We start from the raw sequence: 250221 nt of genomic DNA on the forward strand, positions 1-250221 counted from the left end.
CCTTTGGTCCCCGCCCACTTCAGTGCTATTATATCATCATTTTGCATTAGTCAGGGTTCTGCTGAAGAAATAAAGTCACAGTAGGATATGGAGGTGGATACACACACAGTGTTCCTTTGCTTGTAGGTGACTCTCCTATCCCTGAGTCTGCACATCATCATCCCCTATGTGTGTCGTGAGTCTCAATTTTCCCCTTTATAAAGACACAGTCATACTGGATTAGGGCCCACCCTAGACAACTCGTCTTAACTTGATCATCTGCAAAGATCCTGTTTCTAAGACAGGGCACGTAACAGTGTCTGTGGTGAAGACCCCAACATCTTTTGGGGGGCACAATTCAACCCATAACTCCAGGCACATCTGAAATCCATAGGGCAGACCATCAGGAAGGGCAAGCTGGAAACTCTCAGGCAGGGCCCGAGCTGCTTAACCACAGACAGAATTTCTCCTACTCAGCGAAGCCTTAACTCTGCTCTAAGATGCTACCTCTGATTGAACTAGGCTCATCCAGATTACTTCAGATAATCTTCCTCATTTAAAGTAAGCGGATTATGGGCACTTGTGTGGGTCAGTCGGTTAAGCGTCCAACTCTTGATGTCAGCTCAGATCTTGATCTCAGGGTTCTGAAATAGAGCCCCCGCGTGAAGCCTGCTTAAGATTGCCTCTGCCCCTCTCCCTCTGCTCCTCCACACCTCTAAAAATAAATAAATAAATATACTGATTATGGATTTGAATCCCATCTACAGAATACCTTCACAACCACATCTGGCTTAGTGTTTGATGGAATAAGTAGGGACGATGGCCCAACCAACTTGACAATGGCACACTGTGATGCATTTAGATGCATTTGCCATAGTCTGCATTCCACAGGATGCCCTTTGAGGTCAGAAAAGACCCAAGCCAAACCCAGGAACCGCTGTAACTACGAATCCAGGAGGAGTTACATTTTATACTTCTTACTTTATACATGCTGGAACAGAAAGGGACTATATTTATTTGTAAGAAAGGGCTACGAGATCATTTCCTTAAAATAGCAGCAAAGACAAGGAGGAGAGTCTTGCAGCAGCAGAAGGAGCTCCAAATGCACAGTTGCTTGCGCACAGCTCTACTGTGCAGATGCGACGGAGGCTGACATCAAGAAACAGGTAAAAATTTCAGCAAAGAATCGGCAACTGTGTGCTGGAAATCCGTCCTGTCTACTCCAAGTTGCCCACACAACTTACCCCCATACCCACTCTTCCCCTTCCCAACACACAGAGGGGGCCTAAGGCTTTACCCTCCATAGGGTCCACAGTTACCGTTCAAAGACCACTGGGAGCAAGGGTGACTCACATCAACCCCAGACGCCCTTGGGCATCTTTGGGAGATCCTCTCCTGAGGACTTTCTAGCCAGAATCTCAGACCCCTCCACGGGGTGGAATTAAACTTTCCCCTCCGCTGCTGAAGGAGGTAGCCCGGAGTCAAGGATGTTACAATGTGAGGCTAATTACTGTAGCCTTTTAATATTCTCTTCTCTGAGGTCCTCCCGGGAAGGATAAAATAAAACCCTGCATAATAATAGGTGAAATGAACCGCGGACTGGGAACCTTCCCTGGCTGTGCGACCTTGGACAAAGTAGTTGACCCAGACCAGCAATCTCATTAACACAAAGGGAAAGAGAGTGAGAGAAAAGGCCCCTTTCTTCTCCTGGCCAGGGTGAGGAGGATCAGGCTGGAGCTGTGGACTGTCACAAAGGACTTGTCTGGAAAAGAGACCCAGGGAGGCTGCACTGGCTTGTGGGCGACATAGTGCCGCGTTCTCCAGCCTGGGGTCCTCCCTTATATTGCCCCACAATTTTTGTTCAGCTGACAGGCGCGGTTTTATTTGCCCGATGGCTTTTGTTTTGTTTCGTCCTCATCATGAACTACATCACATACACAGGAGTGTAGAAAAGCTTCTGTATGGTTTGGAAACCAACAGTAACATGAACACCTGCATATTCGCCCTTCAGGAAGAGAAATAAAACCTTACCAAACCTTCAGATCCCCGAGTGCCTCCTTCAGGGCAACTGCTGGAGCTAACCTTCCGAGCCTGATTTTTGTGCCAAGGGCCTCCCTTGCCTTCTCTTATCACCCATGAATATAACCTCTAAAAATAGATTAATTTTGTTTTTGACATTTATATCAATACAGTCATACTCTTATGAGTTTCAACTGTGATTCGCTCATGCTTGGTTTTATGTTTCTCAGTCTCCTTCACGCTGCTGAGGGCGGCTCTGTGGGGGTTCACTCATTAGCCCCGATGTGTTACCCGTATTGCTTTGTACCCTGAATCACAGACACCACCGTCCACCCATTCCGCTGTGGGTAGACACCCGGGTTGTTTCCAGTTTGGAACTACTAAGAACACCACAGCTGGGAGGGATCTTGTTCTGTGCATCCTGTTTCTTCAGGTAGGAGTAGAGCTGCTGGGGCACGGAGCGCATGAATGATGAGCCTTACTGGGTCTTACTCCGTCTTGCCACACTGTTTTCCAAAGTGCCTGTGCCAGGGGTGCCTGGGTGGCTCAGTGGGTTAAGCTTCTCCCTTCCGCTCAGGTCATGATCCCAGGGTCCTGGGATCGAGCCCCTCATCGGGCTCTCTGCTTGGCAGGGAGTCTGCTTCCCGCCCCCCTCTCTCTCTGCCTGCTTGTGATCTCTGTCAAATAAATAAATAAAATCTTTTTTTTTTTTTAAGTGCCTATGCCAGTTTAGACCCCCACTAGCATCTTATATGATTCCCTCACTTCAACCCCCCCAGCCAGAAATCAGCTACCCTGTATTTGCTAATTTGGAGGTATAAAATGGTTTTGCATTGTAGTTTTAAGGTGTAGTTCACCAGTCGATAAAGAGCTTGGACATCTCTTCATACAATTATGAGCTATGTATGGACTCTGTCTGTAAAGGGTCCACTGGTGTCTTCCCCACTGCTCTACTGAGCCATTTGCTTCCTCCTGTTTTTCCTTTTCTTCCTCTCCTCCTCCTACTTCTTCTTCTTTAGATTTATCTATTTTAGAGAGACAGAGAGTGAGAGTGGCAAGGAGAGGGAGAGGGAAAGGGAGAGAGTAGACTCCCCCCTGAGCGGGGAGCCCGACGCGGGTCTCCGTCCCATGACCCTGCGATCACGACGTGAGCTGAAATCAAGTGAGACACTTCACCAAATGAGCCACCCAGGCGTCCCTGCTTTGTTCTTACTGCTTCAGAGAGTAGATCTAGATTCTGAAAGTCCCTTGTAGTTATATATTGTAAATCTCTCTCTCAATTTGTATCCTCTGTTTACTCTCTTGAAGTTATCTTCTGAATAAAAAAAATGTTTTCCGCTGAACATAGCTGAATTTGCAATGATTTATTAGAAGTGTGGATCCATAGTAGGGAGAGTCCCGCCACCTTCTGCTGCTCCTTGAGCCTTGTTTGGACAACACTTGGCCTTTTGACCTTCTACACAAATTTAAGAATCTGCTTGTTTTATCCTACCAAACAAAACCAAACTCCTACTGGAATTTCACTATTCTGTAGATCACAAAGGGAAGAATTTACATTGTTATAATATTGTTTTCCTGTTCCAAATGTAAACATGGTGTAGGACATGGTTTTAGGGCTAAAGATTTTCAGGAAAGTTTTAGAGTTTTATCTATATAGACTTACATCTCTCTTATAAAGGTCCTTTTAACCACTTTCTACTTTTTGTTGTTAATGTAAATAGTACCTTCTAAAATGATATTTATCTAACTAATTGCCTCTGGTATATGGAAAAGCAACTGATTTTTTATCAATTTTACATGCGGTCATCTTGCTAAACTATTAACTCTAGTAATGAAGATATAGATTATTTTTGAACTTCTACAACTGAAAACAGTTTTGTTTCTTCCTCTCCAGTTCTTACAGTTTTCATTTCTTTTTCTTGTTTTATTGTCCTAGCTTTGACCTCCAATACATTGTTGAATAGGAATATTTCTATCTTATCCCTTGAATTTAACCTCTTGACTATTAATAATGACTTTTACTGTAGGTTTTTAAGAGGTCCTTTTTCAGATTAACAAATATCTCTTCTAGTTTGCTTTAATTGTATTCCAGAAGTTTTAAAACAGTATTTTCATCATATTCATTTCTATGTATTTTTAAATTTCCATTATGGTACTTCCTTTGATCTATGAGTTGTTAAAGCATGTTTTTCATTTTCAAACGTAAGGTTCTTTTCTCATTATAATTTTTGTTATTGATTTCTAACTTAATTACATTTGAAATTTATTCATAGAAAATTCCATTTATGCTTAAAAAGAAGCAATAATTTCCAACTGCAGAGTACAATGTTCTCTATATACCCCTTTTATCAAGCTTATTAATGTGATCTTTAAATCTTCTATGTCCTTACTGATATTTATCTGCTAAATCTATGAATTACTGACAGAGACGTGTAAAATCTGCTAGCACAATGGATTGGTCTAGCTTCCCTTGTCATCCGGTCATTTATTTGCTTTATGTATTTGGAGCAAAAATACGCCGATAATAATAGATGATAGATAGATAGGGATAAATAGTCTTATGAGTTTGAAGTTGTTTTATGTGTTTGGGAAATAAAGATTTTACTGCCATGTGGTGACCTCCTTATCATTCATAAAGCTGTTTGCCTTAAAGTCTTTTTTTTGTCTGATACTAGTATATTTTTCCAGCTTTCCTTTGATTAGTATTTGCCTATTATATTTTTCTCCCTCCTTTAGCTTCCAATATTTCTACATCCTTATGTTTAAAAATGTGTCTCGTGGAAGTAGCATATGCTAGATTATTTTTTATCCAGGCTATACATTTTTGTCTTTTTTCCCGTTTTCATTTAAATTCCAGTTAGTTAGTTAACATATAGGATTATATTATTTTCAGGAGTAGAATTTAGTGATTCATTACTTACATAGAACTCCCAGTGCTCATCACAAGTGCCCTCCTTAATGCCCACCTGCCGTTTAGCCCATTCTCCACCTACCTCCTCTCAGTTTATTCTCTATAATTAAGTGCCTATTCCCTGGTTGACATCCCTCTCTCTTTTCTTCCCCCTTCTCCTATGTTCATTGGTTTTGTTTCTTAAATTCCACATATGAGTGAAATCATATTGTATTTGTCTTTCTCTGGCTGACTTATTTCACTTAGCATAATACATTCTAGCTCCATCCATGTCATTGCAACTGGAAAGATCTCATTTCTTTTTTTTTTAATATTTTATTAATTTATTTTACAGAGAAAGAGAGAGAGAGAGAGATCACAAGTAGGCAGAGAGGCAGGCAGAGAGAGGGGGGAAGCAGGCTCCCTGCTGAGCAGAGAGCCCCATGAGGGGCTCAATCCCAGGACCCTGAGACCACGACCCGAGCCAAAGGCAGAGGCTTAACCCACTGAGCCACCCAGGCGCCCCAGATCTCATTTCTTTTTGATGGCTGAGTATTATTCCACCACACACACACACACACCGCCCACTTCCTCTTATACACACACACACACACACACACACACACACACACACCCTACATCTTCTTTATCCATTCATCAGTTGTTGGATACATGGACTGTTTCAATAATTTGGCCATTGTTGACTCAGTTTTTGTCTAACTGGGGAATTTAGTCCTGTTGTATATATCATAATTACTAACATATTTGATTTTATTTCTACTATCTTGCTACATGTTTCATATTTGCTTCACTTTTTCTGTTTTCCCACACTCCACTTCTTGTGAACTAAGTGAAGTTTTTTATTCATTCATTTGTATTTTATTGTTGTTTCTCCTTTGACTTCTATTTGTTTGGAAGTTATAATCACCGCATCTTTTCTTTTTGTGGTTACCCTAAAAAATTTAAGATGCATTTTTCATAATTCTAAAATTAATGTCTTTAACCTCCTCCTCAAAAATTAGTGGTCTTTAGGGGTGCCTGGGTGGCTCAGTTGGTTAAGTGACTGCCTTCGGCTCAGGTCCTGGGATCGAGTCCTACATCAGACTCCCTGCTCAGCAGGGAGTCTGCTTCTCCTGCTGACCTCTCTCCTCTCATGCTCTCTCTCTCTCTCAAATAAATAAAATCTTTTAAAAAATTAATGATCTTTAATTTTTTTTAAGATTTTATTTATTTATTTGACAGACAGAGATCACAAGTAGGCAGAAAGGCAGGTAGAGAGAGAGGGGGAGGAAGGCTCCCTGCGGAGCAGAGAGCCCGATGTGGGGCTTGATCCCAGGACCCTGGGATCATGACCTGAGCCGAAGGCAGAGGCTTTAACCCACTGAGCCACCCAGTTGCCCCTTTAATTTTATTTTTAAATTCCAATTATTCCCACACTTAATCCAGTGTTCATGTTGTTTGACAGTTTACTTCTAATATGTTTTTACCCTGGGAATGTTATATTATTATCATCTTATAGAGTTAAGGTTTGTTCATATTTATTCACACACTTAGCATACATTCGTGTACTATTCCTTCTCATATCTCCCATTGTCCCTCTTGGACCATTTTCTCCCACCGGAAGTATATTGTGTAGAATTTCATTTAGTGGAGACCTTCTGATGCTGTTTTATTTCTCTTATTTTAAATGTTTTTAATTTGCCCTCCATTTTGAAACAACTATTTGGCTGGATATAGAATTTTTGTGAACAATTATTTTCTGTCAGCACATTATGCCCTCTGGCTTCCATTACAGTAGACAGAAGTCAGCAATAACGCTGATTGCCATGCTGTTCGTCGAAGACCCATCTTTCCTCTCTGTCTGCTTTCAACGTCACCTTTTCCCCTTTATTCTGTAGTTAATGGGTCTAGGAGTGTGCTTCCTTTCATTTATCCTCCTTTGGATCTGTTGAAAATTAGTGCCTCCCAAGACTTCTTAAAAATTCTTAGTCATTATCTGTTAGAGTGAAATTCTCTCCCCACATCCAACTCAAATTTCTCATTTGGTCTCTCCCTCCTTTTCTAATTTTTGCCCTTTTTTTTGGTATTTCTTAACTTCTCAAATTTGTATTCATGATACTGTCATTGCATCTGTCTTTGTTATTTCTTTTTTTTTTTTTTAATTTATTTGACAGAGAGAGATCACAAGTAGGCAGAGAGGCAGGCAGAGAGAGAGAGAGGAGGAAGCAGGCTCCCTGCTGAGCAGAGAGCCCGATGCGGGACTCGATCCCAGGACCCTGAGATCTTGACCTGAGCCGAAGGCAGCGGTTTAACCCACTGAGCCACCCAGGCGCCCCTGTCTTTGTTATTTCTAACTGTATCTAATTTTCTGCTTATGCCATCATTTGAGGTTTCCATTTCAACCAGTATATTTTTCATATTCAGATAGGAGTTGAATGCTCTGGTTTCTCTTCAGATCGTATAAATCGTTCGCCTTTTACAGATAGGAGTTGTATTTGGTTGGTTCTTTTTCAAATCCATTTGCTCCCTGCCCACATTTTCAAGACTCATTTACCTCCCAGAGTTCTTGGTTTCAGTTTGTTTGAGAACTGAGAGGATTATCTTGTTTCCGTGTTGGCTTAGAGATGCATTTGTTAAGATTTAAAGAAATACTTTATGCAGTATTTCAGTTGTTTTTGGATGGGAAAATTGTCCTGGCTATCCAAGTCACTCCACTGCAGGAACCAGAAATGATCAAGCTGTTTTATTTTTAGCCAAAGCTAATTTCCAGATCGCTCTGCACCTGTAAACCTGAAACAAATTTGCATGAATGCTCCTTCCCTTTGGAGCTAAAAAGAGTTTCCAAAGAGGATAAGCAGTGCACTTCTGTTAGAAGGAAATCGTGCCAGACTTCCTATTCCAGAGGCTCCCACAATGACACTGCTCACTCAGATTTGAAACTGCTCTGTCCAATCTACTTCCACGAGCTAAGGTTCATCAGGCTAAGGCTTACTACTGTTTGCCCAGCATACGTGTATTGTGTTCCCTCCATTTTCACCACCACCCTCTGAGCGTATTGTTCCATTTTATAGAGAAGCAAACCGAGGAGAGCAATGGTTATGAAATTTGCCCAAAGAACATGGTGGAAGTGGGAAGAAGCTGAGCTCCAGAGCGTATGCTCTTAACCTCGCTTCTATGCAGTCTCTGTTAGAAGGTGAGCAGTCCGGGCAAAACAAGCAACCTGAGAATTAAGACCCATACTGGATTGTTCAGGGGAAACTGCTCCTCCGGCATCATGGATTTTCACCGGCACAGCCCATCAGAAGCACCCGGGGGTGTTCTCAAAATGTACTCAGCACCTCCCAACTAGAGATTCCAGTTCCATTGGTTGGGGTGGGGTCTTTTGTCAAGTCTCCCCTGCGGTTCTGGTGGACCCCCCCCCCCCCCCCGCCTCGATCAGAACGACTCCTCTGTGGGTTTTCCAAGGATCCGCTCTCCCTTTGTTCACATTTTAGAACGCTTTACTAGGTTTTAACTTCCCAGGAAAATAGACATTGGGCAAGAAAGAGAGTTGTCATCTTACCAGTCACCATCTGGATGTCCTTGAGCAATGCACTCCCCCAAATTTGAGTGTCAGTTTCTTCCTGTGTAAAACGAGAATCTGTTTTAGTGCTAACATTGAAGATTCTCGGTCACTGAATAAGCACAATCTCTTTTGGATCAGCGCTGTGTAGAAGCAGGTCAGGACTCAGAAAAGGGAAGTTCTGGCTTCAGTTAGGCCTGAGGATTACTTATGGGCTTTGTGTATCCCGCACTCCATATGTGTGCATATTTGGAAGACGGGGTCACCCCACGCTGCTGCCGTCTAAGTGATCCTGAACGATCTCCAACACAGAGGACCCGTGCCGAAAGCCCATGCTCTCTCCCTGCCAGTTCAGTGCTTAAGAAGAGCAAGAGCCACAATTTAACTGGGGAAGAGTCACTAAGGGACAAAGTCCCAAAAAAGATAGGGAGGCCCAGACTGAGAATGCCACCCACCTCCACTCTCACACCCCCTTCTGTCAAGGCTGCTGAAGCCATCTGGTCAGAAAGAAGCTGCTTTTAAGGAATTTGGCTTTGTTGGGCCTGCATATACAATTCCAACACAGATGTTCCTTGGCAACCATGCGCCTGACTTCTCTGGACCAGCATGGCAACAAGCCTCCCTCCTGGGCTGGTTCTGGCCCCGAGCTGCTCCAGCTTAGTCCTGCCATTCAGTGCTCCCGGCCGGAGCCCTCCTAGCCCTGCTGGCTCTCGCCCCAAAGGTAGCCAAACATTTCACCCACTGGGTTGAGTCGGACATCCTCTTTCTCAGTGCTCCCTACTCTGTGCTTTATAGGGTTTCACTGCTCTGCTTTATCCATGCTCCCTCCCAACCCCCAAAGCCGGGGAGGAGTCCCTCCACATGTAGTTAGAAATGTGAAGGTGATATGCTGAGGTTTCTGAGGACCCCAACAGCCACGGGCATTGGTTTATAAATCAACCTCGAGTGGGACTCCTCTAAGAGATGACCTGGCTTCCCCACCAGTCCCTGGTTCATCTCTGGATCACAACCTAAGCCTGGGTCTGTCTCCTAGACGCCCTGACCTCCTGTGGTTGCCTCTGTAACTCCCAGGTGAGGCCTCAGACAGGGCATCCCTTCCTGAGGAGGAGGATTAGGCCTTCATTTTGCTCCCCTCACAGAAGTTCCTTAGAAAGGCCGCTGGGCAGGCGATGGACAGAGAGGACGGCAGTGGAAATGGGGGCCTGGAGCACCTGGTTCTATACCACAGAAGGTAATGGGTCTAGTGCACTACCTGGAGCACAGAAGGGCTCACCAGAGGTCCGCTATTATTGAGGCCTGGGCCGGTGGCAGACCTTCCAGACACCGTTGGAAACACTCTGCATATATTCTCTTCAACTGCTAATGCATTTCGTTCAGGCTATTGTTATTTTCACCATTTTACAGCTGAAGAAGCAGAAGTTCAGAGGGGTTAAATGATTCGTCCACTGTCCCATGGCCAGCAGCACTCATTTCAAACGCAACGGAGGTCTGCATTGGTGGGATCGTGGTGAGCGTCGCTGCCTCCCAAATACAAATGAGTCCGACTCCAAACTCTGGACTCTTTCCACTATTCTAGTCTGTCTTAGCTGCTGTACGAGATGGCAAGGTTCTCAATGCATTTGTTTCTTAAGACAGCTGACAAGATACTTTTTTAAAAGATTCATAAGAGCTGTGAGGGAAAAAGGGCAATCACTCTCATCAATGTGGGTATTGTAATAGAGCATAAAACTATGCTCTGACCTCCCGGAAGCCAGAAGAGAGAAACGAAACAGATGAAATTTGTCTCCCTGGGCCCTCCTTTCCTGATAGCTTTTGCTCCCACTCCTCCCCCAACCCCCTCACCCCCCAACATCTATCTCTATCCTTCTACTGGAAGGACTCTGGGATTCTCGTGCCTGATTCTCACGGAGGGCAACACCCCATGCCCTTCCCTGGCTCTCCTCCCTCAGCCTGCCAGCCTGCGCTCGGTGATTACTTTTTCCTGTGTTTTCTGCTTGCATAAAAATCAGACAGGAGTCCTGTGTGCTAAAGGACTAATCTGGGCAGCAAGGGTAATTACAGACAGAGCAGAGTATGGTGAAGTTAGGAGTCTGAAGTTTAGAAAGAAAGAGCAGTAGGCATGTCTCCAATGGAGGAAGCATCTTCCCTAAGTGGCAGAGGTAAAAGGGAGAATTCAGAATGGGAGGATCTTTGGGGACCCCCCCATAGTGTAGTGGGGGGCCTCCTGCCTGCTCCCCCATGGGTTTGGCATGCCGATCCTCTTAAGAGATCAATACGTGGTCAAGCAAATTTCACTAAAGAATCCTGGAAGAACATAATGCTTCCCTGGAAGTTGTATGCATCTCCTACTCTTCTGGTGTGCAGGGCCCAGGGAGCTAATGAAATCTTATAGCTAAGGCAAGAGCCGGCCCACCTATTCCTGATTTCTGGAGATGGAAGGTATTTTGAGCATCTGAGAATCCACATGTGCACCAAGCATTTTCTGTAAACTGGATGACTATGTCTCCCACTACCATGAACTACTATTTCACAAAGATGCCAGACATTGTGGAGTTTATTGTCCTAGGTTCTTCTGATTGTAAGGAAGGGGATAAGGGCTTTTTGGTAGCAATGTCATCGAATGATGAAGGGGGCAGACTCTCTGGTGTATCACTCAAGGTTCTCTAGAGAAAAAGAGCCAGTAGAGGCAGGAGATGAAGCTGCAGGCTTGGGACTGAGTACCTTCTCTACAAAACTTCAGCTTTTGCTTTTAAGGTCTTCCACTGATTGGGTGAGGTCCACCCATATTATTGAGAAGAATCCTCTTATTTAAAGTCAACTGATTGTAGATTTTAACCACATTTATGCAATGTCTTCATAGCAAAACTCTGATGTGTATTTGATCAAATAAGGAGTAGTAGAGCCTAGCCAAGGTAACATAAAACTACACACATCCAGGAACAGGAACCGTCATGGCCTTGTGAGGCCAGGAACAAAGAATGGTTCTGGATCCTCTAGTATCCAGACATTAATGTGATTGAGCCGCTTCCTCGCAATCTCTTCTAATTCCAAATGGCCCATTCTTTTTGTACGTTCAGGTCAGATTTCCCAGAGAGAAAAACATATTGATTCAGGTCATTTGTTTCATACTTGGCCACATTAAGGTCAAACTGAGGATCGGTTTTCCTGTAGGCAGGTGATCTCCCCACGGCCCAACCACTGTTTGCCTCTGTGCAAAGGCCAGCAAGGGCTCTGTGTCAGGGCATGTCGCTGTGGGCCAAGGAGTTTCAGCTAGGTGAGAATGTGGAGCACCGCAGGCCCCTGATGACACAACGCCACCACGCCTTTCCATCTGCTGGATCTTAATCACACACACACTGCAGCACACAACTCACCTGTCCCTCCCCTCTCCCAGCGAGGAGACCACCAAAGATGCCTGTCTAATAGGCAGTGTGTGCAGCGGCCTTGGGGGAAGCAGCCCCTTACAAAACTGTTTCTGAGCATCAAGGCCACAATCCCTTGATGAGACTCACTCCTTTCATGTTCCCTCTGCAAACTTTCCTAGGGGTCATTCCTGATCCTTCTGCAAGCAAAGGGCAAATGGTGAATGTAACCCCCACCCATGCATCTAGTACATACAAAGGAAGGAAAACAACATTCTGAAGCTAGCAGTAACTAAAGTAATAGCATTTATCTTTATTTAAATTTAAAAAAGTGGAGGAGAATATGGTACAATTATCCAATTTTCAGATACTTTAACAGGGAGAGGACAATAAACCTTAAAAATTGGAAGGTACCTCCCATGCCCTTAATTTGAGAGTTAGTCCCAGGGCTGTACCTAACATTGTCGCTCCTTTCCTCCCTCTTCCACATTGCCTTTGCTTTTCGCTCAGTGGAGCTGAGTTTAACTTTTGCTCTCAGGAAGTCTTTATGCTGCAAATAATAGAAAATCCAACTCACGGTGGCTTAAATAAATAGGGATTTGTTTTTCTCATATACCAAGATGTAGAAAGCAATTTCTGGAGTTGGTCTAGCAATAATGTCAAGAGTCTAGGGGACACATCTCCATTCCACTCTCATCCTCTGCCTTCTGATCACAAGATGCCACTGTGGGCGTCCTGGCCATGTTCAAGGCAGGAGGACTAGAGAGAGATTGACACCGGCTGCATCCTGACTTCTTATCAGCAAAGCCAAAGCTTTTCTAGAAGCATCCAGCAGGCTGTTCTTTCGGTCTCCTTGGCCAGAACCCCATCACGCCACCACTCCTAGCCGTGCTGGAGGCTGTGAAACCAAATACCCAGCAAAGAGGGAGAGAAATGTCCTAACAGGCTTACACCAAGTGTGACTCTGGACTGGTCATGGTGGACTGCCTTGCCTTCCAAGATGAGTAAGAAAGAGGTGGGGAAATGTGCACCTGCTTACATGACAGAGTCACAGTTCTCCACTAGTTTTCATAGTTCCCTCCACCCCATTTTATTGTAGCGACTTCTCTGGGTAATCAACACCAAGCCCCTTTGCCAGTACCCTGGACCCCCCAGCCATTAGCAAATCGCCAGCGGCAGACATGGTTCAATAGGGTTTTTTTTTTTTTTCATGATCCTCAAGGGAAGGATCTCTCCACAGGGTAGCGAAACTTCCAGACCAGCAGATTCCAGCTGCAGTGGGAAAAAAGCATCATCAAGGATAAGCATGAGTGAGCCCCTACCTCCACCTGGAGACTCTTGGCTTTTTTTTTTTTTTTCTTCTGGCTGTGGGGGGAGATAGAAGCATATAAAAGAACCAACAATTACTCACAAATTCATAGTTGCTTTTTCTCATTATATCTTTTCTCAACCAGTCGTTACCAAACAAGTGATATGAACGTCTGTGAAATCTTTTTGACCATCAAAAGGGTTCCTTATGCCTGAAGGAAGACAGAGGTCCACTGGTCCAGTGGGAAGATGTCCAGAAGCTTTTGGGGCCTAAGACTGGCTCTGCAGCTACCTAACCAGCCGTGCGTCTTTGGAGAGACCATGTCTCCCCGCAGGACCCTGACAGCGCTCTGTAAGCTCCGCACGATGGACGAGACAATCACAAAGGTCCCTTTCAGCTAGCAACATTTTCTACTAATTTATTAGGTCTATAATTTATTAGGATTATTAATTTATTAGGATAGTCATTAGAATTATAAATTGGGATCTATTAATTTATCTTGCAATCCTGAAATCTTATTATCTTATTACTTTCAGGGTTGGACTCTTTCTATTCCCAGTTTGCCTTCATTTCAAAAGACAGACATCTTCTCATGTCCCCTAAAGGGAATGGGCTTTCTCTCCAGATTATCCATAATATACTACAGTGGCAAATAAGAAGACTCTCAGTGGTCATTGGTCATACTGAATTATTCACAACTTCGATTTTCAACAATAAGGAAGAAAAGAAAGGAAGGAAGGCATTCAGTTCAAAAGTCTTAAATCCCCCCTCCCCAAGAAAAATAAAGCAAATTGAAACTGTCTGGATATTATGGGAGCCTTTCACCTTCTAGGCTAATTGGCCATGGATCAAAAGTAACACGAAGTTCTAACAGAATTCATTAATGCCAAAGTTCATTTAGTCACACTGGATGCAAAAATGGTGGTATACTGTGGTGAAATAAATCTTCATTTAAAAAATAAGTTTCAAGGCTGTTTGAGGATTTTCTTAAAAATCGTTTGAGTTTTTTACATCTTTCTCTCTTACCCATAAATGATTACATGGTATACTACAGGGAACCATGGGGCTAGGAATCAATGATCGAAAATTGTTGGTGGCACTAGTTGCATGGTCCTACCCAAGTCCTTTTATTTCCTTTAGCTTCAAAAGAGAAATGATAATAAGTAACACTAAAGGCTTCGATGAGAATATAATCACACCAGAAAAAATATAGTAATATATGACAAAGTTTTTATAAGCTATAAAATGATAAGATTAAAGATACCTTTGAGTTAATGTGGAAATGATTTAAAAAGAATGTAAGTTGTGATTAATAATTTTGTTTGAAGTTCAAAAGATCCTCTCCATCTGATTTTTTTTTATATTTATCAAAGTTCAAAGCAACCGAACCCATATAGACACACACACACACACACACTCTTTAGTAGCATTTTAGAAATTTGTTTTCATTTACTCAGAAATAAAGAAAAACAAAATATTCTCAATACCCTAATTGTGGTTATTGCTTTACAGGTATATATGTGTCAAACCTTATCAAAATGTACACTTGAAAATATGTATAGTTTTTTTATATACCAATTACATCTTAATAAAGTTGCAAAAATATTAATTTTAAAAGCTTGTTTAACATGGAAAATTATATTCTGGTTGACTCACTCTCCTGGCTTTCTTTGTCCTGTTTTTCCTTCATTCCTGGAAATGTTCTGGGAGAAAGTAGTCAGCACACATTCCTAGCATTGCGCTCTTTGCAGTCAGAACTTCAAGACTTCCTGCCACCTCTGCAGTCATGATACAGAAAAGACAGGCCAGGACTTTGCAAGAATCTCTGTCCCTGACAGAAGCCCAACTTGAAGCTCGCAGGTGGGGGTAAACCAGCCATGGCCACTTCCCAGAATTCCACACCCAACTGTCTGCCTTATCCTTCTCTGGGAATTCAGCACTGAAAGGCAGGCTCATCAGCTCATTCTGCAGGGAAATAAATGGAAGAGGAGAGAGAAAGAGAGAGAGGAAAATGAAGAGAAAGAAAGAAAAGAAAGAGAGAGAGGAAAAGGAAGAATGGGCAGCCCTAAGCTTTCAGTCCAATGCAAAGCCGGCAAGGAGAGTATGGTAGCCTTGAGACAGCGGACTGCTACCTCCCAGCATCCTTCCTTCCGCTTCCCCTCAGGTCTGCCTGCAGAATACATTCAAGCGAGGCCAGATATGAGGACACATTCTACCGGAAGCCGCTTCACCCAACACAGAGATTTCTAAGCAGACAGACCATGTGAGGTTGAATACAGGAATAGAAGAGATAGGACAGGGCCCCTGGGTGGCTCAGTGGGTTAAGCTGCTGCCTTCGGCTCAGGTCATGATCTCAGAGTCCTGGGTTGGGGTCCTGCATCGGGCTCTCTGCTCAGCGGGGAGCCTGCTTCCTCCCACCCCCCGCCCCCGCCTGCCTGCTGTGATCTCTCTCTCTCTGTGAAGTAAATATATAAAATCTTTTTTAAAAATCTCTTTAGAAGAGATAGGACGTTAACAAGATGGCAAAGTCTTGACAAAGATGCTAAGACTAACTCTGCCCTCTCCTGCCAGCAGCGGTTCATGATTAATTCCTTTGTTTTAAGGTTTTGACTTTTATACACAGTAAATTCTTCTGGGACTGCACTGTGCAGATAATATTTTTATTCTCAGCTAGCTTTGATAAGGGTCAGAAATACCAAGCAGAGGTCCTCAGGATCGCCCGCCCATTGAAACAACCTGATGAGATTTTTTGAACTACTGATGCCCCCTCTCACCTCCACAGACTCTGAGCACATTGGTTTGGGCTTGAGCATGGGGATTGTTTTTTAAGTCCTCCAAATGATTTTAGTGGGCAGCCAAGGTTGAGAAGCACCTCTCTTGGGCAGGGGACCTGCACAGCTGGCTGATAAGCGGGTCCTCTGGGAGCCTGGTGAGCATAGAGACAGGCAGACCCTCCTCAGACCTTCTGCCTGAGAATCTCAGGGGGTCTGTCATAGATCCATCCACTGTCCCTGGTGTTAAGACCTTCAGGCAAGTACCCACATCTGCTGCTGTGCACTCTCACTGCCCCCAGAGCACAAGGCCCAGAGCAGTGCCTCTCCAATATGAGTCCTGATTACCTGAAGATCCTGTCAAAATACAGCTGCTGAGGAAGGGGTCTGAGACCCTGGGTTTCTAACCAGCTCTCACCCGATGCTCAGGCTGCCAGTCTGTGGACCACATGAAGGAGCAAGGGCCTACAGTCATGGTTTTCAACCCTGGCTACACCCCCAAAATACTGATGTCTGGGAAAGTTTGATTCGATTGACCTGGGGGGCAGCCTGGGCCCTGGGATTTTTTTTAAAGTGCTCCAGGTGATTCTCAGATGCAAGCAAGGCGGAGAAGGGCAAATAAACCAAAACAAAACACTCTGTGAAAGGAGTATCTGCTTGAGGATTTGGTGATGTTTTATGACAGGAGAAAATATGTCAGAATAAAAGTAGATGTAGTTTCTCTGCAGAGAATAATCTTGAGGAAGAGCCTTGTATTTGCCGAAGAGTTGGTAGAAATGCAGACGGAGGCTGGGAGTGCAAAGAGAACATTTACTACAGAAAAAAGAGCACGGAGCTCTGAGGAAAAGTGATTCCTGGAGACTGACGGCACACGCTGAGAAGCGCAAGAGAGAGAGAAAGACTGCTCTGAGAACGGAACTGGGTAAGACGGAGAAATGTCTACAGAGAAATTTAAGACCATTGTACTGTGCCGAGGGCCACGTAAGCTCCTTCCTCCGTGTTCAGAGACCTTCAGCAAGGGCCTAGTCCAAATAATATTTGGACTCCCCTCTGTGGTAGATTTTGTTTGGTTTGGCCTGGGTCACTACACCTAGAGGGGTTCTCATAACGACCCTATTACTGGGTTTAGAGAAAGTAAATAATGGGCCCCAAGTCTCACAGGCAGAAGCAAAGCAGAAACCTGAGCATGGCTGGAGGAATCAACCCCAAAGCCCAGGCTCTGATTCCCCCCACCCCCCAACGAAGAGACTGAGGCCTTCAGCTCAATTTGCATGAGAAGAGACAAGGCCTCAGGATGGAGGAACAAGGCTTCTGCTAAAGGCGGGGAGCTGTCAGCTCAGCACCAGTCTGCCACTCAGACCACACATGAGTTCTGAGCCCCAGGGACAGAGAGGGGTGGAGGAGAGGAGTCATGAGGTGAAAAATGTAAGAGCTTTTTCTTCAGGCATCTCTCTGCAGACCCCAAGATGGCACGCCTCGAGAACGAAGTAACAGTGAAACACAAAGGTAAGCCAAAGGCTCTTCCTGCCTTTTCAGGGGGATGGGGGTGGGCGGGGGACTCTTCCTGCTTTGGCAGGAAATGAGACTTCAGGAACTCTGTGGAACACAGCACTCATTCAGTGAAACATGGATTGAGCACCTACTGCATGCCCAGTGTTGAGGCGTGGGCGACAAGCAGTTCTAGTGCTGCAACAAAGACACTCGCTCCTCCAAAGGTGTGCCGCTCACTAGCTTCTTCTGCCCCATTTACCAAGGGCAGAGGTGCCTCTCTGTAGGTCGTTCTGCCTACCCACACATTGTGAACACCACTCATTTCACCAGCGAAAAATTGTTTCCAACTTTCTTATGCTCTAAAGGTGTCTGGAAGTCAACGACAAGAAGTATCTGTAAGACTGAAACAACCACCCAGCGCAGTGGAAGAAGTTTCTTTCATAGCTCCTCCAGGAATGCGCACAGTGTAATGTAATCCACAAATCAACTAGAGTTCCAAGGTTTATTTCTTCAGTGGCTCTTCAATATAAGTTTACGTATCACGCCAAAGAGCAATTCAGCAAAACAATTCCATAGGGGCCCATGTACCAAGGGCCTGCCCAGAGAGGCAGCCTCATTCAGGACAATGCTAATGGAATAACTCTTAAATTGGGGGATGCGTGAGGTATTGAGATTCCCTTCACAAGCCTAAAGAAAAGGCCGTGGAATGTCTCCCTGGGAGAAAACAGACATTTTGCACAAACACACAGAATACCGCCGATGACTCCAGTTCCTAGATCCCCTGAACTCCAGTAACAGACATGTTAGGGTCTATGAGACCTCAATCCTGAACTGAGGATGCCTAGCTTGGAGGACAGGGGGTACAACACATCCTTCAGGGCACCCTTCATAAATGTTTTCTTTCCACGGGACTCTAGAAAAAAAAACAAGGCAGCCCTGAGTTTGAGGTAATGTTCTCGACAAGAGGCTGAAGAAGCCGCCACTCTCCAGTGACGTCATAAACACAGGGACTCATCATGCCTTCTCTGGTTCATCTAACTTCTCAGCTGAAATCCCGACCGCTCTCCTCAGTTTACTTCACATCATTTGCTTTTGAAGAGGTATCCTCTTAAATAACCCACCCTAAGATGGGTTATTTAAGAGGATAAGTGGGTTATTTAAGAGGATAACCCACCCTAAGATGAGCCCCAAACCCGCCTAGGGATCTTTCCATTTCAAAAAAGTGATTGTGTTTATCTCAATAGCAATATTGCAGAACAAGTGACAAAGGAAAACAATGCCAGAGGGACAAAAGAAGGAAAATAAATAGTGAGCACCTATTTAGGTGAACTATTAACTAATAATAAATATTAACTATTAACTAATTAACTCAAAGATATCTTTAATCTTATCATTTTATAGCTTATAAAAACTTTGTCATATATTACTGTATTTTTTCTGGTGTGATTATATTCTCATCTCCTATCAGGCACTGCACGTGTTCATTTGATTTTTCCCAACGTCGTTGTCCACTCTTTACCAAGAAGGAAGCCAATGCCCCAAAGACAAAATAATTTAATGTCATTGAGCTGGATTCTCAACTTGTGTGTAGATAGCAATCACCTGGGGACCTTCAGAACAGAGGTTGTAGCCTTGGCTTTGGCATTCTTAAAAGACACTCTGAAAATTCTATGCTGTGGACAGTTTAGGAACCACCATCAGAGAGCAGATGGCAGAGATGTTAACTGCCCCAGTTCTTTCTTTCTTCAGGGCAGATATTCTGTGGGACAACTCCATGTGGTCAACCATGCAGTATAAATCTTGCACTAGTTTTGTATCAGTTGGTATGTAGCTGCTGACTCAAGACCCTGTCCTCCAACATCACTCCCTTCCCTTGCCCTGGCACCTGGGTCCCCCCCATACCTACATTTGGAAGGCTCTGCCAAAAAAGTAGTCAAGTAACTTGAAGGTCACCCCTGACAGTTTCTGTGCTCACTTGCCCTTTTACAATACCTTAGTACATGTGAGCAAAGTCAGAAAGAAAATTTGGGGTAGTTTTCTGGGCATTAGTTCCTCAAAGCTGAAAACCCCTACCTCACACCTGTTCACCATACTAACACTAGCCGGAGACACTGACAGAAAATTGGGACCTTTGCTCAGTTCTTGCAAGAGACAGTTTCAGGACTTTGAAGCCAAAATATGTTTTGTTCTCCAATGTACCAAATCCATAGTCAGGAGGTCCCCTTGAGTTGTCCAGAAAATATGAGATACTAAGAAGGAAAAAAGGCCCAGGAAATGATCTCAGACCTCCCAGCTGACTACCGTTTCCTGTAATACAAACAGAAGTTCAGGCAAGTCTGAGGTTTGAGCAAGAAATTCCTGTCCCCATTGGGGCAAAAAGCAAGGCTTTCCATCATTAACCAGAGTAAACCACATGAAATGGGGTAATCAGACAAATGCAAAACAACTAGAAGCCTCCGGCATCTACATACCTGGTCAGAGACAGTAAAAACAGAAAATGAAAACAATACATTTCAGTATTAATTCCATCTCTTTCATAATTAACTGCAGAAGAATATAAGTAATGAATAAGATCTTTATCTTTCCTAAGGCACCTCATCTCTCCATGCATCCCCTGCGTTAGTGCCTGTAGAAAGTGTGCCCTTCTTCACTCATTTAACAACCATCAGTAGAATGGCTACTATTTGCCAGGACCTCTGCTAGGAGATAGGGTGGAATGTAAGCCTAGGAAAAACATGATGTTGGCTCTCAGGAAGCCACAATCCAGGAAAAAGACACACAAACAAATTGTTATTATGCACGCTGAGAAAACCTGAAACCAGTGCTTGTGCACGGTACAAGGTGCATGGGAGCTCAGAGCGAGGGGTAATTCGTTTGGCTGACAGATTAAGAAAGAACTCTTGGAGAAGCCCTGTCTGCCGTGATACTATAGATGGATGGGTCCAGTTGATCCCTGCTATTTATGCCAACCATGTCTATCAAAGAAGAGAGAGGTACTCCCTGGACACAGTCCTGGATCAAGCACGAATAGGCTCAGAACAAAGGTTGGAGATTTCTTATGCATCATTGAGGCCCCCAGAGAGTACCTGTGAGTATCTTCTGGGTCCTGAAAAATGTCAGACTAAGGTATGACCTGGAGATTATATCGGGACTTTTAAGAATTGCCCTTCAGTCAGAAAATGGTAGATTCTTTTACTATGAATCATTCATTTCCCAGAAGCCTCTGATCCCCTGAAATTTTCCTTGGGGCTTCTCAGAGGCATCATGAGCGCTTTCCTATGGCTCCATTTTTGATGATGTTTGCCTCGGCCGTCATTGCAGTAAGGAAAACTGGGCTTGCTTAGCCCTTCATATTGAAGATTTGGTTGGGCTTCATTTTGTCACTTCCTCTCCGGCTGTTCCTTTCTAGAGGCTGGCTTGGAGTGGTGATTTCAAATGAAATTTGAAAAGCAACCCCCGACATGCCTAAACAGAGGCTTCAGGGAGAAAACTTGACAACCGTTTGTTTGGAAATATAAGTAGAGTCACTGAACACTCTTCCTTAAAGAAAAGCTTTCTTTCAAAGCCCACTGCCTGAGAGGTGAAGCCGTGTCAGGGCAAGAGACGAGAGAATTTGTCCAAAAGTAAATCTAAGAGAAAAAGATTTGAGCAAAATGAGCCAAAATGACCCCTCTCGTTCCCATCCAACAATGCAGGTAGGGGCTTTCCCCATAACCTCAGCTGGTGCATCCATCATTCTATTTACTGAGCATCTAACACCCCAGGAGCTGGGGGGGGGGGGGAGTCAGAATTTGAAGATGAAGGACAGACAGTCTCTCAAAGGATTATATACTTTATTTACAGACATGTACAGTGATTTTATTTTTTTAAAAATCTTGAATAGATAGGGAACAAGGGCTGACTGTGGACGTGACCAGTCTCAGTCTCCAGACTGGAATCTATCAAAGTTTTCTTCATTTCTTATGGCCTTTTTTTCTTGCAACGTTTATATAGTTAAGGTCATCTTGAATATACAATTTGAGGGCTACTTTTTTAAGTTTATGTGAGAAAACATGTCCCCTACCATGAAAACATCCTAGTCAATATCGTCTTTAAGTAGGTGCCCTGTATCCCATTGTGTGGGTGTACGACAGAATTCATACATTTCCACAGTATTGGGCATTTGGGTTGCTTTGGCAATAATAAATAACACAGTGATTAGCATCTGTGCCCATACGTCTTTGTCTGCATTTCTGATTATTTCTCAAGAAGATTCCCAGAAAAGGAATTACTGAGTAAAGAGTATGAATATTTTAAGGCTTTTTCAAGCCCGTTGCCAAATCTCTTTCCTGAACGTCGGGAGCCATGCTTTTCTCCCCACACTCTCACCAGCCTCGAGCGGTGCCATAGTCTTAACCTTGCACGATGCAGCAGGGGGCAAATCGTATTTTATTGTTGTGATTTCCATTTCTGTGATTACTGGTAAAGCTGGATGTTTTCCCATATGCTTGTAAGCTGCTTTTATTTCCTTATCTGTGAACTGTCTGTTCACACTATCTACCTACTTTCCTATATTAATGTTTCAATGTTCTTCTTATCAAAGGAAGAACGCTTTAAAGACTGAGGCTATTAACTCCTTCTCTACCACTTTTGTGATAAATATTTAGTTTTAGTTGGCTTCTAGTGAGTTATGGTTTTTTTGGTTTGGTTTGGTTTTGGTTTGTTTTTTGTTTTTTTTAGAAAGAGAGCGAAAGCTCGCTGATGGCAAAGAGGCAGAGGGAGAAGAGGAGAGAGATCTTAAGCACGCTCTATGCCCAGTACACAGCCTGATATGGGGCTTGATCTCACAACCCTGAGATCATGACCTGAGCCCAGGTACCTCTCGTGTGTGTGTGTGTGTGTTTAACTTGCATTTACCCTATATGCCAGTCTGTTTCATTTCCTTCCCATTCTTCATCGATGCTCCTATGCCTAGTAACTCAGGGTGGTGCATCCTAGAGCGGCTGCTATGTGAGGGATAGCCCAGACTCTGGAGAGAGATGATAAGGCCAGGAAAAGGGGCTGGCAGAACAGGGCTCTGTTGGGAAGCAAGGAAGACATCTGGCTAAATGTGTGAGAAACAAACAGGCAACATGAACCAAAGGGAAAATGAGGGTGGAAACATAAACAGAGCCAGGAATGAAGCCTGTTCAGAAATGCATGCCAGGAAGTTCTACACTCTGGTGAAGGGCTGGCTCTCAACCTTTTAGCATCCAAGAATGAAAAGGTGTGAAAGGGCTTTGGTAAGTCAGAGAAAGACTGTGGTAGAGGGTTGAAAGGTGACTATGGAAGGAACCAGAGAACAAGAGAGAGAAAGAGGCAGAGTGCCCACGCTAGAGGTTTACTAAAACTCAACCACCTTCAGACGAGGATCAGCTCATGGCAAACAAAAACTGCGCCAGCTCTAGATGGCGACGTTTTAGGTTGGCCGCAGAGAAGCGCCAAGATTGATAGCATCTGACATTTATACAGAGTCTGGAAAACACATTGCCCAGCAAGGCACACACCTCTGCAAATGGTGCGAAGCTCTCCAGGCACCAAGGTGCCAAGATGACTAGGGTGAGAAGCCTGAAGATCACCATGGCCTACGTGTGTGGGCACAAGATGGACTGAGAGCTGTTGGACCCAACCCAGTTGGCACCACAGGATGAAGCTGCTTCTCTCCACAGAGAAAAGCATTGCTTGGGGGCACCTGGGTGGCTCAGTGGGTTAAAGCCTCTGCCTTTCAGCTCAGGTCATGATCCCAGGGTCCTGGGATCGAGCCCCAGATCTGGCTCTCTGCTCAGTGGGGAGCCTGCTTCCATCTCTCTCTCTTTGCCTGCCTCTCTGCCTACTAGTGATCTCTGCCTGTCAAATAAATAAATAAAATCTTAAAAAAAAAAAAAAAAGCATTACTTGGATCTTCAGGTTCAAGTAATGGAATGGTAGGTAGTTTAGGCCATCCTTCTATCAAAGATACTGTAACAGAGAACAACAAAATCATCTATGTAACAAATCCAATGGAATCTACAGATGGTTGCAGGATACAAGATCAATATACAAAAATAAATTTTTTTGGTCTCTATAGACCAGCCATAGACAGGAATTGCAATGATCAGACAAGATAGATTTTAAATGAAAGAGTGCCACAAGGGACAAAGAAGGACATTATATAATGATAAAAAGTCAATCTACCAGTAAGATACACTAATTATAAGTACATAAGTACCAAATCTGATCATCTAAATATATAAAACAAACACTGGCAGAAGTGAAGGCAAAACTAGAAAACAGTAATAGTAGGTTGCTTCGTACTCCAATTTCCATAACAGAGAAATCAACCAGAGTTTCAACAAAGAAACAGTGGACTTAAGGAACAACATAGACCAAACAGACCAAACAGAAATATACAGAACTTTAAACCCAATTGTAACAGAATATACATTCTTTTCAAGCACACATGAAACATTCTCCAGAAGAGGTCAAAAAGCAACTCTTAGCAAATTTAAGAAGACTGAAGTCATACAAAGTATCTTTTCTGACCATGATAGAAATTGCAATTAAAAACCCATACCAGGGGTGCCTGGGTGGCTCAGTAGGTTAAGACTCTGCCTTAGGCTCAGGCCATGATCTCGGTGTCCTGGGATTGAGCCCCACATCAGGCTTTCTGCTCGGTGGGGAGTCTGCTTCCTCTCTCCCTGTGCCTGCTGCTCTGCCTCCTTTGCTCTCTCTGTGTCAAATAAAAGAGAGAAAAAAAAGAAAAACCCATACCACTTACAACATCAAAAAATGAAAAAGAGATTAAGCTGAAAAAATGACCCATATACTGAAGCTGTAAACTATTGCTGAGATAAACTAAAAACCTAAACAAATGGAGAAATATGTCTGGTTCATAGATAAGAAAGTTCAATATTGTTAAGAAGCCAGTTGTCCTCAAATTGATCTACCAATTCAAAGGTATCCCAGTAAGAATCCTGGATGGCAATTTTAAAGAAATTAACAAGCTGGTTCTAAAGGACCAAGAATAAGCGAAACAAATCTGAAACAGAACAGGTTAAATGGCTAATGCTATCTGGTTTCAAAAATTATTACAAAGCCGTAGCAATCAAAACAATTTGGTATTTACATAAAGACAGATTGATCACTGAAACAGAGTAAGATTCACAGATACACCCACACATAGACGGACAACTAATTTTTGACAAAGGTTCAGAGTTAACGTGGTGGAGAAACAATAGTTTTTCGACAAGTCACAATGAGATACCATTTTGCACCTATTCAGATGGCTACTATAAAAAAAAAAAAAGAAAAACAAAAACAAAAAAAGACCAAAAAACCAGAAAATAATAAGTGCTGGTGAGGATGTCGAGAAAACGAAACCTTTGTGCATTGTTGAGGTCAATGTAACATGGTGCAGTTGCCATGTGAAACAGCATGCTATTTCCTCAAAAAATTAAAAATAGAACTACCATATGATTCAGCAATTCCACTTGTGGGTCTATACCCAAAAGAGCTGAAAGCAGGGTCTCAAGGAATCATTTGTACACCTGTGTTGACAGCAGGGTTAATCACAAGAGCCAAGAGGCAGAAGTACTCCATGTGTCCATCAACAGAAGAATGGATAAACAAAATGTGGCATATACATAGAATATTGTCTGGCCTTAAAAAGGAAGGAAATCTTGGAGTGCTTGGATGGTTCAGTGGGTTAAAGTCTCTGTCTTTGGCTCAGGTCATGATCCCAGGGTCCTGGGATCGAGCCCCACATTGGGCTCTCTGCTTCGTGGGGAGCCTGCTTCCTCCTCTCTCTCTGCCTGCCTCTCTGCCTACTTGTGATCTCTATCAAATAAATAAATAAATAAATAATCTTTAAAAAAAAAAAAAAAGAGGGAAGGAAATCTTGACACATGCTACAACATGGGTGGCTCTTGAAGACATTACGGTAAGTGAAATAGGTCAGTCACAAAGAGAAAATATTATAGAATTCCACTTATATGGGGTACCCAGGATAGTCAACAGTGGGTTGGGGAAGCGGGTGAGATTCCATTGTGGACATGGGAGCTTGAGATGCCTGCAAGACTCAAGTGTGGAAGCTGGATTTGCAGTTGAAAATTGGGATCTAAAGCTAAGAAGAGTCTTTCAAGCTAGAGATACACTGAAGTGTGGATTTTTAAAATAAGAGACATGACTGGAAAACTGGGGCAGAGGGGTGGGGTGGTGAGACGTAATTGTTTTGAGAAGAATACTGAGCCCTGAGGGATTCCTGGAAGTTCAAGTCAAGAAGAGACAAGGTTGGCACTACTGTCCCAGTTCATGAATGAGGAAGAGCAGGTTCTGGCAGAGTGGGCAACTTGCCCCAAATCACATCAGTCAGTAAGGGACACGGCACGGATCTGGACCTATGATCCACCTACAGCCACTATCCTCCTCCCCTTAAGAAACAAAACAAAAGGGGCTCCTGGGTGGCTCAGTGGGTTAAGACCCTGCCTTCGGCTCAGGTCATAGTCTTAGGGTCCTGGGATCGAGCCCCGCATCGGGCTTTCTTCTCAGGGGCAGGGGAGCCTGCATCCTTCTCTCTCTCTCTGCCTACTTGTGATCTCTGTCTGTCAAATGAATAAATAAAATCTTTAAAAAAAAAAAAAAAAAAAAAAAAGAGGGAAGCTGAGCCCCAGAAGGATGGCCTCTCATTATAGCCATGGAGGGAGAAACCCAAGCCCCAGTGGGCTCTGAATCCTCCAGGTCTGGCACAATTCCAGGCAGTGATGGATGAATGAATGAGCGAACGAACAAATGAATGAACAAGTTGGTTCTTCCCTCTCTGGATCCGAATGTGTTTTCTGGAGCCACCGTCCCTCCTGATACACGAGGCCCAGAGAGGAAGTGAGTAGGCAGCCAAGTCTAGAGAGGAAATATGAGTACCTATGAGATCTGTCCAGGAACAGGAGACTACGAGAGGAGGGAAGGGGCACCCAGATCGTGAAGCAGCACTCCAGCTCCTGCCATCTCCCTACAAAAGCTTGGGGGTCACAGGCTTAGTCACAACCGCCCCGACAGGCCCCGAGTGGAATAAGCCCGGATTGCTTTCATCTTGTTTAATCCTCCCAAACACCTTTGGAAATAGGTACTTTTATTTTCTCCACTTTACAGATGAGAATATAGAGGCAGGAGGTCAGGGAACCTGACCGGGGTCCCACAGTTTATCAAAGTAACCAAGCTGGATTTCTTTGTTTCTTTTTCCTGCAGTGGTGCTATTTTATCTTTAAAATACCAGCAATTTGCCCGCATGCTCGGCTCTGCTACAATGTGTTATTTTCAGATCTAGCCATGAACTACAGAATGGTAGAAGTGGAAGGCCTTTGAGATGAATTAGTCCAGGCCAGAGTTGGGGAGACAGAGGGAGGGAGACTGAGCATTCAGGCTGCAAATCCTCCCCTCCCTCTTCCTTCTGCTCCTAAAATAAAACCGAACAAAAGACTGGAAAGTTACTGGATCAGAGCATTCAGCATCTCCCTCCGAACTCCCTGTGATTTTATTATTCAAGATAGCAAGCAGGACCTACATCCTGGAGCAAGAAGCAGCTAAGATCTCCCTGCCAGTGGATGGGAATTTGAAAGTGTGAAAAGGCAGGAGCCTCCCTGTCCCTCCCTCCGGCGGAGGCCCCTCCTCGAGCCTGGTCTGGGTCTGGGATTCCAGGAGGCTGCAAAGGGCAAAGGCAGGGCCTGAGGCCTTCCCAGGGTTGGCACCTGGGAAGAAAGCCCTGCCCATCCGCAAGCCCCCACCTCCCCTCTGCATCCCTAATTGGCATCTTCTGGTGACTTCACTTTTCACTCTTGGCTAAAACGGGCCTCTGATGATTTATTCTATCCTGGGTGTTGACAAGCTCAAGAAGTTGTGTGGGGCCCACTGCCAGGCACTCATGGTGACAAAGCATGACTCATTGCTCCCAGGTCAGCTGGTGGGGCAGGAGGCAGGGGAAGCAGCTGACGGAGCTCACCACTGCGTCGCTGGGCCTTCTGCCCTCTTGGGAGGCAGCTCCACTCCTGGATGGAAAACAGACACCCCGGAACCCTGTGACGGAGATAGGACAGGCAGCCCACAGGTCTGTCACATCTTAAGGCTGCTTCTCTGTTTCGTCTCCCACCCCCAGTGCCAAATGCTAAACTGCTTTTCAGAGAGAGCTCTAAACGGGAAATAGAAGCCAGCCCTCCTTGAATCCCTTAGATCACAGAACATCAGGGGGGCGGGGCGGGGCGGGGCGGGGCGGGGCGTGGAGAAAGCCTTAGAGATCATTGAACTCAATTTTTTCATTCTGTGAGAAAGACTGTGAAGCCCAGGGAGGTCCAGCCATTTGACCAAAGTCCCAAAGTGAGTTAGAGGTGGAGCTGGGACTAGACCCTGGGTCCTTGTTCGAGACTTGTGGTGTCTTGCCAACCAAGATACGATGAGAATTTCATTAGTGCTCCTGAGGGAGAGGAGTCCGACTCTCCCCCAGGAATGGGGCAAGAAGCACTAATGCCCGAGGCCTGGACTTCATCTTTGCCCGTTGTTTTTCTTAGGCGTAGCTCTGTGTTTTCCTGGTTTATGGGGAACCCCAGCATCCATGGGGACTCCAGGCTGAGCACCCCCTCCCCCAGGAACAATACTTCATTCACAGGAACGTGCCAAGGCAGATGACCCGCAGACTCTTCCTTGGCTTGGTTGAGACCAAGTTGTCCTTAGAAGAGCCTGTCGCATCAGGTGGCTAAATGACCTTACTTCTCTTCTTCTCTCTCCTGATCTTCTGGGTACACAGTGTGTTAGTTCAGGGGAGACTTAAGTTCATGAAACCAGGAAATTCAAAGAGCCCACAAAGTTCCTTTGGTCTCTACTTGCTCCACACAATCCAGGGCTCCCCTCCATGATGCCCCAGATGGACACTACCCTCAGCTTGAACACTTCCCAGGATGAACCATTGTTCCTCCCTCATTCCCCACCCCTATGCTGCTGGACAGACCCAAGCGGCAGAGCCGGCGGGAGTCAGCCACCCGGTAATGCCCTTTATGCTGAGACAGACAGAACAAGTGACTACCCTTCTCCAGACCTACGGCCTGTGTCTTCACTCATGACTTCCAGGGACGAGCCCAGACAGACATAACTGTTCTTGATCCTACAAAGATTGAGTGTGTGTTCAGTGGGCTAGTCCAATAGGGCTCTCACTCGATTTTCTTTTCCCATCGGATTTCCATGAATTTAAAAGGAAGGAAGAAAGAAAAAGAAAAGGAAAGGAAAGGAAAAGGGAATGGGGAAAAGAAAGGGAAAGAAAGGGAAAAAGAAAAGAAAACTTTGCCCACCTCCCCTGGAGAACTTGAGTAAGAAAAAAGAGAAGTAAGAAAAAATATAACTTTATTTGCTTCTTGGAGGAGGTTGGACCTACCCAAGGGGAGCTGCAAGGGCATGGGTGCTCTCTCTTCCTCTTCCCCTTGCCATTGAAGACAACCAGCACATCCTTGAAGAGTAGTATTGTTGTGCTGAATTCCTTATTTGACATTTCATTCATTTGGAAACCACATGTGAGTTTCATCCAGTCAAAGAAAAAAAAAAAATCAATTACTCTATGCCAGGCAGCTTTCCAGGGGTATACTGGTGAATGAAACAAAGCTCCTGACTCCTGGAAGCTTCGTATTCCAGAAGACAAGGCAGAAATACAGTAATAGTTAAATATCACAACATGATAAACATTTTAACAGGAGCTGCCATGCCCAAGAAGACAAAGCAACATAAGGGGTGAGAGGCCATGCACCTGTCATTTTGCCTTAAGAGGCTGAGGGCGGGCCTGGGAGGGATGCTGGAGCAGAGGTTGGAGAAGAGTAAGGGACCCCTCCTTGGGGCTACCTGGAGCAAATGTTCTAAGAGGAAAGAACTGTAAGAACCACAAGAACCCCCTGTCCAGCATGCACCTGGAAATCAACTAGAATGCATTTCAACCAACGTTTCATAGATGGAAACAACTGTCAAGGCACGTTTTGCCCCTAGCTAAAAAATTCAACGTGACGTTACCTGCATTTAGAAGCCGTTAACATCATAACCCGGAGGCATATCCAGGAGGCGAGAACCATCACTATATGAATGAGGTGAGCGAACACTCTTCCTCTTGGTGGAAAGCTCCTTCACACACCAACTTCTTTAATAATCACCACAAGCCCACCAGGTGGGTCTTAGCGTTCACAACAGTGTTCCAGATGGGAAAACTGAGGCGGGTGAGTGGTGACTCTGGTCCTGACGTAGGCCATCGGTCTGCAGAAGTGTCCCGTTGCTAAAGGACATTGTCCTGTTTCACTGAAACATGCAGCACTGAAAAAAGTCCAAGAACATCTGGGCTTGTAAATTTGACTTCAAATCAGCACCGTAACTGATACTGGAGACCAGTATCTCTGTGGCGCTGTGGTCCCCACCTCTCAGCTCTCCTGCCAGAGGACCTGCCAGGGGGGAGCAGAGCTCCTGACTGTCCCAGCAAGCATCCTGGGATGTCAGGGTCACCCCTCCCCCAGGCTATGGCTTGGCAGCCAGGTTCAGGGCTGGTCCACCCAACCTACCTGACACAGGCCACCTTTGAGCTCGGGACTGCTGCCCGCCAGCCTGAGACCCTGTCAGAAACGCATCGCAGCCTGAGAATCTACCTAATTCTTCCTTCCCTCTTCCCTCTCACGCTGCCAGACGGGCATTACGGCCTGAAGGCTCTCCCTGCCATCTCCCGAGAACCCCCTCTCCTCCCCCACAGACATTTCTCCCAGCAAACCTACTGCATGTCCAAGCTCGTCACTCAGCATCTGCGTCCCACAGGATCCACACTGACATTTCTAATCTCAGTACCTTTGTTTTACTTCTACCCAGAAGGATAACATCACGAGTTCATTCTATCTTCGTCTTTCTGGACTTGAAAAAGAAGAGAAAAGAGAAAAGTATTTTGTCGGCTACCAATGTCAGACTTTGGGCCTCATTAGTGGTCCATTTTATCAAAAACATAAGGGAGATTCTGGAATTCTCCTGGTGTTACCTGAGCTAAAGCTATGGCCCGAGTTCTGCCCACAACCTTTTATCTTAGCAGCTTCCGATCTGCTTTCACAGGTCCTGTCGAAGGCGAGCCCCTCACTGTGCTGTGTCCAGGCTGTGAAATTCAGCTCAGAACTAATCAGAGCTCGTAATGCATATTCCAGAGTGTCAAGGTAGTTAAAGGATGTCGCTGGGCGGGCTCTGAACTGGTATGGTCCAAGAGAAACAGAATGTGAGCCTCCTCTGTGATTTAAAATTTTCTAGTAGCTACATTTGAAAAGGAAAAAGAAACAAGATGAATTTTAATAATGTTTTGTTTAACCCAAAGTCATCTAAATTATTATCACACATATAATCCTATTTAAACATTACTGATAAATTATTTACATTTTTGTCACATTAAGTATTTTGTTTTTTTTAAGTAGGCTCCACACGTAGGGCTTGAACTCACAACCCCAAGATCAAGACCTGAGCTGAGATCAAGAGTTTGAGACTTAACTAACTGTGTTGCCCAGGCACCCAGCACACAAAGTCTTTAGATGAGGCACATTCCAAGTGTTCACTAAACACACATGCCTGGTGGTTCCCACATTGGATGGTGTAGAACCAGGTACTTTCGAGTCTGAGGAGTAGTATTTAAGTACAGAGCTCCAACAAGCTGTTTTTCTTATGGCTCCTCTAAACCAGTTATGGCTTCCCACCCGTTGAGGAACTTCAAAATCATCACCCAAGGGGATTTGTATTCAGAACTTTTTTTGGGGGGGTGGCTAGGAAATAGAAAGTATTGTTTTGAAATAAAATATACAAAGTAAAAGGGACTGAGTTCTTAGGCATCTATAAGATACCAGCTCTCACAATTATTTCATAAGGATTTTTTTTTTTTAATTTGACAGAGAATGAGATCACAAGCAGGCAGAGAGAGACGGGGAAGCAGGCTCCCTGCTGAGCAGAGAGCCCGATGCGGTACTCGATCCCAGGACCCTGAGATCATGACCCGAGCCGAAGGCAGAGGCTTAACCCACTGTGCCACCAGGTGCCCCTCTCACATTTTAGGTAAATCTTTGTAGCTGGAGAAGCCAGGCAACAAATCTAAGAAAGAGGCTGCTTCCTTCTCTCAAAAATGTCTGAGTATAGCAGCCCTCCCAGTTCCCATTTCTTTGGCCCCATCCCCAAAGTAGCCCTCTCCCATCCACCTCCCAGCAACGTACACCCCGAGGGGAGAACATCAGCCTTGTCCTTTACTACTATAAGAAAATAATGATACCCCAACTTTTAAAAACCAGAATCATACATTTAAAAGCTATGCCACATAAGGCAAGTATTCATTTAAGCGTTCACTTTTTTTTAAACTTTTCAACTTAATATTTTTCTCTCCATTTTACAGTTTCAGAAAGCTAAGTAACTTGCCTAATGCCACATGACTAATCATTCTACACCCTTTAAAGTTGGCATTGGGAAACCAACATCCTGAACCAAAATTTACAGTGCTGACGGCATCATAGATTGGTTCACTCTTTTCTGAGATTAACTTGGCAATGTTGAACAAGTTATAGATGGTCCGTGCCCTTTTATATAATGATTTTGGAATCTGTTTTAAGGTAATAAATAAAATATGTGTTGATGCACTCACACATCAGCTTGTGCAAAGTTATTTATGACTGAAAACCTGTGATAGTTGAAAATTTTTAAATACCCCAAATTCTTCATTCATTTAGCAAACACTTATTGGGTACCTTCCATGTGTCAGTCACAGGTCTAATACCAAGGATTCAGCAGTGGAGAAAAAATGAAAGGACAGCAATGATCCCTGTTTTTATGGAAAAGTTTCATAAACAAAGGCCTTAGGGGTACAAAATAAGAATGGATAATAAGGGCCACATATATAATTTTAAGTAGTCTAGCAGCCACATTAGGAAGGTAAAAAGAAACAAGAGAAATTATTCTTAATATATTTTATTTAACTCAATATATCCAAAATATTGTTCTAACATGTAATCAACACAAGAAACTAAGATATTTTGTATTCTAAGGTGCCTGGGTAGCTCTATGGGTTTAAGCCTCTGTCTTCGGCTCAGGTCATGATCCTGGGGTCCTGCATCGGGTTCTCTGCAGGATGAAGCCCTGCATCGGGTTCTCTGCTCAGTGGGGAGCCTGCTTTTCCCTCTCTCTCTCTCTGCCTGCCTCTCTGCCTACTTGTGATCTCTGTCGAATAAATAAATAAAATCTTTAAAAAAAAAGATATTTTGTATTCTTTTTTCATACTGTTTTCAAAATCCAGTGTGCATTTTACACCTAGAGCATATCTCAATTGGAACACCAAAGTTTCTTCAGAAATATTAGATCTGTATCTAGGTGTCACAAAATTCACCATTAAAAAATTAGATTCATACAACCAAGGTGTTCCAAAACACTTAAAGATTTCCCAATAATTCAGTTGAATATCAAAAATAGTTTTCTTCTAATCTTTGCATACACATTGACCAAAAAAGTTCATTTTTTAGAATTGATTTGACTTCCAGCAAAAGCATTATCAGTTTCAAAACAATTTCTGTCCAAATTAGGTAAGCTCACTAACTTCTGGGTTAGCTCAGTCTTACTGACACAAATTCTAGGGATATTACATAAAATGAAAAAGCAACTCTAAATTTATCAAAATCAACAAAGGGTCTTTCAAGTTTTTCTTGTTATATTTTCAGCCAATTTGTATAACCCTATACATAACAATTGAAATTCTCTGCAATTGATTAATATTAGAAAAACATAAAATTATCATCTTTGGGATTATGAAAAATTTCAATTTCAACATAAGTTCTTGTGCATATCTTGCTAGATCATGAGCTTTTTCTTTGCTTGGAACTTCAAATTTACCTCGTCCATATGCAGTGTAATATCAGCAAGAAAACATAAATCATGCCGCCATTTTGTCTTTGATTATTGACCACTTGGCAACTATTCCTTTCGTTTCAAGAAAAAAATTGCACTTGCTAGCATAGTAATCTCTGTAAAATTTTTCCACATTTCAAATAATGAATATTTGCAAACAGCATTAAATATATTAAATCCATTGTCTTCTTTTTTTTCAACAGTTCTGAACACTGGGGATGATTCATAGCCATTTCCACATGTACACTAAACAAGTTTAAGGGTTTTGTCCACGACACCTTTCTGAGGGTCTCCTTTAGAAAACTGAGCTCCCAGGTCCTAAGTGACTGCCCCAGCATGTCCCTCCCACTCTGCTGTTGCCATTGATGACAGAGCACCAAGGAGCATTGCTATTGTAGAAGACACGACACGGACATAGTGGAGGACGTGTGGTGGGTAGCGAACAGAATGAACCTAGAGGTGAACTGAGTGGATTTAAATCCCAGGTCTGCCACTCTCCAGCCCTGCAAACTTGGGAAAGTTTCCTTGGGTGATGACGATGAGTCGGTGTATGTTCATCAGTTGTAACAAACGTACCACTCTGTTGGGGAATGTTGATAGTGGGGGAGGCTGTGCATGTTAGCGGGATAGGGAGTACACGAGAAATCTCTCTACCTTCTTAATCTTGCTGTGAACCTAAATCTGCTTTTTAAAAACTGTCTTTTTAATTTTTTAAAAAGCCATTCAAGTGGTCATTTTTGTGAAGGACACTAGGTTATGGCCCCAGATGAGAACAGAAGTCTGAAGTGATGTCCACTCTCAATTTCTTGGCTGAAGTCATAAAAATTATGGCAGGAAGGACCCTTGTGCTGGACTGTTACCATTTGGAAGATGAGATGGGACAAGAGGAGGACAAGAGTGCTATTTTCTCCATCAGGGAAATGAGCTTTCAGTCTACTAGAGAGTCAGAGTGGAAGAACTTGAATTACACACTCAACAGAGATTTCCGGCACTGGGCTTTGTGCGACCACCTAATGGATTTCCTATCGGACCAAGGTGTGGATGACACTTTTTCGGATGAGCTCAGCATGGCCCTGGATCACCAAAACTACATACACAGCTTTTCTCAAAGACCTCAAAAGATTTTTCAGGAGCCAATAGAGTAACAAAATACCAAATACATTGACTTTATGGCAAGCTTTGGCCAGTGAACCAAACCTACTCTGAAACCAGACACATGGGCTTTGAAATGGTTTTCACCCTCATATCAGAGAAAATAATTTAAATTTCATCCTTATGTCAGGGAAAATAATTTAAATTGATTTCTGTCGCCTTCTTATTTACTATTTCTTTGCTGCTTTCTCTACAAATGCATTATTTTTGGATTTCTGTATAACACCGTGATGGACAATAACATTGATTTATCTCCCCCGCTACCCCTTCCCTTCCCCCTCCAAAAAGAGTAAAGAATGAAGGGCTTCCTCCCTTCCTGGAAGCAGCTTGGAGGCCAGCTCTCAGCGGTCAGCAGCCCAGGAATTGCCTCAGCTGAGAGAGTCACTTCCCCAAGGTCATGTTGCTTTCCTGATGGATACAGGGTTAGAAACACCCAGCTCTCTTGTCTCAATTCGGGACCGTTCTGAAGGGTCATCCACCTGGAGAGCTGTCCCCGGGGCCACTGTTGCAGCGTCTCCTGATGTTCCAGCGGGGTTTCTCCCACTCCTGAATCCACTCCCTTCCCAAGGACATCCCCAGTCAACTTCCCATGTGCCCAGCTCTCTGAGTCTGCCTCCTGGGGAACCCAGAGATGAGCTGTCCATTTCGAAGGAAAGGAAGTCACACACAGTATTCATTCAGAGTTCCTGGCTTAGAGAATTCTCGACATAGAGTTCTTTTGATTTTGGCTAATTATTCCTATCTGACACCTCCCACAGAGGAAGAACTCACTCATCAATACCTCCATATTTATAGAGAGGGGCATATATTTATAAGAAGATAATTATACGTTCCCAGGCATGGTGTTGCTCAACATTACTATAAAAGAAAGTTGAAAGAAGTAGGCAATTCACCAGAACTCTTTTTAGTTTTTGTCAGTCCTGAAGTGAAAAACTGGTTATCACTTTGTTCTTTTCATTGGCATAGCCCCAACCAGCTGAGAATGCTCGCAGGGGCTTATTAGCCAGGTAAATTCCTCTTCTGTAAATGACCTATACATACACGTTTGCCCATTTTTCTTTTGGTTTTGCCTGTCTTTTTCGTATAGCTGGTAATAAATGGTTGGACATATGTTGCTTTCTAACTTTCTTTAATGGTGACTTTCATCACTTTTTAAGATAACATTTTATGTGTTGGTTTGGGGAAGGTTATTTTCATTTTAGTTCTAAAAATCCATATATGCAGAAGCCTATAAGGAAGAAAATAACTGTCTTAGTCCATTCATGCTTCTGTAACAAAAATGCCATAGGATGGGTGGCTTATAAACCTCAGAAATGTGTTTTTCACAGTTCTAGAGGCTGAGAAGTCCAAGATCAAGGCACCCAGGTTCAGTGTCTGATGAGGGCCTGATTTCCTGTTTCTAAGGTAGCTATCTTTTTGTTCTGTCATCATAGGGCCAAAGAGGCAAGGGATCTTTCTGGGGTCCCTTTCATAAGGGCACTAATCCCATTATAAGAGCTTCACCTCATGACCTCAGTACCTCCCAAAGGCCCCATATCCAAATACCATCACATTGGGGAACAGGTTCCAAAACATGAAACTGGGGGAAAGGGATCAGACCTTTAGTCTCTAGCAGCAGTAATCAGTTAAAATTTCTTCACTTCGAGAAATTACTTTGAAATTTTTCATTTTTTCTTATAATTTTTCCATGCCCAGTTTTCCAAATTGAGATAATGTATTAAACCTACATAGTTTTGAATTCCTCTTTCTTCCTTTAATATTTAAGCATTTCCCTAGATCATCAAAAGCCTCAATAAACATTTAAATGGCTGCCCAACAGTTTGTCAAATAGATATGCCATCCTTTGGTGTAATCTTTTCAGAAATGGTAGACGTGTGGATCATCTCCAATTTCTCACTACAAATAATACCATGATGAGCCTAGGCAGAAATATCTGTTTGTATTTCACATTACCTCTTTAAATACATTCTCTAGATGAGAAATGAGTTAAAAGTGAAAGCATGTAAGGGCTCTTGTTAGGTATCTCAGTTCATTTTTTGAGGAATCATTTGCAAACCAATGTTTTACATCTGAAGAGAAATACGGCGGTGAAAACATCACATCCAACCTTAGCCCAAGTGCTGGAGAGAGGCCCTGGCCTCCCATCGCATTCCATCAGGCAAACGTGTATTACACCTGCTGCTCACAGGTGACTCTTTTAGGCCCTAGACGGATGCCAATACGTTGAGCAGGATCTTGCCTGCCATCAAAGAGCAAAGGGTATGGGAGAAAAACGAGCAGTAACTGATTAACCATAACACAAGTAAGGGTGAAACCAACAAAATGGTAAATCAGTGTGGGGGTGGGGTATGTGAGGAAACAGTGTAGCCGAGACAGTAAGTTGTTATATGATGGTCTCATGAACACCCCAGAGGGCACTGGAACCTTCGCAGATTCAATACTGGAAGTACATGAAGACCCAGTCCAGGATTTGGAAGGTGGATTCAGGATTTTACATAATCACGTAGCTAATGATTTTCACAGCTTTGCTTTTATGATCTACTAGGGGTCAACACTATGGCTTTCTTGATAGGAGGGGTCCCCCGCATGCAGCCTCCACCTTTTTCTTATAAAGTTGCATCCTCCAGGAGCCCACTCTGCACCACGGGCTTAGAGACTGCTATGTGTCTTCAAGGCCAAGACCACTTGTACTCCTTCCTGGTTCAGTCTATGTGCTGCTCGACCCCAGGGGGCTCTGGTGGGTGGAGAAAAACCCTCTAAGCGTGCTTCCTCCCCTGGTCTGAAGCTGACAGGACCCCACACACTACCCCCAAATCACCTAAAGGCAGTGTGATAGATGGCCAGGGAGTCAAATTTCTAAATCTGACCTTTGCTTTCCCCACTCCAACCTGGGCAACCTATTTAACCCCCTCACCTTTCTTTCCTCAACCATAAAACAGAGCTGAGAGGGGTCCTGAAAAGACAGAAAGATAATGGATAAGAAAGCACTTAAAAAAAGGAAACTGACTTTGAAATATCAGCATTTATTATGTTGTGGAAAATCTAAACAAAAGATTTTCTATTCCCTGCTCTCTGAACAAACTTTGACGCCCACGGGGGTGGGGAGCCAGGGGTGGTAGTGCATTGATTTATTCTTTGTTAATTTTTAAAAAGCATGCCTTAAAGCAATGTGACAGAAGAGCTCTTTTATGGGCTTTGCTGCAACATGAGAGAGGCAGACTCTGGCCAGCTGAGAAGGCATTCTTGTGTGTGCCTAGATTTTTGAAAGTGAAGAGGGGACTCTTATAGACCGCTAAGTGAGAAAGTTTCCTTAGGCTTTAGAAGGGGAGTCCAGGCTCTACCCCACAACCATGCACACCCTGAGCCCTCGGGATTTGCTTTCCACTCCATCATGTACGAAGGGGGCTCTTGAGAAGCAGACTCTAACATGACCAGGGAGACGTAGCCAGGCTCCCAGACAAGTGAAGCTCAAAGGATATTCAGAGAATATTTCAGCTCAAAGGGATCATCAGAGAGGCACCTCCACTTTGTAAGCCTATAAGAAAACCTGCAGAACTGCTGTTTAACCCACTTTTGTTGGGTGGAAAACATATATTTCTTTAAGATCCTACCCACGAGGTGAAGGAAGCCATTACCCCAAATGACGTAGTTAGACACATGGCGAGGCCAACTCAGAGGGGCTACACCTTCATTCAGAGATGCTCAGGGGAGAGACAGAAGTGACTGGACCACACTCTCCAATACATCTACCTACCCCCTCACCAACCAGCCATCAAACAGCCCCTGCAGAGCAGGACTGAGGCATCCCTCTCCACTCACACCCCACTTTCCATCCTCATTGGCACCCCAACATGGAGAGACGGTCCCTATGCCAGGCTCACAAGGAGAGTTGCTTCCCCTGCTGGTCACCCTTCTGCTTTCCCTGCCTGCCATCAAGGACCCTCCCCTGTCCCTGGCAACATCCCAAGGCACCTGCCTCTCCAGGGGAAGGCCAGCCCCTCACACCCGATGTCTCCCACGACCCCTCCCCAGCCACCGGGCGGGGGCTCCCCCACCTCTGCTCTCCTTCAGTCTTCCACCTCATCACTGTTTCCTAAGGATCCTCTTTCTACCCTCTGCTCTAAGATCCCCACACCTGCCCGTGCTTGAAAGAGGGTCCAGAGAATTCCCAGGACACTCTAAATATAACTCAGTTCCTGCTCTGTGAATTCTCAGCCCCAGTTGGAAACGTGCAGAGCCTTGCCTTGGCTCCCCACCCTGGAGAAGTGGTATTTTTAGAGGCACTGCAGAGTGGGGAGGGTCAGCCCAAGTGAAAGAACAGGTCTGCTGAACGAAAACTTTGCTTAGATGGAAAATAATCATCTTAAGAGTAAGAGCTGTAATTTCCTGAGGCCCTTCCCTGTTCACACGCATGCTCATAGCCATCATCTCCTGAGTCCTGAGCATCACCCTGTGAAGAAGAGACCCAGGTGTCCTGGTTCTGCTTTACAAGCAGGAGTGTAAGCTTACCAAGAGCCAGTAAGTAGGTGGCTACAGCAAAACCCCAGACTGGGGACTTGTTGATACTTGAGGTCTCTCCAGCTTCTGGTAATGGAGAGCAAGCTCCGGGGAGCAGGGAGGCCGGCTCTGTGCCCCCACCCCCGCCACGGTCTCTGGCTATGCAGCCAGCTTCCCTGCCTGGCCGCACCCCTCCTCTGCCAGCCAGCAGCAGGAGCCTAGGCCCTGATCCCTGGGCTGGGCTGGCTCCTCTGTGGAAGCTGGCGGAGCTAGGGAGGGCCCCTTCCACTCCCTACCTCAGGCACAGCAAGCTTCCAGCACCTTCCCCACCTGGACAAAAGCCTCCTGTGGGCACAAAGGAGATTTCCTTTTTACCCCACATGAGCCAGAATATAGGAATCCAGTTTTCAGTCATCTTGCTGTTTTCTCTGCTCTTTCTAGCTCCAAAGCTCTGTTCCTTCCCTTAAGAACTCGGTGCTCCTACCAGGAAGAAAACGGCGGGCACTCCTAAAGATTTACACAGGGTCCGCATCAAAGAAGAAGGTCCCTGAGATGTTCAGGACAGGCAGATACTACAGGGCTCTCACAAACATTGGCTCATCTAAGCCTCCAAGAGCCCCGAGGAATAAATGGAAAAGCTAGTAGTAGTAGGGGTATTAGTGTTAGTGATGTGGGAAACAAAGGCAGAAGAAAAATTACTAAATTTCTTTACTACCTACAGCCCACTGGCAAGTCCTTGAAACTGGCAGAGTGACATTCCTCTAGGGACTCAACTGTCTCAATGTTAATACTTTGCTAAGGGCAAAAGGCAATCTTAGCCAGACCTTCCAGGATCCTGTAAGTCTGCTTTAACGTATAAAAATTCCTCTGGGGGTGCCTGGCCGGCTCAGTGGGTTAAGATTCTGTCTTTGGCTCAGGTCATGATCTGAAGGTCCTGGGATCGAGTCCCGCATCAGGCTCTCTGCTCAGCAGGGAGCCTGCTTCCCCCTCTCTCTCTGCCTGCCTCTCTGCCTACTTGTGATCTCTCTCTCTCCATCAAATAAATAAATAAAATCTTAAATAAATAACTATTCCTTTGGAAACTTCCTTTATCTCTAACCCCCAAGATACATGTGGACAGTCATCCCCCAAGCATATGGCCCACCGATATATACCTGAAGCATCTCAAGACTAAGGTTTTATTAGATGGTAATAAATGACCTTTTCTCAACAACAGCTTGCCCCCTCAAGGTCCTGGAAACCTCACTTCCAAAATTCCTTAGAGACTTACACTATCCTGAACCTCCTCCCAGCTTGAAAGTATATAATGGGCCACTCCTCATGACCCCCAGTGCAGCGCTTTCTGTCCATGGGTCCTGTCCCTGTGTTTTAATAAAACCACCTTTTTGCACCAAAGCTGTCTCAAGAATTCTTTCTTGGCAATTGGCTTCAAACCCTCATGTCCTTCCTACATCGTTAGTATCTCTATTCATTTTCCTGCCGCTACTACTCTTTACGTTAGCATCTGTATTTATATTAGAATCTGTACTCACATTCACATTAGTCCTTGCATCCATATTTATATTCGTACTATCATTCACGTTCCTAGTGGTGCCCATACTGGTACCAGTATCAGTATCAGTACTTTACGAGGGGGAATGGTGGATACACGAACAGCTGGAAAGCCCAGTGGTGTCACAGGTTGCCTTCTGTTCTCCGTAAACACTAGAGATGACCTCTGGCAGTAATGACAGGTATAAAGGCTCTAGAATTCTCCCTAATTCTGGACAGGAATGGGGTGATGGTGGTCCTCTTGGAGCTCTGAGAGAAATTACACAAGTTTTAAGCATGAGGGCGGAGCTACGGCAAGGCGGTGGGAGATTATGCTGGAATGATGACAGGAGGGCAAATTCTGACATTATGAATGACTTCATAGGTTATGATAAGGGACTTGTCCTGTTGTAAAGATGAGACACCACTGAGAGGCAGAAGGCTCTCTCAAGTCCCAGGACCCAGGCTTGGAATTCTTTCCCTCATCCAACACATCACACACAACCCCTACACACACATACACACACACGCAGTGCCCCCCATACCCTACATAGTCACCCCTACACACACACCACACCATACATACACACACACACACACATATCACATAACCCCCACACACAGGCCCACATACTCACACACACACACACACATTACATGTACCCTCCATACACACTTCATATACTCACCCACACAGATACACCACATACAACACACACAGGTATCACATACCACACACACACACACGCACACATACCATAAACATCACAAATACATATCATACACACACACACACACACACACACACCAGAGAGCTTCTGACAGTTACTCATGCCCATATGTGGCTTGGTTGCTTTGAGAACCCTCACAGGGTAGAGTCAAGCTTGTTACCTGAGCCAGAGTGAGTTTGAGGCTTGTTCCACAGATGTCAGCCCCAGGGTGACTGGTGATAGCTCTGTTAGTCACAGAGAGTCTACACCACCTCAGCACTTCTTTGTGCCCGGAAACCAAAGTATCAACAGGCCTGCTCTTTCTGGTAGCATTCAGCCTCTCGTCACACCCTGAGATACACAGGCTTTTGTGGGGAACAGGCCTCAGTCACCCTCTATCTCAAATGTCCTTGCAGCAAAGGCCAACACCCCACGTCCAATCCTTCCTTCATCTCACATCCTGCTGTGGGAGGACACAGTATGAGATGGCACATCTCTGGGACTTTCCACCACAGGAGGCCAATACAAAGCCATGGGTTTCCTCTTATCATGCTATTTCATGACATAAAAGAAAGCACCCACCCGGAGAGCTAGAGTCTGAAAAATATGCACATTCTCTTACACTAGCATCCCTTTGATCTATAAGAACAGCAGAGGGAGGCACACTCAACTAGACCATAGGGGCTGCATCCTTTTCTGTTCATCATCTTCCTTCCTGCTTTGGGGGCACTGAGTCTCACATGTGCCTGGAAAACAGGTAAATGTCTGGGCTGGTGGATCGTACAACTTCCAGAAGCATACTGACAGTCAAGGTCAGGCACCAGAGTTAAACCTTTAATATCCAAAATGCAAGCTTCTTGTACTTTTATTTCTCACCACTGGAAAGAACTCTAGACCATTCCAACTGAAAGATAATAGAGAGCTCATCTAACTTCATCATTGCACAGATGAGGAAATTTAGGGGTCTATCTACCCAAGTGTGATCCTCTGACCAGCTGTGCCAGAATCACCTGGAGGCAGATCCCTGAGGTCCTTCCCCAGATTTGCCGAATCAAGATTTCCAGTGAAAAGGCCTAGGAAGCTGCATTTTAAGCAGACTCTTTAGGAAATCATATACCTGAGAATGTTCTAGAAGTACAGCTGGTTAGTACAGCTCAGACCATCATGACAACATGTCATAATAGCGATGACAATAATGAGGGGTGACACATCAGGATAGCCTCAAAGACTCATCTCTTCCCCTATCTGGAGCTTAGCAAGAGCTCGCTCAGTAGGTCTGCATAACCCAAGAGAGAACTCTGTCCCCAGCCACAGAGCTCCCAAGGTTGTCTATTTCCTCAACCAGGAAGCCCACTGATCTGCAGGTGTCCCCTACTCTTCTGTCCCTATAGTGAGGCAAGGTCAATCTTCTGGAGATCTTTCCATGGTATGAACAGTCTCTCCAGGTCCAGCCCAAACATGTCTCTCATTTTATTGATTCCATAAACATCTATTGAAGGAACTCTGTGCCACACACTGAGCTAGGCACCAGCAATGTGATGGTCAAAAATAATAAATCTGGCACCCAAATGTGGGGCTCCACAGAGAAGAGGCTGAGTGTTGCTCCTCTATCCTGCAGATTAGAGATTAGGTGGGAAAAGCCTTCAGATTTGGGTAGAAGACTTCCTTCCTTCCAGATAGGAGACAGTAAAGGAAAGAGCTTTTCCTCAGGGTAGCTCTGAAGGGGGACACCAGGTGACAGGCCCCCTAAATGTTCCTCTTGACCTTCTGTGTCTCGTCAGCCTCGCATCGGAACTCCACAGCTTAACTGTGACCACTTTCCTGAACTTGGCAGTCACTGAGGAGCCAACTTGTTACAATCTCTTATCAGACATCTTCCCCAGAGTTGAGGGTGGGTCCACCCCGACTGTGGACCAGCATCAAGCCCTAAGCCTTAGGCAACCTCACAGCAACACACACACACACACACACACACACACACACACACACACACAATGAACCAGAGCCCGCTGCAGCTGTGCTGACCAAGGGCTCCTGCAGAGTCCTCCAGCCCTCCAATCTTCCTCCTCCCCCAGCCCACGTAAGTTAGTTAGGTTTCTCCCCAGAGTGACTGCTCTGATGGTGTGCCTGGTGAGTGGCCTCTGTCAGTGCCCTTCTCTTGGGTCTGGAGTCCTAACCTTAGGCTGCTGATTGGGGCCTGCTGCCAAGATGACTCTGGCCCCAGCAGACTGCCTGGTTCCCACTGAGGCCCTGGCTAGTGGCCTCACCTACAATGCTGAGCCCACCACTTCCTCACTGTGTTACCTTAAGCAATCTTCATAACCTCTCTAAGCCTCAATTTCCGCATCGGTAACATGAGATAAATAAGACCTTCCTCTCAGGTTGCCCTGTGGACTAAGGATGACCTTGATGAACACCAAGCACGTCTCCATAGCAGGTACCTAGCACAAGTGCCTCTCTGTCACTCTCTGTGTGCCTTTGGACAAATAACCTATGTGCCCCCAAGGACCCAGTCACTCAGCCAAGTACTTGCTGAGCCCCTACCCTGTGCCAGACACTGGTAACATACTATGGAAAGGACAAAACCTGTGTCCTCATGGAACTTTGATCCATAATAAAAGAGAGGAAGGGCCTGTGTTTGTTTGTTAGGGCTGCTGGGACAAGGGCCCATCAACTGGGTTCCTAAACAACAGCAATTTATTACTGCACATTTCTGAAGGCTAGAAGTCCAAGATCAAGGTATCAGCATGGCTGGTTCCTCCTGAGGGCTGCTCCACGCCGCCTCTTCCCCAGCTTCTGGCTGTCTGCTGGCAAGGGTTGATCCTCCTTGCCTTGAGGTTGGCCTGATCTCTCCCTCTATCTTCACACAGTGCTATCCCTGTGTGTGCATGTGTGTGTGCCTGTGCATGCGCGTGTATGTGTGTGTGTGTGTATGTGTTCTGTCTGTCTCGGTGTCCAAATTTCTCCTTTTTATAAGGACGCCAGTCATTTTGGAATAGGGTCAACCCTAATGACCTAATTTTAACTTGATTACTTCTGTAAAGACTCTTATTTCCAAGTAAGGTCATATTCTGAGGTATTGGGGGTTAGGACTTCAGTGTGTCTTTCAGGGAGGGGGGGAGATGCACTCCCACTCATAACAGTTGCCCTTTCCATGTACTCACTCAGCCTCATTTGAGGGCTGAGTTGAACTGATTGTGCCCAGGCCTCCTTCCAGTCCAGTTTAATCTGGAATTGGGTGTACCTAGCATGTTCAGTGCTCTTAAAGGCTCTCTCTGAGACCAATCTCTGTCTCCTCTCTGATCTCAAGAAGGTGAAAGACTTGGACATGGACCTTCCTCTGACTTAGAGGAGAGACCAAAGGATGGGATAGCCGGGGCTCAGGTCATAGCGCCAGCTCCGTTCCCCGGGTCTCTGACTCGGGCCACCTGCCCAACAGGCACGGCATCTGACACCAGCACCCTTACTGGAGGTCTTGGTGGAAGGTTAACATGCTGTGCGTAGCACGGATGGTTCTGCTTTTGCATGGAGTCATCTCATATAAATGGAAGAAACATTTCTTTGTGAAACTGTCTATTTCCTGCAGCTTAAGTTGGAAGAATGTTTACTTTTTTGGCCCCAGGGAATCATAAACATCTTGCAGCGTTTGTTAATAGTTAATCCGTAATACCGTTCATTTTTAGTATCTGAAATTACAAAGCGTACCCCTTCCCCCGGGATCTACCTCCAGCTGTTAACAGACGGATGGGCTCAGTTCTCCTTGTTTCAAGCCTCAGAGGACGACGGTGTTGGTTCTGGTTTGTCCCCTTTGAAAAAACACCTCTTGATCTGAAAAAACAGGGGCACCAGCCACCGGTAACAAGCCTCCTCGCAAAACTTCCATAAATGCCCACATAGAAGACCAGTCACCAATTATAAAAGATTTTGTGGTTCCTGAATGCCGGTGAGTGAGCCTGAGTGAACTTGAGATTTGAAATACGGACCCCTGGAGCCCACCCCATACCTCCGACCTATTAAAAATCAGAATTTTAGTAGTAAGAGGAGAGAATCTGCATTTTTAACAAACTCAGAGGAGATGGTGAAGAACAGTTGGGTTTGGAAAGACCTTGTTACAGAACAAGACAATACTCCCACACCCCTTCCTCTGCCTCTCGGGGGCCCCTCCCTCATAGCAAGCCCGCTGCTCTCTGTCCAGGCCACAGGGACCCTCTGGTAACCTACCCCAGGTTGGCCTGTCCCTGGTATCACCACTGCATGGCCCCTTGACCTGCCTCCTGCTCCCCAGCCCTCATCAAGTCAGTCACTTCTCCCTGGGACCCCACCACCCCCGGCGTGCCCCTCCACGATAGCACTGGCTAGGCTCCCTGTTAACGGCTCTTCACATGTCTGTCTCCCCAGCTTGGCTATGAACACAGGGAAAATGTGCCTTGCTTCCTGCCCCCCCACCCAGCTCCTGGCTCACCACACCCCTGCTACCTGCCTGAAGGACAAACTGAACCCCATCAAGACCCTGCGTGACCTCAGCCCTGTCTCTGTCTTCCTGTGTGGGCAGGGTCTCTCACTGTGCACCTGAATTCTCAGTACTGGCCCAGAGCGGTTACTAAGAACGCCTCCTACTGCTGTGTGTGGCTCCTTCTTACCCCCGTCATCGGGTTGTATCCCCCAAGCATCGAGCACCGTGCGTGGCATCTCGCAGGTCTCTGATGCAACCTGTGGATGGCTGACTGGTAGCGACACGGACGGTACTGAAGAGAAAACTCAGTTATACAGAAGACTTGGGTGCCCGCAGAGACTTCGCTGCATAAACCTGAGCTCACTCATTAACGACTACGGTTCTTCGCCTCCTTATTGGTAACTCCTCCGGTGAGGCAGGCAAGTTAGACAGGGTGAGGAACGGTCTCAGAGCCCCCTGAGGCCGCAGGTGCAGACGCGCCGCGAGTCAGCGCACAGCCTAGCCACCGTGGCGTGGTCCCATGGGGCGGTGTAAGCGCCCCCAGACCCTGCAGAAGGGAGAGGCAGGAAGGGAAGAGGCAGGACGCCTCACTTCAGCCAGCAGTCTGGCCATAAGGGATGAGATCAAAAAGCCAGTCACCCTCAGGGAGTCTCGGCCATGCCGAGGAGTTACTGTCACCAAATCCGTGACCCACTGGCCCTCTGTCCAGCACGATGTTGCCTGAGGTACCCTCGTCATCCTCCACCCCTCTGCCCAGGTCAACCGACTGCCAGATCCGAAGAAGCAAATGGTGCAGCCCTGCCTCCGGGCCTCGGGACCCCAGGGGCGCTGAGGTCTTTCTCCACATCCTACACGGTGGGAAGGAGTCACTTGTTTCCAGGAGAAGAGGCTGCGGCTGGGAGCTCAGCGGAAACCGCTGCCTGACAGACACTAGGAGCAGATGCTCCGAGATGAGCCAGCCCTGCCCAAACTGCACACAGACGGTGACACTCCTCTCTCAGGACGCAGGGCAATCTGAGGGAAGCTCCCTGACAGGTCCCTACCCGGACCTTGTCAGGGTCCCTGGGAGGACAGCCCTGCCCATCCTCCCCAGGAGCAAACAGGTGAGCACATGCGGGCTTCGCCAAGCATCCAAACCCCACAACCCTTCTGGACGAGCACGATGCTAAGTGCTGCTGCTCCAGCCATCCTCCCTTCCGATCTGTCTACCCTTCCTGAGGACCGAGGGAGGAGAGCAAACACCAGGACTGGCAGAGGAGGGGGCCGCCTGTTTGCTGTGATTTCATCAAATGGTCCAGCAAACCCCAAGTGCCACGGGTCGTGCCTGCCTCCATGCCTAGCAGACCTGTGCCTGCCTCCCTGTGGCCCGCAGACCCCGGTCCCAACATGAGGATTTAGGAATTTCACAATGAGTAGAGAGCCCTTGTTATGATGTCAATATTTTATCTGTGGACGAGAAGGCACTGGGGGTGGGTTGGCAGAGGGGAGGTCTCTACTTAACATTTTCACCTCATTTAAATGATCTGCTCTTTTCCAGAGTCCGTTTTCATTTGCAAAGGAAAAGAAAGCAAGAAAACTCTTCCTCACCTTTCAAGACACGGGTCAAGTGTGTCCTCGACAGAGGTTAGTTTTCTCCCAGAAAGAAAACAGCATCTTAACTTCTCATGGCTTGTTTACATTGTGCAAGCACGGTTCCTTGTGCTGTCCTCAGGACAGTCTTGCAAGTTAAGCAGGGAAAACAAGCTCCATTTCTCCGCTTGACAGCTAAAAAGACAAAACAAAACAAAAACCCTTATAGTCTTTATCATGTTTAAAAGAATCTGATACTTTTAATTTTTATTTTTAGCTGGAAACTATAAGAGAAGTTTAAGTTTATAAATAGTTGTGGCATGTTTTAGAGAACTTCATTTACTATAATTATACGTTTATTGGATATGAGAGTAATTTAAATGCTTAAGAGAGTTTTGCTTATTAATATTGTAAATATACCCTGCCAGACATTCGAAGTGTCTAAAAAGTAAACATATTAAATATATACATGTGGTTGAAGATGTCCAAGGGAACGTAATTAATTAAGTTTGTAAATGGGACTAATTTTAATCTTTACCCATGAGTTACTTGAAAATCAGTGAACAACTCAAAGTTATTTGTTCTCGATTTTTAACAAGAATCATTAGATGTATCAACAAAATTATTTAAGAGTTGGCTTTAATGGGGTGCCTGGGTGGCTCAGTGGGTTAAGCCTCTGCCTTCGGCTCGGGTCATGATCTCAGGGTCCTGGGATTGAGCCCCGCATCAGCCTCTCTGCTCAGCGGGGAGCCTGCTTCCTCCTCTTTCTTTCTGCCTAGTTCTGATCTCTGTCTGTCAAATAGATAAATGGAATCTTTTTTAAAAAAAAAATTATTGGCTTTAAATGCATAAAGAAAACTAGTCTTTCATTTCTGAACTTGGCTGTCTAACTGGGCATCTCACACATGTTCCAAGGTCAGTGGCTCAGCTCCCCACAGGTGTCCCCATCTCTATCAACGCCAACTCTATTCTTCTGGTTGTGCCAGTGACCAAGTCTTCCTTGACTCTTCTCTTTCAATCACTTCAATTCAAGGGAAAATCCTAATGTCTTTACCTTCAAAAGGCAGAATACAACCATGTCTTAGGACCTCTGTGCTACACCATGGCTCAAGCCATCGTCCTCTCTGTCCCTGGTTACGACGATCACCTCTCACCAGACACCTCGCCCCCTCTAATCTATTCTCAACTTAGCAGCCAGGGAGATCCTCTCAAAACAAAGTCAAGTCATGTTGGTCTTCCACTCAAAACCTGAAAGTGAGAGCCAGGGTCTTCCCGGTGGTCCACAGGGCTGGCACAAATGTGTTCCCTTTCCCCTGTGACCACACCTCACCAGAGGCTTCTCTTACTCACCCAGCTCCAGCTTGGTCCACTCTGGGCCTTGCCTCTAGCTGTTTCTAGGCCCTGAAGACTCTTCCCTAGATGTCACCATGGGTTCCTCTGGGCTAGGCAGAATAACTGCACCGCGCCCCCAACATCTACGTCCTAATTCTCAAAACCTATGGATATGTTGGATACATGGCAAATGGAAAAAGAAGGCGACAGATGGAGTTTGTGCTAGGGATTGAACTGCGTGACCCCAAAATTCCCTATATTGGAGCCCTGACCCTCCGTGCCTCAGAATGTGACTGTATTAGGAGATGATATCTTTAAAGAGGTAAAATGAGATAACTGGTGGGTAGGCTGTAACCCCACATTTTACCCCACTTTTCTTCTCAGGTAAAGAGAAGACCCTGTGAAGACATAGGAAGAAGACAGCATCTCCAAAAGAAGGAAAGAAGCATTAGAGGAAATCACCCCTCTAACACCTCGATTTCAAATTTCTAGACTTAGGGACTGGGAGAAAACAAAATTCTGCCATTTCAGTCACTCCTTCTGTGCTTCCTTGTTACGGCAGCCTTCACCAGCAAATAGAGGTTGCTAATCAACTCATCCTGAGGCAAGATTATCCTGGTGTATCCAGGCTTTATGGTCCAGGGTCCTTCCAAGCCAAGTCTCAGGGATAAATGAGAGTATTCCTGCTCCATCTAATGAGAGAGATATAAAGAAACAACGGTCAGATGTGAGAAGAGCTCACATCTGAGCTCACACCAATGGTGTGGTGATTAAAAGAACAAGACTTCAGTCTGGGCCGCTCAGGTTCAAATCTGCTTCTACCTCTCCCCAGTCACGTAACCCCGCACACAGTGATGTGTGCCATGTCCTCCGTTAAGCTGGAGCTAAAGAAGTGCAGACTCTGCAGAGCTCTTGTGAGGAAAGAATGAGACAATGCGTGGAAGGTGCTTGAATATCACTTGGCCCATGCATGGATAGCTCACTAGCTCTTCTGTTCTCTCAGTTATGGGGCAGTGGAAGCACAAAGAAGGAAGTGACCGAAAGGGACTGACGCCACCCAAAGGAATCTGGGACGGCTTCTCGGAGGAGGGCTGTGAGGTGAATCCTCTTCCAGGAAGGAAAGAGGGGATGAGCATTCCACACAGAGTGAATAGCCAGGTCCCCGGAGGGTGAAAGGGAACCAGTGCATGTTTCCAAGTAAAAGGAGGACATGAAGAGATACGTGCTTCAGAAGAGAATGGATGGGAACGGTGAGAGTCTGAAGGCCGGGAGGGGAGTTATGATGCTGTCAGTCGCTCAGGGTGGAAATGACAGAGGCCTGGAAGGAGGCAGAAGAAAGGCAAGGAATTGCTTCAGAGGTAGAATAGCTGACATTCAGGGGGAAGGGACAGGGAGGGCCAGGACAGAAAGGAAATGTTCAGCTTTAGAACCTTCAGGGCTCCTTTCAGCCCTTCTTCCCCAAGGCTAACCAGCCCCTCAGCAGGTAAAATGTGACATTAAATCTCCCCTAAGAGAAGGGACTTCCAGAGCAAATGGGCAGATTCACAAGGTCTCTGGAAGTGAGTCCTGGAGCCAAGAGAGAAAACTAAAACTGCCCAAACACCGGGAGAAGGTGACGGGAGGTTCTGGAAGCAAAGAAGGCACCTCAACGTGCCTGACGTAAGATCCAGGGTCTGTCTTTGGACACTTGCTCAGCCTAGTGAGCATTTGTCAGACATGAATGAAACTCAGTCCTGGCCCAGAGAAAGGAAGTAACTAGTAAGTTGTAAGAAAAAAAGGCCGATAACCCCTAGCCCTATCCCTTGACATTTGCTCTTAGCTCCTCAACAGGCAGGACAGCGGAACACAAATCATCAGGGCACCTGGAGTCAGGCTTTACCCACCAGTGCTTCTTCCTAGCCTAAGCCATCCCGCCGACTCTAAAACTGGAAGAGAATTTGCCCATCACTCAGTCGCGTTATGCATGACAGGGCGTTGTTCTTGTTTGTTTTGTAAATCCAGGTAACAACAAAACCCCAAATATTAAACATGAAACATTCAGATCTATATTCCCGTGTTGTTGTCCCTGCTGCTGCTGTCTGTCATTGCCCAGTACACAAATCCCGAACATCTGAACATTGCTCCTCCAAGTATAACTGCAGAATTCAAACGAGGTTTCCATCTAGAATTTTCTTTTGTTCTGTTTTTGTTTTTCCATCTAGAATTTTCAGACTTGAGATGCCAAGTCTGAAAGTTCTGAGACCAGGAGAAATAAAGATAACGGTGTTTTCTGCAAAGACTGTGACTGCCCAGCCACTGTAAAGACTCGGGATGTGACTGGCAGCAGCTGGTCTGGGACTCTCTGGTCGCACTCAGGAGATGGAGGGGGACCCTGGTTGCCCCCACGGAATCAACTGTTCCATTTCCTGCTACAAACCTCAGCAACTGCTCTTTTCTCAAATTTACCATGCTCCAGCCCTATCTTCTGGGTCCTCTCCTTCCTATGAATGTTTTAAAAACAAACTGAAACAAATAACAAAAAACCAAAATTCTAGAAATGTATACAGTCCAAAGAGGGGATGGGACATCTACTCTCCTAGTCCGAAGCAGAGCCCCACTGAACCATCAGTCCAGCTCGCTGTTGTTTCTCCCTGCTGTTTGGTGATGGTTTTGAACAAATGTGGTCCTCGAACTTAAGGACAAGTCTGCACTCCCCCAGAGCTGACCTCAGCCACCTCGATGCTCAGTGACCTCTGCCCCATGCACACCCGTGTTCCAAGGAGCCAGTTTCCCAGCCCACTAGAGCAGATTCTCATTGCTCTCTTGCCTTCACTTTCTGCTTTCTGTGCCCAAGGAATCACACTTCTTTCCAATCTTTCAAAGGGCTTCATCATTCCCTTTCCGCAGACGTTCCCCGCCCCCCAAAGAACCACCAGGCCAACTCTTAAACAAGGATTATAACAATAGTGTCAAGGGGTTTGTCTTAGCTTGGGCTGCCATAACAAAATACCATAGACCGGGTGGCGTAAATAACACACACTCATTGCTCAGAATTCTGGAAGCTCAACAGTCTAGGACCAAAGCGCTGGCAGAGTCACTTCTAGGTGAGGCCCCGCCTCCTGGCTTGCAGAGAACCTCCTTCTTGCTGGGTGTTCACATAGAGGGAGGGAGCTCTGTTCTCTCTTCCACTTCTTATAAAGGCACTAACGCCATCATGGGGGCCCCACCTCCATGACCTCATCTAAACATAATTACCTCCCAACGGCCCCACCTCCAAGTACCACCACAAGCAAGGGTAGGACTTTGACCTACAGATTTTGGTAGAGACACAAACGTTCAATCCACAACAGGATCTGAAATCAAGAAAGTGGGTTGCCTCCTTACCCTTAGGGAGGGAGCTCATTCAACGCTAAAAGGAGGTTTGTTTTCCTCCAAAGCTACATGACTGATTTGCAGGGACCTCCTTCAGTGGAACAAATGCATGGGAAACATACATGTAACACAAGTTAAATTTTCAGCTGGATGAGCTGCTGCACATCTTGGTAAGCTATATAGTGATAAGGCTCATGGGTCTCAGTTTTCCCATCACCTACACAGATGACTCTCTCCATTCATGGTAGAGTGCACGTAGTGCAGAATCCTGTGAAGAGGGAAATACACATGACCTCTACTGATGTTTTACCTAGTACAGCGAATCCCAGCATTGGAAATGATTTTGAGGGGGCGCCTGGGTGGCTCAGTATGTTAAGCATCTGCCTTCTGCTCAGGTCATGATCCAGGGGATCCTGGGATTGAGTCCCACACTGGGCTCCCTGCTCAGTGGGGAGCTGCTTCTCCTTCTCCCTCTCCCCTCCCTGTGCTCATGCTGTCTCTCTCTCTCAAATAAATACATTTTTTAAGTCTTAAAAAAAAAAAAAAAGGACTGAAACCACTCTCTCCAACCCCCACTCCACGTTTTAATTCCCTCTAATGTCTGTGCCAGTGGTTACCCAGCTGATAGGAGAGACCTCCAGTGTCAGAGAACTCACTGCTCTCTAGGTACCTTCTTGCTTGCTGGCTGGCTTATTTGCTTGCTTGCTTCTGAAAATATGTACAGATTTTTGGCAGGTTGTAAGTATAGTGTAGCAGACAAAGCCTGGGCTTTGGTGTTAAACAGACCTCAAAATCCCAGCTTTGCCATTTTCTTTCTGGTTTTAGAGAAATGTTTGAACATTTTTGAGCTTTAATGCTGTCATCCACTAAGAAGAGGGAAGGACAATAATGCCTACTTCCTGGATTCTTCCATGAATGTATTAGATTAAAAAGGGCCCAGAAGAGAATAGGTGTCGGTTAGTGTTAGTTCCTCTCCCATTTCCTCATGAACTTCCCTTTTATCCTTCCGTTCATTTCCTACAATACAGATATCTTGACTGATGATTTAGATTAATATGGAAATTCTATAACCAACATACCATTGATAAAAGCATCACAAAAAGCCATAAAGGAGCCATTACATTGAAAAGGTAGACCCTTGCCCAGCAAGTGGACTCATAAATTCATGATGATAATTAATGTCCTCATTTGATTATGAATTATTCAAGGGCATGGATCTGTGTAATAACCCCCATAGAATCTGGTGTAGGTCCTTGTGTGTCGTAGACTCTCAGTAAATGTTTCTAAGTTGAACGTTATTGTATTTTTTATAAATTTTATTTCAGAAGTTTATATAGATCAATGCAAAATACAAGTAATATTTGGATGTCTGTTATTTAGGGGAATATCTGCTCCTGGGGACTACTGCCTTAATAACTAGGCATTAATTACTAATCAAACTTCTGTACAATTTAGCTATTTTCAGAATTACATTTCTTTTCTTTTTTTAGCAAACTGAAATATTTGAAAAGTTTATTCCCAATTACTCCTATACTCCTAGTGCCTAGTACAACGCCTGACAATATTTCATGGGTAGACAGACAGATGGACAGATTGGGTTCCTGAGTTTCTACTTTGAGTATATTTGCTGAAAAACATAAGAAAAGTAGAATTTAGGATTATACTTAAAGGTCTAGTATATGCATAATTTACTTAAATATTCACATTGTAATTTAAGTTTTAATTCTGTATTCTTTCTAATTCATTGAGTTATTATATAAAGTATGGTCTGAACGTAAGTTACTCCAAAATCATAGAGATTAGTCACTCTCAGGGAATGAATTTGGTATAAATCAACAAATAATGAGCTTAACCACTGCAGAAATTACTCTTCCCAAGAGATCATTTGTAAATGTGTTGCTGTTACCAGCTTAAGAATAACCTAAATACAGATAAGGTGCTTAAAATGGGACTTTAGAGGAGCACCTGGGTGGCTCAATCATCAAGTGTCTTGCCTTTGGCTCAGGTCGTGATCTCAGGGTCCTGGGATCAAACCCTGCATCCGGCTCCCTGCTCAGTGGCTGCTTCTCTCTCTCCTACTCCCCCTGCTTGTGCTCCCTTTCTCACTGTGTGTCTGTCAAATAAATAAATAAAATCTTTTTTTAAAATGTGACTTAAGAGACTTAATTAGAGAGACAGAAAATGTTGGATGAAGAGATGTGGTCAGCAATCCTTTTCTTATGTAGCTCCCAACACTGTGTTATCTTCTTTTATCCATGCGTACAGCCTCCCCCGGGAAACTGTAGGCTCCGAGAGCAAGCTCTTTCTTTTTCACTACAAAAACTCCCCAGTTCCTGTCATAGAACTTGGCACAGAATGCATACTGGGATTTCTAGAAAAGCCTACAGGTTCCTTTCTAGACTCTAAACCACTTGGAAAAAGCCTACTCAGTCATCAAGACACCAGCTTTCTTATTAATAAGAGAGCTGGAAAAGCCAAAATAGCTCTTACTGCAATGAGATCCTGGAGAAGGGAGAGTGTGGTCTCCAGGACAGACGCTTATCGCACAGATGAGACAGTAAGGCTGGGAGTATGAAACATACGCTGTTGCCTGCAGGGCCTCAAGGCCTCTTACTATCAAAATCGTGGAGAGTCTGGGATTTTATCCTACTTGCAAGCTAACGAGCGGGCCTATAACTGTTTCAAGGATGCCGGCAAGAAGCTATGAGACTCCTAGGTCTGAGACAAAAGACTTTATTACAGGAAATGTAATAACCAGAGTGCCAGTGTGATATTCATATCAGTGTCCCATGCCCTCCCCCAGACTCCAAGGGGACAATGCAGGTGGCCCCAAGATGCACCTGAGCATGCAGAGTTGTGTTCCAGGAGAGGAACTTGGAGCTCGGGTGATTCGCTGCTTTTATAGCAAGTGAAGGCAAACCTGTTCTTTATGTTTTTTGTCAGGGAGAGTGACCTCCTTTCTCAAGGTTGTTCGCTACACATGTAGCCGTGAGCAAGGGCCCAGATTCATGGCATTCACGGCACACACAGGCAAACCGTGTGGAGATGGTCAGGGCGCAGAGCCGATTGCCTCTCCCAACACCAAACAAGGTCCCCCTTCCCACAGGAGCAGAGAGGAGGGTGAGGAGAAGAGAGGGCTGTTATTCCAATACCTCTCTCTCCTGGGAAATGGAGATGCAGCCCCCTTATGGGGGCACTTCCTAGCTTTTGCTTAACTAAACTTACTGGGTTTAATAAGGTCAACAGACTTTGTGGCTGCCCTGCTTTGGGGAAGAAAACAGCAGTTTATCATATATACCGCTCCCACATTTACTAGGATATGTCCAAATCTACTACGATAGTTTCATATTAATCTTTTGGGACAAATTATGGGTGGTTCAGATGTTGCCACTGTGATGGTTTGCTTTATGTCACTGGGCTAGGCTATATGACCCAGTTATTTAATCAAACACTAGGTAGGTGTTGCTACGAAGGTATTTACAAATGTGGTTAACATTCTCAATCAGTTGAGTTTAAGTGAAAGCAATTGTCCCCCGGACCCCCGTAATAATGTGCTCATCTAATCAGTTGAAAGACCTGGAGACTAAAACTGAAATGTCCCTGAGGAAGAAATTTTCTCTCAAGTCTCCAACATTACCTTTGCCCAGAGTTGCCAGCCTGCTGGTCTGCCTTATAAGTTTCAGACCTGGAGCCCCCACAATTATGTGAGCAAATTCCTTGAAATATATCCTATTTGGTGTGTTTCCCTGGAGAACCCTGACTGATATCCTCGCATCTCAGATATAGGTCAGAAAAGGATAGTAAATAAGTAAACCTATAGCTTTCCCACATCCTTGCTCGCCACACAGTCATGCCATTGCTTTTTCAGGGCCTCAGTTCTCTTGATACTGGGCAGATCCTAGACCTCAAGAGTTCACAATAAATTAGCATCTTTTCCATACTGTTCATATTGTCTAAACCAAAATATCAGAGCCCGTGGCCTGACAGATACAAGTGTACTTACAGGGAAAATTGGAGAGACTATTTGAAACTGGGTCTGTTCCCAAAAATCTGGGACATACCATTGATGTATTTACGTATCATACAGGTTTGCCTCACCAGTCCCCCTGTTCAGATAAATGCTAAATACACCCCCCTGTTGGAAGCCACGGCACAGTTGGAGTCGAGGACCAAACCAGGCCCTGACTTGTGTCTCCTTCAAAGTCCGGACACCTTGACAAGGTTAAGGACGGGAAAGTTGAGTGCACTGAGAAAGGGTCTGTGCTGTGTGTCGTGCGTTCGCCTACATGACTTCCCACACACTCTCCCTACAGTAGGGAACAATGAAGCCAGGGTCCTGAATTCTTAGTTAGTCCTTGTTGTTCTGTACTTCCCATAACCCACTCCCTGGTTGATTATCTTGCTGATGGCTTTAGCCGAGACTACCTGGCATCACGAGGTTTGCTTGTTGTAAATGTAAACTTGTTATAGAAACTTGTGGTCATCTGACTATGTACTGATGTAATGCTCCTCCTATTCTGGTCTGCCTTATAAATGATTGTAAGATGTGGAATAAAATTGGCACTGTTGGACGTCATCTTCAGTGTCCCTCCTGCCCCCATCTCTTTGTCTCTTAATTTCTTTTCACCATCCTCTTAGTCCTCATGGTTTCCCTGGTCGATTCATCGCGCTGGCCGCGACACCCCCCACAGAGACCAACTTCTGGCACTGCAAGACTGAGGAGCTCCAATTATTCAACAAATACCCACTGTTACATAACAGACCAGACACCGTCTTGGCATTTCATCTTTTTTTTTTTCTTTTAAAGATATTATTTATTTATTTGACAGGCAGAGATCACAAGTAGGCAGAGAGGCAGGCAGAAAGAGAGGAAGAAGCAGGTTCCCTGGTGAGCAGGGAGCCCGATGCGGGGCTCAATCCCAGGACCCTGGGACCATGACCCAAGCCAAAGGCAGAGGCCTTAACCCACTGAGCCACCCAGGCGCCCCTTGGCATTTCAGATAAAAGACAGAAGATGTAAATGCTCACCAGTAGCTCACTGCTGGGACAGATGGACAAGTAAGGAGGCTATGTAAAACAAGAGTAAATCCTGACAAAGCCAAATCCTGAGTACTCCCTCCGCCCGAGGTTGCACCACCCCACCCCAGAGGCCACCATAAGAGAGCCCCCTTCTGTGCCATTTCATCCCTTTTTAGAGTCAACAAAGGCTGTCTGCCATGTCCAAGCTAAACTCATCTCTCCGCAGCCCAGGCTTATCTCAGGGGCCCAAGTTCATGGCTCTTGATCACTGGAGGAGAACTCACAGGGACAAGGGCCACCCTGGTGATAGCCTTCCACCATCAGCCAAGCTCAGGCAGTTCTCATGGTCACCACTGGCTGCCCCAGGCCTCCGGGTCCAGAGCCCCCTCCCTCACATACGGCTCTGATAAAGACCAGACTAAGAAATATTAACTCCTACATCCACCCCCTACACTACCCCACTTTAGACCGGCCTCCCCCACAGGCTCATAGCTCTGGATATAGGAAACTACTTTCCAGAGCGTGAAGGCCAGCACCTGGTCCAGACTCACTGCTCAGAGCCTCAGGCTGAAGGGAAGGAGGGAAGAAGGGACAAAGGACTGAGGTATTACATACGAGAAAATCTAGTGGCAAAGTAAATAAAGGTCTAGCCTGCTGGGAGAGGAGTCCTGGATTTGAACACCACAGCTCTTCACTTTTCACACGTCTCTGGGCAAGTGACTCAACCTTTCTGACTTGTCCTCGTCTACAACAGTGGGATCCTAAGAGCATCTCATAGCGATAGAGTGAGCTGTCTATAGGGCGCTGAGCACACTGTCCGGCAGACAATTAGCACTCCATGTATGTTCATGTTACTTTGATAATGATTCTAGCATTGCTTCTGACCCGCAGTTTCCCACCTATCAAATGAAGGGTTAAACCACATGACCCCCACCGCTCTTCAACTCTAATAGTCATGTGACTTAGGAGGGCAGAAATCAGCTCTTCTGACATCAATCCCACACATGACAATGGATAAGCAGAGCAGAAGTGCTGGAGACCAACTTTGAATTCTGCTCCAAGCACCCGGGTCAGCTCCAGCACCCATCTTCAGGACCAGGCTGGCCCTAAACCTGGCGGAAAGCCTGCCCTCCCCAGCCCCAGTGTGACTTGTGTCTTGCTCCTTGTTACAAAGCTGAGCAAATATTAACTCTCACTGTTCAGCACACCCTGCGTTGCTATTGGTTGTCACATTGTGTCTCCGACTGGCTCTCATGCATCATAGATATTCAGTCACGCACGGTTGCTAAAACCAGCACACGGTCACATTTCCACTCCCCGCAGGCCTTAGAATGTTTTCAGGGCTGTAGATTTCTTAGAGAATTGAACAAAATTTTCATTGAATGACTGGTAGCTTTCATCGGACACCTGACACCGAACAACCAAGGAAAAGAACCTCAAAAGCTCTGTCTGCAAAGAATGTAAATTACTAATGATCAATTTCAATGACTCCCAGTGCGTGAATCATTTTAGTAATAAAACTGTTTGGGCAAAGACAGAAGGGTTGTGTCTCTTAATCTTACACTCCCAGGATTCTGTTATTAAATGTGTCCAGGACAACAATGGGTTATGGATTCATTTGAGGAATCACCTAATTCCTCAAAACTCTCAGGACTCAAGTGGAATTTACAAGTGGAATCGGAAGATTTGTTGCTCTCTAGAGCTAGTCAGTAGAGCTGAGACATAGGGGCAATTTTTCTCTCATTAAGGAATCTTCCAATACTGGAAAAGTGATAACTCGTTAAGAATTGCACTTGTCTGGGACCAACGGTAGAGCACAATGGTTTTTCTTCATATTCCACATAATTCTCCTTCTCCAGTGAAAGAAATCTTCCACTTTTTCTAAAAGAGGTTGCTTCGATTTCTCTTTCCTCCTCCTCCCCAAAAAGAAAATCAGAAGTTTAGTGGAAAGTTAAATCGCCATTGCACAAGTTAGTAGTCAGTGGTCCCCACATTGGTTCCTGACTGTCAGTGCTGACTCCACAGTAGATGGAGAGGTCCTTGGCAGCAGAAACCCCAGGGGTAGCTTTTCCTGACTTCTCCCACAGTCCTAGAATGGTGGCTCTCAACCAGATCAATTTTGTCCCCCAGAGGACTTTTGGTAGTGTCTGGACACTTTTTGATTATCACAACTGGGCTGTGGCAGGTGCCACTGGCCTCAAATGGGTAGAGACCAGGATGTCGTCAAACATCCAATGCACAAGACACAGGCACACAACAAAGAATTGTCCTGCCTGAATTAGTCAGTGTTCTCCAGAGAAACAGAATCAATAAATATATAATTTATATTTCTTTATACTATAATTTTAATGCATTTATACTTTATTATTTATTATTATATTATTTTATTATTTTTATTATTTTATTTATTTTATTCTATTTATTTATAAATAAGTATATTATTTATTTTTATTATTATATTACTTTATTTTATTATTATACAATACTTATATTTATATGTCTATAAATCTATATCCATATATGTAGATAGATAGATAGATATGAAGAGACTTATTGTATAGAATTGGCTTACTATAAAGGATTGGCTCATGGTCTTACGGAGCGTGGCAAGTCTGAAATCTGCAGAGCTGACATCCCAGTTCAAGTCTAAAAGTGCCAGCAGGCTGCTACACAACTTGGAAAATCTAACTGATGTCCCAGTTCAAAGACCATAATGCAGGATAATTCTCTCTTACTCAGGAACGGGTATGATTTTTCTGCTATTCGGTTCTTCAACTGATTGGATGAGGCCCACCCATTTTAGGGACAGTAATCAGCTTTACTCAAAGTTCACCAGTTTAAATGTTCATCTCATCCCAAAAAACCCTCACAGAAACACCCAGAATAATGTCTGACCAAATATCTGGGCATTCCATGGCCCAGTCAGGTTGACACATAAAATGAACCATCACAATACCCAAAATGTCAGTACTGCTATAGTTGAGAAATCCTGATCAGAATCATTCTAGCCACATAATAAATGTTCACAGTTGTTAATTGATGGAATACAACTGGCCCATGTTCACTAGAGACAAAGGAGAGGTCAAAGTAAGGTGAGATGGTCAGGGGGGTCATGGAAGAGATAGGCTAGGTAGAAACTTGGAAGTGTGGGTGGAACTTGGGTGAGCAGGTAGAACAGAAGACATTCCAGAATGGGAGAAGTTGCATAAGCATGGCACATACAAGAGGTCTCAGAGGACAAGACACCATTGGTTAAAACTCTAAACACTTGAGACCATGAGGCTCTTCGCAGAACAGAACCCAATATCAAATCTGAATGAACGATGTGGTTTTGTTTGTTAAACAACTGAAATTAAGTGTTTTGAAGAAGGAGAGAGGGAAAAATTCATCTTTAGCACCATTCACATAAACAGCACCACAAACTTCTCTTGGCACATTTTACAGATGAAGGAACTGAGACACAGAGCCATCAGCCATGAAGTTTGGGAGTATTTACTTCATAATATGGTATGTTTGCTCCCTTCTATCTTTTGACACGAGGTGGGTGTTATGGGGGACGATCTTATTAACACACAGTATCGGTGGTGTTTCTAGCACAGGCTCTGGAACCCGACCTTGTGGGCTGAGACTGGTTCCACCACTTAGTAGCTCATGACCTTGGGCAAGGGGCCAAAAGTGTGAATATCAGATTAGTTCATAAATGTAAAGTAGGCAGCACAGGCTCAAACACATAGAAAATGCTCAATCAGGGGGCGCCTGGGTGGCTTAGTGGGTTAAAGTCTCTGCCTTCGGCTCAGGTCATGATCTCAGCGTCCTGGGATAGAGCCCGCATCAGGCTCTCTGCTCAGCAGGGAGCCTGCTTCCTCCTCTCTCTCTCTCTGCCTGCCTCTCTGCCTACTTGTGATCCCGCTCTCTGCCAAATAAATAAAATCTTTAAAAAAAAGAAAAGCTCAATTGGGTTGGCTGTTTAGATTATCATCATTCTTTTCAATGACAGTTCCTTACTCCAGCCTGTGGGGTTCTAGTGGATTCCCACTCCAACGAACAGAATCAGAGCATCTGGTGGTGGCAAAACCGAGGGGCATGAGCACGCCCTTTTCAGGACATTCCCAAACTTTTCCCACAGGATACTCTCATAGAGACCTCGAAACTAAGTGATTCCTATGGCACTGTTTGCACTGAAAACATTTTCTCCTGGGGCCTCCTTATTAAACCTGTAGGTTGGACAAGCAAACAATAAAACCAGCCTATGCAGCCTGCTGCTTTGAGTAGCCAGCTGAAGAATGATGCCCCCAGGAGGGTGTGGAGGGGGGAGGAGGAGAAGGGGTGAGAAGGGAAGAAAAAAGGAGCTTGCACTAGGACAAGCTGGGGTTTCTGAAAACACAGCATCAGACTGCAGTGGGGAGGGACCCTTACCTGGGCCCAGTAATCAGAACCTCTGCTTGGAATTTCCACGTCAAAAAAACAAACAAACAAACAAACAAATTGTGGGAGGATGGAGAATTTCCCATCAACGTTACCTCCCTAGTTTTTAATGGCTCATCAAATTGGGAAGGACTCAGAGCAGAGCCAGCAAGCTGGCGAGGAGGCTGGAGGCTGTGCCAATGACATGGACTGGGGGAAGAAATACTAAGGGGGACCGTGGTGGCTGCCTTTGAGTAGGTGAAGGGCCAACAGTGTGACTGGGAATGAAACAGGTTATGTGTAGGCGTCAGGTTCCAGAACAACATACTGAGTGCCTTTCTACTACTTAGATTTGTCTAAAAATGCAGCTCACTGTTAAGAGGCAGTGAGCTCCCTGTCATTAGAGTTATACAAGCAGAGGATGAATGCTCATTTTTGTGGGGATGCGGGAATGATTTGATACCTGAAAGTGACTTCCAATGATATAGTTCTCAAATGTAAAACTTGCATTGCCTATTTGGATGTGAGATCTAGACTACATGTTTCCTTTACCTTCCTCGAGCTTAACCCTGTCCTGGTGATTGAAAAGTGTCCATTCTCCCAAGGCTAGCTCTTGTTAATTGTCCGTGCCTGCTAGAACTGCTAGAACACTGCTAAGCAGGTTTCCAAGGCTGTGTAACATGATAGATTGTTAATATCTGCTAAAGACAAAGAAAAGGAGCAAAAAAACCTCATGTTTGACCACTGTTGTATATTCCGCGGCTATACTATATAATATGGATAATATTTTTAAAATACTGAAAAATCTAACTTCTCTCAGTAAGCAAAAGTTTTCTCTTTCCACCATCATGGTGGGTGGAGCATGAGGGTTTATTGCCTCAGGAAAGGGGAGGCAGAATGGATCCACCTAGAACAAAGTGTCCATGGGTAGGTAGCAAAGAAGATAGTACAGGACAGAGAGCCATTTCCAAAAGACAGAGGGAAAGTAGAGCTCTACCCAGGAGGAAGTGGACTTCTGGAAAAGATGAACCTGGGAAGAAGTAGCTGCCTGTGACCCCACCCTGCCAACTCTGAGCCTTAGCTCAGGGCAGGGGGTGCAAGCAGATAGAAACTCAAAGGGGAAAAAGGAAATGCTGAACTCAGAACAAGACCCACTGCATTTCCATTTGGAATTCCAGGAAAGACCATCCACGCTGCACCGGTGCCACCCTAGGGTGGTCACAGAAGGGACAAATGACAACGTGGGATGTTCAGGGAGAGGACTTGGTGCCCCTGAATGGCTCTGCTTACATGTGTGTGCCGCAAGTTCCCACCGGCCCCTGGCAAGGGGCAGAGAAGGATGTGGAGTTGAGAGCAAGGGACCCAACTTGGATGGCCATTGTGAGAGGACAAGTGACCCGACAGAGCGGGTGGCTGATGCTCAGGGCATCTATATGGCCAGTGAGGTCTGACGCAGGGTTGAGTCAATAAAGGGGAATGACCAAGCCCTGAAGGTGCCAAGACAGCAACCCCGGAGTTACACCACTGTGACGTGTCAGTAGTGAACACACACAAGGGCAGACACCAGGCTAGAAAGACTCCAGGTGGAGGTCAGAGGAAGAGATAGAAAAACACAGCACTAAGACCAGGAACCTCTCTCTCCCAGGCACGAGGATGGAGAAATTTCCCTTGCTCAAAGGCACTGGGGTAAGGCAGGGGACACCCTCCGAGAACTCTGACAATGGCCCTAAACTTTAAATTGATTAATGGCTCCAACGGCCCTTTAAACCCAGCAAAGGCTGAGCTGTGGTGTAAGGCATGGCTGAGATGGAGCCGCTTTCTCCAAATCTGAATGGGACCAACTCAGCACCAGCGCCATTTCCCCGACAAGCACACACCATCCACGCATATGCAGGCGACCACAAGAACCCGATAGGAGCAGCTAGTGCGAAAGGTCTGGAACAAGAGGAAAGAAATAAAGGATGAGCTGTGCAGAAGCCATGACAGTGTGGTAAGAAGGAAAGAGAAGGAGAAATCCATCTGAAGGATGACAATGACTAGCACTATTGAATGTTGCTCGTGGGACAGGCACTCTGCATCCCCACTGCCCCTAGCGTGACCTGGAGACCTGCAGGGCAGGCATTGTCCAGAACTTCTTAGAAAACCAGAATAGGGGGCACCTGGGTTGGTTGAGCAGCTGCCTTCCCCTTGGGTGATGATCCCAGGGTCCTGGAATCAAGCCCTGTATTGGGCTCTCTGCTTGTCGAGGAGCCTGCTTCTCCCTCTTCCTCCTGCTCCCCGTTTATCTTCTCTCTCTCTTTTCTCTTTTAAATAAATACATAAATAAAGTAAAATAAAATTAAAAAAAGAAGAAATCCAGAATAGCAGTCTACATCCTAGACCTATAGCATTGTTATTTTGTCTTTTCCTTTTTTCCAGTTTTATTGAGATATAATTGATACAATATTGTGGAAGTTTAAGGTCTACAGTGTGATGATTTCATATACGTATGTATTATTTATCACATACATATACATATGCATGTATGTCTACATGTGCACCACAGTAAGTTAGTAAGCATGCTTCACTCCCCATAATTGCCATTTTGCTGCTCTTGTTATGATGAGAACATTTAAGATTTGCCCTCCTAACAACTTTCAAGAATACGATACAGTATTATTAACCACAGTCACCAAGTTGTACATTATGTCCCCAAACTTATCCCTCTTATAACTGGAAATTTTTACCGTTTACCTAATATCTCCCCATCTTTCCTGTCCCTCAACCGCTGGCAACCCGCATCTCCTTTCTGTGAGCTCAGCTTTTTCAGATTCCACATTTAAGTGAGATCCTGCAATATTTGCCTTTCTCTGCTTCTGCTTCATATGAACTCAGGAGGTGTGTGGACACATTGCAGTTTGAGGCATATTACGTTACATGATTTAACGTAATCAATTCAACACAACAATTCCAGGAATTAAAGAATCTTCTTCCCATTTCACAAATGAGCAAACTGAGACCCAGCCGAGCTCACATATCCAGTAAGTGGTAGAACCAAGCTACCGACACAAGCAGTCTGACTCTGGAGCCCACCCTCTTCACTACACCAAAAGCTTAGACTCCTCCCCTGGTTGGTTTCTGGTCAAATGTGTGTTTACAGTTGCACTGATGCATGCCTAGAATGTTTAAAATGATCTGTGGACATACAGCAGTATGTTTCCAAAGGAAAACAGTAGATATTCATGATTCAATCCATGTCCAGGTTTCTGCGTGACCAAGGGCCCCCAGTATTTTAAGCTTTTGGGCAATTCATAGCTATCATGTCTAAATCGTTCTGCTTGTTCTAAATTTGCCCTGTATGTGTACCTTTCAAGAATAGTTATTTTAGCTGATAAACCCCCATTTTCAAATGCAAATGTGTTTTGGAATATAACCGTTCAATCACTTCTCCCTCAAAATCATACTACAGCTGAATTACTCCGAAGGAATCCGTAGCAAAGCATGGAACATTTTCAAGCATAATCCTGCGGTGCTTTTCATCTAAAAAGGTGACTAACAGCTTGCATAAGCTTATAACCAGACTTAAAGCTTCAAATCCCTGTGGAGTTCGCAAAGGGCATCGAGACAGCAAGCCAAACCTGGGAAACACAAAAATGTCTTTGCATGCTGACTTCTCTACCCGTCAGTCACGAAACCAGTCTGAATCAAAACTGCTGTTACTCATTTCAGTTCCACAACCTCTATTTTCCTGACAGTGAGTCGAAGAGGCACTCCCTCCTCTCTTCAGAAAAATAAGAAACAGCTCCCACCTAACAAATGTTAATTAGGTCATGCAATGTGGTGAGAGGAAGCCCATGCTACCTGACATCCCGTGGGTAATTACAAACAGATGTTTGAAGACATGAATGAGATCTAGTCTGGAACTCCCCAGCTCTTTGACCTTAGGGAGTTCGTTCTGCTCTCCTGGTTCATTTTCCCTGGCCTCAGTGATTTCCTAAGATTCCTTCTAGCTCCGCAGTCTCAAATTTTAAGTCAGACCTTAATTATGTGCTAAGTAAAGTATACTGCATTTCATTTGAAGGATGGCATACTGACAAAGACAGTTAAGAAGATGACAAGGCAGCCTGGAAAGTACTCATTACATAACATGGAGTACAAAATGTTGTTTATACTTTCTAAAGCCATGGAAGATTCTGTGCGCATTTGGACAGAAGCTGGAAGGAAAGAGGGGACAAAGAAAAACAGAGTGAGATCATGGGTGGGTGAAGTTTTCTTGTAGTTTGATTTCCATTTATTTGCTGCTTAAGAAAACAATCATACTTAATTTTAAGGAAGCGTATCTTGATGTTCTATGGAAGAACTGTTTGCCTGGTGCTTGGCTGTCACGTTTTCTTAGCTTCCAAGTTGATAGTGGCCACACTGAGTCCTCTGCTAGTCATTGACTGTGTCAGGAGGGCTCGATATTGTTTCCAAAGTGGTCAAAGCGGTGCCTGTGCCCCAGAGCTAGCCCCCCATCCTCCCAGCCCAAACCTGCAGCCACAAACTCAGCACTTGTGTTTCCCTCCACTACTGGCTGGAAGGGAACAGGAATGGAACATAAAGTCCAATCTGATTGCCTCCAGTGGGAAGGGAGCTCCGAGTTTGCTCTGTCCTTCCGTGGGGGTCGTCCGCTTGCAGTATCTGCCTGGTTCACGAAGAAGCCTTTCATAGCCCGCCCTTAATCCACAACAGAGGGCCCCAGCAGTCATGTTGGACCAGATGCCTCTGTTCCCTCCCATGGCAACATCCGATTGGACCAGCCAGCCCCTGACCCAAGATGGCCAAGCAGAGCCTCTCTGCCAGAAATTTGACGCTGGAACTAAGAAAGAGTCTGTCTGCTGAGATGGTTAAATCTAAAACATGTATGCATGGATGCTATGGGATAGACATCTCTGATCCCGCACGGAGACTGTAAGAGTAGAGAAAGCCCGTATTGGGTGTGGGGGTGGGATGACTGTATTCCCTGCTGCAGCCCCTCCCTATGGCATGATGCAGGCTGCCCTGGTTCTGTGAAACAGTTTCATACTTTTTTTTTTTTTAAGATTTTATTTATTTATTTGATATAGAGAGAGAGACAGCAAGAGAGGGAACAGAAGCAGGAGAGAGGGGGAGGGAGGAGCAGGCTCCCCGCTGAGCAGAGAGCCCGATGCGGGGCTCAATCCCAGGACCCTGCGATCATGACCTGATCCAAAGGCAGAGGGTTTAACCCACTGAGCCACCCAGGTGCCCCAATAAATCTTTTTTTTTTTTCATTAATTTGCCAATACAGTTTATCTACGGGAGCTTCCCAGCAAGCCATACAAGTGCTTGTGGGACCTGGCCCTGCCTGGAGTCCCACCTGGTCACGCACTAGCATCCCCACCACACCGGGCCTCAGCTGCTAGTGCCACACACTAGGTCTCACCGGGCTCTGCTGCTACTCTGCCTGAAATGTTCACCAGCCTGCTGAGTGCCCTCCCCAGCCCAAAGGCATAATCAGGTAAAAAGCCCAGCTACAGGGGTCTGCTTGCTTCAGCCTTGCATATGATTAAAGCACTCAGACAGAGTGCCGCCTAGGACGCCGCCTAGGATGCCGCCTAGGATGCCGGGAACTGCTCTTTCTACTCCCTGCCAGCCAGAACAGACTCTGAGCCTTCCGAGAGCAGGCCCTCCCAGGGAAGCTAAGGGAGACTCACTGCTGCTGCCTGAGATGTGGCTCTTCTCATTTGATTTTGCTGCATTCTTTATTTATAAGGATCCAGGCATCCAGGTTAAAGGCTGGCTGTACCCAGCATCCCAGCACTTAATGAGGAATCAACAGCATGTGAATAAAGTGAATAAAGTCGGTGACTACAGTCACCGGTGAAAGAACAGAGCTTCTCCAAACATGCCTGGGGAGAGGGACACCTCGCCTGCCAGAAGATTTTCCAGAAAGCAGCAAATGTGCACAGCTTTTTTCCTACCTTTTGAAAGGAATGATCAGTAATGACTTATTATGTCATGCATAACGCAGAAGCTCACAGACGTCACTGAACCCAGGTGGTGTAGGCATCCCTGGTTAACAGACAAGGAAACTGGGTGAGCAACTTGCTGAGGTTGTCACAGGGATACAGTGGGCCTCCAGGAACAAAGCTAGTGGCCGGGCTCCACGGGCTGTCTTCGAAGCCAGTAGTCCTCAGGATGTGTCCCAGGAACCAGCAGAGGCAGCCTCACTTAGGAGGAACCGGTTAGAAATGCAAGATCTTGGGCCCCCATCCAGACTGACTAAATCACATACTTTGGTGTCAGCAATCTGGGTGTGAACAAGCCCTCCCGCGTACTCTGATGCATGTGCTAGACCCTCACGACTCAACGGGCTGCGTCAGCATCCCTTGGGAACTGATTGGAAATGCAGGCTCTCAGGCCCTGCCCCCGTGAGTCACAATCTGCATTTTAACATCTTCCGGTGATGTGTTCGCCCATTAGAGTTTAAGAATTACAAAGCACTGCTCTTCCCTATGAGAAGCGAATAGTTGTCCCTTAATATAGGATCAGAGCTCTCAATTCCAAGGCACATGCTGCTTGGGCTCGGAGTAAACAAAGCAGGGCTCCATTTTCTTACCAATGATTGGCTTAAAAATAGACACGTGAGCGTAATTCTAACCAATGAGACAGGAGAAATGAACATAAGGTTTCCTTGGTATTAAAGAGAAACACCTCACAGTCATTAGGATGGGTACTCTCACGAAGGAAGGAAGGGAAACAAGTACTGGCAAGGATGTATAGAAATTGGAACACGTGGCTCTGCTGGTGGGAATGCAGCATGGCACCATGGAAAACTGTCTAGCAGCTCATCAGAAAATGGAAAGTAGAATTACCATATGATCCAGCCATTCCACTTCTGAATGCAGAGACAAAAGAACTAAAGCAAGGAGATGGTTGCATGCCCAGCTCATAGCAGCCTTGTTCACAATGGCTAAAAGGCAGCAGCAGCCCAAGCAGCCAATGGATGAACAGAGAAACGAAATGTGGCATATATGCAGAATGGGCTCTTAGTAAGCCTTGAAAAGGAAGGAGAGTCTAACACACGCTAAAACGTGGGTGCAAGTTGAGGACATTACAGTTAAGTGAAAGAAGCCCAGTCACCAAAAAATAAATCCCAGATGATTCCATTTGCATAAGGTACCTACAGGAGCCCAATTCTTAGAGACAGAAAGTAGAAGGATTGGTGCCAGACACTGGGATGAAGGCAGAATGCAGAGTTACTGGTTAACAGACACAGAGTTTCAGTTTTGCAAGACGGAAAGAGTTCGGGAGACGTGTTGCACAACAATGGGAACAGACGTCACCTCCCAAACCGAATGCTTAAAAATGGTCGAGATGACAAACTGTATGTGACGTGATGTACGTTCTACCAAAATCAAAAATACTTTTTTTAAAAAATGAGGCAAAAGGAGAAAACATCTCCTTTTCTGCCTCTGGATATTATCTTGTCTTCCTGCAGTGGCTAGAAGAGCTGCCAAAATTTTGGGACCCTCTGGAGAGAGAAAAAAAGAGATGAGAAAAATAAAATCTTTGGTGATGCCTTTAAGTCACCGCATTAACAAGGCCCCAGATCAGCCTTATCTCCAGGATTCCTATAATGTAAAATATTTTTAATTACTGAAGCGACTTTGAGTGTTGTCACTTACGGCCAAAAGCATCTTTACAGATACAGGGTTCTAAGTGCCCAACAAGAGGCAAGCCGCCAATACGGCTCAGGAAGAGGAAAAGGCCTGGCTTTGAAGCTTTTAACTCTGCTGCCACTGCAGTGAACTTGCTGGTGGTGATTATACAGAGACAGTACCCATGTCCTACTTGCTCATAATTTTTTCCTTTTTTACTTCCCTGATTTTGCTGTGCAATATATGTTTTTATAAGTAATCACTAAATTACACTAACCACTTGGATGGCTCTCGTATCACGAAATACAAGGCAGCCATTAAAATGATACCAAAGGGGGTGACTTATTAATATGAAAAGCATCTTACCTGTGCATGAAGTGGGGGTAAATGCAAGTTACAGAGTGGTAGGATTCCATTTCTTCTGCACGAGTTAGAGAGAAGCAGGCAGGCAAATAAATGACTGATGGATGAATGGATATAAATACACAAATACATGTGAAGAGAGAACAAGAAAGCAAACAAAATATTTACACTGGTTATATCTTGGAGTTGGTGATTATAATGATGTCTTATTTTATTCCTTAAAAAAAAAGATTTTATTTATTTGTTTGGGAGAGAGAGAGAGAGAGCACAAGCAGGGGAGAAGAGTAGAGGGAGAAGCAGGCTTCCTGCTGAGCAGAGAGCCCGATGCAGGACTCGATCCCAGGACCCTGGGATCATGACCTGAGCTGAAGGCAGATGCTTAACTGACTGAGACATCAAGGTGCCCCTATTTTATTCTTCTTCATCTATATTTTTCTAAATTTTCTTCGGATGAACCTAATTTCCGATATTGAAAATAAAGTTCTTTATAAAACTTTGTGTAATAATTCAATTGCCCCTCGCTAAATGCCCCCAGTTTCCTGTGCTTTGAATAGTTTGTATCGTTAGGACTTCCTCATTATTTGTCCCAGTGTTTGCCCATTACACACCCTCTACTCGCATCTATTCTGTACCCTATGATATATTGAATCTTTAGAAATCCAAAGAGAGACATCTGAGTGGCTCAGTGGGTTGAGCCTCTGCCTTCGGCTCAGGTCATGGTCCCACAGTCCCAGAATCAAGCCCCGCATCGGGCTCTCTGCTCAGCAAGGAGCCTGCTTCCCCCTCTTTCTCTGCCTGCCTCTTTGCCCATTTGTGATCTCTGTCTGTCAAAAAAATTAATAAAATCTTTTAAAAAAAAAAAGAAATCCAAAGAACTTCACAGTTACCACTGAGTGTAAAGTAGGAGTAAATATTTTCTGAGTGAAACTTCAAAAAAGCTTTCTCATGGGAGAGGTCCAAGAGCTTTGGTGGGAGGAAGCCTACGCCATTCGGCCGTACACAGCCTTTGTTGGCCTGCCTCTTGGCACCGGCATGTTTTCTAAATTGGCAAACATGCTGGAGACCAGAGTTGCACATAAATGAAGTGGGAGTGCTTCTAATAACTAAGAGCTACTCGATGAAGAAATAGCGTGACTCTGAATCTCTGGACATGTCTCCCCTAAAGGAGGCTGCAGATGGTAGGAACAGGGCCAACTGGGGTCCCTTCTACCCCTACCAAAGTGACATTATTTAGGTTCACCACCTGGTTATTAAATTTGCCAGATGGCAAGCCCAAGTAACTGCTCGGAAAGAGAGTCACCAGCCAATCCACGAGCCTCACACAGCCTGTACCATTAATTTAACATGTGATGCACATACTAGTACATAATATGGGTAATGAGGCATCACAGAGCCATCCTAAAAGCAGACATCTGGGCTCATGCGGGACAGCCCTGTGCACAGGGGCCCTGGGAAAAAACCGACTGTTTCGTGCAGCAGGGACCGGGAAGAGGTGGGGGTGGGGGAGGCAGGAAGTGGGGTGCATGCCCATGTGCCTGCTGTCCAAAGGATTCCACGATTTTGCTTCCATCCTTAAGACATTGCTGACTCCTGCCTGGTTCTAAGAGTTGCCCGGTTCTCAGCTTTTCTGGGTTGTTATTTTCCACTTTGATGAAAAAGTGTGATATTTTTACACCAATGCAGGGAAAAATGGAACTGTGACTAGAGGTGGATTTGAATGCTTTGACAGTTCTAGTCCAACTCTGACAGCGACAATGGCTTTCCTTTAGGAAAAGGTGTGTGTGTGTGTGTGTGTGTGTGTGTGTGTGTCTGGGGGCGGTGGGGAGAGCAGCTGAGGGGAGGGTTCACACCCACTGGCTCTCCTCTGGAACAGGCTTGTGGAGGAGAAGCTCCAGCTGGTCCCACTGGTTGCAACCCGAGAGGAAGGCCCAGAAAGAAAAGCTGGCGAAGCCGGCCAGGCCCCAACTGGGCCCTGGCAGCCACGTGGAGGTCTCGGCATTCCTTATCATGGTTCCTGTCCCTCGGGGCTCCCCTGGTGCCCCCAAAGTGCCAACCCAGGTGCTGCCCGCATCATCCGACCGTCGCTGGCCGTGGGCGTCCATGCACTTACCAGCAGGTGCTTCCTGGCGGTTCGGCCCTGGTAGACACTGGCTAACGGGCTCCTGGAATCTCTCTGTATGGTGTCTTCCAACAACACATGAATCTCCAATGACCTCAAAAGGAAAAGTGTAATTAAAAATTAAATTAGAAAACCATGAATATGTCTGACATGGAGCAGATCAGCAGAAACTAGTGACGAGCTCCACGACTGCTGGGAGAGGAAGACGGAGCCGGAGACGAGCCCTGGACAGACCACCAGAAGGAAAAGGGCAGACACGTGTGGCGAGGGCACACATGGGACAGGGAAGGGACGTCAGGGCAGAGGCCATGACCTCCCAGGGGAGGAGAAGGAGGAGGGGAGAGAGCAGCGGTGCTGGGCAGGGGAGCTGTGTCCCGGGGCAGGGACCCCCTTTCCTGGCAGGGCTCCAGCAGACCCTGGGTGGCCATCCGGAAGGCCCCTTCTAGGTTTCTTCCCAGCTCTCGGAATGTATGAGATGCTGACCTATTTTCAAAACCAGTTTTCCTCACTGGCTCATTTTGGGTTCTGAACCGAACTGTGACTGTAAATAAGGCCATCTGTGTCTCTCAGCCGGCTCTTCAGAATCCGAGGACATTCCACCACTGAAACTTCTGAGCATCGGGCGGGGTGGGAAAATGCTCTTGTGACCCACTCTCAGGAGCTGTCACCATGTCTGCTGCCATCTAAAGGACATCCTCCTGGCCGTGCCCGTATCTTCCATGGCAGCGACAGCCTAGGCAAGCCCTCACCAGGTTTTCTGTTGAACATGCAGGGGTAAACCTAAATGCCCAGGGAATTCAACATCCATCACATTTTACAGTAGTGTCTACACCATGGGCACATTCATCTCAGAACCTCGAAAATGCACAATAACCCCGTGAGGCCAGCAGTGGCGGCCTCTCACAGAAAGAGTCAAAGTCTGAGACGGAGCAGGTCTCATACCCCCAGCTTCTGACCCCAGGGCACTTCTTTACACCCAACCCCGCTGCTCCCAGCCTAGGGTTTTGCCTTCTCCGTGTCAAGATGTACTTCTCTACCTCTTCTGATCTCGGCTTCACTCTCTCACCGTTGACCCCCACATGCCCTCATCCCATTTCGTCGACGTTACACTGTTGACGTCTTGGTACTTCCAGGCGATGCCCAGCCGCTCTGGGGCTCGCTATGTTGCCCGGACTACAGTGCCACCCGTCTCACCCGCCTGACGCTCGTTCGCCCCAAGCACCTGCTCTTCTCGTGTCTCACTCCAGTCTAACTCCTTTTGGGGAGCAACCTGAAACAAGTCTTTCTTAAATGCCAGCCTGTCTGCTTTCAGTGGTGTTTCTGGCCATTTTGCAGCCAGCATGGTACATGGCACGGCCAGACCCAAACCCAGGATTGCTTAGCCTCAAAGAATCAGCAGCAAGCAGCCGTCGAGCCCAGCTGGGAGGGACCAGCAGGGAAGTCGATGAGACCCAGGAGTGGATACAGAAGTTAGAACCACAGATGAGGAGTCGGAAATGCGAACGATGTTATGGTGGCAAAACTGAGGAAGCAAATAGCGTCCTGGTTTGTTTGAAAGAGGGACACTTTCAAAGGACCAGGTGTGGCTGTCTCCTTTTGTTCCACAATGTCTTAGGCACCACCTGTCACTGGCCGGATGAAGGATTCGGCAGCCTGGGAGTTCACAGGGGGCCCGCCTGCCTTGGACACAACCCTGTTGATTGGAGCCAAAGCACCTCACGCAAGAGTGATGGGTCCAAGCCCACAGATATTCACACCCTAAATCACAGAGAAAGTCAGGATGGGAGAAGATTGACAGTGTTCCTGATCAAAACAGATACCTCATCACAGCATATTTAGTGGAAAACAAAAGTTGAATTCTCTATCTCAGCTGCAGAGCCCAATACATCACTGCCAAGAAGAAAGCATTTAATAAAATTCTTCTTTAAGTTATATCTAAAGTAGGAGCTCTATGGAGCAACTAGGCAGATGACAAGCAACCCCACCCCCAAGTTCATGGTGCAATGAGAATAACCTTGACAGGGACAAAAAGGCCCAGCACATTGACTCCACAGATACGTACTGAGCACACCTACTACATGCCAGGCTAGGCTCTGTCATTGTACCACAGCTGCCCTTTGAAGTTTCCAAAGCAAGTAAAAATATACGGTCAAGCCTGATCCCCATAAAACCAAGTGATAAAGGTGTTGGTATCCCCACTTTGCAGATGAGTAAACTGAGGCTCACCAAGTTTAGATGAATGGCCCAAGGTCATATGACTAGTACTTAATATATAGTTTGGATACATGGCCATGTAAACTTCTTTGCATGGGAATACTTGTCCTTCAAGCCCCTGGATGCCTATGGACCCTTTCCTACCTGTGCCAAAACCCGGTCCTCAACCTCTACATGCACTGTCCCTCAGATGACTCCACCTGTAAGGCTTCTTCTATAGGAAGGGTAATGTATCAGCTTCAAGTAACAGAAAAACCAACTAAGAGTGCCATTAACAAGAAAAGCAATTTTATGGGGCACCTAGGTGGCTCAGTGGGCTAAGCCTCTGCCTTCGGCTCAGGTCATGGTCTCAGGGTCCTGGGATCGAGCCCCACATCGGGCTCTCTGCTGAGAGCCTGCTTCCCCTCCACTCCTCTGCCTACTTGTGATCTCTGCTAAATAAATAAATAAAATCTCTTAAAAAAAAAAAAAACAATTTTACATAACAGGAGATGCGAAAGTAGGCAATTCCAGATTTGGACTTAGCTCACAATTGTCATAAAAGAAAAAAAAAATGCATTGAAAGAACCAAGATCTTCCCTTCATTCCACTCTACCATGTTTAGGCTCGTCTCCTTGCATCCATACAATGGCTGCTTTGACTCTGTAATTTCATGTTCTCCCAGGATTTTATCCAAAGGCAGATCCAGGTCACGTGACTACCCAGCAGCAAGAATCTGGTATTTGTGTCTTTCATAGGGAGGGAAAGGTACATGAGGGGGAAGTTGGAAACGGCTACTGGATAGCTAATCTACATTCTCCACTGCTGGTAACTTTCTGATTCCTAATTAGGGTCAGAGCTGAAAACTAATTTTTCCTGAGCTGGAATATGGATTTCTTGACACTACCTGTAAGTTGCTTTATTAGTTTTCTATTGCTGTGTTATAGCTTAATGCAGCTTAACTCTTGGCAGCTTTACACAATATGCATTTATTTTCTCACAGTTCTATAGGTCAGAAGTCCCGGAAGTTGAATAGGTTCTCTGCTTAAGTACTTGCAAAGCTGAAATCAAGATGTTAGCTAATCTGAGCTCTCATCTGGACCTCTAGGGAAGAATTCACTTCCAAGCTCATTCATATCATTAGTAGAATTAAGCTCCTTGCAGCTGTGGGACTGAGGTCCCATGACCTTGCTGGCCATCCACCAGGATCACTCTCAAGTCCAAAGACCATTCTCCATCCTTGAACAAGGCCCCTTCCATCTTTAATGCCAGCAACAGCACATTGACTCCTTCTCATACTTCAATGTCCTTTCTGCCACCAGCTGAAGAAAATGCTCTGCCTTTAAGAGCCTTAAGTATTAGAGCAAGCACACCCAGATCATCTGCCTTTTGCCATAATCACAGGAGTTAACACCAGAGGGTGATGATCATGGGATCTTAAAACTCTTAAAATTCTTACAATTCCATCTACTTCAGTCACCATTAAAAAAGAAAAAAAATAAGGATTTATTCTTCAAGGGTCACCCTTCTCTGATTTACAATAAGGACAGGAGGACTCCCAATCAAAACAGAGACACTGCAAGCAAAATATTAAAGAAGAGAATGGCTGCTGGGTGGAAAACCAAGAGTGTCTGATTCCATCCACCTTTCTTCTAAACTGAGATATTAAGCCTAACTTAGTTACACAGTGGAGTCCCACCTTGCTGGTGGACATCTTTTTAAAATGAGAACATGGTGCCAGTGTCCCACTGATGGGGACATGGATTCCTGTTTTAATTAACTCCCTCCACCACCACCACTCCCCTCCTCAGTCTGCCATGTGTTCCCCACACAGACTCATGAAGAATGCTGACTAACAGGGAGTTTGATGGGGTTTTCATATAACATATTTAGTGTGGCTCAATTTCTCATGTTGATTTCTCACTGGTTTGCATCTATCTATTGGGCAAAAGGGAAGGACAAGAGGTTACAGGAAGATGAGGCCCCTCTCAGAGCTCCCACAGAGCAGCCCGCACACTGCCCATAGTGTTGAGAATGGGAGGGCTTTTCCATGTTCTTTTCCGTGTCCTTCTAAAGAGAAATCCCACGCCCTCTCCTCTATAGAGATGCCTCATGTCCAGCTCTTTGAATGCACTGTTTTGTTTCCCTGCCTTAAACTTGACTCAGACCTCCTGTGTTTTCTCACTTCGTTTTCCCTGCTTTATGACATCTATGTGGACTTCACCTTCGCCGCCGACCAAAAAGTCTAAAATCCCAAGTGAGATGTCTCCAAGGAGCTGACGTGTGTTTGCACAAGCACGTGAAGATCCTTCAGAACTACAGATTATACACCAGGAACAGCTCAATGCCTTTGAGAATTCTCTACGTTCATGGATGTTGTGTTTACCTTTTATTTTAAGAGCTTCTGAGCCCATTCTCTTGAAGCACCTTGCCTTACCAGGAGCCCTGCTCGTTTGTCGTGTTGCCTCCTTCACTCAGAGGCCTCCATCAATCAGTTTCTGAAACAAGGCAGGTTCTGTGCAGAATCAAAAGCCACCACATCACAGCTGACGGCAAAAGAATGCAGCGAGCATTATTGCTTGTACACAGGGCTTCGTCTCTTTGAGAAGTATGTTTGAAATGAATGAGGCAGACGAGAGTGGTAGCTTCAAAAGCAGCTCTCCTCCTCTGGGCTTTTCTTGTTGAAAAGTCCTGAGCAGCAGTATTATAAGAAAGTCAAGAGAATAAAAGGAAAATCGGAGGCAGGCTCCAGGTTTCCTAGATGAGAGACTCACACCTGGCCTCAGCCAGGCTGTGCCACTGGACATTTGCCTTTCCTTTGTAGATTTCGGTTTGCAAGGTTAAAGTGAAAGAGGCTGTTTACTTTCTCCAGGGATTATGGATTAAAAAAAAATGCATAAATTTCCTTCACTAAGAGCCTAGCCCAGAAGTACGACAGGCTCCTCTCTTGCCTGGTGCCTCTTAAGGCCGTCACTGTTGGTAGTAGAGCTGCGGGCACCACTGTTGCCATGGTTATGACTTCTGGACCAGGGGATTGGCTGATCCTTAGCCCGGCTCTTCCATCCAGCTGTCATCTCCCCTGCAACGAGAGGCCTCCTTACTCCCTGATCCATCTTGTATTTGGCTGGCAGGTTAGAGAGCACAGTTTTCCATGGCACTTCATGACCCTTCCATAGAGCCTCAATGACCCTAATGTTGATTTGGACCTAAAGTCTTGGGTTAGTGGAAAAGTTGAAACAATATTCAGGTCTCATATAGATGATGATCCTAATAATTGGCTTAAGGATCATCGCCTTCCTCTCTTGGTTGCAGAGGCTTTGCCATGGCTGCTTGGAAGTTCAGAGCAAATATCTGGCCCACAGCCAGGAAGCGAAAAGAACGGTACAACGTGTATTTGACGTGGAACCTCATTCATGAGTTCACCTTATTTTTCCCATCCTTATCTTCCATGCCTGAATTTTTCTTTTTAATAAGTCTCGCATTATTTGCATCTTTAAAAAGTGCCTTAAATTCTTTTGAAGCAAGGTTATATATATATATATATATATATATATATATATATATATATATGTCTATTCCTCAAAAATCCAATGAAAGAAAAAAAGAAAGTGCAAAGGTTTTTCTGGCCAGGAAGGGAAGACTGCAGAGTGCAAAGCACCTAGAACATATTCTGTGTAAAAACCAAATGGGATCGTTTAAATGCATATTTTCTGTTGACGAAAAAAACATGGTGCTCGCTTTGGCAGCGCATATGCTAAAACTGGAATGGTACAGAGAACATTAGCACGGTCCCTGCTCAAGGATGACGTGCAAATTCACAAAGCATTCCATATTTTTAGACATTGGTCAAAGGGTAACAAACTCCCAGCTATAAGATAAATAAGATCCGGGGACCTAACACACAGGATGGTGACTATAGCTAACAATATTGCTTTATGTACTTGAAAGTAGTTAACAGGGGAGATTTTAAATGTTATCAACATACACACACACACACCCATAATTACGTGAAGGGTTGGAGATATTAACTAACTGTATTGTGGTCATCCTTTTGCAATATATACGTGTATCTAATCCTCATGTTGTTTAAACTTGTATGTGTTGTATGTCAATAATATCTCAGTAAAGCAAAGGAGGGAAAAACTACAACTTCAGAGAAAACCACATACACATACACAACTGAGTTTTAAAAAAACTGGAATTTCCGGTACAGAGGAGGCATAAAGACATGACACTCCTAATCTCAGGAAGCTCCCTAAACAATTAAGGAGCTGTTACGTGAAGTCACTCACTGGAGATTTTGGTCAGTCCCTTTAGAAGACTGGGGTGGGCCGTGTGGACAGGCCACACCAGCAGGGAGGTGCGTGGGGGGTTCTGGGAATCCCAGTTCCTTGCCCACAGTAAAAACTTCACAAGTATCTGCTGAATAGATGGAAAAGATAAGTAAAACAAAATGAAGCAAAAAACCCACGACAGGGGCACCTGGGTGGCTCAGTGGGTTAAAGCCTCTGCATTCGGCTCAGGTCATGATCCCAGGATTCTGGAATCGAGCCCCGCATCAGGCTCTCTGCTCACCAGGGAGCCTGCTTCCTCCTCTCTCTCTGCCTGCTTCTCTGCCTACCTGTGGTCTCCGTCTGTCAAATAAATGAATAAAATCTTAAAAAAATAAAAAAAAAATTTTTAAACCCACAACAGCAAAAGCAGACAAACAACAAAAAACATTATGCCTACATGCTAAGCTCACAGATAACGTTCAAATGAACTTGGGCAGAAATGATTTAACAGCACCCAGAAAAGCAGATGCAGCACACGGCTTTAGTCCTTTGAATCTTCTCGACAACACTTTGAGGTAGATGTTTTTTATCTCTACTGCTTTTCAATGAGGTTAAGGAAGATTAACTAATTTGTGCAAGACCCCATAACCAGTAGGTAGGATTTAAGCCCAGAGCCATCTGATTCTCAAAACAGACTATTCCTTCCATCTTCCCCATCATTCCCCAAGCTCTTCTTCTGTCCAGAATGCACATCTGAGGCCCCATTCCAGAGGCACTGAATCAGTCTCTGGGGAGGGACTTAGAAGCATATGTTTAACAAGAGACAAGATGATTCTATCATCACAGAAGTTTAAGAAAACAGCCCTGTTGCCTCAGGTGGGAAACGCATCCATCTCCCCCTCTCACCGATCAAATAGAAGCCATCAGAGATTTGAAGCTCACACAACAAAAATCAATTGCATCGTTCTGGAGTTTATCGGATTCTAATATTATAGGATACTTTTTCCCCACTTGGGTGTTATAGCATTGTCAGAGTTCATCTGGATCCTGAAGGGCATCGACAATTCTGGGAAGTTAAAAACGGACTCTAGCAGACTCCTCAGATTTTTTTAGTTTTCCCCGGTCCCTGTTTGGTCCTTCGGGGCAGAAGTTAAGAATGCAGCTTCAGCTCCCAGTAGCTTGAACAGACACAGAGTTTGCCAGCTGTGCAGGGGCTGGAGGGCTGCTGGAAGGAGAGCCCCAGGCTGAGAATCAATCCTCCTGTCCCGTTGCCCACCAGATGGCTGTCATTGGACGAGCAAATTCCATGATCCGGGAAGTAGAAAATCCATCACTGCTTGGTTTGCTTTTCTGAGTGTCAGTGTTTCCTCACCCGACGACAAGAGAAGAGGCCGAAGAAGGCTGCAGCTTCAACCCCCACCATGGAAGTGAGCGACGTATTTATACCGCCTAAATCCTTAATGAATTAGATGGGAAGCAAAACAGTGATTCCTGACAGGGCTGAATTTGAGTCAGGCTGTGAAACTCCACAGCGCAGCCAGAAGGAGAGACGGGACGAGTTGAACTGAAACCTGACCACTGCCTCTCAGCAAATTTACTGTAAGTTATTCCCGTTATCTCAGAGAGAAATTTGAGACGGGGTTAGAGAAAAGCCCAGAGCTCATTTCCCCCATGTTGAGCACAGATCGTTGTTTTAAGAATTTGTTTTATATGCTATTGCCAGAAAACTTGCTTTGAATGAAATTTCCAGGACTGCTATCTATAATAGCAAAAAATGACAAGTTTTATTTTACAAACAATAGTTTAATATAATATTAATAGTTTAATATGCTTTACTATGCTTCTATTCCAGAATATTCTCCTTTAATCTTCACAACTAGATAAATTTTATACTCTTTATTAACATGATTGTACAGATAAGGAAACTAGTAGCTTCCTTCTCATAGAGTCCTTAAGTAATTTGCAACAAGTCCATAGATCTTAGCTTAAAGCCCATCTCATGTCATTGTACCAAACGCTTTCCAAGGGAGCCCATATATAAAGGCTGTTTGTTTCTCCAAAAACAAATTCCTATATGGTGTGAAAACAGGACCCCACAACACCTTTGTTGCTTAAAGATCGATATCTGTAATAAAATGATGCATAAATGCTAAAAAAAATTTTTTTTAAGTTTTATTGAGGAAATTCGTGCAACAAGAAAGAAACCACTGGTAAAGGTGGAATCATATAAAAAAGATTCTGAAACCCAAAAAGTGGAGGGATCGGGAAAGGGGCTCCTGATTATAATTAAAAATACAAAAACAACAGTGAAGACATGGATTACCCAAGTTACAAATGAAAAAACAAAAGAAATAATTAAAAAACAAACTACTGTAATGGGAGTTGTGAATTCATGATCAGCCTAAGACAAAAATTAGACAATATTTAAAAATTAGATAAATTTCTTTTTTTAAAGATTTTATTTATTTATTTGACAGAGAGACACATGGAGAGAGAGGGAACACAAGCGGGGGAGTGCGAGAGGGAGAAGCAGGCTTCCCGCTGAGCAGAGAGCCTGATGCGGAGCTCAGTCCCAGGACCAGGGGATCATGACCTGAGCCAAAGGCAGTCACTTAATGCCTGAGTCACTCAGGTACCCCAGAATGATAAATTTCAACAGACAAAATTTTAGAAGTCATGTGACAAAAGTAGATATAAATTAGAAAAATAAAATATAAGTTATGAGTACTACACTTAGAATGGTAGAACCAGTGGACATATATTGAACTCAGAAACAATTCGGATGATTCATTTTTCTCAAGGTATCGGGCATCGGTACATATACGCTCTTAAATAAGAGTCCAAAAATGAATACAGAGGAAAGTAATAGATGTATTTTCTCACCACAGTGCAATAAAGCTAAATGCTAATGATACAAGTAAAAATACAAGGAAAGGAGCCTTGGCAAAATAGTGATTGAACCTTCAGCCTTGGAAGCAGACAGTCTAGGGTTTAAACTATAAATCCATTCCTTACTGCTGTGTGACCTAGACACTTTATTGAACCTCTCTGAACCTTGGATTCTTCATCTAAAAATGTGACTCTAATTTGCAAAGATGTTATGAATTTTATCTATAAAGTACGTATAATCGGGGTGCCTGGGTGGTTTCTTCAGTAAAGCAGCCAACTCTTGGTCTCAGTCCAGGTCTCAATCTTAGAGTCATGAGTTTATGCCCTCTGTTGGGCTCCAAGCTGGAAATAAAAAATGCTTAAAACAAAACAATATTATAGTATTACGACTTAAAGGAAGGCCAAAACCCATACATCATACAATTATGATCCCATATTTTCAACGTACACATATTTTATTTAACTAGGAAAAGCCAAGAATTTTTGTTGATTGAAATCCAAAGTCCAGGGGCACCTTGGTACCTCAGTCAGTTGAGCATCTGCCTTCAGCTTAGGTCATGATCTCAGGGATCGAGACCTGCATTAGGCTCCCTGCTCAGTGGGGAGCCTGCTTCTCCCTCTCCCTCTGCCTTCCTCCCTCTCTCTGCCAAATAAATTTTTAAAATCTTAAAAAAAAAAAAAAAGAAAGCCAAAGTCTAGAAAATATATCTCTAAATACTAACAGTGCTCATAAGTATGCCCTGGGAACTCTGATGATTTTTGTTATTTTGCTTTATTTTTTTATTCTAAATATATAGTTAAAGCACAATAAAACAATAATATGATAATAAATATACCTTTCTTTAGAACATAGTATAAGAAGAAAATAAAATATTCATATATTGAGAGTCTATAGGTGGGGATTGCTGTGAACATACAGTCATTTCAGTTGTTGCCACAGTCATCATCATCATTATAAATTCTAAAATGCTTTCTTTCTCTCTCTCTCTCTGTGTATATATGTATATATAGAGAGAGAAAGAAAGCATTTTAGAATACACACATATATACATATATACATACAATGTATTTATAAACATAGGTATAAATATATATTCTCTAATAAATATATATATTCTGTAATATATACCATAGTATTATATATAGCACTATGGGGCGCCTGGGTGGCTCAGTGGGTTAAGCCGCTGCCTTCGGCTCAGGTCATGATCTCAGGGTCCTGGGATCGAGTCCCGCATCGGGCTCTCTGCTCAGCAGGGAGCCTGCTTCCCTCTCTCTCTCTCTGCCTGCCTCTCCATCTACTTGTGATTTCTCTCTGTCAAATAAATAAATAAAATCTTAAAAAAAAAAAAAAAAAAAAATATATATAGCACTAAAGTACTTTAGTGCAACATATAGTATACTATAGTAAATAGTATACAGTATAAAATATATAATATTAAAGTATATAGTATACTGTATATAGTATACAGTATATAGTATACATATACATTACTGTGTATAGTATACAATACAATATATTATATAGTATATATATACTATAGTATACAGTATACCATGCAGAATAGTAGTATACAGTATATACTAGTATATAGATATAACTATATATTCTATAATATATATTATAGTATTATATATGGTGCTAAAGTACTTTAGTGCTACACTATATAACATATAGTATACTATGCAGTAGTATATGTATACTATATGTATATATAGTACATATATATACTACATATGTAGTTTACATATGTAGTATATATATACATACAGTATATATGGAGTATATATGTATGTATACTATACCATATATGCATATTGTATACTATATGTAGACTGTAATATAGTATATATACTATATATATATACTATACATACTATACATGTGTATAGCTAGCACATTTATAAGTATATTATATACTATATACATATAGTATATATAGTATATAGCATATACATAGTATATGTATACATATACTATACATATTGTTTACATCATATATACTGTAAAGTATATGTATATATAAAACTATATGTATACTATATATGTACTATATGTATACAGCATACTATATGAACACTATACATGTATATAGCACATATATAGTATATATTTAATATACATCATGTGTATATATGTATATATAGTGTATATACACACACATATAGTATATAGCATTTATATACCATGTATAATACTAGAGGTCATATAGTAGTACATATTACTATATTATATACTATATAACATTATATGCTGTACATAGCATTACATATATAAAAACACAATCTTGGGATAAATAACAATTTGAATATGGGCTACAGACTTAGATAATCATATTGTATCAATACGAAACTTGCCAATTTCCTTAAATGTTAAATTCCCTAATTTTTAAAAGAGAAAATGTCTGTCATGGGAAATATACACAGAAACATTTAGGTTTGTATGTATGTACGTACATCTGCATCTTATTCTCAAATGATTTGGGGGGAGATTCATATATAGAGAGAAAATGCATGATAAAAGGATCAGGTTAAATATAAGCAAATAAAATATAAACAAATGGTGAATCTGGGTAAAAAGTACACAGGAGTTCTTCATACTAGTCTTCTAACATTTCTGTAAGTTTAAAATAATATAAAAATAAAAAACAAATAAACAAGTAACAGTTTCTAAGAACAGCAGCAAAAACTCTCCTTAACAACAAGGTGAAGAAAAAAATTAAGAGCATGATAGTAACATTCAGAGCATTGTAAAATTGAAAATACCACCCGTCAAAAGTAAGGGGAGTATGAACAATCAGGGTACAGAAATAAAAACAGAGATGCATTTTAGAAATATGAAATATTCATATGAAAGTGGAGTACGCATCTAATTTAAAATCTTATAAAAAGAAGAGAGTCAACATCAGGGGAAATAGGAAGAAAATAATAAAGATGAAGAGCAAGGATAAACAAGTTAAAAAACAAGGAAGTCAGTGGTAATAAGAAGTAAATTTAACTGTTCATTCTTCGAAAAGATTATAAGATATATTAAGACCCATGGAAGAAGATAATAAATAAAAGTGTATGAGTCAAGAAAATTAAAAACGCACAATTGATATAAGGATTTTAAAATGCAAATGATCGTAGTACACAATTTATGAGAATTCAAAATGTTCAACCAAATGGACAATACCAAATATAAAATCCACAAAACCAGATGGAGAAAACATGAAAATGATGAAGAAGGAGGAGGAACTTGAGAAACATATTTTTTTTAATATTTTTATTTATTTATTCAACAGACAGAAATCACAAGTAGGCAGGGAAGCAGGCAGAGAGAGAAGAGGAAGCAGGCTCCCCACTGAGCAGAGAGCCCGATACGGGACTTGATCCCAGGATCCTGAGATCATGACCTGAGCCGAAGGCAAAGGCTTAACCCACTGGGCCACCCAGGCGCCCCAGAACTTGAGAAACATATTAAAGTAGTCCCTCACCTAACCAAAGATATATAACTTAAACAAATTTAGTGAACAGTATTTCTATATATTCAAGAAAACAGACCTTCCTGTATGACGTAATCAGTTCTAAATCATGGAGAAACAAGACCCGATACCCACTTCATCCTAAGAGATAAGTATCTTACTCATCCACAAATCTGTGAAAATGACCACACATGCACATACACACACAAACACACTCTTTGGACGGCAAATGTACAGAGACCAGTTTCCAATAAAACTAGTTTGGAAAGATTACAACCAAGTTCAGTCATACAGTAGATTTTCCAAAAATAATTGTTGGCTAAGTGAATCAATAAATATATGAGTATATGAATGAAGAAAGTAATGGCAGTCAATTTAGCAGAGTCCACTGAGGGCACGGAAGGCAGGAGTGCCTTGTGCAGGCCACGCATTCGCTAACTTCCAAATCACCTCATCCACATCAGGCCCAATGAGCACAGGCAGAAAAATCATTTTTCATTTTTCACTGAGCTTTGAGAATGCAGCTGTGACAAGACAGTGTCATAATCAATGAAGGGAAATTCTAGGAATGCCAAGAGATCACAACAAATCAAGGACAACTTTTATAAAAGAACTATTGTTTTTTCTTTTTTCTATTTCCTTTTTTTTTTTTTTATGAGACTTAAAATACAAAGAAATGAAGATACTGAGGACTGAAGAGTTAGCAGAACACACCATCCCCCAACATGCCACATTGGCATTAGGATCATTTTGAGCCAAAGGCGCTTGGAAAAACAGCAGATTCGAGAAGGACATTCTAATCTTCCCTTTCTTCCTAAAACGGGAGATAAGAATTCCCACGTGCAAGATGCCCTTCCCGTACCAAGGGGAAAGAACTGTACTTCAATAGAGAGTAAGAGCTAAAAGAAATCTGTACCAGCAGACCTTGTTAATATACTTCTTATCTTCCTTTAGCTTCCTTGCATAATTCAGTCACTTCTCACGTCGCCTCTCTGTGTTCAGCCCCATATAAAAGCGTGTAGGTTTCGCCATGTCTTTAGGTGTTCATCTCCTCATGAGGCTCCTGTATCCTGTAAAACTCACACATTTGTATATTGTTCGTCTGTCAGTCTTACGTGGGTTTAATCATCAGGCCCAGCCAAAACACCCTCAGAGGGTAAAGGTAATTTTCTCTCTGCTACAGAATGTTCCTGAAGGAAAAGTCCGCTGTAACTGAGTACATGAATGTTTAAACCTGTTCAACAAAACCCACCACTGGCAACCTGAAAAGACACAGTGCAGATTGTGAGGAGATATCGGCAATACGTGTAACCACAAAGAAGCCACATCGGTAGGAAAAACATTAATGAACTAATCAAAAGAGGGGCAGAAGATCTGAATAAGCAAATGATAACACAAGAAACCTAAATGACCAATGACACGCGTAAAAGGATGCTCAAGGTTACGTTACCAGTAATCAGAGAGATGCAAATTAAAACAAGGTACTATTTTACATCTGTCAAACAGGTAAAAATGAAATAGTCTGACACTCTCAGGTGCTACTGATGATGTGGAAAAATCGGAGAAAGGTTCACATTTTGATGACGATGTGTTCAGTGTCGTAACCATTTTGGAGAATAAACACTCAACGTGTGGCAACACCGAAGAGACCCATATCTTGGAACCCAGATGTTTCACTTCTAGGAATAAACTCTAGGAGCTCCCACTTGTGGACAACGCAAGTCCAGTGCAACATTGCTTGTAACAGCAAAACACCCACAAACAAAACAGTAAATCACACAAATATCCACCAACAGAACCACCTAATTGTGACGGACTCCTACGACGAGACCACTTCGAGCAGTTCTATCAACAGCAGACAACAGTCTCAAAAATACAATGTTGAATGAAAAACCAAGTTGTAGGTAAATAAGTAGAGTGTAAAATTTGTAGACATACAAAAGAATGCTATATGTTTTGTGGCTACATATATATGTTGCAAACATATGCAGAGGAGAACCATAGGTACCAAACTCAGGGTGTGGCTGCCTCTAAGCAGGGGAAAATGAGATTAGGTTTGGAAAGGGGTACACAGGTATTCAATTCATAACAAAAGTAAAAAGCATAGGAGGCGACTGGGTGACTCAGTGGGTTAAAGCTTCTGCCTTCGGCTCAGGTCATGGTCTCAGGGTCCTGGGATCGAGCCCCATATAGGGCTCTCTGCTCAGCAGGAAGCCTGCTCCCCTGCCCCTCTCTGTGTGCTTCTCTGCCTACTTGTGATCTGTCTGTCAAATAAATAAATAAAATCTTTAAAAAAAAAAAAGCATATATGACAAAATGTTAGGATTTGGTGGATCTGAGTAGCAGGGTGGTATTCATATGTATTCACTATACTGTGTTTGAAATCATTTTTTAAATGAGCACCCCAATTATAAAAATACATTAAAAATACAAAAATATATAAACTAGTATGTAAAATATATAAAAATCATTAATGAGTAATTCATAAAGAAAGAAAATACCTAATAAAAATGGGAATGGTGGGGGCTCCTGGGTGGCTCAGTGGGTTAAGCCGCTGTCTTCGGCTCAGGTCATGATCTCAGGGTCCTGGGATCGAGCCCCGCATCGGGATCTCTGCTCAGTGGGGAACCTGCTTCCTCCTCTCTCTCTGCCTGCCTCTCTGCCTGCTTGTCATCTCTCTCTCTGTCAAATAAATAAATTAAATTAAATTTAAAAAATAATGGGAATGATGGAATGCCTGGGTGACTTAGTCATTAAGTGTCTGCCTTCCAACTCATGATCCCAGGGTCCTGGGATCAAGTCCCCCATCAGGCTCCCTGCTCTGTGGGGAATCTGCTTTTCCCAATGCCTCTGCTGCTCCCTCTGCTTGTGTGTGCTCTCTCTTTCTGTCTCTGTCAAATAAACAAACAAACAAACAAATAAATAAATAAATCTTTTAAAAAACGTGGAATGGTAAGAAAGCCAACTTTAACTCACTAGTTTAAAAAAATTAAAATATACATACACCATTTCTGCTTATCAACTGAACATGAAATTGCAAAAATGTGAATGCCTGATGTTAACAAGGGGGAAAGGGCAGGTGGGAGGACAGATCACATCCATTCCCTGCTGACAAAAACTTAAAATGATATAAATTTACTAAATTTGGCAGTATATGTGAAAAAGGAAAAAAATACGTGTGTGTGTATGTGTGTGTATATATATGTGTGTATATATATACATATATATATATATGTATATATATACATATATGTGTGTATATATATGTGTGTGTATATATACATATATGTGTGCATATATGTATGTTTATGTATATATGTATGTTTATAGCCTTGGCCTCAGAAATTCTCCTTTAAAGAATTTAAGAACAAAGGAAGTGACCAGAAATTATGCCAAGATTCATGCTTAGGTATCTTTATAGCAGCATTATTCATCATAGTGATGCTTAGATACACTGAATTGATTTTAAAAAATAAGGAATTAAGGCAATTATTATACACCTATAGAATGTAATGCTCAATAGCTATTTCAAATAATATTTTAAAAGAATATTTAATGTAGCCGAAATATCTCATTACTATGTTGTTAAGACAAGTTATAAAACCATTTGCACTGTGTTTATTTGCAGCTGTATTTTTAAAAACAAATATATAGGCAGGAAAAATAATTTGGAGGTATCCAAATCAAAATGACAACAGTGGTTGGTTGTCTCTGGATGGTGACATGATCTCTTCACCATATTTTTCACCATGGTCTTCTTCACCATATTTTTCTTATTGCCCTTCATTTTTTTTTACTTTTCAATAGTAAATATTTATTTGTTTTATAATAGAAAAGTTATTCAAAATAAAATATTTACCAAAATAAGCTTTGGTTGGTGGAAGATTTAAATATAAAATCTAAATACAGAGGAACTTGCAAAAAATTGAAAAAAAAAGTATCACCTCTCTGGGGGAATTTTAACTTTCTCAGCTTGGAAGTAATTTTAATGATTGCACTATAAAAATTAGCATTACTGAAGATTTTTTAAGAGGGAAAATATTTCTATCAAACATTACAAAGAATTAAGATCTATCACAAATAGCTAATTCAAATTTGTAAAAACCAATGGCAATTTCTAAAAGATAAATAGGTAAAAGAGAGGACCATTCCCATAAGGGAAATACAATTAGTAGACAAACTGGGAAAATGTTAATTCTCTCCAGAAATCAAAGAAATGTAAATGAAAGCCTTCTGAAGATGACAGTTTACATATTCTAAAAGAACCCAAAAAAAAAAAAAAAAGGTTGAATGCTAATACTGGTGAAGCTGCCCAGAAATTGACTCATACATTCATTTACAACCATACCACACCTATCCTTTAGGTAGAAATGCTACCACTAAGAATTTATTCTTAAGAAATACTTTGGCAGAAGCAGACGCTCCCTCCTCAGTTACCTGGCTTCTAACTGTTGGCACTCCCAGAAACCAGCCCTATGACATCTTCTCTCTTCCATCCATGTGCACAGTCTAGAGGAGCTCATCTATACATACACCCAAACCTCTCTCTTCACAGTGAGAAAGGAAACCAGAGCAGACAAGAGGGACCAGCAAAGAGATACCTAAAGCAAGTTTCATCATAATATTAATCGTTTAGTTTAATAACTGAATGTTCCAGGCTTTAACCACTACGAAGTACCATTGTGGTCACCAGGAATCCCCTAATTGCAGTAGCTCAGTTCACTGTAGGCCACCAAATCTAAGCTGCCCTTGACCCCCACCTCCAAAGTCTGGGGGAATTATTTTTGTGAGACAGTCTATAAATCACTTAAAATGGGCAGCTCAACACTCCCTCCAGAGCCCTACCACACTAGAAGCCAGAACTTTCCCTCTGCTTGAGGCCACCATGGACCCTGTTGTCTACAAGGTAGACCTGCACACAGGTGAGGAAACAACTGCTTCAACCCCATGTCTCACACAGTCTCTTGATTCCCCAGAAACACTCATCCACTTGGTATCCCAGACTGGGGCCTCTACCTCACGTGGGTCCTTTCATGGCTTAAGGGTGTTTGGACATATACCATCTTTCATTCTCATGACCTGTGTGGTCACCAGTTCCATTATCATTATTTATAAGTCATGACTGACACAAGACAGAACTGAGCTCAAACCCAGATCTTTTGCTGTTGGTCCAGGTCTCTCTCCGTGGCACCAAGACTGGGTCTTGCTACTCCCATGAACAGCCTACCACTTCCTTTTTTGTTCATACATTGCCTGGGAAAAATGGGTAAGGAGAGTTACTTTTCTACCAAGAGCTAAAACAAGCCGGTTTGCTCTGGAGATGATATGACAGCAAAAAGAAAGAGTCCCCAGAGGCTGGGAGCGCTGTATAAATCTGACTGTGTTGTCCTCCCAGCTCCAAGATCCCAATTACACACTGGCTGACCTCTGAGATCTAATCTCAGCTGTTTCCTAAGGCATCAGGAGGACAATTTGCCAGCCCAGGAGTTCTTGGGACCATCAGATTAGGAGTGAAATTGTGGAGTGAAAAATGGCTTTCTCCAGGGTAGTACTCCAGGCCCATAAATTTAAAGGAAGCCGAGACACAGCCATATTTTCCTCCTCCTATCCTTGAACTTTGCCTAGAGGTAGAGCTCCTTCCCCAGCCCGGCTCCCTCATGGCCAATACTTGCTCTACCCTCTGCAGAGTGTGGGCTGCTAAGGACAGATGTACCCGTGGGATTCCCCTAAATGATCTGTTACTCAAGGCCTAAGAACTGGGGCTGATGGAACCCTGAGACATTCAAGGATTCCCATTTGGGGTTGAAGAGATCACCCCTCCACTAGACCCAAAGGGAAAAAAACAAACTCCCCAAAGGCAGATTTGCACCAACGGGCCTGGGCAGGACCATATGGATAATTCTCTCTGGTGTCCAGTACGAGCTTCCCCCAGGGGTACATGGATTGTCTGACCTCTGGACATGGGCCCCTGAGGTCTGAGAAGTCTGACCAGGGACAGACTCACCATCAAGCTCCTAGACCTGACTCCAGAAAATCACCTCTCCAGGTGACCTGTGAGATACGATCTGCTATGAGGAGGGCCCTTTCCACTCGAGAGCCTATTTTATCCACCACTAATTTGAGAAATGGAACCATGTTTTCAAATTTAAATTCTTGTTCAAGACAGGCGCTGGGAATTTCTCAAAACCTAAGAAAGCTAATATCAGACAGAGGGGGCTTTATTTTTCTAACTAGAAAAGAATACATCATAACTTACATAGTTAATTTCAAGAACAGGATAGAGATGCCATCTTTACTTTTTTTCAAAAACACCATAACTCGTTTTCCTATTCTTTATTATAGACAGATAGACGGGCAAAAAGAGAAAGGGAAGGAATATGAAAGGGTAGGAGAAATAAAAAACAGCGAAGGGAGTCCTGGGTAGCTCAAACAGGTAAGCATCTGACGCTTGGTTTCAGCACAGGTCATGATTTCGGGATGGTGAGATCAAGCCCCACATCAGGCTCCATGTTCAGTGCAGTTTGCTTGGGATTCTCTCTCGCCACTCCCCTTCCCCTCCCTCCGCTCACATGCTCTCTCTCTCTCTCTCTCTCTCTCTCTAAAGTAGTAAATAAAATCTTTTTTTAAAAAAAGCACAGTGAGTAATTACAACTAATAAAATTATTAATAAAAATAATTATTATAGTAAATAATTATTAATAAAAATAATCACAGTAATCATAGTGGACATGTATTGTGCCGGGCATGCTTGAGGTTAATAATAGTAGGGAAACTGAGGCACGAAGATTTTAAATACTTTGCCCACTCAATGAGCCAAGAAGGGAGAGGGCGGCATGTAGATTCAGTTCCATTATCACAAAGCCACTGTTCAAGAGACAAAGATACGGAGAGACAGCCTTTCCTCCCGAAGGAAACTTCTGCTATCTTTAAAATTCTGTAGCTAAGTACTTCCCTTTATCATTTCTTAACAATAGGAATTACAGGGGAGATTCTGTGCTTCAGTGGAAAACGGCGCATTGTCCATGCACTCTGCGCAGCTGCCTTCCTGGGCCATCTGATTCTGGCATTCTTTGCCCTTGAGGCATTTTACAACTCTGCACACCGCAGATAACTAGGAGCAAAGCAATATGCAAATCCTGCCCTATCCTGTGTGCAAGTTCGATTGACTTTCCTCCCACACTGGGAGAAGCTAGCCCGTGCTTTCATTTGTACATTCTTTTCAACATGCCTTTATCCATATATATTTGCTGGGGCCGGTGGGGGCAGGGGTTGCTTCTCCCTTGAACTAGTTATGCCAACACCCTTACCAGCTTCCTCATTAATGAGCTAAATAAAATACGTACCATATGTTCATTTTTAATATAGATAAGACATGATCTTATCTTTTAAAAAAAGATGTCTTGAGACACCTGGGTGGCTCAGTTGTTAAGCACTGCTTTCGACTCAGGGCATGATCCCAAGGTCTTACATGGGGCTCCCTGATCAGTGGGAAGCCTGCTTCTCCCTCTCCCCCTCCCCCTGCTTGTGTTTCCTCTCTGTGTCTCTGTCAAATAAATAAATAAAATCTTTAAAAAAAAAAAAAATTATGTCTTGGGGCACCTGAGTGTCTCAGTCGGTTAAGCGTCTGCCTTCAGCTCAGGTCATGATCCCAGGCCTCAGCAGAATTATCCAAGCCTGTCAAAGCACCCCATGGCTTTCTGGAGGACCCTGGGCATAAGCTAACCCAAATGGTTTCAAAACCATGTGGGTAACTGGTAACGCTGTGTAAAAAAGGTCATTCGCAGCATAGCCTCGCCCCAACAACTCCCTGTCAAACACTCTGTTCTGTCCATGACAAAGCTCCGTGCGCAAGAACCCCCTTCATGTTTGCTGGACTTTTCCTACTGCTGATTTGGGAAAACCCTCTGTATGTAAAGTATATAGTTCTATCTCACCATAATGTCTCTGTGGCTTCTCTCTTGAGCGAGTCTCGTGGGCTATTTCAGGGCTCTCTGCACGAAACAGCTGACAAAGGGCTGGAGAACGTTTCTTTGGAACACAGTAATATAGTAAGTACAAGATCTGCGTCTTTGCTGTTCAAGAGCACACAGCACGGCCTCATTTTCCTTTCACCTGACTTACATGAGGACGGCACGCCTGGCAAACGTGCTTTTTTGCTGTGCGGGCTTTGGAGTTAGACACCTATCATTCAAACCCCATTCCACCGCTTACTAGAACGTCGGTTTGGGCAAGTCAGTAACTTCCTGAATCCTCTGCCGTCTTCTCTGTACAAAGACCCTGTGTCCTAGGATTGTTTCTGAGGCTTCAATGAGTCCCACAGCAGGTCTGGCATCTCTGGGAGCTGGCCCCTGAATTGTTAACCCCTGAGCCTAGCAATCAATGACTAACTGTGTCATCAAGACACCACAGATGCCATCGGCAGCACTTGAGGCAGCACCTTGGGAATTGCTCTTGATTTTTCGCAGCCAAGAACTTCACTTGCTAACCCCAGACACGTGTGTGATGTGCCACAAATACCCCTGCCACAGAGAAGTCTGGGCATTTCCATCCGAGAGGCTGCAGCCCTGCCTGATGCCCCGGATGGGGTCAGTGCCCCTGGGTATCCCAGAGACAGAAACATGGGACCCAGAGAAAGAGATCTCAGCCTCCCAAACCATTTCTTTGCTCTGCTTCAAACAGCCATCCAGTTCATGGCTTAGTTGGTCTCACCAGGTAACCCAGCATCATCACCCAACAGCCCAAGCAGCTGGAGGAAGCAGGCAGTCTCAGCTATATCTCCCCTCTTTCCCACAGAGGAGAAGACCCTTGGCAAATGACAAAAAGACCCATGTCTATCTGGATGTTCTAAATCAGCTTAAATCTTTGCTTATTTTTGCTTCCAAGCATGAGGCAAACCGGGGGGCAGGGGGAAGATTTGACATTCTACTGCAACAACATAATAAGATGCATTATTGGTTCCAAGTATCCAGCCACAGGGGGTAAAAAAACTGCTTTGCTTTGGGGCTTTGGTGTGTTCGTTTTTTTCATTGTTCACAAACCAGAAGCTGAAATTCTGGCAAGGAGAGTAATTGGCCAGCACAGAGCAGGAAACAAAAATAAGTTCAGAAAGAGCCCAACTCTTTGCTCGCTGGCTGCTTGGGTCTTCACTTTAGACTGGGGACAAGAGAGCCACGGAGCTTCCAGGGACCTCGAAATCCTCCCACCCGATCTGCATGAGTTAGACATTGACCTTGGACAAGGAATCTGGGAGCCTCCATTTTCTCACCTGTACCAAATAATTCCTAGCTCATTTGTTTAAAAAACCAAATGAGCTCTGACTGTACCAAGAGCTGCTGAAGAGACCTTTCACATGATAACATTTGCTCTCACCATTCCATTTTACAGATGGGAAAACCGAGCCAGAGGGAGGTAACAGAATCTGCCCAGGGCTTGGAAAACCAGCCAGAGGCAGAGCCAATGCAAAGTTGAATCTGCAAGTCTTATCAGTAAAGGCATGATGATCTCACTGAATAAATACCAGCTCGTACTGCTGGAAACACTTCATTCTTTCAAACAGTCTAAAACATTCCCTGCAAACTTGTTTTCACCTTTCATTTGTTGACTGATCTTAAAAAAAAAAAAAAAAAAAAAAAGATAAGCAAAGGTTAAACTCCAGGCCAACCCCTCTCCAAATGAGGACACATTTGGAGCCTTCTTGTTTTTGCCATACTCCTGCATGGTACTAGAATGTCCACACACTGATTGGTGACCCAATAAAAGCTTGGTCATTCTCCTGGTGGCAGCCTGGCCCCCAGCAGCCGTAAGAGAAAGTATCATTTCCCAGTGGCATGATCCTGAAAGTGTCATAAATTTCATCTTTGGAAATGGAATGCGGTGAAGGCATAGGAAAGAAAGCCCCGTGAAGTCCTGAAGAAAATCTGACACAGAGGGATCAAGGGCCAGTGGTTGTTAAGGAATCTGACCCCGGGCTCAGACAGTCCTGATTTCCCCTCTCTGCCTTTTCCTGGGAAGATACAGTGTGTCCCAGTTCTTAATCTCTCTCTCTCTTTTTTTTTTAAAGATTTTATTTATTTATTTGAGAGAGAGACAGTGAGAGAGAACATGAGCGAGGAGGTCAGAGGGAGAAGCAGACTCCCCATGGAGCTGGGAGCCCGATGTGGGACTCGATCCCGGGACTCCAGGATCATGACCTGAGCTGAAGGCAGTCGTCCAACCAACTGAGCCACCCAGGCGCCCCCAGTTCTTAATCTCTTAAATCTCAACCACACAGTGAGGGAAAGAACAGTACCAATCCAAGAGGTATGGTTTCCATTACTCTTGTCTGAGAACTCCAACCCAGGGCTGCCACTCTTGCATATCCCCAGTTTCAAAGATGAAACAAGAATGGCTGATTTTGAATATAAAACTCTGTTGCTTTCATACGTGAAATTCACCATGACCCCCTGGCTTCTCCCCACCAGGGACTTGCTCTCTTTATCTCTGTGAAATATTTATTTCTTTTCTTCTGATTAACTTTCTTATCACCATTTCACTAAAGGAAAAGGTGACAGACAGGTCATCAAATGCCAGTCTCTTGAAATTTCCATTTCTTCAAGAAGATTTTCAAATTAAAAGAGAGCAAGAATTGGGAAATTCGTAAGAATGTAATTATAAAACCATTACTATTTTAGACCAAGGATTACAGACAGTGCTGATAACTCTGCTGGAGTTTCTAGTCTCCATGGGCCTCAGGCCCTACCCCTTTTCAGTTCATGGGAAATGAAGAGTCCCGCATAAACTGCTGGGCTTTCTTCAGCATGGGAATGACTACAGATACCACTAATGGAGCTATTGATTCTTCCAAAGTATTGATGGAATCAACCACATTTCTATTAGGTCAGTATGACCTGGGAGCCACTCTATCCCTCTATCACAGTCTTCACATCTCTTCAGGCAAGCACCTTTATCAGTTTAAAAAAACTTTGGGGCTCTTGGGTGGCTCAGTAGGTGAAGCGTCTGACTCTTGATTTCAGCTCAGGTCGTGATATCAGGGTTGTAAGATCGAGCCCCATGTCAGGTTCCATGCTGAGCGTGGAGCCTGCTTGAGATTCTCTCTCTCCTTCTGCCTCTGTTCTTCCCCCCTGCATGTATACTCTCTCTCTCTTAAAAATAAACAAAACAAAGCCTTGAGGACTACCCCCTCCAAATATATGGGTATTTATGTGCTTGTAAATTACGTATCACCAATATATTCTATATTCTAATTTTATAGTGTAAATTGTATTATATTCTATATTCTAATTGTATAGTGTAAATGTATTATAAACTATATTCTATTGTATATTCTATATTCTAATTGTATAGTGCTATATTCTAATTGTATAGTGTAAATGTATTATAAACATTATATATATATATATATATACACACACACACAAAATTTTCTCAGGTGATACCTTAGTCCTTCTGGGCTTCTGTAACAGATTACTGGGTAAATAACAGAAATTTACAAACAACAGAAGGCTGGACATCCAAGATCAAGGGACTGGTAGATGCAGTGTCTGATGAGGTCTTCATAGAGGGCCACATTGTAACCTCGCAGGAGCAGAGCAGCAAGGGATCTGTGTGGGGTCTCTTTTTTAAATTTTTTTTTAATTTTTTATTTTTTATAAACATATATTTTTATCCCCAGGGGTACAGGTCTGTGAATCACCAGGTCTACACACTTCACAGCACTCACCAAATCACATACCCTCCCCAATGTCCATAATCCCACCCCCTTCTCCCAAACCCCCTCCCCCCGGCAACCCTCAGTTTGTTTTGTGAGATTAAGAGTCACTCATGGTTTGTCTCCCTCCCAATCCCATCTTGTTTCATTTATTCTTCTTCTACCCACTTAAGCCTCCATGTTGTATCACCACTTCCTCATATCAGGGAGATCATATGATAGTTGTCTTTCTCTGCTTGACTTATTTCGCTAAGCATGATACGCTCTAGTTCCATCCATGTGTGTGGGGTCTCTTTTACAGGGATGCTCCTCCAACTCATGAGGGCTTGCCCTTGTGACCTAATCACCTCCTAAAGGCCACACCTCTAATAGCATCACTTTGGGAGTTCTGCTTTAACATACGAATTTTAGAGGGGCACCAAAACATCTGAAAGGCATATCACTTCCTTCTTGTGTCCTGATAGAACAAGCACCAGTTGGAGGCACCTGTTCCAACTGTGAGGGGCAAAGAACAGCCTGGAGAACTTTAGAATGAAGGTTCTTCAGACCTCAGTCCCAGAAGCTTAAACTGGATTATTCTTGGGATGGACCTTAAACATGTCCTCTGCCTGAGTCTCAGGCTGACTCTGATTCCAATGCTCAAACAGATTTTGGAGCCAGTGGTCCAGACCCTTCTGCTTTCTTACCATTTTCACTTCATCACTGTGGTCCTGCTGTTAACCTACCTCCTAGACACCCTCTCAATCCCCTAAGTAAATTAAAAACAGTTCAGCAATAATAATAGCTGTCATTTATTGTTTCCTCCTGGCCAAGGTTGCTTCACCTCTTTCCATGACCCCCTCTAACCTGATCAGGAAGGCATCAGCAGTCCCTAGCCAGACGAAGGAAAACAGTTAAAGCTTTGGCCACTCACGTCTTGCCCTAGGTCACCCAATTAGAAAGTGATAGGGCAGGGATTTGAACCAAGATCCATCTTACTCCAAAGCCTGGACTTTCGACCACAGACTGTGTTACCTCCAAAATAAGTCACTACACAACTGGACCTCTAGTGTGAACCAGGCCCTTGGCTGGCCACTGCACATGCACATCTCATGACGTGCCTCTTTTTGCACAGGGACGGAGCTCTGTCCGAAAATGCTGATGCACAAGAAATGTCTCTATTTTCTGTAAGCCATCAGAATTACTGACTCCAAATTCATATTTTTCAGGCCCCCTGGATTTCTTCTTTCCACCCCCACCCCATTATGCCATAGTTCTGGATCAGACTCAAACCCCAGGCTTGGGGGTGGGGGTGGCACCAGGTCCTCTGTCCCCCATCCACACAGGTGGCCACCAAGGGGCCTGTGCTCCTTATCTTACATGAGCTGTCAGCACAGGAGGCTCATTGCTGTTCCTACTTCATGCCAGGCACAGGGCCATCTTTTACCTATCTGCCAGCACCACACAGGCCTGTCATCTTCGGGTTCTTACCACCTTCCAGCGGCGTTTCTGGGAAGCTATCTTGCCTGCCCTAGAGATCTAGAGACAAATCTCTCCTCCCCCACCCACATACAAAGCCCAACAGACTCTCTTTCTAGTAATGAGAAGGTAGGGGTGGGTCCTCCTGCTCCCTTCACATCCCTTTAAAACATGTTCAGCTTTCTGCTTGTCTTTGTTGGTTACAATTCATTTGTCCTAGGTCCTAAGTTTTGGGAAGACAAAAGATTTGCAGAATTATCTCCACTTTGCCCTTCTTAAAAGGGAGAAAGAACAAGGGAGAAAGATGTTCGGAGAAAAATGGTATTAAGCTGGCATTTCCAAACCTTATCTCTGGCTCATGTTATCCCATTTTAGAGGTGAGGAGATGGGGCTCATTAAGGTTAAGTTATATTTTGCTCATCTGGTAGACCCAGCATCCTCGGGCTCTGGAAACCTTATTCTGTGTGAAGTCCTCCTCTCTTCCCTGCCAGGAGTCTCCTTGGCCAGCTTCATGGAAAGACAACAGAGATGGTGCATTAAAACCACCCCAGAAGGGTGATGGGACAGGCAGGCAGACCTTGGACAGATGGGAGCAGGTAGCACCCCTGAAAGGGGACGGATGTCCCTCCTCCTCTCCTGCCCCAGGAGAGCCTCACAAAACAAGCTAGCATGAGATTATACTAGAGAAATTCTTGACTTATGAGAGCTAGAACTCTGAAGACCTTGTCCCATGCAGAAACTGGTAAGCAAATATACTCTGCAGAAATTTGGCAGGGAGAGGTTTTGGTATTCCGGAGCTGCTTGGATTCACCGGTATCTTGCTGAGTTAATCAGCAGAGCAGAACCCCCAAATTATCTAACTGCCTACTCAACAGTTCCACTTACTGTCCAAGAGGCATCTCAAAGGCCCCAGGGCCAAAGCTGATTGCATCATCTTCCCCCACCAAAACTGCTCCACTCACAGCCTTCCCCACCTCAGCTGACAGCTCATCCACTTCTTTGAGCCAAAGTCCTTGAAGTCTTCCTCAACGTCTCTCTTTGCCTTGCATCTCACATTCCAGCATTCAGGAAATCCTGTTGCACCCACCTTCCAAATATACCCAACATATCCACCACTCCCCAGTTCCACTATTACCATGCTGAAGCAAGCCCTCACTTTTCACTGGATCATCGCCATGACCTCCTCACATTCTCCCCACTTACACCCTTACTCATTTATAATCTATTCCCATCCTCAAAAACCAGAATGACTTTAAAAAATAATAATAATAATACAAATCATGTCCCTCTTTGGCTCAGAATGCTTCCCCATGTCTCAGATCATAAAAGTCAAAATCTTTATAAGGGTATCTTCTTGAACATTGGCCTCCTTGTTGTTCCTGGAACATACCAGGCATGCTCTAACCTCAGGGCCTTTGCACTGGCTACTCTTTCCTAATATGTCCACAGAGACTACTCACTGAAATAGTCATTTAAAGTTCAACTTCCCAAGAAGGCTCTCCCTGAACATTCTATTTAAAATCACTACCTCAGGGCACCACGGTGGCTCTGTTGGTTAGGCATCTGCCTTAGGTTCTGGTCATGATTCCAGAGTTCCAAGATTGATCCCTGTGTCCAACCCCCTGCTCAGCAGGGAGTCTGCTTCTTGCTCTGCCCCTTACCCCACTCATGCTCTCTCTCTCTTAAATAAATAATCTTTTCAAAATGTTTTAAAAATCACTACCTCCCCACCCCCTTAATTCTGCTATACTTTCCCTTGTTTCCATAGCTTCCATAGCTCTCACTGCATTCTACAAGCTTCATAAATCTCTGATTCATTACGTCTATTGTCTATCATCTGAGTCCTCCCATCCCTAATGGTACATACGTTTCACAAAGACAGGAATGTTCATCTGTTTTGTATGCTTGAATGTCCCTCATGCCTAAAACAGTGGCTGGTAGATAGTCGGTATAAAAAAAATTGAACAAATAAAGTTTAAATAAAACTAGGGACCCAAGGTATATCATAAGAGTCACACACAGTAACATTTCCCCTGCCTGGTTTTGCTGAGTGGCCTGAATTCTCAGTCCGCTCCACAGTAGGAGTGTTAATTAACACAAAGGAGGAGAGTTTATTATAGGGTCATCTCCCAGTGGGGCTCCCAGCAAAGGCTACCGGTCCTCCATCTTTGCTCCTTCCTACACTGACGTTAGAGGTTTTCTGCCCCTTTCAGCTTATAGAAACATCTCTCCACAACTCTTTAACTTCAGGCACCAGCAATTTTGCTGAACTGAACAGAAAAAGGACCCTCCAGCAGCTCTCCACCTGCCAGAGCCCTTCTCTATTTCTTTGTGCTTAGCTTGCAATTTGAAACACCCCTGCCATGAGCCAGCATCCCCGTCACAGTGATGACAGAGGGAAAGCTAGGCAACCAGGTGAGAGCCACTGACCCTTGACCTTTGACAGCATTCCCAAACATACTAACTTTAAACTGATTAATTTGGAACTATGACCTTGGCCCAAGAAGGTAAGAATACATAACAAGATATTTGATTTTCAAAATGTATCGGGATTTTTTTTAAAAAAAGCTTTTGTACATCATCCTTCATTGCATTAGATATAGTTAGGCCTGGAATTGGGGGATAGTCAGGGAAGTGAACACTGGATACCCTGGTTAAAAGTTAATTATTAATGAGCAGGCCTCCCTCACACAGTATCAATAGGCAATCTGGTCTCTTTAACTTCAGAAATTAGCAAGAAGACCTCGGACCCCGGGTGAGACAGGAGAAATGGAAAGGCCCCCGTGTGTCTCTATTTTCTTGGTTTTGTGCGTCTTTATCCAATCAAGTGCCAATGGACAAAGCCCGGGACTAGGTAAGAGCCTGCCTTTTCTGCGGAGATGGGCATGGATTTTCTTTTTTAAATGTCTGTCGCGATGAATCTAAGTGGTTCTTGATGGTGTGGGACAGAGCTCAGTCCTATTAATGGTGTCATGGGTCACAGGATGAGCTACCATTTGTACGGGATTGAAATTTTAGGAGATCTTTCTGGGGACAAAAGTCTAAAAGCACTCGCCGCTTGCACTGAAGTCTCTGCCATGTCTGATCAGATCTAGTCATCCTAAGACTAGGATGGAGAAAAGTCTGAAGGAGTTCTGGATCTTCCGGAGCGCTAACTTGGTCTGATTTGTGGCTGGGCAGCACAGCTTCTAATGAAACGCTCTGTCTCGCTAAGGTTGTCTGATTGTTGGCTCTCTCGGAGGAGAGAGGGATTTGTAGGGTCCTGTTTCCAGTCAGGTCTGAAGGAGAGAGAGCATTGCACATTTTCTAGACCTCATTTTTTTTTTCAGCCAAAGCTTTACTCTGAGACTGAGGACTCCAACAGCAGTTATACCTGTTTGATCTGTAAATTCATAAACGAGATGAACGGCCAAAAATAGATCCAAACGCTTGATCTGACAGGTGGATTCCAGGTTCCTGGCTAAATAGTGCACTGGATCAGTAAGTGACAGATATGAAGTAAACTGAGCAATTTGACCAAATAGACAGGTATTGGAGCCTTTTCTGTGTGCGGCTGTTACTGGTCAGGAGCTAGTAGCTCTAAAGTAGAAGCTTTAGATTTTTTCTTCCCTCAAAGACTACACTTTGGAAGGAGCTCCAAAAATCTGGAGAATGGGGAATTTGGTAACCAATATCACTGCAAGTTCCAGACTCTTGTTTCCCCTTTAAAAATAAAGGGTCGTTTATTATTTTATTATTATTTTGTATCCTAGGCCGGTTGATAACTGATGGGTAGTACTGACTATTTGTCACTGAACATCGTCTGTGCCGAGCATGGGCTCACTATTGTGCATATTATCAGCTGCTGTATGAAGCCAGGTCCAAAAATGACAATAAGAAGTTAGAGCCAAATAGGCAAAATTGCTAATCCTCATTATTCCCTGGGTGGACAGGGATTTTGCTGAAGGGCCTGTCCTGACCTTCAGTCCAGAATGTTGTTTTTGTGTGCTTATTTTCTATCAGAGTGTAACATACATCAAGTGCCTGTGACATAATTGCCCGATGAATGTTCATAGTAGGAACCTGCATTGGAGAAGCTTCCTTTGTGTACCTCTTGAACCTTAACGTCAGTTACTTTGCCTTCAGGGGAACTTTCCATTAATGAAAGCATACAGCATGTGCTCTTTTGCTTCTGGCTTCTTGCACTCAACATTACACCAGGGAGCTTCACCCAGGGCACGTGTCTGTGGTGGTGACTTGTTCATTCTGGTGGCAAAAGCATTCCGTCATGTCACACTACCACCCTCCTTTTATCTATGATGTTGTCGATGGCCTGGAGTATTTCGTGGAGACACGGAGGTTGGGAGTCATGAGTGCCAAGAAGGAGGCTGAAGGGCAGGATGGCCTCCCCCAGGCTGCTGGGCATTGTCCAGACTTCCCTCAACAGATCTCGTGTTGGTCAGCTACTGCTGTCCCAGGGCTTGGTTTGTCCAAAAGCCAAGGGAAGCAGCCACGATTAGCAGATGGGTTCTTCAGGGAAAAGGATCAGAGTGGGGAGATCTCTTGTTCTCTTGAGAGCAGAATCTCTTGGCAGAATTCTTCCTCCAGGAGTGACCCAGATCTGTGTGTATGATGCTGGTGGTCATCTCCCAAGGCTGGCTACAAGCAAGCGCCCACAGTGGGGCCCTGTCAGACGGGTATCTAGTCTGGCAGTTCTCAACCAGCAGCAGAACTGCCCCCCTCCCAGTGGACTTTTGTCAATGTCCAGGGACATGTTTAATTGTCACAGTTGGGGAGAGAGTGCTATGGCCTGTAGTGGGCAGAGGCCAGAGATGCTGCCAAACATTCTACAATGCACATGGCAGCCCCCACAATGAGTTATCCAAGGCAAAGTGTCCACAGTGGGTCTAGTGTTGGGAGACACTAGCCATGGGGCAGGAAGAACTCCCCCAAGGACCCTCTTCTTTAACCACCCCCAGCCTGCCTCTTTCGGTGTTTATGAATGACGTGACTCATGGACCCACTAAGGTACCATGCACCGAGTATCAGCCGGATATTATCCCCTCCTTGCCATGGCAGAGAGTCAGCCAGCATTTAGGTGATCTGCAGGGGTCCCATGGCTGTTCAGAGCAGAGCAGGGAGAAGCTCCGAGAGCTCGATCTGTCTGACTGAGGCTCTGGGCCTCTCTTTCCACTGTGCTCACTGCCAGTGAGTGAAAGGCCAGAGGCCGCTAGAAAACAATTCTGCTCAGTTCCCATCAGGAAAGACAGATTGGGGCGGTTGTTCCAATCTGCCAGCACCAAGGGGAACAGGATATGGGGAGCCTCCTGAAACCCCCAGGACACAGAGCTACCATCACCCTCATCCCCAGACCTCATTGCTTGAGACCCAGACCCACCGCCTCACTGGTGTTGCCATGACAGCCAACACTAGAAGCTGCTCTTCTCAGCCCCCAGCAACCCCAGCCTCCAGATGTCCATCACCACAGCCTGGGGTAGTGGGATGTGTGTGTATGATGCTCCCTCCTATCCCAGCTGCAGCTTCCAAATCCTGGGAGCAGCTGACATTCACCCAGTCCCTCATTCAACCACTGTGCACCAGCACGCGCCACGTGTATAAGGCAGTGCACAAACACAGCAGCTCTCACACTTCCTGGTCTCAGAACACCATTACATTCTGAAACATTCTTTAGGACCCCAAAGAGCTTTTCTGGTATGGAATACATCTATCAATATTTACCATATTAGAGACCAAAGCTGAGAAAGTTGTGTAAAGGTTAATGCCTTTAAAAATACCAGCAAACCCACTGCGTACCAATACTTATAATACCATGAGAAATGCCTTGTTTTTCCAAACATCAACAATGAAAAGGGAGTCCGAAGAGTGACACTGTTTTACAAAGAAGTGCTGCAAATTTCTTTAATGCCTGACTTCATGGGAGAGGGCTAGATTCTTCCATTTCTGTATTCAGTGGATTGTTGTTTTGCTTTGTTGGGAGAGCATGAAGAAAAAAGGTCTCACATAGAGGCCATCCCCTAAGGCCTCAGCCCACCCACAGAACCATGGCTTTTGAGCGTAGACAGTGTACAACTATGCGGCCAGCCAGCCCCTGGCCCCAGCTCCCACCCTGAGCAGTCAAATCAGGGGTGGACCAGGGGCGGGGCGAGGTGGGAGCTATCTACCCCAGAAGTCCATAATAAGGCGGCCAGCTTCCAGAAGGAATGTAAATACAATACAGAATCCACTAAAAGTTGGTCTTTTTTTCATTATCGCAATTCTAAACAATGTCAGTGATCAGATAAGCCTCCTACCTCCTCAAAATAATTTTTTGGCCCAAGTGGCAAACAACTGCTAGTAGTTACTGCTAAGTTTCATTAATATCTATGTAATCTTCAAATGATCTCATTTTTGTTACTTATTCTTTAATAAATACGATGTTCTCTGTCAATGTTAATTTTGAGAATTCCAAGTTATGTGGCTGGCCCCTGACACTCACCTGTTCGGTGACGAGCTCACTGCAAGCGTCATGGTTTCAAATCCTCCCAACTGGCTTTGACCATCTCATGTCTCCAACCCCTGTGGTACATACTGCATTCTCCTACATTTAAACAGCAAATTCAGAATCAAAGATGATACACCATAGTGATTATGAAGACAAAGAAGCAAAACCTGAGAATTTCCATTCTGCTATCCAATGTGACCACTTAGAGCTTTTAAGTTTGCAGTGTAAAACAGTGAGACAGATAGGACAGACCTGGGAGGTGTAACACAGTTGGCCCTTGACCAACATTGCGGATTGGGGTGCCGACCCCCCCAAACAGTCAAACATCCACATATAATTTTTGACTCCCCCCGACCTTAACTACTAACAGCCTACACAGAAGTCATACTGATAACATAAACAGTCAATTAACACATATATGTATATGTATTATATGCTATATTTTTACAAGAAAGTAAGCTAGAGAAAAGAAAATGTTATTAAGAAAGTCATAAGGAAGAGAAAATTAACTTACAGTACTGTGCTGTATTTACGGGGTGGGGGGGAGAAAATCATCCACACATATTTGCACCCATAGAATTCAAATCTGTGTTGTTCCAAGAGTCAACTATATTTTGTTTGGTAAGTAAAAATTTTAGTTCTTACAGGAAATACTTTTAATGCATTTGAATATCTTCAAAGTAGCAGTGTGTTCTTCCTTTCAAATTGTTCATTGCTCTAAGACTAAAGAATAAATTAAGAAAATAGCAATTCCTAATTTTTGCCATATTACTGAAAATAACTTTGTCTTACAGAGCAGGGGCATATTCAAATGATCTGTTCTGGGTGTCCTATACATGAAGCATATCACTGAGTCTAATATAGGACATGAGATGTGTACATAAAATTTTCTCGACTAGGACCCACTAAGAGTACAGTGGGTTGAATGTTTGTGTTTCCTGCAGATTCATATTGAAATGCTAACCTCAACATGACAGGAACATTAGCTGTGGCCTCTGGGAAATGATTGGGTCATAAGGGTGGGGTTCTCTGAATGGGATCAGTGGCCTTATAAAAAGGACTCCGGAGAGCTTGCTCTTTTTCCAACCTGTGAGGAAACCAGGAAGCAGACTCTTACCCGAACCTGACCACGCTGGCAGCCGGGTCTCAGACTTCCTGCCTCCAGCAGGGCGAGAGATGAATTTCCATGGGTTATGAGCTGCCCAGTCTGCGGCACTTTGTGTGGCCGTAGAACAAGGAGCAGGGGGGAAGCAGAAGAGTTGACTTCCAAGTGTGGGGCACAGGGAGGGCTCTGGGGAGGCCAGCGGCATTTGAGAACAGCTTCATAGGGTGGAATTGGAACAAAAGAGATGGAGGCGTTCCTCGTGCATCTGCAAAGGTACAGAGCCTGTACAGGATACGTTTTCCACGTTCTCCCAAACAGGCCGTCCGGGAAGAAGCAAAGCAAAGCAAATCGTAGGTGGGTAGATTGACAGCTGCCCTGGGTCACAAGTGCCCACAACTGGAAACAACTGGAATGCCTAACAATTAACAGTCCAGCTAGCACAAAGTCCATCTGTAAACAAGTATTGTTTCAGATGCCTACTCAAGTACTAAAAGTTTCAGAAATTTCTGAGGGTGATCAAGATGGAATTCACAAATACAAGGCTTAGTGCTGGCCCTTAGGCGCTCACAGTGTAACACCAGGGATGTTGACCTGCCCCAAGGGTGGGGGTCATCAGAGAGTCCAACTGCCTCCTGGGATGGCACCCAAGGCCGTGCGTCTGTGCACTTTGAGTGGGGGACAGAGGTCATGAGTTTGGCAGATTACCAAAGGGACCTGTGACCTCCAAAAAGTTAAATAACAACTGGTCTTGCAGCTTTTAAAAATAAGTATAAGGAAATTCTACATGCAATAAAGTGGGGGAAAAAAACTAAATAACCCACTTATTGAATCATAACTATGAAAAACTAAATACATGTATATGGCTAGGGATTAGAAGTATATTTAAACATATATATATAAAGAGTTTTAAGGTCATAGAGTATAGGCTTTTTGTAAGAGAAAAAAATTTTTAAAAACCTGGGGCACCTGGGTGGCTCAAAGGGTTGAGCCTCTGCCTTCGGCTTAGGTCATGGTCTCAGGGTCCTGGGATTGAGCCCCACATCAGACTCTCTGCTCAGCAGGGATCCTGCTTCCCCTTCTCTGCCTGCCTCTCTAACTACTTGTGAACTCTCTTTGTGTGTTAAGTAAATAAAAATCTTTAAAAAAAAAAATTCTGATTAGCTGCAGTTAGATTGGTCTTGGATTTGTTGTCCCAAGAGGGCCACCAGGAAAGGGTTATACCTAACACTGTGACTTCAGGCCTCCACAATCATCGGCTCGGGCCCAGAATCATCCATCCCATGGGGCCTACGAGTTCCTGGTAGGCCTCTATAATTTCAGGGAAGGTCATTTATGAGTAATGTTGCCGGTGACATCTGGAGATGGAGCTCGCTCATCAGGAATGCATGGGGAACCAGAGTCTAGCATACTAGTGACATGCTATCTTCTCTCTGCTAAAGGCCAGATCCCATCCACTGCCAGACTTCCTGGCCCAACCCCGAGCCCTCCTGAGGATAACATACCCAGAGAGGACAAGCCTGGAGTAAGAGGACAGCAGCCCATCTTCTACCCTGCTTGCCTTGCACGGGGACCTAGGACTTGCACCCGTATTCTTTCATGCTGGGTCAGGTGAATAGTACATTTTTCAAAAAGAAACGGAGTGGCTGATTGAGGAAGGAACTAATTGGGGCTAGGAACTGACCATAGGCTGTGAATCACCAAGTGAGTAATCCAGCCAAAAGCCAACTGGCCTGTACGGAGATGCCCACGGCCACGTCCTCCCTGCCCTGCTGCATGGGTCCTCATAGGCAAGTCATCAGGGAGGGGAAAGGAGGGTGGAGGCTGTCCACAGGCAGGGCTGAGCAGTCCCCACAGGAATGGACCATGCTGACATCAGCCTGGTGTCCCTGACATCCACAGATCCACACAGGGCAGAGGGCACAGCCATTCTCACAGCCAGGAGGGTGATTATATGCAGGCTCCCACGAGGGTGTCCAATTGACAGAGTGGCCCTCTCAGCTGGGCGCTGAGGTCCCTAGGGAAAGGGACGGGCCAGGGCCAAGCAGGACATCTGGATGCCTGCCAAGCAGGGCAGGGGTCATGGCTGGACTTCAGGCTCAGTGTGGAAACCAGGACAATGGGAGGGAGCACAGCCAGTCCTGCAGGGAGGGGAGCTCCCAGGCAGGCACCAGCCTGGGGCAAGGAGACAAACTCCAACCACCTCCTCCAGGGTGCCGGCCATGCTTGTCAAGAGAAGGTGCAATTCACAGACGCAGCCACAAGGTAGCGCAGTGAGGCCCCAACTGCTTCAGGGTTTCAAGAGGGGATTTCAGGCCTGGGAGAATCCCAGTTTCTGGATGACTCTGGAAAACTCAGGGCTGTTGGCTAACCTCCCTTTCCTCTCTGTTTATGACTCTATTTCCGGGAACACTCATAGTTTTAATTTTTTCCACAATGGTCTTGGTGGGGAGGGGCGGGACGAAGTGAAGAGAAAATCAAATGCCTCAAAGGGGAGGCCTCCTTGTCTGTCTAAGAGCATTTTCACCTCCACAGACCAAGTTCACCCGAGCCTGGTGAAGTACCCAAGACACAGCTATTCCGTAAAGTCCTGTGTGGTCATTCAGAATAGTTCTGATGAAAAAGTGGAAGAGGCAGCTCTGAATAGTAGTTACAGTATTTGTGTTAAGCAGGAAAAAAGCGGTCTACCTGTTTGTGCATGTCCTGTGATCACAACCCTGTGAAAATATGTGGAGGACAAAAAATACTAGAAGAAAATGTACAAGAATGCTTATACTTTAGTTGAATTTACATCTAAATTTTTGTCTCTTCCAAAATTTTTGTAATGTCATTTTGTGTGTGCATGTCTGTGTAGCAATATAATTTAATGATCTGAATAATTTTAAACATAATTTTATCTCAAAATGATAAAATGACTTTGACCCAATCAGTGATTCTCAGTTTTCAGTGTACATCAGAATCTTATTAAAATAAGGTCATCCTAAACCTTATTCATAACATAAATAATCATTAAACTTATTAAATAAAAAAATCTTATTAAAATAAGATTTCTGGGGGCACCTGGGTGGCTCAGTGGGTTAAGCCTCTGCCTTCGGCTCAGGTCATGATTTTTGCTTCCCCCTCTTTCTCTGCCTGCCTCTCTGCTTCCTTGTGATCGCTCTCTATTAAATAAATAAATAAAAATTTAAAAATAAATAAATAAAATAAAATAATATTTCTGGACGCCCGCTGCAGAGTTTTCTCATTCAGTAGGGTCCAGGAATTTGCATTTCTAGAACGGTTTCAAGTACTGCTGCTGATCAGGGACAACACATGGAGAACTATTAGAAAAACAAAATCGCTAGCCAACGGCAAAACAAGACTTGAACCCAAGTGTCCTGATTTCCAGGCTGTGGGCTCTTCCAACAGAAATAACACAGGCCTTTGGGGCAAACCTGGCTTCATTTTTTAGTTTCCTGATAGGGAAGGGGGTGGAATTAACATTCACTGATACTGCATTTTGACATCCCTCAGGGATAACCGCAGCCCAAATAATACCAAAAAACCAGGATATTCATGATAATCTATTCCTCCAAAAAATATGGGCATGCCAAAAAGAAAGTGATTCTTAAAATGAAGAAAAATCCCCAACCTGAGACTTACTTGCAATTAGTGGGAAAACACTAGCTGCAACAGCTAATAAACCATACATGAACCCCTCCTTGGCAGGCTTGAAAACAGGATCAAGAAAATTCTTTTCAGATGAGCTGGGCACTTCCAAAAGCTGGGCAGAGCCATGGATTCTCAGTTGACTAGGACTGGCCTTTCTGATTGCGAAAAACTTTCCAGTGACAAATGTTCCCCGCTTCCTTGTCCCAAGAGAATCCCAGTGAAAACAACACACTGCTTGATACTGAAATATAACAAGATCAACAGCAGCAAATTAAAGCATTCATCAACCACCTACTGTGTACCAGACCCCATGGTCAGTACAAAAAAACCCCATCCTTGTAGATACAAAAATGAAAAAGTACATTTCATTCCATCAAGGAGCTTCCCAAATCACGGGGGGTGGGGGGTGTCTTGGGCTCCCTACAGCTGCGCATGCGTGCGTGGGTGCATGCGTGGGTACGTAGGTGCATGCATGCGAGCGTAGACTAGCAATTAGGAGAACCACAATTTCAATTTCAATTCAACGTGATAGGTGCACAAGTAACATCCCTTACAAAATACCAGAAGGCCCTGAGGCAGAAGAGGTCAGCTGAGGAGATTCGGGAAGTGATATATGGGCTGAGTTTTGCAGGAAAAGATGTGGAAGGATGTGGCAAGCAGAAGGAAAAGCGGAAACTAGTCTTGGAGAATTGAAAAAGGACCATGAAATTGAGAATCCCTGAGACATTTGCTGTGGCCCAGCGTGGACCCTCTCAAAAGAAATGGCTGGAGGTGAGCGGGTCTCCGAGACCAGGCTATGGAGTTTGGCCCTCACCCTGGAGCAACAGGGCCAACCACTGAGTGTTTAAAAAAAAAAAAAAAGAAAGAAAGAAATAAAGAGGAAAAAAAAAGAAGAAGGAGGAGGAGGAATGAGGCTGCTGGTGCCTTTTTTGTGGGGTGGAGGGCTTTATCTCTCAGCCTTGCTGAAACCGCCACCACTCCCTAGTGGAAGCCATGGTATCAGCAGGAAAAGAAGGGTGGTGCTCAGAAGTCACCCGCTCCTCAACCTCACTGGCCTGCCCAGGAACACTCAGATCTTCCTCGCAGGCAGGCCCCAGCCTTAGGCAAGTGCCTTTGAAGTTTTTGTGTTAATTGCTATTCCTTGCACTAAATTGGAGGAGGGGTTTAGCTGAGGAAGTGAGGCAGGCCCACATAATAGAAACTTGAATAGGAATCTTCCATTTAAAAAGTACTGTATTCTAAGTCTGGAAAGAGAACCGTTTGGAAATTCCACATCGCACTAGCTTAGAGACCCAGTGCAACTTCAACTTGAAAAACTCCTTCCTACCCATATGATACCACTTGCCTCTTACAACACCCCTGTAAAGATTTATTGGGCAGTTGCCAGTGTGCCCAACTGACAGATGGAAAAGTTCACCAACCAAAGATCACCAAGAGCACACTCATCCCACTCAAGATCAAGGCTTACTGACCTTACTGCAGCAAGAAAGAATCCACCCCAGAGAAACCCTGGGGCATCACAGTGCGAGATGTTTTGGGGGACTTCTCAGTAGATTGGGTTTTGCGGGCCGAGGCAGAGAAGGGGGGAAAGTGGGGGCGGTTCTGACTCAGAGTCTGTCAAGGGGAGGGTGAACAACTCAATGACTGGGTCTTCATAATTTAATAATCAGTTAGTTACTGTTAACTCGTGGTCACATGACTTGGTCAATAAGGATGTAGCAGGCAGGAAGGGGAGGCAGGGCTCCTGCTGGCTTGGTACAGAGGCAGCATTCGGGGTTGTCGGTCGGGAGAGGGGAATGGTTAGTCACCTTCTTGGTTCCTCGTCTGTCGCAAACATAGGCATAGAAGATCCTGGTAGCACACTGTTTCTGGTCTGTGGCCATTGTCTGTGTTCAATTGGGAACATCCTGGTGCAGCTGCCCACAGGGCTGGTTTTTGGTGCTGCTGTGTTTTGTTTCCATTTTCTCACATCCCAAGCACCTTATGGAATGTCTTTGAGGGCTCTCAGTTTCTCCGTGCCAGCTGCACAGACTTGCGGGGCAGGGTGGGGGGGGGGGGTGCCTTCACCTCTGGTACCTGTGAGTGGTATACAGGGTTTCTTCTAGCATTGAGACCCCGGGTGTCAAAGGGACTCATTGCAAGGTCACCACAGTGCCCAGAGACCATCACTGGCTGCCTCATCTGAAGTCAGCTGTTTAAATGTTCACGGGAGAGAAAAATATGAAAGCCAAGTTCTATCCACTTTAAACATGAGACATTGCCCCCTGCCTTAACCCTAGGGTGACTCAATTGCCTTGAGCTATTCAGAGATTCCCAAACACCAGGAGGACAAAGGCACAATTCTATAGGAACAATTCAAGCAGTAAATGACCACAGACCATTTATTTCCCCATGTGGTTTCCTCCAGGGCCAGACATGCTTGCGGGCTTGCCTGAAGGGCTGGGGCAGGAAAAACCTCCCAACGTCCCCAGGATTCTCACTGATGCATATTTTTGGTGATGCTCAGTATCTTGGCCTTCAGAGTATCCTACTCAGTGTCAGGGTCAGGGGAGCCTGGGACATACTCTGAGCCTCTCTGGGCCTGACCGCTTCTAACCAAAGGCTTACTCTCTCCACACCCACTATGAGTGTGGGACACACCCAGCAGCAAACCTGTATGTGGACAAAGTTCTGATCCCTCGTATCTCATCTCCCTTCACAGTCCCAGGTTCCCCAAAGTCAAGTTCACAAACGAGGTACACATGCAGACCCAGGCAGCCTGAAGAAAGGAAAGGCCCCATGATGCCAAGACTGAAAATTCTGGGCCAACTGAAGATAATCAAGGATACTTTTAAAAACCTAAAATGTTTTTATTCACTCAAGAATCCTCTAGGGACAGGGTTGCTTTTACAAACAGAGCTGGACTCTCCAGGGCTTCTCTGAGGCTTACTGATGCTAAGAGAACACCTGAGAAATCTCCTCTCGTGAGACTCCCCCGAAGCCAGTAACAGGCATCTTGCTGTGATTCCATGACTGGGTCCCCTTGGCATGTCCGCGTCCATGCCCTGGCCACCACCTTCAGGCCACATAGAGAGAGGGGCTCCCACCCCTGCGATTCATGATAAGGATGGGTGATATCGAATCAGAAAGAGCTGGAGGTGGAGTGCATGGGTGGCCCAGATAGTTAAGCTTCTGCCTTTGGCTTGGTTCTTGATCTCTAGGTCCTGGGATCAAGCCCCACGTCAGGCTCCTGGCTCAGTGAGAAGTCTGCTTCTCCCTCTGCCTCTACCTCTCCCCCTACTTGTGCTCTCTCTCTCTCTTTAAAGTGAATAAATATAATCTTTTAAAAAAGAGAAAAGAAAAGAAAGAAAAAGAATAAAGTGCTAGAAGAAGACTCAAAGGGAGGGTGGCCATCAGTCTATCGCCTCCCCACCACCGGCCCCAGCAAGACACCCAAATGACTGACTCCAGCAGGGAGGTCTACACTGATGGATGGCTTCTGGAACACAGATTTACTTCAGCCACACACCAGCTCTGTGCCAGGCCTGTGCGGGGACTCCAGCAAAGCAAACTTAATACTCCTCCAGCCCACAAGTGGCTGGCGCTGCCCTAACGAAGGGCCTAATGAAAATATGAAATTTTGTTTCTTACAGTTCTGGAGGTTAGAAGTCTGAGATCAAGGTGTTCGTAGAGTTGGTTTCTTCTGAGGCTTCCCTCCTTGGTTTGTGGTTGGCCATTGTCTCCTCTTAATCTTCACATAGACTCCCTCAGTGCCTGTCTGTCCTCACGTCCTTTTTTATAAATCACACAGGATTAGGGCCCAGGCTGTTGACCTCATTTAACCCTAATTACCTCTTTGAAGACTCTATCTCCAAAGACAGTCACATCGGTACATTTGGAGGGTTAGGACTTCAACATATGAATGTGGGGAGGGGTGGGGAACACAACTGTGAGCCTGGAACATCTGGCAAACACTTTCAAGACTTTGCTCTGACGGGGGTCCCGGGCCCGGTACTGTGGATACTGTAGATAATATCATTGCTCTGTTTGAGCTTCGGAAAAACCCCCCAGGGGCTTTGGGGTTAGAAAAAAAGGTTTATAAATATCCATGAGACTGAAAAGTGAGTAGTAAGTCGGTGTGCTCTTAATCAGGCCCAAACAGGGGAGCCTTTGCTCTGGGGGTGCAGGAAGTCATGGCCCAGCTGAGAGGCCCCGGAGCCAGCTGGCAGCTGGTGGGGGGAGGGGGCGCAGCCTCTTTCAACAGCATGATTAAGACTTTCTGGCAGCACGAGCAATAACTGGCAGGAAACCAAGAAGGAGCCATTTATCTGGCTCATATTGCGGGTAAGTGATAAAACTTACCCTCTGGCAGGGTGCCTGAAAGACCAATCATCTTTGCCGGAGTGTGCTCAGTGTGAGCCCATACAATGGCTCTCTCTAGCTTTGAGAGGCCATTTTCCCACACAAGCTGTCTTCAGCCAGGCTGTTTCCTCGACTCGCCTGCACTTCAGCCAAGGCGAAAGGGCCCAAGGTCAGCTGCCATTTTGTCCGGGGTGCCTGCCTCCCTTGTCTTCATCCCCTGCAGACCCAAAAGAAAAAGGGGATGGTCACCCATCACCGGGACGTGGCAGGCCTGGGAAGGTAAACACTGAGGCCTCCTCCTCACGTCTGGGCACTTGGCCCCTGACACCGGCACAAAATAAACCATCCACTCCTGAGAGAGACTGTGGGTGACAAAAGAGAACCGGATTTGGACTCTAAAAGCCTGGGTCTCGGCCCCCACCAGCGGGAGGCTTGGGCACATCACTGTGGTCTCCAGGCCTCTGCTCGAGAGCAAGGGTGAGGGTAACAGACCCCACAGTGCTGCTGGGAGGACCGACTGCGATCCCAGAGGGGAAGCGCTTCGCAACTGCCTACTGCGAGCTATAAACAAACACTTCTGAGCATCTACCCTGGACTAAGTCATCCAACCATGGGGTAATGCTAGCCTCATGTATGCACTATGCCCGGAGTCCTCCCTACTTTTTATTACAGAAGTGTTCAAATAAGAAAAAGTTGAAAGGACAAGTATAATGAGTTACTGCATTCTGTCCAGATAGATTCGATAATTAACATTTTAGCTTATTTGCTTTATCTCTCTCTATATGCGTATTTACGTGTGTGTGCACTGCAGAACCACTCAGTTCCCTCGCTCCCTCTCTCACATATGAATATATGTATCTCACGCCTCTCTCTTGTTCTCTCATATATATGAGCCCGCTGTCCCATGTTATTTATGGACCTCTCATCCGTGGCCCTTGACTCATGTCTCTTTGACTACCTGCCACCACGTCTGTCTTTCCACTAGACTGTGAGCCCGTCAAGGGCAGGAGTGAGTCTTCATCCTCACTGTATCCCCAGGACCCACACAGGCCTTGCATGGAGGAGGCTTACGGCAAATAACCACTGAGTATATGCCTCCACATCAAAAGCTGGGTGCCACACGTTTGTTTTCAGTAAATGAGTTTTAAGTCATTTCATTTAGCAAGTTCCACACCCCTGCTGGCGATCCTGGAGAACATCCCAGAGGTCCAGGAAACCCACCTGCTTCCTTCCCCATCTGAGAACACAGGGACTCTGAAGTCCCTTGGGGCTCTTTGTTAGAGGCTGCCGTCTACCTCTGTCACAGAGCTATGGACTGGCAAGGAAGGAATGATCCCCAGTCCACAGCCTGCTCTGGAAAGCACACACACAGGGCCACATGGATGCTGGCTCTGCTCCCATTATGGATCTTACAGAAGTGATTCGACATCCTTTGGATTTCCACGGAACCAAGAAACCACTTCCAGACTAGTGACAGTGGGAAGAGGGCATGCATGGAAGGTATGTGTGTGTGTGTGTGTGTGTGTGTGTGTGTGTGTGTGTTCCTGTTGCCTGTGAATTTCCCGCAATGCTCACTTCCTTCATAGGAGTTCTTAGGCTTCCCCCAGCTTCAGAGGTTGCTCTCTAAAGCAAAGCTTCTCAAACTTTAATGTGCACACAAATCATCTGGGGAGCTTACTAAAATGAATGTTCTGTTTCGGTACATCTGGGATGGACTCCAAGATCTTGCATTTCTAATAAGCGTCCAGGTCATGCCAGTGCAGCTGGTTCCCAAGCCGCACTTTGAGAAGCCAAGTTTTAAAGAACACAAAATAGCTCCTCCTTTTACTCTGTGATTTCGTATTTAGCACCTACCACGAGGTAGAAGGTAGCGTGCTAGCCCTGGAGGAACGGGAAAATGGGGAGAAATATGAAGATAAAGAAGTCATGGGGCGCCTGGGTGGCTCAGTTGGTTGGGTGACTGCCTTCGGCTTGGGTCGTGGTCCTGGAGTCTTGGGATCGAGTCCCGCATCGAACTCCCTGTCTGCTTCTCCCACTGACCCCTTTCCTCTCATGCCCTCTCTCTCTCTCAAATAAGTAAATTAAAAAAAAAAAAAAATCATTAAAAAAAAAAGAAGTCATAACTCTTTGCCTCAGATCAGCCAGATACGCCTAATTACTAGGTCTAACATTCTGTCTAAGCTGACTTATTCTTACAACAACCTACAACCCTATGAAGTGCACATATTATTCTCCTTTCACGGGTAAGGAGGCTGGGGCGCATACAGCTAATTGTTTTGTCTAAAGGAGGAAAAGGAGGCAAGGAGATTTGAACTGTGGTCTACTTGACTCCAAGACCTGTGTCTTTCCCCCATGCACCTCTTTTACACCTGGTCTTGAACATCTCATCAAGTCTTCAATGACCACAAATGGGGCGGTGGCAGGGAAGGGGGAGGGAGCAGATTCGAGAACCTAGCAGCCTGCTCGTGGGGCCTTCTACATATTTCAGGTGATATGTGGTCCCAATGTGGTAGATCAAACACTGCTCTCACTGGCAGACCTCGGCCACAATTATGGCCTGAACTTTGACATCAAACAGCCGTGTGACTTTGGATAAACCACTGCCCTCACCTGGACTCAGAGTTGGGTGCTCTGTACCTTCTCTACTCTCTGACAAAAGGTCTTCCAGGTTCCCTTTTTGTTATGTCCCCACTTGGGGTCCACCAGCCCAAACTTGTTAGCTCAGAACCAGGAGTTTCTGGAACTTTTCTGGAGTTTTTCCTCTTTACCCCCCTAACTTCACGCGTGTCTCTGACTCATACCCTGCCTCCATCTTACTGCAAAAATAGTAAGATGCACTCCCTTAGGGTGCCTGGGTGACTCAGTCAGTTAGGTGTCTGCCTTCGACCTAGGTCATGATCCCAGGGTCCTGGGATCGAGCCCCATGCTGGGCTCCCTGCTCAGCAGGGAGTCTGCTTCTTCCTCTCTCTCTCTGTCCCTCCCCATCCTCATGCTCTCTCTCAAATAAATAAATAAAATCTTTGGAGGGAGGGAATGCATTCCCTCCCCCAAGGAGAAGACCCAAATGAGACGGTAGGTATAGAGCAGAAGGGTCCCAGCTTGGGCCCCAGTTCAGGCCCCAGGAAGGAGGCACAGAGCACCTAACTCAGCACAGGCAGGGGCAGACAGCTGCCCCTGACACAGGGTTTCCCCAGAATAGTCCACTTTATCCCCCAGCACCCCTATGAGGGGAGTGCTATTACGTCCGCATTTTAAAAATGAGGAAACAGAGGCTTATAGTAGTCAAGAGACTGGCCCAAAGTCACACAGTCAGTAGGGATTAAGTGAGTTAACGTGCACAAAAACACTTAGCAGAGCATCTGGCAAGTAGTAGATGAATGGTAACTCCAGCACCTTATTTAAATGGCAGAGAGAGAGTGGGAACCAGTTACCCTCATTCTCAGATACAAAAAAACAGACACATTATAGGGAAAAGTCTCCCCTTGAGGACAAAGACCAGGCTTGGGACTGGCCATGCATGAGGAGAAAACTGCTGAGGAGAGAAGCAAAAGAATCCTTGAGAAAGGGCATGGTAGGCTCCAAAGCACACACTGTGGAGGAAGAGGGGCTGTTCTGCAGAGGTGGCGACCATTAGTCACGCCGGGGGAGGCAGCCCCAGGGCCCTTTGTCCTTCCTAGATGGCTGCTTTCCCCCAACCGCCCCCCTCAGCCGCTCATGTTTCGGCCGCCACACTCCCCGTCTAGGTAACGGAGCGTTATGAAGCATGTTGGAGGCCATCAATTAGTGCTTAACTGCGTGTTCACTGAGTTGTGTTTCCAAGGCTGCTCCACTCAGAGCCACGGCAGAGGTAAATCTTGCTCCTTCTCGTTCGACGGCTTGGAATTAAAATGCCGCCCGACATCTTCTCCCAAAGAAATGGAGATTGATGGGTCATTGTCAATATCAACACATGTTGGCCATTATTTGTATGTCTCCTTGCTCCTTGGGACTGATTGCTATTTACTCTGAAAGATAAATGTGGCTTTTTAACCCATGAAGCCTGCTGGGAAGGATAGGCTTGAAAGTACATTTGTTTCTTCCCTCAGAGAGTTTTTCATTCCACCTCCTTCCTTCGGTGTAAGCCCCACCCTGCCCCCACCCCTTGGGTGGTCTTGATGTATCAGGCTCTGGAACAGAGACACGAGAAACCAGTCTGTCCTCAGCCTAGGTGCCAGTGTAACAACACACAGAGACCTAGCACCTTTGTAGCAAGATTGCCTGTCTTATGGGCTGACACCACAAATTTGTGATCTGGGGCCAGAGTTGAGACCAACAAGGAGCTTGCTTGAGGAGCCATAGATGGGTCCTTCTTGAATACTTGTGGCCTTCTGTGTTGGTGGGTGGCCTATGGAAACTGAGGCAGGGGCTGACTCACTTGGGTCACTGTCAGCAGTGATTCTCAAATTCAAGTCTGCATCCGAACTGCCAGGAGAGTTTGTTAAAGCAGATTTCCGGGCTTCTTTCCAGACCTCCTGATTCAGTAGGCCTAGGGTGGAGCCTGGGAATTTGCATTTCTAATGAGGTCCCAGGTGATGCTAATCCTGAGGCTGGTCCTGGTTCCCCTGCAGAACTGCCTCAGAACAAGAGTGAGAAGTATTTCAGGCCGTGAGTGGGAGAGAGGAGGCTGCTGGCAGTGTTTGGCGCTCTGGGTAAAGAATAGCAACATCTAAAGGGAATTTTTATCGTTTTGCTGGGCAATGTGTGATTTAAATCCCTTTCTATGAAATCTTCAGTTAAAGGTCAATTTCCATTAATAAGCTGTAAATTTGAGTCTATTCTGGAAATGCACTGAAGTGCTAATGAGTCTGGGATCAGCCAGGCCACCCATGGGTGGTCTGTTCTGCCTAGATTACTAAGAAGGTCATGGTCTGCCTACTGGAATGTTCTGATAACTTTATTGGGTGACACTTGTGAGGCGATCCCTGGTGTTAATAACACGGCCCTCGGTGCCGATTCCCACAAAATGGTTCGTAAGAGAATCTCCCCGCAATAATCAGGATTTGCTGGTGAAAGTGGGCCCAAAGCAACAAAGGTGCACAGTCTAAAAACTCTGAGAATTCGGTGTTGAACACTAGAAGGTTGTTGGAGCACGTGATAGCTTTTGTGCATCAGGGGTCTCACCTTGTTAAGTCATAAGGCTATGAGTGCCCCCAGGAAATGTGCTAAGAAGAGTCATTGTGTACTGAAGCTGGGCTGATCCAAGCCCTCTCCAGCAAAGGCCAGTGGACTAGGGCAGATCATCACTTGGGATTCATTACTTGGAGGTGGGCGTCCCCAGAGCAGCCAGAGACCTAACTCTCACAGGATTACAAGGCTGGCACTAAAGCAGAGGGTGCGGTGGGAATGGAAGAAAACCAACATATTTCAAGATGTGGAAAAGGCAGGGAAGAATATCCTATGATTGTATTAGTTGGGACTTTGGAGCACAAGGACAGAAATCCAACTCCAATTAACTTAAGGAGAAAGGAGATTTACTTATTCATAAAACAAGATGTCCAAAATATAGGCTTCCGGTAAAGCTGGATCCATGCCTCTGATAAAGTCACCATGTGTCTCAGTTCTCTCTCTTCCTCCTCCTCTTCTTCCCCTGCTCTCTTTTTCTCCCTCTATTTCCCTCCCTCTCTGATGGCACTTGGGAGTCTTATGTTCCTTTGGTCCTAAAAGCTTAAAATTCCAGAGAGATTATAGTATCTTATCATATAACTCTGGGAAACGTTCCAGAAAGAACTCTCTTGGCCAGGTGTTCACCCTTAAAGAAATGACTACGGCCAGAATGATGGGACTACCAATTGGCCACTCCTTGGGTAAAATCAGCTGTACCCAAACCTGACTGAGCCCTGTCCACAAGGAAAGAGCCCTTCCTCTGAAGGAGAGATTACAGCCAGACCAAAGAGGACTGGTCCCTGCTTACACACCTTCACTGTGCACATGTTTCCCCTCCCCAAAGGTTTGCTGTAGCAAACCTTTGTAGCTAATTCACCTAGGCAGAGCTGGCCTCAAGGGCATGGGGGGACTCCTGGTTACCTTGCAGACTCCATTGTTTATAAGGCAATGGACTTGCAGTTGTTTCTTTAACACAGAGAAGCGCCAATGAGAGTTTCAAGCATCATTCCCTCCAGGGAAAGTAGTGAAATAAATAAAAATCAATGAATAGGGGTGCCTGGGTGGCTCAGTGGGTTAAAGCCTCTGCCTTCGGCTCAGGTCGTGATCCCAGAGTCCTGGGATCAAGCCCCACATCGGGCTCTCTGCTCAGCGGGGAGCCTGCTTCCTCCTCTCTCTCTCTCTCTGCCTGCCTCTCTGCCTACTTCTGATCTCCGTCAAATAAATAAATAAATAAAATCTTTTTAAAAAATCGATCAATAAATTTTTTTCTCAAGTTTGGAAACTGCTGCTCCATATATATATTTGATTTAATTTAAGTTCAAAGGCACCAGCTACTAGAAAAGCAGAGACTTACAATACAGGGTTATTGATCAGTCTGAACTTAGGAGGGGATGAGCCTGAAACTGTTTTACAGCTCTCTCATCCCTGACGTTGGCCACATACTGTCAAGCCATACTTTCCCATCCCTTAATAGCATCTTGGGCAGATTTCTTAACTTCTGGTCAGTTCTATTGTTCCAATTTAGTCTAATTTGTTATGATTCTAAAGATAATTCTAAAGCCTCAGTCTCACATCCGTTTGACACTCTTGCTTTTCTGCTCATGAGCTAGATTCGGGGAGAAGGTGTGATCTGAAGTGGGGAGGAGACATTTCTACTCTTTGATTCCTCTTCCCACTGGGGCACTGTGGGATGTGATGGGAGAGCAGGACTGGTTCTGGAATTACTCTCTGGGGGAGCTGTCCATGGAGTACAGGTGGGGGACACAGGTGTGGGGGACACTATTCTAATCGTTTGTGGTCTGTCTGGTCTCCGCTTACTCTAGGCCCATCTGCTGCAGGTGACCTTAGCTCCAGGATGGTCCCACGAGGATGTGCTATCAGAGTATCCTATCAGTGAGAACCCATCCCACCTGTCATGGAGAAGAACAGCTGTGGCTCTCTTTGGCTTCTCCATTGGTCCATGCCCTTCCATTCCGTACTCCTTTACAGAGCCTCAGAAACCACTGGGGTCTTCTTCCTGCTGCCATCTTAGGGCTGAAGGGAACTGACATGAGGGAGTCCCTTGCCGGGATTCTCTTCCCCGACCTTGCCTGAGCCTCCTGTCTTCAGAGGGCACAGCCTCCATGTTCCCACAGAGCCCCACAAACTCCTGTAGACACAGGTCAGACTCTCCTCAAAACTCTATCCCCACCACCACCAAGGTCAGGGGTCTCACATCTCAGCAAGCGCCCAGCCTGGAGCAATGAGATGAGTGTTGCCACCTACAAGCACCCTCACCTGCAGCCTCTGTGGGAAGGATTTCCGAAAAATGCCCCTGTGATGTGACCTCAAGATGAAGAGTCACAATGGGAGGGGCAGATGTGACTTACTTTCCCACTTTCTCCCACCTCCCTTCTCCTACTTACCCCCTCCATGTGGCCGGAGGAGCGTGGGAAATGGTAACTGGGTCTGCTTCCTTGGGAGTCTGGCCCCCGTGGCTGACAAGCCTCTTTAGAGAATATGGATTCTGGAACACCCAGTGTCTCCAGCAGAGGCTCTGCTGCCAGTTCTGCTCACTGTCCACTTACACTTACTATTTGCAGCATGTTTTCACATATATTGTCTCAGTTGACCTCGCAGGTATCCCATAAGACATCTAACCCACAGGGAAATAGGCTCAAGTCCAAGGTCACCTAGTGCAGTGGTGATGGCGGGATAGGGGCTCAGCGCTGCAGCCCCTGGGCCCCTGTCCTCTCCCTGCCATTCCATGTAGATGACTCAGCATCACTTGTCTTGTGACTCTAGCAAACTTAAAACAACTAGCCAGGAAAACAGCTTGCTTCCCAAGGCCGCACAGCAGCTGGCAGTGGAAGGTTTGAGACAAGGGGTTACCTTAGAGAAAAGACCAGTTGGTTCAGATCGTGGGTCCTCACTGTTGTGTTCTGAGGCCAAGGCCACATGACTCCAGGGAACCTTAAGCTGGCTTCAGTCAGCCAGTTGTTCCTGCCTTCCTGGGGTGGGAGAGGGGATGAGGAAGGCTTATAAATTGGCATTTCCAAAGCAGAGAACTGGGCATAAGCTGGACGTGTTGACTGGCCAGACCCTGTGCTCTATTCCCAAAGAATATCCACCCAGGTCACACAGGGTCAGGGCACCATCTGTGCCTTCTGGAAGGCTCCGTCTGGAATGACTCATTTCCCACATGGTGGGTAGAGGTTCATGGTTATACTCCCTATAGTGGCCAGAGTACATGGCCACTAATTTTCTAATTAACAGATGGAGTTGGAGCCCCTGCTATACACAAAAGGCTCCTTTCTTCAAGTTTAAGTAAAGACTTATGATGAGCATAAGACACTCCTAGGCCCTCACTCAGAGCAAAAGATCCCCCAGGGCTGGAAAGCAGTGAGGCACCTCCCAGATGGGCTGGGATCATATTTCCCCACTGAAGATCAAATGCCTTACCCTTGACAGAGGCAGTGGTTACATTTTCAAGAATCTTGTGAGCTGTTAAGCACAGCCATTATTTTTAAACTAAACTATAAAAACTTATAATTAAATAAATAATGTTTAGAAACAACAGTGGTGGGATGTCTGGGTGGCTCAGTCAGTTAGGCATCTAACTCTTAATTTCGGCTCAGGCTGTGATCTCAGGGTCATGAGATGGAGCCCTGCGTCAGGCATCTGTCCTTCCTCCTCTCTCAAATAAATACATCTTTAAAAAAAAAAAAAACTGTATTAAATACTCAGAGCTCCTCTGTTTCCATTTATTTTACTCCATTTTAATATTACTTCTGTTCTTAAGGTCATTGACATTTATTGACATCTTTGATGGAAATATTATATAAAGATGTGCTCAAGGGCATGTCTTTCCAATTGCTAGTTAGCAACAGCACTAGTAGTAAATATTTTTCCCTTTGTAGGTCATATCGTCAACGACACAACTTTGCCAATGTAACACAAAAGCAGCTACAGACGGCAGATAAATGAATGGACATGACCAGTTTCCAATAAAATTGTACTTACAAAACTAGGTGGTAGACCAGACGTGGCAGGCCATAAATTGCCAGCCCCCGGTTTGGACTTAAGAAAACTATGGAGAAAATGTTAGTAATGGAGATTAAACGTAAAAGTATATTGTGTCTCTAGTTATTCCAATTGTAAATAAGACCAAAATGGAGGCAATATTGTTCCAGAATTCAAAAGCAATTACCTGGCACAGCAAAGAAGTTCACGTTACTGCTGAATGATTGAAGTTCCAGTACACATCTTCACGGTCTCACTTTTGTCTTCCTCATGAATGTAAATGAAAATACCAGCCATGGGTTGGCTAATGATAAAAAGTTCAACAGAAATCATTGCGAGCTTTCTGTGAGAATCAACTGGCTATGTGGAGTTTACAATAAAGTGTATGGGATATTTATCATTATTTATAAATTTAAAATACGCATCCTTAATATCAATCACAGATACACACACGCGCACACATATATCTCTCCCAGGGAGCTGGTTGTTAAATATTCACATTACACTATTGCCTGAGGGACATGTACATAGAGACCTAACTGTCCAGAGCAGCTGACATTGAAGACCAAAGGCACAGTCCAGAGTCCATGGAAGGGGAGTGATATTAAGGATGGAGGGATGATTAGGAAAGCACTCGAAAGTGGCATGGAAGGCTTCGTGGAGGACCTAGGGCCCTAAAGTACCATAAGACTAAAAACGAATGGTAAATGGCTGCACTTGGAGCCAGTAAATAGTCTGAGTGAGGAGTGGAGGTTCTGGAATGCCTTGATTTGAATGAGGCTACCAAAGAGGGGCGTCAGCCCTGGGAAGCAGTGGGAATGACGTTGGGGCTGGAGACATTTCATGATGTGGGAACATGCTATGAGATTGAGTGTAAAATGCCAGTTACAAAATGGGTACCTTCATGTTAGGAATTAAAAAAAGAAAAATACATTAGAAGAAAATACACTTGGGGCCCCTGGGTGGCTCAGTGCATTAAAGCCTCCCTTTGGCTCAGGTCACGATCTCAGGGTCCTAAGATCAGGCCCTGCATCGGGTTCTCTGCTCAGCAGGGAGCCTGCTTCCTCCTCTCTCTCTGTCTGCCTCTCTGCCTACTTGTGATCTCTGTTTGTCAAATAAATAAATCTTTAAAAAAAAAAAAAAAAGAAGAAGAAGAAGAAGAAAACACACTTAAATGTGAATAGCTCTGGGTGATCAGATTATAACTGAATTTGGTTTTTGTGCTTAATACTTTTTGGTACCTTCCTCTTATTCTGAAGTGGTGTGTATTGCTTTGATAATCATGAAAAAAGAAGTTTTCTCGTATGGGCAGCAAAAAGCAAGCAGCCCTAGAGCACAAGACCATGCCTGAAGCCACAGTCAGGGACAGAGACCCCTGAGGGCAGGTGCAGATGAGAGGTGTAGTGGGGGGGCGACCCCCCCGGGAGGATCACAGGAGCACATGGACGACCACCACTGATGCCCCCACCCCTGTGGGCCCACAGTAGCCCTGTCCAACAGGGCCTCTGCCCCACCCTTAGCCTCCTGGAAATGTCTTCTGCCTCTCTTTTCTCCCCGAGTACTAGTTTGCAAAGGTGTCCCCTCCCCATTCACAAAGCAGAACAAATTGGGAGCAAGAGATTCTCTGTCTTTTCAGGGCTTTCTCATTGCTTCTACATTTCTCATTGTTTTCCCAACTGAAGAAGTATGTATTTTTTTAAAGTGTACCTGATGCACAGACTTGGAAAATTGGAAGGGCTCCTAGAGAACATCTAATCCAACTCATTTCTTTTGCTAATAAGGAAATAGAAACAAGAAGGTCAAGTGGCATATCCAAGGGTCCAGAGCAAGGTGGAAACTAGTCTCCAGCAGAGATGACATCCAGGGCCTGGCACCTTTTTTTCTCATCATCGAAGCACTATCAAATGGGTCTCAGGGGCTCACGGCCAGGTAGTGTGAGCTGAGCAGCCCTGGGCTTCAGAGCATGGGAGATACTAATTCTTCTTTAAGCTTACCCACGGAAAGCAAGATTGCCCACAAAGCCCCCAGCTTATTAGACGCCACTTGCTTCTCCAGGGTAGGGCCACAGCAGCTGAGCTCTCTCCCGCATTGTAGACCACACACCCAGAATATCTCCCTCAATGCATCAGCCTCCCCCCACACATAGTGGATGAGATCCCCAAAGCTGTCTTCTCCCCCAAAGTCTTTCAACGATGAAGGTCATGTCATTTTGGGTTCAGTCCCCTTCATGGTTAATATCTTTATTGGCCAAGCCAGCCAGGTAAACCCATCTGGTAATCAAAAGTGTGAAAAACACTGACTTGGTCATTTTCTCCATATAAAATTGACCAAAGTGGATATAAGGTATGGATATTCACCTTGTGCTTCTATACCTGGCAGCTTTTGCTGTCCACACAGTTCCTTTTCCTCTTCCTCCTGGACCAAAGCCCATGTCTTCATCCCGCCATGGCTGCCAGCTCCTTGGGTATGTTGCTCACGTCCTTCTGTGCTGTGTAAGCCATGTTGTTAGTCTGAAATGATATGCTCCTGGACTGCAGGGGACATATCGGTTGATGTGTTTTCTGATCAGGAGCATCAGTAGCTGGAGGATTAAGAAATACATTTTCATGAGCTGGATAATAATAAAAATTAAATGGCAAAAGTCCTTGCTGTCCCCAGTAGCTGGAGAGCTTTAAAAAAAAAAAAAAAAAAAAGTACTTATTTTAGTTTTTTACTCCTATAGAGACAGGGAAAATTCCAAAGAAAAATTTGTGCCCATCTATCTTGTGCCATGCTTCTTCAAAGGAGAATAAAATTTTAAACAGGGTCATCGAGAAGAGCTTACTAAATGTGAAGCTTACAAACTGACCTTGGGAGTTGGGGCATAGACTTCCCCCAGCAAGGTTGGCTTCTGCTCTGGCTGGAATCGCTGAGTCTCCCCACCATGACCCTCTACCTCATGCAGTGAAAGCATAACCCCGGCAGATTACAGCCAACAACATGAACAATTCGGTTTGTTCTTCGTACCCATGCGCATGCCCTTGTTGCCATTTCCAACAAGAAGCTCATCTCCATCCCTGGTCTTTCTGCCAAGTCAAAACACCTAGGACAACACCTTCTAAAGACCAGTGTCTTTTTTTTTTTTTTTTTTTTTTTTTTTTAAAGATTTTTTATTTATTTATTCGACAGAGAGAGATCACAAGTAGGCAGAGAGGCAGGCAGAGAGAGAGAGGAGGAAGCAGGCTCCCTGCTGAGCAGAGAGCCTGATGCGGGACTCGATCCCAGGACCCTGAGATCATGACCTGAGCCGAAGGCAGCGGCTCAACCCACTGAGCCACCCAGGCGCCCCAAGACCAGTGTCTTTTGAGGCTTTCCCGTCTCCCAGCCCTCTGTCTTGGGTACATTCAGCTCTTAGACCAGCTTTCTGCCAGAGCCAAGTCCTACTACTCTTGGTTCCTTTCCCCATGAGGAAAGCTCAGACACCAAGGAACTCCATTCTGATGCTCTTTCCAATAAAATCTGGGTCATCCTTATGCTCTGGGAATTACAGACCCAGTACCACCTATCTCTGTCGCTTGTCCCTGACTCCCGTTCCAACAGAATGGGGACTATGGGGTTACAGAACCTTCAAGTCCCTTGCCAACTATCTCTCTGGTCTTTAGGAGATGGTTTAGATGTACATTAGATCGACTCCAATAACACCACTGAGGTCCTTACATCCATGGCTTTATTATTCTTCTTCTTTTTAAGCTTTTTAAAAAGATTTTATATATTTGACAGAGAGAGGGGGTTCATATGCACACAAGCAGAGGTTGGGGGGAGCAGGCAGAGGCAGAGGGAGAAGCAGACTCCCCACTGAGCAGGGAGCCCGATGAGGGACTTGATTCCAGGATCCTGGGATCATTGCCTGAGCTGAAGGCAGATGTTTAGCTTACAAGAGCCCCTCAGGTGCCCGTATGGCTTTATTATTTTTCTAATGAATATTTAAGAGGAAAATTTACTAGATTGTAGAATGGTCAGAAGGGGCCATAAATATCCCTTTGGCCATGGATGGAATATGGTCTAAGAGGGAGGGGTGGAGGACTCACTTTGGATGTTTTAGATGACATCAGTATCTTTGAGCTCTGCTGGGACAACACCAGCTTTTAGGCATTGAAAGCCAGCGGTCTAGTAGACATTAGGCAGGGCTGGCCTCTCTCAGCCCAAGAAAACCGCTTTGAATTCTAGTCAGAAATCTAGTGGCCAACTTTGACCTCTCCCAGCAAGCAGGGTGTACACAGGAAGCTTCTCCTTAGAGATCCTGCTTTGGTTAGTGCTCCCTGAGGGGCAAACAGTCGCTGGCGAGGTTGGATTTTAGGCCTTTGAGTGGGACCATCTTTTCACAGCCTTTGAAGAACTGGCTTCATTGTTTTTTTGTTTGTGCTTTTTTTGGTTTTTTCCTTCTGGGATCCCTTTTAGAAAGTTAACAATAAATACCTGTGTACATAAAGCAAATCCAAAATGACATAACTGGTCCCAGGGTTGATCCAGGTTTTCTGGAAAGCCGCAGTTTCCAGAGGAAGTTGCACCCACTCGTAAAAACAGAGAAAATAAATGAGATGACAGCCCACCATCAAACAGGTGTTTTGTATTCCCTTTAAGGAGATTTTCACATTTATGGGAAAACAAATAAACATCTCCCCGAACTGGGCTTGGCCCATAAGGAAGTAGAAAGCAGCCCTGGGCTCTGCGCCACGTTCTGGCCGCCTTTGCCGCTGCCGCAGGAAGGAACTGGGAGCGCACGCCCCCTTCCCAGCAGCGCCTGAATAGACCAGATACTGGCTCCCTTTACGCTTCAGGGAGGGGCCAAGTTATCTTAGAGCCTCATGGCCCTATGCACGCAGCACGGCTTCCTCCTTGGCACGAAGGCCCCTGGTGGCCTTGGGCAAGGCCCTTGGGTTCCCGTGATAACAGAGCAAGAGTGAGATGTGAGGACAGCTGGCTGCACTTGACAAGAGGAGCTCGTGGGGCAGGGGGTGGTGCGGAGCTATCGGGGTGATGGGGGCCTGCAACGAGGAAAGGGAAAAAAGGCTCAGAGAGGAGGCAGCATGTGCGAACAGTCCTGGTGGGCTCTTGGGGCCAGGGACCACCCACTCAGCTGGAGAGAAGGGGCTTGAACGTTCCAGACCCTTTTATTCACAGTGACTTTCTTGGCATGCCTCCTCCCCTCCCTGGTTAAAATTCCCTTCAAATTCCAGATTTCAGCTCCATCTTAACATTCCCACCCTACACCTGCCTCCCACTGTTTTCTCTGCTCCTGGAAGTTCTGGACTGGGTTCTGCTCCCTTGTCCCCTCTCCTACCCATCCAGCGTCCACACCTCATCCTCTGAGCCCAAAGCCGAGGGTCATCCCTCTGCCCCTGGAGTTAGGCCCCCTTCCTCTTTGCTTCCATCATTTCCCCCTGCTTCTTTCTGGTCTGTATCACACTGTAGTCGCATCTCTGGTCTGCGTGTTCAGATTTCCACCTCCCCTATCAGACTGTGAGCCCTGGGACCAAGGCCCAGCCTATGCATGGTACATGGGCTATAGTGGGTATGAGGGAAATGATGAGTGACTTACCATGACTGATGGGTTAGCTGGTTTAATTCATTAATTGACATCCGGGTCCAGGACTGGGGTCCTCTGGCTCCGACCCCACCCTATCTCACTAAAAAGGGTGACATTTAGCATTTACTATAAAGGCTTTCTGCATCTTCCCTGAGAAGTGGGCCCCAGGGGTCCCCTTTTTGCCTTGTCTACGATCCATCAGTTTAGACACACACGCTCTTACAGCTGAATGTGCGCACACACACATCCGTACACGTACACACACACCCTTCTTCCCTAACTGACCCTCCCCGACGAAAGCCAGAGAAATGAATGCCCCCTCCCTGCCCTGTCCTAGACCTTCAGACAGATGAGTTCTAAGCACAAGAGGCAGGACCCTCCTCGGGCAGGCCAGCACCTGGGAAGTAAGGCTCCGCGAGCAGGCTAACCACCAAGTTGGCTTTCTCTCCAAACCCACAGCTCTTGCCTTCCCTGTCCTACGTGGGAGGGGCCTGGCCCAGCCTCTGGGGTGGCTCCAGATCATTCTCCCCCCACCCCCACCCTGCCCCAGGCAGAGCTGAAGGGAAGCTGCGCCCTGAGCCCAGGCCTCTGCAGGCTCAGGCAGAGGGAGCAGGCCCGGGGAACCCCCTCGAGGCCACCCCAGCCCTGCTGCCCCGCGGGGCCCTGCCTGCCAAGACAGGTCAGTGGAGTTATTCTTGGTCCCCATTAGCACTGGCACAAGTTCTGGAATTAATCCTGTATTGCTAAGTGGCCCCAGAATGCTGCTGCCTCAGCCCTGCTTTTGAAGTCATTGTGCCAGAGTCCAGGGAGGGGGCCCCACTCCTTCCTCCCCGCAGGGACCCAGCAGGGCCACAGTGCTATAGACAATGGAAGCCGGGGGCCAGTCCCCCAGGGATGGAGGACATGCTGCGGCAGGAGCTCCCCTGCCGGACTACCATGCTTATGTCCCTGTGGACTGATGGGATGAGGAAACCGACCTGCGTCATTTGTCCCACGGTCCTGAGGACAGCTACTGGCTCTGAGCAGAGCGCTGCCAGGGCCCCACAGTGTTTCCAGTCTCTGCACTCCATGACCTCCGGAAAGGGGCTCAGACCCCAACACTTGTTGCTAGCACCTGTCCTGCCCCCTCAAAGGATAAAAACTGATCACCTAGGGGAGTGGACTCTGATGAGTAAAAAAGCACGTCGCCGTGACTCTCTGGGCCAAGAAAACTCTCTGTGCTGTCACTACACTCCAGCAGGTAGCTGGAGGGAGGGACAGAAGGCCCTTACCCATCGCAGCTGATAGGTGCGAAGAGCTGCCTATCCTCTGCTGCCTGAAGGTTGCTTTAACCATGAAGAGCAAAGGGTGGGCTCGCAGGCTGCACTCGTTCCCTGGGCCCTGAGCAGGAGCCATCACCGGCTCATCTCACACAGACGCTGGGGGAACCGAGGGTACGAAAGAGGGCTTCCAAGTGTCTTGCGCTAGCACCTCCTCACAAGCAAAACAGACAGAGCTGGCTGCTGGGGGGCGGGGGACGGCTGTGGCAGCCCTGGAGGCCAGCAACCCGGGAGACTCCTTGTCCTTGTACTACATCTGGCCGGGCCCTGTGCCAGGCCGTCCTGTGTGTCTGCGAGACAAGAGGAAAGTCATCCATTTCTTGCCCAGTAGAAGCATGGTAGGAACTCGCCCAGAAACATCAGGCCCTCAGCCCCACCACAACCCTCTCCATCTCCACTCGCTAGCATCACACACACACACACACACACACACACACACACACACAGAGGCAATGTCCCAGCCCTGACCACCGTCCCAACATCCTTTACCTTTTCTCTCCAGGTTGCCTAGAGGCCATGTTGCCTCAGGGCCTGCAGTGGCTCATCCCGGGGTCCACAGGGGGTGGGGGTAGGGGCACTCGGATTCCCCACACCCACCCCCAGCCTCACTACACTACTTCATCTGAGGATGAGCTTTTTTTTTTTTTTTTAAGATTTTATTTATTTGAGGTGGGGGGAGAGAGAGAGAACAAGAGTAGGGGGAGTGAGACGCAGACTCCCTGCTGAGCAGGGAGTCGGACATGGGGCTTGATCCCAGGACCCCAGGATCATGACCTGAGTCCAAGGCAGACACTTAAGTGACTGAGCCACCCAGGCGTCCCCTGAGGATGAGTTTAAACCAACAAATAATAACCCCTCTCTGCCTTATTATTCATCTCTTCAACCATCTTCCTCTTACTCCTTCACAATACTTGACTCAAAAGGTGGACACCCCCACACTCCCACTTCACTCCTCTGGGCTTCCTTGTCTGAGGGTCCATCCATTTGCTGAGATCTGACTCGGGCCTCCCCTTCCCAATGAGACTTCTGATCGACCCCCTTCTCGGACACTGTACTCATGGCTAACCCCTACTGAGCACTAACCAGGCAGGACAGGTGCTAACCTCATCTGCAAGAACCATTGTCTTTCATCTCGATGACCCCAAGGCCTGCATTCATCCGATGAGGAAACTAGACTTTGCAAAGAGGATGGTGAGGTACAGACCGGAGTGGGACTTGGAGCTCCAGCACCAACCGCCTCGGGGAGGCCTGAGCTCCGTGCATCGGTGTCCGCTTCTAACCACTCCGCTGTGGAGGGGGGATAAGGAGACACCCCCTTAGAGCACATGCCGCTTTCCTGGTTGGCCCTGCTGTCACTTTACCACCTATCTAGCCCCTTGTCCTGTCCTCGCAGGCAGCTGTCTGTGCCCATGGGGGGGGGAGCAGTACCTTTGAGGGGAGGCTGCCTTCCTGCAACCTGGAGAGCCACTCCCAGGGCAAGTGCCATCAGTCTTCCAACTGGCTGATTGAAGTCTTCAAATGAGACCATCCCCCAAAATGCTTTTGCCGCTCTGGGAGTCCTTGCCCTAGACCAAATCAAGCTTTCGGAATCCGCATTGCTCTTTCCTTTCCCACTCTCTTGCGGTGGGGTGTCCTTAAGGCAACAACCCAAACGACCCCAACTTCTTGCCCACGGCTCACCTTCAAGCTACGGCACCTGCTACATTTCCCTGCTCAGAGCCCCTGCGAGCAACCCAAGGTCAGCCACTCTCCTCCCCTCGTCAGGAGAGCATCTCTCCTCGTCCTGGAGGCCGACCCGCATTCATCTCACCTCCTCCACTCCCTTCTCTCCAAGCGCTCCCCTGCCCTCTCCCTCAGCAACATGGCGCTGGGTACCTACCCTACCCACCAGCTTCTCCAGCTTCCCATCGCGCTCTCTCGGGGACCCTCACCTGCTTTGCTCCTCTGGGAACAAATATCAAAGAAAGGCATTCATTCATCTCTGAACATTTGATTTCCCAGGACATCGCGCATGACTCTCGAAATATGAGGTCAATACAAACACAATCATTTTAAATGGCCTGATATTAAACGCTTCTGACCCAAAGAGTAAAAAGCTTTTGGAGCGATCGTTCCATTGATACGAGAGTCACAACGACAGGTTTCAGAGATGAAAGTAATGGATCAGAAAATAGAACTGTAGAGCAGGCACAGATGAAAGGCAAAAACCCCATTTGAAATCCAAAGCTTTCACTTGAGGGGGAGAAATTGCCAAAAGCACGGTTTTGTGTTAAAGAGATCATGACACAAGGGGCACACACTTGCGGCCTGCTTGAGTTTTCATCCCTGCCCGTATGTGTGTCACTTTCCACCTTGAAGTGGTGTGGCCTTCGCTGTGGCTGTTGCGCAGGCCGGTGATGCCCGTCATGTCAGTGCCACGGACGCTGCCCGAGTAAACGAACGGCCTCTGAGAGAGAGAGAGAGCCTAGGTCCCCAGCCACATGTGAACCGAACCAGACCCCAGCCTGCTCTCCCACCTCACTAGACGCCCGCAGGACTTCTCACTAAAAGAGCACATAATGACAAACAACTAGTACAAACAAAGCATTTTGTTTAGAGCAAGATTTAAAGACACGTGAGCATTAAGCATCTGAAATGCTGGGTTTTAGCTGTTATTCACCTCAAACTAAGCCCTTCCTTGAGTCCTCTCACATTTCTGCAGAAGGCAACTTTTCTAAGAAGGCAAGCTTCTTGGGGTCAGTCCCTTCCAGGTTTCTTGTTTTTCTAGAACTTTCTGTGGCTTCACCAGGCATCAAAACAGGTAGGGTCCTTCTTCTACTTTACCTTTGAAGGCCGAAGAAAATAATATTATTACTGGTTTGCAGCGGAGTAAAGAAAAACCCCATTATTGAAGGCCTATCACTTGACTTTGGGGCTCCTCCAGCGACCAGAGAAAGAAAAAGATTCTCTGTCTCATATACCTTACATTTGCCCGTGTCTTCTTGTCCTTCCAATCAGAAGAGGTTGTTTACTGCCTTCCTACCCTCAGCTCTCTGCTCTTTGGAGCAGGATGTGTTTATTGATGGATTTTTACTTACGACTGGTACTTTGGATTTGCTACAGTTTTTAAACTTGGTTTCTGACACAGACTGTGCTCCTACATTGTCCTAATGAAGACTTAAGATTTAAAAGATCACATTTAGGGGCGCCTGGGTGGCTCAGTGGGTTAAGCCTCTGCCTTCAGCTCAGGTCATGATCTCAGGGTCGTGGGATCAAGTCCCACATTGTGCTCTCTGCTCAGCAGGGAGCCTGCTTTCCCTTCTCTCTCTGCCTGCCTCTCTGCCTACTTGTGATCTCTCTCTCTCTCTCTCTCTATCAAATAAATAAATAAAATCTTAAAAAGAAAAAAGAAAAGATCACATTTAGAGAGAAGTCCATGAAATTCCAAGGGAACAATGGAAAAGATTTTAAATGGGAAATTAAAGTGATCCATTAGGGGCGCCTGGGTGGCTCAGTGGGTTAAGCCTCTGCCTTCGGCTCGGGTCATGGTTTCAGGGTCCTAGGATCGAGCCCCACGTTGGGCTCTCTGCTCAGCAAGGAGCCTGCTTTCCCCCCTCCCTCTGCCTGCCTCTCTGCCTACTTGTGATCTCTGCCTGTCAGAGGGAGGGAGAGAGCAAAGAGCTTAGACCAGGATCCTCACTCCTGGGAAATCAGCTATCATGGGAAGGCTCAGACAAGTCCTGGGGGTCCAGGGACCAGGAGCTTAGTCTGAAGGGTCAGTCATCACAAATAACACATCTGAAGAGTGCTCTCTATCCTCTGTCATCATTTCTATTCTCTCTGGTGTGTGGTCAATCTAGGTATAGTGCCCAGGAAAGTAGAGAGAGAATCATAGACCCCAGTGTCTATCATTTGTTTTTTTTAAGATTTTATTTATTTTTTTGACAGTGCGAGGGAGAGAGAGTGAGAGTGCACAAGCAGGGGGAGCAGCAGGCAGAGAGAGAAGCATGCTCCCCACTGAGCAGGAAGCCCAATGTGGAGCTCAATCCCAGGGCTCATCTCTGGGTTCATGACCTAAGCCAAAGGCAGACACTTTACAAACTGAGTCCCCTGGGCACCCCCCACCACCTCTTCTAATTAACACTGGAACAGGAGGGAGATCTTCTGATGGAAGTCTAAAAATCCTCGGAAGTCCTTTCAAGCCCCATCGCTGATGATGAAATTCCAGTTCTAAGATAAGAAGACTTTGTCCCAAAATCAACAGATGCTTGGACTGTCATCATTTTGCTTGTTCTAAATTCATTTGTGATTTCACTGTAAAGTCCCGTCTGTGTGATTAATAGGAGTCACTTATATAAGATTATTTGGAAAATCTTCCTAGTCATGAGCTATCTCTCCATCTCAGTGACTTGTCCTGTACAGTAATGCAGTGGGGCATTCTGAAGGAGCACTTGGTGAACGTTCCACCTCATCAATCTAGAGGGTTTTAGAAATCCCGCATGCTCTTCAAGATGTCCTTTATCAGACACCTCAGTTCCATGAAAGGTAGATTAATGGCTTCCATCTTGCGTACAGTGCATTCCCTAATCGCTTATAGGATCTTGGACCAGCTACCTTGCCTAACAAGTCTCAGTTTTCTCACCTAAAAATTAACCAACAGACTACCTTATTTCCAAAGCTTCCTTGAGTTCTAAGGATCTAGTGTTTAAATACGTTGTTAGTGATCTTGACCAAACTAGCATTACAGGTGAGAAACAGACCACAAAGACAGAAATTCGTCGGGGTTGATACCCATTAGGTCACAGCTGACCAATTTATAGGTTGTCGGGTTACTCATTGCCGAACATGTCGTGACCTTCTCTACACTGAAGGTCATCTATTTTTCTGCCCATTCACGTGGCCCTATTTCATTATGATCTTCAGCTGAGTATTTTACCTCCTGGGATGCACAGACCTTCTACTTTCTCTCTCTGTATAATACGAAACTCTTATATGTTACTGCGATTACTAAGTCAAGTCACTTTTTACATCTCTTCATTCAAAAAATTATCCCAATTTTTTATGATGCCTTTATTCTAATGAATAACAATTCCAACTTTCAAAGTGCTTTTCAGACACCACTGACTTACCTGACCCCTCACAACAATCCTGGTTTGTTTGTTTGTTTGTTTGTATTTGTTTTGCAACATTCCTACCCATGTGTGATAGTTATAACAACTCCTTTCCCTGGTAAACTTTGGCATGAAATTTCCTCAGTTTTTTGTGGTTTTTTTGTTTGTTTGTTTGTTTGTTTGTTTTCTGACAGTCAAAATGTTTTTCATTTATTGCACTCTTCCCCAAAGACTTGCTTACCTGGGGAAAGAAATCTGGTAGACCAATGAAATCTGAACCCAGCTCACAGAGGGCCATTGGAACGGAGAGTTGGGAGTGGCCTTCAGGGATCATTGGTCTCATCCATCCCTGAACATGGGCTCTCTCTTTGCCAGGGACCAAAAGGTGCTTGCCTCTGGGGCTCCCCTATTTGGGGTGCAGAACCTTTGCTTACGGGCTCATCTCTGTGAGCACCCCGACTTGCTCCTGAGGTCACGATTTCTAATTTGCCCATATCGGGTCCCACTTGGTGGCTTTTCCCGGTCCCCCGTTGCAAGCCTCTTTTCTTGTTGTTGCTTTTCAAAGCCACCCTTTTCCCAAGATGGCTGCTTTGACTTAATGAATCAGCTGCAGCATTTGTGATCCGCTGCCAGGTTTTCTGGGAGGCAGCTTTCCTGGGCTTCCACCAGGCTTTGAAAGAGCCCTCTGGTCTTCCTGCCGGTTGTTTGCTCTGCTCCTTTTTCCTCCTAATTAATGCCTTCGTCTTATCTGAGTGGCCTGTTCTCAAACATTGCAACTGAGTGATTGATGTGTTTTGTTGTGTTTTCTTTTGGAGCCCTCCCTATCTGCCCAGACTTGATTTAATTGGGGTTTGCTCACTGTGATTTAGACTGATTCACCCACTAGATATCCCTTACATCAAATCCTGCTCACCACTTAGAAAAAGATTGTTTGGCAAGTCTCAGTGTTCACAGGGTTTCCCTCCGAGGGTCAGGGTTGGCTCCATGGTTGAGAGCGTGGATTCTGGGGTCAGCTGGAATTGCCTCTGACACAGTGCCCTTGAAAAGGTAATGAAGCTTCCTGAACTCCAGTCTCTGAAACTGTAAAATAAGAATGATAGGACCTACTTCATAGAAATGTTGAGAAAGTAAATTGAAATGATGCACGGAGAATGATCAGCACCTGGGACGGGCCCAGTGAGAGTTATTCTTGATTATCCCACTCAACCCTGGGGAATAGCAAAGCAGCTCATCTTAGCCCCAAATTATGGATGAACACATTGGGCCCATAAAGGTCACATGGCTTACCCCATGTCACACAGCAGGCGCATGAACCGTGGCAGTCATGGACCCCCCCCCCCCCGCCCCCAGGCTCATGCTCTATCCTTTTCCCCAGCAATGCCTCTCGGAACCAAGACCTACGTTCTCCACAACAGTGGTTCCCAAAGTGTGGTCCCCAGACTCCCGGCATCAGCATCACCTGGGAACTTGTCAGACATGTCTACTTTTGAGTCTCAGACCTAATGAATCAGAGGCCCAGCAGTCTGGGTTTCAGCAGGCCCTCTTGGACTCTGATGCAATCTCTTGATCTAACTCCTGAGATGGAGGAAAGCCCTTGTATCCTGGTGTGATCCCTAACATGAGTTCACCCTTCCAGCCCTCTGACAGTATCCTCTTTTTGACTGATTCCTGCTGATACTATTGAACTATAGAGGGGTTCTCACCCCTGGACTCACATTAGAATCTTCTAGGGAGTTTTTTAAACACACAAAGGCCCACCCCAGTCATAAAGCGTTCAGTCATAAAGAAAACTAGGAACTACCCTCTGCACACCCAATGGAACTCTGCTAATCTGGAAATATGTTTACCTCATTAAGGTTTGTGTGCTTTACAATCCACTTCCAGTAAATTGTTTCTTCCCTTCCTGCACACCTTGGATCCTCTGCCCACTTATTTGCACAGCTGCTAGCATTTGCACAGAGTTATTTACTTATCCTCAGCTTTGCTGCCCTGTCCACACCCAGAGTTCTTCTGCTTTATCAAAAGATAGTGACAAAATATGATAAGCACTCAACACTGACTCACTGTAATTCTTATTTTTCTTCTAGCTTAGAAGTTAGAATAAAGGCAAATAGTTTTATGAGCATGTTGAACTATTAAGGATCCTAACATCACTCCCTGGTCCTCCAGGGTCACAATCATCATACACAGGGTACTAGGGACCTAACAAAGAACACAATGACAACATTTCTCACCCTCACAAGGGACAGGAAGATCTGGCTTGGGCCTGAGGCCCGAGTGAGGCCTTCTGCTGCACTCCTTCTAAAACTGAAGGTCAGCAGCCTCCAAAACAGGGCCTGACCAACTGGCTTAGATAAGGATACTGAGAATCTTGGGGTTGCCTTACATAGCCCAGGAGGCCTGGCCACTGCGTTCACAGCCAAGAGCAGAGGAAGACCTTGGCCTTTGCAGGACTCCATCCATAGAAATGGATAGTAAAAATGTGGCCTGTGTATTCCCTTTAACAAATACAGCTCCTGGGGAAGAGACAAGAGAAGAAGAGAGACAAAGGCAGGTGCTCCCTTGCCAGCGCTTCCCCCAAGGCTATAGGGCTGATGGACACTGAACCCTGGAGAGACCAAGAAAAACGTTCCTCTGTACATGGACACAGCCAGGTTTCATGGGTCCTAAAGCCCCATAGAGCTTTGAATAAGAAGGGAAGGCTCACTTCAAGAAAAAGAATACAAAATTACAAATACAATAGGCATGAAATTTCCAAAGGGCCTTGCACACTAGGGCCTAAGTTCAAATTCCTTTTGTCCCAAAATACTTTCCCCTCCACTTAGATTCTTTTAAAAACTGTTCTGGATTTTTTTTTTTTTTTTAAATCGATCACCCCCAGGTGTGTATATCCTTCACAATGCTAGACGACTTTCCCTCATCCTCATTATCTTCACGGAATATATTCTTTGAATTTCAGAAGACTCTGGAAATGGGAAAACTGTTCATAAACGAGGGTGTTCACAAGTACAAACACAAAGACCAGCATTTAATTTATTGACTTCATTTTTTACGACGTAGTGTATTCACAGGGTCCATTGTTCAAAAGGTATGAAAGGATATAAAGTGGTAAGTTCTGAGCAAGTTTTGTAAACTTCAAACTAAAATGCGTTATAGGGGTGCCTGGGTGGCTCAGTGGGTTAAGCCTCTGCCTTCAGCTCAGGTCATGATCTCAGAGTCCTGGGATCGAGCCTCGAGTCTGGCTTTCTGCTCAGCAGGGAGTCTGCTTCTCCCTCTCTCTGCCTACCTGTGATCTCTCTCTCTATGACAAATAAATAAATAAAATCTTTAAAAATTTTTTTTTAAAATAATAAAATGCATTGTAATAGCACCTGGGTGGCTCAGTCGGTTCAATGTCTGACTATTGATTTTGGCTCAGGTCATGGTCTCATGTGCCATGGAATCAAGCCCCACCTCAGGCTCCCCAGTCAGCAGGGAGTCTGCTTGAGGATTCTCTTCCTCTGCCCCTCCCCCCACTGTTACTCACATGCACGCACACTCTCTCCTCTCTCTCTCAAATAGCTAAAAATAAATCTTTACAAAATTCATTATTATAAAATGCATTTTTTTCTATCAAGAAAGTAATACTTGGGTGGCTCAGTCAGTTAAGCGTCTGCCATCAGCTGAGGTCATGATCTCTGTGTTCTGGAATTGAGTCCCATATTGGGCTCCTTGCTCAGTGGGGAGCCGGCTTCTCCCTCTCCTTGTGCTCTCTCTCTGACAAATAAATAAAATCTTAAAAAAAAAGGAAAGAAAAATAAATACTTGCTTAATACAAAATTTTTAAAAACAAAAATATAGAAAGAATCACATTTTAATCCATTATCCAAAGTCAAAATTTAAGATTTTTCCAAACACCTACCAAATATGAGTAGCTAAAGGTGGAGACTTGTTCTTTTTTCTGTCTGTCTTTCGTCCTCCTAACAGCTCAGACTTTCCAATCTTTCCAATAATGAGTAAGAAGGAGGCTTCCATAGAGAAAGGTGGAAAGAATTGGAGCATAGTAGCATTTTGTGGGGAAAATTATAAGCTATTGAAATGTATGGAGGCATCAGGCCTTACGCAGTGATCTAAGAGTCTACACCAAAGATGGTAAGTGGCTTTCAGCTCAAGGAGCAATTCCATTCCATCAGGGATGACCACCATGATACCAGGCTCAGTGTGAAGAATGCTGTGATCCATTAGCCATGTCTGTCATGCTCATGGAGCAGTGGGGGGTGGGGAGGAGACAATCTGAGTGTCATACACATGTCACAGGGGTCTAGGTGTAAGTGGAGGTTTGGCTCAAAGAAACACCACGAGTCAGAGCTTCAAAAAATGAGAATCAACTGAGTAAATTAACTAAAGCAAACAGAAATATATGGCGATCCAATCTTCATTGTATAAAGAGCCCTACAGAGGGCAGGTACCTGAACGTCCTCCACCCATCTTTCCCCCTCACCCAGTGATAGCTGTCCTTGTGGGCAACACTCCCCCGGCCAGCACAAGCACATGCCCTTTCTCTGCCCTAATGCCCCTTGTGCTCCTCTCCTGATGGATCTTGCTGTCTCCCCATTGGAGTGCCCAGGGGCAGGGACTGGTCACGTACTTCCTCCCATTACCTTCCTCCAGGCCCCACACAGAACCACCACCGCCCCCAACAGGATCTGCGCTTCCCACACTGGACAGATGTAATGTAGCCCTTTGGCTCCAGAAAGTGTTGGGTCACACTCTTTAGGCCCTCAAACATTTACCAAATACTCACTCTGACCTTTGTATTCAAAGATGAAGATGATTTAGACCCTTCCCTCAAGGCGCTTACAATGAGGGGAATAAAGCACAAACACAAATCATTATAATTAAATAATAAATTATAGTACTATCAATGTTATCAATTCAAAATGCAATTTTAATTAAATTATGATATTTATTTAAATTAAAAATAAGAGAAACTAAGTGCCAGGTATGGGTGTTAAGCATTTTGCCTATATACTGTATTTACTATAATCTTCACAATGGCCCTTTTGAGGCTTACTGATATTGTCCCCATTTCCAAATAAAGAAACTGAGGCTTAGAGAATTTAAGTCACTCACCGAAATGATCTATGGAGAAGCCAAAATTCAAACCCGGGTCTGTTGTTAATAAAAGGTGAAGGGAATCATTTCAATTTGGGTTTGACTAAGAAGGGTGAGTGGTTTGAGGCACATTGAAACTCCCGTCGTGACTCCCACCCTCCAGCGTTGTCAGAGGGGAGCTGGATAGCAGCCAAAAGTGCCCACTGCCATCTCACTACCGAGACCCAAAGTTTCGACCCAGGCTTGCTCCACCCCGGGCCCCTGCTCCCAGCCCCCCACCCCACTCCCTGAACACAGCGTATCAGCTCAGAGCCTACTGGGCTCTGAGCCCAGTAGCTCAGGCTACTGGGAGCAAGTGGTTCCTGCATTTGCGGGTGCTCAAGCTGCTGGGGTGGGTTTTATGAGACCAGAGAGAGGCGGGGAAAACTGATGAGAAATCAGAGATCTGCCAGAGTCGGGAGATGAGCCACAGGAAATGCTTTCGTCTAAAAATATGCCATTTCTGAAAGGAAAACAGTCATTAGAGGGTGTGAGAAGCCCCCGTGGCGAGGAAAGCAAAACAGTGAGACTCACTGGGAGGCCAGTGGAACAACAGAGAAGCCCATTACCCACCCACTTCCTGTGCGATTAGTGAGACTTCAAGAGGATGAAAGGCACGCAGACAAAATGACAACCCACAGACAGAGCTCCAGGGGGAATGTCTGGGGACAGCATCCTATGATGCAGCCAGGAGGTAGGAGGAGAGGAAACCATTCCACTTAATACTGTTCTCGCATCAGCTGGTTCCGCTATAGATTTGGCTAAAATTTCCCATATACTTCCTGTATACCAGGCACAGTGAGGGGCTTTGCAGGCATCATCTTCTGTAATCCTTCAGGCATGTGCCTTAGAAGTTAGGTGACCTGTCCAAGGTCAGATAGCTGGCAGGGGACTGAGACAGGTCTTTCTCCCCGGTTCCCTGACCCCAAGTCTCTCCCTCGTTTCCAGTCTGCCAAGCAGCCTCTGATAAGACCAAGGATCCTGACCATCCTCAGCCTACCCAAGTGGAGGCTAGTCACTCCCATTTCCCTGGTGGATTATGGCTGTTTCACATCCTTTATTTCGTCTTGCGTCATAGCAGATCTTGTTAAAAGGAAATTCGCCATTGTTTGTTCATGCCTCGTTGTCAGCTAAAACACACGGCTGCCACACCAGCTCCTTCTACTCAGTTTCAGAGCCGGATGAGGTAGAAGTTAGAAAATGCTTGTTTTCTGCTTGCTTTAATTTGGGAAATTGCCTGACTGAGCAATAACTGAATTTCATTTTTAGGATAAAATACTTGATCTCCAGGGAAGCCAGGCCTCAAGCAACTGATTTTTACCAGGTCACTTCTCCGTGACCTCTGAGGACTGGCCTGATTCTTGGAGAAAAATTTAACCCATATGCCAGTCTGCAGGGATCTACAAGTCCCTTCATGGTCTGGTCCACCTAATTCTCCAGCCCGATCTCATCTTCCTCGGCTCCTGTCAGGGGGATCTCTAACCACCCTGCACACACCTTCCCAGGCTCAAGCTTTCAGCTCCTGCCCCCAGGAGGCCCACCTCCTCCCCACAGTTCCGCATCCCCAAGCCTGACCCACACCCCCACACCAAAGCCTCCACCACCCACCTTGCCTCCAAGCCAGAAGTAATGACTCTACTCTAAGAATAGTAACTATTATTATTATTATTATTATAGCTTGCATTTCTTTTCTTTTTTTTTTTTTAATCAGAGAGAGGGAGAGAGATCACACAAGCAAGGGGAGTAGCAGAGGGAGAGGGAGAAACAGGCTCCCCGCTGAACAAGAAGCCTGATGCGGGACTTGATTCCAGGACCCTGGCATCATGACCTGAGCTGAAGGCAGATGCTTAGCCAACTGAGCCACCCAGGTGCCCCATAGCTTGCATTTCTTGAGCTGAGTGCCTGGCACTTTACAAGCTCTCTTTCATTGACTCCTCTCAGAACCCTACCATGTGAGGTCATTCAAATTGCCCAAGGTCATAGAGTTAGTAAGCATGGGAGCCAAGAATTGAACTTAGAGTCTAGTTCTAAGCCTATAACACCCCATCTCTCCCAGCGGCATTTGTGCCACAGACCTCCCACCTCCCACCTTGCTGTACTAGGAGTTCTGTGAATTTGCTTTGTAACCTTTACAGAGTTGTAATTCAGTGGACAAATATCATTCATAATATTTCATACCTCCAGGAACACTGAGCTCTCAGGAATGAATGAATGAATGAATGATGAGAAAATGTACATTAGACTAGAGAGGCAGGCCAATTTTTATAAGCATTAATGGACTGTAGTGTCCATAAAGATCCATTAAGTACCAACCATGTGGCCCACATTCTGATGGCCCCAGGGTTGAAGTCCATTGGACTCTCAAATGTTCGATGGACATTTTCCAACCTGCAAGACCCAGATCTCTCTTGAGCACTGATTTTCAGTCTCCTGGTAGCTTCTCTGCTCATTATTGCTTGGCAAACAATGTAATTTATGCATGAGGCACACAAATTAAGATGCAACGTAGTTATTCCAACTGTCAAAACTACTAAATTGAATTGAATGGCAAAAGACTGATAGTGCAACCTCTGCAGGAAAAAAAAAAAATCCAATCTGAAAATAGTCAATTCAATAGTACTTTATAGACACTGCTAGAAACAACCATATAAACAGCAGGAAAGTGATATCACAACTATCATTAAGTAACACATGGAGTTTTGGTGTTCTGCACCGAGATGCAGGCCACTGAAATGCAAAGTTAATTTGTCCAAACAGAAATTCTAATAAATACCTTTGATTGTTCCTTTGTCTCTATCCTTTACCAAAGACAGGCAATTAGCGGCGTTTGCAATATTACAAGCAAATGAAATTGGGTCTCTTCCCAGCCTGCCTACAAAGGACTTCTATAGCAATAAAAATAATCAATTGGATTCTTCATTTTCTGCTGGGTCCATGTGATTTCCTTAATAATGTCAATGCAGATTGTAATTTGCAGGGAAAAATAAATACCACTTGCATAAGGCGTGAAATTTCAGGCCACAGAAATGCCATCTTTTCTTACAGAATTGTTTCGTTACAAGGATATGCAGTTTGGATGGCTTGAATAGACCTCAGGTCTAGTGCCCAATTTGTCTTTCATAGACTGACCTATATTTTGTCTCTCAAACGTGTCTTGTGTATTTCTCCTTTTGTACTTTGGCTCTGCAGCAGTTAGCAAGAGAAAGCACCACAGTGAGGATCAGAATGCTGACATCAAACCCCCAGTTTGCCCACACGCTAGCCCGCCAACTCAGGTCGAGTTACCGCCCAGACCCACAGCCTCAGTTTGTTTGTCTGTATAATGAGGCATACAAATAGAAAAGTGCCAGGAATCTCAGTTCTCTAGACTACTAGGACATTGCCGGGCCTACAACAGGCATGCGGTACGTATTGCTTGAGCAAATGAATGACTATGTGTCTCACACCATATCTGGCATGTGGTCAGCACAAACTAATTACGGCTTAGAAATTAAAAATCCATCCCTCACCTCTAACACCCACCTTCTTCCTCTTGGCCCAGAAAGATCTTACTTGATCTCCAAAGTTAGCATCAAAATCTGCTCCCTCTGAGAAGTCTTCCCAAGAGCACACCAGCTAGAAGTGGTCTAACTTGCAAGACATTTGTTGTCCATGAGCCTCATGTAGAATGTTGGCTCCTGGCCTTGTGTTATTGCTTCTCTTCTCATAAGGGATCTGTTAGGCACCCAGTTAGATTACAAGCTTCTTGAGGGCAAGTCCAAAGTCTTTGATTCCTGATGATCCCTACAGCTCTTGGTAAAGAGCCTGGCATATAAGTGATTGGGCAAGGAATACATATATACCTCTTAGGTCATATAGGCAGAAACAGCTTATGAAAAAAAGAAGGTCCCTAAGCAGGTGTGTGGAGCCGCTGGGGCCACTCGAGCTCTGGGCACTGCTTCCCTCCTCGCCTGGCCCATCTTCCCCACGCATGCTTCTGGGGACAACAGGAGACCACAAGACCCCTGGAATGTGCCCTCCAGCCCTCCAATGGAGACATCCAATGTTTCTGAGGCAACATTTATGGCAAGCGTCTATAGCAAGTCAAAAAACTTCGTGGTATGAAATTATCCCAAAGATCAATACCAGTCCCTCGCTCTGGGTTTGGGGAGTTTTGCAGGAGCTCAGGATTAGAAGTCAGGAAATCTGTGTTTAAGACCTGCCTCTATCACTAACTGGGCCTCCTTGAGCAATTAAATCTCACCCAGAGCCTCACACAGATCACTGGATGATTTCTCAGACCTGGCCAACCTTACAACCTCCCATCAGGGATGTGTTAGGGGAGCCCTTTCTCAGTGAGAGGGTAGCAGTGTGTTTCTGGGTAATAGTATGATTTCCAGCCTAAACTACTATCTCCCTAGTGATGTGGGTATAAAATAAAACGATGTGGGTATAGAACAAGTATTTCCTATATTCTTCAAAGTTAACCAACCAAATCACTAAATTCTTTGAGAAGAGAATTGATAATTTAATTATCTTTAATTCACTTTTATCATTCCTGAGATGAAATGCAAACCACACAAACAATAAAGAGTATCAGACACAATCCTCCCTTCTGTCAAATGCCCGGTTACTAAAGATTACAAAAGTTGGACAGACCAGTCAAGTGGCCATGGAGGGGAGCTTTTCTAAGACTCAGTCCCCCGCCAGGAGGCTCCGTTCTGACATTTGGCAAATAAGCAATTGACACCTTGTGCTATGACTTAGAATCACACCCAGGATCCTAAAGAGAGAAGGGGGATTTTGCCCCTGGCAGAAGCTTCCAGGAGCATGCACACACGTATCCCTAGAGACCTGAGTGTTGTCAGGATAGAAAGGGATCACCTGTGTCCCTTCACTGGTCAACATACAGACGTCATTCCCCAAAATAAACCACAGATAAAAAGTAGAAAGATGGTTCTCCATCTATTTTTTAGGTAAATTTGGAGAGTTCAAGAGTCCAGCTGCCTCCAACGATACCATCTCCATTGAGTAAAAATACCTTTTAGCAAGTTGTCCTAAACCACTTTTTTAAATTAGTACTCTTTTTTCCCTACTAAGTATTGGTAATTTAATAGCTCTGTGAAAAGTGCTATTGAAGCAAGAAAGGTGAGTGTTTTCTCATTTCTTCTCTGGGAGATTTATCTATTAATCAAATATCTTAATTCTCTCCATACTTAAAAAGGGCATTTTCAAAGTGGCTTTCCCAGCCACCCCAGATCATTCCTCAAGTTTTTATTATCTGTTTTTTAAATGTGTACCCAATGTGGACTCTCTTCTTGAGGCCGAGCTGTTTGAGAAAATTTCTATGGAAATTTTGTGGGAAACCACCAGCGGTGTTGAGCCTACCCGAGACGGCAGGCCACTTAGAACCTGGGAGAATCATCCCCTGCGATCCTGTTTGTTGGCCTGTTGTTCTAATGGGTACAAGTAGAGTTAAGCATGTAGGTCTGCCTTTGGTATTCTGTTCTGTCCTTGACATCTCAACCCTTCTTCATCACATTATCCCTTTCCAACTCTGTCAATAATTCCCTGTGCTCAGGGTACTTTTCTGGGCACCAGCATGCAGAGAGAGGCCTAGGTCATATTCCCTGCCTTCAAAAGGACTTTATGTTTGGGGCTCCTGGGTGGCTCAGTGGGTTAAAGCCTCTGCCTTCAGCTCAGGTCATGATCCCAGGGTCCTGGGATGGAGCCCCCACATCAGTCTCTCTGCTCAGCAGGGAGCCTGCTTCCTCCTCTCTCTCTCTCTCTCTCTGCCTGCCTCTCTGCCTACTTGTGATCTCTGTCTGTCAAATAAATAAATAAAATCTTTTTTTTTTTTAAAAAAAAAAAAGGACTTTATGCTTGAGAGGAAGAAGGGATGAGCACGTCTAACTAAACGCGATGTTCTATACGCCACGCCTGGGATGTGAGCAAAACACTCAGGGGCAGTTCTTTTATCTATGTAACAATGCTGGTAGAGCACATACTATGGACTGGACATGCAGGCCATTACCAATATTAACTTATTTAATCCTCACAACAACTCACAAGATGGATACTATCACTATCCTTTTGTGCTGGTGGGGAAACTGAGGCACCATGTGGGTAAATAGCTTGCCCAGGTCCCACAGCCCATGTCAGCGCCAAGTTCTGAGCCCAGGCACGCTGGCTCCCAAGTTCATGCTCCTATCGGGTATGCGGCCTCTCCAAACCTCTTTTCCCCCCAAATTCAGAGGTGCTTAAACAAAACCAGCCACAGATGCAACACGCTAGCTGAGAGTGCTACAGGGCTCGATGAGGAAGTGGCATTTACCCTGAAACCTAAATGATGACTAGGAGTTAACGAGGCTAATGGAAAGGAAGTGGGCTGCAAGTCAAGGTTCTAGTGGAAAAAAAGTGAGATATGTTCTAGGAACTGAGCAAAGCCACGTGGCAAGAGCGGGGAGATGGAGGAGGAAAGTCGTGCAAGGAGCAGCTGAAAAGTGGTCCTAGACCTTAAGATTCAGCACCAAGGATAGTCTTGGGGCAGGGTTCCCCCAGAACAGTAAGTGTCTAGCAAAGGGTGTCAGTAGGGGGCTGAGAGTGTCAACTCTGTGTTCTCCGGCGATGACGTCGGCCACTGGCACATGGAGTGGGCTGGAAGGAGCCAGAACGGAAGAGACCCGTGAGGAGGCAGCAGCCGAGAGAGAGCTGACAGTCCCTTGGAAGTGTGGGGACCAATAAAAGGGGATTCAAGAGGAGGTAGCTGTGACAGGAGACGGTGACCGGTCAGGAGGGTGTGGGGAGGGAGGTGTCTGTGACGGCTCTAAATATTCTGGACATCCATGGTGTCAAGGAGCACTGGAGGTGGGGCAGGGTGGAAGGGTGCACCCTCCACACCGTTCACCGCTCCCCGAGCTCACAGGTTCCCTCAGGGCTCCGTGTCTTTGGGCCTCTGAGTATCTCTGCCTCCCTCCTCCCTCTGAGCGGTCCTCTGCAGAGATTCGGCTTAGACATCGTTCCTCTGTGCACACACGACGTGCTGGGCCCTGGACCAGGCACCCGGGCAGACATGCTCATATTTGGGCCTCACGATGTCCCTGTGAAGGAGCTATTGCCATCCTTATTGACAGATGACTGAGACCAGGGAAGGTCCAGAGTGGGCTAGCCTCCCAGGGGGGAGGTGGGAGGGCCCACAGATGCCCAAGGCTTCCTTCCCAGTGACCCTGAGGGAAAGGTGAGCTTGGCCTGGGCTCCTTCTCCTCAGAGGCATTGAGGTCACTCCCCATGCAGAACAGAGACGTGACTCAAGGAGCAGTCGGTCCTGTGGAGACTCAAGAGGGCCTCAGCAAGAAGTGTGGCTGAGGACTGCCGGACTGAAAGCCAGTGTGTCCCATATAGCACGCTTCTCCTTATGTCTCCAGACTTTGTCCCAGGGAGGACTACCCGAGCATCAGGCAGCCAGGGTGTCTCTGTGCTTCCTAGAAACAGATTCCAGGGAACAGATAGCCCCCAGCTTCCTCTCCAACCGCTCTTTGACACAGACCCTCCACTCTAACCGTGCTGCTCTTGCATGCCACTGTCCCTTTGCTTGTGTCTGTCCCCAGGCCTGGCTCCCTCTCTCTCTCTTTAATGTGCCCAGAGAGGTGTTAAACATTGGCTTGGTCTCCCCTGGAGCATCCCTTGCGCATCTCCTTAGGCTGGGGGAGGGTGACCTGCCGTCCAGCTTACCTGCACTAAGGAATCTCCTGGTTCAGGGGACTTGTGGCACTCAATCAGGCAGTCCCATGTAAACCAAGACAGCTGGTTGCCCTAGTTAGATACCTGGATTGCCTCCTCCGGCTGCAAGCCCCAGTGTCCAACTGCTTTGGACTCATTTGTTCTCTCCTGTGTGCTCCCCTCCACAGTAGCTACGCCTCCTTGAGATCCTGGACCCTGGAGATCTGGGCTTTGCGTGCAGTCAGGGCTGGTGGGATGAGTGGATGAGAGGAGCACGGACCCAGGGTGCCCATGGTAGAGGATGGCTCCCACCACCCAGCAGTCAGAGGGGCAGCACGGCAGCCAGAGGGTACCTCACTGAAGGAGGACAGGAGCAAAATGTGTGGCCTGCAGAAGACTGGAAGCTGGCCCATGAGAGCCAAAGAACTGGTTTTGCTTGGTGTTTGTTTGTTTGTGTCATTTGCCAGCTGGAAGCTTGGGGGATAATGGAGAGGAATCCTTTCTAGATGCATTGAACTTGAAAGAATCAACAACAGGTGCTTGGCAAGCAAACAACCAGACAGCGAGCTAGCACAGGAGAGAAAAAACAACAAGAATCATAAGCACAGGGAGGGTTCCCCTCACCAGGCCTCTTGGTGAGCACGAGCCCGCCCTGGGTGTGAGGTGGAAGGTGGGGTGCGCTTTCCTCCCGCGTGTCCGACTTTGTGTGAGCATTTTGTTGCCCGGAGTGTGATTCAAGCGTACAAAGACACTTATTTTACATTCAACCTGGCCTTCATTGGATGATCCGCTGGGAAAAACACATACCCTATTTTATCACACTTACTGTATTGCACTCCGCAGAGATTCTGTTTCTGACAAACTAAATGTTTGTGGGAACCCTGCATTGAATGAATCTGTTGGCACCGTCTTTCCAATAGCATTTGTTCACTTTGTGTAATTCTAGCAATATATCAAATTTTTCATTATTATCCTATTTGTTATGGTGATCTGTGGTCAGGGATTATGACTTCCTGAAGGCTCAGATGATGGTTAGCCTTTTTTAGCCATAAAGTATTTTTTAATTAAAGTATGTACCTCTTAGACCTAATTCTATTGCGTGCTTAACAGACCACAGTATAATATAAATGTAACTTTTATTTGCTCTGGGAAACAAAAAAATGCACTGGACTCACTTTTATGGTGATACTGGTTTTCTTGTGGTGGTCTGGGAACAGCTCACACTATCTCCTGCATGAGATACGCCTGTTTTGGCTGAACTCCATCCTGTTTGAGTGATTACGAGAGTTTCAAAGGCGGTTCTAACCACACATAACATGCTGACTTTAGAACCCTCATGAGTGAGACTTGGGGCCTTCCAGTCAAATACCCTGGGGTCCAAGTCCCAGCTGGGCTTGCAGAAACTCAGTTTGCTCTCATGCCAATGGGGCTACAGGTGTTGACTCTACTTTCTAGGGTTGTTGTGAGGAGTAAAGGTGATGACTGCACAACACTTAACAGAGTGCCTAGGACATGGTAAGAACTCACTAAACATTCACCATTGTTCCTTAGCGGTGAGAACAGCATTGCTTTTTTTTTTTTTTTTTTTTTTGAAGATTTATTTATTTATTTATTTGAGAGAGAGAGAGAGAACATGAGAGGGGAGAAGGTCAGAGGGAGAAGCAGACTCCCCATGGAGGTAGGAGCCTGATGAGGGACTTGAACCTGGGACTCTCAGATCACAACCTAAACTGAAGGCAGTTGCTCAACCAACTGAGCCACCCAGGTGCCTGAACAGCATTGCTTTTGTTGGGCACTTGGAACCTCCAAAAATGAGAAAACTACATAGTATCAATGCGGGCATTTCCAGATAGTCCCTTAATAAATAGCTTCCAGAAGATCTGTCACTTAAAACTGACTGCATTTTTGTTTCTCGGTTATCTGTCACGTTATTTCCTATCTGATGATTCTTGCTCCAGAAACATTGCAGCCCAAACAGGCTGACTGATGAGTACACATTTCCAGAACACAAACCATCATTCAGAAGCAGTTTTCTCGGCAATTAGCGGGTTTAACAAGATTTCCTTTCCCCTACACCCCCACACCCCGGTACCTCTCACACCTTAAGTCAATCATAACAGTTATTTTAAGGAAATTCAGCTGATGTGTTTGTGGGGTTTGAGGTAACCCTGCTGTCAGGGACACTGTGAGCGTGTGGCCAGGAGGCTGGAGGTCAGGAAAACCAAACTCTGTCCCCGAGAAGCTGTGTGGCCCCGGGCAGGCTGCTTTGCAGCTCCAGGCCTCAGTTGCCTCATTAGTAAAGTAAGGAATTGGGCTTATTCAATCCCCAAGTCCCTTCCAGCTCAGGAATTGGGTGGTTCTCTGAGACCAGGACCTACATGCCAATTGGCCACTGAATCTACATGGGGCCACCAAAGGCCCCAGTTTCCTTATCCATGCCACTCATCCAACCACTATTAAGTCCTTGTTAGGTGCTGGGCACAGTCCTGGCTGCTTAGAGTAGTCACGGTCGTATACATTCTGTCTCAGAAACCTGTGGGAATGTCTTGCTTTCAGAGGTAGGCATCTTGGAAAGAGAACAACCCCAAGTTCCACTTCCTTCCCGTCTTTGCCTGGAAGCTTTGGAAGCTGCCTCTCTGACCTGTCCCATCCTCTGAAATATGTCAGAGGAGTAAAGCCCAGGCTTTAGCACAAAGGCACCAGGTCTGGAGAGAGGGTGAGGTTCCAGGACAGAAGAAATCCTAGGATTTTTGACCTCTCATTATCCAGGCTTGTAATAAAATAATTCTGGAGATGAGCAAACTACTTCCCCCTCATTCTTCCTTTTGGCAATACCTGGGACCCTGTCTAATATGGGCCATACCCTGGCATCTTCTGACGACCTAGGGATGAACTCCCTTACTACATCTTGCTGGCAGGAGAAACCAGGATTGGGGAGTCCAGAACTGCAGCTTGGAAAAGGGGCTTAATCTTGGCCTCTGGTTTCATCATCTACAAATGCAGCTGAGGGTGCTTCCCAAGGAGCATCATAAACTATAAAAGCAACACCTGTGATCCCTCTCGGCCTTCCTCCACTTCATGATAATACAGGGCTGACCCGACAAAGAAGCCAAAGAGATGAACATTGACATCGAATCTGAATGGCACCAGAAAGTTACACCTGTCCAAAAGTATCTGCCCCATGACCTGAAATTCAGCTCCTGGTGCTCCATTCCAGCACCCTCTTAAACAGGTCTGCTGCCTGGGACCTCCCTGCTTATGTTAGAAAGAAAAATGAGATGCACTGGCACCTTGTCATTTCCCAGGCCCTTGGTAATATTTCACTCTTTTTTTTTTTTAACCCCCAATGAATGCAAGATAGGGATTATTATTCAATACATTTTAAAAACTGGGGACCTGGGCCAGAAAAAGTTTAGGGAAACTTGCTAGAGGCCCAAATGAGTGGTGGGGTCGGGACTGACCTATGGGTGGAGTCAGGAAGGTGGCAGGCCGGGGTTGGGCAGCAGGGAACACAGGACCACTGCCAGCGAGAGGGGTCTGGTGGAGATGGGCACAGGTGCCCGTGACACTGAGGCCACCTCACGGGTTCTAACACAGTGACCTCACTGTTGGGCCAGCTCCATGAAGACAACTAGAGTTTCTCCCAGGAAAGAAACAGAGCATACTGAGGCTGCTGAATTTCTGAAACAGCATCCCTCGTTCCAGCTAATCCGCAACTATTACGTACAGGGCTCTCGAATGGCTCTTTGTCACGGAGTGGAGTGTTTGGCCCTGCCGCTCCTCTGCGAGCCAGCACCGTTCATTGGGATCATTCCCCACTTGTCTTCTCACCTTGGGGCAGGGGCAAACGCAAGACACCCTCTTTCCAAATCGGGCCCATCACACTAGAAACACTTGTATTTTTAGAAGCTGTTTTTTTCCCTGATAGTTTCACAACCTCTAATCGGCCACTCTCCCAATGAATATAAATTGAAAAACCATAGTGAAGTTCGGAGACAGAGTTTCTCCCATCATCATCTCTGGCTCTCGGAACCCACATCCAGGAGTGGGTGGAGCCCTGATCTGTCTTTCCAAAGCAACCAGGGAGCAGGAGCGAGCAAGGAGAGGTGTTCCCGGGTGGCTTCCGGCTCTGATGAATGACAGCCAACCAGTTATTAGGGAGGAGAGAAGTACTGGCAAAACCTTCAGCTCTCAGAGAGCCCGGAGGCAGGGAGCATAGAGGAGTCTAATTACACCCAGGTGGAAACCTGCCCTCAGCTCACCTGTGAAGGAAAGAGGGCCCCATTAAATCAGCTGGATGGAGTGGAGTTCACGGATTTCTAGCCTGTAGCCTCAGAGTCATTCTCAGATTTATTCCCTAAAATCTGCACATGAAGAAACAAAAGCACCCCTTAAGATCAGGTCAAAGGAGCCCTGTCGGAAGGGTGGGCGATGCAGTCCTTAGCTCCCGACAGCCACAGCTTCAGGAGGGCACACATCCTGTCTACCCAACCCCGCCCCGAGAGCCCAGAAAAGGCCCAAAGCCCGCAGCTCGGAAGCTGGCATTTCAAGAAATGACAGGGCTCCCTACCCCACCCCCCAAATGCAAAAGAGAAATAACAGGGGCTCAGCAATGCCAGAGAGCAGTCAGGGGTGAGGGTCTGAGCCAGGCCTGGGGTCTCATCCTAACTCTACTGCTTACTAGTTGCATCACCTGGGGCATGTCACTTTACACCTCAGTTTCCTGGCCTGTAAAGTGGGAGGAGTTTCACTATCACTTCTGTTGTGAGGTTTAAGAGACAACATGAATGTGAAGTGCCCAGCAGGCTATCTGAAACATAAGAGGTGCCGAAATCAGTTTAATCTGTCCCTCCGGCCCCACCCCCCTGCACCAGAGAGCAAAGTCCTGACGGATTCCCAAGCCATGTCTCTGCGAAATACCAGTTACAGGGCTGTAGCCAGCCATCGGTAACCAACAACTCCATGGTCCGGCCCCGCTGTTCAGCGAGGGGTACCACTCTAGGGACAAGCATCAGGTTCTGGCTCCGGTGAGCACCTGCGATTGCAGGACCAGGGGCGCCCAGCATGGTCCCTCCCCCTCCTCCTAGTACTAACCACAGACTGTCACGCAGGAGGGCTCTGGTTGCGGGGAGAGGTCCACGGTGTTGGGAGCGCTGCCTGGCTCACAGTCACAGGGGGACCCTCTCCAGGGTGCCAACAGACCTAGAGAGCGGGCAGCCTCTCAGCCTGCACTATCACACACGCCCCGGAGCTGGGGCCCCACTCGACTGAGCTGCATTTCTGACCCAGATAGATAGCGCAACACAGACCCAGCAAGCCACAGAGCGCCCATTGTTCAGCCTTCCCAGCTAAGAAAGGGACCGTGCCTGCCAAGTACAGCGGTACCACCCAGATTCCATCCGCAGAAAGAGGCTCCCCAGCCCTCCACCCTGAAGCACAACCACTCTCACCGCATGGTCGGGGGTCCACTTGGCCCCCTGCTCCTGCTCTGTCTGGTCGGCTGACTGTGAAGGGCCCGTAGAGGATGTCAGACAAGGGGGAGGGACCTAAGCCATGTTCTCTGTGGCCATGGAAGCTTTATAGTGTATCGCTGCAATCGAGTAATAGTCCTGCAATTAACTCATCTTGCTGGGATTAATATTACTTTAATACAGAGGTAGCTAGACTAAAAACATATACTGTAGCTGGAATAACTAAACTTTTTCCTTCGTATATACCAGGTCTGTCCTAAGCATTATCTCATTCTAAACCTCCTGCAAGGTGTGAGGTAGGACCTATTGCTCTATTTTTCAGATGAGGACAATCCAGAGAGGCTAAGTTACTTGTCCCAAACCAAACAGTCCCTAGGAGCCCAAAGTCCCACTTGGGGAGTCCGACCTCAGTCCTATGCCACTTGGCACTATAATTGTGGGCATCATTTTGAGCTGCTCAAATTTAATTTCATTAAACTTATGTCACAAAATTGGGGCAACATGGGGAACTAAGAAAATCAGAAGCAATGAAGACTCCCAAATGCTTGACCTATATTTCAGTCTTGCCCAATTTGCCTACATTAGACCCTAGGGGTCTCCGTTTTTTAAAAATATAGGGCCACATATAAATGGCTCTCTATAAAAATAATTTATATAGATATATCTATATATCTATCTATATATGTGTATATATATATATACACATATATATAAATATAGAATACTCCTTAAGGGGACGCCTGGGTGGCTCAGTTGGTTAAGCAGCTGCCTTCGGCTCAGGTCATGATCCCAGCGTCCTGGGATCAAGTCCCACATCGGGCTCCTTGCTCCGCAGGGAGCCTGCTTCTCCCTCTGACTCTGCCTTCCACTCTGTCTGCCTATACTCGCTCTCGCTCACTCTCTCTCTGATAAATAAATAAATAAAATCTTTAAAAAAAAAAAAAAAGAATACTCCTTAAGTAGTGACTTCTCCAAAGGACATTTTTCTGGCAAAAGTCCTGTGAAGATGGTCATGGTTAACCCAAAAAGATGAATAAGCTGTAATGGGACTTTGTTCACCGGAACAACCCAGGGGAGAAGAGGTTTTGAGAGTGAGGAAAGGGGCTCTGGCCAAGGTCCTCCTACCTCTCTGTTGCCACATAACAAATCACCTCCAAATCTTGCAGCTGAAAACAACAAACATTTACAATGCCACTGTTACTAAGAACCAGACATCTGGGAGCAGCTGGTGTGGGGCTGACTGAGTGGGGTGATCCTTTATGAGGTTGTACCCGAGCTCAGGACCTCTCAGGAGGTTGCAAGTCAACAAGGGCTGCAGTCACCTCCAGACTCGACTGGGGCCGGAGAATCACTTACAAGCTGGTTCCAGGAAGGAGGAGGAGGGAGGTTATTGGCAAGGCTCAGTTCCTGGCTGACTGTTGGGCAGAAGTTTCAATTCCTTGCCGTGGGGGCCTCACCATAGAACTGCCTAGGATGTGGCAGCTGGCTTCTGCCAAAAGCAAGAGATTGGAGGGAAGGAGAGAGACTCTCATACAGAAGGCCCCGTCTTTTACAGTCTAATCCCAGCAGCCACATCCTTCTGCTCTCTAAGCACGATGTGCTGGGTACTGTTCTATCTCTTTAAATCTTCACAGCAGTTGGGGTGCCTGGGTGACTCAGTCCATGAAGTGTCTGCCTTCAGCTCAGGTCATGATCCCATGGTCCTGGGATCGAGCCCTGCATCAGGCTCCCTGCTCAGAGGAGAGCCTGCTTCTCCCTCTCCCTCAGCCTGCCACTCTGCCTACCTGTGCTCTCTCTCTCTCTCTGTCAAATAAATAAAGAAAATCTTTAAAAAAAAAAAATCTTCGCTGTAGCACTAACATCATAACTATCACCATCTCCATTGTAACAGATGAGGAAACTGAGGCTCAGAGTCTCCAGGGTCTGTGTGAGGCAGAACCAGGATCAAACACAGGCAGGCTGGGCCCAGGGTGGGCTCTCTTGGGACTGACATCTTTTTCCATAAGGAATATAAACTTCTTGATCCCAGGCCCTATTTCTTTTGTACACATTGAGCATCTGTAAGTATTTGCTCATTAGCTTTAATATTAGTGGAAGGATTAGGCTTCTGTCATTGGCACTGAAGTATATGGTGAAGCATAAACTTTATTCCTACCTTCCCGGAGCAAGTGATATAATACATTATAATAGATAAACCCAGACTTCCATAGACTCGTAGGATTTGGAAGGAGTATTTTCCCAACTCTTTCTTTTTTATTATTTCATTCATTTTTTTTTGAGAGAGAGAGAAAGGATGAGCGCAGAGGGAGAAGCAGAGTCCCCACAGAGCAGGGAGCCCAATCCTGGTACCCTGGGATCATGACTGGAGCTCAAGGCAGAACGGACTGAGCCCCCCAGGTGGCCCCTGCCAACTCTCATTTTGCAAGTAAGAAAAGGGAAACCCAAAGAGAGTTAGCGCGTTGCTTCTGATCACATAGCTCGGCAGAACCAGGAAAGGAGCTCTGTCCTGTCAGGAGTCCGGTCTAGGGCAGTGGCTCTCACTGGTCCTCAACTGGAGTGATTTTCCCCCTCACTGCCCCCACCCGGGGACACATCACATTGTCTGGAAACATTTTTCATTGTCACCACGGGGAAGAGGGTGCTACTGGCACCCAGTGAGTAGAGACCTGGGGTGCTGCTCAGCACCCTACAGTACCCAACACAGCCCCCTAGCAAAGAGTCACCCGGTCCCCAATGCCAGTAGTGCTGAGATGGAGAAACCCATCCCAACCTATGGGACTCCCCAATTCCCTCTGAGGCGCTCTGTTCCTGCTTGCTTACGTGCAGTCGCCTACCGTTGGGACACCTTGTCTCATTCATCCTTGGTTCCAGTGCTCAGCAAAGTATGGGGCATGAAGTAAAAGCTCCATGAATGGGAAGGACAGGGAAGGGAAGAAAGGAGAGTGGAAGACAGGGTGGAGGGAAGAAGAGAGAGAATGACAGGAAAAGATATCAGGCTTTTCTGGTGCACAAAGAAAGCCCAACACGACACATCAAGACCTCTGTGCATAAAACAGAAGAATTGACTTCTTGCATGTTGTTCCAGAGAGGAGGCTAACTCTGGACACCTTGATCACGCCTCGGCGTCAGTTAGGCCAATTCTAACAAAGTGAATTAAGGAGAGAACCCAGCTCTGCTACAGAAATTTTCCCCCTATTAAAGTCAGTCCTGATTGATAGGTGTGATGGAGCTGCTGAGGGACAAATGCACTACCCTTTTTAAAAATAACTAGTTCCTCAGAGGCGTCCGCTGGGAAAATTGCAGTAGTTACAGCTGCCGCCGAGGAAGACGTAATAGACAGCTCTGGCTCCCAGGCCGCCGAGCTGCGGAGGAGGGCTGGCCACTGGGCCGTAAATCTGAATATCCAAGTACAGTTCATGCCTCTGCCCCCGACCGAATGACAAATGGCGGCCCTGTCAGAGCTGGCGGGAGATGCACTCCCCCCACCCCCAACCACGGGGGGACCATCTGTCAGCCACTCACTCTCAGGAATGGACGAGAAGAAGGCGGAGAAGTCAGCCTGTGGCTAGTGGGCAAGGAGACGGGGTCTCCGCGCCCAGAGACCTTCTCGGGAAATGCAGCTGCAGCCCCTTGTGGCAAATAAGACTCCACTGGCAACTAGAGGAGAACGTGGTTTCTCTGTGTTTTCAGGAGGGCAGGGTGAGCCCCTAGGAAATGCCGTGGAACCATCAGATAGAAACACGCTCGTGCATTCCTCCCCGGCTCCCTCCATCATTCTCCCCAGTGCACTCAACCAGGGAGCCCTCCCCTCTCGCTCGTGTGCCTCCCCCAGAAGCCAAACAACGCCTTCCGCAGAGTTCTTCCCAGACCCCACACCACGGTGATGGTGACGCTCTCGGGACTCCATGCCCCGCCTGCCTCTATGCTTCCCCCGCAGGTGCCTAGCACGCCTCACCCCATCACCCTACGGGCTGTGTAGATCAGCCTGCCCTTGGCTGCCATCTGTGTGACCCGCAACACCGCCACCACCCCCTGGCCCACCCCTGGGCCCACCTGCACGGAGCCCGTGGAGCTTAGGTGTGAAGACCCCTTACATGCCCAAGCCCCTCCCTAAGCCCTCTACTCTAGCGGGTATTGGTGATTTTGTATTCCTTTTCCTAAACAGGACCCCTAAGTTGTATCTACAGCTCAAGCCCTGCAGGATCTGGCTCTTCCCTGCCTGCACTGCCCTGCACACGTTGCACAAAATGTTTTTTTATTTTATTTTATTTTATTTTATTTTATTTTATTTTATTTATTTGACAGACAGCGATCACAAGTAGGCAGAGAGGCAGGCAGAGAGAGAGGAGGAAGCAGACTCCCTGCTGAGCAGAGAGCTGGATGTGGGGCTCAATCCCAAGACCCTGAGATCATGACCTGAGCGGAAGGCACAGGCTTTAACCCACTGAGCCACCCAGGTGCCCCGCACAAAATCTTAAAAAGGATTGGAGGATGGAAAAAAATGGATCCCTACCACAATCACAGTTAATTAGGAATCAGTATTTAACAAGACAGTGAATATTTCCGTTTCCTTTGGGCAGGCTCTATTCATGCTTCCTCTAGTACTGGACCGAAAAAAAAAAAAACCAAAAAAACAAAAAACAACAACAAAAAACAGCGGTGCCCTCTATCAGCCAGCCCAGTGATTCTCAAACTCCAGCAAGTGGCAGAATCCTGTGGACAACTTATTAAAACACCACCAGCTGGGCCCACGCCCAGAGTGTCTGGTTGAGTTAAGTCCAGGGCAGGCATTTCCAAAAATTGCCAGGAGTTGCTGCTGGCCAGAGGACCACACTCTGAGGACCCCTGAAGAGTCCGGGCAATGTCAACAAGGGTGACGCTTCTCAAAGGGGGGTGAAAAGTGATTCTTAGGGAAGTGGGACACAGAAATCTTATTCTTTTTATTACAAACCAGATATACAGTGCAGTGCACAAATAGATCCGGTGATGTTAAAACTTCATAAATGAGCAATCAGGGAAAAGATGTCTAAAAAGACTCCTTAGGGAGGAATAATGGAAAGAGAGTTAAGAACACTGATCCAGTCCAACTTTCTGCTCGATGCGGAGTCCCCGGCAGCCTGAGCCAGGACCCTTCCCTCCACCCCGCGTCTGATACTGTGGACGGAGCACTGGACAGGGAGTCCAAACACCCAGGTTCAAACGCCGTCTCTGCCCAGCAGTTGCTGTGGGTTCCTTCCACCCAAACCCACTTTCGTTTCTATACTGAAATAGAGAAAGTCGTGCTGACCAAAACTACCCTCAGAGGGAGGGCTATATGTGGTTGGGAGAGATACTTAAGGAAGCAGTTGCAAGGAGAGGGGCGAGCCCCCAGAGAGCATGGTGATAAGAGCTGTAGTTAACCGTCCCCTGCTGAGGGTGGGCCTCATGGCCACCTTTCTTTGCTGAGCAACGGGAGCGTGAGAATGCTCCTTTTGAGAGCAAGAGACAATGACTTAGCACAAGAGAGGTCAGGCTGGCTTGGGGAAGCACAGAGACCCATGGTGGTGGTGGCAGCCCAGGACAGAGAGAAACGCCACAAACATACACACCCGGTCCCGCTTTGGGCAGTCTGCTGAGTGGCAGCTGTGTGAAGTCTTTCTTCCTCACCCCCTTCGAATTCCACACTGAGTTCCTTGTCTAACTAATGCTCACGGAACCAGGGGGCTCTTTGGGGGGACAGTCAAGAGGGGTCGAGTCTTCATTAATGTGTGGGCTCAAACACAGATTCACACGCGGGGACTGTCACGCCCCAGTGTTATACTTCTTATCTCTGTAACGACTGGCCCCATCTTCCAGCCCCCAAGCTGGGGAGCCCCCCAACCCTGGCATTCACCCAGGCAGGCCTCTTTCTGGCTCCCGGTCTCCAACTTCCTGAGACCTGCTCCCCTGAGTCTCCCCAGGGGGTTCTCCTTCTCACCTAGGCCCCAGCTCTGGGCCAGCGTGGCTCCCACCTCAAGATGCCTCCTGTAGACCTTTTCTGCATCTCTGGAGCCACACACCTCCTCGGGGAGGAATATCTCCCCCAGAGCACTGGGGCAGCTTCCCCCTTTACACCTACGTTCTTTCTGGAAAAGATCTGAGGCAGTTCAGCATGAGTATATTCAAATGCCTCCATCCTGTCCCAGAGTGAATAACCACCTGAAGCCCTTCTTACTATTTTTTATGATTTAAGTTTTTTGTTTCTTTTTTAAAGTCTATGCTCTAGTAATTCTTTGGCGATGACAGATCTTCTTCCAGAATGACAAGGAATTTAGAAACATTTTCAACTTATTTTTAACGTCTGCGTCAATGAACAAAGAAATCATAGTTGGTGACAGGATGGGGAGGAAGGAGGAAGGGAACTTAATTAGCTCAGCTTTTCCTGGGACTTCCATCAGTGCGGGCTGAACTGGATGTGACATCTGATTGGGTCTAATCCCAAGAAGGAAAGGTACAATAAATTGCCACAAATATGCTTACCGGTTTTTACAACGCCATTTTTAAAACTTCTCTGCAGAAGCCAATTTCCTCATGAGGAAATGACTGTGCCGAGATTTTTCAGAATAAACAAACCCCAGTTTTCTTTCTTTTTTTTTTTTTTTTAAGATTTTATTTATTTATCAGGGGTGGGGAGAGAGCGAGCACAGGCAGACAGAATGGCAGGCAGAAGCAGAGGGAGGAGCAGGCTCCCTGCTGAGCAAGGAGCCTGATGTGGGACTCCATCCCAGGACGCTGGGATCATGACCTGAGCCGAAGGCAGCTGCTTAACCAACTGAGCCACCCAGGCATCCCCCCAGTTTTCTTTCTTAGCGGAAGTCCGTTCATCGGGCTCTAACATGGTGATTCTGAGAACAGACATCAGGGCAATCTTGGGGCCGCTGGCTCTCCCATCCTTCTGGAATTTTCCACAGCCTGAACTTGGGTAGGGAAACCCGAAGACGACAAGATTAACCTGGTAGCTTTTATATACCTTGGTGTTAGAGGGCGGGAGTAAAACCACAGTTCAGCCCCATGCCTGGGTAGGCTAGAATTTAAAGAAATCCTGGAGCTGAGTGGGCCAAGAGGGAGGCATCGCTGCAGGTCTGGACCGAAGGCCTGGCTCCTTAACTGAAGGGCAAGGCCTGTAAGTTGGAACCTCTCATGGGTCATGGTGACAGTGACATTGTCCGTGACAGCTCCTGGAATGTGGCAAGGAGCTCACTTACCACCATGCATTCTCATTCTTTTTCTCTGCTGTTGCTCTGATGTCCCAGCCCAATTCTGAAACGCCTGGGCCCTTTCCCTCCCCTGAAGTCCCTTAGAACTCTCCACACCTGTCCCGCACATTGCTGTGCCCCACAGCGCTCTTTATGGACAGGACCCGCCTCCCCACCTGGCCTTACACACCTGGACAGCAGGCAGCGACATACCCACCCGTATAACCTGAGCACTACCCAGCACGCAGCAGGGGCCAAGTATATATTCCAAGAAAAGAGAGAAGCGAGTGCAGAACAAAAGAGAGAAACTTTGGGACGGCTCCTATACTTGTGTTTGTAAATGTTGTGCTCACCTCCATGTAAATGTCTCCCTCCTTTGCAAAAGCATTATCATTCAGCTTGCCATCACTCTTGCTTTGGGGTGACAAATGTCAAAGCAGTCAGCTCCAGGTCACTCGTGTGTGGTCATTAGGGTATAACGTTCCAAAAGCAGAAGGAAATTTTCTAAAACTGGAATTTCAGTGCTGAAGAGAAGTATAAGACGAGTGAGACATGTTTATCCAACCACTTAGATGTATTCAGTAGGCAAGTCTGGAGCTGTTCCTATGCACGGACAGCATATCGGATTTGGGGGTGCAGAAAGATGAATAAGACCTAGTTACCATGACCCTGAGCAGCTCTCAGCCTGTAGATCTTCTCTAATCATTCAGCAAAGATTCAATGAGCCCATGATGTAATGCAACACTTTCCTTGGTCTTTCATTTTTTTAGAACAAACACCCCCATCATACGTGCCAGGCAGCACTGAAGATAGTTACAAACATCAATAATTTATATAGCTACTTTATGAACATCGACTTTTACCTTTATAACAATTCTATGAGGTGAAGACAATTAATCAGCGATGACTACAGAGAGATAATCTCTTTTAATCCTCGCAGTTGAATGAGGACAACGTTGCTAATCCTGGAACAAAAATGAAGGAACTGAGGTTCAGAGAAGTTAACTAATTTGCCCAGAGTCACACAGCCTATTAAGTGGTAGAACCAGGAATTTATTTTCCTTCTGGAATAAGAGAACTATGTGTGTTCCTTAAATTCTGGTCAGAATCTGTCACGGGATTGGCCTGCTAGTGATTCAGAGGCTGGAGGAGGAGGGCAGAGGGTCAGGAGTGGCCATGACTTCAGGGGCAGCACAGGCCCTAGGGTAACTGAGACCCTGGGGACACCAACGTATCTTTGGCAGAACCCCAAGAGGGCTCTGTCTGCATGGGAAGGGCCCCAGCTGTGGTCCCAGTGCCTACCTTCCTTACCTGCCATCCAAACAAACACCACCCCTGAGTTTCTTGTCACCAGGAGGTCAGGCTTCCCATTCCAGAGCAGGGTGAGGACAGGACTCAGCCCCCCATTGCCCACCAAGAGCACAGGGCACTGACGCCTGACTTTGTGAGGCCCAGCACCTGCCAGGATCCAAGTGCAGAACAAGATTCTGAGAGCAGAGAGCAGATGCAGAAGCCAAGGAGAAATCGCATATCAGGCCCCACCTGTGACTCTCCTCGGGGGAGACCCACTCTGTGGGGATGCACAGCCCTCAGAACCCAGGATAGACTTTACACACATACACGCTCCCTAGTCCTGTTTCCTCGGGTGGGCATTTTCCTAAGAAAACCAAAAAGCCCACTACCAAGCTCATGATGTCTTTGAAGATATGACAGTACATAATTTTCAAGGGGAAAAAAGGAAAAGATTTCTCAGAAAACCCCGTTTACTGCAGAACAGCGTACCCCCATTTGAAATCCTTGTCTGACAGAGTACGGCCCCCGTGGCATCTTAGAGTAAAATGAGCTCCATCCGGGCTTCTCAGGAACCCCAGGCTCCCCAGCTTAAGTGTCTCCTTAATAGTGAAGTTATTCCAGCCCCATCTAGGGCAATAAACTCTCACGGCAGAGGAAAATAAATACGCTGTTGTCAGAAACCGCAGGGCTAAAGCAATGACAGCTGCCTCTTCTAACTTTTTCTTTTTTATACCTGTGACCAGCCTTGGACCTCTCAGAAAAGAGACGGTGTCAGAGTTTCAGGCAGGCAAGATTTCAAGCCAAAGCTACAAAGAAATTCCCCTGATCTCCAGTTCTATCTCGGGAGGGCAAGCCCCCACACCCCATCCCAATGTCAAAGGGGGCTTTTGGGAGCAGCCAGGCGAGGCAGAGCAAAGCGGGGTCTGGGGACTCCACTGCGATGTCTGCCAACCTTGAGGCCCCGGCTTGGTCTCTCCTCGCTGCTCTCAACAACTCATTTCCTAATTTTTTGGTTGTTAAGAACAGATTTCGGTTGTCTTCCTCTTTTTCTCTTTCTCCTGGTAATTTCAAATGTATCAAAAGAAAGGAAATATCTGCCATTGTCAGAAATAAGACCAAAATAACGTGGCACCATTAAACACCAGTGTCCTCATCACCAGAAATCAGCCCAACGGGAGGAACAGCTCTCTAAGTACTACCAGGTGCCTGTGAACCACATGGCCTTGTTAGATCAACACCAGGAGAGAGTGGGGCCAGCTGCCCCCGTTTGATAAGGCCTGTCATGTGGGGTGCCCAGGGGGCTCAGTCAGTGAGGCGTCTGGCTCTTAATTTAGGTTCAGGTCGTGATCTCAGGGTACCTGGGATCCAGCCCCACGTTGAACTCTGAGCTCAGCAGGCAATCTGCTTGAAGATTCTCTCCTCTGCCCCTCCCCTACCCCAGAAAATAAATAAATAGATAGATGATAGATAGATATAGATAATAAGGTCTGTCATGCTTCTGGTGGCAAAGAAACGATCTCCCAGTTCTTGAGTGGTACCGGGGACACGAGCACAGAAGAACAGAGCTCACATGGTCAGACATTTTCACTCACATGAGGCTTCAAAACCTGAGCCCCACAGAAGCCGGAGGAACCACTCAGGCAAAGAGAATGGGAATTGCTCAGGCGCCAGGCATCAGAGGGTCCCCAGCATTCTGCAGCACCTGAAGCCCGACGTGCCATGCTGGAAGACCGGTCCTCACATGAGAAAGGTCCGAACAGGCAGGGCAGCCACGAGAAAGTGTTGGGGTGTTAGGCCAGGCTGGGGCCGGTGGGGGCAGACACAGACCCACGTGCCGATCTGATGGGAGCCTCTGCTCCATGCGCTCCGCTCCCGCCCTGCCCCTGACCAGCCAGGTGGCCTCAGGCAGCTCATCCAATCGCTGAGTCTCAGCATCTTCATCTTTCAAGGTGGGATAATAAAAGCCTGTCTACTTCATAGGGCTGCCGAGAGGACTAAGTGATGTAATGTACCAAAAAAGGCATTTAGAGCAGGACTCGGCGCACAGGGAGTGCTCAGTAGCCGTTGTAGGGCCGGCAGCCTGGTGGGCCGGGATCTCTCTGAGGTGGCGCAAGCATTCCATGAGTCTAACAGTAGACTGTTTGCATGACCCAATCCACTGCTGTTAGAATGTTCCTCCCCTTATGGTAGCGAAAGTGTTTCCTTCATACTCCACCCAGCCTCATACCAGCCTTTCTCTTCTTTGGCTAAATATCCCTTCATCGGGTCCTCAGGTGACGTGGTTGCCAGTCCCCTCACCCTTACGTCCGTCTTCATGGAACGAGCTCAAGTTGCTAACTCTCCAGCTCTCCAGCCAGTTCCCACCCAAACCAACAGTCCAAGGCCAAAACCATCACCCCCGTCACAGAGCATCCACTTCCATTCCCGGGACTTCAGATCGCATTCCCGGGGCTGCGGGCTGCTGGTCAGCTCTGCGGGAGCCACGCAGCTCCACGAGGGCCCCGTTCGCCGGCGGTGGCTGCTCCTCCTTTGGTCCGCCCCCACCCCCACCACCCTGGGCCTCTGAGAGAGGAATCCAACTGCTTGGAGTCTCCTTCGGCAGCCAACCTGGAAGGAATTTCTTAGAGAGGATGGCAGTCACCTCGGCTGCACTCCGTCTCCCTCAACCCTATCCTCACGGAATGTGCCCTGCCTCGGCTGCGCTTGGCCCCCTCTGCAGCCCCTGTCTGCCCTGCTCTGGTCTCACACAAACCCCTGTGTAGGACTCCTTCCCCCACAGCCTGTGCCTTACACCTGGGCCTCCTTAGCCCAGGACAGGAAAGACCATCTAGCAAAGAGATGGCCACGCCGCCCACGGCGTCGCTGGGGACAAGGGCGTTGTTTCGTTGCCTTCGTTGATCTTTAAAACCACGGCAATGCCAGAACCCAGAAATAGAAGCCACAGCCGGCCTGCGTGGGGTGGCACACTGGCTCAACTCTGCCACAACTGAAAGGGCACGTTTCCACAAAAGACACTCGGCCAGCTGTTCCAGGATGGCCACTGGTGGGGGGAGGGGCTCAGGGGCGAGCTCAGGGGCTGAGGAGAAGGCCCAGCAAAGGGGCCCCAGGCACCAGCCACTCACCCTTCATTCCCAGTCAACTGCCCACAGTTCCAAATCCAGACCCCTAGCTTCTAAGAAACCCATGCCGGCGGCAATATTCTCTCACCGGGTGCTACCAACTGTCAAGAGGCCCCCTCTGATAAAGCAGTAGTGTTTTTCCTGGATACACAGGCTCAAATTGTGCTAGACTCCAAGCCCTGCTGGCTTCCCCCACCCCCGACCCCTGCTGAAGGCAGACACCACTGGGTGTGTTGGGCCCACCAGACAAGTACCAACACATTTACCTGTATTGATCCACTCAGAAACAGCTGGTTTTCATAATGGTGAAACTATTTGGAATTCCTCCTTTCTCTTACCTTCTCAAGTGCAGCCTTTTTTTTTTTTAAAGATTTTTATTTATTTATTTGACAGAGATCACAAGTAGGCAGAGAGGCAGGCAGAGAGAGAGAAAGGGAAGCATGCTCCCCACGAAGCAGAGAGCCCGATGTGGGGCTCGATCCCAGGATCCTGGGATCATGACCTGAGCTGAAGGCAGAGGCTTTAACCCACTGAGCCACCCAGGCGCCCCTCAAGTGCATTTTTAACCGAAAGCAAAAACTATGTTCTCTTTTTTTGTCTCTGAAAAAAAAAAGAAAAGCCAAACTACCTTGACTTGACTTGACTCACTATTAAACACACAAATGGGATCACCCCTGATCTTGGAGTGTGATCTGTCATCTGTCTGCAGGTCACATGACATATTTGTGGTTGAATAACTTCTTTGAATTATGCCTGCCCTGTCCTCCCAGGAAAGTATAGGTAGTTGTTCCAGTTTGATAACCAAAGAGGATCACCAAAGCGGCCCCTCCTAAAATAAGGAGAAAGTAGTGGTCCCTGGGATGAATTTCAGCTTCTGGAATTCTGGAATGCAGAAAGGGCAGTTTACCAGTAACTTGAAAACCTAGACCTAGACTGCCACCCACACGTCGATGAGACCCGTCATCCCCAGAGCAGTAGTGAGTCCTGCTGGTTCCTTTCGTGACAAGTGACCTGAGCACCCGTCTCGGGGGTTTTATTAGGGCTCAGTGGTTCCTGTGGGGGTAGAAAGAATCTTAACACTCACACTTTGATAAAACAGAAAATGCCTTTCCTAGCTCCCTGCTTTCCTGTGGGCGCCTCCTCACCCTCTTTATTAGTGTGGAGCTAAGCAAATGTGTTAATATGGGAACGTTTGCATGCATCGCCTTTGCTCTGAAATGAAGCTGTTTCCTTCCCCAAATGCAGTGTCGGCGGCTGAGGGAGCATCTTTAAGACTAAAGTTGTTTCTGTAAAGGTTCTCATCAGTCCTGGCTTCTTCGATGCCTTTTTCTCCCCATTCCTTCTTGCATCCTGTCCAGGGTAAAGAACCAACCAACGTGTCCTACCCCGGTGAAAGGACTGTGACCTTTGAACCCTTCTCTCTTGCTACTTTTTCTCACCATTCTATGCATCTTCCTTTCTTCCCGCCTGGCCTCTCAGCCCTGCTCTCTCCGGGCACGAGTGGCAGCCAGTCCTCCTCCCTTTACAACCCCCCAGAGCACTCGTGTCCCATCCTAAATCAAGGCAGACCACGGGCCGTAACTCTTTTGGTAACTGCCAAGAGGAATAACGAACAAAACCAAGCCAAATGAAGTATAATATAGAGGATAAGGGGGGAATGGAGGCGAGGGGGAGCACATGGTCAGAATCCTCTCTTCGCTATTTACTCAAATCTGTAAGTTCTCGGTGTTGTCTGGAAACACATCAGTCTATAGCCAATGGTTCAGAGAGGATAGAATCCATCGGACGCAACACCTTGCCGTCCAGCCAAATGATGAGCCGCACTTGTCATTCTGATTCCAGCCCAAGTCTTCCTGAATGTCCCTAATTCTTATTGGACATTCCACAAATCCTGGGTTTTCTGAGTCAACCAAGGGTGATTGAGAAAGTCACGACTGTAGAATCAGGAAGACTCAGACTGGAATCCTAGAGGAGCTACCCACTAGCTACAGGACGGTGATTCATTCTGAGTGTCAGTTTCCCCAGCTGCAGAGGGAAGCGATGCCATCCAACACAAGGGCCTGGTTGAGAATCACATGAGCACATGCTAGCCTAGCAGGTGTTCAGTAAATACATATAATCTCCTTCAAAATTCGGGGTGCCTGGGTGGCTCAGTCCGGTAAGCCTCTGCCTTCGGCTCCAGTCATGATCCCAGAGTTCTGGGATCGAGCCCCACATCGAGCTCTCTGTTCAACGGGGAGCCTGCTCCTCCTCTCTCTCTCTCTCTCTGCCTACTTGTGATCTGTCTGTCAAATAAATAAATAAAATCTTTAATTCTCCCTCAAAATTCACTTCTTGTCACTACAGGCATAGCTCTAGGTCTTTCATGCCTTTCTAAAGAATAACAGTGAGAATAAAGACCGCCAGCTCTTCAGCAAGCCTGGGCCCTCCATGGGCTCTGCTTTGCCACGTCATTCACAGGGATGCAGCCCTGTCGCCTGGAGGTCAGGAATCTCTCCCATCACTACCTGATAGCACATCTGTGTTGGGAAGCTGAAAAGCACTATATTCAAGTACTTCCTACTACAATCAAGAAAATTCTGTCAATGGGAGTCAACCATATCTTTGCCAGTCAAAATTTAGTCTTGAACTTGGTATGACCAATTACATGAATTCAAAACAGGCACGTTTTTAAAAACAGCAGAAGCTATTTATATACTATTTTATTTCCATAAGACTTCAATCGATCCCACAGTTAATAAAAATGTACCAATACAGGGATTATATTAATTCCTCCATTCAGGTGACACATTTATTGAGTACTTTCTGTATACCGACACTGTGCTGGTGCTGGGGACAGAGTGACAGACACAATGGAGGAGAACTCAGCTCCCCAGTAGAGGAAACAGATATGTTACTTCATCAATTCTAAAGCACGCATTTCTTCCTATTTAAAATGTGTTTGAAATTAGAGGATACCTTACAAATGCTGAGGCTAAGCCACGGCTGTGAGATTGATCAGAAATGCTCATATTATCATCAATTCAACTGAGTTTTTTGTATAGTTGGGACTTCATGGGTCAAGCTTTATTGCCAATTCAAATGTTTTTGAAAAGACTAACCTATGATTTGCATGCAAAAAAGCATGGAGATGGTGGGAAAGCATACATCTGACATTTATTCTTGGAGATATGACAGCTATCCCATAATTTTTTACAAAGTAACAAACAAGTGGTTTATGGGAAGATAATCACAGTATCTGGAACAGTGCTTTACTGATCCATGTGCAAAAGGACTGTCCATTAGGCTCCAACCAAGGAAACTGCCAAACCCCCAAAATAGATGAAAGAAGTCTCAAAGCAATGAGAGGCTACTGTGACCAATCCTTGCATGACACAGGGCTATCATTAAGGCCTCGTGTCAGAGCTTAATTTGTAGCCTTCTTTGTTCCTTTTTTATAGTATATAAAGCAGTGGTGTATCATACTAACCATGGCATGTTAGGCTCAATGAAATACTGTTATAAACGAGTAAGCAAAACAAAATTATTCCAGGTCTTGAAAAATGTTATGAAACAATCAGTGAAATTCTAATAGGGAATAACAGAACAACTTAATTTACATAGAGAGGTCAAGAAAGGCTTCTCTGAGGTGAAGGTGAAGCTGAGGAGAAGCCAGACCTGCAAAGAGCCAACAGAGCATTCCACGCAAAGGGTATGGCCAGTGCAAAGGCCCTGAGGTGAGAAAATGTTCTGTGTTCTGGGAGGATTTTATCACTGGTTATAGGTGCTCGTATGCTTAGGAGCTTGTAACAATATCATGAGGCCACAATCAAGTCCTACACATAGCTAACCTGACATATAGTAAGCATCATAATAAAAATAATTTGGAAATTATAGAAATATTTATGAAATATTTTTAGAAAGATTTGTGATAAATTTAAAATTTATAGAAATGTTTATATGAGTAAATTATAGAAAAATTTAGAAATACTATGGAAATTATAAAAATACTTCATTCTGATAAATATGTAGGGTCTAATATAGTCTAATTATTCCGGTAAAGGCAATGCTCATTGGCATCACCACCCACAAAAAAATTCAATAGTAAATAATTACGAAGGGAAGAGAATGAATACCCAATTCAGATAAGACAAATCTCTCTTTTCTGCCCTCTTTACCTTCAGTGTGTTATTCTCTGACATTGTCCTATGCCTCATCTTGGCATTATTCATAACCATATATTTTTCAGAAATGCTACAAATCCCTTCAAACCAATGGATAGTTTGGGTCAAGAGATTTCCAGGAGTTTAGAAGCATGTTAACCTCAAATTCACTAGTTAATTCCCCATTGCCAACATGCCACCATATTAGTTTGCTTACGTTCTAAAACACCTCAATTGCCCCTCCAGGACTTGCTTTCAATAGCTAATCCTTTTATTTGTGATGCTATTCTTTTTACAGCATCTGTGATGCACAAACTAAGCTCCACTGACAGGCAAAGAAAGGAAAGCCTGGGCAGGACAAATGACTTTCTCCAGACCACCCAACTGGTCAGAGCAAAGACTACAGCCCAACTCGGGGCTCTTTCATTTTCTTAAGTAGGTCATGCAACCTCAAAAGTAAAGAAGCCAAGAGAAGTGTTAAATTGGGGTTGCCAGATAAAATATAAGACAGCCAAATGGGAATTTCAGATAAATTGTGAATACATTAGATATAAGTGTGTCCCAAATATTGTACGGGATATACATATATGAAAAAAGTGTGCATTATTTTTCTGCAATTCATATATAGCTGGCTGTCCTGTGCTTCCTAGTTAAATGGGCCTGGGCTGTTCTTTCCCACCATTCTCTATCTTTCTACCAGTCTGTTGGTTACCAGATCTCTCCTTCTCTTACAGTCCATCATATCTCATCATAAGGTCTCTCCATATCTCTTCTCAGTCTACACACTAGTGTACCCTCCCCAAGTGTTAGCGTGGAGTTGCACGTGGGCTGTTTATACCTCTGCAGAGTTGGTACTCGAAGCCGGGCCCTCTACTCTGTGTACTATTCTTAAAGCACATTTTATGTAAGGGGACTCAGCCTCTGTGGCCGAGAATAGAAGTAGCAAAATGGCCCAAAGAGCACCAGAAGAGAAATAAGAAGCTAGGAAGTTCCCGGCTAACTCAAGCAACTTCCGTGCTCATCCCCATACAGATCAACACAGCGGTCCTCCAAGGTGTAGCACGTACCCCAGCCACAGGGTACCCTGCTGTGAAGGCTCACCATTAGGATTCCCCGGAAGACAGACAGGCCTGATTTCAAACCCATGTTTTCCCACCGACTGGCTGGGGGACATGAGCAAGTCACTGAGCCTGTGCCCTCCATCCTCTGAAGTGGGGTTCTCAAGCCTCCTGTGAGAGGCCACTGGGAGATTGAAGGACATCACTTTGCAAAGGGCCTGGCTCTCAGCCTTCCTCACTGCACCTCCTACAGCTTCCTAAGCAGGGTCCTTGCTGGCACCTTTGATTCACCAGTCAGCCGAGAGGCACAGAGATGTGCCCACAGAATGGGAGGACTGAGCCAAGCAGAGAGACAGTAGAGCAAGAGCCGCCCTCTGAACCGTGGTTGTGGACCTTCCGTGGTCCCAGCCCAAGCTCATCTGTGGCAAAGAGGAGGACTGTCTCTTTCCCAGCATCACTCCTAGGGAGACAGATGATGTCCCAAAGGTTGCCATGAGTCTCCTCACTGTCCCGACCACAGAAAAACTTACACATGCTTCTTTAATCCACGGGCATGTAGACTCATAGGAAATGGAACCCTCCATGTGCCAGGCGCTATGCTCGAGAGTTTAGAGAATTCGAGAATTCTTACTTCATATAAAGCACTGTTAGAAGGTCATTAGGCTTAACCTTGTCTATTTTAGTCCCTGTTTCATTCCTAGTGTCTAGCTTAGCACAAAACTTCTTAATACATGTATATTCTTTTTGTTCTATTATATAGATGAATTCATATTCGTATTATATATATTATATATTATATATTATATATATACACATATATATACATATTTTATATATATGAATAGATGAATAGAATGAATGAGAGGATACCACTAAAACCCCTGGGACATTATTGGCACTCAAGAAATAGTAGCTTTGGGCACCTGGGTAGCTCAGTGGGTTAAGCCTCTGCCTTCGGCTCAGGTCATGATCTCAGGGTCCAGGGATCGAGCCCCGCATCGGGCTCTCTACTCAGCAGGGAGCCTGCTTCTCTCTCTCTCTCTCTCTCTCTCTCTCTGCCTGCCTCTCTGCCTACTTGTGATCTCTCTCTGTCAAAAAAATAAATAAAAATCTTTAAATAAATAAATAAATAAAATAAAAACTAGAAAGAAACCATACCACAGTGGTGATCTCTGATGATGGGATTACAGATCATTTCATTTACTTTTCTTTATACTTCTGGTATCTTTTTCTATTTTTTAAGTTTCCTACAGTGAATTCCTTTATGAATTAAAGAATGTTTGGGGGCGCCTAGGTGACTCACTCGTTAAGCATCTGCCTTCAGCTCGGGTCATGGTCCCAGTGTCTGGGTATCAAGCCCCGTATCGGGCTCCCTGGTTGGCAGGAATCCTGCTTTCCCTCTCCTAGTCCCCCTGCTTGTGTTCCCTCTCTCGCTGTGTCTCTCTCTGTCAAATAAATAAAATCTTTAAAAAAATAAATCTTTGGGGCGCCTGGGTGGCTCAGTGGGTTACGCCTCTGTCTTCGGCTCAGGTCATGATCTCAGGGTCCTGGGATCGAGCCTCACATTGGGCTCTGCTCAGCGGGGAGCCTGCTTCCTCCTCTCTCTCTGCCTGCCTCTCTGCCTACTTGTGATCTCTCTGTGTCTATCAAATAAATAAATTAAAATCTTTAAAAAAAAAAAAAAAAAGAGTGAAAGGCCATCTAAGGGAGTAGCAGGGAATGATGTGAAAAATGAGGACAGGGCCTTGGAGCCAGGAGAAAAGCCAGGAAGGAAGATGAATGAAGGATCAGGAACCATACAGCCTGGAAAAGCTGCAAGGATCGAAGGCCATGAGGGTGACTTCTCTAGACCCAACAGTCTGTTAAGAAGGCAGATGGAGTCTAGGAGCGGCCTGGTCTTGTAGCTGGAGCTATAGTAGAGGCACATGTCCCGAAGTAAGTTACCAAACATGGACTGAGGGTCGGCTGCGCAGCGTACCAGCCTCGGGCTAGGGGATGGAAGATGAAATCGTGGTCCCCATCCTCAGAGAGCTTACAGTCAATGTGGGGACGAGACACGTCCATAAAAGAGAGCCCATCCCAATGAGGCTCGGTCCACAAGCAGTCTCCAGACCCCACTGCAAAATTCTATCTTGGACCTCCATCCAACTAAGCAAAGCAAAAATACACCAACCAAAAGTTCAAAAAAGGAAAAAGGGGGAAAAAAAGTCCATAGAAAAGGAAACACAGAGAAGCACAGAAAAGCAGAGAGGGGGGTGGGGGGACCCCAAACTGATAACTGCTTCATCCCAAAGGACGTCTGACCTTCGTGAGGCATCCTGCCATTGAAGATGTCAATTTTTCACAGCCCGCAGCCCCCAGATTCCACTTGGCACCGCCTGGAATCAAGGAGTTCATTTAATGGAAGCACAGCCGATTCCGATTTCTCTAAAATTCCACATTCCGTTCTGCCAAGAAGCTGTTTTGAAAGATGACACTCCCTTGATGTGAATTTGCAGCCTGCCCCATTAGCAGGGCTTCACTCAGAAAACATTTTTAGATCGACCCCGTTCCAGACACTTGCTCCCAAGGACAAACTAGGAGAAATTCTGCACCAGCTCAAACCTTTCTGAGCTCTTTGATGATCAGAAACGAGGGAAAATATTAGGATGAATGTGATTAATCCAAATATTCTCAACAACCTTCAAAGCAAACCGCCCAGCTCCTGCAGAGTTAGCCCCTGTGGCCCTGATTTCTATTAACCAAGCCAACCCCTTAAAAATAAACAGATCTCAGAACAATGGGGGGAAGTGTTAAAAAAAAAAAATCAAAGGTGAGGAAAAGAAAAAGGAAGAGGAAGCAGGTAAATGAATGAGGAGGAAAGAGGATGGCTGTGATGAGCAGTTTCATAAAAAGAAAAATGTGAGGGGCTCAAACCGCACCGCCTCCTCCAGGAAGGCCCCCTGGTTCACTTTGGTGCCACTCGGAGCAGTGCATCTGTGCCCTGTCTCCTCACCCGAATGGCTGAGCGCTGTCCTCACCATATGCAACTGCGTCTCTCTTGGGATGGTGGGAGTGGCGTCCCCATTTCCAAACCTCAGAGCCATTCGCTCTCAGAGGAACAAACATCTCCCAGGCCTTGGCCAACCTCGCCCAGCCGGAAAGTCGTAAAGCTGAGTTACTAGCCTCTCAATCACGTCTGTGACAAGCCGGTGACAAGCTGGGAGAGATGGGCAGAGCAATCAGATGTCATTACAGGAAAGAGGAATGAGGAGAGAAGAGTCACAGAGTGGTTACAGTTCCCGTCACCCTCCTCAACTCAGCCTCCATTTACATAAAATGTATAATCGCCGGGAGAGCAACAGGAGCTAGAGCCCTTGTGTGTCTACAGACAGACCGGAGACCGCATTCCCACCCCCTTTTAGTGGTATGAGCCTGAGCAGGTTTTCCCGACCTTCCCAGGCCTCGGTTTTCCATCTATGAAAGTGGAGGATGATCTCTGCTTTTTCTCCTTCCTAAGATTGTTGAGGAGTTTGAAGGAAATGATGTCGGGAAGGCATCTGCACAATATTAGAAGTAATATCAGTACCCGTGGGCTTGGCATTATGAGTAGAATTTCTGTTATTTCAACTAGTATTGTACAATTTCACTTCTCGTGTGCCTCATGGGGGAGAAATAGTTTGAACCTCATTGCGCTGAAAGGAAAACAGAGGACCCAAAACATTAAATGGCTTTCCAGTAAATATAAGAAGTTCATAGGGAAACTAGGTCTGTGCATTACTTTCCTTTTGCTTCTGTAACCAATCACTACCAATTTAGCGGCTTCAAATAATACAGGTTATTATCTTCCAGTTCTAGAAGCCGGAAGTCCTAAAATCATGATATTGACAGGGCTATTTCCCTGTCTCCTTCAGTTTCTGGAGGCTGCCTACGTTCCTTTGTTCGTGGCCCCTCATCTTCCAAGTCTGCAGCCTCTCTCTTTTAAGGACCCGGTGTGATAATCCAGGATAATCTCCCCATCTCCAAATCCTTGACTTAATCACTTCAACAAAATCCTTTTTGCCATATAAGATAAGAATCACAGGCTCTGGGGATTAGGGCATGCCCTATTTGGGGAAGAGTCATCATCCAACCTATCACAAACTGGAAGCCTGTTCTGTACAGTCTTATTATCTGAGTTGGGCTGGGGGTTTGCCTGGTTTTGCTTTCATTTTGCTTTAAACTCTCCTTTATTTATTCAGCAAACACTTTGTGCAGGGCACATTTATAACTTAAGACTTGCTCCTCTCTAGATATAACGACATCAGAACCTAGCTTCATTAGTGTGAAATAAAAGAGGTCTCTCTATATACATGTCCTAAAACATCACTGAAACCCAGACTTTAAAAGTGAAAAAGACCTCAGGAGGTCTTTAGGCAATCTTCTTATCTTATAGAAAGCCACACCCGGACCCAGAGGGAAGGCAGGACATCTCTAATGTCAAAGAGCGAGTTTGTGAGAGGTTCCAAGGGCTGGGATTAGAACTGGAGCAAGAGAAGCAAACTGAGATGCATTTCGGCGACAAAATCACTGGGATTTCAGAACCGGCTGGATGAGGGGTTCAAGAGACGTAAGAATTAAGGGTGCCTGGAATTCACTCATTCTCTGAGCTGGGGATACAGAGTAAAAGGAACACGTTTTGTAGGGAAAATCATATACTCAATATGTTCTGGAACTTGGGCCTTTTTCTGTTGGACTAGCTTAAAATCATTGTGAAACTTTCAGTACAATTTCTCTTCTCCATATGCTCTCAAAAGTGTGGGCACACGGCTGTAATCTTCATCTGACCGTCGAAGAACTTTTTTTTAATTAATAAACTTTTTACTTTATTTTATTTTTTGAAAGAGAGCAGGTGCGTGGAGGGAAAGGGAGAGAGAATTGTAAGCAGACTCCACCCCCACACCAGAGCCTGAGGTGGGGTTCCATCTCACAAACCCTGAGATCACAACCTGAGCCGAAATCAAGAGTCGGATGCCTAACCGACTGAGCTACAGGGGTGCCCCTACAAACTTTCTGTTTTAGAGCACTTTGAGTGTACAGCAGAGTTGAGAAGGAGAGAGTTCTCATATGCCCCCGGCCCTACATATGCACAATGTCTTCCACTAGCAACATCCCCCTCTAGACCGGTATATTTCTTACAATTGATGAACCTACACAAAACAGCAATGTCACCCAAAGCCCATCGTTTATATCAGGGTCCACTCTTGGCATTGAAAGTTCTCTGGGTTTTGACACATGTATAACACAGGTATCCACCATGATAGTATCCTGCAGAGTAGTTCACTGCCCTAAAAATCCTGTGTTTCACATCTTCATCTTTCCCCACCCCAACCAGCTCCTGGTGACCACGGCTCCTTTTCCTGCCTCCCTAGTTTTGCCTCAGTGCCTTCACTTTCCTACTCGTACTGACCTTGGCCTTGGCGATGAGACTCCCTCCCAGTATCTGTCAATTTACATTTGCCCCAAGGCAGTGGAGTTCCAAACACACCTCTCTTTGATTTTTAGAGATGTTGCTCCACTGTCTTCTGGCTTCCACAGGAGAGGTCTGTTAAATTCTTGTGTTCCTTTGTATGCAATGTGACTTTTTACTCTGGCAGCTTTTTAGACTTCCTCTTTACCACGGGTTTTAAGCAATCTGATAATGCTGTGCCTTGGGGTCTTTTTTTTTTTTTTTTAAGATTATTTATTTATTTCTTTGACAGAGAGAGAGAGCAGAGGCACGGAGAGCAGCAGGCAGTACAGGCAGAGCAGGCAGAGGGAGAAGCAGGCTCCCTGCTGAGCAAGGCCGTGAGACCCAGCACCCTGGGATCATGACCTTAGCCAAAGGCAGATGCTTAACCCACTGAGCCACCCAGATGTACCATCTCTTTATCATATTTCCTGTGCTTGGATTCATCCAGTTTATTGGAGCTATTGGATGGAAACGTTTATCATTTTCATTTAATTTATACATTTTTCTGCCATTATTCCTTCAAACATTTTTTTCTGTCCCCCTCTCTTTCGTCCCCTTTGGAATCTCTAATTATACAAATAGAAGGAGCCAAAAATTACCCCACAGCTCCCCAATGTGCTGTTGTTTAATTTCTGGTCTTTCTTCTCTGTTTCGTTTTGGATGGTTTCTATTGCTATGCCTTCAAGTCCACTAATCTTCTCTTCTGCAATGCCCGGCCAATGTATCGTTTGTCTCACACATCATTTGTCAACCTGGAAGTTCAATTTTTATTTATTTTTTTTTAATATCTCCCATATTTCTTCTCACCACACTTACATCTCCTTCTACCTTCTGGAACATATGGAATACAGTTAGAACAACTGTTTTAATGTTCTTGTCTACTGATTTTATCATCTCTGTCATATCCAGGTTGGTTTCAGTTCATTGATTTTTCTCTTCATTATAGGTTATATTTTCCTGCTTATTTGCATGCCCGGTAATTTTCTATTACATACAAGACAGCATGAATCTTACCTTGTTGGTGCTGGGTAGCCTTGCATTCTCCTAAATATTCTTTAGCGTTGTTCTGGGATGCAGCTCAATTATCGAGAATCGTTTGATCCTTTTGAGGCTTGCTTTTAAGCTTTTATAAAATGGAACCAGAGCAACCTCTAGTCTCGGGCTAATTTGCCTGCTCCTGAATTATCACTCTGCTTGTTTCTTTGGTCAGACAGTGTGAGAGAGCAGCAGGCAGAGGGAGAAGATGCAGGACACAACTCCAGGCCCCTGGGATGATGACCTGAGCCAAAGGCAGACACTTAACTAACTGAGCCATCCAGGCATCCCCTGAGTGGTAACTTTTTCAGTATTCTAGCCAATGTCCTATGTTAACAAGATTTTTTTCACTCTGCTGGTGGGAACACAAACTCTTCCCAGGCCCATGAGTACCTGGGGATTGTTCCCCTACTCCTTTCTGGTCATTCTTTCCCCAACCTCACATGTCTGGGCTCATCTCCATCCGCTGAAAACTCAAGGCAACCCCTCTGCAGACCTCTGGGGCTTTCTCCTCCTCCGCACTCTTCCCTGTAAGCTCAGGCTGCCCGGAGTGAGGCGCCCAGCTCTGTCTCCCCCACCCAGAGGAGGGACCTATCTGCTGGAAACGCTCCCCAGGTGGCAAACCGGGACAATGGGAGAGCCCTGTTCTTTTGCTTCCCCTTTCTCAAGTTCACTGTCCTATGCTTATCATTACCAAATGTGTGGTAACTGTTGTTTCACATATTTTGTCCAGTTGTTTAACGTGAGAGGACAAATCTGAATATTCTTCTCCCATCTTGGCTGGAAGCAAAAGTCCTTTGCTACAAACTTTTGAATACTAGAATTTGAGGCGGCTTGCTTTTAAAAAGATTCAGCCCATCACAACCTTTGTATTGAAGCAGGAGAGCGAGGTCCTTGTGTCACAGAGTTGAAGGATAAATCTCACAGACAAAGGGGAGTGAGGAAAGTGATAGAGTTCTAGTAAATGAAGATACAGAAAAAAGCTCTCAGGAGCGAGAGGGATTCCGATGGGGTTGCCAATGTGGGCTTCTACTGGCAGTCTTCTAATTTAGAACTGACCAGGGAGCTTGTGGTCTTATCATTCTTGTGATGTCTTGGCTTGAGTAAGAACCGGTAATAACATCTCTAATGGCTTACTTCTTTTTAGAGTCTGGTTATTCCGTGTTGGTCACAGGTGACTGTCATGAAAAGAGACCTCCCCCCACACATGCCTAGGGCAAGGTTTGTTCCCTTATCTCTGTTTTCCTGGCATCTCAGCATTTTTGGAATTTCTGTGAGCCTGATCCCATAGCCCCTACCCATCTCTCCCTACCTACCTACCTGCCTGTCCCTTACTCAGCATCAAGATTCCAAACAACCATTGCCTATATTATTAATAATTACAATATGATGGCCGGCCTGCTACTCACGTTCCACACTATTCTTTACCACACTGAGTCTCCCTTCGACGTTGTGTTTGAATAGAACTCTTTCTCTTTAATTTTTTTTTTTTAGATTTTATTTATTTATTTGATGGACAGAGATCACAAGTAGGCAGAGAGGCAGGCAGAGAGAGAAAGAGGGGGAAGCAGCCTCCCTGCTGAGCAGAGAGCCTGATGTAGGGCTTGATCCCAGGACCCTCAGACCATGACCTGAGCCGAAGGCAGAGGCTTTAACCCACTGAGCCACTCAGGTGCCCCTGAATAGAACTCTTTACTGCCTCACTTCGTTTTCTTATTGACTCACAAAGTAAAACTCTACAAGGTTCTAAAAAAAGCTAACTTTTTTTGTACAAGCTTTGCACAACTTGGGACCTCTACCCCTTTCTCACAGGGTGTTGTACCCCTGTCTACTCTCTATGCCATGACGCACTGAAGCCGAACAATACGCCGTCAAACATTGTCATAACACTTAACACTCCATATCCTCACCTACAATGGCCCGTAGCCCCCCGCCTCTCGTGTGACAACATCGAACTCAAGATCAAGCACTACAGATACCTTGTTTTTCTTAAATGAACCCCTTTGCGGGGGTCTCACAAGAATTCAAAAAGGAATTTCAGGACTGCACCTGCGCCGAGAACCACCGCCTCAGAGGATTGCAGGGACGTCTGAAGCTCTGCCCACAGCTCCAGGAAGCACCCTTGTAGAGGAGCTCCTTCCCCCACACAAGTGTGAGAATGAGGCTATGGCCCTGGAAACTGAACGCAAGGAAACAGGAATCACGCTGGAAATGTTCTTGCACTGACATTAGACACAAAAACACCCCTAGACGCTTGCTTTGCTGTCACAGTCAAATAAAATAATAACATGTAAGCATTTCAAGGCAATTTCATTGACATTCTCACTTGATCCTGACAAGTCAGTAAGTGGGAGAGGCGGGCGGCACGCTTCCCAGCAAAAGACGAGGGAAGTGAGCCTCGCAGAAGTTAAGTGATTTGAACAAGGTCAAATGGCTAGCTGGTTGGCAGAGGAGGGCCTTGAACTTTTAGGGATTTTCTATCTCTGAGTCAAGACCTCTTTCCATTGCGCCCTATTTCTTCTCTTCCCGTATCAGAAAAGGGAACCACCTTCAAGATTCAGTGTTGAGGGGCGCCTGGGTGGCTCAGTGGGTTAAAGCCTCTGCCTTCAGCTCAGGTCATGATCTCAGGGTCCTGGGATCGAGCCCTGCATCGGGCTCTCTGCTCAGCGGGGAGCCTGCTTCCTCCTCTCTCTCTGCCTGCCTCTCTGCCTACCTGTGATCTCTGTCAAATAAATAAATAAAATCTTTAAAAAAAAAAAAAAAAGAAAGAAAAGAAAAGATTCAGTGTTGACCTGAGACCAAGGCTTCTCAACAGTTAACTCCATTTACATTTTGAGCTGTATGATTTGGAAGGGCGTCGGGGGTGTTGCTGTCCTGAGCATTGTGGGATATTTCGCGGTATCCCTGGCCTCCACCTACTAGATGCCAGTAGCAACCTCTGCCCCAGTCTTGCTGAGCAAAAATATCTCTAATTGGCTACCATATTTTCAAACGGCTCCTGTTAGGGGAAGGGGGAGAAAAGATGGCCCCTCCGTTGAAAACCACTGCCCTAAATGCCAGAGGAGGCTGCTAGCATGTTTGAGGAGGTGGCAGGGATGAAGCTCATTCTGTAAAAAGAGAAACATGAAAACAAAAGAGAAGCTTGTGCTTCTGCCAGTGAGCCTAAGACCAGGGAACTCAACAGTGAGGGACTGCAACTGCTCAACTCAGAGAAACTTCTCTTCTTGACCCTGTCCTGAACCTAACCTTTTCAGGTGAACCCTTCAGGCTCAGCTGACCCTGCATACCCCAAACCATTTTCCAACAAGACATTTCCAGAAGGCAACACAGAGTTCGTTCACTTGACAAAAGGCAGTACGGCACAGCGGCTAAGATGCAGGCTCTGTACAGGCAACAGCACAAAAGAACCTCACGGACTACTGAGGGAGAGGGGCTACCCGCAAAAGAGCCCGTGCTGCACGAACCCACCTACCAGATGTTCAAGGAGAGCCCAAACTAATAATGTCTGCTGAGGGAAATCAGGAGAGCAATTACGTCTTTGTGGTACTCCCTGGACACAGGTTTGGGGAACACTTCCGGGAATAGACGTGTTCCCTGACTTGCTCTGGGCGGTGCCTGCACTGGTCATAAACACACGCAGAACCTCGCAAAGCCGTACGTTCAGGGTTTGCACATCTTACGGTGCCTAAGTTACACTTCAGATAAATAAATAAGCTTCATCACTTTAAAAAAAAAATGTCAACTCTAGAACCAAACTGCCTGTATTTGAGGATGATTCTGGCTGCCTTGGCGTCTTGTGAGAGGATTAGTGAATCGAGCGAGGCCCAGGAGGCGCACAATGAGTATTAACATCATCGTAATCAAAAGGACTACAGTTGGGCACCTGGGTGGCTCAGTCGGTTAAGCCTCTGCCTTTGGCCCAGGTGATGATCCCAGGGTCCTGGGATCGAGTCCCACATCTGGCTCTCTCCACTCTGCAGGGAGCCTTCTTCTCGACTCTCCTTCTTCTGCCTGCCACTCCCCTTGCTTGTGCTCTCTCTGTCAAATAAATAAATAAAATCTTAAAAAAAAAAAAAAAGGACCGCAGTCGCAACCAGCCAGGCAAAGCGAAGGATTTGAGATTTGAGAGAGGTGTTTCTGAATACCTCTGTTGTCCCCTTTGTCCCCGCCCACCGCTGCCCCGAGTGCAGAATGTTGCATATGGTACATACATGAGAACTCGACCTGGCCCCCTCCTCTGCAGGAACCGCCCCCCCAACACACCAGTGATCAAGACAGGCACGTCTGCCATTATTCCCTGTCTTCTTTAGTTCGTCCCGCATTCTCTCAGGAGGCTTGCTCAGGAGCTGCCCCTGTTTGCAGAGCTCTTCATCAATAGACTGCATATTTACAGAACACAGCAGTTTTGATTAAACAGTTCATTTCGCTGGAGACTGGGGTATTGTACTGTGTCTGCTTATGAGTTATTCTTGGCAGAAGCAGCCCTTGCTCTGAGCATACATTTCTTTACATGTCAAGGCCCAGCCTAAGAAGGACCGCGGTGAGACGGCTGAAACAGGAAGCAGATGGGATTGCTCTGAACCTTCCCCCCAGCTGCTTCTGCATGGAGTTAGCACGGTGTCTTCGCTGCTACATGCTCCTTGCTGCCTCTCATTCTTCCCTTTGGAAGCTATGCCAGGAGGAAACAAGCAAGTGCAAAACGTGTAGAAAGAGGGTCTGGGGGTGTATTGGGAAACCTGAGGTCTAGATCCAGTATCCAGATGTGGAATGGATTTCCACGTGTTTTCTGCCCCACAGTTTTTGTTTTGCTTTAATCCGTTAAGTGACTGGTCTAGATCCATGGGTATTAAACCTATGTCATCCACGGAAACCCTCCTACAAACAAAATCTCAAGCAGTAAATGTTGAAACCTGGGGCGCCTGGGTGGCTCAGTTGGTTACGCCACTGCCTTCAACTCAGGTCATGATCCCAGAGTCCCAGGATCAAGTCCCACATCAGGCTCCCAGCTCCACGGGGAGTCTGCTTCTCCCTCTGACCTTCTCCCCTCTTACGCTCTCTCTCACTCTCTCTCTCTCTCAAATACATAAATAAAATATTTTAAAAAGATAAAATGTTGAAACCTGAAGGCAATGCTCTTTGGATAGAATCAGAGGTGGGCAGTCAGGAACCTTCCCTCTTGACTTCTGCATCCCCTCCCCACCCCACACCCTACAACAGCCCCCAGATTCCATGGGCTTAGGATTCCAGGACAACAATTTGAAAACAATTCAACTTACGTTATTTTTTTTTTTTTTTAAGATCGTTTCCCAGCCAGCTAAAATACTGTTCTAAGGTGGCTCCATTTCTATTCATCCCACAAATTTTAATCAACAGACTCTCTGCACTTCAAGATCACCCATAAATAAAACCCTGCATGCCATAGATACGCATAGGAAAAGACTGTAAGGAAATACACCAAAAAAGTCAAGAGAATGGTCATCTCTGGCTAACAAGGATATGACGACAATGATCACAGCAGGTTTCGCACATTCCTCACGTTCCTGCGTCACCACTACAACATCATGCCTGTCTCTAAGTGCCCAGGCTTGTGCCCCACACATAAGGTCTTGCTTTCATTACAGCAGCTGGGTCCAGATCAGCCTTCAAGACACACACGCACGAGTGTGAACGCAGCTCTACCAGGATGCACACGTGATGGGAAAACTCTCTGTCCTCCAACAGGACTTCCTCAAGTGTGCCCCATGGGATATTAGTCCCAGAAACGCAGGGCCACACAAAGGAATGTGGGAGGCAGGGGCCCTCTGCTCCAAAGTAATTGTGTTCGACAACCACTGCATATCATTTCCTCCTTCTACAGATTAAATGCACAGTAAGGAGTGGCTTAATGTCTCTGTCTGGCCAACAGGAATCCTGATTAATGTTCCTTAATATAATTTCTCAAATTTATTTGACCACAAAATTATTTTTCCCCATCACCCCTATTAATGTCTCAACAAACAGCTTCAGATCACAAAAGCCTGCACAAAAGCAGTTTTTAAGAACTGAATATAAGGCTTGAAAGAAAATGAGGAATTAGAGAAGAAGTGGGGCGGGGAAGGAGATGGGATCAGGGTCTGAAGGACATGGAGGTGAGGACAAAGGACCACCCATGATTCCAAAGAAGGTCTGGAACTTTATTCTTACTACTAGTACCTTTTTCCCAGCTCATTCCTAGAGAGTGGACAGAGGCAGGGATCAGTGTGTTAGTGGTCTACCAGCTCGTAACACAGAAGGGGACTGTGATTATTAGAAGTGACACAATGCAGGGTCCCTGCCTCTACCCTTCCCTTCCCTCTCCATATGGGCTCATGGTGACAAATCTCTCCCTCAGAAGAGCAGGAAAAAGAAATGACCCCGTTAATTCCATCCAGCCAATAACCCACCTCTGTGCCAGCCTCGTGCTAGGGACTGGGACCCCATGGGTGCCTAGTTGCATTGGCGCTTTGGGGTCTTTGCAACTAGCGCCTCGTTGCATTGAGCCTAGTTGCAAAGCCAGCAAAAAGACAAAGAATCCCTTTCTCAGGATCTGCGCAGGGACCCAGGGAGCACACAGAAGGGGCCCTTTGCCCAACCAGTTGTCGGAAGGTTCCTGAAGGGTGCATTCTTGTTCCTTCAAGCTGAAGGCTGAGGTGTAGGAAGGGGAACGAGAACTGGTGGGGGGAGCCGGAAGAGTGAAGTCACAGAGGCAAGAGAGGGCAGGCAGGCGGGGACCTCCCTAGTGGCTCTGGCTGGGGCAGAGTGTCGGAGTGCGAGGATGTGGACCGAGAAGGGCGGAGAGACCAGAGCGGCCCTCAAGGTGAGCGAGTCAGAAAGAAGTCCAAGCCTTGAAGATGACTAAGACAAAGGCGACTGTGACCGCACTCTCCTCTTTCTCTCCTGGCGGTGGGCGGGAGTGGTTGGGGAAACAGCGAAGGACTCGGTCAGAAAGAGAGGTATTGTGAGAACACCAGGGGCAGGAGGAGCTGAGGCCAGCTTCTCCATCCAGCCCCGACCCCCTGCCCCCTTCTGTCCTTCTGCGGAATCCTGGCTGGGCTGGGTCCTACCCTGTGGCCTCCGCTGGAACCCCAGGGCTCCCACCCGGACTTCTCATGCCTCTCCACCCCTGTCGCAGGCCTGCAGCAGCCTCCTCGCCCTACCCCAGCCCCCCAGGGAGTGTTTCCACCTTCCTTCCTCCAGAGCAGCCACCACGTCAGCCTCCCCTGCCCCCGGCTCCCATGGACCTGGGGTGCACTACCTCCCTGCAGAAGCAGAGAACGAGGGACCCCACGTGCCAAAGAAGGCCACACTGGAAACAGAACACGCAGGCAGCCTCCTCTTAGAATGCATTATCTCCAGGGTAGATGCTGAATTCCACTAACACATTCCCTGGGGTGTTTTCAAATCCAGACACACTGGAGCCTTGTTCCAGCCTCACTCTGGGCCAAGGCCTGGGCTCGCCTCCAGCTGGCAACTGGCTTGGGCTGCAGCCCCCACTATGGCCTGGCCGGCAGCACTTAACCAACCGGCCTCCCAGCCCCGGTGCTGACTCCAGCCCCGGGCCCCCCAGTGCCCACTCGTGTTGGATAGTCCCCTGCACTCGAATGAATGCCACTTCCCTGTGCCAAGCCCTCGGGCCCTGCCACATCCCGCCACACCTTCCCTGGCCTCATAGTGCTCTGACCACGTGGAGAGTGCTCCTCGCAGCCACCGCCACCTGGGACGGTGAACAGGGGTGGCCGTTTTAAAGACTTGCCAGTTTCCTCTGGAGTTCAACTCCTTCCAAAGGGCCTGGCACATCTCAGCTTCCAGTATGAACTGTGAGTTCCCAGTGATGCCGATGGCACTCTCCAACATTCATCACTTTTGACACATCTAAAATATCCTCGCTCCCAGCGCTCCGTGAGCACCAGCCCAGATGGACTGGCTGCCGAGGAAGTGCCAGTCTCCGAGAGGCCCTGGGCAGAAGCTTCCTGACGGAGAACCGTGTGCTCTCCTTTCCCTCCCTCCACCCCTTCTGAAGCTGATCTGGTGAGTGGGCGCCACTGGGCCCCGACCCAGCCCTGGCTGCCCGGCTTCCAAGCGCCAAGCCAGCTTCCTTCTGTAGAATTCCTCATACCTTGGCTCCCCATGGCTCCTAGCACTTTGCCATCCACCAGACTCCTGGCTACTTGGGAAGTTCCCCATGAGGTCACTTTCATTCTTTTAGCTCACGTGGGAGGGAGCCTGACCTCCCTTCCTATCTATTCAACAGCTAGAGTCAAGGGCCCCTGGGGCCAGGGTCAGCGAAGGTATGGTTAGAGGTCTGAGAGGCACACGCCTAGCCTGGTGGAGAGGTAGGCCAAGGAAGATAGATGAGGCTAGCGTCATCTTTGGGCCACCGTCAGGCAGTGAAAGGTCAGCTTCCAGAACCTTCTGGGGCCTGGGAGGGGTCCAGCGGTACAGGCACAACATCCCGATGAATGTACCTCATACAAGTGCAAATAGAAAACAAGAAGTTATGCTCCTTGTGTGATTTGAAGATGATTTTTGAAGAAGACATTCATATGGCTCAGATGAGAAGAATATAAAATGGACAGATTTGCAAAGTCTTGACTCCCTCTTCATGTCTTCATCCATTTCTTCTCCCTGCCTCCCTGCATCCATCAATAAAGAGGGTAACCACCTCTTTATTAATTGCTCCTGGACCTTTCCAATGTGTCTTTATGCAGATAAAAGCAAATGTGAATTTATCTATTTATCTCCCACTTTCCCACAAAAGATATCATCTCTCTAGATGCCATTCTTTACCTGACTTTTGTCACGTTGCAATCCATTCTAGATATCTTCTCACTCAGTACACGTATTTCTTCAGTACAGCTGCATGGTATCCCACTGAGGGCCGTGTCCCAGTTTGGTTATCTGGTCTCCAGATGGACATGTGGGATGTTTCTAGCATCTCACAATTACAGACAATACTACAGCAACCTTGTATTAACTTCATTCCATTTGTGGGCTCATACAACCACAGGGTAAATTTCCAGGAAGGGAATGCTGGGTAAAGAGCAAGGGCCTTTTTAATTTTCACGGTTGTTACCAAATCCCCCCTATCCTTACACTGTTTTGCACTCCTGCTAGCCTTGCCATTGAGGTGTGTGACCCAGTTCTTTAACGTTTACCAAGCCAACAGCAAAGACCTGTGCCTCAGTATGATTTTAATTTCTATTTTTCTTCTTCTTACTGAGACTGAGAATAAGTTATATTTCTTTTTTTATGAAATGCTCCTTTCTGGTCTCAGCCCATTTTTCTGGTCTTTTTCTTCTTGATTTCCAGGCACTCTATTTATCAGGGAGGTAAGTCCTTTGTGTTATGAGTTGCAATTATTTTCTCTTTTCTCAGGTTTTTGTTAGTTTATCACAACACAGTCTAATTTCATAATTTTTTACAGGTTCTTAACTTTGAGTCACAGAGGATCCTTGCTCACAAGGTTATATAATGGCATTTGTCCAAATTTCCTCCTAGCCATTTTATGGTTTCCATCATTTCATTTAAAAATTTGATCCATTTGGGCACCTGGGTGACTCAGTGGGTTAAGCCTCTGCCTTCGGCTCAGGTTATGATCCCAGGGTCCTGGGATTGAGCCCCACATCAGGCTCTCTGCTCAGCAGGGAACCTGCTTCCTCCTCTCTTTCTCTCTCTCTCTCTCTCTGCCTGCCTGTCTGCCTACTTGTAAATCTCTGTCTGTCAAATAAATAAATCTACAGAAAAAAATTTTTGATCCATTTTGGCACCTGGGTGGCTCAGTTGGTTAAGCGACTGCCTTTGGTTCAGGTCATGATCCCGGAGTCCTGGGATCGAATCCCGCATCAGGCTCCCAGCTCCACAGGGAGTCTGCTTCTCCCTCTGACCTTTTCCCCTCTCATGCTCTCTCACTCTCTCTCTCTTTCAAATGGATAAATAAAATCTTTTTTAAAAATTTTGATCCATTTGGAGTTTTTCTGGTCTATGGTGTGAGGTATGATTCCAACTTTTCTATCTTTCTATCTTTTGCCAATTCTCCCAAAACTATTTATTTCAAAGTCCATCTTTACCCCCACTGATTTGAGAGGCAAATGCTATCAAATACTGAATTCCTCTATGTATTTAGGTGTTCCGGATCTCTGCTCTGCTTCTTTGGTCTATCTGACCATGCACCAGTACACACAGTTGGCATTATTGAATTTTTACAGTAGGTTTTATTATCTAGTAAGGAGAGCCTTCCCTCATAGTTCTTTATTTTTTCTTTCATGGTTTCCTTGGCCATTATTGACAAGCCGCTCTCTGTTTCTGAGGCTCTTCCCTTGCCTTATTGTTGTATTGTATTCTCTCTCCTGCATGGAGGCCGGCCTATAACTACAGGCTTCCAGCCAGAGAAAAAAACCAAGCACAGCTAACTCCCCAAACAAAACAGGGACAGTCTCCTCCTGGGAGAGTCTCAGGAGGGCATGTCCATTGCACCTATTTGAGGCAGGTGTGTTAGAGAAAAGCCAAGTGTGAGACCTCTGTCCTCCTAGGGGTTTCCTAGGGGCTGTACCTTGCAGATTCCCAACACTGATCTTTACGTCCATTCAACCTTTTGAAATGAAAGGGATCCCGTATCACTTAGACATGAAGAGTTATTCCTATCTGGTATTCTGTGTGTTCATGATGTGTTACCCACAGGGCGGGGAAGGACCCTTCAAAGAGAAAAATGTAACAGCAAACACCAGTTACTACTTCTGTTCAGGACCACAATAACCACCTCTATTCATTGAGAACTTGCCATATTCCAACATGTGGGAGGCTCTTTACACACTTATCTCACTCCGAAAAGGGGCCTCCTTTTGGCACAAAAGCACGGCATCCTTGCCAACACATGTGACGTGCTGCCTAAAAGATGTAAACAGAACTCACAGAAAGGTGCTAAACAGGCTGGCAAAAATCCTCGCAAAAACATACCAACAAGTTTCTGGAAGGAGCTCTGTTGGGTCAAGTCATGAGACAGAAGAGATCTGAGGTAAGCTTTGAAAGGAAAGAGAAGCTGTGTATTGAATGTCGATAGTAAACATTTCAGCAAGTCTCATCTGATTCTCACAACAGCCCTAGGACACGGATGTTCAGGGGGGCAATTGAAGAGAAGGAAAGGGAACCTCCCACAGGTGAAGCGGACTTTTCAAGATGACACAAACTAGTAATTGACAGAGGATCACATACAGGGCCAACTGCCTCCAAAGACTGTGCCCCTCCCTCTGCACTACTCGGCCTCCACCCTTGTTTCCCGTGGTGCCCCAGCAACAGCTCGAGTGCATGTCAGTGTTCTGACAGGGTCTGACATGCAGCAGTTACCGGTGCCCCTGGATGCAGACAGTGAAGGGAAGACTGGGGTGCAGAAGAGTATTTTACAGAAAGTGAAACAAGGGAAAAATGGTCAAAATGGTCTTGCAGTCTCAGAACCTAGACATACGGACGGAGAGGTAGAGAAATGGGATTCTGGGCCTGGTTTGATTTTTTTTAGCCCCTTGGGCCAGCCACTGAACCACTCCTTACTTCTTCCTCGGGAAGTGAACCCAAAGATGATGGGAACAGCTGTGATGCTGACCCCAGGGCCTGAGGAGTCTCAGAGGAGAGGCAGTCTCAGAAAATCTGAAAGGCCCGGAGTACATGCCACAGCCATGACCTCAAGTTCTATAAGCATAGAGGTAACCACACTGGCCACACAGGGGCCCATTCTCCTTCCACACTCCCTAGTCCTTCTCTCCCCCATGGAACGAGCTTTCGATCAGAATCCCCAAGATGCGCTGGGGAACGGGTGACACTCCCTACCAAGGGATTCCTCCGCCTGCCTCCACGCCAGCCACCCTGCAGCTGGGCAGAGACCTCCTCTATTCTTCCACTATCAAAATGTTGACCAAGCCGTACAGCCACTGGCTACTTACATACTTCCACCAGAAGTCCACAAGTTTCTTGAAAACATAGCTGTCTTATTCACGATTGTGTCTACACTGTTCAGCCAGCCCTGCGACATAGTAAGTGCTCACTCGATGTGCGGTAAGATGAAAGAATGGTAGTTCATCAGTCTCTAAGATCATAACCAATGACTGGTTCTCTCAGCCCTGAGCCACAACACAGGGAAGCCCCAAGGAGGCTCAGGGTTGGGGTCCGGCTCATTTTGTCATCAGGTAGGTGGCCCCCAAGTGCCTGCACATTCTTCAGCTCACATACCCCACCCATGGCTTATTTTTGCCTTAAAGAGTAATCTTGGGGTTGTTTGGCCAAGTTAATGCTTAGTGCTTTCCTTGGGCTGTAACCATTTACCTTCGCAATGCGTCAGCTTCCAGCACAGGAGAGGGGAGCCTCTCTGGGAGAAACATAGACAGGAACCCCAGGTTGCACTACTCCGACTCTTACTTCTCCTTCTGAAACCTGGCTTCACAAATACTTCTCTCTCTGCCATCTTTTACTTGTTGCAACTCAGAGAAGGGACAGTCTTAGGACTCACACATCCTAGACCCAGAGGGACCCGAGAATCTTCTCCCAATCCCTCAGTTTTTAGATGTGGAAAGGGAGAAAAACCAGGTCTAGAGCCTCAGTCCAACTGACTAAAAGAGCCAAGGACGTCTCACTGTACCACCATGGAGACCTCAGAGCTGGCTGCTCCAAAATCCTCATTTTCCAGATGAGGAAACTGAGGCCCAGAAAGTTCGATGACTCGCTCAAGGTCAACAAGGACAAGTGAACAGGAAACTAGGACCTCATAGACATCTGCCAACAAGTTACACCCAAGAACCAAATATGAGGGACACAATTCTGAGCATCTAACACCATGTTGTCTATAAAAACAGATACCATGGACCCAAACGAGAATCTGTTCAGTTGTTTGCCTCATGTGAAATGCCTCCACTTTGGGCTCTGGACCCTCTTCAAAGCTGACACGTAAATGCAATTCAACACCACCATTCTCTCGACCACAGAGCACAACTCGAAGGCTGATTCGAACAACCTCATGGCCAGCAACTGTCCTGTGGAACTGAAGGCCTTGCAAAGGGGGCTGGTGGGTCTGAGCCGATGCCGAACTTCCAGAAGCACCAGGGAGATTCTCTCGGCACGAGGCCTCTCTCAGCTACCTCCTGTGTGACCTTAGTCAAGACACTTACCACTCTAAGACCTACGTTTCCTTTCGGAATAGCACCTACTCATAGGGGTGTCATGAAGCCTGGATGAAATAAGGTGCTCTGAGTTACTAGCAAAAAATGTTAATGATAGCCACATAAGCAGCCTCTCACCCTGCCTCACTGATTCCACCCACTCCCCAGTTCCCCCATCATCGCCTTTAATGAGAACATTCCAGGTCTTATGGGGTTCTCTGGGTTGGTAATAATTGCAGCTGACTACTTGTAAAATTGCTTCAACTCCCATGTCAGCAAAATGATCTCACCATTTAAACAAGTGACCCCATGCCAGGTCGTTCATCCTAGTGGAAATAATTCTCTGAAAGGAAAAGCTTGCTGTGTGGAGTTCACTGCAGCTCTGCTTACAAAGGTTAAAAAATTGGAAACATACTGCTTGTCCCAGATAGGGGAATGGATATATAAATTATGAAACATCCCCCCCATGGAATATTACTCAGCCTTTAAAAATGAGGAGTGTGAACACTGTAGGAATATGGAGAGAGGTTTATTATATAATGTGAAATGAAAGGCACAGAAAGCAATCATATCTTGTGGTTGCATGGAAAATGTATTTGCTTCTGGATACAGAATAGAAGCATGGGAAAATAAAAAGTCAATCCACTAGGATGATGAAAATGTGAGTATATTTTTTGAAATTTTATTTTCTGCTCTTACCCTGCTTTTGAGCAACAAATACCTTTTATAAAGAATAGGAAAGAAGGGGCGCCTGGGTGGTTCAGTGGTTTAAGCCCCTGCCTTCGGCTCAGGTCATGATCCCAGGGTCCTGGGATGGAGTCTGGCATCGGGCTCTCTGCTCAGCGGAGAGCCTGCTTCTCCCTCTCTCTCTCTCTGTCTGCCTTTCTGCCTACTTGTGATCTCTCTCTCTGTGTGTCAAATTAAAAAAAAAAAAAAAAGAAAGAAAGAAAGAATAGGGAAGAAAACCTGATACTCCAGCAACAACCGAGCTAAGAGCAACTTTCCTTGGTGGGACAATGCCTGGCCCAGAGTAGGCACTTGGGAAATGATAAAGAGAAGAGTGAATGAATAAACAAGAGTTAACAGGGTACCCCCCCCCCCACCTCAACAGCAGCACCGATGCCGTGCCACTGGGAAGCTGAAGCAGACCAGAAGGATTGGTGTTCTCTTTTTCCATTCAAACTCCTGGCCAGAGGTCTGTTTGGAAAATCCATCATGAGTCTGCCCTTTCCATGGAGCTGAGAAGAAGACGGACCTCAGCAGGCACAAAGTAAGATAAGGTAGTAGAAGGCTTAGCAGAGGATGTGCACAGAGTAAACAAGAAATAGACCACCTGTATGGCCATGAGTAGTGTACAGAGGCAGAGCCCGACAAAGAGCCCGACGGCCTGAGTCTCCACTGAAGAGATGCGGGATCCCCGCCCACCAACAGTCCCAGTGTGCTTGTCTCCGTGAGGTGGGGGGCGCTGGGCTGGGGTAAGACTCAAGTACGCCTAGAGCCCTTGACTGGGATACCATTCAACAATGCCCTAAGCCCCACAATAAGAGTTAAGGTCCTCTGCCCCATCACTTGGCCATTGTGTAGGTCAAGTCAAAGACAGAGGGATAAGGGGAAATGAAGACCAAAGTTGAGAGCTAAGCAGTCATCATCCATCCAAATAAAACTTTGCAACAAGAACATGATTCGGTTGACCTATTAAAATAGCACTTGGCAACCTGATTTTAAACCAAGACCCACCATTCCAAGGGCTGTGAAAAGACCTGTTCCAGTTCCTGGGTAGCTTCCCCTGGCCTGACTTTGGTCAGACACCAACATCGCAGCCACTGGGCTGTGTAAGAATTCCAGTGCTACCTCTGTGGCAGAAGGAAAAGACATCTAGTCCAGGGGCGCCTGGCCGGCTCAGTTGGAGGATCATGTGACTCTTCTTCTCAGGGTTGTGGTTCAAGTCCCACGCTGAGCATAAAGATTACTTTAAAAAAAAAAAAAAAAAAAAAAAAAAGAACAACAACAACAGAAAAACCCAAAGACCTCTAGTCTGAAGATGAGACTGGCAAACAACAGCTATAACAGGTGTTTGTTGGCGGGGTGAGGTGGGGGTCATGGGACTTGTAGTTTTCTTACTCTGGTCACCTCAGTTGTTTGGGACCACTTCCCATAGACAAGAGGATGCTGCAGCAACCCTCTACCCTGACTCACGCCACACGACCTCCTTGATATCCAGGGGCCTTACTTGGAGGGATCAGCCTTTGTGAGAAACAGGACGTGAGCCCTCTGAGCTTTACGCCAGGGACAGGAACAGAATCCCCAAAACCTAGCAGGGATACGGGTTGGGACTCCTCTCCTGCAGCAGAGTAGGAAGACACTGGCTTAAATGTTGGGGTAGCTGAGTTTTTCTGATTCTGCCATTAACTAGATACTGGTTTGGTGTATGTCAGTTGGTCTGTCTGGGTCCCAGTTTCACTTGTAAAATAAGGAAGATGGACTTGATTATTATTACCAATAAGAGGTTCCTGGTCATGGTTGGGGCGGGGGGGTGGGCAAAGGGCATCCCTGAGCTATATTCAGTCAACTTGTAAAGGAAGATGGTATCACACAACACAACTAAAGGTCAAGTTTCTATGCTTTTCGCTGGAATTCTATCTGCTTGGTGTGGTAGCACTGATTCTCTCCAGGGGCTAAGAAGAGTAGACTGCTGGTGTTATCCAGATCCTTACTTAATAAGAGCAGGAAAATGAATTATTCCTCACTAAATGCAGGTTGTTGATGATGCACAGAAAGAGAATGAAAAGCAGGCAGTCACCAGGCTGGATGCCAGGACAGTCTCCGGGTCCCTTTCATCCCTAACCCCCTGGCCAGATTATTTGCTTTCCCAAGGATGGCCTCCCCAGGCATTGCTGCTCATGCCTGGCCCTGCTGAGCAGACAGCCTGATGATGCAGGGCTCCATCCTAGGACCCTGGGATCATGACCTGAGCTGAAGGCAGAGGCTTTAACCCACTGAGCCACCTGGACGCCCATGGGATGCAACCTTCTAAGTTGGGCCCCTTGCACTTAGTGTAATGCATTTTAGATGCACACGTGCTCCGTGTTTGCATGTATTGGAAATTTGTTCCCTTTTACTGTGGAGTGGCATTCCATGGCCTATCTCCTGTATGTCTTTACTCAGTTACCAGTTGATGGGTATTTGGGTTGTTAATAGTTTGTGGCTACTGTGAATAAAGCTGCTGTGAACAGTTGCATCATTGTGTGGACATATGTTTGAATTCCTCTTGGGTAAGCTCCGAGGCGTGGACCTGCTGAGCCTATGGAACATTAACCTCTGTAAGAAATTGCCAGATAATTCTGCAAAGTGGTTGCAGAGTTTTGCAATCCCGCCAGCCGTGCATGGAAAGTTCTAGCTCTTCCACACCCTCACCTGCACTGGGTGCTGGCAGTCTTTTTCATTTTAGACATTTCAGAGGGGGAAAGGTGGTATCTCGTTGAGGTTTAAATTCGCATTTCCCTCCTGAATAATGATGTTGAGCATCTTTTCATGTTCTTATGTTCTATTTGTATATCTTTTTATACGATGTAGCTGTTTAAATCTCTTGCCTATTTTATAATTGGGTTGTCTTTTTATAGTTGAGGTGTAAGTGTTCTTTATATATTCTGGATAAAAGTCCTTTGTCGGTTATACGTATCTTGAATATTTTCTCCCAGTCTGGCTTGGCTTTTCGTTTACTCAGTAGAATCTTTCAAAGATCAGATGCATTTAATTTTTCTAATTTCTCTTTCAGGATTGGCGCTCTCGGTGTCCTAAAAAAAAAAAAAAAAAAAAAAAAAAATCTTTGCTATCCTTGATGTCATTAAGATTTTCTCCTGTTTTCTTCTAGACCTTTTTATGACTTTTGTTTCTAAATTTAGGGCGGTGATCCACTTCAGGATAATGTTCATCCCTTCATCAAATTTTATATGGGAAACTGTCATGATAGTGAGCATTTACATAGCACACACTACATGCCTGGCCCTATTACAGAATTTATCAATACTAACGCATCAAACCTTCACGATAATTCTCTAAGATAGTAAGTACTATTACTATCTCCATCTTACAGATGATACAGTAGAAAATTCAGACACAGAGGTTAATTTGCCCAAGATCACATGAGTAAATGAACCTGGAACACCAGCCACATGGCTCCTGGTCTGGGTACCTGACCAGCACACTCCACAGCCCCCTGCTGTACTGACTGAAGTTTTAATAAATGCAAAACCAGACCTAGGTTCTGCTTGTGTGGAGCTTACCACCAAATAGGGGAGCTAGATATTTATGTCATGTCTATTCGAATAGAAAATTACAACAGTGAAATCACCTAAGAGAACAAATAATAGGGAGATATGACCAAGTGAGGAAACTGGGAGCAATTTCCACTGAGGAAATGAAGATTGAATTTAGATTTGGAGAAAGAGTGATGGTAGCCAGGCAGATAAAACACAACAGCAGAGCATGTCAGGCCAGGGAAAGACCAGGCAGGAAGGTATATTGTACACTGGGTGTTGGATTAAAAACTCTCAGCATCATCACCAACAGGGATGGCAATTTTTATCATCTTATCTCTCTTCACTTACTTACCCCATTGCCCTTGAACCAGAGTGGCCAACTCATCTTGGTGTGACAAGACAGTTGGTCACCCTGTCTTGAACCTGTTCAGGGCAGAATGTGTGCATGAGCTTGGAACCACTTTAGGGAAGCAAGTACCATTATCCCCAGAGGATTCCAGTACACATGGAAAACTTTTCTGAATGGCACACTCTTTCATAATCAGATTTTCTGAAAGACAAAAAAAAAAAAAAAAAAAAAAAAAAAATTCACTCTGATTCTTACCAGAGTTGCAGGGGAGCACAGCCTAAGAAGAAAGTTTGGGGTGGAGGGAGCCTGGGTTGTTCAGTTGGTTAAGTGTCTGCCTCTTGATCTCAGCTCAGATCTTGATCTCAGGGTCATGAGTTCAGGCCCCACATTGGGGCAAAGACAGAAAGAAAGAAAGAAAGAAAGAAAGAAAGAAAGAAAGAAAGAAAGAAAGAAAGAAAGAAAGAAAGAAAGAAAACTTGGAAGAAGAAAAAACTCTCCAACAAGAAACATAGCCTCTAATTACTCCCCTGAATCTCCAAGGAGAAAATGATTGTAGTTTCAGGCTATAAGATGGCTAGCAAAATCAGGCCAAAATAGACAAAGAAAACAGAATAAATACGACTTGTGAAAATAGCTGTCCTTCCAACTCTTACCTCATCATCTTATTTCACAACAAAATGGTGACAGGCAAAATTCAAGATTCAAGAGAAGCATTGTTCACCACAGCCTTGGACAGAATCTGCTTATCACCCAAGATCAGCAAGAGCTAAGAGCTGAATTTCTAAAGGCCCAGCAATGACTACAATCTTATTGAAGTTTTTCCATCCTGCCATCACCCTAGAAATTCTGAAGTCAGTGCTGTGCATGTACAAATTGCAGGCCTGACCACAAGAGCCAGGGAAGAGCTGTGGCTATGTTTATTTCATAGGTTCCTTCCATCACATGGCTGAGGACTGGGGGGCTGTTCAGAGTAATCATGACATTACGATCTTCCAAAGGACTCCTCTCAGCAGTCTCAGGTCTGGGACTATTTTCAGGAGGGCCTGTTAGCGAAGTTCCAAAGTTAACAAATCACACACACACACACACACACACACACACGCACACACACTCACACACAGGTTAGCAATTTAAACAATGAATATGAAGATATCTCACAAACCACTATGTGAGGGGCATATTAATAGCTGTGGCTTCCGTATTACACACTCGTGTCCTCAGCACCAGCCTCGGGAGGGGCTCAACAAACAGGAACCGAGCAGAAGCACCCAGCCCAGGCATTACAGGCAGAAGACAGAATGACTGACTCCCATCGAGGCCTTCTGCAGCAGAATCCCTGGTTCCCTCCTGTGCCAGCTAAGCTCCTGCAGTCACCACCTAATGATGTCCTTACCCAAAAGAAAATTAAATAATTTGTTCCTGATGAAACATTGGGAGTCCTCAAACCTGGGGGCTGACTTAGGAATGGAGAAATCACTTGCCACAAGGAATCTCATATCAGAAATGCAGTGGCTGCACCCAACCTCTGCTTCCAACTGATTTCGAGGAAGTTTCATTGCTCCAGGAACTTACTGTCATGCAGAGGGCAACCTCAAGCCTCCTTCAAACGTCAAGCCGCTTTCCAGGTTACAGGGGGGTGTCTCCCTCCAAGGAACCGACCTTTTACCTTTGATAGTCCCCCTTTCAAAACCACAGCCTCATCCCCAGATTCTTACCACTGGTGGGTCCTTATCTCTTCTAAAGACTTGAGAAAATAACAATTGTAGAAGATACCCCTAGAGAAGGAGCTACTCCTCGGGAATACGATTGGAACACATCCCACCCCCCCACCTCTACCCCCACGCCCGCACCGCTCATAACAGAATCATTGGGTTTTCTCACAACTTGTTTACAGAATTGCTGTGAGGTTTCAATGAGTCAGTAAAAAGAAGACTGTTGGAAAAGTGCCTGGCACAGAGGAAATGCTCAATAAATGTTCGCTTTAAAAGTGCAGAAAATCAATTTGGACATTTATGCATACATAAAGAAATATGCACAAGATCACACCTACAGAGCTAATGTTTCTACTTTCGAAAATCTGTACTAAGAAAATACTCATAGATTTTTTCAGATGAAGATTTATGTATAAAGATGGTCATCAGGCTGTTGTTGTAATAGAAAAAAAAGAAACCCAAAACAACCCACACGTCCAACAATAACGGAGTAAGTACAAAAACGATGCCACTTTTCAAAAGCATGCTTTTGAAGAATTTGTAATGCTGTAAGAAAATTATCATGACAGGTAAAGAGGGATATGAAACCATTCACATAATATGATTTCAATTTTAGATATTCCAAATAAATATCTATGGAATGTCATAATAAGAGATTAGAAGGAAATACTCCAAATATTACTTGTGTTTCTGTCCCAGTGGTGAGATTCTTTATTCATTTTCAGCATTTTTCAAATTCTAGATACATATGCAATGAGTGTGTGTTAATTCTGCAAGTAAAATATAAAACAGTTAAGAAGCTATTTCAATTCCACAATTTTAAAAAAAAAAAAAAAAAAAGTTGCATGAGATTCTAGACCAGGTCAGTGGCAGGGAACAGAAAGATAATCCTGAGGTTGAGCCCTCAGTATGTGGTGACTCTTGAAGGTCACCACGGGGACAGAGAGACTATCCCTACTGGAAACTTTCTAGCTTGAGCAACAGCATGGACAAATGATGGTGTTTTGCATCACAGTAGGAAATGAGAGAAAGGAAGAAGAATGGGTTGGGAAAACAGAAAATCTATTCTATTTGGCCTCACTGGGTTTGCAGTACCAAAAGGATCCCCTGGTAGAGGGGCTCAGAGAGTTGGCTACATGCGGAGGTAAAGCCTGGGAAAGACAGATTTTGGTATACATGCAGGTATGGGCAACAGCCATGTGTCCCTGGTGCCATGGCTTGGCTGAGAATACTCCATTCTCCATGTTCTGTGAAGGGCAACCAGACTCTGCTCGCATAGAGGCTCTGACACTTGGGCTCTGGAGCCCAGTTCCTTCCTGCCACCCAACATGGGACATGAAGTGACCCCTGCCTCCCTTGGTCCATCACAGAGACCACTGCTAGATGGTAGTGAAGAGCCTCACAGACACTCACCGTGACTTACATGCTGTTTGGCATGCTTCCGCTTCCATGAGCACTCACAGTCAACATAAAACGTGCTACCTCACACTTTGTACGAATAGCGTTCAAGACCCGGCTTCGCCCAGTGGCCTCTTTTCACAATAACGCATAGGGAAACCGTCTCAAGCTTCCAGACCAGGAAAGTGTGTGCAACCGGACACCATGAACCCTACAACAGCTCCTGTTTCCCTCTCTGGCTTGGCCAATAAGGAGCTCAGAATATAAGCTGTGGCCCATCTTCAGCAACACTGGAGGATCGCATCGTGTGGACTATGGGGCGCTCATCTGTTAGCATTTCGGTCTTTGTTTTACTGCCCTTATTTTCTCTTTGTCCCAATTTCTTCAACTATGAATCTTTGTGAACTTCTTAAAGTCTAAGATTTTCTCCCATGTCACACTCACCCATTGATTCCGTCTCTAGCTCCTGGAGTTGCACAAGAGAATTCTAGGGCCTCTTCCCCATAGCATCCCCTTTGAAGCCCATGTCCTCCACTAAATCTGATTCTTTTTAGGTACCAGAGCCTCACTTTCTTCAAAAGCTTGTCCTAGACATGAGCTCCTCAAGAATCTTTCATCCTTCTAGACTCAGTTGATGCCCCATCTTCCCTTGGTGTCTTCTTTAGGCCCTATTTAGGCGTTCCCTCCACAGCAGCACCCACAAGCAACCACACAGGATGACTGGTTCTCATACCTGCCTCTCCCACTGGACCATGATTGTGCTCTGCACCTCCAAACAGTACCTAGCCGGCTGGAGACATAATATGATAATATATGCTTCATAAGTTTCTGTGGAGGAAATGAATGAATGAATGTGCATAGATACATAACTTCCTCTCTCCTCTACATGCTAAAAGAAGCCCCCAGGGAGAACAGGGAGAGCCCAGTTCCTTTCAGCTCTCTGAAGGCCTTTCTACATGACAACTGCTTTTCCACAGCACTCTCCCTAACAGCCCTGAGGCCCTAGGCACCAGTGTGAGAACTTACTCTCCCAGCTAAATCCAGAGTAAATACACATAAGACAGAATTGGTCCTGTGAGGGCAACTGGGATAAATTTTCGCAGAAAGAAAGGATTTCACAGATCAAAAATGCAAAATGCCACATGCTCCAACTAGCACTTATTTTAACAACAGAGCCTTACATAGGTGCTAATTACGTGTCGAGAATTGTTCTGAGCTCTTTACAAATATCTTATTTAATCTTTGTAACAACTTCATGAGACAGGTACTATTTCTATCCCCATTTCATTTTCATATATAGTCTGCTCAACACTGGCGTCAGCTATCCTACAACGAAGAAAGATGTAGCTAATTCCGTCACTAAATAAAAGAAAATTAGTTATATTTAGTGGACGCCAGTGCATGAATGGTTGACAAATCAAATCTTTGCCTTTGATGTGAGACCTGGATGCCACAAAATACATCACTGACTAAGCATTTATTGACCACCTCCCACCCCCCACCCTGCCACCAGCACTGCCCCCCACGAGCTCACAGTCTGGAGAAAACAATGCACACCTAAATTAATGACCAGGCCCCATGACAAGCACATTAGAAGCAAGGACCCAATACAGCACTGGCGGCAAAAGGGAGTAATGATCTCTGGCTAGATGAGAAGGCTTCCTCCAGGGTGTAATGTCTGAGCTCAATTTTAATGGATGGCCCAGGGCTCACCAGGAAGCCACAGAGACAGAAGAGGGGGAAAGAGAAGGCCAAGATAGGGGAACCATTGACCGTGGGGAGCCAGAGGGGAAGAGCTGGGGAATAAGGGCTGGTTTTGGCTGCAACATCACGAAGCTCGAAGTCACTAAAGGATCTGATGGTCATTCCCATTCTAGGAAGCTTCTTTGAGCTGCAGCATAAGGGAGGATGTCAAGACCAGACAGAGAGAGAGAGAGACATTTTAGGGGGCTGTTGCAATCAACCAAGCAAGAAACAATGTGCACCTGAGCAATATTCTAGGATAATCAGGAACCCGAATCTTCAGACGGATGGGAAGGCTGGTGTAGGAGAGCAAGGTGACACCCCAGCTTTTACTTAGAAGACCAGGAGGCTAGTGCAGCCAGCAAAACAGGGAGCGTAAGCTGGGAGCCCCATGGCAAGGATGAGGACAATCTCGGGCAGCCTTGAAGCTTGGGAAAGCCGAACTAGGCAGAAGACATTTTCTTAATAATCACAGAGCAGTTATTCAGATCCTCATTCACATCTCCTTTTAATAAAATATGATGCATTTCATTCTGTCATCATAGTGAAAAATCATTGCCCTTTGCTGGAAATTCATAACCTTTCAAATTAATAACCTTTGGGTAGGAAAATTGGTTTCATTAATACCTCCCCTTACACTTTGTAGGTTCGTCATCTCTCTATCCGGCTGTCCCCTGAAGCCAAAAGCCCAAGACTTATTGTTTGAGAAGCCTGAGTGACTTAATGCTCAGAAGGAATGATCGGGATCCTTAGTAATTAGGCTCACTTGAGTTCACTGCCCAAAAATGCTGGTATGCCCCTCTGCCCCCAGAGAGCCCACCTCTGGGCTGGAGGAGAAGATGAGGGCATCGTCCCAGCTCTTGGCCTGAGCCCCCCTGCCTCTGTGCTGGGTTCTCGTAGGTCAGTCTTCATCATCTCCCAGGGGAGAAATGGCCATTCTGCTGCACATGCCCTCTGAGGTTACCCAAAGCTACAGTTCGTGCCTGCCTCCAGCACCTCCCAGTAACCTCGCTAGCTGGAGCTTGGGCTATCCCAGAGCTGCCAGAGGTGGAATAGATGCCAGGCTAAGCATTGTCTCCAATCTTACATTCCAGAGCCTGTTGGAAGAAGATGGAGAGTGGTTGAAACAAAGGAAGCACTGCAGGAGACAGAGACCAGATTCCTGCTTTTTAAAGAAGAAACAGATAAGGGCTGTCAGATTCGGCTGAATCACCCGGACACATTAGAGCAGTGTGGCTTCAACTCCTCTCTGCCCCTGGTGATGATAATCCACGGGTGGTCGGTAGGAAATGCTGACATGCCTTTTTTCTCTCTGCATTTACATTTTCTGCTTTTTTCCCTCATGTGTCCAATTTTAATAAAAAGATAGAGAGCCAGTGATAACAACTTCATGCATAATATTTGTAAAGCACATTCTAATTTTCCAAGTACTTCCCCACACAGGATCTCATTGATTATCTCAATCCCATGAATAAGCAGGATAGGGAAAGTATAATTATCTCCACTATTCAGATAATAAAACGTGGCTCAAGGAGGTCACACTTCACATGAGGGCCCAAAAGTGACTGCAGTCCATGCAAGTAAATCTGCCTGTTTCACAAGAGGAGATAGGAAGCCAGAAGACATAGTCTCCCAATGAAATATGGTAACTATAAGGTTTAAATGCAGCTCCAAATAACAGAAACCTAATTGGCAATAGTTCAAATGAAACAAATTTGTTTCCATTTCACACAATAGCCTAGAGATGTGTAATCCAAAACTGGATAAATGACTTTGGTTAATGATGTCCTCAGGGACCCAGCTCATTTCCCACTACTCTGCCATTCTTAGAGTACTGCCTTTGTCCTTATAGTCCAAGATGGAAGCCAGAGCACCAGCTATCGTATCTTTATTCCAGGTAGCACAATGAATAAAAGGTATACACAACGGAGTCAAAGAGCATGGTTTTTTAAAAACAGCTATATTGATATGTAATTCACATACCATTTAAACTCATCCATCCATTTAAAGTGTACAGTTCAATGGCTTTTGGTATAAAAGATAGTTTTTTTTAGGTTAGCCACCCAGAAATATCTGTAAAATGCTTCCAGTTATATCCATGAGCCATACCTAGATAGAAAGATGACTGAGATATGTAGCGTCTTAGAGAAAGTGTAGCATTTTAGGGATGCTAAAAACCCTGGACGAAGGGGAGAAAGAATATTATGGGCAATGATTGAAATGAAACTAAGCAAGGACTTTTCTCCAAGAGGAAATTCTGCCTCCCTGGCTCCCAACCAACACACAATTTGAAGCCTGGTTCACGACTTGAAACTTCCAGAGATTTGGTGATCTATTTCGTGACTTGGAAACCTTTCCCTGCCATCTACTTGAAAAACACTCTTGAAGCCCTCATCTATACTGTAGAAAGCAAAATAAGTCCATCTACCCACCTGCCACTCTTTCAACATTGATTCACTGAAAGTCTGCTATGTGCAGGCTCATAGCCTTCCCATGTACAATACAGACCCTGCACCTGGTCTTATGTTGTAATGGGGAGCCACATGATGTCACAGGGGTAAAGCCATGAGATGGGGTGCTTGCCACTGCTAGGGGGGAAAACAGAGACACCTGTAGCCTGCTAGCAGCTTCCGCCTAGGACTTAAAGGGCTCCCACCCTAGGGAAGTTGGGGATCCCACACACCCCAGGGTCAGCAGTGAAGGTGGTGGTGTTTTTCCTACCCCTAAAGAAGGGGCCTAACATAGACTGACGCCCTGCTACAGGTTAGGCCCTTTTCATTATACATCAACCAGTTTAATCCCCACACCTTCCTCCAAGGTGGGTTAGTATCTCTTAGAAGAAGAAAGTGCGCTCAGAAAGGTCGAGCAACTACTATAGTCACACAGCCAAAAGTGGACAAAGATCAAACCCTCATGCTCCAAGCTCCCACTCTCGAAGACTCCCTTTGTCAGAGGGGTCCAACCGGGCCCCTGTTCCTAGCAGGCTTCAGCCTGCAGTCCTCACTGCGGCTCTCTCCCGCTGGCCTAGGAGCTCAATCCGTGTTTCTCTAAGACAAACAGAATAGGACACAGAGTGCAGAACGCTAAGAAGATGAAACCTGTTTTAAAGGAAACTAAAGATCAGCCGTGGAAAGCTCTCCTGGGGGAACCCCGGGGGAGGATAGGGGCTAGAAGGAGGCCAGTCACGGTAGAGAAGAGTATCCCATTTCTTCAACTGCTTTAGCCAAATGGACTTTCCTTACAAGAAAAAAGAAAGAAGGCGGGAAAGAGGGAATGTATGGAGAGGACAGGTTTGGGGACCGGCAGAGTTAGAAGCCAGGCACCAAGTCCGGATGTCTGCACACAGAGGAGTTAGCTCTCCCCACCCTCCCACGCCCACCCCCCACCCCTGCATGCTCTCCCCTCAGACCCCGCCCCCTTCACCCTCCCTGCCTCCACTGACACCCCTTGCCTCTACTCACACCTTGTGCTCCCCTCCCCCTTCCCTGTCTCCTCACCCTCCCTGCCCCTCCTCACCCTCCCTACCTCCCTCCACTCCCCCCTTCACCTTTCCCTGCTTTGTCCTCACCTTCCCTGCCTCCTCTGACTCTCCCTGTCTCCCCCTTACCTCTCCCTGCCCCCCACTTCGACTCCAGCAACCCCCAGCTGTTGGTAGCTCCTTGCACTCCCCTGTGCTTTCTCTCCTCTTGGCCTTGGCTCAGCCCGTGCCTTCTGCCTGGAGCAGTGTTCCCCCTCTTCTGCTGAACAGTAGCCATTACACAGTAGGTGCTCCAAAAATATTTGTGAGCTGAATTCATGACTAAATCAGTATCTTGTTCACAAACGGACCATAAAGACAGGACCGTTACCAGGGTCCTTTTCCAGAATGAACGCTTCATTCTTAAAACGCAGAAGGGCCTAGAACTACTCTCACCAGTGAGAGGAACAGCAGCAGCTGCCTCACTGGGTCACTAACTCTGAAGGTAACTGCACATCACTAACATTTACTGAGTGCTTGCTGCGTGCCGGGCGCTGTTCTAAATGCTTCCTAGCGACTGACTGATCTCCTCTTCACGGCAGTCCTGGAGAAAGGCCACTACGGCTAGCCCCATTTTCCAGATGGGGAAAGTGGTGCACAGAAAGGTTAATGAAAGCTAACCAATTAATTGGGAGGGTCGAGACTTGAACCCGAGGGGCTCTATCCACCTGGAAGGCACTGGGTGCATGTTCATAAGTGGTCAGTGGTCAGTGGTCAGTGGCCAATGCCTCTGAACCCAAGTGACCTGCATGTCATCAGCATTGCTCTCCAGCCTGGAGAGCAGTCTTGAGGCACACCAGACTCCTCTCCCCCCGGAGAGGGGATGGCTCGGAGCCCTCTCCTGACCATGCGCCTCTGAGCATGCTCTTCCTTCTGCCTGGACCCCCCTAGACTCCCTGCCCCACAGTCACCAGCCCACCCTTATTTCCGTAAGTGAGCTCCTAGTCATCCTTGCAGACACCAATGTCATCGTTCCATGAATCAGGCATGCCCTGCAAGTTGGTTCTCGAACAAAGGACATACACAGAAAGATTCTCCATACACATGAATTGAGCTCCTGCTATGTTCCAACTCATGGGGCCTTGTTCCCTCAAAAGCGAGCAGATGCAGTGGGCAGGAGGAGAGCAAAGGAGCTGGGATTCGGAGCTGTGGCCAAGCCCGCCTCCTGGAGTGGGGAAGGGTTAGAGCTGAGCCTCAGAGGATAGGTCAGCATTTTAGCTCCTAACTACATAGACTTTTCCATTATTTTAAGGCTCGGAAACTCTTAAAATAGGGGCATGTTAAGAAAATGGTTCTCGGTTGGAGGCCACGGGTAGCCCCCAGGGGACATGTGGCAAAGTGCAGAGACATTTTTGGTTTTCACAACTTGTGGGGGAGAGTGCTCCTGACACCTGCTTCATGGAGACCAGACATGCTGCTAGATAGCCTACAGGGCGCAAACAGCCCCGTGACAGAAAGTATCTGGCCTAAAATGTCCATAGTGCCAAGGTCGAGAAAACCCACATTAAGCCCTTTCTTTTGGAAAGAAGGACCCAGCCTTCATAAGCCAAGAGTTGGGAAAGAAAAAAAAGACAAATAGAAAGATGAGACTAGTGCAGTGCCCCCCGACCCTGGGTCCCCTTCTGGTTAAGCTGACGACTTTGTGCCCCACCCCCACAGGTGGACGGCTTCCTGGAAAACTGGATCGGGCAGATGGTCGCCGCCCTGAAGTCTCAACTGGCCCAGACTGTGAACGTGGGGCTGGCCGACTGGCTCACCCTGGCCTACCGCCACTACACCGTGGCTGTACGCAACACCCGCCTCGTGGGCCAGGAGGTGGCAGCTCTCATCCAGTGGCTGGAGGCAAGGCCTGCCCTGCCCTCCCCTCCCCTCCCCTCCTCACCTTTCTCCCCGTGGCCGGGACTGAGAGAATTAAGCCGGTCTCCTAAGCATCCCAGATAGGAGAACCACTCCACGAAGCTTGGAGGAATGGGATGGCACAGGTGGAGATGGGACATTGGGGCTCCCTCAGACGTCATGCTTGAACCCCTATTTTGCAGAACTGTCTTCCCTCCCCTTCCTCCATCCACCACCTCCTTTATGCTCTCTCCCTTGGATGTGCTAGCGGATCTGAACACACCCATGGCCCATCAAACCCTAAGAAATGAACAGGAGCACCATGTAGGGCATTCATATCCTAGTAAAGACAGGCAGGGTGGGGACGGGGACCAACATCACCAGGCGGGGCCCCAGGTAGCTGAGTCTGAAAGGTGGGTGCCGGCAAGGTGAGAAACCAGTCTGGCTCAGGAGGCTAAATTCTCAAGCATCCCCTCTGCCAACCCGGGGCCAAGAACAAGGGGGACCCTGAGAACGAGCTGGACCCATACAAGGTTTCTGTCCAGCAGCTCTCCCACTAACCATCTTGCCTCTGTCTTCCAGGAATCTGCTCAGTTTTCTCGGAGCAAAGTTCATCTAATTGGGTACAGCCTGGGTGCCCATGTCTCAGGATTCGCTGGCAGTTACATGGGCGGAAAGCACAAGATTGGGAGAATTACAGGTAACCGTGTCCATAATCAATGATGGCATGCGGGGGTGGGGCAAGACTCGCTTCCCTAACAGTCCTGGAATTACCATGCACCCAGCCTCCTTCACACTGCTGCCAGCATGACCGCTGTCCTAGCCTGCTGTCCCTCAAGAATTCAGAGTAAACCACAGCCCCAACCCCTACTGCCTTTCCTCCAAGGGGTGCCTCTCATAGTCATGCCAAAGAGGACCTCAAAAGTAGACTTTCTAAACACTTTGTACCAGGAAAGAGTTTATTTTCAACTTATAGTTTAAAAAGCCCAATATGAGCAAGTTAAAGGATCACGTCCGAAATTTGTGGTAACATCAGCCATGTCTGTGCCTCAGTTTCCACATTTGTGGAACACATGGGTCTTACTCTGGGGCCCATTTGATGTGAAGAAGGGGGCACCACACTGACTTGGAAATGGCTCCAGATACCCAGTAAGAGCTGGGGATGTGCAAGAAGGCCTTTCCTCCCACGCTTCCTTGACACCAACCTCATCCCCGGATGCTACCTCACAGTTGTGTTTGGAAGATCACACCTGAGGGGGCTATTCCCCAGCCCAGTCCCCAAGGTGCACAGATAGCCACAGTGTAAAACTCAGAAAGCCCAGGGACACCTGGGTGGTGCAGTTGGTTAAGCATCCATCTCTTGGTTTTGGCTCAGGTTGTGATCTCAGGGTCATGGGATCAAGCCCCACATCAGGTTCTGTGCTCACTGCAGAGTCTGCTTAAGATTTTCTCTCCTTGGGGTGCCTGGGTGGCTCAGTGGGTTAAGCCGCTGCCTTCGGCTCGGGTCATGATCTCAGGGTCCTGGGATCGAGCCCCGCATCGGGCTCTCTGCTCAGCGGGGAGCCTGCTTCCCCCTCTCTCTCTGCCTGCCTCTCTGCCTACTTGTGATCTCTCTCTCTGTCAAATAAAATAAATAAAATCTTAAAAAAAAAAAAAAAAGATTTTCTCTCCTTTTCCCTTTGCCCCTCCCCCTGGGACTTGCTGACACATGCTCTCTCTCTCTCTCACTCTAAAAATAAATAAATATATTTTTAAGAGAGAGAGAAAAGAAGGAAGGAAGAAAGGAATAGGAAGGGAGGGAGGGAACCAGCAAGCCAGCCAAAGCCCTTCTCAGTGTAGTGTTCCAGAGTTCTGGGACTCTCCTCTCGAGGCTGTCTTCCTGTAGTCTCAAGCTTCCATGAACTAGGTCTTTCTCTACTTCATGAACACACCATGGCCTCCTGTGCTTCTGGGCCTTACATGTCCTTTTCCTTTTACCTGAAATATCTTGTTTTTTTTTTTTAAGACTTTAGCCATCTATTTGAAACAGAAAGAGAGGACAAGACGGGGGAGAAGGAGAGGCAGGCTCCTTATTGAGTAGGGAGCCTAATGCAAGGCTCAATCCCAGGACCCCGAGATCATTACCTGAGCCAAAGTTGGATGCTCAACAACTGAGCCACCCCAATGCCCCTTGCCTGGAATATCTTAGCACAACCTACACCCCCAGCCCCAGTCTACCTAACAAACTCCTACTGCCCCTTTAAGATGAGTTAAACATCACTTCACCAGCTAAAACAATACTTCACAAGCTAAAACAATTCAAAGGAAATTTAAGATGAATAACGTTGTTGTGACTTTTTATTTTATAAGGAAGATTTATTTATTTATTTATTTATTTATTTATTTATTTATTTTAGAGATAGAGAGAGGGGAGAGGGGCAGAGGGACAGAGAGAATCTCAAGCAGATTCTCTGCTGAACATGGAGCCCAACTCGGGGCTCGATCCCACAACCCATGAAATCATGACCTGAGGCAAAACCAAGAGTAGGACGCTCAACCACCTGAAACACCCAGGTGTCCCATGACCCCCATTTTATCAGGTAAGAACACTTTGGGCAGTTAATATCTACGATTACCATTACTTCACCAAAAAAGAGGTTGGTTTTAATGTTAAAAAAAAAAAAAAAAAAAAAAAAAAAACAAGATAAATAATGGCAGACATTTATACAAGAGAAATAAATTCGTCATTATGAGAAATCACTTCCTCGTTTTTTTTATTTTTTTTATTTTTTGCCTTGCCAGGAACTGGGGAGACTTGGTTCATGGGCCAGTATGTGCACCCCCCAGGAATGGTTATCCAGTCATGGTTATATGGTTATCACTATGGTTATAATGGTGATCACTCTGTGATTTAACCCTCAATAGGCTGGGGGTAAACAGACCTTCACAGAAGGCCCATCCCCGAGGAACTTCCTAGAAGGCTGAGTCAGAATCCCAGAGGGGCGGCACCAGACCCAGCACCCTCTCCGCTCTGTCTTGTGTCATGGGCTATATTAGGCATTATTAGCCAGGCCCACTCATGACAGAAGCAGCGGGACAGCTAATTACTCCTGTCATCTCCTCCTCAGCCCCATGAAGAACGGAATATAAATCACACCAAGACATCTTTCATTTGTAACTACAGATGAGAGCTGGAGACAGGCGCTCACTGCCCCTGTCAACTCCTTCACCCCCATCAGGGATGGAAGCCAGGGCTGATGTGGGACATCAAAGAGTCTTCCAGAGAGGGTGAAGGAAGAAAGACAGAGGAAAACCCTTGAGAGCAGAAATACTCCTTGTATTTGTAGACGCCAACCAGCCAGGAGCTGCCTCTAGTCTTGCGCACACACATCTGTCACTCGACCAGAGCTCGGAGCAGTCCTATTCGCTCAGAACATTTTCACCAGGGAACAGTCATGTCCCAAGGCTGTTTTGGACATTCCAATGAGATGACATTGGTGTGGGAGAAGAGCCAGCTTGTTTAGGGAACTCACGGACAACATATAGGCAAATAAATTTTTTCTCTGATGGGTAGGTTAGAACTACTTAGAATAAGCACAGTGGCTTTTTGTATGCAAACAGATGCTCTTGAAAGTAGCTTGAGAGGTACTTAAAATTGATTTGCTTAAATAAATCAAGCATTCCCTCATAACCTTATTTCTACCACTGGATAGTTCCTGCAGACCTCTTTCCCCATAGATAATGTGCAGCCCGTGTCTAATTTTCGGCACCATGAATTACTGTGGTTTTACTGTGAAAAGGTTATAGCAAGATTTTCTAGAGAAAGATTATCCCTGAGGATTTTTTTCTTCCTGCTAGCGCATGAATGTGTAATAACATCAGAAAGCTAAAAGGAGCTTTCTGCTTTCTTCCCCTTGCTCCCACCTAACCCTTACCCTTGCTTTCCCTGTTAGGACTGGATGCCGCGGGCCCTTTGTTCGAGGGATCTTCGCCCAGCGACCGTCTTTCACCAGATGATGCCAATTTCGTGGATGCCATTCACACCTTCACCCGGGAGCACATGGGCCTGAGTGTGGGCATCAAACAGCCCATAGCTCACTATGACTTCTACCCCAATGGGGGCTACTTCCAGCCTGGCTGTCACTTCCTAGAGCTCTACAAACATATTACCAAGCATGGCTTATATGGTGAGTATGATGGCCCAGGGGACAGAGCCAGCCTGCACTGGCTCCCATCCCCCATATGTACATATGGCCCCCAAGACCCAGTGAACCTTCAACTCTGTAGGGCTCTCCCTCAGAGGGAGAGCTTGTGAGAGAGTGGGTAAGGGCTGGGGTCCCTCCAGCAGGCCTTCCTTTAACTGGCAGTGGTCCTCTGAGCTCACGCTCTGACAATGAGCTGGGGGCACCACCAGGAATCCCTACTTCTTAGCCCCTCCCAACAAAGTCTGTCCAGGGGTACTGGCCCTTCTGAAAGTGGAGTCCTGATGCCTGCGGTTATTTCTCCTTCTCCAGAAGCTTCCTCACCCAGGAGGCTTCCTCTGTTCTGGGCCACACGAGGATGCACTTAACAGATCCTTGATCTTTAGCTTCTTATCCTTCGTTTGACCAGAGTGGGAGTAGCTCTTCCACTCCTGGGAGATTTAATCAGCTGGTCCTGCAGGACCTTACTGGAATTCCTCCAATTCAAAGTTCAGTTCTAAACATGTCTTTGTTGTTTCCTTTATCTTGGGGCAGAAACTGGATTCTGGCATTCTCTGGGCTGTGATCCCACTTCTCTCCCACATTCTAGACTAAAATATTGACATGCACGTTGACCACATACACAAGATTAAAGGACAAGCCTTTCAGCAAAAAATCATATGTTCCATGGGTGTTCTAAATCTCTCATTATTATAAAATATCATACTGATGAAAACATGTGAACTCACGCTAAGCCAACCGGAGACCCTGCCCCCCACCCCGCCCCGCCCCACGTACCTCCTTCTCACCTCCATCATCCAAAACCGAGCTGAGAATACGCTCTCCTGTGATGACATCACCGTCTTCACCTCTCCAGTATCAGAACGACCTTCAAACTCAACATCATCTCATTTTGGCTGGACTCCCAGCCTTCCACCCACCCACGCCTGAGAGAACCTTCTGCGAACTTCCTCTCCTCATTCCTCACATGCCCCTCACGTCATTACCCCTCCAGTCATCCACGGGGGTCTGCTCCATCCCGGCTAAGCAACCAGCCCTCCTCCCAGATCCACTCCCTCCCAGAGCTCCACACAGGCCTGATATTGAGTAACTAGTTGCCTGACAAACATCTCTGTTAGTGCTATTTGCTTTTTTGTGCTAACCTTCCAAGTGGTGGAACTGAGTACGTTTATTTTGCTCGCCCAGTTCTAGTGTGGTTTTTCTCACTTTTCTTCACCTTTAGGTTTAAAGAGTGATCCTGGGGGTGCCTGGGTGGCTTAGTGGGTTAAGGCTCTGCCTTCAGCTCAGGTTGTGGTCTCAGGGTCCTGGGATTGAGCCCCACATCAGGCTCTCTGTTCAGCGGGGAGCCTGCTTCCTTCTCTCTTTCTGCCTGCCTCTCTGCCTACCTGTGATTTCTCTCTCCGTCAAATAAATAAATAAATAAATAAAATCTTTAAAAAATAATAAAAACAATCCCATTCTGGGGTGGTACTCGCAAAGCATCTGCCCAGAATATAATCTGGTGACTGCTCTGCCAACCCAACCCCTCCTAGGTGAGCTGGAATGAGTTAGTGAACGCTTCTGAAGCTCAGCTTTCTCACCTACAACATCTGCCTGAGGGGGCCGTGGTGAGATTCAGGAAGTGTGTGTATGAAAGCACTCAGCATAGGACCTGCCTTATACTCGGTGTTCAACAAGTGCAGCCCTAGATCAAGAGCGAGCTTTTGGATCTCAGCATTTAGGCTTCAGACTCTGGGAGAAATAGCTTTTGGCAAAGTTACCTGTGCTGTACCTTCACATTAGGTAATTTACATACCTTGTGGTAGTTTTTCAACGTTCTTGAGAATAATTTATTAAAGATTAGATTAAGATGTGGAGAGTTTAAAAAAAAAAAAAGGGTTAAAAATTCACAGTAGATAAACTTCCTACCCCTGCTCTTTGGGGTTAGGCCCAGATAGACCTGGTCACTAGAATTATCCTCCTAGAAGCCAATCCCCTTGCTGGTTTTACAGGCCAGTTACCCGAGGGAGGCAATGGCAGCTTTAGGACAGAGGGCAGACGTTGTAGGAGAGGACTGAGCTTTCACTAGACCATTAACTGAGCCCCAAGGGTACCTTGGCTCTCATTTACCTGGCGTGGTTAAGCAAAGAGGCATCCCACACAAGCCTGTTCCAGCTAATTTAACGCAAGACATCAGCACTTGCACATTTTTAGCCATTTAAGACATAAATATTTTTAAATAAATCACACTACCCTGAGTTCTTAAATAATTCAGTATTTTCTTAGGAACTTGGGCTTCTAGTTAAAACACCCACCGTGGCTGGGGAGATGCCTCTACACCACGAGACTGAGAGGGGTCTACTAGAGTTTGCACTCTCGGATTCCTTCCCACTGGGGCTGTGGGGGGGGTCAGCCTCAGCAATCCCACCCCTCCTTCCCAACGTGCTGCTCATCTGCCCTGCACACAGGACGATCCTTGGAGTGGAGGCTTCTCTGGAAAACGGAGGGGTGATAACGTCCTTCTTGCCCTGTGTTCCAGCCATCACTAAGACCATAAAATGCTCCCATGAGCGGTCCGTGCATCTCTTCATCGACTCCCTGCTGCACCCCAGCCGGCAGAGCACGGCCTACCAGTGCGGCGACATGGGCAGCTTCAGCCAGGGCCTGTGCCTGAGCTGCCAGAAGGGTCGCTGCAACACCATGGGCTACCACATCCGCCAGGAGCGGCAGGGCAAGAAGCACAAAAGGCTCTTCCTCGTTACACGCCCCCAGTCCCCCTTCAAAGGTGAGTGTGGGTGGGCCCCAGGGCAGCCGCTCGGCCCAAGCTTCCCTCTGCTTTCTCAGGGGTCCTGAAACCACAGATTCTGGACGGCGACGTTGGCGCAGCCTCTCTCTGTGTTCATTCCCATGGGTGTGTCCACCTGGCTGCCAAGCACCAGGTGGGAGGAAACCTTGATACTTTCTGGAATGATCCTTGCGTGAGCCTCTCTTCATCCACGTTCACGTGGATCGAGGGAACTGCTGCCCTGAGCAGCAGTTCCCTCGATCACCCAAGTCTCACTGAGCAGGGACCTGGAGGCGTCTTCAAACCCCAGCTGGAACCCACGGCTTTCCCCTCTGCTCACAACTTGCATGAAAAAAGGAGCCTCTGGGCTATGTTGGGGGTTCCTCGTTTCCTCTAAAATCTGGATCCACTGCTCTTACAGGGTATCACTGGCTTATTGAGAACCTCCAAAGATGAAGTTTGGCTTCCAATTTTCCTCATCAGATCCTTAACCTCGGGGCAGACACCGAGCCCCGGACCCTCTCTGGGTTGCACCAGAGGTCAGAGCTGTGCCTCTTCCGGGGCAGAAGCCAGCGGAGGATTTCTCCCCCAAAACCCGAATCCTCCGGAGGCGAACGAGCTGGCATCTGCTGCAGTTAACATTGTGTCTAATCCTTCCAGCGGCCCCGAGCGATTAGCGGCTCACTGTCTCACGGCGCATGCTCACGGCGCCGGGAGGAGCTGCGCTGTTTGATTCTTACCGCCCAGAATATTTGTAGCCGCAGAAGGTGATCATGTCGTCACCCCCACTTTGCATTTGCACAGCGTTTTATACAAAACATCAGACTCGGCCATCACCTTTTTGCGGCCCCCACAACAGGCAAGCAAGGTCGGCAGGGGGTAATGATCTCGTGTTCAAGAGGGGGGCAGGGCAGTGTGGGTAGAGTGACGCGCCCACGGCCACACAGCCTGGAAGGAGGCCAGCAACCAGGTGCATCCGACTCCCGGTCTGTGCTCCTTTTATTATCACACTCACAAGTTCAAGTTCCCAGGCGACTTGTTTTTTAAGCACAGGATTCCTGTTTATTTGAACTTGCGCTCCCTGGCCAGATTTCCCTTCCCTGAAGCCCAGGAATGACAGAAATCTGCTGTGGGTGGATGATCGCTTCTGAGAGCATCACAGTGAAGGTGGATCCTTCCTGCCTGAGGGGCCAGTGGGCCCCCTCTGCCGTCTGCCCCTTTGGGGTGGAGGAGAAGGTACCATCCGAAATCAGCTGAGGGAATTTGGAAGGGCTCTCGCCTCAAAGAGCTCCCCAATGGCAGCCTGCCAATTAGACACTCATTTGGGTTAACCAGCTCCTCTTTTAAATGGCAAAGCTGCCTGGAGTGATTAAGCCCCTCCGATAAGCACATTTCACTGGCTCTGCTTTAAATCGTGGAATGTTAGCATTTCTAGACGCTGTTCTACCCTGCCATTTCACAGACGCAGACACCAGGCCCAGCTGGGGAAAATCATTTGCCCAGGGACACACAGTGAATTCTTGGCAGAGTCAGCATTTAGACCCAGACCTCCAAACTAGTTGAGGGATTGATTTCCTCCCCACTTCAGGAACCTGCCCCTTGTCTATTGGTCGAGGTGAGGGAGGGAGAAGAGAAGAAGGGGGAGGTTTTGAGATCAGCTGGGAAGAAAGGAGACTGCTTTTCACCTTCCACAGCTTGGGGGTATTCTGAACTGAGGAGCTTGGTAGAGCTGGAGGACATCTGCTGGGGGCTTGGAGATGGGGAGAAAGGTCAGGCAAGCATGTCGGGAAAGAAGAGGGGGAAAAAAAAGACCAACAGGTACACTCAGTCTGAGTTCCTCCCTTTTGCCAAGGACCCAGATGCCCGACTACCACAAGCCACTAGTGTGAACTCACAGGGGTCTCTTTCCTATGGAGGAGGACCAGAGAGCTGCATTTGGCCAGTGCTGTCCATCCCAGCAGCTACAAAAGACCAATGTGTCCCTCCAGTCATTTATTTTTCAAACATAAATTGAGCCAGAGTAGTCAGAGTCCCTACTTCATGGGGCTCACTGAAGACCAGCCCCCGCCCACCCACCCCCACCTCATAAATGTTCAGCGCCATCCCAGGAAGACAGGCAGGGAGACCCTTGGAGACAACACTCAGGTGTCTTTATTGTCAATGACTATCTCACTCCAGATACTTCTGATGAGCATGGCCCTATGAGTCAGGACTGCCTGAAACCGGTCAGAACCCATCTCAGCCCCTAACCGAGGTTCGCGGGCGGAGCTGTGGCCCACATTGCCCCCCACTCTTCTCTGGGCCTTCCAAATTCTCCCCCATTCTGCTTCAGTCCTTCCAGTGAACAAAACCCTAATCTGTTCACCAGTGGGGAGTAGCATCCCAGGAGTCACGTCAAGCTGCCCTGGGTATGGCCGGAAATGATCGCTGGGTGAGACTCTGCCCATTCGGGAACAGCTGCTCGGGGGTTGCTGCGATCTGGATAACACTGCGTCACCCAGTATGGTGGCTGTGGCTAGTTACATTACTGGGAATTACATGCAATCAAACATTGGCTTCCCCAGTCAACTAGCCACCTTTCAAGTGCTCAGATATGTGGCTGCCATATTGGAGAGCACAGAAATGGATCTCTTCCATCATCACAGAAAGTTCTGTTGATGGTACTGGCACAAGGCCTTTAATCTAGGTCCCCATAACTACACCTTTCTCCACCCATCACTATCATGATCATCTCTGACTTGGGCCCTCCAAGCCCATTTCACTGGCATTTGATGAATACTTGCAGATTCTTAAAAGAAGAGACTTGCCCAGCCCTCGTTTCAGAGAACCTATAATTCATATTTTTTAAGAACATCTAATTGTATGATATATTTTAGTGCCGGGTCTGGCTGGGCCAGCTAAACACGGCCTCCCGATTGTAGCTCCACAAAGGGTGACTAACTTAGCCCTCATTCCTCTGGCTCCAAATATATTTCAACGAAACCATCAAAGAGTCTGGACCCACTGGGCTGGTAGCACAAGGCAGTGATTGCCCACTTCTATTTTCACTGTCCCAGGAAGAGCCTTCACCATTCTGGGAGCCTGTTTTTTGAAAGAGAAGACAGGGAATGTATCCATCCTGAGAGAGACCTGCTTAGTGAACACCTTATCTAATTAATCCTCCAGCAGTAGGATGAGGCCACTCAGAGCGGAAGGAAGTGGCACTTATGGGGACCTATTCTGTCCAGGCTCCCCACTGAGTATATTGTAACAGACTTAGCTCCTTTATCCTATAATCCTCACAACAACCTTGACAGCGACAGAAGGACAGAGACTGACATGAGTCAGGGTGGGGACTGATGTTGGTGGATTTTCCAATAAATAAATTGAGACTTGGAGAGTTTACAACTTCCCCAAGTCACACAGTCTGTGAGCAGCAAATGTAATGTTTGGCCCCAGGTTGCTCTGGTTCACGGCCCTTGTTCTTCCACTCCACTCCACGCAGTCTCCCGACTGTAGCACCGACACCAGGTCCTCCCCACCTCTTTCCCTCTCCCCCTCTCTCCCTTTTTGCTCTCTGGGTCTCATCCCACCTCGGGGAACTTGCTTGAGTACTCTTTCCTTTTGGTTGGTAGGCAAGCAACCAAACTGTGCCTTAGGGGAATCTGTTCGTCTTTGGCTTTTCTCCACTACTTCTTTAGGAAAGGTTTCCCTAATTTCCAGGGAGAGGTCCAGAAAAAGTATTGGGTGTAGTAGAGACAGCACAGGCTTGAGATTGGGAATAGGGCGTGTCCAGAATTTGGCTTTGCTGCCAACCTCATATTTGACCTTGAACTAGTGACAAAACCTATGCGGGTCTCAGTTTCTTCAGCCACAGAGTGATGGTGTGTGGATGACTATGGGCGCGAACTGCTAAAACCGGCCCCTGGGGGTGCAGCTCAGAACTGTGCCTGGTCAGTTCAGCACATAGGAAGGGAAAAGGTGTCCCTGGGTTAACACCTTCTAGAAGCTGGGCACTTTAATACACACTGTCCCATCGCATCATATTCTCACGACCCCCCTGTTAGAGTCCTCTTGATGCCCATTTTATACATGAGGAAATGGAGCTTCAAAGAGTCTGTGAGGGCTCATGACCATACGGTGGTAGACGGTAGAGAAAGGACTCCAGGCCCTCAGCTGAGGGCTCCTGTTGTCCTCCCACATGAAGCACCTATGGGCACAAACAGCAGGCAGCGTGATGCCAGTCAGCACAACACTCCTTACCACACACAGTCCCCCAATCTCACCCCCAGCAGAAAAGGCAACTGCCCACAGAAGTGGCAAGAATCCAATCCTCTGACACCAGGGTGGAGGGGAGGAAAATTTTTCCTCTACCCTTTCTTTTGGCTGGCCTCTTAATTAAGTTGACATAAAACAGCTCAACAGGAGAAAATGTTAATTCCACGTGTATTAGAGCCTCACAGAGCCGTGAGAGGTTCAAAGAAGTCAGGCATTTGAAGCCTCCCTGCCATCCTGAGCTAAAGAGAAGGGGGTGGGGCTGTGGGGCTTCAGAGAGAAGGAAGTTAATTCACAGCAAGATGAGAAGAACCAAGGTTTGGGAAACAAATGTTCATCACACCATCCAGAGACAATGCGACCCAGAACAGAATCAACACACAGGCCTGAACCCCCCACCCCACTCCCAAGCCCCCCCCCCCACCATCACCCCCCCACTTACCACCCTCATCACCCAGACTCTGCAGCTCTCTGTGGCAGGAGCTATCTCCCTGGACTAGGCCCCTATCTAAAAACTCTTAGAGGCAGGTAAGTGGGAAGCAAAAAACTCTTCCCGAGTCTTCGAGGCCTTGACTGTCTTCCACTGAAAATACCCCACGTGCATTTGGAAGATGCTCACTCTGAAGCACTTTATGGGGTGTCTCATGGAACTGTGAAACCCAACTGCAGCCCCCAACATGAGCCCAGAACTGCACAATACACCTGCTTCCAATACACCTGTGCCCGCCCTCCCTCTTCCAGCCTCCCTGGGTGCTGGCCCCCTGGTGGGGTAAGCCCTCACGGTGCCATCTTCAGGCTCAGTGTCAGGTCTGAAGCCTCCCTCTCGAGTTAGAGGCATCTCATGTCTAGGAACCAGCCCTCAGTGTGGCAAAACAACACAAGAGATCCCATTCCTCCCATCTTCATGAAAGAAAATCGATACACTGAAAGAAAAAGGCCTCTTTGATGTTTGCAAAGAAAATCATAATACCTCCCAGAGCCAATATCTAATGATCTGGAATCTTTTTTTTTTTTTTCCCATGACACAAAAAGGAGGAGGAAGAAGAGGAGAAGAAAAAGAAGGAGAAACAAAATTTCTCTTTTCATAAATTCCACTAAGCCAATGTCTACGGTGGCTGCCTTACAAAAAGAACTTAAGTGGCACCAGTGGGGTTTACACGAGATCAGAATCCGGGGCTTTTAGGGAACTGAACCTCAGGAAGACTCTATTTGAGGAGACTCTCCAGAGGCTTCCCATCTCTGCTCTAGGTGGCATTTGCCTGATCTCATTCAGGGTTAATGGACTGTTTCATGCTCTTTATCTTTAAGACCTAAAATAATTTCTCCTGCCCGAACCGAGGAATGCACTGGGCGGTCCCCTCCACAGTCACAGGATCAAAAGCATTTTTCCTAAATCATTTTTTTTAAATCCTTACTAAACATGTCATGAGGGAAAGTGAGCAAAATGACTCCTGCTTTTTTCCTTAATCTTTGTAACAGCATCATTGTCTGGGGGGAAGGGGAGGGGCCAGGGAGTGGGGGATGACAGGCAAATTGTCTCTTTTTCTTTTAAAGAAAAACACAAAAATCCAAAATAGGATCATCTAGTTAGTTCTCCATATGAAAGGCTCTTTTATATTTATAAAAATAATGTCATTTCAAGATTTCTCCCCCCCAAAAAGTGACTTCCCTAGTGCAGGTCATTTGGGACCACCAGTGCCATCAACCTGCTGGGTTCTACAGCTGGGTTCCTACAGACACAAGGGTGCCCTCATCCTATCACCCCTGTGCCCCTCCACAGCCCACATATCCTTCAGGAGTGCTTGGGAGGCCAGTGGACTCGGACTCCTGGCCACTCCTTCACCTTTGAGGTTCCAAATTTCTGCACAGACTCCACCCTGGGAAGATGCAGGAGGTCAGGTAATTCTCACTCAAAGGATGGAAGTTAATGGGGTCCTGGCAAGCCGACCCTTGGATTTTACACCCTCCCCCAGATTTGTGCAACCGTGGCATCTCGGACCTGGGAATCCATCTCCTACTCACGAGTGAAGAACAAAGGAAGACAAAAACCCATCTCTGGCGCAGGGACCTAAGCCATTTATCCCCGCTGGGGAGCTAGGCCTTCAGGGAACAGGCAGGAACCTGCAGCAGCCATAGCCCAGGATGGATGTCAGCGGGTGAGACCCTCAAGGCACTTTGTCTCAGTGGCTTCCTTCCAGGAAGGTTTTGACGGCTGCCTTTCCTCAGGGACTGGGGGTTTGCCATTTGCTTTCAAAGAGGAGATGCGCCTTGCAGACCCAGGACCTCAGGAGACAGTGGAAAGGGGATTTTAGAATCAGACACCTGGGTTCAAATTTGGCTCTGCCTGTAACACTCTGGGTGACCTTGGATCTATGTCCAAATCTCTGCTTCCTTGTCTGACGTCCAGCAGAGTAACTGACATCCTAGGTCTCTGGCGAAAACAGGACTCTGCGGGCCAGGGCCAGCTCACGAGCGTGGGTGGGGCTCCTTCCAGTGGGTGAGCCGTACTAAGGAAACGAAGGAAACCGACAGGGCCTGCACCTTATCTAGTCTCCTTACAAGGACGAAAAATGATGGAGGCAGAACACTTCGTGTATAGGCTGGTGTCTCCCAGGATCTCCGCAAGTGCCGACCCCCATTGACAGTTAGGTTCTTTAATGCAGCACGTGTCCTGCCTTATCTTCACACAAAAGAACCGCTAAAGACCCCTTAGGTGCCCGCTGCATGCTGGGACTTGTGCCGACAGGAGCATTCACGTGACACCGAGACTGCCCTGGGGAGAGAAGACATGGACGTGGATGCCCAACCCACGAGACAAGAAGACAGAAGGGGACAAGAGTCACAGACGTGACTTAGCTTCCCAGCTACAAGCTCCTCTAAGTGGAGCCCCGTGGCTTTTGGCCCTCTTGTTTTCTATTCTAATACTTTTAAAAGCTTTTTCTTTTTCCAGCAAGAGTCAATTAGAATATAAGCATATTGTAGAAAACCCAGAACTTGCAGGAAAGCGTGAAGAAACATAAAAATGACCCCTCTCTCCTCTCCAGAGATAAGCACTGTTACATTTTATAAATCCCTTCCTGTGTATTCTGTTTTATAAAGTTGGTCTCATGTTAGCGATGCAATTTTGTATCCTGGTTGTTGTTTGGGGATTTTTTCCCCCTCCACTTCTTTCAGAAGGATTGAAATTGCTCCAAAAATATCTTTTAATGACTTCATAAGAGTAAATCACATGGTTGGGAATATGAACTCGGAATCAGCAGTCTCAAGTCTAATTGCAGCTTCCCCCGTTCTGAGCTGCACGACAATGGACAAGTTACTTAACTTTCCCCAAGCATCAGCTTCTGCATTTGTAAAATGATGCGAAGGGAAGATAAAGCGGGCATCTTATGCAGTTGTTGTAAAGAGAAAAGAGGTAATTATGTGATGTGACTGGCTCAGTGTTGGGGACACGATAAAAAGCTAAGTGGTAGTTCTCATGGTTGTCCTGATTAGTCAGTCCGTAGTCATTCTTCAACAGGTGAGTATCTCAGGTGTTGCTGATTTATTTTTATACAGTTATACAGTTAAACAGTTCTGTTATGACACTCTTGAACTTAAATCTCTGTCCATATTTCAACCTTTTCCTTAGGGTATATAAAGCTATGGTCCCAGGTACAAACACTTAAAAGTTCAAATTCTAGAGCCTGGTGGCCCGGACTTATATCCCAGCTACACTACTTCCAAGCTGTGTGATACTGGGAAAGTCACCTAACTTCTCTGTGCTTCAGATTCCTCCTCTCTAAAACGAGGTGATGATTGTATCACCTGTTGTGAGGATTAAATGAGATAATAGGTGCAAAGTGCCTGGCACAGGTAAACTAAATAAGTATTAGCCAGTGTTGGTATCATGCGTACTGCTAATAATCCTCTTTAACTCCTCTCTCCCCAACAGCTCTTAGCACTGGCCTGAGCACAGTAGACTCCCACTTCATACATACAAAACTGGATTAAAATTGGTTGCTGTGGGGGATCCCTGAGTGCTCTGCAAGATGCCTGCCTCCTTGTTAGGAGGCTACCCGAGGCCAGTCCTCCCGCCCCCTCCTTTCCACATCTGATCCCCACCCCACACACCTATGGCCTTGTCTTCAGAAGGACCTTTCCTTTTGCCTCTGTTCAACTTAAACTCTGTCTGCCTGCGACAGGGTTCTCTTGATACACCCCCAAAGCGTATACAGCCTCTCAGAGGCTTCTGGGATGTTAGGCCAGAGTCCCTGTCTCCATCACTGCCAGTCAGGGTGGAGGGACTCTTTCTGGAACCTGGGCCCACTGCATTTCTCTTGTTTCTCACCCTCAGCCTCACAGTCCTGAGCATATCAAACTGCTTTATTCCATTTATAAGGACCTGAGCATCTGTTGGGCACAGGGCGCTGTGCTCAGGGCCAGGTGAGGCCCAAGCTAGCTTCCACCTAAAGCAGAAAACCCCTGGCCTATAAAAGTCGTCAGTTCGTGTTTGGCTCTTGCCATGAACATAAATATACAAAAAGAAACTCTGGTGCTTCAGAGTCAACCCAAGAGATAACCCTAGGCTCGTAAGCAAGGCCACCACAAAACCCAAATGAGAAGGTCAGTTTATGCCAAAGGGGAGGGTTGTGCAAACAACCTAGAATCCCAGAGAACCAGGCAGCCTGGGACACTGCAGCTGGGGTGTTGGCAGGACGCCACCACGGCAGCTGTTGCCAGGTCCGTGTGAGGCTCCCAACCTCCCATGGCCGTGCGGCATTTGGTAGGTAGGAGACTAACTCACGAAGATGATGAATTTCCACGTGCTGGGGGTATGGGATAGATGAACAAGTGGCTAGTGTCATGATCTGTGCTTTCTGGTGGGAATTCTCCTGCAACACAGCTTGAAACTCAGGTCTTGGGGACTCAGAGGTGGCTTCCAGCTTGCTACATGGTAATATACATCATGTTACTCCCAAGCCAACTGTCGGTTCATTCATCCCACCAAGCTGGTTAGACACCTACATGGTGGAAGTCACTGTATCAGAATTAGTGGATGAATTGGATGAATCATTACCTAGAGCAGGAAAGGCAAATCCACAGCAAGCAGTCCAAAAATCCCTCTCCTCTGCCCAAGGCAGACACCAATCTCTCCAAGAGCCTGGGTGTAGCCTCAGTACCCATCTGCACATAGGGCTCTGGGCAGTCCGGTCAATCAGGTGGAACTGGCATGCCATATGAAGCTTGTTGGCCATCTTGGAGCTAAAACAGTACAAGCATGTAGAGAATATGGAGACAGCAAGAGACAGAAGTCCAAGCAGTCCATTCATTTCTGAATGAAGTGGGGTAACTGCCAAGAACAGCCCCATAGGCAGTTAGTGCAACAACACAAGGTTAGTCAAGGCCATCTTAGGAAGCTTAGCAACAGGCCCAGGCTAAGAGACAGACTCTGCTATGTGACCTTGAACGAGTCCCTTCTGTTCTAGGGCCCTGATTTTCTTATTCATAAAATGGGGATGATGACAACAATACCCACCTCCTAGGGTTCTTCTGATGAGTGAATGAGATGAGGTAGTACGAAGTGTTTAACCATACCTGTGTGATAGTAAGCAATTTGCTTTTATTAATTAAATATAGACTGTATTTAGGTAAAGGAGAGTAAAATATGTTACCATCTCCTATGCAACCCAGTGGAAGAACATTCTGAACATTTGATAAGACAGAAACATTTTAGATCCAAGGGCCAGAACTAGAGTTGTCTTATTTCCATCAGAAAATGTCCTTGTGGAACCCCACGGAGCTAGTGTCCAGCAACTGCCCCAGAATATAGAGATGTGGTCACTAGAGCATATGCTTCTTAACTAGAGCTCTGTCCATCCCAAAATGGACCCCATTAAACAGAGGCAAACATTGAAAATGGCAATGCATCCTCTTGCCTGGGTCAGGTGCCTCAAAGCGATAATATCCTTCAATTTATAAAAGGGACTCTTGCCAAACAGTCCAACAGGATTGCACCCAGAAACGGGTGAGAATGTTAGGTATACCATATTCCCACTCCGCCTGCTTCTGTTAGATAATATTTATTATTACATTATACACACACCATATGTCCTCTGTAAATGTTTAATAAATACAGAGAAGGAAAAAGAAAAAAATTTTAAAGAATTCATAATCCCTCCACCTGGGGGGGTGTTGTTGGAAGTTGGTGTCTATCCATCCAGACTTCTACCTCTGCATTCTTAAATTTTAAAAATATGATATTTTTAATTTTTAAAAATTTCTGTTTTTCCTATTTAAATTCTCTTTCCCTCTCCCTCGCCCCCTCCACCTTCTCTCTTTAGTGTATCATTACCAGTTCAAGATCCAGTTCATCAACCAACTTAAGAAACCCACTGAACCGACTTTTACTATGACACTCCTTGGAACAAAAGAGGAAAACCAGAAAATCACCATCACTCTGTGAGTATGAGGTGCAGCGCCGTCTATGCTGATGGCGTGCTACTTTTTCTCACAGGGTCTAGGCAGACCCCATAATTTTCAAGGACCAGGGCAGACACAGCCCACATGACTGCCCCAAACACCTGTCCAATGGGATGACCGACCCCCCATCATTCCTCCTCAGCCTCAACTCATCCCGAAGACTGCATTACAGTGAAATGACCTGTGTTTACAATGGGTTCGTTGTGAGATGAGCTGAGCAGAGAGGGAAGCCAGAGGTGGCAAAGTCCATCATCTACTGTACGGGCAGAAGAAGCAGGCAGGAGGAGCAGGGAGGGAGGGAGCAGGTCTCCACAGGACAGCCCTGAGCTCCTTTCCAGTGAGTTCTGAAAGCCATAGCCCAGAAACCAAATGGGTTTTAACTTGGCACAAATTTCCCTTCCCAGTCAGCCTGCACTGCCAGCCCTGCCCATCTGTCCTCTGCCCTGTTACACACCTGCTCACAATGTGAACAGTGGCCTCATGCCTCCCTCAGAAGCTCCCCAGCCTCCGTGACCAGAAATAAGGCTTTTTCTCCACATCTCGACCCTCATTGTGGCCTCTTCCTTGGAAGAGACACTAGCCTTCCGCCTGCCCCAGGGACAGTTCTCAGCTTCCAGAAGATCTCCTCCAGCCTTGGGTCTCTGGTCATCACATTCATTCCGTCATTCAGGAAGTATTAGTCCAGGCTCGGCCCCAAAGGTAGAGGGGACCCTAGCCCTAGGATGCGCACAGCCTAGCAGGGTGGAGGGATTCCTAAGCAATCCCTTACAACATTCTACAGGAAGAGCTATGACAAGCTGTGCGGAGGAACCCTCCATCCACCTGTCTCTCCCCAAATCCACCGTTACCTCTGCACTGTCCCAGTTCTCCCCTGGGTATGCAATAGTTCCAAGGTGGGAAGGGCATCTCCTGTTCAGTCAGTGTTGGGACATGCTAATGTCCTACAGACTAGTTAAAGCTGCTAATGATAACTAAGGATTTGCATTTAAATTTTGCTCCAAATTGGTGCATCCCTTTACCATGTGGTTTTCTATTACTGTTAAACTTCATTGTTTCTATTTTTACGGGGAGGAAAAAAAGCATGAGTGGAGAGATAAGAGAGTGGGGTGGCTCTACAGCGTTAATCAAACCTCAAGGGAGCTGAACTAACCAGAGGTCATTGCCAAAGCCCCACTGTCTTCTCAGGAGCAGTTTTCCCCATTTGTTAAAGCAGAAGCTCGGAAGCCTGAGCTCAAGAGAGTTACCAGATTCATTACGGCAGAACTCTCAGAGCCTCTTAATTACGCTAACCTAAAAAATACATGGTTTCCCCAGTATTAATGGTCTGGCCCACCCACTACTGTTCCTACTAATAGCCTGTCCCATACCAGTTTGGAAAATGCAGCTGAAAAGACCTTCCCAAGTCACTCGGGCAAACCCTACACAGCCTGAATGTGCCCAACGTGACTTTGCTGTTCCAAATAAACTAGGTCTGATTTCCTTTGTATCTTCAAGGGATGAAGAAATTACTAGTAATAAAACCTATTCCTTTCTCATCACGTTGGATGTGGACATCGGTGAGCTCATCATGATCAAGTTCAAGTGGGAAAATGGTGCAGTATGGACCAATGTCTGGAACACGGTCCAAACCATCATCCCATGGAGCCAAGAGCCTCTCTACTCGGGCCTCGTTGTCAAGACCATCAAAGTCAAAGCGGGAGAAACCCAGCAACGGTGAGTACTGACACAGCCTCCCCTGACATCTAGCAGGCATCTCCTCGTCTCAGCACCTCCACAGTTAACACTTGCATTGATATCATAAAGTAGCCACGATCACGTCCCATGATGGCACGTGGATGCTCAGAAAGGTGAGATGGCCATCCCGAGTTCACGCAGCCACAGGGAGAAGGACCAGGTTTTGCACCCAGGTCTTCTGACTCCCGGTCTAGCCTCCTTCCACTGCCTGTGGTCCAGAGCTACCTGCCTTGGAGTTTGAGAATGGCCTCACTGGCCCAGTCTTATTCAGACTTCAGCTGAATCATCAGGAGTTGTCTGTGGGTGCCGCAGTCCAAGGACTGTATTTTGAGTGGCAAGGACCAAGACGGACATTTCCATTTTGTTGCTCACCCAGAGAAATGCTTTCAACAGATCACAGTCTCGAAACCCCATGTTGTGAGGGCGCCTTTCAAATCTTTGAGTGCCAAAGAGCTCCTGGGGAGCTTATTAAATATGCAGGTTTCCCAAAGACACCTGCAGACCTTCTGATGCACCATAGTTTGTGAAGGAACCCAGGACACACATTTGCTAATAGAAGCCGTAAGACTTGTGACTTGGACCAAGGGATTAGCCTTAAGAAGCTCTGCTCTGTACGATTTAATGATTTAAAGTCTCCCTTGGTCCCAAAGGGGTTGGGGACAGAGTAAGACACAAAGAAAAGGTGTCCAAGAAAGGGTGGTCCAGCTGCCCCTTCAGTCCTGTCAGCAAAGGGATGCCTGACACATTTTGCCATGGCAGCTCTGCTTCTCTGGAGTTCTGCACTTCTCCATGAGAGGAGAATGCTGCCCTTCCCCAGACCCTCCCCTGCCCCCCTTCCCGCCTCCCTTCATGTCCAGGGAACTCGTCTCTCCTCTCTCACCTTCCTCTGTTGGGAAGCCCATTTCTCTCTGGGGCTGGTCCCCAGTAGAGATGGAAAACAGCAGGCCTCTCACCTCTGAACTACGCTCCCCAGCTCACCCCACGGGCCTCACGGCCAGGAGTGGCCCGTGGCAGATTTATGCCCCCGACTCCCTTATACAACAGCGCTCTGAGTTTTTATCTCCCTGGGATACAAAATCCTGGCAATTACTAAGAGCACACTCTGCCGCTTGCCAACAGATTTCTCCACACGATCAATTTGAGAAAATTAAACTGCTTCTCTCCTCTTAGACACTTAGCTATTCTTGCATGACTTTCTGGCCCATTCGAAGAGCTCTGCTTCTGACAGCCAGCCCTCCCCACACTCCCTCAGCTCGAGGGTCATTCCTCAGGCCTGGCGGCTGTTCCTGGTGACAGTTCTCTGTGAGTTGATCTGAAAGGCTGTATAAAACACACCAAAGCCTTCTCACGGGTGCTTACCCACATGGTTCTGAGGACGGAAAGAGCAGAGAGAAGGGAATGATGCTTCCAGAATTCCCACCACGGGGAGGCCACCAAGGCAGGTCGAGTGGGTTAGTCTCATGGTACCTTCCCAGTGACGCTCGGAAACCGGTATTATTGGCGGTGCAGATCAGGAAGCTGGGGCTCATGGACCTGATGTCACAGCTTGGGAGCATTGCTGGTAACTGTCCGAGCCCAGATCTGACTCGGGGTTTGTCTGATGCCTTGCCTCTTTGCTGCTTGGGCACTGTTCCCAACAGTCCTTTCCTCCATTCATCTTGGCCCCAAGAATCTGACTTTCCTTGGCCCAAAGCACCAGAGTTGCAGACCTGGGTATTTGTTTATCTGCGCATTAGACCCTTCCTCGGAGCTATAAGAGGGTACAGGCTGAAAAAGGAGGAGGGGTGGTGGGACCTATAGCTTTTTAAGTTGTAAGTGCTCAGTGGCTCCTGTGTGCCTTCACAGCATCATGTACCATTGGGGGATACCAAAAAAACAAACAAACAAACAAACAAAAAAACTGAGTGTGGCCCTTGGCAGAAAGAAATTCCAGGACCTAATAATTGGGAAAATAAGATGCATTAATTTTACTAATAACATGCTCCCTCCCAGCACTTCTCAAACCTCCATGTACCCAGGGATCATCCGGGAATTGTGTTTAAATGCGATTAAAACGTAGGTGGGTGGGGCCTGACGTCGTACATCTCTAACAGGCTCCTAAGTGCGGCTGCTGCTGGCACATGGACCACGCTTGGCATAAGTGTAGAACTAGCATTGCATGGTCTGGGAAGCTTAGAAGGAAGACAGCAGTTCAGGGGTGTTGCAGCACAACAGGCTAGGGGCATGCCCAGAGAGGAGGCAGCGAGCAAAGCAATATGGCAGGCAGCATCCAATGGCCTGCCTCTGCCGGCCCTAAGCTCAAATTCCACTTTCTGCTCACCACCTGTGAAGCCTTGGACACTATCGGCACCTCGCAGAGAACCGATTCTGTAGCAACAAATGTAATTTATAATATGTATCTTACGAGACCAATAGCAAACTACCAATTTTGGAGTCCCACTACAAACCACAATCCCAGAGCCAGGATGCAAATATCCAACCTCACGGTCTTAATCTCTTCGCTAACTCCAGGGCACAAAAATGGTTATAAGTAACTCACTCTGTGCCTCCACCGAAGGAATTCGATGAGAGGTGCTGTTCTCTTCCAGGGGCACAAGGTCAGGGATGAGAAGACCTATTGTGCTGGAAGAGACAGGACAGAAAACATTGGTTCGACGGCAGGACATCAAAAGTGATCCACTACACATAATAAGAAAATGTTCAATGTCCCTAGTAATCATAGAAATACAAGACAAAAACCAATGAGATTATCGCTGGGCACCCACTAGGTTGGCAGGAATTAAAAAACAGACAAAATCCAGAGTTGGTAAAGGTGTGGAGAAGCTGGCATTCTCATGCACTATTTGTGGGAATGCAAATTATGGAGCTTCTGCAGGAGAATTTCATTCAACAACTAATATTTCGTAAGCACTTACCTTATACCAGGCACTGTGGTAGGTCCCAGGTATACAGCAGGGAACAGTCTTGTGAGCTTACACTATCAAAATTTTAAATATACATAATACCCAGAATTTTAACTCTACGTGTCTATCCTGGAGAAATACTCAAAATATCCACAAGAGATATATACATACAAGTACAAAAATGTTTGTTGCAGTACCGTCTATAAATAGCAAACCATTAGAGGAAACCTCAATGTCCATCAGTAGGAAAATGGCCCTAACGCGTTGAGATACACCCACACAACGGAAAGTGATGCAGGAGGTAAAAAAGAATGAGACAAACTCATAGGAAGTGAGACAAATAGGTCTCCAATTCCATTTCTTGATAACAATGAAAAATGTCAGAAAAAGACATACATTATAACCCCACTTTTGTTGAAAATTCTGTTTACATATGAACAGTGATGTATGTATAAATGCACAGGAATAGGTCTGGAGTGGGGCGCCTGGGTGGCTCAGTCCGTTCAGTGTCTGACTCGATCTCGGCTCAGGTCATGATCTCAGGTTGTGAAATCAAGCCCCGTGTGGAGCTCTTAAGATTGAGTCTGCTTGAGATTCTCTCACTCTTTTCTCCCTCTGCCCCTCCCTACCTCAAATAAATAATAAATCTTAAAAAAAAAAGGAAAGAAAAAAATGGAGAGAAGGAGGGAAGGAGGCAGGGAGGGAAAGAGGGAGGAAAAAAGAAAGAAAGGAAAGGAAAGGAAAAAAGAAATAGTTTGGGGGCGCCTGGGTGGCTCAGTGGGTTAAAGCCTCTGCCTTCGGCTCAGGTCATGATCCTAGGGTCCTGGGATCGAGCCCCGCCTCGGGCTCTCTGCTCAGCAGGGAGCCTGCTTCCTCCTCTCTCTCTCTCTCTCTCTCTGCCTGCCTCTCTGCCTACTTGTGATCTCTGTCTGTCAAATAAATAAATAAAATCTTTAAAAAAAAAAAAAAAAGAAATAGGTTTGCAGAGACATAAACTAAACCAGGAAAGTGGAGAGGAATGATATTAGTCAAAGGTGAGGGCAGAGAGGATCTTTAATATTTGACTTCATTTATTTCCTTACCATTTGAATTTTTCAAAAATTGCATTCACAAATTATTTGTTAACACTTTTTTAAATTTTAACTTTACTGAGGTATAAGTGAGAAATAAGATTAAGATATTTAAAGTGTACAATTGTTGTGATTTGATATCTGTATACACGTGAATGGATCCCACCACCCGGTTAGCTAACACATCCATCTTTCTCTGATATGTAATACAGTGTTGTCAACTGTAGTCTCCCTGTTTTACATTAGATCTTCAGACCTTATTCATCGTATAGCTGAAGGGTCATATCCTTTTACAACGTCTCCCTATCTTCCCCTCCCCTGGTTCCTAGGGGAGGAACCAGGGGAGGGGTTTTTCTACTCTGTTCCTGTGAATTTTACTTTGGTGGCGGGGCGCGGAGAGGCAGATTCCACGTGTAAGTGATACCCTGCAGTATTTGTCTTTCTCCATCTGGCTTATACACTATTTTAGTTTAAAAAGTCTGATTTTTTTTTTTAAGTCTGATTTCATGAAGACTTGACCCTAGATGTAATACCAGAAAGTAAAAGAAGAAGAAGAAGCCATTAACTAGAATTCTTCATGACTTTTGATAATTTTTCTCCAAGAAGATGCGAGTTCACAACACAAACCAGCATCTCAGGCCAAGCTAACGAACCATCAAAGCAGTCTAAGGCTTGGTCTCCAAGAGAGACCAGAACACAGAGCGAGGCCCCCTTTAGCTGGACAGTGCCTGCACCAATAAGAGGAAAGAGCTGGGCTTGCAGGGCTGAGACCAGCAGAGGCTGGTGACAGTGGCCTTGTGCCCAGAGACCTTTAAGAGCAGCACTGACAAACTGGAACGTGTCCAAAGAAGGAAGGCTAGGGAGAGAGGCCTGCCTTGTGAGGAACAGTTGAAGGAACTGGGAATGTTTACCCAGGAGTGGGAGCAATGCTGTGAAAGGAACAATAGTTACCCTCAAATCTTTGATGAGCTGTGGTTGGGGAGAAAAAAAAAGGGGGGGAACTGCCCCGAGGACTTTCTGTTCTTACTAGAGCTGAAATCACCCCAGTGCAGAGCTCCAGGAAGCAGCCTTTCCCTGATTGCTTTCACTGACTTGGGTTTTATTTTTCTCTGAAGTTATGAAAATATTTGTGCACATAAGAATCCAATTTCTTTAAAAATAGCATGCATTACATAAATTGAGTTTTTATTTACAAAGGATGAAACACTTCAGTAAGCTCCATCTTAAAGTTAATGCTGTGTTTGCTCTGTTTTCTATTCAGAATGACATTTTGTTCAGAAAACACGGATGGCCTACAGCTCCACCCAAGCCAGGAGAAAACCTTTGTGAGATGTGACGTAAACTCTACAAAGTTGAAAAGAAAGATCAGATGAGCTTTAACGAAGACCCAGTGTGAAGAATACATGATCTTACTCCTCATCTGGAATGGTTACTTTATTTGGAAACCCAAGTTATATAAACAATCTTGCATAAAGTTTAAACAAAGCTTAGGTTTAAAAGGGGAGTGTGTTTCACTATGCTAAACTCAGCTTTTAGAAACTATATTATGTAACTGTATTCAAATATTTGTGTAACTAAAATTTTCCCCAGTGTATCTCTGATTAAATGGTAATGTATGCAAATATAAGTACAAATAAGAGCCATTTTAGATCCATTGTTCTAATTTACCATGTCTTTTACTGTTAAGTCAAATTCCTAGTTTATTCTGAGCCGTTTTTTGAACCATGCTGGAAAGGTACTTCTTTATGACAGAACTCATGCTTCAATAAAATGAAATTCCAATTACACACTGGTCGTATGTCCCCACATACACGTGCTTTAAGACAGTTCAGCTCGCTAAAAGAAGAAAAATTCTAATTAAGCTAATAGCTGCCATCATACAGATTATACAATTATTTTCAAACCAATAAAAGTAGAATCCTCCTAAAACTACTAATGGCGGGCGCCTGGGTGGCTCAGTTGCTTGAGCAACTGCCTTCAGCTCAGGTCATAATTCCAGAGTCCTCGGATCAGGTCCCACATCAGGCTCCCAGCTCTGCAGGGAGTCTGCTTCTCCCTCTGACCTTCTCCCCTCTCAGGTTGTCTCTCAAATAAAAAAAATAAATAAATAAAGAGGTGCCTGGGTGGCTCAGTGGGTTGAAGCCTCTGCCTTTGGCTATGCGGGGCTCAATCCCAGGACCCGAGACCACGACCCGAGCCCTGCATGGGGGGTGGGGGTGCTGGGCACAGGTGTTCATTTCTATAACTGTTTCTTAAACTGTACATATGAATGCTATACATTCAGTTGGGGTATGAACGTCACATTTTGCAATAGGAAAGGAAAGAAAAAAAACACCAAGAAGATAAAGGGCAGAGTTAAAACCAACATTTCTCTACTATAGTGTGATGCATTTCCGTATTAATGTCATTTCACACAAAATACAATTAGAAATTATTTCAGCTTCGCTCCCCTGGGTGGCTCAGTGGGTTAAGCATCTGCCTTTGGCTCAGCTCAGGTCATGACCTCAGGGTCCTGGGATCAAGCCCCGCATCAGGCTCCCTGCTTCACCCTCTCCCTCTGCTGCTCCCCCTGCTCATACTCTGTGTGTGTGTGTGTGAAATAAATAAACAAACGAAATCTTAAAAAATAATTATTTCCTCTCTAGGAGGAAAGCTTGAAGTGACACAGTGCGTCATAACATTTTGGGCAGAGAACTCAATAAGCAACCACATGACAAACGGTTAACTGGAACATTTGAAACTCCTCTTGGCATAGGTTATTTTCACTCGGGAAGATGTGTTCATCGACATCCCATTTTCTGAAGTACATCTTGGGAGGGAAGTCAAATAGGGAAACTGAATAATGCAGCCACATCTGTTCATTGCACATGCAAAATGCTGGCTCGTGCACTGATTGTACGCACCTCTCTCCAAAGAATCCGTATTTATGAGCCCACTCAGGAAAGATAATACTGGCATCCTGCCTTTCAGGCAAAAGCCTGTTTGTGCTTTTACTCCTAAGAGAGCACAAGGAAAGAGACAGAGGAGCCCCGATTACACTGCAGCTGGGCTCTTTGAGGTGCCTAAAGTCAGGGAGAAGGAAACAATCTCTCCATTCATCCGAAATGAATGCACTCTCCTCCACAGCAAAGCTGACTGACCTCAGCGTTCACCTTGGTCATGCTGCTGCAAATATTGTGAAAGCTTTGACCGAAGTTGTGCATAGGGAGTGGAGGGGGGCAAAGCAAGCAGCCAAGCTGCCCTGGGGCAATGCCACTCCCCCCCTCCCCATCACCCTCCCCAACAAACACCCACACACAGAGCCTGATTGGAGGAAACTCAGATGGAGGGGAGACAGAAAGGCAAGAGTGAGAAACAAGAGGGCAATCCCAAGAGTCACCATCTACCTTCCAACCTTATAGGATACTACAGACTTCTGCTCCAATCCCACAATGTGAGGAATGGTCCCCAGATACCCCAGCCTTTCCCATCTCTGCCTTTTCTTATACCTCCTCCGTCTTCCCCTCTCTGCTCAATTCCCTCCTCCCTGCCGAACTGCATCTCATTTCTCTATCCAGGCCATTATTCTCACCAGTTATTTCCAGCTCGGACCAGCCCTCAGGGATCAGCAGCCCTCCGCGGCTGCCTTGGTCGTCAGTCATTCCTGCTCCCTCCTCTGCCTCCCTCGGTCTCCTTGTCCTCTTCTCCACTCTTTCAGGTCGGCTCTCCAGGGGGCTGGGCCTCCTCTGCTCCCTCACGCCTCTCTCCCTAGGCGACCCCAGCTGGCTTTCTCGTTGACTCTGCACGTCAGCTTCAGTGTGGAGCTCTCCCCTGTGATACAACTGTGCAGTTGCCCCACGTCTCATAAGCCCAGAATGTTCCACACCGAACCTCCCTCCCGCCCTCCCAAACCCATGGGTCTCCATGCCCTCTGCTCTGTGGTTCCTGAATGTCCTCACCACCCCTCAGCCGCTGATGCTGGACTCTGAGGGGTGGGGTCGTCCGTAATGTGTTCTCTCCCCTGGGCCCCATGATCAAAAAGTCACCAGATCCTTCAGCATGTCCTCATTTCTGCACCAAGGCTGCCATCGGTCCAGCCCCTGCCGCTGCTCTCCCCGCTGGACGTTTATAACAACTTCCCTACTCTTCCTGTTGCATCCACTCTTCTCATCACAGCAGCAGGGTGAGCTTTAAAAAATGGGGGGAGCAGAGGTCAGATCCTATCAGTGTCCTGCGTAAATCCCTTCAAAGGAAAAAAGTCCCAAATTATTCCCTTGACCTCCAAGGCCTCCAGTCAAGCCCTGTGTTCTTCCCTCCAGTCAGTTTCCTCTGGCCCCGGATCCCCCAACACCGTCCTCCAGGTCTCAACCCAGCCTACACATAGGAACTGCTTTGGAAACTTCAAAAGCCAACCATGTGTCTGCCCTAGAGATTTTTTATTTTCTTGGTATGAGCAAGGCCTAGGCATGGAGACTTAAAAGCTTTCCAGATGGAGCACCTGGGTGGCTCAGTGAGTTAAACCTCTGCTTTCAGCTCAGGTCATGATCCCAGGGTTCTGGGATCAGCAGGGAACCTGCTTCCCTTCCTCTCTCTCTCTCTGCCTGCTTCTCTGCCTACTTGTGATCTCCATCTGTCAAATAAATAAATAAAATCTTTTAAAAAAAAGCTTTCCAGATGATTCTAACATATTGTGAGTTTGAGAACCAAAGTTTGAGAATGGTCAGTCTAGACACATGGGTCGCCTTTCAGTTCCCTCAAAAGTGCAAAGCTCTCCCACCTCTGGGCCTTCTCCTGTCTCTCTGTGGCTCTCTGCACCTCTCCCAACTTCCTCACAGGCTTCCCTCCCAGTCCTGGTGTGACTGCCTCAGGGATAATTTAAAGAAGATGATCCCACCTTCCACAAGCTTCTATCAGCTCATCCTGGTCTTCACAACTCTTCACATCTTTTCATTCTTTTGGTAGGATTGTCCGTGGAGCCGTGAACAAAAGGAGAGATCAGTAACACTGATCCTATCTTTATATAAAATGGGGATATTTTATTCACCATAGGTTTTTCCATTAATTTTGATCTTTTAAAAATAGGGTCTTAAAATATTATTTTGATAACTGTGTTTCAGAAGCCCCTCTTCTACCGGAACCCAGGGCCAGTGCCTCTGCCACCTCAGCCTCGTCCCGGCGACTTGTGGGACCAGTTATCCCATGTCTGTCTCCCACAGTGGATGTGAAGCTCTGTGAAGTCAGGGAGAGACTCCGGCTGTTGGCTGCTTTATTCTGAATGGCCAGCCCGCTATGACACAGCACTGCCGTCTTGCAAATACGTGTTGAACCAACAAGTGTTGGTCATCTTTTCTAGAGGTATGTCTAGTCTTTCTGAATACGTTGTAAACTCCAGCTACCATACCCATTCACTACAGAGTTCACCGCTTCCTCGTCCGGTTCAAAAGCACAGTCAGGTTGGGGTTGAGGTGGCTTCCCTTCCCATCTCAAGGACACCACCCTCTCTTCTCACCCGCTAGCTTCCTCCCAGCCAGGCTCAGCCTCTGCCTCAGTCAGTTCATTATGTGTTACATGAGTACATTTTTACTTTCCATATAGGTCTGTCACAAAAACGATTTTCTAGACACCAAGAGCTCTCTTCATGATAAATAAGTTAGTGTTGGGAGTGACCCTACAGGTCATCTAGCACAATGGTTCTCAAACTGTCCTGTGCCTGGGGACCTTGTCCAGGGCCAGTTCTGACTCAGTCCGCCACGGAGCCTGAGATCTGGCATTTCCGGCAAGCTCCCAAGTGATGCCATTGCAGGTGCCACGGCCACTGGTCCCCAGGCCACCCTAGGACTAGCATGAATGCAGGCCAGGGTGTCCCTCCCTGCTCTGATGATAGGCAGCGCCTGTGCACTAATGAAAACACAACTTCCCAGACCCCCTCCTGGGGAGATTTTAATTCAGCGGAGTGAGGAGGGATCCCAGAGATGCTTATTTTTTACAAGTTTTCAGGGTAATTCTTCTCCTCCAAACATTTGGACAACAATGACCTCATCCAAAACCTTCCCCTGGGGAGATCCTCAGCCCTGGGGCTGAGCGCCTGTGGAGAAGGGCGAGGGCCCTACCTTCGCAGAGATGAAATCAAGCTGCCGGTAACTTCCCCTCCTCCGTTTCTTCCCCCCCCCCTTTTTTTAAGATTTTATTTATTTATTCATCAGAGAGCACAAGTAGGCAGAGTGGCAGGCAGAGTCAGAGGGAGAAGCAGGTTTCCCACTGTGCAGAGAGCCCAATGCAGGGCTCGATCCCAGGATACTAGAATCATGACCTGAGTCCAAGGCAGCCGCTTAACTGACTGAGCCACCCAGGGGTCCCCTCTCCCTCCTTGGTTTCTTTCCTGGAAACCACAGAGACCAAATTCATGCCTCCGATAGCTGAGGACAGGCTGTAGGACACTGGGAGCACTTCAGGGCTGAAGTCTTCATGTGTTCTTGGGTTTTATTTATGTGGTTGTTTTAAATTTCTCATTTTTAAGATGTTTTACAGAAGCATGAAAGCAACAGGCGAAACAAGGCAGAGTCTACAGTCCCATCCCTGCGACCCCCTCCTACCCTACCCCAGTGAGCTGGGGTACAGAGGAGGAACATCCAGAAGCATTTATACACCCCCAGGTATTTTGACCATTTGTTGTTTTCACCAAAATAGAATCATAGTCTATTGATCATTCTGCAACTTGCTTTTATCTTTTAGTAATGATGTATCATGAGTATCCCTATAAGGCAGGAGATCCAGATCTTCTCCTCATTGCCATATAAGCAGAATTATACATCCTAGAGAAATTAGCTCCATATTTTCTGACTCTTCTTGATTGTGCCAGTGCCTTGTCCCTTGACCCATGCTGACAACTAGAGGTAAATTGAAATTTGCCTGTAGTCATATACCCAAACACATATACAGATTCTCATGCAGAAGGAAGATGTCCCTGTTTTATAAGGGTGCGATATTATACATTCTTTTCAACAAAGTGATTTTCAGACTCAACAGCACCTCCTGAAATCTTCCTAGGTCAGTTGATACAGCTTTCATTATTTTGACCACTGCATACTATTTCTAAAGCGTAGAGCTGTCTTAATGCATTCAATTAATCTTATACCAAAGTGTCTTCACTTTGTTTCCAACTTTTGCCCTCCCTGAAAAATGCTGCATTTAACATCATATCCTATTTAAGGGAAATATTTCTAGCAGTAGAATTGCTAGATCAAATGATTTTTTTTTTTAATTGAATAGATGTTGCCCTGTTGCTTTCCCAAAACGCTGAAATAATTTGCAGCTCCACCGGCAATGCAGGATTTCTCTCCCCACCTCTTTCCAGGCAGACATCTATCGCTTGTTTTCATTTTTGCCAGTCTGGTGAGTATAAGGGATGACCTCATTGTTACTTTACTCTACATTTCCCTACCTACTACTGAGTTTGCGAATCTTTCCAGAAGTTTACTGGATTTGCTTTTCTGTAGGTTAAATGTTCAAATATCATTTACTATTAGAATGCTGGTCTTATCAGTTTGTCAAAACTACATGTTTTATGCAGTATGTTAACCCCTTATCTTTCCGCTTCCTTGCAAACATTTCTCCAAACCTAATCCTCTATTGATTTGAATAACTGTATTCTTTGCTATACAGTCATTGAATTTTTTTGTTTAGGTAAAAAAAAAAAAAAAGTCTAACATTTCTTTTTTTTTTTTTTTTTAAGATTTTATTTCTTTATTTGATGGATGGATCACAAGTAGGCAGAGAGGCAGGCAGAGAGAGAGGAGGAAGCAGGCTTCCCACGGAGCAGAGAGCCTGATGTGGGGCTCAATCCCAGGACCCTGGGATCATGACCTGAGCTGAAGGCAGAGGCTTTAACCCCCTGAGCTACCCAGGAGCCCCTAACATTTCTTTTTATAACACGGATTTCATGGTAATTTTATCCAGTTCCCCCCAAATCACTAGTAATGTTCTGAGAATCATATGAAATATAGAAATTAACACAAGGAAAATTGAACTGTTATATCAGGTCTTCTTGTTCAGGAACATTGTGTGTTTTCCATTTGTTCACGTCTTCTTTTTTTTTTAAAGATCTATATATTTATTTATTTGAGGGGGGTGGTGGGCAGAGGAGGCAGAAAAGAGAATCCCAAGCAGACTCCATGCTTAGTAGGGACCCTGATGCGGGGGTTGGTCCCACACTCTTGAGATCACAACCTGAGCCAAAACCAAGAGTCAGTCTCTCAGCTGACTGTGTCACACAGGCGCCCCTCATATCTTATTTTGTGTCCTTCATTAAGCTTTTACAGCTTTTATTTATTCCTAAGAATTTTAATTTTTTTGTCATTGAGAATAGTATTATACATTCCATTTCTATTTAATGGTGGTTATTACTATATAGAATGGCTTTTGGGGTTTGTTTATATATTCTGTATGTGTCCACGTTATCAAACTATCTTACTAACTCCTTCGGTATTTTTCAATACCAGAATCTCATGGTATAATTGTGGAGTTACTTCTAGAAAGTACATTGTAAGCCCTAAGGGGCCCAGAAGGAGCAGGAGCCCACCATCCCCAGGGTCAGAGCATCAGTGGGGAGCCCAGAAAGAATGTAACCCTCAGTCTCCCCTTCCGGCACCTGGCAACTGCCAGCGCAAACATCCTGCCCCTCCCTTATCCCATGACTGACTCCCGGCGTGCCTACATGTAGGGCAACTTGCAAGCCTGCTTCAAGAAACTTGCCATCCCTTTGTACTCCTTTCCCACAAAGTGGAAGGCATGTGTCATTGCTTTCCTGATGGGGGAAAAAAAAAAAAAAAAAAAAAAACCAACCCTAACTAACAACTCTGCGCAGGATTCGGCAGCTGCTTCTCTCCCTTGCACAGGGAGCCCTGCCCGGCCACTCAGATTGGTGTCTGAGAACTTTATTTCGGTGCACCACGACTTACAATCCCTTCCTCCCCCAAAACACAATACATAGTGAGTGAGGGTTTTATCTTTTCTCACTTTACCGGGTTTGCCAGAAGTTCCAAGACAGTGTTAACTGAAAATGCTAGTAGCAGACACCGCTGTTTCATTATTGGTATTAATTAACAGGTTTGATGTTCTGCCTTTATAATACATCTTTTGTTTTGTTTTGGCAAGTAAATTTTATTGTATTTAGGTGGTTTTCTTCTATTTTTATTGGAAATTTAGGAAATGCCTTAATAATATAAAGATTTTTCTTCTTTAGTTTATTTGTAGAATAAATTATGCTCCCAAATTTCCTGACACCAGCCCACACGTGCATTCTTGGCTTCAACCCTTCTTGGTTACAGTGCATTTTTTGTAACACTACTGGGCCTGACTTGCTACAATTTTATTTAGAATTTTGTCTTTGTTGGGACACCTGGGTGGCATAGTTGGCTAGGCATCCAACTCTGGGTTTTAGCTCAGGTCATGATTACAGGGTCCAGGGATCAAGCCCCCTGTCAGGCTCTGTGCTCAGCATGGAGTCTGCTTAACAGTGTCTCTCCCTCTGTCCCAATGCCCCCATCTCTCTCTCTAAAATAAAAAAGTAAAAATCTTTTTTTAAAAAAGAATTTTGCCTTTGTTTCCATGAGTGAGAATGATCTACATTTTTTTTTTTGGGTGTTATCATTTTCATGCTTTGATATTCAGCATCTTTAATATATGGCCTTGAATGGTTTAGATAAGATTGTGATGATCTTTTTATTTTTTTAATTAGAGAAAAATTCAGCTGTCAAACCATCTGGTCCTTGTGCTTTTGCATGTAATATTCTTAGGTTTTCAGTTTTTACTTGTTTACTGCATATAACATTTATTAAAATTATGTTTGTGAAATGCCTTCAAGCAAGAGAAGTACAAAGTTATATATGATCACAATCAGGAGTAAATGAAAGCATAACATTAAAGCAAAGGAAAAAATCCCAAACTAAACTCTGAAATTCAAATGATTCTGCCTGAGGTTAAGTGAGCCAATGCACACATTTTTCATGGAAAATAAGATTAAGTCACAGGAACACTATGTAGTGCTCTGTCCAACATTAAATTTAGATATAATCCACCAAAGAAAAGAAAGAAGGGAAACCAATAGACTATAAAGTTAAATTAGTTTACTATAAAGAGAAACGGTGCTGGACAATGATAATATTTCTCCCAAGATCTAGAGGTACTCTTCTTAAGAACTATGTTTAAATACTGTCTTTTTAGGAAGATAATTTGGAGTAATTCTATGTTCTTGCAATTCCTGGGTGATTGGCAGGTTCATTCATTCCATGGCTGATGCTCTCTGAACAGCCTTCTTGTTTGTTTTCTATCTTATATCCTGAAATTCTCATGGAGAAAGAGGTATAATGAGTCTTACTTTTTTAGCAATGACATACAGTGCCGCGGGTAGGCCCATTAAACAGGCCCATCAATGTAGAAATATAAAGTAAAGTAAGACACCTAATGTACTACAAAAAAAAAAAAAAAAAAGTTTCTAGGGGGAAAAAAAACATCTAAAGGACTGCATAAGTTATGTCTATAAGAGCTCTTCTGACTCAGTCAGTTAAGCCTCCAACTCTTGGTTTCAGCTCAGGTCATGATCATGGGGTAGTGGGATGGAGCCATGCCCCCCCCTTTTTCACCTTCAGCTCAGAGTCTGCTCAGATCTCCCTCCACCTCTCAGCCTGCTCTCCCCAGCAAGCGTATATGCATTCTCGCTCGCTCTCAAATAAATTTTTTAAATCTCAAAAAAAAAAAAAAAAAAAAAAAAAAAAGATCTCTCTGACTCTACTCTCTTCCAAGCTGGAATAAAATCAGTAAACTTAAAAGGTGACAACAACAAATACAAATTGTATGTGGGTTACTATGAGTTTAGGTAACTTAAACAAGAAAGGGGAAGAAATACAGGACAGTGCTTTTTTTTTCCCCCTAAGAAGGAAGATTTATTTACCTTCATGGTCAGGGCCAGGCCGGGAGTGAGGCAGGAAAGGCATCTGCAACACGAAATCCTAAGAGGCTAGACTTCAGGTGCTAGCCCCTCTCGCTCTGTGACCTTGAGAGGGAGTGCTTCCTTCCAAGTGAGTTGCCTCCAGTGCCTGGCTTGGCCCTTGCACAACCTTGTCTTCTGGAATTTTGTGTCCTAGGCACCTCACTTATGGCTCCAAGTCCCAACTCTGTTTGTAGTCAGCCTAGCCTTCTTCATCTTTTCTTTTGCTTAATCTTGTTCTTTCCATGAACTCGTTGTGTAGAGAAACAAGGACTTTTATTCTTCTTTAATAGTAATGGTATGTAAGTTTATAAATTTTTCTCTGAGTACAGATTTTGCTAGAAAGCATTCCCCTTCCAAATGCTTTCTTAGTTTGCTGTTTTAGCTCCATTTTCCTCTCTCCAAAAGTTAGCCAGGAAGTATGCCTTCATTTATAAATAGGCTATTCTGGACATCTAGATTATTTATTTCTAATTTTATTAAATGTGGCTACAAAAATTTCTCACTTCTAAATTTGGTAAGGTTTTCTTTGTGATCAGGCACACAAGCAATTTTTATAATGTTCTATGAATATATAAAAATTTGGGTTTTTAATTTAAGGGACATAAGGATATCTGTATATTTATATGTATATTGTATTAGGCAGTTCTTCTATATCCTTATTTTTTGTGTATTCTGATTCTGAATATGCATATTCTGATTCTGAATTTTGTGTGTTCTCATTCTGAAAAACATGTTTTGAAATCTACAAAACTTTCATCAAGCTGTCTTTGCCTCCACATTGTTTAGTATACATAGGTTTACTAATGTTAATTCTGCATATGTGCCTTATATTGTTACATAATATTCCTCTTAGAGTGCCTTTTGCTTTACATTCTTCCTTGTCTGCTATTAATTTCCCCATTTCTATTTTCTTTTGTCATTATGTTTGTGTGGTATCTTTGTCCATCCTTTCATTTTCAACTTCTCTTTACATTTTATTTCTTTAAAATTTTGTTTCGGATATTTTCCTTCCAGATAGTGTACAGCAGACTTATTTATATTTTTAGCTCAATCAGTGTCTCTGACTTCTAACAGGGAAATCCAGTCCATTCACATTTAGCGTAATGATTAGACGACATCTGGTGTCTTATTTATTTGGTGTCTGATTTTACTTATTATTTCCTCCTCTTACTTATATTTATTTTTGCAGGTTGATCAAATTGATCTTATTTTCCCCTTTTCATCGTGTTAGCAGACTTCTCCTGTGAATTTCCATTTTCTTTCCAGCTACTCTATCCTTCCTATTGCTCATAATCAGATATGTATTTTTTAACCACAATATGAAAAGGAGACATATATCTCCCTCCCCAAAATACTCTATTCCCCTACTACTTCCACTCCAAACTTTAGAATACCTTCACTTCCCCCACCAGTTCCACAGCCACTCCTCAGATAAGACCTTTGGAACACTTCCCTCCTTTCCACCCACCCCCGATGCCCAGATTTGCTGAGATTCACTTATTATTTTTAGTTCCAGACTGTTTTTAGAGGAGTTGTCAAGGCAGATGGTGATGTGATCAATCCGGAAAAAGAATATACTCTTAGAGAGTGGAGAGCCCAGCCACACTCTCAACAGTCTGAGGAAGGAGCTTCTCTGTGCCCTGAGTACTCAGGTGTTGATGATACACCCAGATCTGGGTGATGATCCCTTTTACCACTGCATATTCTCCTTGCCCTTCCTTCCCCAGTCTTCTGGAGACTTTGACTCTGGATTTATTTGCTAGGTAGAAGCAAGTGGTACGTATTCTCGGGTTAATCTGCAGGACTGAGTGAACTGAAGGTACAGAGGTTTCACAGAGGTTTCTCTTGGTGGATTTCCACACAATCCTCTTGGTTACTCAGTGGTTTTCCGCCCTGTAGCTTCCATGTTGTCTAAGCGGTCCAGTGCTAGGATGATTCTTTCCCCTTTAGGGCTAACTTCTCTGTAGAAATATATAAGACTGTTCTCTTTCTTGCAGCTCAAAGATGGAATGTGCTTAGGCGTCTTTTCATCATCAGTCCTTCCTGGAATTCTGTGAGACACAAGCTTCCCTTCAGCTAAGAAACTTCTCTTATATTATCGGTCGCCTCTTCTATCACATCCCCCACCCTCCTTCTGGATTTCTATCCATCTTTTGATTAATATCTGTGTATTTTTGCTCTGTGCCTTTAGCTGTATCTTTCTCTTATCTTCCAGGAGACTAATTCAGACATCAACAGTGACCTTTCTCCTTCAGTTCATCTCTTGAAATTTTTACATCAGAATCATTTTTGGTCTTAGAAAATCAATGTGTGTGTGTGTGTGAGAGAGAGAGAGGGAGAGAGAGAGAGAGTGTGTGTGTGTGTGTGTGTGTCTCACTTAAATCTCCTCAACTTTTCTTATTCTTTTGGTTCAAGTTATCTATGCCAGCAGCTATTTCTGTACTGAGGATTCTGCTTGTAATTCTTCTCCCTGAGGCTGCTGGGCCACAATAGGAATCTTTCCCTTTGTTTGCTCCGTGGGGCTCTGCACCGTGTCCTGGGATATCTTAAACGGCAGCACTCCCACAGCAGTAGAAGGATCCAGAAGGAGTCTCAGCCTCCCTGGTCCAAGCTTAGCGGCAGATGGGCTGCCAGTCATCTGGTGAGGTATTAGAAGGAAGCCCTTCCTCCTCACCTGTCCAGCTCAGAGGTGGAAACAACTCAGTCCATCTGTTCAGCTCTTCAGGAACCAGGGAGACCAGGTACACTCAGAAGGACCTTCCTCCTGTTCCCCTCCTTGTGGCTCCCTGTTCCGGTCCTCTCTCTCTCTGTCAGGATTCTGCCAGAGCCTAGAGCCTCACCCACACTCGGGGCCTTGTCTGCCTCCTGGAGGCCCCAGCAGCTGCTCTTCTCAGGAAAGCCAGATGGGTTGGATTGCAAGTAGAAGAGAGGCAGGATGTGTTCAAGCTGCTCTTTCCAGAGCCCCCATTCCTCATGCTTGAAACTTCTTATTTTCTTGTTTATTTTTGCATTCCAAGGTACTCAATAAATATGACTGAGCAAATGCCACCCCTCTAACCTCACATCTCCTTTGGTGCAGCTTCTATTAATTAGGAGGATGCTTTAGGAAGCTAACTGGAACAAGTTTAAATTTAAAAAAAAAATTTTTTTTTTTTTTTTAGTCTTACAAAAAAGTTCAGTCCCAAGGTAGAGTGGGCTTCAGGGAGGGCTGATTCAGCAGCTCAGTAATGTCATTAAGATGAAGTCATTTTTTTCTCTTTCTTCTCCGCTATCATCCTTGATGTTGGCTTCATCCCCAACGTTGGCTTCATGCTCAGGCTGATAGCAGGTTGGCTACTCCAGTTCCAGGCAGCACACGTAGACAAGACAACTTCCAGGGAAAGCAAAGTGGAAATCCCCTCCTATCTCACTGGCCAGATTGGGTTACACGCCCATTCCTAAACTTGGCAAAGGTAAAGGGATTAACCAAAGACCAATCAGCCCTAACCACATGGCTGTTTGAGAAGATACTTAAAATCAGGGAACACCTGCTTGCAAGCTAAATGTTCTCAGTCCAATAAGCACTTTTTCACATGACAACAAGAATAGTTGGCATTTGAGCACTCACCATATGCAAGGTGCCTTAGAAACATGCTCATTTAATCCTCATCAAGCACCCTCAGGTGGCTAGTGTTAATATCCTCGTTTCACAGATGAGGTACCTAGAGCTTAACTAACTTTTACAAGGTCACGCAGTTAATGAACCATCATTTCCCTCCTTACGGATTCTATAGGTCTATGAATGCAACCTACCATGGCAGTAAGCAACACAGATCGTCCTTTACATATTAATTCCCTTGAGCCCCATGGGAGAGCTATAATTAGGTACTCTACTTATAGCTACTGTCTTTCATATCCTGGAGGCTGGTAACTAGCTAACAGTGCTATTCATTCATGGCAGACCACTAGCTGTGCTCTCCGTGATGCTGCTGGGACTGTGCAGGCGTGTTTGGCTGTGCTTTGGAGTTTCCCCTTTGTATTATTACGTAACAAGCTCAAGAATTAGAAATTGCATTATAAAACAAGCCTCAGGATCTTAACGTGGAACAGCTGAGCCCTATACATTGAACACTCTTGGCTTGCACATTCATTGTGCCTTTTCCCTTAGAAACTAGCAAGTGTCTGGGAAGTCAAACAAGTATCTTCAACTCCTGTCTACACCCGAAACTCTTCCCACTGGGGGCTCTGCAGTGTTTGTGTGTGTATGCATGTGTCTTTAATTATGTGTTTTCCCATTATAAAAGCAATACATACTTATAGAATGTATCCGGGGAAATACACCTGAAGCTCTACTCCCCAAATCTCTTTCCCACCCCCAAGATAATCCTGTTAGCTATGTGGTTTATTGCCATAGACTTTCTCTTTTTGCAATGCATTTTCTTTTCTTTTCTTTTCTTTTTTTTTTTTAAGATGTTATTTATTTATTTGACAGAGATCACAAGCAGGCAGAGAGGCAGGCAGAGAGAGGAAGGAAAGCAGGCTTCCCGCTGAGCAGACAGCCCAATGCGGGGCTGGATCCCAGGATGACCTGAGCCAAAGGCAGAGGCTTTAACCCACTGAGCCACCCAGGCGCCCCTGCAATGCATTTTCAATGCTTTTCCTTTCTTGTTAATTTTTTATTATGGAAATATTCACATATACAATTAAAATTGTATAATAAAGCCCAGTGTTCCCACCACTCAACTTCAACAAGCAACATTAACAATGCATTGGGTGTGCCTGGTTGGCTCAGTGGGAAGAGCTAGCAACTTTTGACCTCAGGGTCATGAGTTTGAGCCCCATGGAGGGTGTAGAAATGACTTATATAATAAAACTTAAAAAAAAAAACAACCAATGTCTTGTAACATATTCGACATCACAATGGATTTAGTGGCTTTAAAAATTATTTATTATAAAAAGAATCCAAGTTCATAAAAAATTCAAACAATATGGAAAGATATAATCTTTCTTTCCCAAGACCCTTCATTCCAGTGCTCAGAAATAACCATTTTTAATGTATCAATTTAAACATTTTTTATACATAAATTATACATTTTTACAAACTTAAAAATGTTTACATACAAGAAATCAGGCCACACATATTTATTAATACTCGTTTTTTCCACTTACTCTCTTTGACATCTTTACGAGTAAATATGGAGAGATGGCCGACATTCTTCAACAGCTACAGTGTTCCACTGGATAGCATACTTAACCCAGGAATGCAGGGAGGGTAACAGACAGGTAATTTGAAAGATATGTAGATTCTGTCTCTAAAGCCAGAGGTTTACAAAGTGGGTTGTTCACACACCCAGGTCTGTGCAAAATGACTCATCGGAATGTGGGAAAACGTCCATTAACTTTTAACTTTGTCCTTTAAAGTTCTGCATATTTTCCAACATACATAATAGTGCAACAATACATTTGTATGTCCTTATCAGGAGTACACACTCAAGACTTTTAAGTATGGGGTATGAAATTAACAAAGCTGGAGACCACGGTCCCAGGCAGCTGTTGTAATGAATGCTGCGGAAAGCCAGAGGGGCTTCTAGGGCAAAGGAGTGGGTAGGTCTTCTGAGTCTCTGCAACCTGTCGTCCCCCCAACGGCCCTTGGCATTGTGCTTTGTAGCATTCATGAAACTCCAACCCAGTGAGAACTCCTTATGTGAGAGGAACATGTCTCTGGCTGGAGACCCTATAAAGGCAGCCATCCCCAAAATGCTTCTGCGGTGTACAGACTCTTCAAGGGGAGAAAAAGGAGAAGAGTTAACTAGTTGGGAGCACTCATGCTCTAAGACCCTTTTAGTGATCAGAGAAGGCTCTAAAAGGTACTTCATTTAAAATAAATCAATAAATGAAAATAAAAACAAACAAAAACGTGGTTGATTTTAACTCAGCATTTCCATTTGACCCTGGGATCCATACCTCCTCCCAACTTTTTTTTTTTCCTGAATATTTGTCTAAAAACCCACATAACTAGAATTTTGTGGGAAAACTTTATAGAAAAATGTTGATCAGGAGGTTTGTGGCAGGAAAATACCACCTACAGAATGTTTAACTTTCACTTTTCGTTATGAAATAGTCAAATAAAAAAATGCCATGATTCAGCTAAAGAAAACACTTGTTCACACATGAAGAAGCGAGGGCCTCCCCATTTAATTTCTAATTCGAGCTTTTCTGAATCCAGCTCTCCCTCTGCCAGGAGCTACAATTTGTTGCTTACATACTCCAAAGCTAAGCTGTGTTTTTCCCATTTGCACAAAACGTGGCGGGTAGATTATATTCTCCATAAATACAAATGCATGTTAGATTTTGAAAAGAAAATTTTTCCCTGGGTGTAAAGGAAGGAGGTCATGCAAGCCAGGGGATTTTAGAATCGGAGATGTTAAAAGTTAGAAGTATGGCTATCTGTAATATGTTGTAATGAGACTAACATTTATGCGTATCTTGTGAAATTAGCTTCATTGCTTATTTACAAAGCACACACCCTTTATCAAAATATGTGTTTATGGAACACTTACTAGATCAAGTTCAAGGACACAGAGACTAATAAAGTAGAACCAAGAGTTAAGGGGCAATCCAGGCAGAGGGAAAAACATACCCACAGGCATGAAAGTATGACAGGGCAGGAAAAGAGTCAAGGAACCACCCTGAAATTACATCATTGCTCAAAGCTTGTGACAAGAAGTTTGGACAAGTTGGAGGCTGAAGCCAACTTTTACTAAAACTCCGAAACTCAGCTCAAGCCTATCTCCTCTGGGGAGTCTCGGCAGTTCGCATGTGCATGTCGTCTGAGCCTCTAGGCACCCTGTATCTGTACATTTTATAGCACAAATCGCTCGGCATTGTCATTGCTGGGTTCTTCTTTCCTACTAGACTGTGAGCTCCCTGAGAGGACAGAGAGGGGCCTGGGAGGACAGCATGCAGGAGGTTGGGAAGTGGATGGGAATTTGAGGCAGCCACTGAGGATGGATGATCCTTTCCAGGGCTTGGCTTAGATGAAGCAGGGTTAGCACCGCAGTACGGTCTGAGCTATGACAGAAGCATGTACAGAGTGCCAGAGAGCACATCAGAGGGTCACCTCACCAAGCATGCTACGAGCTTAGATGTCCTGATCCTGAGTTGATGGGCAGCCACGGTTCAGAGGAAACGGTCTGAAAAGCCAAGAGCCTTTCACAACCTCCAAACTGTTAGGCCAGCCAACATCCTCAAGAACCACCACCAAGTAGGACACATCTGCCAAAGGGAAAGCCAGCTCTTCAGTAAATGAATACAGTGCTAAACCAAAATGAAAACCATCCTTAAAAACTACACAGGGGAATCTGAATGACTAGGTTTACATATAATACAATCAAGAGCAAAAAATATTACCTTTCCCCGAAGAAAAATCAGCTATCCATACCCAGTATAGAACCATTCAACATTATTAAAAACCCTATTTGAGCCACTTACCCCTTCCTTCAGCCTTCAGATTTGGGCTCAAGCCTCACTTTCTTGGGGAAGTCTTCCTGACCTTCCTGACCAGGTCCCACCCCTGCCTGATCAGCTGCCTGATCACCGGCAGTGTCTGCTTCCCAGCAGTTATCAGGCTTGAAATGATACATATACCCACGATTAGTTGATTAACATCTGTCTAACATCAGATCATAAGCTTCTCGAGGGCAGGGACATTGTGATGTTCACCACGATATTTCTATTCATCCAGCAGATGTGCTGGCACAACCAAGTGCTTAATGATCCGTCCAATGAGTAACTGAGGTTACTGTGGTGTGCAAGCCTTAGTCTACACATACCATCCGAGCCAAAGAATTCCAAGCATCCTCTGATAAGACTTCAGGAAAGCCGGGACAAGGCGGGCAGGAAGAATGGCTAAAAGGTCAATTCACTTATTCACTTATTCAGAGATGCTAATAGAGACTTACAGAAAATAGGAATTAACTACCATCACAAAACCAAAGTGAAAATTAATCACAACATATAGACACCTCTATTTATAAAGACTGGGCTTTTTTGGTAGAAATACAAAGCCTAAAACTCCCATGCCCAAAAGACAAAAGGAAAAAAATAAAATATACATTTAGAATGAATGATGAGTTGCTTAATTCGTTCAGTATTTGCTTTCCCAAAATTATTCAAAAACTTATGTACCACAATCACTTTTTATATAAGACAACCTACACTCAATTATTCTAATTTCTTCATACTGAGAACAAACAACTCCAGGGTGTCTTTTTAAAGATATATTTCTACCTCTGGAGATCATTATCATTTCAACAAGAAAGAGCAGAGTTTAGTTATTTATTCTATTTCTTCTGCTACAGGACACACAGGTTAAATGTGAATAAATAAGACCAACAAGAACTAGTGAACAAAGAGGGATGGAATGGCCCGCTTGCTGACTGCTGAATGACGGACAGCTTCAAGCATTTACCCTAGCAGTTGAAATCAATTAATCATTCATTGCAACTGGAGCAGAATATAATTAATTATGTTAGCCTGACTGATTCAAGTTGAATTCCAGTAAAAAAAAACTCATTATAAAAAAAAAAAAACATTGTAAATATAGGCTATTATAATGAATGGTTATTAAAATAAAACCAAGGAGTTTCTATATGAATTTGATTCATACTTTAAAAAATTTTATGGGAGGGGCGCCTGGGTGGCTCAGTGGTTTAAGCCGCTGCCTTCGGCTCAGGTCATGATCTCGGGGTCCTGGGATCGAGTCCCACATCGGGCTCTCTGCTCGGCGGGGAGCCTGCTTCTCTCTCTCTCTCTCTCTCTCTCTCTGCCAGCCTCTCTACCTACCTGTAATCTCTGTCAAATAAATAAATAAAATCTTTAAAAAAAAAATTTTATGGGAGATTTCTAATATAAACACAAAGAAAAATAGTACCTGTATAATGAATTCCCAAGTACCCATCACCGAGATTCAGTAACCATCAGCTCATGGTCAACCTTGTTTCATCTGTATTCCCACACACTACCCAGCTCCAGTCCCTCCATTATTTTTAAGCAGATCCTAAATGCTGTATTATTTCATTTTTAAGTATTTAGTAGGGGTCAATTTGTATTTAGTAGGGGTCCTTGTAAAAATGTAACCACAACACCATTAGCACACCTAAAAATAATCGATAAACTCCTTGAAGTCATCAAATAACCAGTTATTTCTAGATTTCCCCAATGGTCTCATTTATTCTTAAATTTATTCAAATCAAGAGCCAAATAAGCCCATAAAAAGTATTGGTAGATACAGCTCATCAGTCTCTTTTAGTCCAATTTTTTTTCTTGCAATTCAGTTATTGAACAAATAGGGCTATTGGTCCTATAGTTTTCCAGAGTCTGGATTTTGCTGATTGAATCTCTTGTGGTGTCAATTAATGTGTTCCTTTCTTTTCTGGAGAAAAGAGGCGATCAGTTATGGAGGCTCAATCAGCATCAGCTTCAGCTTTTGGCCGAATTGCTTCATAAGTAGAATATGTATTTCCTTTAAGGGCACAAAATGTTTGCTGTTTCTTTGTGGGGTCAGCAGATACTGGTGGTCTTGCCGAGATCCATTAATCATTGTGGGCTAAAATGGTGATATCCTGTCCTTCCTCTTTAACATCTTAGCTGGTATATTTCTTTAAGAGCATATTCCAAAGGTAACTGTAATTTTGTAAACTTGTGGAGTAAAACAAAACATGAGTTTCAATTTCTTGCAGATATTAACCTTACTGATGCTAAAATTATCTCAGCTTTGGTCAGTAGGAACTTCTTCAAGGTGCCTCCTCAATCTTTTTTTGACAGACTTCTAATGGCTTATTTGCTTTCTGGTATGACAGAGCGGTTTTTAGGCTCTTCTTGTATATTTCTCTCTCTGGATCTGGAATCAGCCATTTAAATCAAGGAAGTCTGGTTTCTTTCAAGAAAATGGCATTTAGAGACCACAACTGGGGCACTATGTTTGACTTTCACTTGAATTATGTTCAAAGCTAATAAAGTCAATTAAGCAAGAGTTTTCTACTGTATCTAATAAATTCATATGACTGCATATATGTGAATTTTAAGCATGGGGCTCTCAGCTTTAAAAATATATACAAATATGTAACACACTGGGGTGCCTGGCTGGCTCAGTCAGTAAAGAATTCAATTCTTGATCTCAGAGGCCTGTGCTGGCTATAGAGACTCCTTTGAAAAAAGCACAAATATGCTAATGGTGGAAGTATTCTTATATGATAATGGTAGGAGTATAACTTGGTACAATCTCTCTGAAAGTATCATAATTTTTATCCATGACCTCTAAAAAACCTTTAGCCCAACAATTCCACTTCTAGGTATTTATTTTATTAGGCTTAGAAATTTTTCTTGTTGGGCTGTTTAATAAATTATCTAAAAGCCTAAGGGAATGGGTTAATTTTAAGAAAATTTTAAGAATGTACAGTAAGTATACCCATAGAATGAAATATTTGTAGTCATTAAAATGATGTAGGTACTGTATCAATACATTATTAAATAAGAAGGGTGGGGACAGAAGTGTTCCTATCATGCCTTTCACTATATGCACAGAAAAATGTCTTGGAGGCCATATCCCAAAATCTGAACAGGGTACACTGGGTCATTCTCATGTTTCTACGGCTGGCTTAGGACTTGGTTTCCCTGGGCCTGCCAAGTCAGATACTACTCCACCTGCTTTCCAGCTTCAAATACCATGTTCCTGTTGTCTTTGCTTCAGTATTCCTTATCCTTGCTGGATTAGGCTCTTTGCTTTCCCCAGTCACTGTGACTGTAATGGAGCTTTTAGGAAAGAGCAGAGACTATAAATATTTTGTTCAACCCTCCATTTTGCCTCATCCCATTGTTTTTTATGGGAGAAAACACACACTCTGAAGAGCTTATCAAATATAAAATACATGAATATTTACTGAAAATAGTGCACATAGGTATACTTCTTAAACATACAAATAACATCGCAGTATAGGACACAAGGGCTCATTTAGTATCCTAACAATATGAAGGGCTGGATACAGAAACAATAACAGAAAACTGAAACTGGTAATAAATGGAGAAAGAGATTTAAATAGGAGTTGTTTTTAATCAAGAACATAAAACCAGAAATGCTGAAACTGAAGCTGAGCTCTGTGGGGTAAACTGACCATATTTATTACTTAAAAGTCAAAACTGTTTTTCAAAAAACAATTTATTGCAAAGTTAGACTTCTTTAAGGATGAATTGTCCCTGGCAGCTGCTTTGAAACTGTATCCAGCTTGCTCTCCAGTTTGGGGAGACAATGACCTTCAAATCTGGATAATGAACATCACCTCCTCTTGTACCTCTGAGGATGGGCTGTCCAGTTTTGTAATGCATCCACTACACCGACCCTCTTACAGTTTCCATTAGAAATCCTTAATCAGAAATTAAGAGCCTTCTGAAGCACAAGCACTCACAACCGCACAGCTGCCAAGGATACCAATCTCATCTTGGGAGAAATAATAATCATTATTCATCTTAAAACTTACCGGCCACACAGAGAGAGAAAGAACTTAAAAGTAGTTTGCTCGGTTTGGAGAAACCTTCGGTTTTCACTAGCCTGTGAATATGACAAAAATGAAGTACCCGAAGCACAAAGTGCTGAAGACATCTCAGAAAACAAGACTGACCAGATAAAGTCGTCCTGCCCTTTAAAAAGTCCTTCCCAAAACTGTATGCTCTTGCCTGAAGCTATGGGGAACACTAATTCCAAAAACCGTAATAATTTATTTTATTGATTTTGTTTGTGAGTTGTTGTTGAATTTATAAAATATTCTAAACAAATTTAAACATTCAACTCTTAAGTTAAAACAACAAATTTGCAATCATCTGAATTAATTAATATTAATGGCTTCACAAACAAAATTAAACAAGATATACACTCTGATGTTTATAAATCAAAGTTACTACTGCATATTTACTCTAACAAATACTACTTATTTACAACTAGTCTTGATTTAAATTTTGGGGCAGATTATTCTATGCAGGGTACTAGTCTGGGGTTGTACTTCTTTTTCTAGTTAAGACTGAAATGTCAGTTCTCTGCTCATTTGCTATGAATTTGACGAAACAGGAAAAGGTGGCTCCAAATTTTAAAACATACTAACTACTAAAATGGGCTTTTAAAATAAATTAGGTACTTAGTATTCAAAACTTTG

The 250221-nt window shown here is 45.8% G+C and overlaps 1 protein-coding gene, 1 long non-coding RNA gene and 1 other non-coding gene across 3 annotated transcripts; 2 read left to right on the plus strand and 1 right to left on the minus strand.

Moving 5' to 3' along the window:
• The first annotated feature begins 77351 nt into the window (after positions 1 to 77351).
• LOC131837394 (U6 spliceosomal RNA) lies at positions 77352 to 77458 on the plus strand. Its single transcript, XR_009356007.1, has one exon. It is a non-coding gene; the product is annotated as a U6 spliceosomal RNA (small nuclear RNA).
• Positions 77459 to 100137: 22679 nt separating this feature from the next.
• LIPC (lipase C, hepatic type) lies at positions 100138 to 228860 on the plus strand. The gene is made up of 9 exons (XM_059180625.1): positions 100138 to 100264; positions 199450 to 199637; positions 203532 to 203714; positions 204291 to 204408; positions 207641 to 207874; positions 210408 to 210653; positions 221228 to 221345; positions 222861 to 223079; positions 228335 to 228860. The coding sequence occupies exons 1-9, from the start codon at positions 100180 to 100182 to the stop codon at positions 228444 to 228446; spliced, it is 1503 nt and encodes a 500-aa protein (XP_059036608.1). The 5' UTR covers positions 100138 to 100179; the 3' UTR covers positions 228447 to 228860.
• Positions 121860 to 128116, minus strand: LOC131835864 (uncharacterized). Its single transcript, XR_009355392.1, has 5 exons — positions 128035 to 128116; positions 127708 to 127795; positions 126585 to 126679; positions 124487 to 124710; positions 121860 to 122433 (listed from the first exon to the last, which is right to left on the minus strand). It is a non-coding gene; the product is annotated as an uncharacterized LOC131835864 (long non-coding RNA).
• Positions 228861 to 250221: the final 21361 nt, after the last annotated feature.

Source organism: Mustela lutreola, chromosome 7 (genome assembly GCF_030435805.1).
Source record: "Mustela lutreola isolate mMusLut2 chromosome 7, mMusLut2.pri, whole genome shotgun sequence".
NCBI lineage: Eukaryota > Metazoa > Chordata > Mammalia > Carnivora > Mustelidae > Mustela > Mustela lutreola.

Bases quoted from the DNA above. Each gene is read 5' to 3' on its own strand.
- LIPC (XM_059180625.1), top strand. From the start codon at position 100,180: ATGGAAAGGCCCCCGTGTGTCTCTATTTTCTTGGTTTTGTGCGTCTTT. The intron at 100,265-199,449 runs GTAAGAGCCTGC...CTTACATTCCAG, and splicing joins TGGACAAAGCCCGGGACTAG to AGCCTGTTGGAAGAAGATGG. The intron at 210,654-221,227 runs GTGAGTGTGGGT...TTCTCTCTTTAG, and splicing joins CCCCCAGTCCCCCTTCAAAG to TGTATCATTACCAGTTCAAG.